At 46.4% G+C, this 244,217-nt stretch overlaps 2 protein-coding genes, 12 non-coding genes and 2 pseudogenes across 14 annotated transcripts; 15 read left to right on the top strand and 1 right to left on the bottom strand.

The window, feature by feature from the left end:
- The first annotated feature begins 13,454 nt into the window (after positions 1–13,454).
- On the top strand, positions 13,455–15,823 carry LOC146193160 (cyclin-Y-like protein 1; annotated as a pseudogene).
- A 39,079-nt stretch (positions 15,824–54,902) lies between these two features.
- Positions 54,903–54,973, top strand: TRNAG-GCC (transfer RNA glycine (anticodon GCC)). Its single transcript has one exon. It is a non-coding gene; the product is annotated as a tRNA-Gly (tRNA).
- A 603-nt stretch (positions 54,974–55,576) lies between these two features.
- On the top strand, positions 55,577–55,647 carry TRNAG-GCC (transfer RNA glycine (anticodon GCC)). Its single transcript has one exon. It is a non-coding gene; the product is annotated as a tRNA-Gly (tRNA).
- A 2,789-nt stretch (positions 55,648–58,436) lies between these two features.
- On the top strand, positions 58,437–58,507 carry TRNAG-GCC (transfer RNA glycine (anticodon GCC)). The gene has a single exon. It is a non-coding gene; the product is annotated as a tRNA-Gly (tRNA).
- A 388-nt stretch (positions 58,508–58,895) lies between these two features.
- TRNAG-GCC (transfer RNA glycine (anticodon GCC)) lies at positions 58,896–58,966 on the top strand. Its single transcript has one exon. It is a non-coding gene; the product is annotated as a tRNA-Gly (tRNA).
- A 13,004-nt stretch (positions 58,967–71,970) lies between these two features.
- Positions 71,971–72,041, top strand: TRNAG-GCC (transfer RNA glycine (anticodon GCC)). The gene has a single exon. It is a non-coding gene; the product is annotated as a tRNA-Gly (tRNA).
- Positions 72,042–72,203: 162 nt separating this feature from the next.
- TRNAG-GCC (transfer RNA glycine (anticodon GCC)) lies at positions 72,204–72,274 on the top strand. Its single transcript has one exon. It is a non-coding gene; the product is annotated as a tRNA-Gly (tRNA).
- A 157-nt stretch (positions 72,275–72,431) lies between these two features.
- TRNAG-GCC (transfer RNA glycine (anticodon GCC)) lies at positions 72,432–72,502 on the top strand. Its single transcript has one exon. It is a non-coding gene; the product is annotated as a tRNA-Gly (tRNA).
- Positions 72,503–77,351: 4,849 nt separating this feature from the next.
- Positions 77,352–77,422, top strand: TRNAG-GCC (transfer RNA glycine (anticodon GCC)). Its single transcript has one exon. It is a non-coding gene; the product is annotated as a tRNA-Gly (tRNA).
- Positions 77,423–80,186: 2,764 nt separating this feature from the next.
- LOC146193169 (uncharacterized) lies at positions 80,187–81,377 on the top strand. Its single transcript, XM_084600071.1, has one exon. The coding sequence runs from the start codon at positions 80,187–80,189 to the stop codon at positions 81,375–81,377; it is 1,191 nt and encodes a 396-aa protein (XP_084456197.1).
- A 3,678-nt stretch (positions 81,378–85,055) lies between these two features.
- Positions 85,056–85,126, top strand: TRNAG-GCC (transfer RNA glycine (anticodon GCC)). Its single transcript has one exon. It is a non-coding gene; the product is annotated as a tRNA-Gly (tRNA).
- Positions 85,127–97,900: 12,774 nt separating this feature from the next.
- Positions 97,901–97,971, top strand: TRNAG-GCC (transfer RNA glycine (anticodon GCC)). Its single transcript has one exon. It is a non-coding gene; the product is annotated as a tRNA-Gly (tRNA).
- A 162-nt stretch (positions 97,972–98,133) lies between these two features.
- TRNAG-GCC (transfer RNA glycine (anticodon GCC)) lies at positions 98,134–98,204 on the top strand. The gene has a single exon. It is a non-coding gene; the product is annotated as a tRNA-Gly (tRNA).
- A 157-nt stretch (positions 98,205–98,361) lies between these two features.
- TRNAG-GCC (transfer RNA glycine (anticodon GCC)) lies at positions 98,362–98,432 on the top strand. The gene has a single exon. It is a non-coding gene; the product is annotated as a tRNA-Gly (tRNA).
- A 183-nt stretch (positions 98,433–98,615) lies between these two features.
- LOC146193174 (uncharacterized) lies at positions 98,616–197,889 on the top strand. The gene is made up of 2 exons (XM_084600494.1): positions 98,616–99,853; positions 197,816–197,889. The coding sequence occupies exons 1-2, from the start codon at positions 98,656–98,658 to the stop codon at positions 197,887–197,889; spliced, it is 1,272 nt and encodes a 423-aa protein (XP_084456620.1). The 5' UTR covers positions 98,616–98,655.
- A 12,664-nt stretch (positions 197,890–210,553) lies between these two features.
- Positions 210,554–210,622, bottom strand: LOC146193175 (U5 spliceosomal RNA; annotated as a pseudogene).
- Between the last annotated feature and the right edge of the window lie 33,595 nt (positions 210,623–244,217).

Consider the following 244,217-nt stretch of genomic DNA (forward strand, 5'->3'; position numbering starts at 1 on the left):
AAGTTTTATTTTTCCTTTGAGGGTTTGCATGATACCGACCCTCTAACGCGCGAGATTTCATTGCCTCATTTTCAGTGTAAGACTGACTCGATAATAAAAATGCAGAGATTTCGCGTTGTCTGAATGTATCTCTAGCTGCTAAGTTAAAATTGTGACAGCACTGTTCTTTAAATTGCTCATTCCGCTAAGTCGTTTCTGAGGAAGGAAAGAGGCCTCCTTTGTTCGTCGGTTTCCCCATGTTAGCGGCTATTCGCTTCTCGTGCAGGGCAGCCCCATGAGCAGAAAGATGCCTGCTTTTGCCAAACACAACCATATATCATGTGTGTTACTAAAAAAGCTAGAAACGAGTAACGAAAGCCACTACTTGTACTGGACAAGAAGCACGTTTCGTTCGCCGGGGCACTGTGTTGATTGTAGCCGGGGCGCACCTCAGCTGCACGCGCGAAAGCCTTAGCTGGCAACGTTTCGGCACACAAACAGTATGACACACTTAATTCGAGGCGATAAATAAATCTGAAAGCAAGCAAGTGTACATTTGTCAAGGAACCATTTTCAAGTAGCGCTACTGCGCATGCGCGAAGCACCTGAGTGTGAGTGCGCAAAGCACCTGCACCTCAGTTCGACCCGACCATTCGACCAGACTCGCCAGTGTTTACCTCTCTCGCCCGATGGAAAGTAAAGGGCAGAGGGAAAACGTTGTAGAAGCACAATACCCTCTCGTAAATACCCCTCGATTCAGGGAGTTTGTGGCGCCATCCTCGTAAGTTTTCTGAACTGCGACATTTTAGTGCACATGAAATTTTATAGGTGGCGCTACCTACTACATTTATCATACGTGGCTCTGTTATTCCACTGTTATTTGCTTTTTTATACACTTTGTAGTTGATAATTGTTAGCGGTTGAATAAAGGAACGAAAGCCCGAACCTTTAAGTTATATTCGCCAGAAAGAAACAAGCCATAGAGCATTTCAATCATGCTTAAAATATCTCATGAAGAGCTCGCGGGCTTCAAGTGAACCACGAAAAAATTAGCTGAAACCGATGCTTATCCTCTCACAGCGAGGTGTAAAGTTTTTCCACGCGAAATTTCAGCACAGATAAAAGCTTATTACTTGAACAGTTTAGCATTTACTTTTAGCCATTTTACAAAAAACGCAAAGTTTGAGCACCAATAACTTTTACACTAAACGAAGCAGAGAGATGATATTTTCAGGAAAAAGTGAACTATGTACGGCCTCCAACTGCGCAAAAAATCTCCGCAGCAGAATGCATATCTTGAAAGTTATTGTATGTATAATTACCTGTTTATACACTTTTCACAGGCGCCTTGCTAATAAACTATGCGATACACGGTAATAAAAAAGCTTAACTTTGTTCATTATTATCTAATCTCAAAACACCTCGAACGGCTTTTTTCTAGGTGCAAAAGATTTTGCACAATTTTGCTTTTCCCGAGACAAGCAGAGCTGAAAAGCCGGTTCTTACCTTTGTGTTTTCCTTTACAGCTTAAACATCGTTGCAGCTATTTATAAACCAAATGCACCACTAGAAAGGAGAGGAAATAAACTTTACAAATATATTAAAGTCACATTTATAAACTAAACGAGTGAGGCGCAGTAGGTGTATGAATATCACCAAAAATGTCGTCTCTTCCCCGCTGGAGTGGGACCGCCACCTTAAGCTCTCGTGCCGGCGCTGCTTCCTTCTTTTCAGCACGTGCCGGGCGCATGCCACGCGAATCGCTACAATGCCTTCAGAACGAAGCCTTGTGGTGCACCACATGTACTGTTCCCGTGCTCGGACCCAAACGGCTCAAAGACGTCTAGCTGCTGCCGTGAGGACAAGTGACCTTTAAGGAATTCAAATCCCTGTGATGTAAAGTACATGTCGCCAGGTTCATTAGCAAAATGAATTGTGAAGCTCTGCCGGAAGCCCTTTGTTATATAGAAAGTTAAGCTGCTGAGGGCCAATTATGTAACTTATTGGCATCAAAGAAGTATTTTAGTTTTTTTAATTACTTTTCCTCGATCGATCATCTAGCACATCCTTGAACAGACTAAGTACACTGTTTTTAGGTCTCAAGAATAGTCAGTAGTGAGCAGCATTTATGAGTCACTTTCGTAATATTGAAATTGTGAATAACTATAGATCCCCAAACTTCACAGACAGAAATTACAAAGCTTTGTTTTTTCTAGATTGGAAGTTATTCTGGTGGTGGTGGTGGTAGTGGTTGATTTATTTTTTTTTAAATAATTAAAAAGAAGGAAAACAGTATTGCCTGCCACGGCAACTGCTATCTAAAAAACTGAAGCACTTAAGCTGCGGCCGGCGGGAAGGAAAAGGGGATAGGGAGAGGATAGCGAGGGGAAGTAGAGAGGGGAGCGATAGGAAGAAAGGACAGGGGGAGCTTTGTAGATTATTTTCAAAGTAAAGACGGTCAACGAGTTCGCATCGCTCGCGCGCAAGTGTCCGAGCACTGTCCACAAATGCCTGCGCGCGAGCGGCCCCTGCAATTGTTTACAAAATATATACACACATATATGTAATACCATTGGTGTATATACATAGTCGCGCGCACGTAGCGTCCTGTCGCAGACAGATCGCGCGCGCGACACAATGCACGGGGTGGGGCGCCCGGCAGCATGTGTCCAAGGTAGCACACACGGAGCGTTCAGGTCACGCACGCACTACCTGGCGAAGAGCAAGCGAGGCTTCAAGCCTGCCCGCTCGATTCTAATCATAAGCTTTTTTTATTAGGTTTGGCCATCGTCGTTCTCTGCAGCCCATTCATTTTGCGGTTTTCTGTAATGCGAAAGCTCTGAGGGCAGAATAAGGCAATGACAGAAAATCACTCTAAGTATCGTGCTCATTGCATGAGGAGAGCGAAAATCTGAGCTATATGGTACACGCATTTAGAACGCCAAAAAAAAAAAAGAAGGAAAAAAAAGAAGAAAAAAGCTTGCTTAAAAAAAAACACATGCAAAGAGGCTTTCATTCACTTTGTCACGCGAAGACCACGTTTTTCGTTCTAATTGTTTTCTCTAGAAATTATTACTACAAGCATCGTTACGTTCCCGCTAATAGCCGACGAGTTAACTCGAGGCGACAGACTCCTTGTTTCGGTTGAAATGGTTGAGCAACCAGAAACAGGAAGTCTTCAAATGATAGGCCTCACAACAACTGGGTTCTTGCGTGAGTACAAACAGGTACGCGGTCGGTGCTTAATGTTCTTCGCGGAGGAATCAGGGAAGTGGCCTTTCGGGCGTAGCTCAAATCACCATCAACGAAGGCTGTGCCGCGGGGAACGCCGAAGCAAATAATGCCGTGACAGACAAGGAAATGAAGACGACGATATTTATTTTTCCGTGCGGTAAAAACCTCCACGGCGCTGTAGCAGACTCTTTAGGGTAACCGAGCTTATGCGTATGTTTGCCCATCTACATGAGGGGCTGATAGCAATCAGTGTGTGATCCCACGGCTTTCCAAAGGGTAAGCCGGCTACCAAGCGAGTGCGTGCGATTGCAATTAAAACAGAATATATACTCCGTTTCCGTGTGTCCGTAAAAGTGCTTAGATGAAACACGTGTGATGCAGGAGTGGGAAAGGGGGGGGGGGGGGGTCTTTAGATGTGCGCGCGTGTTCAAAAAGTATATGAATACGGATCGAATATTTGACGTTTAGTATTCGTATTAGATTTGGAAGCACAGCTTCTTATGTGTTTAGACTATCTGAAACGACATGATTATTAAGCTAAAATCGAATATAAAGGAACGAAATTGCAACATCGGTTATATCGCTCGCGGGCCACGCTTGACGAATCAGTTTCCAAGAGTGGCACTAATATGGCGTCTCCGTGCGCTGCGCTGTGGGTGTAACATTATTACGCAATGTGCAATTTTTTACGTGAGTATCATTTTAAATGACGGCGCATGGTACTACTGTGTCCTCCATTGTGGGCGATAAGTCAGGATTTCTGCAATCTGAGAACATAATTTTGTTTTACGATTATGCCAAGGCAGTCATTTTGTTATACATAGTGAGCATTCTTCCTTAGCCTCAGACATTAGAGACGTGAACATTGTCTAGCGCTAAAGCTTAATGATCCTTCATTGAAGAAAAAAAAAGTCAACTGTCCCCACGTGTGAGATTTATTGTAATTAAATTAAGTTACTTGAGCGATTAGATATTCTAAACTATCTGTACGTGCTCTGAAACTTTGGGAATTCACAGCACCCTTTGGCCGTGTGACTGTTAAAAGCGGCGTTTCATTTTCTTACAGAAACCCAGCGAACTGCAAGCAAACTGCGATTATATACTCTACAAGTTTACATTTGCTCGTATAATAATTTTAAGGACTCATCAAATATTGGATGGGCATGTAAAACGGATCGCAAATATTCAGCATGAGGCACCTATTACACTGCTTACGTGTAGAAATGCCAAGGCTACGGGTGAAATTTTTTCATGTGATGTTTTCTACGTGTATTAAAGTTCTTTCTGACCGTATTGTATTCGGTTCACGTGTTAGCGCATTGAGCGTAGACTGACATGCCGCACGCGGCGTTCGGAAGCAGTAATAACCGAAACCTCGGTTTGAAAGCATTCAACTGGAGGTGTCGTCAGTTCGAGTCCCAGTCGAGAGCTATCCTCCTGCCCGACTAGCAGATGCATGTTATGCGCACCCGAGAAATCGTACTACACAGACCCACAATCACAAAAATCACAAATCACAAGTTCGATACGAATGTCAGGAAAACGGCCGCCACATGACAATCCATCATTGATGGCGATGCCCACAGACGAACGACATGCATACCATTATCTGAAGGGACGTCCCCCCCCCCTCCCTCCCCTCTGTTGTAGGGTGGGGCTGTGTGACAAGAGTATGGTGGCATAGCGTTTGCGTCATACATTTGCTTGGTGACGTATTTGTCGAAACACCTGGGAGTGCACAGACTTTCCAAAGTCAGGGGAGAAAGAAAGGTGGCAGTGAAATTTATTGCGCGAGCATTTTCAATAGAAAGCCTGGTCGCTAGTATCTGATGGCCACTCGCGAAACTGACGTCACGAAAAACCTGGTTTCTCGATGACGTTTATGGTAGCAGAATGGATGGTGCACCGAGCGTTGCACCATCATGAATGCGAGCGCTGATAGGGAGGAATTATTGGAAAGTCTCCAGATTAGATTGAATTAATGTCGAGTCCGGGAGTAGTCTTGAAACTTGTTTCATGGTACGCAAGAGACCTTGACGTAAACGCATTACGGCTCTGGCGTGGCTGCACTCAAGCATCAAGAGAAGTGCGTTGCCGTCTGAGCGCCTCGATACACACACACACACACACACACACACACACACACACACACACACACACACACACACACACACACACACACACACAAACACACAAAAAAAAGGTATTTGACGTACGGACACCGCAGCAGGAAACGAATAAGTGACCTGCATCAGGGAAGCGTGCTTGACCAATTGAAAAGCTTTCAGATGAATCAATTATTAATGAATTCTTCATTCTTTTCTACAGGTGAATCCGCGTGAGCGACATGACGGATAGCAAGGCATCTTAATTTTCCCTGAGCAGTTTTCAGAAGATACTTTTTTCTGCTTCCAAAATAACTGCCTTCTACCGCAGAAAACTTGTTCACTAGTAGCCTGTGAAGAAAACTATATACAATGTCAACTCTTCCGAGCTAAAAAAAAGAGAAATGAAGGTGGCTGCGTTTTAATTGACTTCAGAAGGGTCAAATATTCTTTGAAATCGGATGAACTATGAGAATTACGCAAACCGCCGTCATCTTATCCCGTATCGTCGCCATCGGGCTTGAAGGTTTATGCTCTTGACGTCATTAGTAACAATAACACGAAGCTCAATGTAATGAAAAAGACAACAGCGCAAAAAGAAAAATGCTGTGGACGGAGACGAGTAGACAAGGACAAGCGCTTGTCTTTGGCTACTGGGATCTATCCACTGTATTTTTTGCGTTGTCCCTTTTTGGAGACAATGTACTATCCCGTGAATTTTCAGGATTAACTAATACTACTTCCTCCTGCCTTTTGCAGCAGGTTATTCCTGGGAATTACCGGCCTATCATCGGCGCGCGATTGTTGCCTGCAACGTTGAGTCATTCCAGCGTGATAGAGTTTCGCCAAATTTGGCACATTTTCCGGCCAGTTAAAAAAAAAAAAAAAAAATGTTCCAATTTCTCTACGATGCCGCCGTTTGCAACGGATCAAACTTGACACAAAACGTGGCAGCCTCTGAGGAGACTTCAACTTTCGTTTTCATCGCCGGCGACCTTGTACCGCCAGTAAACACGTTGTTGAGGCGTGTTGCAGTAAATGCATCAATAGTGGAAACCGCTGTATTATGCCTCATGCTTTAGGCTTCCACGTATTACTTTCGTTCTAATAGAAAAGTTTGAAATATTGAGATAGGCGCAGCGACAATGCGCACGCGTGGAGTGTTGCGATGAATAGGCGAGGGGCGAAGTAATCGCCCTTGGCAAGCGCACTGTTTGGGTCTCCGTATTTTAAAACACCCTAAGGAGTAATGCGATATCCGCCTCTACGGGAGAATATACGGTGCTGTGGAGAGCTCTCAAAGCTCGCCTCGCACTGGGAGCTAACTTAGGAGTTCAAAATGGTTTGTTGCAACAAGACTGAATGTAAGTTGCAAGAGAAATGTCTGAACGCGTCAAAGGCAGAACTACATAACGTGCGCGAAAGTTGCCACAAAATATGTACGCGGCCAGCGCAGCAGCCTCTGAGGACAGCGGATGGTTCCCGCGACTGAAAAGGAACCTGAGGGCAACACAAAGCTATTTTCGCTTTTGCATGAAAAAGAAAGAAAAGAAAAAAAGAAATGATGGTGTGTCCCTCTCTGGTTGTGTTTACGATTGTCCGACACCACAACATTGTCTCAGGTTGCGAAAAACCTCCGAGTTAGAACTCGAATTCCACTGTACCTTTTTCAAGTAGCGCTACTGCGCATGCGCGAAGCTTCCTCGGACGCCAATTTCGCCAGGATGCCACGCGAAAATAGGGGGAGGACTTCGCTGCATGTGCTTTTCCAGGAAGCGACGTCCACCGTTTCATCAACACCACCAACTGCTGCCCGATAATTGCGTGCGGTGTTAGCATATTCCGGGCCTTCGTAATGCACGCATTGTATTGTCCCCGCCTCCCGCAGCTTGCCTCAACAGAGAAGACGCGGCCAGGTTCGCCAGCCTCCTGTTGTCATTGTCATGGTTTAACAAAGGGGGAGGGGGGGGGGGTTAGTGTGTCAAGGTATGTTCACAGATGACTCACGTGTCCCTTAACAGGCTAGACGAGACCATCCCTGCACTACTGTTTGGAAAATAAGCTCACCCCACTACTACGAACAAATTCTTGGTTATCTGTCTCGTCAATCGTACTTCGCCTGACGTCCCCAAGAGGGGTGGGCTACTGGAAAAAACGAAGCCGCTCTAGCAGCTCTAGTCTAACCCCAGAGATCCGCGTTGATTGCTGCCGCGACGTCATCGCCTTTGGCTTCCAATGGAACGTCAGTTTATTGTAGCACTTATGTTGGTGTCGTGTTTTGTCTCATGTACGATTTTCAGTTATGTTGGGAAACCACCCATGGTGACGATATTTGGGTCTCGCTGCTGGCCTTGTGTTGGATTCATTCCCAATTAAAGTAGGCTGCGTGGCAATATACGCACGCGGAAATGTAACGATGCATCACAACTCCCATTTCTCGTCGCTGCCCATTCAAGTAGCTTCATTTTCCGTGTATTAACCTGTCATTCCTAGCCAGTAATCCCGGCCTAGCGCATTTTTCAACGTGATGTTCTTTTTTTTTATATATAGACGTATTTGTTTCTTGTATATATGCGTTATTATCATGCGGTAACGAATAACATAACCACGCTTCCTCTTTAGGAATTCTCGTAGTTTTCTGGTGTTTAGTGTCAACAACGCGCTCCGTTTATTTATTATTTTTTTTTATAGGATGATCTTAAGTCATCGGCGCTAGTGCTCGACAGTCCTTAAAAAGTAAGATTTTACTACGTGTCGGCAGGTTAGCCGATTATCGGCAACGTGTGCATAGCAGTGTCGTACAATAACCCAAAGCTAGGCGTATCGTCATTAAACGCGATGTCCTAAAAGGTAGCGGGACTTGCAGCAATTCTAAGCGACTTGTGTCTGCGTTGACCCGGTATAAAGCCCTGTGTGCCCGAAATCGAACACCTGTTCTCTGGAACGCCATTCTGATGCGACGCTCGCTCCTTTCTCATTCAGAAAAACAAAACAAAACAAACAAAAAAATCGCCTTTTGACTTTATTCGAAGACTTTTCTTTGTTTTTCCTCGGAAATATTCTCAAACAGGACAATCGTAAGTAATGTTTCAATGCTTATGGTTGCTTGCCGGAAATGCTGATTCCTGAGATATGTAATGAAAGCGCCGCGAACAAAAAGACTTCCTGCACATTCCCGCGATGATTACGATTTTTGGAGACACACAGAAAGCTTCCATGGGCACCTCCCTTCGGTGTCACGTCGGTGCACTGCCGAATCCGATCGAAATAACTGCCTGCTGCTTTCGGACGGGGTGCTGGCGCGAGTGGACAATGCGCTTTGGCTCTGCGCTTTCCGGAAGGCGACATGTGGAGGCCGTTATTTGGGACTCGCTTCCTGTATCATCTAGGTGCCCGCAAAGGATCGAGCCCGGCCTCTTTGACAATACGATCGGGACATACACTTTGCCCGGTCACGAAACAAAACAAAAAACGCGAACGCGCTAAACATTTTGCGCGCAAGTTTGTTAGGCAACGGCTGGAATTCAGAACCATTATGTCTGTGAAATAAAACTAAAACAATACTGAGCGCCTACTGACCCACAATGGACCAATGGTCATTCTAGATTCGTTGCTTCAAAAATAGTTCAGAATGGTTGACACTGCTTTGGCTAGAATATCGAAACAATAACAACTTCCTATCCCGAGCCACCGCTTCTTACGTCGACGGCCGCCAAAATGTGCATTACCGTCACGCTCACAGGACAGGCAGGAAGATTCGCCTGGATTGCCGCGTAAAAGGGACGCCACAAAAACGGCATTCATGTTTGGAGCACGCGAACATTATCGCTGTACGGGCCTAAACAGGAGCGCGAAGGAGAAAGTTGTCGTTTGGCTGGAATTATTAGAGCTTTTCTGGTACTATATTCAGTACAGGAAGATAGTACAGAATAGATACCGCCATCTAGCTATCATGATTGTGACTTTCTAGACTGCTGACAACGAGACGTCATTGCCATCCTGTCAGCATTACCACAGCTCGGGTTGCGAAACAGTCAGCGACTCGATTCGTTCTTTCAACCCCGCACCAGTCAAAACTTACGGTTGAAACCAACATTTCATTATGCCTAGCCATGTGACAAAGCAGGTGCCATTGCGAGAATAAGTATATACTTATGTTCACGAATTCTCATGCTCTAAGAACATCGCGGTATTACAGTAACTAATGCCATAAACTAATACAGGGGCTTACGATGATGAGTTTGCTACCTGAGGAATTGTGGACGGTGTGGATGAACTAACTTATTGATATTACATATATGTGCAGCAGCCTTAAAACTGAAATTCGAACGCTGGAGGAATCATCCAGAGTTAGGCGCTCACTATCAGTCAGGCTCGCAAGAAGCCATGGACTGCAGTTAGAGAAGAAAGAGATTTCGGAGGCCTTGCTTTAGTAATTACAATGCGGCAGCTAGTTGACCGATTTGAATCTGTCGCTCGCTAGGGTCGAGAATAGGAAAAGAGCGTAGCCTTACAGCGTGATCCACTTCTCAGGGAAGGTAAATTCTGAGAGGCTCATAACAGTGCAAAGAAAGCAGAACACCGTCGTTCGAACTCATCTCAAGCCGCATGCGACCGGCTGGCATATCGAAGACGATGACTTTCCCTCCCCGCTTTCAAAAGCATATATTTTTTTTTCTGAGTGCCGCAGCGCGCTTCATTTTGCATCAGCAGCAGCCATAATCTATCGAAAGCGGAGGTCATGAAGTCATCAGTCCTTACGAATCTTTGGACTTCTACTAAGGAGCTTCGCTAGCAGCTTTGAAGCAAACCCCTCGGGGACTGTACATACATTTAGAGCACTTCTGTGCGCTCATATTCAAAGTGGTGTCGCAGTTCATTATCATCATAAGGCTAGCGACGTTATTGCTAAGTAATTATAGAATTACTTAAGGTATAAGATGCTTCGTCTAGGGATAACATCGATATGAGTCGGCAATTTTAGATTCTGCCAACATTCGGCCGTCGAGACAGCACGTTCGTCTGCTGAATTAGCGCGGATAAGTTGGCCACCCAAACAGGCAGAGAAATAAGCATTGAATGTTTAGTGCCTGTGTTGGTTAATCACTTTATGGCGATGGTACCCAATTCATTTTTTTGGCAATGACATTATCATCGCCTTAGGGAGCGCGATGGGAAGACGCCTGGCGTTCATCGAGTGCGTCTGTGCGGAATCCTCGTCGGACACGAGCAACGCCCCAGAGACATATATATATATATATATATATATATATATATATATATATATATATATATATATATATATATATATATATATATATATATATATATATATATATATATATATATGAAGGAAAGAAGCCAATATATATTTATTCAAAAAAGCAATATTTGGCTTCTGCCCTTTTGATCGTCTGCTTTCCTTCGATCTCCGGTTCAAAGCCCTACCCCTCGCCTGAAGAGTACAAACTATAGTGGCTGGAACTTTTGCATGAGCAGTTGATCTGACTGAAAGCTGTTGTAGTGTGTTTGCGTTCGTTGAGCGGAAAAGAATCGCTGGGGCAACACAGGGCCTGGCAGCGACGTCAGCAGTTAGCTAACCGCAGTGCGCTTGGAAATTTGGTCGACGGTGCCTTCACCGCACCTTGGTTTCGAAGACACGTAAAGGCGGGGGCGTGAAGGATATCGAGCCACGATGCCCAGTGGTGGACGCTAAGGTGGCTTGGGCTTGGGCCAATGTATGTGAGCACCCAATGCGCTTTTTCTGGCTTTTCCCCGCTGTCTTTCGCATACAACAACGACCAAAAGATGGGCAAAAATGTAAGCGACACGTGCTGCTATAGACCCGACGATCAGCAATTACAGGCCACACGTTGCACGCTCAACGCCGAGAACCACACCGGGCGTCTTGCCGCTACCGAAAGGCCGGGAGAAGCTTGCCAATTTCCTGGATTCCGTGGAGTAGTACGCGCCCCGTCTTGGCAGACAACGGCGGCTTTACAGCATCATCATAAGTGCTCGCTTGCACCACAGCTGTTTTCGAACATGAAGGACAGAAAAGAAACTCGCACCGCCATCATTACAACGATGATACCGCCGTGTCCTTAGTAGAGCATGATCTTGAAAGCAGAGAGGAAACTAAAACAACACACACACGTTGAAAACCAGTTCACCTAACAGCCCAATTAGGGAATGATTAAGCTTTTCAATGGCTTGCTGGAATCATTTTGTTAGCGGTAAGAAAAACACGAGCACAAAAAACACGATACACACGGGGCACCCGCTTTAACGAAGTTTCCAACGGCAGTATGAAAGGTGGGTTACGTGCAATTTGTTGTGAGTACTTTTCTGCTTTATGTTTTTTCTGCTAATTGCCTGCTCGTAAGGGCCTGCGGTGAAGACTATTTCCTTAGAATAGCAGTAACGATTCTTATTAGCTGTTCTTTTTTCATTTCAAGTCGATAGCCTTTCTGCTCGATTATTATAAAATCTTGTATATATCCTGAAATCGTCAACATGAAGGAGGAAGTACTGACAGACTGAACTTTAACTTGTGTGTGAAGCAATTTGGAACGCGATTTTTGTCCCATAAAACTGGAGAGGCATGCGCTTGAAAATTTTACACAGGGTCGCAATGACGTCCACTTTATATTCGAAAGTGAGTATACATAAACCGAATAAATGATCAGCCACGCCAATCAAGCAGAGCAGATGGACTGCGCTCACTCGGGCCAGTGTATGTTTTCCTTTATTGGAAGCTGCGCGAAGCTTTGATTGCGAGCATTCCAGTTAAAGTTTACTTTCGCGCTTTCATGCCTTGTCTAGAGCTAAACGAGTGATACGGAGTGAGCACGAAATACTGAAGAAAACAAAAACTCCATACAAACGAAAATTAAAAAGAATCCGGTGAATCACGTATTCACTGGCATATATTCGATTTCGAAGCACGCGTAATGTTTTCCAATCTGCAAAACGCTACAAGTTTCCCATTTTTCTTCCTCAGTTTTACGCGCGATTTGAATCAATCGCTTGAATTATTTCGCTTATTTGGCTAGATCATTTTTCTTCTCTTGGGAGGGTTGAAGTAAAATTGGCCCTGATTTAATCAATATTTCAGTGATGCCATAAAAGAAAGTATTTCCACACTACGCTCGTGTTTATTTATGAACACTTCATTGGGAAGGTCTATCGAACTTGGCGCCCCTATCTTCAGCATCCGGCAGCTCCTCCGCGATAAAAACAGTTCTTCAGCCGAACACCGGAACGTGTCTTCGACTGCGGGATGCGGTAGCGTGTATCACGCGTCAAATACAGCTGCATAAATTGTCTCTGTCCGCCTCCACATCTCGGCCTCGAATACCTCGGACATGGTTGTTGCGGAGTTGATACGTTACTTTGGTATTCGTGCGATGCACCACGACTGCAGAGCTTTAGAACATGCATTCAAACCCTCGCAACGCATGAATGGAGCTGACTGCGACCTCGTACCTTGCCTGCGGTGATGCCCGAGGCAGGCGCTTTTGATGAATACGGCTCAAAAGACAGAAATGCCCATTGCAACGTCCAAGTTCGTTGTCCGAGAAGAAAAAAAAAAAGTTGAAATGTGCCGAGAATCGGATACCCGGGCAGTCTAGCTTCCCACTTCTACACCGACCCTACCCTTCCTAGCGCAACGAAACGCTTCGCAGCACCAACTGGTGACTTGCACGACCCATCCCAAATTATCCTGGAACCATGTCCCCTCCGCTGCAGCTGCAAGGTTTCCTCTCAAAGACGGAGCTGTAGACAGGTGTGAATGCCAGTGCTTACTCACCCCTCCTTTTCTTCCGCTGTTTGATGTCTACATTTCTGCACAAAACGGATACGTCTCGGCCTCCAGTTAGGAGGACGTGTCTGTTGCCTCCTTGGCGTGCGCACTGATGGACTGGTCACCAGTGGGTCAGCGTTGAAAGAATACACGATCACTAGGCTTCCGGGCGTTGCTACGCGGGAACGCGGGGCAGCATCCAAGAACGCGAATGGCACATACTTTCAAAATCACGCGAAGGTAATTTGCTTCTCGGAAGAGATGGCAAAATGAACTTTGTCGGATACTTTTTCCGGGCTCCACGCGGGCACGTATTCGCGAGTCTCGCGATGACGGAGATGTCACCGGTGACGGGAGGAGGCGACTCACCGATCGAGGATGGAGCAGCTGCGCCGTACTAACCCCGTCGGCGTCCGGGTGTCTTGTGCCACCGCTCGGGGCCAACGCCGACTTTCTCCGCCGCGGGGGCGAGGGCAGTCTCACTTTCAGCCGCACCGGAAAGAAAAAGGGTCACCGGGCGAGCAGGTGAAGTGCCCGCCAAGGAAGGCTTTTCGCGGCCGACCGACCGTCCGCTCTCTGTTGTTTCTCCGACGTCGTCTCTCCGGAAGGCAGCTCTTCGGTCTGCTGAATAGAAGAAATGGAAAGTGCCTTCCAGGGAAGCGTCGCGTAGACAGGAAGGATATGCGATCCCTTACCAAGTTTTCTCGCTAACTGAACAGTAATAGCAGTAGTAATTCCTGGCGTAAAATGGGAGGAATGAAAGGGAGTGCCAGCCTCTGCAACCGCTTCGCTAAAAGCACGCGCCGGAGCATGCAGCCGTGGACAGGTGAAAAATAGTGGTTAGGAGAAAGGATAGGCTCTGAATATTTTAGCTAAGTGGCTACCGTGCAGTGGCAAGGGAAGTGATGGGAGTGAGAAAGGTAGAGAAGGAAAGTTCAGCCGTCGTGTCCAGTTGGTCCAGTAAAAAAGAAAGATGCGCGGAATAGACGAAACGCAGCCTTATCACCACCTTGCATTCGGAATATACTGAGTGTTCGAGCTGAATTTACCAAAAAAATTGGGAGGGTCGTAGCCCAAGGGGAACCAACTCAGGTCTGCTGAAGAGTCAGTGGGCTCTGACTGCAGTATTTTCCTTCTCCAAACGTATTTGATGTGCAAAGTCTAATAGCTAACTTTTTAATTGTTAATGCCAAGAACAGTGCTAATATTAGCTTGGCAAAAGCAATGCTTAGCACTCATTTGGGCAAGTTTTCCTTCGGGTAGGTTTGCTTTGCCAGGTCTTGCCACGTTTATTTAAGTTTAACTTCGTTTGACTTCTTATTATTTTTTTTTTTTGCAGCACCGTCATTATTCATTGGAAGGCGGTTTATGCAGGACCACTTCGCTTTTCCACGTCTTGCCATATTTAGCTATGTATTAACGGGCGCTTTTGTTTAAGGACATAGTTTTCAGCGCAAAGGCACGCAGCCAAAGGAAAGCCCAACTAACTCTAGTGGGGTGCTTTGGTCTTTTATTAGAATGAAGGGGGCCTAATTAAGGCCCTTAGTGAAACTGACAGAACGGATAAACATGATGAAATCCGAAGTGCAGCGTGTTAAACTGGCAGCTTAGCTCCTGAAGAAGAAGAAGCCTGCTAATTGAAAGACAGGCGTGGCTGTAAAACAAAAATCAGCGCGCTCTGCTTGTTACTGTAGGTTTAATGATGACAATGATTGTGTCGTTGCTGATATCAATACGTCCTTCGTGGGCGGTGGGGGGGGGGGGGGGAGGGGTCGAATCAGAAATGGGCCGGAGCCTGTTCGCACTGTTCTGCGCCGAGACTCCAGTGCCTATAACCTGCAGCATTTCAGTGAAAGGGAACTGAAGGTTTTGACCGGCACCCGCCGACGCACCAAAAAGTTCACCCACGTTTCATGCAAAGGTCAAGAAGTGACGATGGAAACTGCTGGAGAAGACCACACTGACGAAATCAAACTCCTGCTCGATGATATACTTGGAAGGCAGTGCTGTGAGTCAACGGAACCTACTGTGCACTATCAAGTGTACCACATTGGCCAATCTTCTACCACATCCAAGACCGGGAGGGGAGCAACAGAAGAGCATCATCGATATCTTCGATGAGCGGCTGCATCCGCTGAGGAAAAAACCGAGCGGGATGGCAACCGAACCATTCACCGCTTTCTGAGCACAACCTTCAAGCAGCCCAGCTGAACGTCGAGTGTGCCATAATAGCCCTTCTTTAGATCGAGCGGCTGGTCCCCTACGCTGAGGACATTTTGTCCGACAGTTGTCTGTGGGCGGTCCTTGGTGCAGTATGGGTTGACCATGATGTTTACAATGTTGACTACTGCCAGATCTACAAGGAGATCCCTGCGGAGGATATGAGTGATCTTGAGTGCCAATATTTGGAGCTGCTTCAATTCATCATCAGTGTACCAGATAGGTAATGTTTATGTAAGTAGTATTTTGACTTAAGAACTCTTGCTGATCACAGCAAGCTGGCTTTCCCATCGGAGCCGTTGAGTAAAAAGACTGTTCAGAAGCCATCTTAAAAAGTGGCTGAAAGCCCCGAAATTCGACAATGTCGAGGGTATGTAAGAAGGATCTGGGTGAACTCTGAAGGAATTGTTCCGTAAAGTGGTACAGCATCGACATGAAGGATGTTTATGTTCGCAGGAGTACATCGACTTTGTCCTGATGATGCCATCGTCCATATTTTCTTCCCGTCGACAAATGCTTGCCAAAGCGAGCTTAGTGCAGAGGATTATAATTTACACATTTTAGCTCTTCTGGTGGCGCTGAAACTGAAGATATTTGTTTCTAAAACACGCAACAAGATGAATTATGCTTAGATAAGATTGCGCTTGATAACAGCGTATAGGATACTGTACCACACTGGCGTCTGGTTTCACAAAGTCAAGAATTATGATTTCTTTTTTTTTATGCGTTTTTTTTTACGACAGCCAAAGCGAGACCTCGGGTAGCCGCAGCTAGGCCGCGAAGAGGCGTAGCTACGGTGTCCTCATAAAAAAAAAAAAAAATATCAGCCTGCCATGAGATTTGAATTCGCGTTACCCCTATGCCATGGGTAGGATGTGCCAACTGGGGTCGCTCCTTCTATATGGGAGGGGGATATCAGAATCAGCCTTTCAGCCGTTTGAATTCTCGTTACCCCTACGACACGCAGGCACGTCCATAGTGCTTGGTGGAAGCGTGACTTTATATGTGGGCTGGTATAGCTTACGCTCTCGCGTCATACCCTTGAAGGGTGAGCTTAAGTGTTCCCAATAATGTAGCACATTACACTGATAGGGCTTGATAGTGGAATAATGTAGCAGGCAAAAGAAGCTTCCGCCGTTGCTGTCGCAATTCAACTAGGGTTAACCACAGCTAAACGAAAACGAATTTGGTTGTTTTGCTGTTATAAGACGTGACATAGGCTCCTTTAGACATGACTATCATATCTGTGCTCTATGTTTCATTCCCCATATTACTGGGATAGAAGGGAGAATCCTCAGATTGATAGAAGGAAATTACAGAAGAGACTTGCTTGTCATGTTGGGCCGATAAAATTTTATTTACGGAGCGGTTAATCCAATTTCTTCGTATGGATTGCAATACTTATACATATTTGATTGATACAGACGTGTACCGTCTTTGCCAAAGGTAACAAGGCTGCTCCGAAGGCTGGCGGAGCAAGCACGCGGCCGTGTGGCGGCGTTGCGCTCGCTGTGGCTTATCGGTGCTCGCCAGCTCCGAGGGTGCAACAGCTGACGTAACTTCACACCCTCACTCTCGTCCGTTGGATGATAAAAACTAGGCACGTATGATGTGCTGGCTGCGGTTTCACGTGTGCAAAGCCTGGTTGTGCCCAGCGAGGGCGTTCTCGGCAACTGCGCTGAAGCAGATAGCACAAGTCGCGTTTCTCGCTATATTACAATTACGCTTTCCTGCGTGTTTGATGCACCTGTACATTAAATAATGATAACGCACCTCAAAATTTCGATATGCTTTCTCCGAGGTGCCTTGCGTACTGCCATTTTACGGGCCGTAACTCCGGTACAAAGATATGGGAAAGCTTGTGAACCCTTTCAAGCCACCTTACCTCTCTTTTAGGCTTTCAAAATTGTGTTAGCCCCTTGGGGAGGCTGCCTATAAATAAGTGCAATGATTGATTCTAACCAATTCTTGCATTTGCTTGTAGGTAAGTTTTGATTTAAGTAACGAACGATAATGTAACCTTCCTCACACTTAGCCATTATATGCACAGGATTGCTTTTTCGTTCGCGGAACCCTTATTTCAGGGCAACACTCTCTGGCAAACATAGTACGTATTCATCCAACAAACGAACAACGGAAGCTCACCGTGTCTACTATCACCTGCATTTCTGTTTTCCGTAGTTGCCGAGAAGAGCGAATAGCCCCATCGCTATATTAGAGACTTTTAGTATAGCGTATGGACGCTTTCGTACGATAAACGCTAGAAATTTATGGGACGATACTCCGTGTGTTGCATCGGCGCTTTTAGTTGGCCGTACGAAAGCGCTAACGCAAACTACAGTGGCGACATCTAGGTTTAGAATAAGAAAACACATTCGGGCTTTTTTTTTTACTCGCAAGCCAAACCTAGCCAAGTCGCACCGGAGCCAGTTTCTTTGCTGTGGCAGTTTTGTTGTACTCCCTAACGCTGGTATTCCTGGGCTGACGACTTTTACCTTGTATTGCCGTCATGCTGCACAACGGCCTCCTTTCAGCCCCGTACCATGCCCGTACTGCCAAGCATATTTTTACGGATACACGCGTGTAAGCAGTCAAGCCAAGACCATTCACTTCATGGCGTTGCCATACCAACAAAGCAACGCTACTCGTCAGGCTTAGGGACTGCGCTGCCGCGGTGCAAAATGAAAAATAGAGGTAAATATTCGCTAATTATTTGTGCTCAATGCTACACGAGGCAAAGCGAAAACCCCGTGTGCCATTTATAGGTGGCAGCGCGCTCAAAAACGCGGTAACGAAGACAAATTCACTCTGAAGCGGGCGGCCTGGACGCCGCCATCTTGTCAACGCTGATCTCGCATCGTACGTGAGGGCTGGGTACGATAAACTCAGGTTTCAGCGTACGCTGGCCTATCGTACGAAAGAGTTCGGTCTCGGCTATCGTATAGCGCATGCGCAGTGCCTGTCACGATATTTTTGGCGTGCGCTATTCCTTTGCGTGTGTCTGTGTACGCTATACTAAAAGTCTCTATTGAGCGCCCTCGCTGGGCACAACCAGGCTTCGCACGCGTGAAACCGCAGCCCGCACATCATGCGCGCCTGGGTTTTACCATCCAACGGTCGAGAGTGAGGGTGTGAAGTTACGTCAGCTGTTGCACACTCGGAGCTGAAGAGCACCGATAAGCCACAGCGAGCGCAACGCCGCCACACGGCTGCGCGCTTGCTCCGGCCGCCTTCGGAGCAGCTTGGTTACTTTTGGCAAAGACGGTACATGCAGAAAAAGAATATAAATCATTTCTTTAAGAAAGGAGGTAGCGCAGCGGTCTTACGCAAAGAAAAGCGCAGTGTATTACTATGACCTGGGCGGGAAACCCACTAGAGGGGCGTTCTTTTTTTTTTTTTTTTTCATTTTTATGAACGGTTGCTAGACGGAAGCTTCACAGCCATATCGCCGAAGTAGGACAATGCGGATAGTAATGCTTCAGCTTTAAAAAAGCTAGCTGCAATATTTGCATCAATGTGTCATTTGAGGTCAATAGCTAGTAATGCCATAGTATGAAAACCCTCATCACGGAAAAATGCAGCGTTGGTCAGATTCCCATCAGCTCGCGAGAAGTGACCTCGCCAGATCGGAAGTGATAAGTATGTATCAGCTACGTCCGTGTTGTCACCGCTAGGCACCTTCGGATAAATATTTAACCAACAGTTAGATAATCTAAATAAATATCTAGATAGGGGCCAACAGCCACATTCATGAATGACACAAAACTAGTTGTAAAGGCTTCAGGAGCTTCTAATTCTTTCGTGTTCCAAACATATAATGTAATTTTGTGTGCCGGAGATTTTCTTCAAATTCGCCTTAAAAGGTAACTCGCGAAATCCTAAAGATCCCGCCTGACCGTGGTCCTATATCGGCGTCCCAAGGCGCGCTCTTTTCGCTGTACCCGATCAAAGCCTACCCGATGCGGGTTTCGCGTGTTCACTGGGCGGAAGGTATGCGCCAGAACCGGATCACGTGACAGATGTCCTTTAAAGCCAGGCTGCATAAATGAAACCTTGATTGATGCAAAAATATCAGTCAGCTGTTTTTTCAAGACAGCATGCATGTTTTGAAAGGACGTTTTTGGTGGTGGTGGTAGCAGGGCAGCTATATATATATATATATATATATATAGATAGATAGATAGATAGATAGATAGATAGATAGATAGATAGATAGATAGATAGATAGATAGATAGATAGATAGATAGATAGATAGATAGATAGATAGATAGATAGATAGATAGATAGATAGATAGATAGATAGATAGATAGATAGATATTGTTACGGTGAAATAGTAAAGGGATTTCTATTTACAATGCAGATGGGAGCAGAACAAGGTGAGGCCTAATACCTCTAAAGCACTCCCGCTTCCTCCTTTTCTTCTCATCTCTTCTGCCACGCAATACCTCATCGTCGTCGGTAGCGTTACATTTCTCCCTACTCAGCCTAAGCCCTCTGGGCGTGTTCATAAGTCGTGCGAGGCTGATACGGCTTTAAACGGGCGACGTGGCACAGTTTATTTTTCACAGACCGACGACCCGCGGCGGTCAGGCAGACTATTTCTAAGTTAAATCACTTTGACCACCACATATGGGCCGTCATAGTGGGCCAAGAGTTTTTGATGTAGGTCGCGGCGCCGAATTGGACGCCCAGCCAGACGAAATCACCTACAGAGTATGTGACACGCCGGTGACTGGCATCATATCGTGCTTTGTAGCGTTCCTGTGAAGGACCAGACCGTAAGTGGGAGATTCTTCGAACTTCTTTTGCGAGGCAGAGGGTCTCAGCAAGGCAGGGACCTTCACTGTTTGAGAAGGGCAGGATAGTATACAGGGAGTAGCGTGGTGGCCTGGCATACAGCAGGAAGAATGTGCTGTACCCAGTCGTCTCATGCGTGGCGGTATTAAACGCTTATGTAATGAAGGGTAGTATGGTGGCCCAGTCCTTGCGCCCTGCATCCATATGCAGGACTAGCATGTCGGTAAGCGTCCTATTAATGCGCTCAGTCCAGCCATATGTCTGGAGATATGGCGTTGAGTGTCGGGAAGTTACGGCGCACAAATGCATGAGCTCTTCAACGACATCAGCCCATTTAGTAAAACACCGATTTACTATTTCATCGTCGCAATATGTAAAAGAAAGCACAAAGAGTAAATATTACTACCTGCAGGGCCCGAGGTTCGGCCGGCGGAGATAAAACGGACAGGGATACGATAGCAGTTGTACGTGGCAGGCAATTCACTATTGACAGATCAGATTAAGCGAGTAATACTGCCACTGTATGCGGTGTACGTACATGCATCGTTTTTTATCACCGTGTCTAGCAGCGAAGGAAACGAAAAAAAAAATGCCAACGATTACTTTATTTTCTAATGCGAAATTTGAGCGCAGCACATCAGCTGTTTCACCTTTTCGATAGACGGAGGCAAATAATTCTAGCAAGACACATGTACAATTACAGACAACTGCAGGCGGTTCGCAGTGGCGAACGGAGGCGGCTATGCGTTTCGACTCGGGCGGTGCACATATCGAGATCCACCGCCACCGATCCGGCGCTCTGATTGCAGCTGCACAGGGATGGCATTGGAAGAGGAGCGGAGAGAGCTATTAAGTTATCGGGAGGTCACGAGAGGCAGCGCGTGGGCCCATAAGAACGTTGCGCGGCCAAGGGATAGCAGCGACTGACTGATGCCGCTGACGCCGCTAGCGAGTCAAGTCAACTTGGCTCCGAATTTCGGCTTGGGACGCACGCACCGGGATCCCGCTGATGCCGAACCGGCGCATCGGCAACCAGAGAACACCGTCCCTGCCACGAAGGAAGAGGGGGGGGGGGGTGTACACGCATTGGCAGGAGCTCGCGCTGCCCTGGCTGCGGAGCTGGTTACGAGGGACAACGGCGACGACGACGCGAAACGCAGTAACGGGCACCAAAGAGCTGTGCTCTAAAACGACGGGACAAACCTACTTATCGATGCGCGTTTGGATTGCATCACTGGGTTGTGGCTTGTGCGTACCATTCACAACGCTGATATTTTTCCAAATATCTGCTGTAGGCAACGTGCGGGGCTCAGGGGGCACAGCAGCTGTATACTACTGTGCACCTGAAACTGCTGCCGACAGCCCTTAGCTCGCGATAAATGCTAGAGCACCGTTGGGCGAGATAGGTATTGTTAGGCCATGACAACAGAAGATCCGAAGTCGTGGTTTCTTGAATCCTGTGCAATCTATACAGTCCTATACCACAAGATATGACCCACACAATACAAAAGTGAATGTGTCTGGTATGACGGCACTGCTATACTGTACCACGCAATATGGGATGGAAGTAGTCCCATAATGCCTAAAATAGATAGCCTAAGTCCTGAGCAGTGGGAGGACCTTCTAGCCGACTCGGACGCGCAGCATCAGCTCATGCTGGGGTAGCGAGTGTCGTGACGCTGGGGCTAAGTCGACCCGGCCTTCACTTGGTAGCGTGCAGAGACTCCGGGTTCATGAAGGATTGAATCTTCGAAGTTGGTAAAATATATACAAGCAGGTTTAATGGCACTTTGAGAAAACTTATTTACATGATTATTTACATGAAAAAGAAGGGTACATCAGCAAAATGGCAAGCGTTAAGAGTTGATAGCGAGAAGCGACTGGATGAGCCGTTTACCCAGGGCTCAGAGCGTCATTTCGTGCTCTGCAATGTCCTTAAAACCCCCTATGTCCAGCCCCTCTCTGAAGATGCTGACCAACCAGTTCCAGGGCACGCCCCTCAGATATTGGCATCCAATCGAACACATCACTGCACTGATGGTCTGATGCACTGACTGGTCCGGCATTGTTTCGTTGGGCGTGGTCACTTGTTGGCGGGAAGAGCTTGGGAACGGCGAGGAGGTACATTTCTATTCTTCAGCAAAGATTCGATATGCTGGTTCCGGTAAGTGGATTTCCTTCTCAGAAACCCAAGTGCACGTGCGCGCCGCATACTGCTCCCAGCATTGTCCCGTTCCAACAATTGCAAATCTTTCCTGCATTCCCGGGAAATCCTCTAATGGCCGTAATCACCTTGCTCCTTTCTTGTCCTGTACGTCAGCGGACGTGTAACTCTGTCGTCTCCTTTGGACAGTAGGCATTCCTCACTGGACGATAGCGCTTCTCGACGGGAAGGGTGAACAATTGAACGAAAGCACTTCTAGCTATTTCCCGCAGGGGGACATTTCTTGGTATTTTTCTAGACGTTCCCTTGACAGGGCCAATTTGGCATTTGCAGGGTCTCAACATAGCAAAACAGGCTTACAAAAATGGATTCATGGAAACAGGCTCACTTAGAGCCATTGTACCAACAGCACATATCCACAGCACTTATCCATGCCCACAGGCGAACAATAGAGCGCGCAAGTGCGGATGATGCACGGTCATAACACGAGCCAGAGCCGCAGCTGAGGCCAATGGACTCCTGGAACAAGGACTGCCACCATTGTTCCCTCGCCAACTCTTTCCTAACCCACTTCCCTTAACCACCAATTCTTATTCAATCAACTAATAAGTCAATCAATCAATACTACCCACTCAGTCAATCAACGTGTGTCTTTAAAGAATGCCCGCTTCTTTTGTACCCTGGGGCCTTCCCGCAAATGTTTTGATGGTAAAAGATTTAGGTTACGAAACAACGAGTATACACGCGATCGCTGCTACAATCCAATCGTCAAGCTGAACTATTTTGTCGTTCCAGATTATGAACCAACTAGCCCGACAAGTTTGTTTACCTTACGAATTCACGCTTTCTTTATTTTATTTGTTTGCAAATAGTGTTGGCCGTGCTACCGTTACAGTGGTGGGACGTAACACGAATTTCATTCTAAACATTTAAAAAGAATACAAATTTCAGTCATATTGTATGCAACGTAATATTTCAAACAATGATTGTAACAGTTCTTCGACTTTCAACGCAAGTGCAGGCAAATCACACAATCAGGAGAACAAAAAGTGAGAGTACATTTCCGGTGCACATTTGCAAGGGCATACAATCCCCAGCGCTGTGCTTAACAATACATATTCAGTGTAAAGCAGAAATAGTTTTTTCAAATGTTGTTAAGTAGCGCCCTGTAACAGAGATGCTGGTAAATAATTCTATTCTGCTATAGTGCTCGGGAAGTAAGGATTGGCATATACATTAATGCGCGGATTCGAGGCTTGGTATCTATATTCATGACTTGCTGTCAGGTGCTTAACTTGTTTGGGAACCGATTAACGGGAACTGTTGGTACTCAGAAAGTTTCCTGAAAGCTGGAACATGAATTTCAATCTGGCCAACCACCGACGCTCGCTTAGAGGTGGCACATTAAGAAGGCGCAGCATCTCTGTGACAGAGTCGGTAAATCGAGCTGCTATTCGCTGTACACTTTCAAGTTTCTTTTTATTATTCCATTTTCAGCGGGATCCCATATAGTACCTGTATATTCTAATATTGGCCACACATAAGTTAAATAGGCAGTTAGTTTGGCAGCTTGCGATGCCGGCTTTAATCTTTGACGTAAAAAACCAGGGTTTTTTATTTCAATAGCCGAACAAATTTTCAGAATATGATTTTTCCAGTCTAAATATTGAGAAATGTGGACTCCCAGGTATTTAAGTGCATCGACTGTTAAGTACGGTAGAGCCGAGTTTATTACGGTAGTCATAGACATGTTTGGCGCTACTCGCGGCAGCACTGCTTTTCCTCATTTTCTTTCATTTTCCATCTTTAACACCTCTTTTGAACTGCTGCGACAGCATTATTAAGCATTACACAACCACCTTAGTTTGTTTCACTGTCCAATGCCCCGTTGAAAGTCCTCACGTGGGCAGGTGAAGGAGAGTAAGTTAAGCACGTAACAAGCATGGAAAACAGTGAAGGCTATACCGTCGGTGAATGGATAATGCGGTAGCGTCTACCCGGAAGTGTACACTTAAAATAAACTTCGGCCCGCTAGGCCTTAAGCCGGAAGGATATTACAACAACCGCACGTACGGCGACAAACCGAACAAACGCACGCGAAAAGCAGGAAAAGCCGGGGCGCGTGTTTTCAGATTCGAGGTCACGGTTACGGCGTATCTCAAGTTTATATCAGGGAGGAGTGCTTCGAAGTAGCCTTCCTTAACCACTTAACCGCGATACGAACTGCGTGCTATGTAGCAATGCCTACTGTAGACAGGCAAGATCTGGACACGGCCTGCTCTCCACACCACTCACGTCTCACATTACATCGCTTTACAATAATTCAGTGATCACTGATATAGAATGCAACAGAGGTGGTCGGCGTCTCCATTTCGGTGGTTGCTTCCCAGACTTCGAAAAGATTTCTTCTGCGGTTGTCTATCGTGCCTTGGAAACTAGAATGAACCTAGGCCCTGTGTTTTACCTTAACATGTATTTCAATTTAGGGGCACATCTCCTGGCTCTCGATAACAAAAATGCAACAGCTCTAGATTTTCCATCAGATTAGGAACGAGAATGTAGTCGCTGCATGATTCGCTGTGAATCAGACGTCCGTGACTGCATATCTCCAACAATAAATTTTTTTCTGGCATACATTTGTTTTCGGGACTCTCAACACACTGTGATGTGGATAAGTGAAAACAGAAGATTTCAAGCCACTACGGTGTTCCTATTATGCCAATCGCCTGAGGAGCCCAAATATGCAAAATATTCTTTGAAGTGAAACCGCGCATCGGGGCACGAAGAAAGGAGGAAAAATAATTGCAACATGGCGCTGACTATCGAATGATAGTTTATTTGAACTGCTACTCATGTACATGCACGCCAGCATCTTTTATGCACTGACGAAAAAAAAAAAACAAGGAATAGAATATAAAAAGCTGGCTACAAAGTACATCTACGCACTGCTAGGCGCACAATAGCAGCATGGCGCGAAACAGAGATATACAGGGTATTTTTTAAACTGTTCACAGATAGTTATTTGAAATCCTATGAGAGATAAGTCAGTGTTTTCTGTGCTGGCTGGTTGTACAGAAAGGCGGACATTGTGTATGTGATGGAGCTCGGTGACTAAATTATTAAGTAACTATAGAATTAACTAACATTTTGTACCTTTGACATTAAGGAAAGCATTATATTAAGGATTCGAAGCCCTTCAGCAAGTAGTTCCAAGTAGAACTCTTATTTGGGCTAGTTGGACATATGTTGTTTCAAAAATAACACGGCGCGAGGGACGAGAACAAAGAAGGCACACAAACGACGATGACGACGAGGACACAGAAGGCGTCCTGTTCTTTCTTTGTCCTCGCCCGTCACGCCATATTATTTTCGATTCAACACGAAAGTTTAGTCCTGTTTTTATATTTCCGGTATCGGCAATGCAGTTCGAAATATTAAACGTGAATTGTTCGCGCTTTTTTTTTTTAGCTTGGAAAGTTGGCATACAGCAGTACACATTTTTGAAACAGCGTTGCTTTCGTTTCTAATGCAGCAAATATGAAATCCGTTTGTTTATTTTACAGTTACATAACTTCCGCGACATTACTACGTCTAGCGACTCCATTTTTAAAAATACGTGTGCCCCGCCGTGGTGGTTCAGTGGTTATGGCACTCGCCTATTGTGCCGAAGGATGTGGGATCGAATCCCGGCCTCGGCGGCCGCTTTTCGGTGGAAGCGAAAAGCAAGGCGCTCGTGTGCTGTGCAATGTCAGTGCACGTTAAAGAACCCCAGGTGGTCTAAATTTCCGGAATCCTCCACTACGGCGTCTCTCATAGCCTGAGTCGCTTTGAGATGTTAAACCCCACAAACCAACTCAAACCTATGTGCAGTGTGAGAAGTCAGCATTGCGAGTTAAAAAGTGCGTATTCTTGACGTTAGATATGTCGAAATCCATTACCGATGACGAAATTGTAAAACCTGTACCCAACTACTATGTTGTTGGCCTTACTAATGTTTTTAATATGTTGGTCCTTGAAATCAAAAGTAAAAAGTTTATCGGGTAATTTTATTAATTAATAATTTCATAACCGAGGCCTGTCGCGTACATGGTGTCGGTTTTGCTGTACAACCAACCTGCCTAGGCCAAACCGGCGTATCTCTCCTAGGATTGTAGAATTACGCCCTGTAAACGTTTAAAAAAGGAACACCCAGTAGTGCTCGTAGAAGAAGGAGGGCGAACAGCAAGGCTGCCTCTAACAGTGCATTTAATACCCGACTGTACCTGGCTCTCGACGTGCCAACATGGCGTTCTGTCTCTCCCACGCGCTAGTCGCAAACCTCGTCTTCGTCCTCTTCTGAAGCCTCAAGCGCCAACCTTCAATAGTGTTTTAAAGCAAATTGCATGCACAAGCGTGCACTGGTTCATTAAGAAAACGAAATCAGCAAGTGCATTTTTTTCAGTAACAGGGACACCTAGACAGTCTAATCGGGATGATAAGTTGCTTTGATGGAGCCGGTTTGTAATATGAAGCTACTGCTCTCACTAAGCAGCTGCTAGAATTCGCTGCCCTTTTCTGCATGCAACCACACACTTTTCTGTCTGCGGCTTCTGTGCCGTTATATAGCGTCATACAGACCTGTCTAATCATCTTCGTTTAGCGTACCCATCGGGTACTCCTGCTGCAAAATCTAAAACTAGAAATCGGTCTATAGGTGTCTCCTATTCCAAAAACGCAGCGATGTGGCTCCCACACTGCCCCATTTTTGTTTTTTATAATTATGTTCAAAGCTTTGCAACTAACTCTATGGGTGACAAGTAAGAGTGTCCTTAGAGAGCAGGCATAGAAGCGTTTTTCGGGGCAAATATAAGTGGCGTCAGCGCCGTTGCAAAGGAAGCAACGATTCATTTAATAATAACGATCATCATTTTCCTAATCGCACTGTGCATGTGTTTTCGCAAATATCAGTATTGCAAAAAAAAAAAAGTATACAGAACGCAAGCAGAGAACAGTTTAAAGAGCAGCACTCTCAAACTAGATTTTAAACAAGCCTGGTGACTGCACAACTGTAGCATTTCGAGCATCAGACGAATAAATGCGAGCAAACATACGTAATTCTCCGTTATCGCGGCGATAATCTTTACTCGCAAGGTTTTGACACAGGTGGAGGAAAATGTACGCTTTTTTAAAGCCAGAGCGTTAAAGAAATATAAACACCTAATGTTTGGGTTCGTGTTTTATTCATTGTAATAATGCCCAAGGCAACTGTGCACGGATCAACACGGGATATCCGCCTACAACTGCTGGGTAATTTATAATCGTTCTTCTTTTTTTTTTCCCAATTTCGGTTTCAGTTTCAACCGTCGAGTGGTAGCTATGACGTCAAAGTCAAGTCTAGGTCACGTGAGGGATCAATAAAACAATGATGTAATCGTTCCAGTGTCGTTTGGATTTACTACAGAGTTAAAGACAGCCTGTCTCGAACAGGGATCACCACAAGCGAAGGGTTGGGGATCATATCGGTGTTTTTTTTTTCATGCCGTCGTGACCTAGTATTGATTGTGACGTCACAGCCATCTCTCGGCTGCTGCAACCGAAACTAGCGAGAAGAGAAAATTCAATTAAAGGTTATTTAGAGGTCATAGGCAAAAACCGCGTGGTGGTCGGTACACGGGAATGTCTTACGCATCATTAACAAGAAGAAAAATGCCACCAATATTTGGTATCTATACTCCTTTAAATGCCCCATTCACCAGCGTCGGCGGCCGTCCGCCGGCGTCTTTCTTTTCTTTCACGTGGAAGGGTAATATATCAGAATTAACCAGCCAGGGCCCTTTCATTCACGTTACGTCTAGGCCACGCAGGCACGTTCATACGGCTCTGTTAAAGCGGAGCCTTATATGTGGGCTGGTAACGTATACGCTATTGCGTATTGCCCTTAAAGGCGCTGCCTCTTAATTTTGCATATCGTATTGCAACACACAATAAGAATATTTAGCCCAGTGAAAGGTGCGAACACGGTGCGCTAGTATTTCCTCTCATGGATGAAAAATATCCCATGACAATTTCCAAGTCTAACACACTACACACAACGAGCTGTAACTGGGAATTCGATTAACAGCTCAATAACTGATGGATAGATTTGATTTCGAATATTCCACTCAATTAAGCTGTTCACGCCAACAAAGAACGGACAGCAGGCTCTGGTACAGGCAGGCTGTTTCACTTCAGTTCCAAATACTTTCACACGGGGATACTACTTGACTACAAAGTGAGGGGCTTCTGTCTTCCCAAGAGAAGCAGGTAAAACGCCAGAGCACATTACCTCATACCGTTTCTTTGCTTTCATAACCATTCGCTCGCGCACAGAGCACCACTACTTTGCGCCCGCATGAATTTACGCGTCGCTTCGTTGCCTGCTGTGAGGAAATGAGCGCCGAAACGTTCAATCAGGTTGTGATAAAAGCGCCCTGGATTTTCGTCAGTCGACGAAAACGAGCATAGGTTCTTCGGGGAAAAAATTTCGGCATATAAAGAGAAGCACCGAACGACACAGGCCGCGGCAGAAAAATTAGCTAGGGTTTGGCTTTAGTTAAATCTGGTAAGTTGCGTAAACAAAGCCGACGTTATAGTGCTCTAGAAGATCTTTCTGTTCTTTCTTATTCTTTTTTTTTCTTCGCCTTTTTCTCCTTCTTCTTTTTCTTCTTCGCCTTCTTCTTCTTCTTTTTCTTCTTTTCTTTCGTCTTCTTCTTCTTCTTCTTCTCCTCTAAAGGTCAAACGGGGCTACCGGCCGGGTTTACGCGACGGGCTGAAACATCGCGTAGTTTTGCATACGCAATAAAGATAATGGAAATCGACTTCGCGGCGTCGTTTCCGTTTCCTAGATGCCGCTCGATTTCCTCTGACCACCTTCCTTCGTCATTGGACCGTTGTCTTGGTCTCCGTTATTTAGGTGGCAACGGCTATTTACGCTTAGAGCTTTACAATTTATGCCAATAAATCGAATCTAACTCAAATAAAAACGCATCGAAAAGAAAAACAAAGGATGACAAAGGTGCTGCTGCTTTTATGGCAGTGACAGATAAGTCTTTTTATAGTATACATTAAAGGTACGTGGCAAGAGACCAGAAATATGAGAGCAAGCCAGCAACTGACAGCGGTCACGGGGAGAAAAATTGGATTCCTTTACAGTATAATCATTGCAGGTTTTCTTTTCAGATCCCCATCTCATAGAGGTTTCGGCTTCAAGACAACAATCCAGTCTTGTAACAATCATCTGTTACGAGATGGAAACATGGGCTTGTTGGTTCTGACATTTATAACCATCGTCCTAGCGCACACCACAATGACCTATAAGTGGTTGGAGGTTAGTGCTGTGTGTGTGTTCTCTCGTTCTCACACCTTGTCGTGTGTTGTGCCACAATGATAGTTAAGCCATTTCTTAGTTCGCGATCCCATTACATGTCCCGCTGATGCCAATTTCTTCCCCTTAGTTTAGGTTAGAATATCGTCAACTTTCGTTTCCTCTCCTCCTCCCTCTGCTGCTCACTCCCTCTTTCTTAACGGGGCATACGTGATTTCCCTTCTCAGAGCTCGCTGCGTTGCTTCAATTTAAACTGAACCCTTTCCGTCAGTCTCCACGTTTCTGCCTCAGAAGTACTGTCGAGTTACGGCGTTTATACGCTTTATTCTTAATTAAGGAAAACTACCTACGCTCTGAAGCTTGAGTTAGTCATGAGAATAATCCCGGTCTTAGGAGTCTACCTTTATGTGTGTGCAAGTATTCCAAAACGTGGTTGTGGGTGATTCTTGCGTACGCTGAGCTGCCACCTGGTGCTCGGCGCACTATTCGCGTAGCTGTCGCCGTAACCACAATTTTCTGCAGCCCTGCTTAGAATAGACTTGGAACAGTTGAGAAGAAGCCGAAGCAGCCCGTTTTAGAGGCAGGTTGTAGGGCGACCAGGTCATACCAGAGCGCTCCCGTAGACGTACCACACGTGAATTAACTATGTCAGAAATACTAAATCACCGAACCGCTTCTTTCACGTTTTCTGCGCACGCGCTCCGCTCAGCCTTGTCGTCCTCAGTGCTGGCCGAGAAGACAAAACACCTCCACCCACGCGACCTTTTGCTGTCTGCGCTGCAACCGTGGCTTACCGCGAGATATACAACACGCCAGTATTGCGAGCCCGGTGTCACGTACATACGCGCGTGGATCACGATAGTGTTCGGGTAACTTAAGCTTTTTATTATTTTTTTTTCTCAGTGGGTACTGCCGAGGAGAACGTGAGTGTAGCTACTTCCTGGGTGTCTTTTTGTGTGCTAATTTGTTTGTTTCTTTTTGTATCGCTCTGAAAGCTCCGTTACCAGTACGTGATCTTACACAAACGACGTTCTATTCTTAGAATTACTCGCTACGCATACACATACATTTTATCGCGCTTCATTTTTGGAAGTGAAGGTAATAATATTAATTGGTTCACAGGAAATGAAAGGCGCAGTATACTGTCATACGTGTTCTGTGTACACCTGAACTGGGGGGGTATTTGGTAGGTACAAAAGGGTTTTTTGTGTATAAGCATATAAGCATATATGCAGATAGAAATTAGCACTTGGATACGCGCAGAATTTATCATAATTTTAGAGCCCGAGGTATTTGCATGCATCTAAGCGGCGAAGCATACACTACCCATTCTCTCGACGTCTTTCTAAGTACCAACAGGTAATGTAAATATTCTCCCTTGCAGTAATTAACGCAGGCAGCCTCAGAAATAAGTAATTGAGGCTAACCTTGAGTCATAAAATGCCGATTTGACATATCAAGATCTGGTACAAATCGTAGAGCGATGTCACACAATTACCAGTCTATGACTATAATTCTGTACTTACTCAAAAGTACCGGTGCATCTTTGCAGATTAATAAACAATACAGAATATAAAGTCGTTCCGGAGTGCACCTTACTTTCTAAAGATATTCAGATAATAAATTGGTGCGATGTATCGTAACGCAATTATACTTTACTGAACTCCTTGTAGAATGACGGACATGTTTCCTTTTTACTTTAACACTTTTTTAAATAAGCTAGTTCCGCATAACACCATGCCATAATATTCGGCGACCTGAAAGCCGACTTGTCAAAAATACTGCCAGTCGTCAGGTAATGCGGCTTGGCCTGATCGCTGTATTATAGGAATGATAATGTTGTAGAAAGCCGATGCGAAGTACTCAACGTTCAGGAACGCTAATAGATCGTTGCTTTGCTATTTGACCCGTAAATAACATCACATTTGGCGTATTTTTGACAATTTATTTCCATTCTTTGACGGAAGAAACCGATAAAAAAAAAATTTACTCTACGAATGATAAATTTAACCAATGATGCATGCTACGTCCAATAATGGGTTCAGTTAGAGGTGTTATATATTGTGGAACAGACCCGTGTAAGGCGTATGAACGTTTTTGCTAGAGAAAGTGATTCACCTTTAGATTTGTTCAGGCATGGTTGTAAAAAAAAAATATCCTAGAGGGCACTTTGGACCACGGAAGTGTGATGAGGCGAAAGCCATTACGCGGTGGATCGCAGCCCTCCGCTACGGCACCTCTATCTCCCTCTCTTCTTTTAGACCCACCTTCCTCCCTTCCTTTACGGCGTCGTCCGCGGAGAATTGTGAAAGATACAGCGCCTTTTCTATCCTGTAAATCAATTTCAAACGCCGCTGATGACTGCTGTGTGGTGCGGCGTTCGAGGAAACAGCAAATGAAAGATGCTGCACGGACGCCTGGATCGGACGCCCGGCGGGGTCAGCTTCGTATATGAATGAATGCAAACTTTTATTTACCACCGAAAAGGGGCCCTCCGTTTCCCGCCCGCGGCACGCAGGCCAGGGGGGTGGGTCTGGAGGAGCCCTGCAGACTAAGGACTAGTGAAGGTATACAGGAGTTCTTCGCGGCCTCAGCCGTGAGGCGGGTGGCCTGCTGCTGAACAGTGGGGTCTCCGCTCCGCAGCCAAACCTCCGCTTCTCTAAGAGACTAATAACGCGCATCCCGGGCGCAATCTAACAAGACGCGAGGCCGTCCAATGGCGCAAACTACAAAGTGGCAGCTTTCCACACCCCATCTTATACAGCAGGATCTTTCCGTAACAGATAGCCCCCATGTGAAAACACTGCTCAACTCCGGCCACTCTCATACACATGGCGTGGACTTGTACACACTAAAACATAGACAACTCAAACACCCTAGAGACGTGGGAGCCAGTAGACTAACGCTGGCTTATCCAGCGCACTGTGGAGGCCGCGGTATCCCAAGGGATCCCCGCCGACCTCATCTAAGCCAGCGCAACCGGTCCTGTGACTGGTTCTCTGTTTTTGGGAGCAATAAATGAGTTCACCACCACCACCAGCACCTGGGGAATCAGCGCATTCTCAGATAATGTGATCTAGTGTGCCTTCTTGGCCGCAATTTTTGCATTTCGAATCTTCCTCCCCGGTCTGTGTCAGGAATATTCAGACCGGGCAGGTGTAGTTTCCGGCTTGTAACCGCCCCCAAATGCGTGCCTCATTGTTAGATAGATACTGATCAGGGGGTGGGTAGCTCTTTCGATTTATTTGTAGAATTCAGTGTTTGTATATTATGGCACAATCTTTTATTACCCTGCAGTCGGGCTGTTAATTGTCGCCGGATGGTAGAGATCTTGGGCTAGCAAGTATGCAGCTTCGTTGCCAGGGGCTGATTCATGTGCAAGTATCCATGTGATGGAGATTGTTCGATTAATGGGGTTAGCAAGGAGGATCATTTTGGCATCCTCCGAAACCCTTCATTTTCCGGAATTTCAGACAGCTGTTTTGCTGTCGCTAATGACTAATTTTGCCTGCGCGCCAACGCAAACGAGCGCTATTGCAACCTCTTCAGCATGTGCTCGTGTCACGAGTGCGTGTCGAGGCCGCAATTTTGGGTACGCCATTCGCATCATGTACCGCCGAGACTGCCCGCTCTATGCCTTTCGCACGATGCGTCGACATATGCTACGTCTTCACCTGCCTTGTGCTTCATTCTTTTTGCAATAGCTACTGCTCTATGTTCTCTACGTTTTTTATTATGTTCCGCAGGTGCATGTTTTTCGGCAGAGGTGTTACCAGCAGGCGTTTCCTTGTGTCGGGTGGAATAGATGTTTTCTCTTGTGTGCCTCTGTCTGGTTGGAGGCCAATTCATTCAAGGATGGTCCTCCTTGTCTCCTGTTGTCTTAATCTTTCTAGCTGTGCGATGCGGACAACCTTAGTTAGCTCTTGCCGTGTGTTGTGTATCCCCATTTTTTCCAGCTTCTCCGTCGAGGTGATTATGGGGAGACCTAGTGCTCGCTTGGCGCATTTCCTAATTATGGTGTCGATTCTGTCACTTTCAGCTTCCTTGATGCTGAGGAAAAGGTGAGGAATAGCATATGCGGCTGATGACGTAAGCCTTGGTCTTCCTCGGTAAACTGCGTTCTTTGAGATCGTGGCCTTTCAGCGCTACTCTCTTGAAGATGCCCGTGACTTGTGCCGCGTAATTCTCCAGTTTCTTCATTGGTGTTCTGGCCTTTCGCTTGAAGGACCATTCCTAATATTCTGATTTCCTCTACTTGAGGTACCGAGGAGTTTCCCACATTTATCTTTATGCCTGCTTTACCCTTCTTATTTTTCGGTTTGTATATGAAGAGATCCGAGTTTTGCGGCGAGCAGGATAGGCCTCTTTGGGCAGCGTACTTGACTGCCTCGTCCGCTGCGGTTTGTAGTTTACTCTCTATCTCAGCGTCGCTGCCCTTATTTATACAGAGATTTATATCGTCCGCGTACATGCTGAATTTTAGGTCTCGTATCTGGTTTAGTAAAGTGGGCAATCCCTTTATCGCTGTGTTAAAAAGAAATGGGGACAGGACGGAGCCTTGGGGTGTTCCTTTACTTCCTAGTGTGACTAGAGCATTTGATGTTTTCGAAACTCATGGTTATCTCCCTGTCCGAGAGGAAGTTTTTTTTCCCTTATTTACAGATACTGCCGTCTCAGGTTCGATACATAACAGGTTTACATACAATATAAATGAAATCACAACACATGAAAAGGCACTTGTTTGACAAATTGCGCCGGTGGAAGCTGTCGCAACTCACAATCAAGTGAATTCCACATCTCAACTGTGTGCGAAAAAAAAAAAAGAAAACAATTTATGGCAATCGAGAAAAGATCTGAATGGTGTGATGTGCATGAAATCCGTCTGGCGGGTCACACGGGCAGAACGACTAGCAAATGAGAGGGGGGCAGCTAAAGAAACGGATTTGTGCACAATTTTGTGAAGCGTATTACAAGCCTGGGGGGGGGGGGGGGGTCCCATTTTTGTTGCTGCTCAATGGAGTTCAATGATAAAACATGGTAATGTTGTGAAGGGAAAAAGTTGTGATCGTACCGGTTAAAAATGAATCTAATCGCTTTTTTCTGCATCGACTCAAAAATCCAAAACAATTTGGATCGCCGACCTCGATCCAACAGATCTGGGTAGGCGAAAAAATATTACATCAGCTTCGTATATGCATGAATAGCCTGGTGACGTCATGATCTGTCGTAACGGTACATCACGCGCCCCTTGTCGAACACAATTAGCATTTCATGAACGCATCATAGTTCACCGGCGTTCCACCCCGCTCTTACAGACCCCTCCTGCACCCTTTGCAACCACCCCACTGCCACCCTCGCCCACATTCTATTCCAATGCCCGGCGGATCCTCCCCCGCGGGGTCTGGAGCACTTCACCACCTGGGAGGAATGGGAGACCCTGCTACGCTCTAAGGACCCGGTCCGGCAAAAGACCGCCACAGACCGAGCTGCCGACGTCATGAACCGTAGGAACATGAACGTTTGAGTGTAGTGGGGCCGTGCGGGGGCCCAGGGTCCTGCGCGCCCCGATCTCCTCTGTTAAAATAAATGTTTCTACTACTACTACTACTATAATTCGTTTACAGGAAAGGAAAGGCGCAGTATCTGTCATTCGCGGAATCCCGCTATCATCCCCACGGTAGACAAGGGAAACAATGAAGAGCGCTTCCCGATCCGGGGCGTGGCGCAGTGGTAAGGCGCAGGGCTGGGGATCCGAGGGGTGGAGGTTCGATTTCCTGCGGAGAGAAGGTTTTTAATGCGAAAGTATCACCACTACGTTCACAGATTTCTGTCCGCAGACCGCCTCCGCAAAACCGTGTCCGCAGCTGTTGCGAGTAATTGACAAGTGGTAGAGGTTAATGAATAATCTCAATCGATAGTGGGTGACGTTATGTTGTTGGCGAGAAAATAATTAGGCCAAAAGGTCAATTACGTAATTAATTACAGGCAGAAAATGTAAAAGTTGTCCGCAGCAGTTGTAATTGAGAAGTGATAGAGGTTAATGAGTGGGGTCGATCAATAGAGAGTGGCGTAATATTGCGTTCGAGAAAGTAATTAGTCAATAAGTTAACTAGGTAATTAACTAGAGGGGAAATGTAAAAGTAAAGGCAAAAATGGTCTCATTAGCTTATGGCTTGGCGCCACATTTGAATGCATCAAATAATAAAATAGTTAATTAAATCAGTCATTTAAGATGAAGTCAAGGATGTGATGTCACGCAACCTGAAGTCGAGCCAAAAAAGGGCATAGGAAGAAATTGGCGCGCAATTTGAAAGTACCAGAGACTAAAGTAGTTAATTAAGGCCGTCAATTAGGGTGACGTCAATGATGTGACCTCATGCAACCGGAAGTAGAGCCGAAAAAGGGCATAGGACGGGATTGGCGCGAAATTTCAAAAAGTACCGAAGACTAAAATGGGTAAACAAGAAGTGAATTAATGTGACATCAAGCAATCGGAAGGAGAGCCGAAAAAGGGCATAAAAAGGTATTGGCGCAATATTTGAAAGTACCAAAGACTAAAATGGGTAACCAAGAAGTGAGTTAAGCAACTACAAGCAACTAGAAGCAAACAGAAGCAACCAGAAGCAGCCAACAGCAGCATTCGTGCTTTCGCATTACTCCAATGTAGATTCTGCAGTGCTCTTTAATTTTTAACTTATTTTTAACTCTCGCTCTCGAAAGTGTGACACCCTCTGCCGACAGCTCCTGCTGACAACGATGACAGCTTAAATGCTTTCAACTTAAAGAAAGGAAAAAAGAAGACATAAGATAGCAAGGAAAGAGTGCCCTGCTCCAGCTTTATGCGAAAATTGGCGTTCTTATTACAAACAAAAGACCCGGCTCATTGCCAGAATTCGAGAGATTCCGTAACAAATTAGGTGCAGATTTTTAAAAAAAAGCAAAATAAGCTTATTATGATAAAACATTTCATCAGTTATCCGCAGTCATAAATATCTATGGCAAGTAGGCGACGCCATTATCACAGGCGGCAAAGGGGGCAAGGCATTGACATTCCGGACAAATGCAAGTCAGATGTAATACTTGCAAACAAGTACGTTAACGCTAGCAGACACTCTCAACAGTTAAAGAATGGCGCAAATGTTAGCTCCTGTCCATTCATACATTCATTGGTACTGCAGCTACTCTTTCTCTTTTTCTTTTTTTTTCAGCGGCAGCGTCGTCGTCTTTGAAACGATCGCGCTTCGTCGTCCTTTAGCGCTAGATCATAAATACATTCTTGAGTATTCTTGAGCGCCTCGCGGCATTCCAGAATCATGACTATATTGTCAATTTCTGCTCAGAAAAATGGCTGCAATATTTAAACTTGCGATCCTATTTCCCTCACTAAGTGTTATAAATAATTTGCTCATTCTTCTACAAAGTGCCCTGTTCCAGCTTCGGAAATTCGATATGATATCATAGAGACAGAATTAATAATGATATACTGTTAATAAACGAATATGCAATTGATTATTCAATAGTATTCAGCTTGATCCAAGTTTTTTTGCTTTCAATATCTGATTTTCCGACAGTCACACTAAACTGACGAAAGAAGCTTTAGCGCCTGTGGATAAGTGGTAACGCATTGAAAACGATCAGTGGAAATCAAGCACTCGCCACGGGTGTCTGCGTTTCTCAGATTGTCCGGCGCTCTTCTCAGAGATGCCCCTACAACAAGCACAACCCCGTTGATGGTTTTACGGAACACAGTTGCTCTGAAGGAACTTATTTCGAGACACCAAATGCAAAGCACCACCGTACACATGAAATAGTCCTAAGACTGCATGTGTCTCATCTAGGTTGCGTGTACGAAATTGGGCCTTTTCGTTAAGCCGCGTTACGTAAACTGCTCATTGCGACCGTAAGCATAGCTTCATCGACAAACCACCATATATGTCCCTGTCTCAACAAATGTTTTGATGACACTCCCAGCCTTTGTGGTTGTATAAAGGACCGCTTCTCGATGACGAAAGCGTGTGTCTTTGTACCTATACGGATGCTTGTCGGAGATGCTCCTTTTGAAACAGACATACCGATAGAAAGTCCATGACTCGAAGATGGTGCGTTTTCGCGGAGGTGTAGCCCATTTCGAGGTGCAAGTATCCAATATCCAGTGCCGGTCCAGTACCTAATTCATTATGCCATGTGCCTTGACAGCTATATGAGGCTCGCGGTTTGGGCCCAACATATTGCAGTTCTGTCTTTTAGTCAGTCAGGACGACGTCAATAGCATAATCTCTAGTGACCCTAAGAATAATACAACCGCTGTATATAAGGCAATGCTCCGCGGCATACGAGTCCATTTTCTGTGGCATTTCCCGCGCCGTGCGTGCAGAAAAAAAAAAACAGAAAGACTTCTTAAAGCGAACCACGTTCTTTCATCCCGTTTCGCAGAAACGAATCCTTGCACCGCTTTTCCTTCTTATGATAACGTAGGTACAGCCCGACATTTCTTCTTAAGTCTGTTCCCCCATTTCTAGCAGATTCAGGGAAAATAAGTAGGGCAAAAGTGTTTACATATCTGACTCCTTCAACGCTTGATTCTGAGATGCCCAACTCCTTGAGACCAGCTGGTCGATTGTTCGTAACCACCGCCGTAGCGTGACAGGCTTGCATTTAGTAATAATATATGGACGCGTCGAAGAACAACTACGGTCTCATGCACGCTTCAGCTGGACTTCCCGCGCATTAAGGAGGGACCGTCTACACGTGCGCAGGGTTTACAGGAAAAACACGCACTTCGATTCGCTCCAGCTGAGATCATCGATACCGCGGCACGCATTTCGATTGGGCGACCCGTCAGCAAAGACAACTTTAGGGATTGTCAGCAATGCCATCGCTATGCTGTAATCCTTCATTATGAAGATAATGATAAGGAAACGTGCAATAATGATGGCAGTGATCACGATAGCCTTGGCTCCTATCGCGGTTATAGTTGAGTCTGTGAGTAGTAGTGCGAGAAACTTGCATAGAGCATGAGCTTTACATGATTTTCTATATCCTGCCTTATGGAAAGTTTAAGAAATAAAAACCGTCAACAGTGAGTGAGTGAATTACTGCTATAAGAGGCGAGCGAATACAATCCGAGTTCGCCGATCTCGGAATGTCGGTAACAGTTCGTTATGAAAATCGGAGGCAGGGACGATAATTGTTCCTTAAAAAAATGCGTACCTTGCATTTTCAAATATTTCTTTTCATTTATTTTTTAATAAAGGTTTGACTATACACTTTCTACACATTGATGTGGAGAAGTGGAGGGAATTCGTATAAACACACATAGCACATTTTGTTTTTTTTTGTTTTTTACAGTATTTGCCCCCCTAAAAATGGGAATGTTGAGGGGTCTTGCTTGTGCTCTATGAGGTGTAACGCTTAGATAACTTCCGGTTTCTGCCCCACGCACGCCAGAGAGACAAAGCAAACCACCACAAGGCTTCAGAAAGAACAAGGCAGAAAAAAATTACCTTAGCCTGGTCAGTCTCAGTCTGCGACACGCGTGAGCGGTGCAGCGCGCACGCTATCTATCACTTGTTTGGCGGAAAGACAGCGTCCGACTCACTGGAGGATGACACTTTCATTTTTGGCTGCTCGAGCTGCATGATGCTTCAGTGGCGAAGAAAGAGCCTTGTACTGCACAATGCAGCACATTAAAACAAAGTGCGGCACAGTGTGGCTCTGTGCAGCATAGTGTAGCGCAATACAGTGAAGTAAGGTACAGCGCTATTTCGTGGAACAAAGTATAGTGATGCAGGAGAGACGCAACTATTTTTCTGTGTTAGCCTCATCTTATGCAATTTGTGGTTATGGAAGACTCAGCTGCCGCCAGCTGCCATAAGGGAGAGAATATTCGAAAACATGTTGCAGTATTCAAAGGTCGAAGGGTGCAACGTAATGGCAATAAAGCATTTGCAGTTTCGAAGCTGGTATGTAGCTAACGCTTGCGTAGCCGTTCCGAACGGCCCAATCTGTTCAGGAAAACTGCAGTAAAAAAAAAAAAAAAGAAGAACGAAGAATAAAAGAATGAAACACTGGGGATTGATTTTGTCGGAAGAATAAAAATTATGCAACGTAAAAAATTTTAAACCATATTGTACGCAGTGTGTTTTCAGTTGAGTTGCAAAGTGAGCACGCGGCGCACATGTTAAGCGATTGCTTACATTACACGCCTGTGTCTCTGGTTCTTCTTCGTTAGTCCTTCGTCTTGCTCCCTGCGCTGTTTTTAGATTACTTACATCTCTCTCTCTCTCTCTCGTGACAGCCTCCCACAGCGTCCCGTTGTGGAGTCTGGTGCATCTGCCATCCTCAAACAATATTTGTCGCAGTAGCTATAAAAAAAAAAACTGTGTATTTTCGTCGAGAGTACAGCTGAGAGGTCACGTATTAGTGATAGTAGATAATTAATTGTAGTAGATCAGAAATAAAGAAAGCCGAATGTTTCACCATGGCCATTGATGCAATGTTGCACTGAGATATACATTTATTAGCAGATAAATATTTTACCAAGACCACGCCTGAAGTCATAAGCAGCCGACTTGACCACGGCAGCAGCTTTTTTTTTTTTTTTTCGTGCTTTAGATTTGCTCGCTGACAAAATTAAATTGTCCAAAATTTTGTTATTGGCTTGAAAACATATTTTGAATGTGGAAGTTGTAGCCCACGTTAGCAGAGACGTCGGTCCGACGTTTTTTCTTTTTTTTTTTTTTTAATGTAAATTTGGCGTGGTGCCTTTTCAGTCTGAAATAAAGCCGACTGGTATTAAAAACTGAAAAGTGACCAGTGATTTCCCGACCCATCCTCTTTTTTTTTCTGAAGGCATTCCCTTAATTCGCAACGAATGTATTTTTGTTTACACTGCGAGGAACCTTTTTTATTTTTAATTTTTACCGCGCATAAAAACGGGCATGCATTTTGAGGGTTATTATCAGTCCGTAAATGGGCTGACAACGTCCAACGTGCTGTTGTCGATTTTATTGCTAAAATGTTGTAATATTGAAGCAGGGAAAGATGGTGATTGTACTGTTCGGAGTGTTGGTTGGTTGGTTTGTGGGGTTTAATGTCCCAAAGTGACTCAGGCTATGAGAGACGCCGTAGTGGAGGATTCCGGAAATTTCGACCACCTGGGGTTCTTTAACGTGCACTGACATCGCACAGCATGTGGTTGAGAATGCGCAAATTTATTTCTGGCGGTTTAGTATTTGTATGAGTAGGATATACACAGATAGCCACGCCTCGTTTATATTTCTTTTACTAGTTTATTTCTTGAGTGAATGGTCGGGACGAGCATATGCCTGTGCTCATACACATTTTACCAATTCTTGCTTGTATACCATCTGTAAATTGATATCTGTATGTGTCTGTGCCATCCAAATCATAATGGATGATATCAATTAGTTCCGATATACCCCTTCCGCATGGGTGTGCAGTGTTTAACATAATTCTTTATGTGTGCTCACTTTTTGTATTTATCGGTTATACTGTTACGGACGAGGAAGAAGCGGGCAGTGGCGCGGGAAGGAGCGCTCGCGCTCGGCCCACCACAATTATTTAAATCACCTCCCAGTCATCGCACATCATCTCTCTGTTCTGTGTTTGTTTATTTATTTATTCAGCCACATGACTACTTTGAAAGAGACACAACCAGACCTTCCAGACATAAAGATAGTCATAGCGTCAAGCCAATATTTGCCCGTACTAATTTGCTCGAATTTTCGTTCTTCCCCAAAACAATATCTGATTGGAATTCCTTGCCTCAATATTCACCTCTCCTTAATTCACTGTTGTGACCTCGTATGCATGTGTCTTTACGGTTTAAACTATGGTTATGATCTGTATTACCGAGTGCTTCCTCGTATTTGTGACCATGATTACGGCAAAACGAAGAGGCGTCCGTGTGCTGTGCGATGTCAGTGCACGTTAAAGAACCCCAGGTGGTCGAAATTTCCGGAGTCCTCCACTACGGCGTCTCTCATAGCCTGAGTCGCTTTGGGACGTTAAACCGCACAAAACTGAAACCAAACCATGATTATGGGATGTCTTTCCTAACAATGTACTTTTTCTGCAACTGTCTACTTGTGTTATTATAAACTATTGTTATTTTTGTTCCCAAAGAATGATTTTTGTTAACGAATGTATGTATCCTCTCCTGCTTGGACCGTTTCGGTCCGCAGTATTGTGTAGATATAAATAATAATAAATAAATAAATAAACATGATGATAACGAGGTGACTAGCATATATCGTGCACATTTTCATTCGGCGCGCAAGATTTTTGACTTTATCGAAGCCAGAGTCAGTGATCTACGAATCAGAACAAAACATGTATTTCAAGCATGTCGACACTCGCACGGTTTTCGATCTTATTCATGTTGGGGCGCACAAGAGTAATTGCTTAAATACGACTTGCTCTCTCTCTCTATATATATTTTTTGCATTACAAAACGCACTTTGCGAAGATCGATTAGTGCAAGCTTGTAGGCAAATCTATTGGACAGGTCAACATAGTTCTTTTAATGCTCCATATTAACTGAAAAATAAACGTAAATTGCCTATTTTGCATCATTAAGTTTGAAATTAGGACTTTTAATCTAAAAATTCTAGGCCGTGCAGAGAAAATCCTGTATCACTTTCTCTTTAAAAAAAAAATTGCAGTTGTTCCTATTTGGGAGTTTAGGGTAGAGAAATTAAATTCTAACTGAGAAATAGGGGTAGAAGTAAATAATATATGGCGGTAGAGAAATTAAGGAGAAAAGTAAAGTTGAGAAATTCCTGCGCGATACAGGAATTTCCGTAAGGCTATGTATTCCCCCACCGTAGTGTTATGTATCCTCCTGAAAGCAGGGACATCGGTTATGCAATGTCAAAGTAAACCATTGATTTAGTCCTTTGATGACGCGGGCCTTTCGCTCTGCTTGAATCATTATACTGTATCAGAATGGCGACCACACCATCACCGTTTCACGAGTAGTGGCAACTTTTCACACCTATCAACATGAACAGCTATAAATATAATTCTAACAAAGCAAAGCACCGGCGCTCATCGCTGAACTAGAGCATTGTCACTTAATGGAGTTTCTCAAGAATTGAAATTAGGAGAGGTGTCTAATTTTCTATAAGAGGAGGGAGGGAGTGGCTGCTTCGGCTGCCACTCCCTCCACAATATATATATATATATATATATATATATATATATATATATATATTGTTACGATGAAATAAGAAGGGGTGTTTATTTACAGTCTCGATGTAGCGGAACAAGATGAAGCCTACTAGCGCCCAGAAACCAAAGCTTCTTCCTCCTCTGCTGCCACACCACCACAATCCTTCATCATCGTCAGTAGCGTGACATTTCCTCCCTACTCAGACGAAGCCCTCTGGGAGTGTTCGTGAGTCGTGCGAGGCTGACACGGCTTCAAGCGGGCAACAGTTCGGTTTGGCAGACCGGCGATCCGATGCTGTCAGGCGGGCTATTGCATAAGTTAAATCTCTAATGCATTTGACAACCACATATGGGCCGTCATAGTGGGCCAAGAGTTTTTGATGTAGGCCATGGCGCCGAATTGGACGCCACAGCCAGACCAAATCACCTACAGAGTACGTAACTCGCCGGTGACTGGCATCGTATCGCACTTTAGAACGTTCTTGTGAAGCACCAGACCGTGATCGGGCGATTCTCCGAGCTTCTTCGGTGAGACAGAGGGTCTCAGCCAGGCAGGGGTCTTCACGGCTTGTGAAGGGCAGGATAGTATCCAGGGAGTAGCGTGGTGGTCTGGCATAGAGCAGGAAAAATGGACTGTACCCAGTCGTCTCATGCGTGGCGGTATTAAACGCATACGTGAAGAAGGGTAGTATGGTGTCCCAGTTCTTTTGCCCTGCGTCCACATACATGGCTAGCATGTTGATAAGCGTTCTGTTGACGCGCTCAGTCAAGCCATTTGTCTGGGGATGGTATGGCGTCGAGTGTCGGAAAGTTACGGTGCATAAACGCATGAGCTCTTCAACAACGTCAGCAGTGAAATGTCGGCCCCGATCAGTGATGACAATTCGTGGCGGCCCGTGTCGTAATATTTTTTTTTATTTTTTTTTATTTATTTTCTTTATTTTTCTTGAAAAATACAATAAAGATATGTCCAACACTGTTTGGACCCGTAGCCATAGGCTAGTTATGGGTCCAAGAAATGAGATACAATGATGCAGACACTTCGTCTCGTGCACAATACAAACCAGGAACAGCGGGGAGTAGGATGTATACATCAATACAAATTCTAAAAACAAGCAGAACAATGAACAATCGCTTCATTTAAAAAAAAAAAAAAAAGAAAAACATCGTGCGTGCTAAATTACAGTAATATATCAGATGCCAACGGTGCACAGTATTAGTATCACATATAATGAATGCGCTGAAAATATGTTTTAGCTGTAGACGCGAAAGTTCGAGCGTATTTTATTTCTTGTGGTAGAGTGTTCCATATTTTAGCACCTATGAAAGACAGCCGTCGTTCTCCATACACATTATGGGTGGGCGGTAGAATAAAGTTTCCTAATACTGCATTTCTGGTAGTACGTGATGATGCATGAAAAAGGGATATATGGAAGGGGTGGTTATATCTTACGATGCTGTTAACTACAGTTGCTGTTTTTAGCTGGCGCAGTGAATCGAAGGGTAGTATCTGTAGGTCGCGGAATAATGGTTTGCTGGGGTGATCCAGTTTAGAATGTGTTATGATTCGTAACGATCGTTTCTGCAATTTTCTGATCGGCTCGAGATAGCTGTCGTACGTCCACCCCCATGATTCCAGACAGTATGAGAGATGACTGTGGATAAAGGAGAAATATAAAATACGCAGTGTATTGGTGTCAAAGAAGTCACGTGCTTGCAGTAGTTTATAGCACCCGGATGCCACCTTCGCCCCCACTGCTAATACATGATTTTGCCAGTGCAGATGCCTATCAAAGATTACACCAAGATATTTAAAATAAGGTGTATATTCTAGTACGGAGTTGTTAATGCTAATGCTAAAAGAGTTGGTATCTACTTGTTTGCTACGAGAGTGAAATATAGTATATTTTGTTTTCTTGACATTAACAGAAAGCTTGTTAGCTAAAAACCATTCAGAAAGGTTTGCCAAATCGACGTTTGTTTTAGCCTGTATTTCCTCGATGCTATTGCCTGTGATTATTATAGCGGTGTCATCTGCATACATCAGCATTTCTCCGAATTTTAAGGCACGTGGAAGGTCGGAAACATATACCGAAAAAAGCATTGGGCCCAGAACAGACCCTTGGGGCACGCCTGTACGTATAGGTTGTGGTGACGATGAGACATTATTCATGACAACTACCTGATGACGTTCATTAAAGTAACTTGAAAGCAACTCGAAAATCCGTTCCCTAAAACCATAGTGCTTTAGCTTGTACAGAAGGATGGAATGGTCGACCGTATCAAAAGCCTTTTTTAAATCTAGAAAGACTACAGCCACAAGTTTGTTATTATTTAAAGCACTGTTTATAATCTGGGCTAATGACTGCACAGCTGATGACGTTGAATGATTCGGCCGAAAACCGTGTTGCTGTTGGCAAATTATGTTGTATTTCTCTATGAATCTATTAATTCTGTTTGCAAGGATTTTCTCGAAAAGTATATTAATGGCACTGAGCACAGATATTGGTCGATAACTAGAAGGGTTTGAGCGATCACCGTCCTTGTATATCGGGGCAACTCTGGCTGTTTTTAGCGACGTTGGGTATTTGGCGGTTTGCAGTGAGTGGTTGAGGACATGGCACAATATAGGACCGAGGATATCGATGTTTTCTTTTAACATACGTACTGTAATTTCATCCATACCTGCAGCTTTATTACTATCCATAGATACCAACGTTGAATGAATTTCGTTAAGTTCAATGTCATCCATAAAAAAGGAATTTGGGAGTGGGTTCGGTAAGAAAGAATTTATATGTGTGTCATTTACACTGGTACCTGAAGAAATTCCAACGGTAGTAAAATATGAATTAAAGCTGTTTACAACATTCTGATCAACCACGTCAGGAAACGTCTGTTTGTGTGGTTTGCCTATAACACCGTTCACTATTTCCCACAGTTTTTTAGAGTTACCGGAGCTCTGTTCGATTAAATGCGTGTAGTATTCTTTTTTCCGTTTACGCATGAGTGCCACTGATTGATTGCGCAATTTTTTATACTGACCAAGGTAATAGCTATTATCCTTATGCTGTTTCCATTTGTGATACCAAAAGTCCTTCTGCTGCAGTACTGCTAAAATCTGCCTCGTCATCCAGGGCGATACGGGTGCCCTATATGAGCGAACGGATTTTTTACTACTACTGTTAATTTTTGCGCGGGTCAAAGTGTCAATTAGATTGGAGAATTCGGTGTCAACGTCATCGTGGTATAAGGTACTAGTGTCGATTGACTGGATGTTCGATCTCAGTAATTCGTAGTCAATCCTCGAACTTACTTTGGTGTGTTTTAATTTTGGTTTGGGGATGTTTCTGACCGTTACATATGTAGGCAGATGATCTGAAATGGGTTGGCTGTATACCCCTGCAATAATTTCCGAGGCTATATTCGTTAAAACATGATCAATGACCGTTGCAGATGTACTTGTAATTCTAGTTGGAGTAGTGATCAAGTTTTGAAAATTAAAGGACTCCAGTAGATACGTGTAGTCACTATGGTTTGCGTGACAGGTGTCTATGTTAATGTCCCCACTAATTACAACCGGACCCTTGTGTCCTGATACTAGAGTGAAGAATATAGATTCAAGTTTTTGAAGAAATAAAGCTGCAGGTGAATTAGGGGGCCGGTACACGACACCTACGATAACAGAGTTGTCCAGTCTGATAAATAATGCTTCAATATCTGGTGTGCTGCAAGAAAGGTTGGGCAATGCTGAATAGGCGCGACTGTTGTGAACAAAAAGGGCTACACCACCACCACGTGAAAGGGAATCACGCGGATAAGAAATTGTGAGATAATCAGGAATAACAACATCTTCACCTTTTTGGAGCCAAGTTTCTGATATTGCAATGACATCGTAGTGTTTTTTGTGCTGACAAAGATAAGCAAGAAGCGAATTTAAGTTCCTTCTTATACTACGTATATTGCTGTGGAATATGTGCAAGCTACTGTTGTCATTCGTCATGAATGCCATATCTCTGCCCTGGGGTAGCCGTGGCTAGGAATCAGCTACTAGACAATTTTCGCAAGATCATCTTCACATGTCACATGTACGACTTTCGAGTTGTCTGCTTTCCTCGCCATGATTTTACCATTAGAGACCCAGGCAAATTTCCAGCCTTTTTCTTTTTTCAGTTGGATGGCCTTGCCTAGCAGGATCTTATTTTCAGGGCAGAGGTGGTCATTCACAAAAATTGGGTCGTTTTCCTCAAAACCAAGCATCCTGGTGTTCAACCGGTTTGTCTTTGCTGCTTGAAAGAATTTGTCCCTCACACACCTTGAGTTGAACTTCACGACTATATTTGGCAGCCCTGATCTTTTAGTTGGAACTCGATGCGCGACATCTATATCAGAAGCAGAGAGCTCTACTTTCAGGCACTTGGCCACCTTCTGGACTGTGTCATCTATGCTCTCATTCTCTGTCTCTGGTACTCCTTTTAGTTCAATGTTGTTGCGCCTACCATATTGCTTCAATTCAACAAGCTCCTTTTTAAGGTTCCCCAGGTCATTCCTTAGCAACTGACAGTCTCCTTCGCTATCTTGACTCCGTTTCTTCAGCTCCGTGAGCTCTTGGCGTAGATTCCGAATTTCGCTCTTGAACTCATCGAAGCTGTCACTGTTGTACTCAACTGATTCTTTCATAGCCATAACGTCAGTCCTAAGCCCGCCTACGGCTTCAATAAACTTCGCTGTCAGTTCAATGAATAGTTTGGCTAGTTCCTTAATGGAATTTGGTGTCTTTTCAGACATGGATCTTGCAAAATCCTTTAACTCATCCATAGTGTGGAAATTCGGTTCGACAAGACGATGCAAACAAGGAATAAATTACAAATTTTAGACCTCGTTCAGAGCAGACTGGTAGCTACGAAAATAGGTATATCATGACAAAATGTCTCGATAGCCCACCTGCGATGCACAAGAGCGGAAGGTTAGCAGTCCTTGCACAACGGCCACCAGCCTGCTCTGAAGTGTGGTCCGTCGGTGTCCGTGCAGTTTTTATACGCGTCGGAAACGCCCCCAGTTGCGCAGGTATCCCGTGATCGATGATCTCGGCACGTGCTGAGAAGCCGGGGGTAGTGCGCGTGCGTGCAGTCGATGAGTCCTTTTTTTCCCGCCGCTGCCTTAGCCTGCTGTCAGTAGCTGTGTCTCGTCAGGAAGGCCTGCGATGCACAAGAGCGGAAGGTTAGCAGTCCTTGCACAACGGCCACCAGCCTGCTCTGAAGTGTGGTCCGTCGGTGTCCGTGCAGTTTTTATACGCGTCGGAAACGCCCCCAGTTGCGCAGGTATCCCGTGATCGATGATCTCGGCACGTGCTGAGAAGCCGGGGGTAGTGCGCGTGCGTGCAGTCGATGAGTCCTTTTTTTCCCGCCGCTGCCTTAGCCTGCTGTCAGTAGCTGTGTCTCGTCAGGAAGGCCTGCGATGCACAAGAGCGGAAGGTTAGCAGTCCTTGCACAACGGCCACCAGCCTGCTCTGAAGTGATGACTGAGTGCAGCAAGGAAAGCGACACCTGATGCGCCATAGCAGATGGAAGAGCGGCGGTTTCACAGTAACGTGTGAGATAGTCCACGCAGATTACAATCCAGCGATTTCCATCCACGGACTTCGGAAACAGACCTACGAGGTCAATGCCTACTTGATCAAACGGAGCTGTCAGGGTCTTCACAGGGTGCAGCAAGCCAGACGGAGTTGCAGTTGGACGTTTGTGGCGTTGACATTGCTTGCAACTGGCAACGTATTGTTCAATAATCGAGCGCATTCTGGGCCAGTAAAATCTTTCTTGAGCACGGTGGAGTGTTCGAACCGATCCCAAATGCCCAGAAGTTGGATCATCATGCATAACACGCAATACGTCCGTGCACAACGTCTTGGGAACTACGAGTAGGTATCGCTGGCCGACAGGCGAATAACTCTTTTTCCATAGGAGGCTATCATGCACACAAAAACGGCTTGTAGGTACGCTGACTTGGGCAAAGAGAGGCTGCAGACTGGTATCATTTTGCTGTTCCGTTTTGAAAACATTCGTGTCAGGGAACGCTGGCTCGAGGGTCGATATATAATTGTCGAAATCGTCGCTTTCAGGTCCAGTCGTGGCCATTGGCATTTTAGAAAGACAATCTGCGTCTGCATGACGCCTCCCGCTTTTCTACACCACGGCAAAGTCATATTCCTGTAACCGGAGGGCCCAGCGTGCGAGGCGACCACATGGGTCTCGAAGGTTCCGCAGCCAACAGAGTGAATGATGGTCAGTTACGATAGTAAACGAACGTCCGTACAAATATGAACGGAAACGCTGCACAGCGAAAACTACAGCTAGGCATTCCTGTTCGGTGACTGTGTAGTTTCGCTCCGGCTTGCTCAGGGCACGACTTGCGTCCGCTATAACATGCTCTCGTTCATCGTGCCGTTGGACAAGGACTGCACCAAGACCGATTCCACTAGCGTCCGTGTGTCCTTCTGTCATTGCAGTAGGATCGAAGTGACGTAAGATGGGTTTCGATATTAAAAGAAACTCCAATTAACGGAATGACGCGTCGCAGTCTGGTGTCCAGTCAAAAGTAGTTTTTGTGGAGAAGGCACGTCAATGGGTAAGCAACGTCAGCAAAGCGATGTATAAAGCGTCTAAAATACGAACACTACCCTAGAAAACTGCGCAACGCCTTCATTGTCGGCGGGGGTTTAAAAGACTCAACAGCGGCAGTTTGCTGGGGATGCGGCATTACACCATCACCATTGACAAGGTGTCCTATCACCAGCGCTTGGCGCTCTCCAAAGCGGCACTTTTTCGAGTTTAGAATTAGGGCGGCGTTGTGCAGACAATTCAAGACACGTACTAGACGGCCATTGTGTTCTTGGAAGGATTTCCCAAATATGACGACATCGTCTAGATAGCAAAGACAAATGTCCCATTTTAAGCCGCGCCAACTTTGTCCATAAAGCGTTCAAATGTGGCTAGCGCATTACACAGCCCGAATGGCATAACATTAAACTCATAAAGGCCATCTGCCGTTACGAAGGCTGTTTATTTCTTATTCGCAGGGTCCATTAGAATTTGCCAGTAGCCAGATCTGAGATTAAGACAAGAAATATAGGACGCACCAGAGAGGTAGTCGAGGGCATCGCCTATGCGAGGAAGAGGATACACGTACTTTTTCGTAATAGAATGTAGACGCCAATAATCGACGCAGAATCACCACGAACCGTCTTTCTTGCGTACAAGAATAACAGGGGCAGCCCAGGGGCGAGATGACTCCTGTATCACCTTTTTCCGTAGCATGTCCTCCACTTGCTCATGAATGACTTTGCGCTCAGATGGGGACAAACGATATGGCTTTTGACGAATGGGACGAGCCGAACCAGTGTCGATGCTGTGATGGGTCCGATGTGCAGGGCGAGAGGTTGGTCCATCTGTTTGAGAAAAGTCAAACATAGGCGAAAAAGGTAGAAGAATATCCACAAGAGTTCGGCGTTGAGGTGAGCTGAGATCGACGCTGATCATGCGGTAGATCGAAGTTTCATCAGCAGGCAGAGGTACGGTGGCACTCGTAGCATCTGTGACCAAAGCAACGACGTGGGGCGCATCGGGTCCACAGGAGGCAAGCTTCAATCCCGTTGGTAAAACTGCGGACTCGGACGATGGATTGATTGTCCATAACGAGGCCCTACCGTGATGCACGGAGATCATATAGTGAGGGATAATTACATTTTTCTTCAGGCATGCTGAGTGAACTGGGTGCACCACGGCCTGGAATGAAACCTGCTCAAGAAGTGGAACGGACACGGGGACGAACATGGCAGACAAGGGTGGAACTACTGTGTCTTCGGTAATAATAAAAACTGTTTCTTCATCACGGCCACTTTCAAAAAGAGTCGGCAGATGCGAGCCATCAAAATGAACCTCTTGACTTCGGCAGTCCACGGTAGCGGCACAAAACTTCAAGAAGTCCATTCCTAAAATGATGTCATGCGTAGAGTGGGGTAAGACTACGAATTCGGCTTGAAAAATTGCACCACCCACAGACACTTGCGCACTACACACACCCAGTGGTCGCATGCCTCTCCACTCACACCACAAAACGTTGAAGCACGGTCATATTCAAACATCACTTTGCGTCCAAACAAGCGCCTAAACTGATTACTGATCACAGACACAGTCGCACCCGTATCTACCAAAGCTAATGTACACACACCATCAATGAACACACGAATTCTGTTTTTGAGCATTGCAGTTGGAGGGATGTTGGCACACAGCACATTTCCAGCGGCCTCACCCCCATCGGTCGCGCTGGTTAGTTTTCCTGATGGGGCGACATGGAGCGCCGCCGCGGTGATGAGGAACGACTTGCACGGAAGGCGGGTGGAGGAGTAACACTTCGCTCAGATGCTGGGGAATGGTCGCCGAGATTCCCGTTCTGGATGTTACCGAAGTATCCACGGGGAGTATTGAATTGCTGGAAAACGGGGCTGTATTACCGATGGTTGGGTACTGCTGGAGGCACCGTGCGGTTATAGCGTGGCGGGAACCTACTGCGGCAGTACCTGGCAATGTGACCTTCGACGCCGCAGCGGTAGCATACTGGTTGGGAAGGTATAAAATGCTGTTGTGGATAAGAGCCAGGCACAACAGGGTGCATCGTAGGTCTGGCTGACTGCTCACACTGCACAGGAATCCTGTAGATCGAATAGACGATCTAGGTGCACTTGAGCTGACGTCATACTTGGGGCTTCAAGCATCGACGCAGTCGGGTTGGCAAAATGCATTGGCGGGTAATCAATAGAAGCTGCAATTTCAGGAGCTTGGGAGAAAGGCTGCACTTGAATCGCTTGTGGTGGTGAAGACGGCCGTCTAGAGGCGCTCTGGACCGAAACCTCAGAAGATTCATGCAGGGGAAGTTCTTCGCGCACGATTTGCCGGATAGTTGACGGAAGATCTAGTTGGGCATGGTCATCAAGACTGGCCACGGTAGGCATGTTGGCCAGCCGCCCAAATTCCGGCGCAATACGACGTGTTTTAAAAGCTTGAAACGCGCAGATGTGTCTAATGACATCGGAGACAGTGTCAAGGTTGTCTTTGGCGATTAAGAAGTTTTAGACGTCCGCCGCGATACCCTTCAAAATCTGACCGACTCTGTCTTCCTTGGGCATGTTGGAATTGACACATTTGCATAACTTGAGGATCTCTTCTGTGTAAGTTGTACAAGTTTCATCGGGCAATTGAGCTCTTTGAGCAAGGGTCTGCTCAGCCCGCTTTTTGCTGGGAACAGAGTCGCCAAAACGCAGTTTTAACTCGGTGGCGAACCATTCCCAAGTCGTCAAGTTATCCGCGTTATTCTGAAACCAGGTCATAGCCGTGTGAGTGAGAAAGAAAACGACGTTTGCTAACATGGTAAGAGGGTCCCACCGGTTGTACCGACTAACTCGTTGATAACCAAGTAGCCACTTCTCAACGTCCTCACCTTCTTCTCCGGCAAAAGGTCGTGGTTCCGGGTAAGGCTGGGACGGAATAGGGCTGGAGTGGGCATGCATGCTGCCAGCCTGGCCTGCAGCGTCGCGCCTTGCACGGTTTGAGTCAGTGCGGTCCATGATGGTCGTGAGCGGTGGCAGTCCAGCGATGTGGCGACTACGCCGAAGCTCCAGTTGGTCTTGCAGCGCGTACAATATATATATGTGTGTGTGTGAAGGAAAGACGCTAACAGTCGGCGAGGCCAATGAAAGCATTGGGGATTGTACTTTGTCCTATTCTTTTTTTTTATTTTTTACTTCGATAATCACATAAATTCGTAATGTAATCTGTTCAGGGGAAAGGTAATTAAACGCAAAGTAAAAGAAAAAACAACGTGCCGATGGTGGGATCCGAACCCACGACCTCCGAATATCGCGTCCGGTGCTCTTCCAACTGAGCTACATCGGCCGCTGTCTCCCCTGCTACTTTCTTGAGTATTAATGTTGTCTGTACACGAACCTTGAGAGTGTTCACCAGCGCCACCCTCAACCAAAGCGGCGGACGTGGAACGTCCTGTGTTACCGCCAGCGTAACCACTGGCGGTAACACAGTGGCCGGGTGAATAAACCGGCGGTGGAAACTAGCAAAAAACGGCTGGAAGATTGGTGGCTTAAAAGCAGAGAAGTGTCATAATGTTATTAATGTAGGAGCAAAATTTAATAAATAGAATGATGATTTAGTTAACCATTCTAAATCAATAATTAAGATATATGGAGAAAAATGAGCATGATAGCTACTGCTACCACCCCGTTTCAAAGGGGACGCTCCTATATTCCATCCATCCATCCAAGGTTCGTGTACAGACAACATTAATACTCTAGAAAGTAGCAGGGGAGACAGCGGCCGATGTCCCTCAGTTCGAAGAGGACCGGACGCGATATTCGGAGGTCGTGGGTTCGGATCCCACCATCGGCACGTTGTTTTTTCTTCTACTTTGTGTTTAATTACCTTTCCCCTGAACAGATTACATTACTAATTTATGTGATTATCGAAGTAAAAAATTAAAAAAAAAAGAATAGGACAAAGTACAATCCCCAATGCTTTCCTTGGCCTCGCCGACTGTTGGCTTCTTTCCTTCATGTATTATAACGAGTACCCTCATTTCCCCTTCATATATATATATATATATATATATATATATATATATATATATATATATATATATATATATATATATATATATATATATATATATATATATATATACATATATATATATATATATATATATATATATACATACATATTTCTGTCGTTAATGCGCCCGTGTAGGACTATCTACGTTTACGACTCCGTTACTCATTGGAAAGGTTCCGAACAATTACTTGAGCTTACGCGAAGACAGCGGTCGGATTTATGAACAAAAAAAGCTAGAAGAAAAAGAACTGCATGCATAGAATACATCGAGAATCTACGCGACAGTTTAAGCTACAAGCAAAAAACATTATCAAAGAGCAGCTTACTGTTCGATCGCCCTCGTATAATGCAGATATAGAAAAGCTGTAAAACACGGACACCTTTGCACTACAGTATTGGTACGGGCGGCAAGCCGATGAACACAGAACAAAGAACACAGAGATGATGTCCGATGACTGTGAGGTGATAAATAAAATCAATTATGTGATGCTAGCAGGCATTTCCTTCTTTTTTTGGTACGAAATTTAAATACCACGTGACCTCTTAGTATTTTGCTCTGTATTTTTAAGGAGAATCTGTGAGTTTGGTTTTATGGAATTTATGTTTCGAGTCTCCAGACAAAAGATAACCACTTTCCATGGCACGGCCAACTGTTGTAGATCCTGCTAACCAGGCAGACACAAAACAACTTTGACATGAAATAATAAATACCAAACCCTCAAATATTGCGATCATTCACCCCTTGCAGGTCCAAGAACGTTAAAGACGCAGAATAACAGGCTATCGTGGTCCTGGAATGAAGATTCCGGCCTTGAGAACCTGTCCCCCAGTCACCTGTAGAAGAACGGTTGATTGGGCGACTTGGTGAACCATGATGGACAGTAATATAAGTGCGCAACAAAGACGAGACAAAGAGGAGAAGTGGACAACAACGGCACAGATCATTTTCCACTTCTCCTCTGTCTCGTCTTTGTTGCGCACTTATATTACTGTCCCCAGTCACCGTTATTTTCAAGTAAAGTTTTTCGCCGCCACCACCCCAGCAGTGTATACTTTGCCCTGTACAAAAACGGTGCTTTTCACTAGCATGTGCATGGGCGAAGTATTAACATCTGGGCTCTGCCCTGAAGTACTTCGTTGCTTTTTTTACTTTAGCTCCCTCTCCGGCAGCGTGCTGCACTACAGGACAATGCATCCAGTTTGAGTAATGCATATGCTCGCGCTGAACGGGCACTTCGCTGCAGCCGTTCCCGCCATACAAAGGGCCGTACGTCTGCTGCTGCTGCTGGTCGCCATCGCACTGACCTAAATGTATAAAGATATAAAATGAAATTGCGCAATAGCCCTCTCTATGTATAGAATGCGTTTGCGCCCGTTTCCTGTCGGCGTCGGTGGTTCAGTGGTAGAATACTCGCCTGCCACGCGGGTGGCCCGGGTTCGATTCCCGGCCGACGCAGTTGACTTTTTGCTTCCAAGTGGACCACTGGTGCGTGCACACCATACTGATTAGGTTATTTGACTCTTACGGCACTCGCTCATCCACCCCATTGTATGTCATAGCCTTGTGTCAGTACTGTTTCACTGCACGACGCTGTATCTACGGTGATGCAAGCGCGTCGGTGGTTCAGTGGTATAATACTGCCACGCGGGTGGCCCGGGTTCGATTCCCGGCCGACGCAGTTGACTTTTTGCTTCCAAGTGGACCACTGGTGCGTGCACACCATACTGATTAGGTTATTTGACTCTTACGGCACTCGCTCATCCACCCCATTGTATGTCATAGCCTTGTGTCAGTACTGTTTCACTGCACGACGCTGTATCTACGGTGATGCAAGCGCGTCGGTGGTTCAGTGGTATAATACTGCCACGCGGGTGGCCCGGGTTCGATTCCCGGCCGACGCAGTTGACTTTTTGCTTCCAAGTGGACCACTGGTGCGTGCACACCATACTGATTAGGTTATTTGACTCTTACGGCACTCGCTCATCCACCCCATTGTATGTCATAGCCTTGTGTCAGTACTGTTTCACTGCACGACGCTGTATCTACGGTGATGCAAGCGCGTCGGTGGTTCAGTGGTAGAATACTCGCCTGCCACGCGGGTGGCCCGGGTTCGATTCCCGGCCGACGCAGTTGAGCGATCACTGTCTCGTGAGTGCAGTGTTCGGTAGGGCAGGAAAGAAATCGCGCTTTAACTGGTACCTATGGAAACTGAATGCCAAGCTTCTCGCCGATGAAGAGTTCCTTATGGAAGTTAAGACCGAGTTTCAAGATCGTCTGGCTATGCGACCAGTAAGTTTTGCAGCGGAATGGGACAGCTTCAAAGAGTGGGTCAAATTGAAATCCATAGAAAAGAGCAGTAAGGTGCGGCATAAAGAGAAAGAAAAAGAACTGAATGAACAACTCGAGTTTCTTTTGAGCATGGAAAGTTCAGTGCCAGGGCATTTCGCCAGTAAAATACGAGAGATAAAAAGTGAGTTGGAAACAATCGACAGCGAAAGATACACAGCGGCTGTTATACGTTCAAGGGCTGAAAAACTTTGGGCTGGAGAAGTGCCGACAAAACGAGCCCTAGCAGACGAAAAAAGATACGCCTGCCAGAAAGAAATAAGGAGTATAAGGTATGCCGGCCATATCACTGAAGATGCTAAAGATATTCAGCGTGCGGTAGCAGAGCACTTCGAAGAACTGCTTAGCGCTAAGCTTGAGGCTGTAGGCGGCTTTCAAACAGATTTTCTAAGACTGATGCCTGCACTGGATGACGAAAGTAAAGCGCGCCTAGAAACACCGATAACGTTGCAGGAGATAGAATCTGCAATAGATAACCTGACACCTGGGAAAGCACCTGGGCCGGATGGTCTAAGCGCTGCCTTCTTTAAAACTTTTCAGCAGTATGCGGCTCAGTTTATGCTCGATGTAATCACTGAAGCTTATGAACGTAATACTGTTCCATTGTCTTTCGCTACATCGCACATTGTGCTAATACCCAAGACAGATGATCCGGAGAAACGACTGTTGGTGGGGTCATATCGACCGATTAGCCTCACCAATGTTGACTACAAGGTGTATATGAAGGTTTTAGCAAAAAGACTGCAAAGCGTAATAAAAAAACTGGTTGGGTCTCATCAAACGTGCGGCATCAAGGGTCGATCCATTGCCACGAATATACATGTCGCAAGAACCGTACTAGAATTTGTTGATGCACTCGGTGGTCAGATAGCCATGATGCAGTTAGATTTGGCGAAAGCCTTTGACCGTGTTTCTCGCGAAATTCTTTTTTCCATTTTGGAGCATTCTAACCTTGGAAAAGTCATAGTGGAGGGTGTTAAAATGGCTTACGCGAACTGCACGACCCGTATTATAGTGAATGGTGAACTGACTGACAGCATCGCAGTACGTTCATCGGTAAGGCAGGGCTGCCCGCTCTCACCCCTGCTTTTTGCACAGTATTTAGAGCCACTTTGCTTGGCTATCATTGATAGCGATCGCATTTTAGGGTTCAAGCTGCAATCAGCACACGTGAAAATGCTAGCATATGCTGATGACATAGCAGTGTTTTGTGCTACTAGAAAGAGCATCTGTGAAGTTACGGGTGTCGTCCAAACATTTTGTGATCAAACCGGATGTATGATCAATTGGGAGAAAAGCTCTGGGTTTTGGCACGGTGATTGGGACGTGACACCTGATTTCTTCTGTAAGCTGCGATGGTCTGCTCTCCCAACGCGATATCTAGGCGTGCCTTTAGATTGTTATCGAGATCCCAACGTGCACTGGATGGAAGAAACATCCAGAGCGAAAGAAAAAGCGGATGCGTGGCAAGGAAGGCAACTCTCAATGTTTTCGCGAGCTTCTATTTGCAATGTTTTTCTTATTTCGAGGCTGTGGTACCTCATGAATGTGTTGTGTGTCTCACGAACCTCAATTCAGAAAATGCACCGCGTTTTTGCTGTTTTTATTTGGGCATCCACATGGGAAAAAACCGCCCGGACGAATTTGTTTATTTCTGTTAAAAGGGGCGGGCTTGGCCTTGAACATCTGTTCTTGCGTCAGGTGGTCTCGCGATTTATATTCCTGCGTGATGAAAAAGATACCTTTCTAAGAACTGTGATGCAAGCGCGATTGCAGAGGCTGCTCCCTGAATGGATTGTGTCATGTGAAAGCATGCCTGGTACTGTGACTGGCTACCTGCGCGAGGTTGTTTTTTCGTGCAAGTTGCTGGAAGTGCGGTTTTCTTTTGATTACCTTTTCAATGTTCCCAGAAAAAAACTGTATAAAGATCTCATTGACGTGATGCTTCCGGTGCCTTTTTACCGGGCATTACACTGTGGAGGCCCAGGGCAGGACGTTTTGAAAAGAGTCAAGAAGATGCCCGTGAGGCCATCTGCTAAAACTTTCCTTTTCAAACTTCACTCTAATACGCTCCCTGTTAAAACCTGGCTGAATGAAAAAGGTATCTTCGTCCCATGGACAACAAATTGCCTGTTGTGCAAAAAACCGGAGACAATTGAACACGTCTTCTTACAGTGTTGGGATGCTGTCTTTCTATGGGACGTCCTCCAAAGGACAATTAAAAAGGAGCTTCCCCTAACTCCGTACGGTATCAGATTCCTACCAGTGCAGAACGATGATGCACCTTATGATTTAATTATGCTTCTTGGCCTCCATAGTTTGTGGAAAACACGAATGCAGGTGCGTCACGCAGATATAAATACACGATCTGCGATTGAAAACTTCATTGAAATCGGTGTATATACGCGAAACTTTCAGGATGCAGCAGGATCCACCACAATGGCAATGTCTATTTGATGAGTTGGTGAACCTGAAAAGATTTTAGCCGCGTACGCGTTAGCTCAAGTGTAGTTGACGTGTTTTATCGTGTGTATTTTTGGTTTGTGTTTCACGGCAATAAAGAAAAAAAAAAGCGTCGGTGGTTCAGTGGTAGAATACTCGCCTGCCACGCGGGTGGCCCGGGTTCGATTCCCGGCCGACGCAGTTGACTTTTTGCTTCCAAGTGGACCACTGGTGCGTGCACACCATACTGATTAGGTTTATTTGACTCTTACGGCACTCGCTCATCCACCCCATTGTCTGTCGTAGCCTTGTGTCAGTACTGTTTCACTGCACGACGCTGTATCTACGGTGATGCAAGTGCTGTCGGTGGTTCAGTGGTAGAATACTCGCCTGCCACGCGGGTGGCCCGGGTTCGATTCCCGGCCGACGCAGTTGACTTTTTGCTTCCAAGTGGACCACTGGTGCGTGCACACCATACTGATTAGGTTTATTTGACTCTTACGGCACTCGCTCATCCACCCCATTGTCTGTCATAGCCTTGTGTCAGTACTGTTTCACTGCACGACGCTGTATCTACGGTGATGCAAGCGCGTCGGTGGTTCAGTGGTAGAATACTCGCCTGCCACGCGGGTGGCCCGGGTTCGATTCCCGGCCGACGCAGTTGACTTTTTGCTTCCAAGTGGACCACTGGTGCGTGCACACCATACTGATTAGTTTTATTTGACTCTTACGGCACTCGCTCATCCACCCCATTGTCTGTCGTAGCCTTGTGTCAGTACTGTTTCACTGCACGACGCTGTATCTACGGTGATGCAAGTGCGTCGGTGGTTCAGTGGTAGAATACTCGCTTGCCACGCGGGTGGCCCGGGTTCGATTCCCGGACGACGCAGTTGACTTTTTATTTGCTTCCAAGTGGACCACTGGTGCGTGCACACCATACTGATTAGTTTTATTTGACTCTTACGGCACTCGCTCATCCACCCCATTGTCTGTCATAGCCTTGTGTCAGTACTGTTTCACTGCACGACGCTGTATCTACGGTGATGCAAGCGCGTCGGTGGTTCAGTGCCAGGCGATTTGCCGGGGTTCAAATTCCCAATAGCGCATTTCACTTCGTCCTCCGTGATGGGGGTCTCTAGCACACGTGTCGTCTTTTCGTCGAGTTGTGGCATTAAAGGCAAATAAACTCTCTTGAAACTCTCGATATCAACTGCACATCGTGCGAACTGCTGACGATAATGCTCGAAGAAAGCTTGCTGGATTTCTTTCTTTTCGTTGGTAATGGTCCCTTGGTATTCAATTTCATCTATCTTATTCCTTCGAGCGTGCCACTTTTCTGTGCCTAACGCCCTTTTTGTCGGACCTTCCCCCCTTATCAGCCGTTCGGCTCTAGCTCTGACAAGGGCACCGCGATATCGGTCAGCGTCGAGTAGTTCAAGCTTGCCCTTAAGTGCTCGTATGTCGTCTATGAACAAACCGGGGTTATTGCTTTCCACATCGATTAGAAGCTGTAGATTCACGCAAAGGGACCTTTCTTCGGCCCTTTCTTGTCTGGCTATAGCGCTCGATCTTTCCAATGCTGTCATTTTGACATTCTGTTTAAAAACCTCCCATTTAGCCCCTAACTTTGTTACGCCTTTGTCATTCATATTTGCTATATGCCTTTCAACGTCGGCTTGGTAACTGTCATCAGATAATAATTTTGAATTTAACTTCCACATTTGCCAGTCAAATCCTGGACTTAGCGCCGCATTTTATAAAGCTTTCCAGGATTTTCTCTCGCCGGTACTGGAAAAAGTGTATAATGAAGCATATGACCTTAATGTGCTGCCGCCGTCCTTTGCATCTTCTCATACTGTGCTAATTCCCAAAACGGAGGACCGAGGTCAATTATGCAGTGTTACCTCTTACCGGCCGATTAGTTTAACCAATGTCGACTATAAAATTTTTATGAAAATACTAGCTAAAAGATTGCAAACAGTTATTAAAGATATTGTTGGAGACCACCAAACATGCGGTATTAAAGACAGGTCCATTTTTACGAATATTCACATCGCGAGGGCCATTCTTGAATGTTGCGATGCTGGTGGACTTGGAGTAGCAATGCTCCAAATAGATCTTGAAAAGGCTTTTGATAGAGTGCCCCACGACTTGCTTTTGTGTATATTAGACTATGTCAAGGTCGGATGCGTCATCAGAGAAGGAGTGGCTATGGCTTACAGTGCTTGTACAACTAGACTAATTGTGAACAAATCTGTCGGTGACAGTATTGCTGTCTAACGCTCAGTTCGTCAAGGTTGCCCCCTTTCACCTCTTCTCTTTTGTATCTATCTTGAACCCTTATGTTTAAGCATTATCAAGCATGAGAAAATGCGGGGCTTCAAGCTGCATCAAGCAGAAGTGAAGCTTTTGGCTTATGCCGATGATGTCGCGATGTTTTGTGTAGACTACGAAAGCATCGTAGAAGTTGTGAAAACTGTAAAAGATTTTTGCGCTGTAAGCGGCAGTGCTGTTAACTGGGGCAAGTGCCTGGGCTTCTGGCACGGTGACTGGCCAGCGACCCCAGGCATTTTTGCTAACATGAAATTCGTTACCAACCCTGTCAGCTACCTTGGTGCCCCTCTTGAATCGTATCGGGACAGTGACCCATACTGGAAAAACCAAGTCGGTAAATTGAAAGATAGTGTGGACAAATGGAATGGATGGCAGTGGTCGGTGTTTGCGAAGGCCACGATTTGTAATTTGTTTTTAGTGACAAAAGTTTGGTACGTGCTTCAAGTGTTATATTGTTCAAGAGCTAATGTCCAAAAGATGCATCGTATCTTTGCCGTCTTTGTGTGGGGGTCTTCGTGGGAACGGACAAGTCGGACAAATCTCTTCCGCCGGGTGAAGGACGGCGGGCTTGGTTTGGCACATCTGTTTCTGCGCCAGTTAGTCAATCGTTTCATGTTTTTGAGGAATGTGAAAAATCCATTTCTTCGTACGGTCTGTCAGTTACGCCTGGGTCAAGCTCTCCCGGGAATTGTCGTTTCTTCTGACCGCATGTCAGGAGGTGTCCACGGGTATCTAAGGGAAGTGGTCTTGGCGTACAGGTTCTTGATGGTGCGGTTTATTTTAGACTATTTGTGGAGTGTAAACCGGAAAAAACTGTATAAAGACTTGTGCGATGTGGTGCTTCCAGAACCGTTGTACAGAGCTGTGTACTCGTCTACCGGGGGCAAAAATGTTCTTAAAAGAGTGAAGAGGATGATGGTGCCGGCAGGGATGAAAACGTTCTTTTTTAAGCTGCACACTGGAACATTGGAGGTAAAGAAATGGAAGGAACAGAAAGGGCTTCTTGTACCCTGGGGTGTCCACTGCATAATATGCAGGAAAGAGGAGACGATTGAACACGTGTTTCTCGAATGCTGGGACGCCGTATTTTTATGGGACGTGCTCCAGAGGACGCTTAAAAAAAGGAACTACCCATAAGCCCACATGGTATTCGATTCTTGCCAGTAGAAGCGAACAATGATACACCGTTGGATCTTTTGATGCTACAGGCTCTCCACAGCATATGGAAAAGCAGAATGGCTGTAGAGCATGGTGACGTCGATGCACGTTCAGCGAGACAGCTCTTTAGAGAGAGCATACGGGCATATGTGGATGAACAGAAAGCGTTAAAACTAGAGTCAGAATGGTTGGTTAGTTTTGAAGGGTTGTCACATATGAGGGATTTTTAATCAGGCAACTTCAGCTAAGGAAGGCCGAAGCTTTAAGTCAATGCTTGATCTTTTATTTTGTCATGTTGTTGATGTCACATGTGTCTTTTTTGTGTACGTCCTCGGTCAGGAAATAAAGAAAAAAAAAGCGTCGGTGGTTCAGTGGTAGAATACTCGCCTGCCACGCAGGTGGCCCGGGTTCGATTCCCGGCCGACGCAGTTGACTTTTTATTTGCTTCCAAGTGGACCACTGGTGCGTGCACGCCATACTGATTAGTTTTATTTGACTCTTACGGCACTCGCTCATCCACCCCATTGTCTGTCATAGCCTTGTGTCAGTACTGTTTCACTGCACGACGCTTTATCTACGGTGATGCAAGCGGGTCGGTGGTTCAGTGATTCTGCTTCCGGCCACGCCAGTGAACGGACGCAGGATGCAGGGCTCCTCAGGAGCGGCATCAGCGGCCATGTCAGGCCGCGGTAACAAGACTGCTGAACAGCACAATACTTACCAGGTTGTTTTGCCTGCACTGCCAACAGGTCGGTTTGTTTTGAATACCGTTTTTTTGCACGCCGATATCAGGGCCCGCCCGTACCGGGTGGAAGATTTCCGGGATGCTTTGGCGCAACACTCGCTAATCCCCGACGTTATCGCAATGGGGGCGTATCGGATGAGCCACGTCTGGGCCGTCACCCTCAAAGATGCTGAAGTGGTGAACAAGATTGGAAGTGTAGGTGAGCTGTGTGTAAAAAACGGTCGCTGCTTGGTGATTGACCCGGCGAACCAGGACGTGCGACTCAAACGGCACTAAGTATATAAGTATTTAGGTGTCACCTTGTGTAACGACTTATCCTGGAGTGCACACATCACTAATATTGTCTCAACTGCTAATAGAACACTAGGTTTCTTACGACGTCATCTCCGCCATGCCCCCGATCACGTAAAACTGCTAGCATACAAAACACTTGTCAGATCAAAATTAGAATATGCCTCACCTATTTGGAGCCCTCATCATGCTTACCTTATCAACGCATTTGAAGCAGTACAAAAGAGAGCAGCCAGGTTCATTCATTCTTCATATTCCTACGACATCAGTGTGTCAGGGTTGAAAGATAAATCAGGGTTATCACTCCTCTCAGTTCGTCGTCGTATCGCCAGCCTTTGCTTATTCTACAAATTTTATCACAGTTCACTTTCCTGCGCGCCCTACATCGTCCCGCCAACCCGCATATCTCATCGCACTTGTCATCCTTTTACAGGTTTCTCGTCCACGTGTCCGCACGGTTACTTTTGCAGCCTCATTTTTTCCCCGTACCATTGTTGACTGGAACGACCTTCCCAGAGACATTGCAGCCATCATGTGCTCCGCGACCTTCGCTGACAATCTTCATGCTCATTTTTCATCGTATTAACACTTACCGCCTACAATGATGTACCCACCCCTTATGTAATGCCCCTCACAGGGCCTTTAAGGAAAATAAATGAAATGAAATGAAACTTCACTGGCTGCTACACAACGTGCCAGACGAGGATGTTCGTGCTGCATTTGCGCCGTACGGAAAGGTGTCGGAGGTTTCCCGGGAGCGCTGGCGTGTTAAAGGTATGCTAGAAAAGAGCTCCACCACTAGACTCGTCACGCTGAAGCTGAAAGCTGGCTTGAAGCTCGACGACCTGCCGCATCAGTTGAACGTTAGCGGCGAGCTGGCGCTAGTGATTGTGCCAGGCAGACCCCCGTTGTGCCTATGCTGCCGGAGTACGGGTCACATCCGCAAAGAGTGCCGGGTTCCTCGCTGCGGAACCTGTCGACGGTTCGGGCATGAAGACAGCCAGTGTGCACGAAGCTACGCTAGCATTGCCGGACCTGGGACCAGGGAAGACTCGTCCGAATTAATTATGGACGAGGCGGATGCGGAGGAGGCTGCTGACATTAGAGGTCAGTCAACAAAACAGGACGCGCCTTCCATGACGGTTTTAACAAAGCATAAGGTGACGGTGCCCAGTCAAGAGAGTGAAACTCGGCAAGCCTTGCAAGATCCGTCACAGGACCATGAAGGCGAGTCAAAGGAAGCATCAGAAGATGTAATCAATTTTTCTGACGCTGAGGAGCATCTCAGCACTGAGCCTTCCTTTACTGATGCCATGGAGGTTGGGCCGGAGACAGCAGCCTTTATTGCTGCGAAACGTCCACACGAGGAAAGCGTCGAGGGGACTCAGCTGCCAGGTGGTGTTTGTGGTGAGCCGCCGCCGAAAACTGCGGGCATCCGAAGAGCAACTTTGAGACCGAAGCCGAACTTCTCGGCCGACACGCGGCAGGCGGGGAAACCGCCTCCGTAGTTTTGTGGTGTCCTGAACGATTTGCGGGTCGGCTGCCTACCGACCAGCGTCAGGAACATTCTGCAACCAAGAGGGGCGTGTGTGGAAAAAAAAAATGAAAGACTGTGCTTGGACTTCGTTTGAATGCAGCCCGATGTTCTGCCGGGAGGACATTACATGCATACATACGCCGCTGTTCTTCAGAAGCGGAGGCCACGCAACCATGAAGGTAGGCAACATGCTGGTACGGGCGTCTCTTTCTAATTCATGACTCTTAAGCTTAATTCGCCGTTACACGTAGCTACTTTGAATGTCAGAGGGCTGGGAGCGAGAAGGCGACAATGCCAGCTCAGTCGCCTCCTTTTGGATAATGATATAGATATAGCAGCTGTGCAAGAGTCAAAGATTGAGAGCCAAGAAAGCACTGACCGTATGGTGGCTTCTTTTCAAGCAAACTTTTATGTGTGTGTATGCCATTCTGTTGGTGTATTGGGTGGATCTTTTATTTATACGTAACACGCTGGGAGTAAGCGTAGAGTCCGTTTTTGCCTGTCCAAGTGGTCGGCTTTTGGTTACTGATCTTACCTACTGTAATTTATGCTGGCGTGTTGTGTGTGTGTATGCTCCCAATTCAAAATGCGAACGTGAATCGTTTTTTGAGTCTATTGAATTGTGGCTGAAGACTGACAAAATCTTGCTTGTACTTGGTGACTACAACTGTGTGTGCTCAGCTGTGGACCGAGCGGCGAAGTGTAAACCTCGAACAGACAGAAGCTCCGACCTGTTGAATGCACTTGTGCATGAGTATGGCCTTGATGATGTTGGCAGTGTGTTCTCCACTGGAAACCAGCCAGAGTTCACACACGTTCAGCAAGATAGCCATGCTAGATTGGACAGGGTGTATGCCTCGGTTGATCTTGTTTCCCTATGTACTGCATATGAGGTCAAACCTGTGTCTTTCAGTGATCATTGTCTCGTGAGTGCAGTGTTTGGTAGGAAAGGAAAGATAGCGCGCTTTAACTGGCACCTATGGAAACTGAATGCCAATCTTCTCGCCGATGAAGAGTTAAGACCGAGTTTGAAAATCGTCTTGCTATGCGACCAGTAAGTTTTGCAGCAGAATGGGTCAGCTTCAAAGAGTGGGTCAAATTGAAATCCATAGAAAAGAGCAGTAAGGTGCGGCATAAAGAAAAAACTGAATGAACAACTCCAGTTTCTTTTGAGCATGGAAAGTTCAGTGCCAGGGCATTTCGCCAGTAAAATACGAGAGATAAAAAGTGAGTTGGAAACAATCGACAGTGAAAGATACACAGCGGCTGTTATACGTGCAAGGGCTGAAAAACTTTGGGCTGGAGAAGTACCGACACAACGAGTGCTAGCAGACGAGAAAAGATACGCCTGCCAGAAAGAAATAAGGAGTATAAGATATGCCGGCCATATCACTGAAGATGCTAAAGATATTCAGCGTGCGGTAACAGAGCACTTCGAAGAACTGCTTAGCGCTAAGCTTCAGACTGTAGGCGGCTTTCGAACAGATTTTCTAAGACTGATGCCTGCATTGGATGACGAAAGTAAAGCGCGCCTAGTGTGATGTTATATATGGGCCCAGGTCCGTTCAGGAGCTCTGGGCAGGTAGCAGAGCAGGTTCACAGACACACGGACGCTTTTCTTTTCTTGACCAATTAACGTAACTGGCACAGACATGCATACAGCCTAGCTTCTCCCAATAGGATATGTCCCAACACAAAACCGTCCTACTTCTGGTTTGGGACTTCCAGTCGCCCGAGGACTCGGTAGCGCGGCAGGCCACGCTCCGGCGTCTGTATCCGGCGTCTGCTTCACAGTCCGGGGTACTGCGGTGTACCGCGGGGTACCGCGTCACGCCCGGGTACTGCAAAGTGCGGCATCAGTGCGGCAGCACAAGTGCGGCGGCCAGGCACGCTGGAGCGGTTGAGCTGTCTCCGCAAGCTGTTCGCCGGATGGCGAAGCGCTGGGCAGTACCAGACCTCGGACCAGGTGCCCGACAGGTGCTGGCGAGCCGGCCTTGAACGCCAGGCCCAGGACGATGAACTCCGCCGCCAGCGACGCCCAGGAGCGTCCAACCCGTTCGCTTGCCGGAACAAACTCACGCGCACTGGCCCGCCCCGCACGCGGCCACACTTCACTTCCTTTCGAGCCACCCGCACACTCGCCACAATCACCATCATCACAACCTCCCCCCGTTTCAAGACAGTTTCTTGCAACTGTTCTGGCGCCGGGGAGGGGGAAAACGTGGCGGGGAGAGAACAAACTACAACAATAATAAACCCAAATCAGAAGCACACAAAACTTCACAATGCAACACACGAGTTCGTTTTTTTAAATTTTTGTTCGGACACCAGAAACACACTCCCACACCTTTCACACGCTGCTCATGTAACATAGACACAGGACTTAAACACTAACACAAGGAATACAAGGCTGCAGAATGCAGGCTCAAGTTCACACACGGCTTACGTAGTCAGCGCCCACATTGTCAGTTTCCTTGACATACTCTTTCGCACTTCATATGGAAGCAAGTTCCCATAGTTTGCGACACCTAAGCATCAATGGTAGTGCGTGGCACAAACTTAATAGCGGGATACAGTCACTGTAGTCACATTTCTTGCGACAGATGGGATGTGTGTTTGACATGTTTCCTTCTACAGCGGCGACAGCCACGGTGGGGAAACTGGTACGCAGTTTCTCATATTTTTTCAGCATGTTGATGTGGAATTGTTCCTTTGCACCTCCCAAGTCAGTGAGGTAGTTAACCTCGTTTCTCACGCCCACAACTTCAAATGGACCTCGCCATTACATGAATAGTTTGTTTGAATAGGCCAGCAGGAAGATGAGCACTTTCTCTCCAGGCTGTAGCTTCCCCGGCCGACTCTTGCGGCCGTAGTATGTCTTGTTTTGTGCGAGCCCTTTCTAGGTGGTGGTGGTGTTTTGATGCCAAAAGGCATATATCGAAAGTGGTACAGTCCAGAAATATTGGAAAAATCCGTTTTTTTTTCCTGCTTCCAGCAACCATAGTGACCTTCCAATGACGTACCCTTCGTAAAATTGAACTTGGAGAAAAACGTTTTCTGTCCTGCAAGGATGAAGACGGCATCAATGCGCGGAATGAACCCACAGTCAGACTTCAGGACGTTATTGAACTCCCGGAAGTTACTGTACAATCGTATGCGTTGTCTGACATCATAACAAACACAATTGGCGCATGGTAGAGAGATTTCGACTTCTCGATAATTCTAAGACGCAACATCCTCCGTTATTTCACAAGCTGCTTTTTTCCGGCAGTGAGTACGATGCCACTGTTTTATGGCATGTGGTTTCATTTCCGTCCTTGGCTTAAACCGAATGTGCTTGCGGAAATGAGCTTTGCACGTCGAGGTTCTTCGCGCACTTCTGCACTTTCTCGCACAGCTTGCTTCTCGTAGGGGGTGTTCTTTCCGGCCACCAACATTCTTCTTGAGATGAACCATCACTGATTTTACGGCTTTGGGAACATGGAAGATCTGCGGCCAGTCTTTCGCCTCCGCCTGTTCTCCAGATAGTCTAGAAACATCAGAATATGTACTTTTCTTGGTATGCCTCGGTCGCCCACCTTTCCGGCGGCGATCCTCACCAGGCGTGTGAGTCGCTGCAGCTGTATCTAAAGTAAGATAGCCATCTCGACGTTCCGGAGAATTTCCAGTGCTGCTCAACAGTCCATTTGCGAGCTTCTCACGCTCAACATTTCGTACCAGCCTTATATAACCTAGGCCAGCCACAGTCTTGACTCTTAAACTCTCGTTATGCATTTTCTCATCTTCACGCATGCTCACATTTCTGCTCACAACGACTTTATTCTCAACCTTCTCATGGATGCATGGTCCTTCCCTGTGATCCTTTATCAAGGTGCTTACGTTTTCAGTATTACTGTGACAGTCAGTAAGGCCCCTTTCCATGCAGACATATGTCCTTATGGAGCTCTTAACCTCGTTAAGAACAGAGGTGAACATATTAGGACGGTGTCCAACTGTATCTATGTCAAAACAGAGCACATGTAGCGCTGAAGGCTTCGTAAGGTCTTTCACAGCTTTGTACTCATGCTCTAGATGTGGTCTTACACTACTAGCAGGTGCTGCGGCCTGTAATGCCCCATGTGCTTCATTAAACAGTAGGGTCACTTTGTCAGGGCTGCTCTGATCCAACCCAGTAGCTCTATCTATGTAACATCCAACACCATGAAACGAGGCGTTTTTCTCCTCCGCTGTCACGCGTTTTCGAAGCTCTAATAGTGTTTTTTCGGTCGCCTTCAACCACTGTTCTCTTTCACGGAGTTCTGTAACCTCATGCAAATGCTTGGGTTCGGCATTAGGCGTAAGCCGCCCATCCATTCGCGTTTCTGCCCAGTCCGCTTCTAATTCCTCTTTGTCAATGCTAAGCTGTTCTTCGTACCAGCCGAGGAATTCTTTAAGCGTCATACCTAGCTGCTCGCTCATCAGCACCAACGCCTCGAGCTCCATCTTTGCTCAAACGTCGCGATGCGTGTGAACCCGTCCTCGACTCTCTGCCCTCTCTCTGAATGATTAGTTCCTTGAATCTACTAATTTCTAGGATCCTGGCAGGCTCGCCAAATTGTGATGTTATATATGTGAGCCCAGGTCCGTTCAGGAGCTCTGGGCAGGTAGCAGAGCAGGTTCACAGACACACGGACGCTTTTCTTTTCTTGACCAATTAACGTAACTGGCACAGACATGCATACAGCCTAGCTTCTCCCAATAGGATATGTCCCAACACAAAACCGTCCTACTTCTGGTTTGGGACTTCCAGTCGCCCGAGGACTCGGTAGCGCGGCAGGCCACGCTCCGGCGTCTGTATCCGGCGTCTGCTTCACAGTCCGGGGTACTGCGGTGTACCGCGGGGTACCGCGTCACGCCCGGGTACTGCGAAGTGCGGCACCAGTGCGGCAGCACAAGTGCGGCGGCCAGGCACGCTGGAGCGGTTGAGCTGTCTCCGCAAGCTGTTCGCCGGATGGCGAAGCGCTGGGCAGTACCAGACCTCGGACCAGGTGCCCGACAGGTGCTGGCGAGCCGGCCTTGAACGCCAGGCCCAGGACGATGAACTCCGCCGCCAGCGACGCCCAGGAGCGTCCGACCCGTTCGCTTGCCGGAACAAACTCAAGCGCACTGGCCCGCCCCGCACGCGGCCACACTTCACTTCCTTTCGAGCCACCCGCACACTCGCCACAATCACCATCATCACACCTAGAAACACCGGTAACGTTGCAGGAGATATTACCTGCAATAGATGACCTGACACCTGGGAAGGCCCCTGGGCCGAATGGTCTAAGCGCCGCATTCTTTAAAACTTTTCAGCAGTATGTGGCTCATTTTATGCTCTGTGTAATCACTGAAGCTTATGAACGTAATACTGTTCCATCGTCTTTCTCTACATCGCACATTGTTCTAATACCCAAGACAGATGATCCGGAGAAACGACAGTTGGTGGGGTCATATCGACCGATAAGCCTCATCAATGTTGACTATAAGGTGTACATGAAGGTTTTAGCAAAAAGACTGCAAAGCGTAATAAAAACATTGGTTGGGCCTCATCAAACGTGCGGCATCAAGGGTCGATCCATTGCCGCGAATATACATGTCGCAAAAACCGTACTAGAATGCGTTGATGCACTCGGTGGTCAGTTAGCCATGATGCAATTAGATTTGGCGAAAGCCTTTGACCGTGTTTCTCACGAAATTCTTTTTTCCATTTTGGAGCATTCTAACCTTGGTGACGTCATAGTGGAGGGTGTTAAAATGGCTTATGCGAACTGCACGACCCGTATTATTGTGAATGGTGAACTGACTGACAGCATCGCAGTACGGTCATCAGTAAGGCAGGGCTGTCCGCTCTCACCCCTGCTTTTTGCACTGTATTTAGAGCCACTTTGCTTGGCTATCATTGATAGCGATCGCATTTTAGGATTCAAGCTGCAATCAGCACACGTGAAAATGCTAGCATACGCTGATGACATTGCAGTCTTTTGTGCAACTAGAAAGAGCATCTGCGAAGTCACTGGTGTCGTCCAAACATTTTGTGATCAAACCGGATGCAAGATCAATTGGGAGAAAAGCTCTGGGTTTTGGCACGGTGATTGGGACGTGACACCTGATTTCTTCTGTAAGCTGCGATGGTCTGCTCTCCCAACACGATATCTAGGCGTGCCTTTAGAATGTTATCAAGATCCCAACGTGCACTGGATGGAAGAAACATCCAGAGTGAAAGAAAAAGCGGATGCGTGGCAAGGAAGGCAACTGTCAATGTTTTCGCGCGCTTCTATTTGCAATGTTTTTCTTATTTCGAGGCTGTGGTACCTCATAAATGTGTTGTGTATCTCACGAACCTCAATTCAGAAAATGCACCGCGTTTTTGCTGTTTTTATTTGGGCATCCACATGGGAAAAAACCGCCCGGACGAATTTGTTTATTTCTGTTAAAAGGGGCGGGCTTGGCCTTGCACATCTGTTCTTGCGTCAGGTGGTCTCGCGATTTATATTCCTCCGTGATCAAACAGATACCTTTCTAAGAACTGTGATGCAAGTGCGATTGCAGAGGCTGCTCCCTGAATGGATTGTGTCATGTGAAAACATGCCTGGTACTGTGACTGGCTACCTGCGCGAGGTTGTTTTTTCGTGCAAATTGCTTGAAGTGCGGTTTTCTTTTGATTATCTTTCCAATGTTCCCAGAAAAAAAACTGTATAAAGATCTCATTGACGTGATGCTGCCGGTGCCTTTTTACCGGGCATTACACTGTGGAGGCCCAGGGCAGGACGTTTTGAAAAGAGTTAAGAAGATGCCCGTGAGGCCATCAGCCAAAACGTTCCTTTTCAAACTTCACTCCAATACGCTCCCTGTTAAAACCTGGCTGAATAAAACAGGCATCTTCGTCCCATGGACAACAAATTGCCTGTTGTGCAAAAAACCGGAAACAATTGAACACGTTTTCTTACAGTGTTGGGATGCTGTCTTTCTATGGGACGTCCTCCAAAGGACAATTAAAAAGGAACTTCCATTAACTCCTTACGCTATAAGATTCCTACCAGTGCAGAACGATGATGCACCTTATGATTTAATTATGCTTCTTGGCCTCCATAGTTTGTGGAAAACACGAATGCAGGTGCGTCATGCAGATATAGATACACGATCTGCGCGTGAAAACTTTATTGAAAGTGCTGTGTATATACGCGAAAGTTTCAAGATGCAGCAGGATCCGCCACAATGGCTTTCTCTGTTTGATGAGTTGGTGCACTTGAAAAGATTTTAGCCGCGTACGCGTTAGCTCAAGTGTAGTTGACGTGTTTTATCGTGTGTATTTTTGGTTTGTGTTTCACGGCAATGAAGAAAAAAAAAAAGCGTCGGTGGTTCAGTGGTAGAATACTCGCCTGCCACGCGGGTGGCCCGGGTTCGATTCTCGGCCGACGCAGTTGACTTTTTGCTTCCAAGTGGACCACTGGTGCGTGCACACCATACTGATTAGTTTTATTTGACTCTTACGGCACTCGCTCATCCACCCCATTGTCTGTCATAGCCTTGTGTCAGTACTGTTTCACTGCACGACGCTGTATCTACGGTGGTGCAAGCGCGTCGGTGGTTCAGTGGTAGAATACTCGCCTGCCACGCGGGTGGCCCGGGTTCGATTCCCGGCCGGCGCAGTTGACTTTTTATTTGCTTCCAAGTGGACCACTGGTGCGTGCACGCCATACTGATTAGTTTTATTTGACTCTTACGGCACTCGCTCATCCACCCCATTGTCTGTCATAGCCTTGTGTCAGTACTGTTTCACTGCACGACGCTGTATCTACGGTGATGCAAGCGCGTCGGTAGTTCAGTGGTAGAATACTCGCCTGCCACGCGGGTGGCCCGGGTTCGATTCCCGGCCGACGCAGTTGACTTTTTGCTTCCAAGTGGACCACTGGTGCGTGCACACCATACTGATTAGGTTATTTGACTCTTACGGCACTCGCTCATCCACCCCATTGTATGTCATAGCCTTGTGTCAGTACTGTTTCACTGCACGACGCTGTATCTACGGTGGTGCAAGCGCGTCGGTGGTTCAGTGGTAGAATACTCGCCTGCCACGCGGGTGGCCCGGGTTCGATTCCCGGCCGACGCAGTTGACTTTTTATTTGCTTCCAAGTGGAGCACTGGTGCGTGCACGCCATACTGATTAGTTTTATTTGACTCTTACGGCACTCGCTCATCCACCCCATTGTCTGTCATAGCCTTGTGTCAGTACTGTTTCACTGCACGACGCTGTATCTACGGTGGTGCAAGCGCGTCGGTGGTTCAGTGTCAACAAGATTGTCAGTGTAGGTGAGCTGTCTGTGAAAAACGGTCGCTGCTTGGTGATTGATCCGGCGAACCAGGACGTGCGACTCAAGATTCACTGGCTACTTCACAACGTGCCAGATGAAGATGTTCGTGCTGCATTTGCGCCGTACGGAAAGGTGTCAGACGTTTCCCGGGAGCGCTGGCGTGTTAAAGGTATGCTGGAAAAGGGCTCTACAACTAGACTCGTCACGCTGAAGCTGAAAGCTGGCATGAAGCTCGACGACCTGCCGCATCAGCTCAATGTTAGCGGTGAGCTCGCGCTCGTCATTGTGCCAGGCAGACCCCCGTTGTGCCTACGCTGCCGGAGTACGGGTCACATCCGCAAAGAGTGCCGGGTTCCTCGCTGCGGAACCTGCCGACGGTTCGGGCATGAAGACAACCAGTGTGCACGAACCTACGCTAGCATTGCCGGACCTGGGACCAGCGAAGACTCGTCCGAGTTAATTATGGACGAGGCGGATGCGGAGGAGGCTGCTGACATTAGAGGTCAGTCAGCGAAACAGGACGCGCCTTCCATGACGGTTTTAACAAAGGATAAGGTGACGGTCTCAAATGAAAAGAATGAACCTCGGCATGTCTTGAACGTTCCATCCCAGGACCATGAAAGCGAGTCAAAGGAAGGGTCAGAAGACTTAACCAAATTTTCTGACGCTGAGGATCATCTCAGTACTGAGCCTTCCTGTACTGATGCCATGGAGGTTGGGCCGGAGACAGCAGCCTTAATTGCCGCGAAACGTCCGCATGAGGAAAGCGTCGAGGAGACTCAGCTGCCAGGCGGTGTTTGTGGTGAGCCGCCGCCGAAAACTTCTGGCATCCGAAGAGCCACGTTAAGACCGAAGCCGAACTTCTCGGCTGACACGCGGCAGGTGGGGAAACCGCCTCCGTAGTTTTTGTGGAGACCTGAACGATTTGTGGGTCGGCTGCCTACCGACCAGCGTCACGAACCTTCTACAACCAAGTGGTGCGTGTGTTAGCAAAAATGAAACAATGGGCTTGGACTTCGTTTGAATGCATCCCGACATTCTGCTGGCAGGACATTACATGCATGCATACGCCGCTGTTTGTCAGAAGCGGAGGCCACGCAACCATGAAGGTAGGCACCATGCCGGTACTGGCGTCTCTCTCTAGTACATGACTCTCAAGCTTAATTCGCCGTTACACGTAGCTACTTTGAATGTTAGAGGACTGGGAGCGAGAAGGCGACAATGCCAGCTCAGTCGCCTCCTTGTGGATAATGATATAGATATAGCAGCTGTGCAAGAATCAAAGATTGAGAGCCAAGAAAGCACTGACCGTATGGTGGCTTCTTTTCAAACAAACTTTTATGTGTGTGTATGCCATTCTGTTGGTGTATCGGGTGGATGCCTTTTATTTATACGTAACACGCTGGGAGTAAGCGTAGAGTCCGTTTTTGCCTGTCCAAGTGGTCGGCTTTTGGTTACCGATTTTACCTACTCTAATTTATGCTGGCGTGTTGTGTGTGTGTATGCTCCCAATTCAGGGCGTGAGCGTGAATTGTTTTTTCAGTCTATTGAGTTGTGGTTGAAGGTCGACAAAATCTTGCTTGTACTTGGTGACTACAACTGTGTGTGCGCAGCTGTGGACCGAGCGGCCAAGTGTAAACCTCGAAGAGACAGAAGCTCCGAGCTGTTGAATGCACTTGTGCATGAGTATAGCCTTGAGGATGTTGGTAGTGTGTTCTCCACTGGAAACCAGCCAGAGTTCACGCACTTTCAGCGAGATAGCCATGCCAGATTGGACAGGGTGTATGCCTCGGTAGATCTGGTTTCCCTATGTACTGCATATGAGGTCAAACCTGTGTCTTTCAGCGATCATTGTCTCGTGAGTGCAGTGTTTGGTCGCAAAGGAAAGAAATCGCGCTTTAACTGGTACCTATGGAAACTGAATGCCAAACTTCTTGCCGATGAAGAGTTCCTTACTGAAGTTAAGACAGAGTTTGAAAATCGTCTTGCTATGCGACCAGTAAGTTTTGCAGCGGAATGGGACAGCTTCAAAGAGTGGGTCAAATTGAAAGCAATAGAAAAGAGTAGTAAGCTGCGATACAAAGAGAAAGAAAAAGAAAAAGAACTGAATGAACAACTTGCTCTTTTTTTGAGCATGGAAAGTACTGTGCCAGGGCATTTCGCCAGTAAAATACGAGAGCTTAAAAGTGAGCTGGAAACAATCGACAGCGAAAGATACACAGCGGCTGTCATACGTGCAAGGGCTGAAAAACTTTGGGCTGGAGAAGTGCCGACAAAACGAGCCCTAGCAGACGAGAAAAGATACGCCTGCCAGAAAGAAATTAGGAGTATAAGGTATGGCGGCCATATCACAGAAGATGCTAAAGATATTCAGCATGCGGTAGCAGAGCACTTCGAAGAACTGCTTAGCGCTAAGCTTGAGACTGTAGGCGGCTTTCAAACAGACTTTCTAAGACTGATGCCTGCACTGGATGACGAAAGTAAAGCGCGCCTAGAAACACCGATAACGTTGCAGGAGATAGAATCTGCAATAGATGACCTGACACCTGGGAAGGCCCCTGGGCCGGATGGTCTAAGCGCTGCCTTCTTTAAAACTTTTCAGCAGTATGCGGCTCAGTTTATGCTCGATGTAATCACTGAAGCTTATGAACGTAATACTGTTCCATTGTCTTTCGCTACATCGCACATTGTGCTAATACCCAAGACAGATGATCCGGAAAAACGACTGTTGGTGGGGTCATATCGACCGATTAGCCTCACCAATGTTGACTACAAGGTGTATATGAAGGTTTTAGCAAAAAGACTGCAAAGCGTAATAAAAAAACTGGTTGGATCTCATCAAACGTGCGGCATCAAGGGTCGATCCATTGCCACGAATATACATGTCGCAAGAACCGTACTAGAATGTGTTGATGCACTCGGTGGTCAGATAGCCATGATGCAGTTAGATTTGGCGAAAGCCTTTGACCGTGTTTCTCACGAAATTCTTTTTTCCATTTTGGAGCATTCTAACCTTGGAAAAGTCATAGTGGAGGGTTTTAAAATGGCTTACGCGAACTGCACGACCCGTATTATAGTGAATGGTGAACTGACTGACAGCATCGCAGTACGTTCATCGGTAAGGCAGGGCTGCCCACTCTCACCCCTGCTTTTTGCACTGTATTTAGAGCCACTTTGCTTGGCTATCATTGATAGCGATCGCATTTTAGGGTTGAAGCTGCAATCAGCACACGTGAAAATGCTGGCATATGCTGATGACATAGCAGTGTTTTGTGCAACTAGAAAGAGCATCTGTGAAGTTACGGGTGTCGTCCAAACATTTTGTGATCAAACCGGATGTAAGATCAATTGGGAGAAAAGCTCTGGGTTTTGGCACGGTGATTGGGACGTGACACCTGATTTCTTCTGTAAGCTGCGATGGTCTGCTCTCCCAACGCGATATCTAGGCGTGCCTTTAGATTGTTATCGAGATGCCAACATGCACTGGATGGAAGAAACATCCAGAGCGAAAGAAAAAGCGAATGCGTGGCAAGGAAGGCAACTCTCAATGTTTTCGCGCGCTTCCATTTGCAATGTTTTTCTTATTTCAAGGCTGTGGTACCTCATGAATGTGTTGTGTGTCTCACGAACCTCAATTCAGAAAATGCACCGCGTTTTTGCTGTTTTTATTTGGGCATCCACATGGGAAAAAACCGCCCGGACGAACTTGTTTATTTCTGTTAAAAGGGGCGGGCTTGGCCTTGCTCATTTGTTCTTGCGACAAGTGGTTTCGCGATTTATATTCCTGCGTGATCAAAAAGATACCTTTCTAAGAACTGTGATGCAAGTGCGATTGCAGAGGCTGCTCCCTGAATGGATTGTGTCATGTGAAAGCATGCCTGGTACTGTGACTGGCTACCTGCGCGAAGTTGTTTTTTCGTGCAAGTTGCTGGAAGTGCGGTTTTCTTTTGATTACCTTTTCAATGTTCCCAGAAAAAAACTGTATAAAGATCTCATTGACGTGATGCTCCCGGTGCCTTTTTACAGGGAAATACACTGTGGAGGCCCAGGGCAGGATGTTTTGAAAAGAGTAAAGAAGATGCCCGTGAGGCCATCTGCTAAAACGTTCCTTTTCAAACTTCACTCTAATACGCTCCCTGTTAAAACCTGGCTGAATGAAAAAGGTATCTTCGTCCCATGGACAACAAATTGCCTGTTGTGCAAAAAACCGGAGACAATTGAACACGTCTTCTTACAGTGTTGGGATGCTGTTTTTCTGTGGGACGTCCTCCAAAGGACAATTAAAAAGGAACTTCCCCTAACTCCGTACGGAATCAGATTCCTACCAGTGCAGAATGATGATGCACCTTATGATTTAATTATGCTTCTTGGTCTCCATAGTTTGTGGAAAACACGAATGCAGGTGCGTCACGCAGATATAAATACACGATCTGCGCGTGAAAACTTCATTGAAAGTGCGGTGTATATACGCGAAACTTTCAGGATGCAGCAGGATCCACCACATTGGCAATGTCTATTTGATGAGTTGGTGAACCTGAAAAGATTTTAGCCGCGTACGCGTTAGCTCAAGTGTAGTTGACGTGTTTTATCATGTGTATTTTTGTTTTCTGTTTCACGGCAATAAAGAAAAAAAAAAAAAAAAAAAAAGCGTCGGTGGTTCAGTGGTAGAATACTCGCCTGCCACGCGGGTGGCCCGGGTTCGATTCCCGGCCGACGCAGTTGACTTTTTGCTTCCAAGTGGACCACTGGTGCGTGCACACCATACTGATTAGGTTATTTGACTCTTACGGCACTCGCTCATCCACCCCATTGTATGTCATAGCCTTGTGTCAGTACTGTTTCACTGCACGACGCTGTATCTACGGTGATGCAAGCGCGTCGATGGTTCAGTGGTAGAATACTCGCCTGCCACGCGGGTGGCCCGGGTTCGATTCCCGGCCGACGCAGTTGACTTTTTATTTGCTTCCAAGTGGACCACTGGTGCGTGCACGCCATACTGATTAGTTTTATTTGACTCTTACGGCACTCGCTCATCCACCCCATTGTCTGCCATAGCCTTGTGTCAGTACTGTTTCACTGCACGACGCTGTATCTACGGTGGTGCAAGCGCGTCGGTGGTTCGGTGGTAGAATACTCGCCTGCCACGCGGGTGGCCCGGGTTCGATTCCCGGCCGACGCAGTTGACTTTTTATTTGCTTCCAAGTGGACCACTGGTGCGTGCACGCCATACTGATTAGTTTTATTTGACTCTTACGGCACTCGCTCATCCACCCCATTGTCTGTCATAGCCTTGTGTCAGTACTGTTTCACTGCACGACGCTGTATCTACGGTGATGCAAGCGCGTCGGTGGTGCAGTGGTGGAATACTCGCCTGCTACGCGGGTGGCCCGGGTTCACTTCCCGGCCGACGCAGTTGACTTTTTGCTTCCAAGTGGACCACTGGTGCGTGCACACCATACTGATTAGGTTTATTTGACCCTTACGGCACTCGCTCATCCACCCCATTGTCTGTCATAGCCTTGTGTCAGTACTGTTTCACTGCACGACGCTGTATCTACGGTGATGCAAGCGCGTCGGTGGTTCAGTGTGTTTTGTGCAACTAGAAAGAGCATTTGTGAAGCCACGAGTGTCGTCCAAACATTTTGTGATCAAACGGGATGTAAGATCAATTGGGAGAAAAGCTCTGGGTTTTGGCACGGTGATTGGGACGTGACACCTGATTTCTTCTGTAAGCTGCGATGGTCTGCTCTCCCAACACGATATCTAGGCGTGCCTTTAGAATGTTATCAAGATCCCAACGTGCACTGGATGGAAGAAACATCCAGAGCGAAAGAAAAAGCGGATGCCTGGCAAGGAAGGCAACTCTCAATATTTTCGCGCGCTTCTATTTGCAATGGTTTTCTTATTTCGAGGCTGTGGTACCTCATGAATGTGTTGTGTGTCTCACGAACCTCAATTCAGAAAATGCACCGCGTTTTTGCTGTTTTTATTTGGGCATCCACATGGGAAAAAACCGCCCGGACGAATTTGTTTATTTCTGTTAAAAGGGGCGGGCTTGGCCTTGCACATCTGTTCTTGCGTCAGGTGGTTTCGCGATTTATATTCCTCCGTGATCAAAAAGATACCTTTTTAAGAACCGTGATGCAAGTGCGATTACAGAGGCTGCTCCCTGAATGGATTGTGTCATGTGAAAACATGCCTGGTACTGTGACTGGCTACCTGCGCGAGGTTGTTTTTTCGTGCAAGTTGCTTGAAGTGCGGTTTTCTTTTGATTACCTTTACAACATTCCTAGAAAAAAACTGTATAAAGATCTCATTGACGTGATGCTGCCGGTGCCTTTTTACCGGGCATTACACTGTGGAGGCCCAGGGCAGGACGTTTTGAAAAGAGTTAAGAAGATGCCCGTGAGGCCATCAGCTAAAACATTCCTTTTCAAACTTCACTCTAATACGCTCCCTGTTAAAACCTGGCTGAATGAAAAAGGTATCTTCGTCCCATGGACAACAAATTGCCTGTTGTGCAAAAAACCGGAAACAATTGAACACGTTTTCTTACAGTGTTGGGATGCTGTATTTCTATGGGACGTCCTCCAAAGGACAATTAAAAAGGAGCTTCCATTAACTCCTTACGGTATAAGATTTCTACCAGTGCAGAACGATGATGCACCTTATGATTTAATTATGCTTCTTGGCCTCCATAGTTTGTGGAAAACACGAATGCAGGTGCGTCATGCAGATATAGATACACGATCTTCTCGTGAAAACTTTATTGAAAGTGCTGTTTATATACGTGAAACTTTCATGAGGCAGCAGGATCCGCCACAATGGCATTGTCTCTTTGATGAGTTAGTGCACTTGAAAAGATTTTAGCCACTTACGCGTTAGCTCAAGTGTAGTTGACGTTTTTTTATCATGTGTATTTTTGTTTTGTGTTTCACGGCAATAAAGAAAAAAAAAAAAGCGTCGGTGGTTCAGTGGTAGAATACTCGCCTGCCACGCGGGTGGCTCGGGTTCGATTCCCGGCCGACGCAGTTGACTTTTTATTTGCTTCCAAGTGGACCACTGGTGCGTGCACACCATACTGATTAGTTTTATTTGACTCTTACGGCACTCGCTCATCCACCCCATTGTCTGTCGTAGCCTTGTGTCAGTACTGTTTCACTGCACGACGCTGTATCTACGGTGATGCAAGCGCGTCGGTGGTGCAGTGGTAGAATACTCGCCTGCCACGCGGGTGGCCCGGGTTCGATTCCCGGCCGACGCAGTTGACTTTTTATTTGCTTCCAAGTGGACCACTGGTGCGTGCACACCATACTGATTAGGTTTATTTGACTCTTACGGCACTCGCTCATCCACCCCATTGTCTGTCATAGCCTTGTGTCAGTACTGTTTCACTGCACGACGCTGTATCTACGGTGATGCAAGCGCGTCGGTGGTTCAGGATTCCACTTCCGGCCACCGTGCGTGACGGACGTGATTATCATGGGCTCCCAAGGAGCGGATTCAGCGGCCCAGCTGGGCCGTGGTATCAGGAACACGGAAAGGCCTGCCAAGGAATATGAACTGGTTCTACCGCATCTGCCTACAGGTTCAAGTGTTTTGCATACTGTTTTTTTGCACGGCGACGTAAAAGCCAGGCCGTACCGGGTGGAGCACTTTCGAGACTCCCTCGCTCGTCTTTCACTGCTGCCGGAAGTGGTTGCCCTCGGCGCATATCAAATGAATCACGTATGGGCGGTAACGTTTAAAGGTGAAGAGGCAAAAGCGAAGATTTTGCAAGCTCAAGCTTTTGAAGTTAAGGAACACCGATGCGTGGTCATTGACCCCTGTAACCAAGGGATCAGGTTGAAACTTTTCTGGCTGCTTCACGGCGTGCACGACGACGATGTGCGAGCAGCGTTGGCGGCTTATGGAAAAGTAACGGAAATATCAAGAGACAAGTGGAAAGTGCAAGGGTGTGTCGACAAGGCTTCAACGACTCGAACGGTCACGCTGAAGCTAAAAGTGGGCGTTACCATCGAGGACCTGCCGCATCAGCTTCGGGTCGCCGAGGACGTCGCACTCGTCCACGTCCCAGGCAGAGCCCCGCTTTGCCTCCGGTGCCGCGGGAAAGGACATATACGTCGTGAGTGTCGTGTGCCGCGCTGCGGGCTGTGTCGTCGCTACGGCCATGACGAGTTCCAGTGTGTGCGCACGTATGCCAACGTTGCAGGCCCCGTGCCGAGTGAAGTGGCAGGCGAGCAATTGATGGACGCAGTGGACACCGAGGAAACTAGCAGTGGAACCAATGAGGATGCAGAGCTGAAAGAAGAATCCTCTGAGAAGACCCCTGCCCTTAAAGAACCCTGTGAGTCAGATGTGATTGTTCCGTTGCCGAATGTTGCTGGGTCCGAGACACCCACGAAAGAAGACGGCAATGCCAGTGCTGCAAGCCCAGCTTCGGCTACGCAACACAGTGAGGAACAGGGGGACACTGAAGCTGAGATGCCAGCTGCTTCTACCTTGCCTGTGAAGCGGGTGCACGAAGACAGTGTCAACGAGGAATCAACCCAAGGAGGAGCGGAAAGCGGACAGCCTCCACTGAAGGCGGCCCCCCTTCGCCGGGCGTCCTTCAAGCCAAGGCCAAACGTGCCCCCAGACCGGAGAACTGTGTCACCTGTGCCTCCGCCATAGCGGGGGTACCCTTTCCGGTCGAGACGTTACAAGCCCGGTCCATGATCGGGAGCAGCGCTTGGAACGACGGACGGACTCGCCAAAAAGGAAGAATGGTCATCCCGTGCAACAGATCAACCGCAATGATGTCTTTCTGCAAAAGCGATGTGAGTGATATATGTTTCGCGATTTATAATTTCTTGAGATGGCGACCAATTTAACCACTAGCTTGCGCGTAGCCACACTAAATGTGAGGGGGCTGTCAACGCGTCGGAGACAACTGCAGCTGAACCGAATTCTGCTGGAAAATGAAATTGATGTACTAGCAGTTCAAGAGAGCAAAATGGAAAGCGAACAACAAACAGAGAAAATGGCTGAAATATATCGTTCTAGATATAGTGTTTGCGTTTGTCATGCGGTTGGAAGATCGGGGGGATGTGTCATTTTCATTCGAAACTGCATAGAGTGTGTGCAGTCTGTGTTCTCGTGTGAGAGTGGTCGGCTTTTGATATGTGATTTCAGTTTTTCTGGATTGGACTGGAGAGTGATCTGCGTTTTTGCGCCGACTAGAACGTTTGAGCGGGAAGAGTTTTTTCACTATATGAAATCCTTCCTAATACATGAGAGGCGTGTTCTCCTGCTTGGAGACTTCAACTGTGTCTGTAGACCGGAAGATAGAACAACAGACCGTGTCCTTCGTGACAAGAGTGCAGAGTTACTTATTGACATTGTTATTGAGGCAGAGCTTGAAGATGCTGGCTGTATAATGACGCATGAAGGCCAAGCAAAGTTCACGCACTTTCAAGGTAGCTGTCATGCAAGGTTGGACCGAATATATGTTCCCATTGATTGTGTGCCCTTGTGCTCGGAATATGAAACACTTCCCATGAGCTTTAGTGACCACTCCCTCGTAATGATTACTCTAGGCATGAAAAGTAAGGCAACAAAGTTCAATTGGGAGCTATGGAAATTTAATGAAAAACTGCTGCTGGATGAGGAGTTTACCACTAAAGTTAAAGAATATATTAAGCATATGTTACAAAATGACTCTAATTTTATACAAGCATGGGAGCAGTTTAAGTGCGAGATAAAGATAGCTGCTATTGACCGAGCATGCACTCTCCGACGTAAAGAAAGAGAACAAGAAAAAGAACTTCGTAGCACACTTGAATACATGCTTAGCATGGAGACCGTTAAGCCTGGCTTGTTCGCCCAAGATATTAAAAAGATAACAACCAAACTTGAGGTGATGGACGAAGAGAAGTATCGCGGTGCGGTGATAAGGGCACGCAGCGAAAAATTGTGGCTCGGCGAGACGCCCACGAAAAGGGCACTTAGTGACGAAAAAAGGTACGCAGTGTCAAAAGAGATAAAAGAAATCTGCTATCAGAACGTAGTTACCTCGGAAAAAAAAAAACGATTGAACGGGCGTTTGTAGAATTTTACAGCGAATTGTTTAGCCTGAAAACACCGGACATTGAACGCTTCAGAAAAGACTTTCTGTCGCTGATGCCAAGAGTAGAAGACGAAGTGGCGCAGACACTTGAAGCAAGTATTACTTGCGAGGAAATTGAGGCCGCTATCGGGGAATTAAATTCCAATAAGTCACCTGGACCAGATGGTCTTGGTGCTGCCATATACAAGGCCTTTCCAACTGAAATGGCTGTTTTACTGGAAAGAGTTATTAGTGAATGCTACGAAAAGAAGGTACCTCCTCCGTCTTTTCGAATGTCACACATTGTACTAATCCCGAAAACAGATGACCATGTTAAGCTTCAGTCTGTAGCGTCTTACCGTCCTATAAGTCTAACGAATGTTGACTATAAAATTTACATGAAAGTATTAGGGCGACGACTCCAACATGTAATTACTTCTCTTGTAGGCCCACATCAGACATGCGGTATAAAAGGAAGGACCTTTTTTACTAACATACACGCAGCAAGGAGTGTACTCGAATGTTGTGACGCGATGCATGACCACGTAGCCATGATGCAATTAGACCTCCACAAAGCATTTGATAAAGTGGTACATGAAATTTTGTTCTCTGTTTTAGAGTATGTCAGTGCTGGTTCCGTGATTACAAAGGGCGTGAAAATGGTTTACGAGTGCTGTTCAGCGAGACTGGTCGTGAATAAGCAGTTAACTGATCGTATACCTGTTCAGTCGTCAGTAAGGCAGGGCTGTCCTCTGTCTCCCCTTTTGTTTGCGCTTTATCTGGAGCCTTTCTGTCTAAGATTGCTTACAAGGCCAAACATACGCGGTTATAGATTTTTTCAAAGTGAAGTTCGGGTTTTGGCATACGCGGACGATATTGCGGTTTTTTGTACTGACCATGAGAGCGTGCAAGAAGTTGTAAAAGAAGCCACTGCTTTTTGCATTTCAAGTGGAAGTGAAATTAGTTGGGCAAAGTGTTTAGGATTTTGGCACGGAAACTGGCAATACGCGCCTGAACTGTTCTCCAGTATGCAATGGACAACAACGCCAGGCAATTACCTTGGTGTGCCACTAAAGCATTACCGTGAAAGCAAGGAATGTTGGGCCGGGGAAGTTGAGCAAGTGAAAACCCAAACAAACAAATGGGGAGGACATAACTTTTCTATGTTCGCAAGAGCTACCGTTTGCAATATGTTCCTAGTTGCAAAAATTTTTTACATGTTGCAAGTGTTATCTATGTCAAGAATCTCTGTTCAAAAACTGCATAGGGTATTTGCCACGTTTGTGTGGGCTTCAACATGGGAGCGTACCAGTCGATGCAATCTTTTTCATACGGTGCATAACGGTGGACTAGGCTTGTCACATTTATACTTAAAGCAGATTGTAACAAGGTTCTTTTTTTTGCGCGAACAAAGCGATGTTTTTCTGAGAACGGTAATCCAGGTGCGATTGCGTGATTCACTGCCGGAATATGTAGTTTCGACTATGTCTACAGGGACAACGGCTCTAAGTGCTTTTCTTCGCGAAGTTGTCGCGTCTTTCCAAATAGTGAAGGCGAGATTTTCAAATGAGTATATGTGTACTGTTACGCGAAAACGGCTGTACAAAGATTTATTGGAAACCTTTTCACCTGTGCCTCTTTATCACGCTGTATATGCTTTGGGTCCGGAGCGGGACGTGTTGAAGAGAGTGAAAAGAATGCCCATCAGATCGTCCGCTAAATCTTTTTTCTATTGCATACCGGCACTCTTCCGGTGAAGCCATGGCTGGAAAGCAAAGGCCTTTTCGTGCCTTGGTCTGCTGACTGTTTAATTTGCAAAAAGCTGGAAACCATAGAGCATATTTTCCTTGATTGTCACGATGCGGTTTTTTTGTGGGACGTGCTACAGCGTACTATTAAAAAGGACTTACCAATAACGCCGTTTGGCATACGCTACCTTCCATGCGCCCAGCCAGGAGAAGTGCCCAGGGATTTATTAATGGTCTTGTGTATGCACAGCATATGGAGAACGCGGATGGATGTTCGCCATGAGCATGTTGTCGTACACCCAGCCCATCAATACTTTGTTGAAAGTGTAATGTACACGCGTGATGTTTTCGGAGGGCAATCTGAACCCCCAGGTTGGCTGCCAGTCTTGGACAAGCTCATGTCACCTAATCCATTCTACCACAAGAAACCTGTAAGAAAGTGACTTGTGTTTTTAATTCCATGCGACTTTTCATCGTTCTTTGTAGCTGCCAAGTCGGTAATAAAGAAAAAAAAAAGCGTCGGTGGTTCAGTGGTAGAATACTCGCCTGCCACGCGGGTGGCCCGGGTTCGATTCCCGGCCGACGCAGTTGACTTTTTATTTGCTTCCAAGTGGACCACTGGTGCGTGCACACCATACTGATTAGTTTTATTTGACTCTTACGGCACTCGCTCATCCACCCCATTGTCTGTCATAGCCTTGTGTCAGTACTGTTTCACTGCACGACGCTGTATCTACGGTGATGCAAGCGCGTCGGTGGTTCAGTGCCAGGCGATTTGCCGGGGTTCAAATTCCCAATAGCGCATTTCACTTCGTCCTCCGTGATGGGGGTCTCTAGCACACGTGTCGTCTTTTCGTCGAGTTGTGGCATTAAAGGCAAATAAACTCTCTTGAAACTCTCGATATCAACTGCACATCGTGCGAACTGCTGACGATAATGCTCGAAGAAAGCTTGCTGGATTTCTTTCTTTTCATTGGTAATGGTCCCTTGGTATTCAATTTCATCTATCTGATTCCTTCGAGCGTGCCACTTTTCTGTGCCTAACGCCCTTTTTGTCGGACCTTCCCCCCTTATCAGCCGTTCGGCTCTAGCTCTGACAAGGGCACCGCGATATCGGTCAGCGTCGAGTAGTTCAAGCTTGCCCTTAAGTGCTCGTATGTCGTCTATGAACAAACCGGGGTTATTGCTTTCCACATCGATTAGAAGCTGTAGATTCACGCAAAGGGACCTTTCTTCGGCCCTTTCTTGTCTGGCTATAGCGCTCGATCTTTCCAATGCTGTCATTTTGACATTCTGTTTAAAAACCTCCCATTTAGCCCCTAACTTTGTTACGCCTTTGTCATTCATATTTGCTATATGCCTTTCAACGTCGGCTTGGTAACTGTCATCAGATAATAATTTTGAATTTAACTTCCACATTTGCCAGTCAAATCCTGGACTTAGCGCCGCATTTTATAAAGCTTTCCAGGATTTTCTCTCGCCGGTACTGGAAAAAGTGTATAATGAAGCATATGACCTTAATGTGCTGCCGCCGTCCTTTGCATCTTCTCATACTGTGCTAATTCCCAAAACGGAGGACCGAGGTCAATTATGCAGTGTTACCTCTTACCGGCCGATTAGTTTAACCAATGTCGACTATAAAATTTTTATGAAAATACTAGCTAAAAGATTGCAAACAGTTATTAAAGATATTGTTGGAGACCACCAAACATGCGGTATTAAAGACAGGTCCATTTTTACGAACATTCACATCGCGAGGGCCATTCTTGAATGTTGCGATGCTGGTGGACTTGGAGTAGCAATGCTCCAAATAGATCTTGAAAAGGCTTTTGATAGAGTGCCCCACGACTTGCTTTTGTGTATATTAGACTATGTCAAGGTCGGATGCGTCATCAGAGAAGGAGTGGCTATGGCTTACAGTGCTTGTACAACTAGACTAATTGTGAACAAATCTGTCGGTGACAGTATTGCTGTCTAACGCTCAGTTCGTCAAGGTTGCCCCCTTTCACCTCTTCTCTTTTGTATCTATCTTGAACCCTTATGTTTAAGCATTATCAAGCATGAGAAAATGCGGGGCTTCAAGCTGCATCAAGCAGAAGTGAAGCTTTTGGCTTATGCCGATGATGTCGCGATGTTTTGTGTAGACTACGAAAGCATCGTAGAAGTTGTGAAAACTGTAAAAGATTTTTGCGCTGTAAGCGGCAGTGCTGTTAACTGGGGCAAGTGCCTGGGCTTCTGGCACGGTGACTGGCCAGCGACCCCAGGCATTTTTGCTAACATGAAATTCGTTACCAACCCTGTCAGCTACCTTGGTGCCCCTCTTGAATCGTATCGGGACAGTGACCCATACTGGAAAAACCAAGTCGGTAAATTGAAAGATAGTGTGGACAAATGGAATGGATGGCAGTGGTCGGTGTTTGCGAAGGCCACGATTTGTAATTTGTTTTTAGTGACAAAAGTTTGGTACGTGCTTCAAGTGTTATATTGTTCAAGAGCTAATGTCCAAAAGATGCATCGTATCTTTGCCGTCTTTGTGTGGGGGTCTTCGTGGGAACGGACAAGTCGGACAAATCTCTTCCGCCGGGTGAAGGACGGCGGGCTTGGTTTGGCACATCTGTTTCTGCGCCAGTTAGTCAATCGTTTCATGTTTTTGAGGAATGTGAAAAATCCATTTCTTCGTACGGTCTGTCAGTTACGCCTGGGTCAAGCTCTCCCGGGAATTGTCGTTTCTTCTGACCGCATGTCAGGAGGTGTCCACGGGTATCTAAGGGAAGTGGTCTTGGCGTACAGGTTCTTGATGGTGCGGTTTATTTTAGACTATTTGTGGAGTGTAAACCGGAAAAAACTGTATAAAGACTTGTGCGATGTGGTGCTTCCAGAACCGTTGTACAGAGCTGTGTACTCGTCTACCGGGGGCAAAAATGTTCTTAAAAGAGTGAAGAGGATGATGGTGCCGGCAGGGATGAAAACGTTCTTTTTTAAGCTGCACACTGGAACATTGGAGGCAAAGAAATGGAAGGAACAGAAAGGGCTTCTTGTACCCTGGGGTGTCCACTGCATAATATGCAGGAAAGAGGAGACGATTGAACACGTGTTTCTCGAATGCTGGGACGCCGTATTTTTATGGGACGTGCTCCAGAGGACGCTTAAAAAAAGGAACTACCCATAAGCCCACATGGTATTCGATTCTTGCCAGTAGAAGCGAACAATGATACACCGTTGGATCTTTTGATGCTACAGGCTCTCCACAGCATATGGAAAAGCAGAATGGCTGTAGAGCATGGTGACGTCGATGCACGTTCAGCGAGACAGCTCTTTAGAGAGAGCATACGGGCATATGTGGATGAACAGAAAGCGTTAAAACTAGAGTCAGAATGGTTGGTTAGTTTTGAAGGGTTGTCACATATGAGGGATTTTTAATCAGGCAACTTCAGCTAAGGAAGGCCGAAGCTTTAAGTCAATGCTTGATCTTTTATTTTGTCATGTTGTTGATGTCACATGTGTCTTTTTTGTGTACGTCCTCGGTCAGGAAATAAAGAAAAAAAAAGCGTCGGTGGTTCAGTGGTAGAATACTCGCCTGCCACGCAGGTGGCCCGGGTTCGATTCCCGGCCGACGCAGTTGACTTTTTATTTGCTTCCAAGTGGACCACTGGTGCGTGCACGCCATACTGATTAGTTTTATTTGACTCTTACGGCACTCGCTCATCCACCCCATTGTCTGTCATAGCCTTGTGTCAGTACTGTTTCACTGCACGACGCTTTATCTACGGTGATGCAAGCGGGTCGGTGGTTCAGTGATTCTGCTTCCGGCCACGCCAGTGAACGGACGCAGGATGCAGGGCTCCTCAGGAGCGGCATCAGCGGCCATGTCAGGCCGCGGTAACAAGACTGCTGAACAGCACAATACTTACCAGGTTGTTTTGCCTGCACTGCCAACAGGTCGGTTTGTTTTGAATACCGTTTTTTTGCACGCCGATATCAGGGCCCGCCCGTACCGGGTGGAAGATTTCCGGGATGCTTTGGCGCAACACTCGCTAATCCCCGACGTTATCGCAATGGGGGCGTATCGGATGAGCCACGTCTGGGCCGTCACCCTCAAAGATGCTGAAGCGGTGAACAAAATTGGAAGTGTAGGTGAGCTGTGTGTAAAAAACGGTCGCTGCTTGGTGATTGACCCGGCGAACCAGGACGTGCGACTCAAACGGCACTAAGTATATAAGTATTTAGGTGTCACCTTGTGTAACGACTTATCCTGGAGTGCACACATCACTAATATTGTCTCAACTGCTAATAGAACACTAGGTTTCTTACGACGTCATCTCCGCCATGCCCCCGATCACGTAAAACTGGTAGCATACAAAACACTTGTCAGATCAAAATTAGAATATGCCTCACCTATTTGGAGCCCTCATCATGCTTACCTTATCAACGCATTTGAAGCAGTACAAAACAGAGCAGCCAGGTTCATTCATTCTTCATATTCCTACGACATCAGTGTGTCAGGGTTGAAAGATAAATCAGGGTTATCACTCCTCTATGTTCGTCGTCGTATCGCCAGCCTTTGCTTATTCTACAAATTTTATCACAGTTCACTTTCCTGCGCGCCCTACATCGTCCCGCCAACCCGCATATCTCATCGCACTTGTCATCCTTTTACAGGTTTCTCGTCCACGTGTCCGCACGGTTACTTTTGCAGCCTCATTTTTTCCCCGTACCATTGTTGACTGGAACGACCTTCCCAGAGACATTGCAGCCATCATGTGCTCCGCGACCTTCGCTGACAATCTTCATGCTCATTTTTCATCGTATTAACACTTACCGCCTACAATGATGTACCCACCCCTTATGTAATGCCCCTCACAGGGCCTTTAAGGAAAATAAATGAAATGAAATGAAACTTCACTGGCTGCTACACAACGTGCCAGACGAGGATGTTCGTGCTGCATTTGCGCCGTACGGAAAGGTGTCGGAGGTTTCCCGGGAGCGCTGGCGTGTTAAAGGTATGCTAGAAAAGAGCTCCACCACTAGACTCGTCACGCTGAAGCTGAAAGCTGGCTTGAAGCTCGACGACCTGCCGCATCAGTTGAACGTTAGCGGCGAGCTGGCGCTAGTGATTGTGCCAGGCAGACCCCCGTTGTGCCTATGCTGCCGGAGTACGGGTCACATCCGCAAAGAGTGCCGGGTTCCTCGCTGCGGAACCTGTCGACGGTTCGGGCATGAAGACAGCCAGTGTGCACGAAGCTACGCTAGCATTGCCGGACCTGGGACCAGGGAAGACTCGTCCGAATTAATTATGGACGAGGCGGATGCGGAGGAGGCTGCTGACATTAGAGGTCAGTCAACAAAACAGGACGCGCCTTCCATGACGGTTTTAACAAAGCATAAGGTGACGGTGCCCAGTCAAGAGAGTGAAACTCGGCAAGCCTTGCAAGATCCGTCACAGGACCATGAAGGCGAGTCAAAGGAAGCATCAGAAGATGTAATCAATTTTTCTGACGCTGAGGAGCATCTCAGCACTGAGCCTTCCTTTACTGATGCCATGGAGGTTGGGCCGGAGACAGCAGCCTTTATTGCTGCGAAACGTCCACACGAGGAAAGCGTCGAGGGAACTCAGCTGCCAGGTGGTGTTTGTGGTGAGCCGCCGCCGAAAACTGCGGGCATCCGAAGAGCAACTTTGAGACCGAAGCCGAACTTCTCGGCCGACACGCGGCAGGCGGGGAAACCGCCTCCGTAGTTTTGTGGTGTCCTGAACGATTTGCGGGTCGGCTGCCTACCGACCAGCGTCAGGAACATTCTGCAACCAAGAGGGGCGTGTGTGAAAAAAAAAATGAAAGACTGTGCTTGGACTTCGTTTGAATGCAGCCCGATGTTCTGCCGGGAGGACATTACATGCATACATACGCCGCTGTTCTTCAGAAGCGGAGGCCACGCAACCATGAAGGTAGGCAACATGCTGGTACGGGCGTCTCTTTCTAATTCATGACTCTTAAGCTTAATTCGCCGTTACACGTAGCTACTTTGAATGTCAGAGGGCTGGGAGCGAGAAGGCGACAATGCCAGCTCAGTCGCCTCCTTTTGGATAATGATATAGATATAGCAGCTGTGCAAGAGTCAAAGATTGAGAGCCAAGAAAGCACTGACCGTATGGTGGCTTCTTTTCAAGCAAACTTTTATGTGTGTGTATGCCATTCTGTTGGTGTATTGGGTGGATCTTTTATTTATACGTAACACGCTGGGAGTAAGCGTAGAGTCCGTTTTTGCCTGTCCAAGTGGTCGGCTTTTGGTTACTGATCTTACCTACTGTAATTTATGCTGGCGTGTTGTGTGTGTGTATGCTCCCAATTCAAAATGCGAACGTGAATCGTTTTTTGAGTCTATTGAATTGTGGCTGAAGACTGACAAAATCTTGCTTGTACTTGGTGACTACAACTGTGTGTGCTCAGCTGTGGACCGAGCGGCGAAGTGTAAACCTCGAACAGACAGAAGCTCCGACCTGTTGAATGCACTTGTGCATGAGTATGGCCTTGATGATGTTGGCAGTGTGTTCTCCACTGGAAACCAGCCAGAGTTCACACACGCTCAGCAAGATAGCCATGCTAGATTGGACAGGGTGTATGCCTCGGTTGATCTTGTTTCCCTATGTACTGCATATGAGGTCAAACCTGTGTCTTTCAGTGATCATTGTCTCGTGAGTGCAGTGTTTGGTAGGAAAGGAAAGATAGCGCGCTTTAACTGGCACCTATGGAAACTGAATGCCAATCTTCTCGCCGATGAAGAGTTAAGACCGAGTTTGAAAATCGTCTTGCTATGCGACCAGTAAGTTTTGCAGCAGAATGGGTCAGCTTCAAAGAGTGGGTCAAATTGAAATCCATAGAAAAGAGCAGTAAGGTGCGGCATAAAGAAAAAGAACTGAATGAACAACTCCAGTTTCTTTTGAGCATGGAAAGTTCAGTGCCAGGGCATTTCGCCAGTAAAATACGAGAGATAAAAAGTGAGTTGGAAACAATCGACAGTGAAAGATACACAGCGGCTGTTATACGTGCAAGGGCTGAAAAACTTTGGGCTGGAGAAGTACCGACACAACGAGTGCTAGCAGACGAGAAAAGATACGCCTGCCAGAAAGAAATAAGGAGTATAAGATATGCCGGCCATATCACTGAAGATGCTAAAGATATTCAGCGTGCGGTAACAGAGCACTTCGAAGAACTGCTTAGCGCTAAGCTTCAGACTGTAGGCGGCTTTCGAACAGATTTTCTAAGACTGATGCCTGCATTGGATGACGAAAGTAAAGCGCGCCTAGTGTGATGTTATATATGGGCCCAGGTCCGTTCAGGAGCTCTGGGCAGGTAGCAGAGCAGGTTCACAGACACACGGACGCTTTTCTTTTCTTGACCAATTAACGTAACTGGCACAGACATGCATACAGCCTAGCTTCTCCCAATAGGATATGTCCCAACACAAAACCGTCCTACTTCTGGTTTGGGACTTCCAGTCGCCCGAGGACTCGGTAGCGCGGCAGGCCACGCTCCGGCGTCTGTATCCGGCGTCTGCTTCACAGTCCGGGGTACTGCGGTGTACCGCGGGGTACCGCGTCACGCCCGGGTACTGCAAAGTGCGGCATCAGTGCGGCAGCACAAGTGCGGCGGCCAGGCACGCTGGAGCGGTTGAGCTGTCTCCGCAAGCTGTTCGCCGGATGGCGAAGCGCTGGGCAGTACCAGACCTCGGACCAGGTGCCCGACAGGTGCTGGCGAGCCGGCCTTGAACGCCAGGCCCAGGACGATGAACTCCGCCGCCAGCGACGCCCAGGAGCGTCCAACCCGTTCGCTTGCCGGAACAAACTCACGCGCACTGGCCCGCCCCGCACGCGGCCACACTTCACTTCCTTTCGAGCCACCCGCACACTCGCCACAATCACCATCATCACAACCTCCCCCGTTTCAAGACAGTTTCTTGCAACTGTTCTGGCGCCGGGGAGGGGGAAAACGTGGCGGGGAGAGAACAAACTACAACAATAATAAACCCAAATCAGAAGCACACAAAACTTCACAATGCAACACACGAGTTCGTTTTTTTAAATTTTTGTTCGGACACCAGAAACACACTCCCACACCTTTCACACGCTGCTCATGTAACATAGACACAGGACTTAAACACTAACACAAGAAATACAAGGCTGCAGAATGCAGGCTCAAGTTCACACACGGCTTACGTAGTCAGCGCCCACATTGTCAGTTTCCTTGACATACTCTTTCGCACTTCATATGGAAGCAAGTTCCCATAGTTTGCGACACCTAAGCATCAATGGTAGTGCGTGGCACAAACTTAATAGCGGGATACAGTCACTGTAGTCACATTTCTTGCGACAGATGGGATGTGTGTTTGACATGTTTCCTTCTACAGCGGCGACAGCCACGGTGGGGAAACTGGTACGCAGTTTCTCATATTTTTTCAGCATGTTGATGTGGAATTGTTCCTTTGCACCTCCCAAGTCAGTGAGGTAGTTAACCTCGTTTCTCACGCCCACAACTTCAAATGGACCTCGCCATTACATGAATAGTTTGTTTGAATAGGCCAGCAGGAAGATGAGCACTTTCTCTCCAGGCTGTAGCTTCCCCGGCCGACTCTTGCGGCCGTAGTATGTCTTGTTTTGTGCGAGCCCTTTCTAGGTGGTGGTGGTGTTTTGATGCCAAAAGGCATATATCGAAAGTGGTACAGTCCAGAAATATTGGAAAAATCCGTTTTTTTTTCCTGCTTCCAGCAACCATAGTGACCTTCCAATGACGTACCCTTCGTAAAATTGAACTTGGAGAAAAACGTTTTCTGTCCTGCAAGGATGAAGACGGCATCAATGCGCGGAATGAACCCACAGTCAGACTTCAGGACGTTATTGAACTCCCGGAAGTTACTGTACAATCGTATGCGTTGTCTGACATCATAACAAACACAATTGGCGCATGGTAGAGAGATTTCGACTTCTCGATAATTCTAAGACGCAACATCCTCCGTTATTTCACAAGCTGCTTTTTTCCGGCAGTGAGTACGATGCCACTGTTTTATGGCATGTGGTTTCATTTCCGTCCTTGGCTTAAACCGAATGTGCTTGCGGAAATGAGCTTTGCACGTCGAGGTTCTTCGCGCACTTCTGCACTTTCTCGCACAGCTTGCTTCTCGTAGGGGGTGTTCTTTCCGGCCACCAACATTCTTCTTGAGATGAACCATCACTGATTTTACGGCTTTGGGAACATGGAAGATCTGCGGCCAGTCTTTCGCCTCCGCCTGTTCTCCAGATAGTCTAGAAACATCAGAATATGTACTTTTCTTGGTATGCCTCGGTCGCCCACCTTTCCGGCGGCGATCCTCACCAGGCGTGTGAGTCGCTGCAGCTGTATCTAAAGTAAGATAGCCATCTCGACGTTCCGGAGAATTTCCAGTGCTGCTCAACAGTCCATTTGCGAGCTTCTCACGCTCAACATTTCGTACCAGCCTTATATAACCTAGGCCAGCCACAGTCTTGACTCTTAAACTCTCGTTATGCATTTTCTCATCTTCACGCATGCTCACATTTCTGCTCACAACGACTTTATTCTCAACCTTCTCATGGATGCATGGTCCTTCCCTGTGATCCTTTATCAAGGTGCTTACGTTTTCAGTATTACTGTGACAGTCAGTAAGGCCCCTTTCCATGCAGACATATGTCCTTATGGAGCTCTTAACCTCGTTAAGAACAGAGGTGAACATATTAGGACGGTGTCCAACTGTATCTATGTCAAAACAGAGCACATGTAGCGCTGAAGGCTTCGTAAGGTCTTTCACAGCTTTGTACTCATGCTCTAGATGTGGTCTTACACTACTAGCAGGTGCTGCGGCCTGTAATGCCCCATGTGCTTCATTAAACAGTAGGGTCACTTTGTCAGGGCTGCTCTGATCCAACCCAGTAGCTCTATCTATGTAACATCCAACACCATGAAACGAGGCGTTTTTCTCCTCCGCTGTCACGCGTTTTCGAAGCTCTAATAGTGTTTTTTCGGTCGCCTTCAACCACTGTTCTCTTTCACGGAGTTCTGTAACCTCATGCAAATGCTTGGGTTCGGCATTAGGCGTAAGCCGCCCATCCATTCGCGTTTCTGCCCAGTCCGCTTCTAATTCCTCTTTGTCAATGCTAAGCTGTTCTTCGTACCAGCCGAGGAATTCTTTAAGCGTCATACCTAGCTGCTCGCTCATCAGCACCAACGCCTCGAGCTCCATCTTTGCTCAAACGTCGCGATGCGTGTGAACCCGTCCTCGACTCTCTGCCCTCTCTCTGAATGATTAGTTCCTTGAATCTACTAATTTCTAGGATCCTGGCAGGCTCGCCAAATTGTGATGTTATATATGTGAGCCCAGGTCCGTTCAGGAGCTCTGGGCAGGTAGCAGAGCAGGTTCACAGACACACGGACGCTTTTCTTTTCTTGACCAATTAACGTAACTGGCACAGACATGCATACAGCCTAGCTTCTCCCAATAGGATATGTCCCAACACAAAACCGTCCTACTTCTGGTTTGGGACTTCCAGTCGCCCGAGGACTCGGTAGCGCGGCAGGCCACGCTCCGGCGTCTGTATCCGGCGTCTGCTTCACAGTCCGGGGTACTGCGGTATACCGCGGGGTACCGCGTCACGCCCGGGTACTGCAAAGTGCGGCACCAGTGCGGCAGCACAAGTGCGGCGGCCAGGCACGCTGGAGCGGTTGAGCTGTCTCCGCAAGCTGTTCGCCGGATGGCGAAGCGCTGGGCAGTACCAGACCTCGGACCAGGTGCCCGACAGGTGCTGGCGAGCCGGCCTTGAACGCCAGGCCCAGGACGATGAACTCCGCCGCCAGCGACGCCCAGGAGCGTCCGACCCGTTCGCTTGCCGGAACAAACTCAAGCGCACTGGCCCGCCCCGCACGCGGCCACACTTCACTTCCTTTCGAGCCACCCGCACACTCGCCACAATCACCATCATCACACCTAGAAACACCGGTAACGTTGCAGGAGATATTATCTGCAATAGATGACCTGACACCTGGGAAGGCCCCTGGGCCGGATGGTCTAAGCGCCGCATTCTTTAAAACTTTTCAGCAGTATGTGGCTCATTTTATGCTCTGTGTAATCACTGAAGCTTATGAACGTAATACTGTTCCATCGTCTTTCTCTACATCGCACATTGTTCTAATACCCAAGACAGATGATCCGGAGAAACGACAGTTGGTGGGGTCATATCGACCGATAAGCCTCATCAATGTTGACTATAAGGTGTACATGAAGGTTTTAGCAAAAAGACTGCAAAGCGTAATAAAAACATTGGTTGGGCCTCATCAAACGTGCGGCATCAAGGGTCGATCCATTGCCGCGAATATACATGTCGCAAAAACCGTACTAGAATGCGTTGATGCACTCGGTGGTCAGTTAGCCATGATGCAATTAGATTTGGCGAAAGCCTTTGACCGTGTTTCTCACGAAATTCTTTTTTCCATTTTGGAGCATTCTAACCTTGGTGACGTCATAGTGGAGGGTGTTAAAATGGCTTATGCGAACTGCACGACCCGTATTATTGTGAATGGTGAACTGACTGACAGCATGCAGTACGGTCATCAGTAAGGCAGGGCTGTCCGCTCTCACCCCTGCTTTTTGCACTGTATTTAGAGCCACTTTGCTTGGCTATCATTGATAGCGATCGCATTTTAGGATTCAAGCTGCAATCAGCACACATGAAAATGCTAGCATACGCTGATGACATTGCAGTCTTTTGTGCAACTAGAAAGAGCATCTGCGAAGTCACTGGTGTCGTCCAAACATTTTGTGATCAAACCGGATGCAAGATCAATTGGGAGAAAAGCTCTGGGTTTTGGCACGGTGATTGGGACGTGACACCTGATTTCTTCTGTAAGCTGCGATGGTCTGCTCTCCCAACACGATATCTAGGCGTGCCTTTAGAATGTTATCAAGATCCCAACGTGCACTGGATGGAAGAAACATCCAGAGTGAAAGAAAAAGCGGATGCGTGGCAAGGAAGGCAACTGTCAATGTTTTCGCGCGCTTCTATTTGCAATGTTTTTCTTATTTCGAGGCTGTGGTACCTCATAAATGTGTTGTGTATCTCACGAACCTCAATTCAGAAAATGCACCGCGTTTTTGCTGTTTTTATTTGGGCATCCACATGGGAAAAAACCGCCCGGACGAATTTGTTTATTTCTGTTAAAAGGGGCGGGCTTGGCCTTGCACATCTGTTCTTGCGTCAGGTGGTCTCGCGATTTATATTCCTCCGTGATCAAACAGATACCTTTCTAAGAACTGTGATGCAAGTGCGATTGCAGAGGCTGCTCCCTGAATGGATTGTGTCATGTGAAAACATGCCTGGTACTGTGACTGGCTACCTGCGCGAGGTTGTTTTTTCGTGCAAATTGCTTGAAGTGCGGTTTTCTTTTGATTATCTTTCCAATGTTCCCAGAAAAAAAACTGTATAAAGATCTCATTGACGTGATGCTGCCGGTGCCTTTTTACCGGGCATTACACTGTGGAGGCCCAGGGCAGGACGTTTTGAAAAGAGTTAAGAAGATGCCCGTGAGGCCATCAGCCAAAACGTTCCTTTTCAAACTTCACTCCAATACGCTCCCTGTTAAAACCTGGCTGAATAAAACAGGCATCTTCGTCCCATGGACAACAAATTGCCTGTTGTGCAAAAAACCGGAAACAATTGAACACGTTTTCTTACAGTGTTGGGATGCTGTCTTTCTATGGGACGTCCTCCAAAGGACAATTAAAAAGGAACTTCCATTAACTCCTTACGCTATAAGATTCCTACCAGTGCAGAACGATGATGCACCTTATGATTTAATTATGCTTCTTGGCCTCCATAGTTTGTGGAAAACACGAATGCAGGTGCGTCATGCAGATATAGATACACGATCTGCGCGTGAAAACTTTATTGAAAGTGCTGTGTATATACGCGAAAGTTTCAAGATGCAGCAGGATCCGCCACAATGGCTTTCTCTGTTTGATGAGTTGGTGCACTTGAAAAGATTTTAGCCGCGTACGCGTTAGCTCAAGTGTAGTTGACGTGTTTTATCGTGTGTATTTTTGGTTTGTGTTTCACGGCAATGAAGAAAAAAAAAAAGCGTCGGTGGTTCAGTGGTAGAATACTCGCCTGCCACGCGGGTGGCCCGGGTTCGATTCTCGGCCGACGCAGTTGACTTTTTGCTTCCAAGTGGACCACTGGTGCGTGCACACCATACTGATTAGTTTTATTTGACTCTTACGGCACTCGCTCATCCACCCCATTGTCTGTCATAGCCTTGTGTCAGTACTGTTTCACTGCACGACGCTGTATCTACGGTGGTGCAAGCGCGTCGGTGGTTCAGTGGTAGAATACTCGCCTGCCACGCGGGTGGCCCGGGTTCGATTCCCGGCCGGCGCAGTTGACTTTTTATTTGCTTCCAAGTGGACCACTGGTGCGTGCACGCCATACTGATTAGTTTTATTTGACTCTTACGGCACTCGCTCATCCACCCCATTGTCTGTCATAGCCTTGTGTCAGTACTGTTTCACTGCACGACGCTGTATCTACGGTGATGCAAGCGCGTCGGTAGTTCAGTGGTAGAATACTCGCCTGCCACGCGGGTGGCCCGGGTTCGATTCCCGGCCGACGCAGTTGACTTTTTGCTTCCAAGTGGACCACTGGTGCGTGCACACCATACTGATTAGGTTATTTGACTCTTACGGCACTCGCTCATCCACCCCATTGTATGTCATAGCCTTGTGTCAGTACTGTTTCACTGCACGACGCTGTATCTACGGTGGTGCAAGCGCGTCGGTGGTTCAGTGGTAGAATACTCGCCTGCCACGCGGGTGGCCCGGGTTCGATTCCCGGCCGACGCAGTTGACTTTTTATTTGCTTCCAAGTGGAGCACTGGTGCGTGCACGCCATACTGATTAGTTTTATTTGACTCTTACGGCACTCGCTCATCCACCCCATTGTCTGTCATAGCCTTGTGTCAGTACTGTTTCACTGCACGACGCTGTATCTACGGTGGTGCAAGCGCGTCGGTGGTTCAGTGGTAGCATTCTACTTCCGGCCACCTGCGTGTACGGACGGTGAATCATGAGCTCCGGCGGAGCGGCGATTGCGGCCCAGGCTGGCCGCGGTAACAGGCTTAACGCAAACGATGATAAGGAATATCAGCTCATTTTGCCGCATCTGCCCACCGGACGTGTTGTTTTCAACACAGTTTTTTTGCACGGCGACGTCCGAGTGCGACCCTTCAGGGTTGAAGATTTCCGGGACGCCCTGGCCAAGACTGGTACGCTCCCAGACGTGGTGGCCTTGGGGGCCTACCAAATAAACCATGTCTGGGCGGTGACCTTGAGCAGCTCTGAAGCAACCAAGCGGCTGCTAGCCTTCAAGGAGCTTCTAGTGAAAGGCCGACGGTGTATCATCATTGACCCGGAGGATCAACAGGTGAAGCTACGGCTCCACTGGATGTTGCATGGCGTGGCGGATGAGGATATCAGAACTGCTTTTGGGGCTTTCGGTGAGGTGACCGAAGTTACCCGTGAGCGGTGGCGCGTCCAGGGCGTTCACGAAAAGGGCTCAACAACGAGAGCCGTACTCATGAAGTTGAAGCCAGGGATGAAGATAGACGACCTACCTCATCAGATAAGAGTTGCAGGGGAGTTGGCCCTTGTTGTGGTGCCTGGGCGGCCAATGCAGTGCCTGCGCTGCCGTGGGACCGGTCATGTGCGCCGGGAATGTAAAATTCCGCGGTGTTCGACATGTAAGCGTTTTGGCCACTCCGAGGAAGATTGCGTACGGACGTATGCAGTGGCCACTGCACCGACAGCGAGGGCGGACATGACGGAGCACCAAATGGATGTTGCAGAGACAGAAGAGGCCGCAAAGGGGGTCGGTGAAGCTGAAGAGCTAACAGCAACTACAGGCATGTTAGTGCCCCCGGGGGGCGGTGACGAGATAATCAGTAGGCCAGACAAGGAAGTCACGCTACCGAACAACGGACCGTCAGAGGAAGAAAGGGTGAGCGATGCCGAGAGCTCAAAAACTGAAATTCCGGAGTCTGCGGGCCGACAGGAAACCCTTGAAAAGAGCAGCGGCCGAGCGACCAACGTCCAAGGCCCTGCGAAGCGTGCCCACGACGAGAGCACAAGTGAGACAAGCAAGGCAGAAGCAGCTAGCAACGACGAGCCGCCGATAAAAACGCCAATAGGGAGGAGGGCGACCTTCAAACCAAGACCGAATGTCTCGACGGACAGGAGAGCTGCCGAAAAGCCGCCCCCGTCACAAGGTCTGCCAGTCCAACCTCATGGCTCTGGCGTCAACGAAAGCGTCTAGCGCCATGCTAGACGTGAAGGGTAAGCACCAAGCTCTTGGCCTCTTTTCACTCTAAGAAAATGGCTTATGTACTGTCACTAAAGGTTGCGACCCTTAACGTGAGAGGTCTAGCAGCAAAAAGGAAGCAGAGCCAGGTCCTGCGCCTTTTAAATGAAAATGACATCGATATACTTGGAGTTCAAGAGACAAAAGTCGAGGGTGAACAAGAGACCGAGAGCATGGTGCAACGTTTCACGTCGCGGTTTTACGCAGTTGTCAGCCATGCAGTCGGTACTTCTGCTGGATGCGTCCTGTTTGTGAAGAAGTTGCCGGGTCTTGTAGTGCAGTCGCATGCTTCTTTTCCGTCGGGTCGGGGTGTGGTCCTCGATTTTAGTTTTTGCTCGGCTGAGTGGCGTGCTGTTTGTATATATGCACCTACGGTAGTTGATGAGAGGGCTGCTTTGTTTGATTTTGTTGAAGGGTATTTAAACACGGATAAGCAACTTGTCTTTCTGGGGGATTTCAATTGTGTACTGAGCTCCGGTGACAAAACTAGCCTTCGTACATTTAGGGATCGTAGCACAGAGGTGCTTTCGCGCTTGATTGACGAGTTTGCACTGGAAGACGTTGCAGAGTGTCTCACGAGCGAGCGACGGGTTCAGTATACGCATTTTCAGGGTGCTAGCCACGCCCGCCTTGACAGAATTTATGTGGCCGCAGAACTGGCTCCAAAATGCCAGGATTATTATGTTTTGGCGGTAACGTACTCAGATCACTGCATGGTTCAGTGTACAATTGGACCAAGAGAGGGAGGTAGCGGTTTTAATTGGGAATTGTGGAAGTTAAATAATAAACTGCTGAATGACGAGCAATTCACCAGACTAGTAGAAGAAGAAATTGGTAATATTTGTCAGGAGGACACCCACGAACTGGGTCAAGAATGGGAACTGTGTAAGCAACAAATTAAAATCAAAGCTATAGAAAACGCCAGCTGCATACGGTTTCAAGAAAAACAAAATGAAATGCATTTAAGATCTTTGCTAGATAAATTGTTAGCCCTGGAGTGTAACACGCCAGGGTTATACATGGACGACGTTAGAAAAATAAAACAAAGACTTCAACTGAATGACGAAGATCGTTATCGCGGAGCACTGGTGCGTGCGAGAGCGGAAAAATTGGCCATGGATGAGACGCCGACAAAAAGATCGTTGGGAATAGAAAAAGCAAATGCAAGGCGAAATCACGTGGCAGAGGTAGATTGGGCAGGACGCACAGAAACCGATAACGAAGGAATCGCGGAAGCTTTCCGGGAGTATTATGAAGAGCTATTTTCGTCCCGAGAGGTTAATTTGGACCGTTTTAAAGAATCCTTTCTTGACGCGATGCCAAAAATTGATGACGAACAAAAAGAAAGACTGGAGCGGCCAATAAGCGAAAAAGAAGTACAGCAGGCAATAGAAAATTTAAACCCTGGGAAATCACCCGGGCCTGATGGCCTGAGTGCGGCTTTTTATAAAGCGTTCAAGCAACAGCTATCTCCTTTGTTGTGTGCCTTATTTAATGAAGCGTATGAGCTGAAGGCACTGCCTGCGTCTTTCGGATCGTCGCACACAGTACTTATTCCGAAAACTGACCAACCAGATAAGCTTAGGCAGTTGTCGTCTTACAGGCCCATTGCTCTGACAAACGTTGATTACAAGATTTATATGAAGGTGCTTGCTGGCAGACTACAAACGGTTATATGCGAACTAGTGGGCCCTCACCAAACGTGCGGTATCAAAGGGCGATCCATCTTTCAGAACATTCACAAAGCGAGAAGTGTGCTCGAATGCTGCGATGCAACTCATGCGTGTGTTGCTTTACTGCAGTTGGACTTGGAGAAAGCTTTTGATTGTGTGGCGCATGCTATTCTGTTCAGTATATTAGACCATGTTAATGTCGGCTCTGTTATTCGAGAGGGAGTGGCCTTGGCGTACCGTAACTGCACTACGAGATTAATTGTCAATAAGTCACTGGGGGCCCCCATCAACGTACGACGTTCGGTGCGCCAAGGTTGCCCCCTCAGCCCTCTTTTGTTCGGCATTTATATTGAAACATTGTGTTTAAGCATCCTACAAAACAATGACATTGATGGTTTTCGACTGCAGGAGTCAGAAGTCAAATTGCTGGCTTACGCAGACGACGTTGCGGTTTTTTGTGTGAATAAGGAGAGTATAAAGAGGACAGTGGAGGTGGTAAAACATTTTAGCAAAGTCACAGGGAGTAAAGTTAACTGGGGTAAGTGCCTGGGATTTTGGCACGGAGACTGGCAGCTGACCCCCGACACTTTCGCTAATGTGTCGTGGGTTACAACGCCTGCAAAGTACTTGGGTGTGCCCTTGGAATTTTACAAGGAAAGCGAGCCTTACTGGCTAGAGCAGGTCAGAGAAACCCGTGAAAAAGCGGAGAAATGGAAAAGCGCTCAATTATCAATATTTGCAAGAGCCGCAGTTTGCAACCTGTTTTTAATTAGTAAGTTATGGTATGTAATGCAAGTGTTGCATTGCTCCCGTGTAAATGTGCAAAAATTGCATCGAGTTTTTGCGGTGTTTGTTTGGGCCTCGAGTTGGGAGAGGTGCAGTCGGACAAATTTGTTCCGGCAGGTGAAGCATGGAGGGCTTGGTCTGGGTCATTTGTTTGTGCGACAGATTGTCAACCGGTTTATGTTTTTTAGGGATGCCAGTGATCCATTCCTGCGCACAGTGTGTCAACAAAGACTTGGTCGAGCGTTGCCTGATTTCGTAGTTTATACGCAATGTATGCCGGGATCTCTTTTTGGATTCTTTAGGGAAATTGTTTTGAGCGTGAAATTCTTAAGCGCACGTTTTTCGAAAGAGTATTTAAGTAATGTTAACAGGAGAACATTATACAAGGATGTTTGTGAAGTGGTGTTCCCGGTGCCCTTGTACCGAGCTTTATACTATGGAGGCACAGGAAGTAATGTATTAAAACGCGTAAAGAAAATGCAAGTTGCTACGGGAGCTAAAACTTTTTTCTTTATGCTACATACCGGTACTTTGAGTGTAAAATCATTTATGGAGGAAAAGGGTATTTTCCTGCCGTGGGGGGCCCAATGTCTCATCTGCAAACAGCCAGAGACAATAGATCACGTGTTTTTGCATTGCTGGGAGGGGGTATATTTGTGGGATGTTCTGCAAAGGACAATTAAAAAACAGTTGCCACTTGATTCCCATGGCATTAGGTATTTGCCATTGGATAACCACGATGATATGCCGTTAGACCAGGTTATGTTAATGTGCCTCCACAGTATATGGCGCGCACGAATGGCTGGTTATCACTGCGATCCAGATGCACGGCCAGCCCGCATGTATTTCCGTGAAAGTGTGCAGCGATGGCTCGACGTGCTTAAATTGCAACCATGTGCTCCTGAGTGGCTGTTAAAGCTGGAACCTTTGACGGTGCTCAAGGAATTTTAACATGACAATGCCTGCCCCTCAGTGGGTGTTAGGCAACGCTAACTACCTTAGTGTACATATATTATTCCTTTGTTCATGATGTTTTGAGTTCCAATGCGGTGTATTTGTGTCAAAGCCAGGCAATAAAGAAAAAAAAAAAAAAGGTGGTTCAGTGGTAGAATACTCGCCTGCCACGCGGGTGGCCCGGGTTCGATTCCCGGCCGACGCAGTGGACTTTTTATTTGCTTCCAAGTGGACCACTGGTGCGTGCACACCATACTGATTAGTTTTATTTGACTCTTACGGCACTCGCTCATCCACTCCATTCTCTGTCATAGCCTTGTGTCAGTACTGTTTCACTGCACGACGCTGCATGTACGGTGATGAAAGCGCGTCGGTGGTTCAGTGGTAGAATACTCGCCTGCCACGCGGGTGGCCCGGGTTCAGTTCCCGTCCGACGCACACCTTTTTTTTTTTTCTATTTGCTTTGAAGCTGGCACTGCCAAGCGAGGACGACAGGGGCTGTGGAGCTCATCGCTACCGCCATAGTTTTAATACGAACAAGACTAGAGCGATGGCGGCACTCCCATGCAGACCCTCTCCACTCTTTTGCAAATCGTGTTCGTTGCCATCATGGTACTTTTCGCATAAGTTTGATTTTTGATTTCTGTGGGGTTTAATGTCACAAAGCGACTCTGGCTATGAGAGACGCTGTAATGGAGGACTCCGGAAATATCGACCACCTGGGGTTCTTTAACGTGTACCGACATCGCACAGCACATGGGCACCTTGCTTTTCGCCTCCATCGAAAAGCTGCCGCCGAAGCCGGGATTCGATCCCGCAACTCGGGAACAGTCGTCGAGTGCCGTAACCACTGCGCCACACCGGCGGGGTCTTTTCGCACACTACAGCTGCGTACAGCCAGGGCCCTCGAGATTTAGGTACAGCAGATGAAATGATAAGAAACTATCGCAAGTACGCTTTTATTAGACATTATATATCACTTAAATTTTACAACTTTAAGAAAAAGAAACAAAATGTGAAAACATTTTTATGGACTGTAATGTGTTACAGATTTACTTTTTAGAATTTTTTGTGCGAGTAAAGCAAAAATAATCATTAGGAGGGCCATCATGGCACTACACAAATGTAGCACGACCTCCTCGCCGCGCTTTATCCCCGCTCGTGTCTACGGTGTACGATATAATGCTCGAGTCCGGCGCCGTGGCATTGCTAAGCGCTTGCGGGGCTACCCTCTTGTTATTCGCATCTGAGACTTCAGGCTCAAAGCGGGCTTAAATGTGTCCCAGTGGCGCGAAGTTTCCAATAAAGGGACGCCGTTCGGTACTACTCATTTATGTGTAGCCTCAGTTACAGGAGCGAGGCGGATGTAAGCGCGAGCGCGCTATGATGGTTGAGAGGGGGAGGGCTGATTGGCTAATGTGCGTAGCGTGCTCTGTGAATTGAGATCACTGATAACGATAACCGGTTTAACTAATACAGGGAGACAACAGCCGCCGACCCAGGGAGAGGGTACGGGAATATTTTGTGTCGATCAAAGGGAAACGATTATAAAGTAGACGAAAAAAACTACGTGCACTACCGGTGGTGTTCGAGCCCACGACCTCTGAATGTCGCTTCCGGTGCTCTACCGACATGGCTATCTCATAATGAGCATCACTTTCACTATGTTTATTTGCCGATTCCCCTCCATCCCGATAACAATGCGCTCAAGGCGGTCGAGTATAAGGCAGTCGTAGAATGAATAAACCGACTCCTCAAAGAAAGGAGGTGCCGTTAATATTCCGATGCACACTCTCTTGTACTTTTGTTTGTTTGTTTGTTTGTTTTGCTTAGCGTACAGTAGCAGTAGAACCCTCGGCGGTGAAGCAGGCATACGAAATCAGGGGGTAGACGAGCCGTACGTGAAAGTACTGGAAGATATATATATGTATAGTCGCTGCACAGCAACCATAGTTCTACATAAAGAAGGTAACAAAATTCCCGTAAAGAAAGGTGTTAGGCAAGGAGACACAATCTCCCCAGTACTATTCACAGCTTGCTTAGAGGAAGTATTCAGACACTTGGAATGGTAGCAGTTATGGATAAGGGTAGATGGAGAATACCTCGGCAATCTGCGATTTGCTGATGACATTGCTTTGCGAAGCAACTCGGGAGATGAACTGCAAGTAATGATTGACGACCTAGACAGAAAAGTAGAAAAGTAGGCTTGAAAATCAATATGCAGAAGACTAAGGTAATCTTCAATAGCTTCGGGAAGGAACAGCAGTTTACGTCAGGTAGCGAAGTACTGGAAGTAGTAGGCCAATATGTCTAAAAGGTAGTAACCGCAGATCCGGACCATGAAAAGGAAATAAGAAGAAGAATAAGATTGGGATGGAGCGCATTTGGCAAGCACTCGCAGATTATGACTAGCAACTTACCGGTATCGCTCAAGAGGAAAGTATACAACAGTTGCATCTTACCTGTACTCACCTATGGGGCTGAAACGAGGAGGCTAACCAAGAGAGTTCTACTTAAGTTGAGGACAACCCAGAGGACTATGGAACGAAAAATGGCAGGGGTAACATTAAGAGATAGGAAGCGTGCAGAGTGGGTCAGAGAAATAACTCAAGTTACTAACATTCTAGTGGAAATCAAGAAGAAGAAATGGGCATGGGCAGGGCATGTAGGGCGAAGCGAGTATAACCGATGGTCGCTTAGGGTAACAAACTGGATTCCAAGGGAAAGAAAGCGTAGCAGAGGGCGGCAGAAAGTTAGGTGGGCGGGTGAGGTTAAGAAGTTTTCAGGGGTCCAGTGGATGCAGCTAGCACAAAACCGGGTTAAGTGGCGAAATATGGGAGAGGCCTTCGCCCTGCAGTGATTATAGTTAGGCTGATGATGATGATGATGATGATTACAGTAGCAGTCATTTTTGCGATCTCTTCTGATAGCGAGCTACTACTCTACGGAGAAAAAACAGGATTGCACTCAGCTTTTCATGAGAGCTTAACGACGAAAGCCAGTAGCGACGCATCATAAATAAGTGTTCTTTTCCCCCAGTATAGTCGCTCGAAGTTAGCGCTATGTGTGTCCACATCTGTATCCGCCTCTTTCTGTCTGCGGCGCTACATCCTCTCAAAGTATTGTCCAACAAGCCCCAATCTCGAGATTGACCTCGAGTCTAGCCTTATGCGTGCACCTAATAAGTCTAACCTCACATTTGAACAGCTTCGTCTATTATCGAAAAATGGTTTGCATGCGATGTTTAGTTGAAGAAAAAGTCTGTTCCCTTTCATCCAACTTCATATTGGTTTTGTGTTGCCTATCATTGGTTCTAGTCTTCCCCATGTCTTGAACGTACAGCCTCGTCCACTTCTAGATACGGCGGCGCTGGCGACAGCAGTGACTTCCGTGATGTAGGCAAAAGCATGGGCCGTCTGCATTGGATGCGTGGCGCTTGCTGCGTTTTTGAGCATTATTCCCGGTATTCCTGCAATGTAGGGTGCGGGTGGTTGCGCCAAAAGGCACAAAAAAGAAAGTGGTACCTGTTTTCACTTGTTTCTTGCGGTCGGATGAAGATGAGAGCGAATGACAGAGGCGTTGAGCGCGACAATTGTAGACCCTTCGGCGACGAATTGCCTTGGCAGCTAACGTGCGTTGCACTGCTGCTTTGAAACTTGATCAGTTCGTTTGCAACTCTTAATTGTAATTGTTTTTCGGCCACACGAAGAATAGCGCAATAACAAATGCCTGCAGCTCGTTCATGTTTTGGTGTATGTACTACCAGGCCACAAGAAGGTTAGACGTGGTATTCCGTGCACGTATGATCTTAATCGAACGCAGCTAGGAAACCGCGCTGTGAGTTTCATTCATCTGCGATACTACACGTGCGCATTTTCGTACAGAAAAGGACACAAAAGCTGCTGCTAAGGCAACTGCAGTTACCTTGAGCGATCACTCCAGCGCGATCATTGGCGAAACAGGCCGAGAGAACTGTAAAGTAGTTTTTCTTTGTTTTCGCTTTCCCGAATTTCAACGAGTGGCGCAGTCTTCATCAACGGTCCTAGAAATCGAGTGAACATCGTTATGATCCGGACAAAGTCAAGCAGCACTATTTCTCAGAGAATTATATTTTATTTTCGAAGGCCATTAAAATTATAATGAACGAATTAACCATACAAGCATGCTGTGATTGATCAAGATATTTAATTGTGGTATATACGGTACATTAAGTTTAAAGTCTATGAGAGATGAAAAATAAGCAGAATAATATGACGCGCATTTGAATAAAGTTTTCCCAATATATTAAAAATGCTGAGCAGATCATGTAAATTGCGCTGCAAGTGATCGTGGACATCATGGAGAACATTGCATTTGCGCTCATAGGAAAAAAAAAAACAGAAAATACCAGCTTTCATTTATATATTAACCCGTGAATGACCCTGACTACGTCTATGCGATTAAACAGACGTCGGACGTCTTTTTATCGAGCAGGATAAAACAAGTTGGCAGCGCGCCCACTAGGCGAATGTTACAAAGAACTAGAAGATTGAGTTCTTCTTATTCAGTGAAAATCTATGACTTAGGTTGCTGGTACAGTGAGCTAAAAATATGATTTCTAGTTCAGTATGGTTGCCGGTAATATTGTTCTTTAGAGTGAAGGTGCTTGGAGCAGCAGAAAAGGTACCCATCAAAATAGTCGTCATATGAAAAACACACTTCCACTCATTCATATCATCGTCACTGCATTCGCTAACAATAGACCAGGAAGCTGGGCAGTATTCACAATATATTAGCTTTTCTTTTACAATGTGATTTCTCGTTTTCATTTATTTAATCAGTCACTATACAATCCAACGTTTCTACAGTCGCCCACCGTAGCCGCGCGCTGTTTAGGCCACGGAGAAGGAAGCCAATGCAGCACTCTTCTTCAGGTAATTCCAGCAGTAATCGGCTAGTAAAGAGCTGAACTACTCTCCAGGCATAGACGAAACTATTTCTACGCACAAGCAAAGCTTACGCTTCAGAATATTCGCACGCGCGAACTGCTTTTGAAGGCGGCTTCGCTTGGCGCAGTGCAGGCACGCTGCGTTTTTGCCTACACCCCTGTCGCTGCCGATCGCAGCGCCACCTTTGTTTACAAACATGACGCTTGCCTATAACATGGTCCCAGCTTTCAAAGCGCCACTGCATCCGACCTGGCCATGCAATGAAGATGAGTAGCAGGTGATGGCAAGCATCGCCTCCGGTTCCCCCTGTGCTTGCATCGCTTTGCTTGGACGTGAGTCTGCATCGGACGCAATGTTACAGCTAGAAGTGGGTGACCCTGTACATTCAACCCTTTATGTTCTTGAGCTGTTCTTTCTGTCCTGAAGGAGGCTATGGTCCTGCTTGCCAACTTTGAGGGGAGGCGGGCCCAGTCAAGCTGGATCGCACGCAGCTTTTTCCCCGCTTTCCTCGCCACATGTAGTTTTTTAAATCTTGTGTAGGGTCGTCCACTTCTAACTAGAACACGGTCACTGCTTTTAAAGCAACATTGTATCTGACGCAGGCAGATATCGATGCAAAGCGATGCAAGCACACAGAGACACGGATGTGCTGCTTCACATGGCCAGCCACTTTAGATTACTGCGTGGCCGGGTCGGATGCAATGACACCTTGAAAGCAGTGACCGTGTTCTAGCTAGAAGTGGACGAGGCTGTACATGTGTACTTAAAATAAACAGAAACTGAAATAAGCTGAAACTGAAAACATTTCTTGCCCGATCAATGTCGCATTCACGAGCATGTCTTTACGAAGCGACAGGCGCCCGTGTGCTGTGCGATGTCAGCAAACGTTAAAGAACCCCAGGTGGTCGAAATTTCCGGAGTCCTCCACTACGGCGTCTCTCATAGCCTGAGTCGCTTTGGGACGTTAAATGCCATAAACCAAACCAAACCAGAAGAAAATAAGTGAATGGTTTCTACGCCAGGATTGGAACACCTACCCTCTGGTTCCCTAGCCTAGCGCCCAAATCACTACTCTGCGACGGCATCCTGGCAACCAGTCCACAGTTATCCCTGTCAAGGACGCCGGAGAGCGCTGAGGAGAGAAGAGATAAAATAACAGATAATATGCTGAAATAAACAATCATAAAAAAACATAAATAACAAAAACTAGAGAATAAACCGAAAACTTGATGAAGATAAATGAAGCAAGTAAAGTAAAAGTCAGGTATAGCACGCGTTGGAAAAGCAGCGAAACACACAGCGAGTTGATAACGGAACTATAGCACGGAACTCTCAATGATTTCGTATTTCCGCATGTAAGGAGACTCAAGTGAACACCTATGATTTTTTTTTTTAAGTGGCAGATATCGTCTGTGATCATAACGGGAAGCTGAGGTCCGTTTTTCAAGCAATGGGTGCACTAGCCACGATCTATCTACTTCTCTAGAGGTTAACGTCGCAATCCGCTTCTTTGCGAGTTCGAAATGTTAATAGGTGCGCTAATTACTGAACGACCTCACTAAAATGCGGGTGTTAAACGGGCGCTGGGCAAATAATGCAACTAAAACAATAACAAAACTTAGGAACAAAGTAGCGCTGCTAATGGATCTACTGGATCATCCAATTGCGATGCCCGGTTTGAACAGACTGCAGTTGGAACTTCTAATTAGTTCGGCCATCCCACGTGTGGAGACCAAGAGGAACGGCGAACTGTTGCTTTCATTTAGAATGAAATGGTTTCCTTAACGAGAATTTGCATATTGCTTCCTGCAAGCACAGAACAGTAAAGTAATTACCTAGGTTCTTGTAAAAGGGTTATTATTAACACAATTTGCTGCACGCATTTCCTAATTTACTTTATCACCGTAATAGTGAAAACAAAAGAAAAGATGTAATGACTTCGCTGAGCAGACACACGCCACAAGTTCCCAAAAGAGGGTTCAGTGAACGCGGTCTGTAAGCGAAGAACCACTGCCGTGTACACTGTTCCGCTCTCAATTTTATAGTTTGTGCAATGTAGCAGATCTGCCTGTGGTTTAGTTAGAGCTGGCGCTTGAGATGGGAGCTACATATAGCAGTTAATCTTTTTAAAGGTGATGCAATTAGTTTGGTTTGGTTTGGTTTGGTTTATTGAGTTTAACGTCCCAAAGCGACTCAGGCGATGGAAACGCCCTAGTGGGGGATTCCAAAAATTTCGATCACCCGGGGTCCTTTAGCGTGCTCTGACATTGCGCAGCGCACGGACGTCTTGCTTTTCGCCTCCACCGAAACGCGACCACTGCGGCCGGGATTGGTGCTTAAACTGCAGTCTGGAAAGAGAACACCCACACATTCCTGCCGGAGCTTTCAAAGCTTTCAATTGGTTCTAAATACACAATTGAAAATTTGCTGTTGGAAACAACGTTTCTTCTTCTTTTTTTTTTCTTGGTGGAGATGAGAGCTTGCCACCGCTCCTTGCAAAAATGGAACGAGCAAGTTTAAAGGAGACATTCGTGTGCTTTCGCAGGGTTAACAAAACGAAAGGTTTGTGGTGAATGGAAATTAGTAGGTTCGTGCTGGCTATATTGCTTACTGAGACGGAGACGATGTTCTGAGAAATGTCGTAACACACAATGACAATTTCTGTTGTGTAGTAACCATTTTTACCGTTCATGTACTTGGCTTCATATACGTTTTTGCCCCTCAGGAAGGCACACGGCGGTGCAATCCCGAAGTTTATCTCCTTTTAAGGAGTCAGTGCGTTCATGTGCGCAGGCTAAAATGGGTAACGGGAAAACGTTCTCAGTCTCCCGTTCTTGACCGATGACCCAGAGTTCTTTCCTGTAGTGCAGAAGAAAGGTCGACAGCAGCTGATTGGCTATATTGTTAGGACCAGCTCTTCAACGACGTTGGCGCGCTGCCTAGGTCTGTCCGAAATTCTCTGAGTCGACATGACGTTCATTATGGAGGAGGTCGTGAGAAGAAAAAGCAGCCTTATTCCACACTAATTGTGCACAAAATTCCTCTGTCAAGTCAACAAGGCACTGCTGCATGCACAAAGTGAAAGTTTCAAAAGCTGTTGTGCGTGAAATGTGTCAGCAAACACCTCGGTTGGGCCTTGAAGGATTTCCATTGCATTTTTCAGCCATTTTATAAGCCTTGTTAACATGGGTTTTTAAAACGGCTGTCCTTCTCTATCCAAGAGCTCATTTAGTAATAATATATATGGGGTTACTGCACGAATAATAATTAATGTACGTGTAGACGCAGTTCGATCGTTAAAAACCTTTCGAAAAGTTTAATCATTCATGCTTCTTACTCTTTCATCCCTGAATGTAATCCACTGTTCTGACTGTCTACAATATGTCTTGATCGAAAGCCTGCATTTTGTATGTGCAAATAAACAACCTCGTGTATTTAAGTGCCCTGAAACCTGCGGGCAACAGGCGTGCAGTGTGCGAAAAGAGTCTCTGTTTTAGGGTCTCTATTCCTTTGCTTTCACATTAGCGATCTCCAAAGTGATCTACCTTTCGCCACTCGTTTGTTAGCGAATGACTGCCTCATCTACCTGATGATTACTAATTGGAGGGACTCTCACCGTCTGCAGTGTGACTTTAAACTTGTAGAACATTGCTTCCTTAACTGACTGACGGCCTTCACTAAAACAGCCCCATCTCCTGACATTGTCGCCAGTCCTATATACAGAAAGCTGCATCATATGAGGTGTGGCAGTATTACCCGCATGCAAATAAAAAAGCATAAGTTTAACACATCATCTCTCTTTCACAGCCCCCAGGAAAAAAACGTAACTCGAGGAGCTGGCCGTGTTTTCGGTTATTTAAAACGTAACGCGTGACTCATTTCTTCCGTGATATTCGTGTTCTTTCTGGGACCACCTATAAAATGATACGCCAAAGCTCTTCCCCCCTTTCGAAGCCGCCCTGATTACTGATATTGTAAAAACTTTACGGCACCGAGAGCAAAAGCTAGCCGCTTCAGCCTTGAATATAACCGGAGAATAACCAGATTTTGTTTTTTCGACAAGGGCTCACCTCCGAGTCATTCCGTCACCACCTCTCAATTTGTGTCATCCATCGAAGCCATCTATTTCTGTCAAGCGTGCTCTTCAGCGCACCTCAAATCATCAGGGCTTTTCCTCCGCTGAGAGCAGCTGAGTGGACTCCCAGCTGCTCTCTCGTCTAAAGCGAGTGTAGAGGAAGTCACATGGCTATCACATGGCATAAAGCGCCATATCCGCGCGATCTGTTTTTTTCGCTCGACTCGGCGACGCTAAAATGGCGGCTGCAAAGCTTCTGCGCTCGGCCAGCTATTCGGAATCAAGCGAATTTGCGTCAGGAGAGAAAAGCCTTGCTCAGGTACTGTATGCATGTTTGAGAGTCGCTGCTGGCGTCGAAAGGACCAAAGGAGGCAAATCGCTGCGCTGTGAGTACAAAGGCATACAAAACAAGCGGTTCTTCACGGAGCGTTGGCTCTCCCCTGGTTTCAACTACCGCCACTGTGGGCAGGCGGAGAATGCTCTCGACACGCAGAGAGCGTTCCCGGGGGAGGGCAGTTACACCCTCGCTTGGCGTGCTCTTGTACTGCACTGCAATGTTCGGTGCCTCTGCTATCGTCCCCTTAATCGAATGCTCACTAAAAATGCTCGTCGCACGCACGCCAACGCTCAATTTAAAGGCGGCAAGGAAACATCGAGATAAATCCGCAGACCGTGACTAGCGTAATCTGGAACATAGCAGAACCACACGCGAGTGGCAGGAATCTTCGATTCCTCTCGACGAATCTTGCGCGACAAAGGAAATGATAAAACAGCATCTCGCGATAACGAGCGAGAACAAAAACAAAGGACCGACTTGATCCTCGCGCTAGAATAACTGTGATAAGGCCGGCGGCTGTCGAAAAATCACAAATAAAGACCTGAACCATTCGCTGTATTACTCCTTCCATAAAAGATCATCGCCTCGATACTTACAAAATAAACACAGGAAGGTAAACAAAATAGTACAAATTAAAACTATACTGTCATTTAAGGCGCGAAATTAGGCTTCGGGCGCACCACATGGTCGATTTCTGGATGCGCCCGTCGCCGCTGTGATGTGGTCGTGCCGTCGGGGATGATTTCGTAATCAGGTTGTCCTATGCGCCGAAGGACTTTGTATGGCCAAAAGTGTCGGCGTCGTACACAAGCTTGTCGCACACAATCCTTGTCGTACACAAGCTTGAACGGGGTCGCTCTGGTTGTCTCCTGGATGGCCGTGTTATACGCGAAGATCATGTAAGGCAAGATTGCGTCCCGGGTATTGTGTTCGGCGTCGACGTACATGGCGAGAATGTCCGGTATAGTTTGATTCAGACGTTCCGTGAGTCCGTTCATCTGCGGTTGGTAGACGGTCGTCCTCCGGCGGCTTGTCTGGGCTGTACTTCAAGATGGCTTGAGTGAGCTCCGCTGTAAGTGCTGTCCTCCTGTACGTGATGACCACTTCAGGGGCGCCGTGTCGCAGTAGAATGCGCTAGGCGAAAAACTGTGCTACTTCTTCTGCAGTACCATTAGTCAGTGACTTTGCTTCAGCGTAACGAGTAAGGTAATCGGTGGCTAAGATGACATACTTGTTACCTGTAGATGAGGTCGGGAAGGGGCCGAGAAGATCCATTCTAATTTGTCGAAACAGCTTGGTCGGGAGTGGTATGGGGTTCAGGACATGTACACAACACAACGCAGACAATTCAGCTACAGTTGATGCGTGAGAGTCCCTCCTGCGTACCACCCAGCTTGCCCAACAGCGCCAGCTCATTTTGCGTGCGTTGGAGGCCTTAGAGTCACAATGAATCCCTGCTGACCTTCTTTAAGCAGTGCAACCAGTCTTTCGGCTGGTTCCTGTATTTTGGGAGTAAATAAAGAGCTTATCATCATCATCATCATCATCATCAGTAGCCCAGCAGATCTGGCTGGAGGCGTCTTGCGTCGCTGACATTCACGGCACGTTTTCACGTAATGTGCGACGTCGGCAGGCAGCCGCGGCCAATACTACTTCTCCTTGTACTCGATGCAGCGCGCGTGCCATTCCGAGATGTCCTGCTGTCGGCTCATCGTGAAGAGCCTGCAAAATGTTTTTTCGTAGTTCCTTAGCCACGACAAGAAGATATGTCGTTTTGTTGAGTGCGAAGTTCTTCACTAGGACGTCGTTGTGCAACTCGAAGGCTGACAACTGACGCCTAAATACAGTCGGAGGGGAAGCGGTCTTGCCATCTAGGTATTATCAGCATCATCAACATTTTTAGTTTCCACCGAAATGAAACTCCTTTTTGGACCCCCAGCACGCAAGGCCGTTGTCGTAAGGAGGCTTTGTTTCTGGATGGTGAATATCGATAGTGCTACCTTGAGTTTCTCAAAGGTGTTATAGATTCTTCAATTCAGAACCTTCTCTGTGGATGTCTGAATGGGGAGGGCCAGACTTGTTTTGAAGGCTCCCCTGATGAGTGTGTCTACAGCTTTGAGTTCCGCGAGGTTAAGGCGGTGGTATGGTATAAACTGTAGGCGAGATGAAGTACTACAAGTTAATTCGTTAAACGAATAATGTCTTCCTCTGTCAAGCCTGTCTCGGTAAAAAGAAGGACTAAAATGTAGCGGTGTGCAACAAACAGCGCTTCGCGCGGGGCAAAATCGACTCGGCCATTAGCCGTCACGCGTGTCGACTGACTTGCCTTGGCAGAGTAACAAGCACTCGTGCAGATCAGCAATGTTCTTTTGCAGTCAGCGTTAAAACAACAACCAACCTTCGAATAAAGTCAAACGTTTTGCCAGGCTCAGTTCTGCGAGATTTAAACATAATTTTCTAATGGCGTACTTTCTGTTTATCGTCGTCGTGAGATATTCTCTCTTGGAACATTATTCACATATGTTTGTTGTCTCCTAAGAAACAAATATGCGGCGCAGGGCTTGTGTACAGATGTTTTTTTTTTTTTTTGCTTTCCTTGTAGATTCAAATGCTGCTCAAAATAACAAAGATAAAAGTTATTCGATATCTAGATCAGATCCTGTTGAAATATTTCGGGGATCACTGTTTTCCCAAAGGTGTCTTCAGCATGCTCGCTGTGGATGCAAGATTTTTCAATCATTAGGGCCATCCCAAAAGGGCATTTAGTTTTTTTACTTGGTAATATCGCCGATTCCCAATCATTTTGTATGCGTCCTAAAATGTAGAATGTTAACTTAGAACCAGGACTCGCCATTATTCGCGGTTCTGTTGCAGAGTCATACCTTGATAATGTTCGCTACCTGATGTTACCTGCGACGTCACCAAAGCATGTGTGAAACTGTTTTGTTGTTGCCTCTTTCTTGTCGATGCTTCGTTCTTGCTTTTATTATACTCATGCTTACTTCTTTCTTTTGGTTTGTGTTGTAAGAGACTGCGCCATGTTAGCCGTTCGAAGATTGAATGTGATATGGTTTTTTCTGTGATCTACAAGGTCCCCTTCAGCAAATACCGGCGCTGTTCTTTGCCGGGCAGCGTGCGTGAAGGTCACAAGGTCGTGAACCTCAGCAGATGTAATAACGAGAGCTCATGTACATGTACCTTGATTCTGCTGAAATAAATTTAATTTCATTTCATTTCATGTAGATAATCTGCGAATCCAGGTCACGGTTCACAAAATTGTATTCAGTCACCCTTTTCATCTGTTAGCAGCAGTCAGTTCACCTCCTCGACTACCGGCACTGCGCGCGGGAAGCCAGCAGACATCGCTAGGACAATTCATGGCGGAATGGTTCGACGTCGACTAAACCTAGAATCTGAGCAGTGTTTTCTGTTAATGAGCGACAAAGTGCGAGCTTCATTTCGTTTATTTGTTATACAGATAAGGTAGACTCGGCAAACGTAACGGCCGTCTCTCATCGGCGTGAAGGTCTCGCTCAGGCGTTGATACTTGTGCACAGGCGACATCTTGCGACCAATCCACCGACGACCAGCGCGCTGCGTCGCTGTTCATAGTATGTCATTCTACAAGGTCGTGACGTCCCTAGGATTAGATATCATGTTACATTTGGTTTTCAATTACGAGCCTTTGCATTTGGGGATTATTTGGAACTAAATAGAAATGTGTTTTAAACATTTGTTGAACGCAGTAGTTAGCAAAGAATGATTTTACACAGAGAGGAAATGTATACCAGGCTCTTTACTGCCTCACAATTTTCGCCCCATCCCCTTCAAATGACGTCCGACAGCCATTTCGATTGGGCGTGCCAGTGGAAACGCCTATCATCATGCCTTTCTGTACACAAGGAAGTCGATCACTGAGCAGTCCTCGAGTCTAATGATCTCCGCAGTCTCCTTTTAGTAATCGAGAATGATCTACGTTCGCTGGGGAAAAACAGGTCCGACTTAAAGAGCGACATTCAAGTGCAAGTTGTGCTTTGAGGCGCGCTGCGTGTCCCAGTACTTCGGAATGGCTCTACTTATCCCAGACTACGTCTTCTCTGTTGTGTGGCGACTAAGCAGGTTTACCAGTCAGTCCCGTGGCACACGGAGTGGGCTCAAAGTGCCAGGCGTCTCTTCTGAAACGTACATGCTGCGCTCGACGATTCGTTTACAGTCAGAGCCACTGAAGTGCTATTCTTTACAGATGCAATCACAGACAGCGCAGAGGATGAATATCTTGGATGCGTATCTTAGATGATTATCTTGCTTGCAGCATGGAATAAAATTTTCTCCATCTGCTTCTGCTCTGCTAAAGTGCGTGCTCATGCGAGCAGTATTTTCTTGAGTTAGGTGAAAACAATAATTAAACGAAATTCACGATAAAGCACGCATGCTTTCACCGTCACACAGTCACAGAGTTGGTATGACTCTCACTCACTCACCGCTCACTGTTACCAGTACACACGGATATGCCGTAAGCTCTGGCATATAGCTGCGGTCTATGCGTCGCCTGCAGAGTCCCACTTCGTGCCATACTGCGAACGCAGAAATTTATAGGGCGCATTGTGCTTGATGATTGCATGGAATATGTTCTTTAAATTTACAATGCACGCTACGCAAATTGCTGTGAAACTATCACCTCACTAGTAATTAACTACCTCCTGACGTACTTATCTTAACGCCTAAAAAAATGTGAATATAAAATTTTCGGTAGTGCACTGAAGTCTGGTTGCGAACAAATTCGAAAGCGTTGCGAGTTTCGTGCCTGGCTCATTTATGAGTTCGGTATTTAGTTGCTTAATGACGTTGCTTAGTAGATTCGGACAAAGTCAAATTTTTGCCTTTTGCAGTTGGCCTTCCCAAATTTGGAAGTCACCATTGAGTAGGCTATACTAAAACTAGCCTAGCCATCAGTTTTGATAGCATTCAGACGAATTCAACTTTCAGGGGTTCATAGGGCCACATGCTTGCTATGGCCCGCCTAAATTTGCAAATAACCACTGAGTTAGCCATATGCTAATTAGGTTAGACACAAACGTTGGACAAATTTAGGGGAAGTCAAATTTCGAGGGCGGTCCGCGAAGTATACAGGTCACTTCTGAATTGGCCATACTCAATTACGATAGACCTCACTTTGGGTCAAATTCTGACGGTGTGAAACATTGGTGGTGCAGTAGTAATTTAAAAATTACTTCAAATTAATTTTAAATTAATTAATTTCAAAAATTACTACTGAATTAGCCATACTCGAATTATGTTAGACGTTAAATTTGGACAAATTATGAAAAGGCCAAATTTTCGGGGCGCATTATAGGTGTCCGGGGGGGATGGGGGGCAAATTATGGAGGTTTTACATTTCCATTTATAGGTTGCCAGTGAATTGAACATATTTTAATTTAGGTTAAACATTGGTTTCGGTCAAATTTCGACAGCGTTAAAGTTTGGAGTTGAAGGGGTCGGATTTGGCGGTGGCCCATCCAAATTTGGAGATTATCATCGAGTTGGTCATACTAGATTTAGATTGTTCATCAAATTTTGTCAAATTACCTGGTTATTCGTGCACATACCCTCTGTCCACAAGCTGTGATGACGAGCTCTGCCCACGCCATTATTGACCCAACAAATGCTTTCGCATTAAAACACATGGAATCAGTGCTGAAGGTCTGCGCCGTTATTTACACAGCAATCTAAAAGCAGCAAGAGGAAATAAAATTAACCGTTCGCGCGAAAGTTCTTATTGATCAGCAAAAATCGACACAACGCGTTTTTATGAACTCATACCTTAAAGCAGAAAAAAAAAAACGAAAATGCAGATGCGGAAGTAACAATGCCAGCCGTGAGGATATGCCTTTAGTTTATTTTAGAGTGCGGTCCAAAAAGTATGATATATAAATGTACTTTCTGCACCAGTACCCTCACACTGGTGTATTGCGCATCTGTGTTTCTTGTAGTTTCCTCTTTGTTTATAAGCTTTTCTTTTTTTCCAAAACGCACTATGTAAACTACAAACTAGTCCAGCTTGAAACCCTCCTAACCTCTGATGTATTGGCTGTACAAGTTCAAATGCAATATAGATCTTTTATGCATAAGCTTTAAAATTTGCCATTTCCCCTTGACACGTATAGTATCAACTAGTGCGAGTCTGATGCAGCTACTTTTTCTTTTGCTAGCATGAGCCTTCCCGGGTTCCTTCATGATAAATGTGTTTGTTGCCACATTTAAATGCAACGTCGAATTGGGTGCATCACAACGCGTACGATTCAGCGATTGTTTTATTCACTAATTTATGACTACTTTTCATCCTCTGCTTGTTTTCTCTTTGCTCCGTCAATATGATGCTTGGTAGGCAAAATGGTTGGTTGGTTGGTTCATAGGAAAGGAAAGGCGCAGTATCTGTCACACTTGCTCTGTGGACACCTGAACCGCGCCGTAAGGGAAGGGATGAAGGTGGGAGTGAAAGTGGATAGAGAGAAAGGGGGGCCGTAGTGGAGGGCTACGGAGTAATTTCGACCACCTGGGGATCTTTAACGTGCGCTGACATCGCACAGCACACGGACGCCACTTCGTTTCGCCTCCATCGAAACGCAGCCGCCGAGGCCGGGATTCGATCCCGGGAACTCCGGCACAGTAGTCGGGCGTCTTACCACTGCACCACATCAACGAGTTCGGGTGTAGAAATTCTGACAAGACAGGTTTACTAATAGGGTTTAACGCACCAAAGTGGCTCATGCTATGAGGAATCGAAGACACTATACTATAAGGCTCGATGGATAAGATAAGCACAACTACACATTCAATTAAAGAAAAGCGTCTCGGATGATATTTAACAAAAGGCAAGTGTTTAATTGAGAAAGAAATATGAGCGCGCAACTTACAGTACAGTCATAATGATTCAGACGCTGCCTGAGCGTGAATGTGATAAGGAAATAATAAGATGGACAATTGGGCGAGTTGATGGTAGTCAGAGCTCGTAGTAATAATAATAATTGGTTCCCAGGAAGAGAACAGCACAGTATCTGTCACATTTGTTTTCTGTGGACACCGTAATCGCGCTGTAAGGGAAGGGAGGAAGGTGGGAATAAAAGTGGAAGGCGAGAGAAAGACGAGCCGTAGTGGAGGGCAACGAAGTAATTTCGACCACCTGGGGATCTTGAACGTGCGCTGACATCGCGCAGCACACGGACGCCTCTTCGTTTGGCCTCCATCGAAACGCAGCCGCTGGCGGTCGGGATCGAACCCGGGTACTCCGGCACAGTAGTCGGGCGTCTTAACCACTGCACCACCGCGGCAGAGTGAATGAGCTCGTTCATGTGCTCTTTCTTTAGTCTTTAGTCCTTTCGTGGTGCTCCATCCAAACATGTATACAAAGAGGAAGGTCAAGACCTCGGCATCGACAGGGAGTGGTGCGCACATAATCTTCATTTTTTTTTTTACGTGTCAGCAGCCACACTGATCAGATAGGGGAAGGGAGAGAGTGAATTCCGCTGAGATACCTGGGCCGTTCGCACAACTTCGGTTTCACCTGAGCGAAAGCGGAATTGCGATTTCTGATGAGGTAACGCGAGGACTATCGTCCTTTGTTTGTGTAATTTATACTGAAATCAGTAGGTACATAAGCATTAGTTCCTTCAAATAAACTGTCATTTGGAAAGCAACACTTGTATGTAAACTCACCTCTCTGTGTTTTTTTTTTTCTTTTCTGAGTTCAGTTGCAGTCCTTTGTGCCGGGCATGAGCACTGCTTAGAAGCGCAGGACGACATGACAATTTTGCCCGAAAAACTTCCGATTCGGTGAAACTAGGTTTTACGACAAATGAAGACACCACGTCGCGACCGCGGTAAAAGAACCAGTCTGCAATATTTGCTGTGCTGGACCAAGTCTAGAAAGGCGTTTATAGAGAGTGAAATATTCAATGAGTGTTAATGATTTCAGGCAGAGCTCATTTATGGAGAGGTGAAGTATGGAATGATCGTGGAAGGTATACCTTACTCCAGGCGGCTTGGCCGGTAGTTGTCCCCTATTCGACTTGAGGTGTGTAAGCATGTCTTGCTCGCTAGCGCTTCGAGGGCGACGTACGGCTCTATAGCCGAACGTCGCCCTCGCCGCCATCAAACATAGGCCGCTCTATCGCGCGTGTAAGAAGAGAGGTTGAGATAACGTAGTAGGATAAGTCGACCTCCTCGCTCCCTTCCTTCCGGTATATGTTAATGAGATAGACAGCATAGGACTTCACGAAGAAAGGGGCTTATTGGACGAACATGCACAACACGAGGGAAATAAAATCCTTTTGGGTAGAGGCGATAGCAAAAAAGGAGGGGCGCTTGTGTTCTCTTCAGAATGGCCGCTGCTATTAGTCCCACTGCACTATTAAGGCTGACCTGCATGCTCCAACTGATCCCATTTCTGTGAATCGCCATGTGCCACTTTTGCCGCTGCTCGAGCACGAATGCGATAAGGGAAATAATTGCCATTGAGCCTCAGCAGCGACAAGTGGCGAGCCCTGTTTTTGTGTCCCTTAGTTTTTCCGGCGCTGAGGATTTCACGTTTGTTCCACTTTCTTGCGTCTCTGCTGTAAACAGCGTGTGAAGCGGCGAATAGGTCGGCCCCAGCGTGGCAAGAAATGTCGGAATATTCAGCGCATTAGGGGAACGTAGTATATATTCTCGCTTATCACCGCCGGTGCCAAAATCGCTGAGTACCTGTCTCCGTCCGGATAGTGGCTGCCAGCAGCGTCACTTACGTGTACATAAACTAAAGGGAGGCGTTAAATGGGAGAAGAGTGTTTAGCAGAGCTTTACCCGTATTGACAGTTGTACTAATTATACTCGAATCGACCGTGTGCAAACCCAGTTGTTGGCAAAACACAGAGGCGTTCACAAAATACGCGCAAGGAAACTAGCTTCTCGCTGCCTTCAGAAAACGGGGCTTTTTCTAAGGAATATCGCCCCGATGCTGATTACGAGACCAAAATGAAAGTAGGTTAGGAAATACGGAAGAGCAGTAATGATTACCGGCCATTTGCAAGCGTAGTGCGCGTCTAGGCGTTGCGCGGTGTTACTGGGCCGTTGTCACTGTGTCGGGAAGGAAATCATATAGTGGACTTCTCCCAAACGGGCGGACAAATGTCGCAGTAAATGTTCAACTTTCAGCTCATCCTCAATTGGGCAACCTGTACTCATCCACTGGACCTGGAGAATGGGTACGCTTGCCACGAAATAAACTTAATCGGTGTATCCAAATAGTACCCCGGATATGCAACCAAAACTTCCAGTTAACAATTCGTTAGTCCGTGATTTTTTTCTTGATCAATGTGAAAAATAGATTTTTTCTTCTAACGCGCTCGCACCTCTTAAACCCTCTATTGACTGTAGTAATTATTCATTTTAGGTTCAACCCAAACATTGGTAAGCCTTCAAGGTGGTGCTCACATCAAGAGAACATAAAATAAAACAAGGTCACGATTGTGTAGCTTCATTTTCTAATATTGTTTTTACCTTTTATCACGCACTGTGGGTAGAGATAGATTCCTCAGTTTATTTACTTGAGGCGTTTATTTTCATCGGGACTTACCATCATCATCATCATCAGCCTGACTACACCCACTGAAGGGCGAAGGCCTCGCCCATACTTCTCCAATTAACCCGGTTCTGTGCTAGCTGCATCCACTTGACCCCTGCGAACCACTTAACCTCATCCGCCCACCTAACTTTCTGCCGCCCCCTGCTACGCTTTCCTTCCCTTGGAATACTGTTTGTTGCCCTAATCGACCATAGGTCATCCTCTCTTCGCCCTACATGTCCTGCCCATGTCCATTTCTTCTTCTTAGTTTATCAGCCGCGGGAAAACGAAAGCATGTAGAAAGTATTTATTTCAAATGAAACGTTCACAATGAATATTTCGGACATAAGTTTGAGGCAGTAATTTTCTACAGCGTTCTTGCCAGAAAAGTTCCCGCCATTTATAGCCAAAACGCAGAGTTTAACTTGCGCGGTGCAGTATGTTGTAGACGAGTGTTTCTAGACAAGAAACGCTATGTATACAGCAGCGCAGTGACTGGCGCTTCGTCCTGCTTTGGGAAGTCTTGGTGAGCTAGTTGGTCAAGCATCATTAGGCCAACAGCGCGAGCTATGAACACAAGTTAGGACGAAGGAACAGATGGACAAAGCGCTAGCTGACAACCAAAGTTTTATTTCTGTGGTGTTATGTTATGTACAAGTACACAGATGGCGTCAGTCTTAGCATGCCGACGGAAGCGTATTTATTTTTTTCATGCATTATAGGCTGCAAACCTACCGATGTTGGCGCAGGTAGGACTGGAATGTGCCGTGCTGGGAAGATGGAAACATCTAGTAGGGAAATTACTGTAATTGTGAGCCCATTTCGTGACGCAGTAGTTTGTGAGAAAGGTTTCCAGGCTTGAACCAAGAAAAAGAAAACAACAATCAGAGCTAAATAAGGTTGGAGGCCACAGACACCAGGCTCAGTTGAGATTGATAGTAGAAAACTGGGCAATAAATTCTGAAAATAATTGAAGCTGGAAAGAATCAGAAAATTTGTTAGTTTTCAATAGATTTAAGAATTTGTTGTTTTCATGCATCCATCTGATTTGCATACACGCACTCGGCTTCAACTATTAGTCACCTTGAAGTTACGATGTCACTTGACGAGGACAAACAACTTGCTCTACAGGAAGCCTATACTGAATGTCACCAGCATCCTCACCTCAACAGTCATGTGAAATATTGCAAAAATATCATACAGCCAGCCCTTTCACTTTAAGAGGATATACACCGAGCCTTCGATGGCTGCAACTGTGTATAGCTTCCACGCGTTCTTAGTAAATAAAAATAGCTAGCATGTATGACTAACTGGGCAGCGAAGCATGCAGATGCACTCGACTGCGAGTTGTTACTTTGAACCACCCTCTATAAACCATTCATGTGCAGCGGTTGCTGAAAAAATACCCTGTGTCCCCCGTCGGTAAGGCTGTCCTGAATTTCCATGTAATGAAATGTCAACCAACTTCCCTCTAACACACTCATCAAATGTACCACGCGTTAGCAATGTTACCAAAATATCCTATCATTTCTAAACAGCCACCAAGAACACACACACACACACACACACACACACACACACACACACACACACACACACACACACACACACACACACACACACACACACACACACACACACACACACACACACACACACACACACACACACACACACACACACACACACACACACACACACACACACACACACACACACACACACACACACACACACACACACACACACACACACACACACACACACACACACACACACACACACACACACACACACACACACACACACACACACACACACACACACACACACACACACACACACACACACACACACACACACACACACACACACACGCACGCACACACACACACACACACACACACACACACACACACACACACACACACACACACACACACACACACACACACACACACACACACACACTCGTGCGCGCTCGCTCGCACGCACGCGCATCCTTCCTGCCGCTTCAATTGTTTTCTACAGCTCTCCTTACTCGCCACACCAAACGCACATTGGTAAACACGACTTACACCCTATACATTATCGCACACAATGTATGAATGTAGGTAGGATGCATACACACATATAGCTCTTAAACGCATTAGAATACTTTAACAAAACTTGTCCTTGAGCGAGATGGTGCATAGGTTTCAAAGAATGATTAGAATATTGTTACGGAGCACAGTATATCCAGACGACGACGACGTGCTGATGTGAAGTAGTGAAGAAGACGACGCTCAGGCCTAGCTAACTTCGTTCTGTGGTGTGCGGTGTGTGGTGTGCGTCTAACAGTGAACTAGCGTTTATCGCTGTGTTCTTTCCTTAACAATATTTCATCATTCCGTGACTGCCACCTGAAGGTCTCTCGCTCCTCTCCAACAGAAGACGAAAAGACAATAGCCCTCTCACTACTCCGCCACCTGCCAACCCTAGCAGGCCGTTGCTGGCATTTTTGTGCAGCAACCTTGGCCGTAGGTAGAATAGTATTCCGAAAGCGATACTCCGACAGCCAAAGCAAGACCTCGAGTGACCGCCGCTACGCCGCGAAGAGGCGTAGAGCTACGGTCTCGTCATAAAAACAAAAAAAAAAAAGCAGCCTGCCGTGACATTTGCATTCACGTTACCCCTATGCCACGAGCAGGAGCTGCCAACTGGGGTCGCTCCTTTCATATGGAAGGGCGATATCGGAATTTGCCTGCCAGAACAGTTTCCATTCTCGTTACCCCTACGACACGCAGGCACGTCCATACCGCTTGGCTTATTTATTTATTTATTTATTTATTTATTTATTTATTTATTTATTTATTTATTTATTTATTTATTTATTTATTTATTTATTTATTTATTTATTTATTTATTTATTTATTTATTTATTTATTTATTTATTTATTTATTTATTTAAAATACCCTCCAGGCCATAGGGCATTGCGGAGAGGAGATGTTATACAATGTAATAAAAAACTAAACATAACAATATGAGCATAGTTTTTCAAAATGTTGCTGATTATACATTTTTAGCAAGGCGTTCTTGAAATAAACGGTGTTTCTTAGTTACTGCCAGTGATGCGGGAAGGTGATTTCATTCGTCGGATGTACGGGGTAGAAATGAATGAAAGTCGGTTTTTGCTCTGCAGAATGGTACTCCAACTTTGTGGGAGTGATCCATCCGGGCTGACACGTACTGTGGGGGTGAAATAAGTTCTTCGCGCAGGTGAGAATGATGAAAAAGTTTATGAAAAAGACTAAGACGAAGTGTTTTGCGACGAGACGCGAGGGATGACAGACCGAGGCTGGCTTTCATGCTGGACGTGCTGTTCTGTTATAGTTTATGTAATAATTTAGAGGTTAAACCGTACAGAAATATTTTGGATCATTTCCAGTGAGTGCGTTAACTTCTGCTGGTAAGGATCCCTGACTTTATATGTGCGCTGGTAGCTTACACTCTCACGTCATACCCTTAAAGGATGAGCTAAAGGGTCCCCAATATTGTTGCACCTTACACTGATAGGGCGTGATAGGGGAATAATGTAGCAGGCAAAAGAAGTTTCCGTCGTTGCTTTCGCAATTCAACTATGGTTAACCAGTGCTAAACCACAACTGATTTTTTTCCTGCAGCAGTTACCTGCCGGCTTATCCTTCCTCTCGTAGAAAAGACAGGGATTGCTTTCTTTCTCTCTCTCTCTACTTTCCACCTGCCAGCTGGGGCAGGTAGCAGTTCGCATCTGGCTATTCCCCACACCAATCTTGGCAGATACAGATGGGAAATATGCGGCTTTTCGTCCCAGTGGGGCTCTTAATTGATAAGAATGTTTCATAAATTCGAAGGTGTTCTCTTCGATTCACAAGAGGAAACGTCCCACACAACGCACTCCAAGGAAGCGTATGTGGAACACCTGTCCCACCTTTTCCGAAGAAAAAATTCTCGGCTAACTTCCGAACTTGCAGAGAGTGAAATTAATCAGAGATGAACGTACACGTGCCCGGAAGGAAAGTTGCGCGCTGAAAACCATGAAAAAATATTTTTATTGGTTCTTTTAGTTTAACTTGTACGGCGGCATAGATATAAGTTTCAAAATTTTGAGATGTCCCCTGTTAGCTTTCCTTGTTTTGTGAGTGTGATTGTATGTTCAGGGACACGTCATAGGTAGACCTTCGTGAGTAAATACGAGGGTGTGGGCTATTGAGGAAAACCTACTAGCTGCGTGCGTAGCGTCACGAAAGAAGCGTTCCAGGAAGCGTTTCGTTCGAGGCGTGACCTTCAAATTCTGTGCTACGACAGTGGAGGGGACCGTTTCGAAGGTCGGTAAGCTGCTAGCTTCTGTACGCAAGCGAAAGCAATCTATATTCGCTCAATTATGGAAATTTTATAGGCGAGATTGTATGCTAGTAGTAAATCACGTTGATTAATGAACGGCGGCTGATGTATTCGTTCTAGCAGGTGAAATGCATGAGCAAGATGTAGAAAACAATGCATGATCTTTAGTGTGCACTCGAGAATATACAGAGACCAAAAATGTACAAGCCAGATTAGAGAATCACTATTGTATCGTTTGGAAAAACGCCCCGCTTTTTGTACCCGCGTCACGTATAAACGGCGACATGTAGGTGGCCGTGGCATCATCATACGATGTATGATGTCATTTCGGAACTTCGTGATCTGCGTCATTTCGTTCTGATTGCATCGGTATGACAAAGTATCAGTTCAGTTCAGTTCAGTCGTTCAGTCGTGTCCCACTCTTCGTGACCCTATGGAATATATCATGCCACGCTTCCCGGCCTCTCACTATCTTCCTGACGCCACATAACTTCATCTGCGGCGCATTGAGGATGCCATTTAACCATCGCGTTCGCTGCCTACCCCTTTTCCGGCGACCCTCAACCTTTCCCAACATCAAATCTTTCTCCAGCGACTCCTCTCTTCTCATCAGATGAGCTAAGTAGCTGAGCTTTAACTTTAGAATTTGACCCTCCAATGAGCAGTCAGGATTTATGGTCGACAATATCGACTGATTTGATCTTCTGGCAGTCCAAGGAACTCTCAAGAGTCTTCGCCAGCACCACAATTCAAACGCGTCAATTCTTCGGCGGTCAGCCTTCTTCACAGTCCAACTCTCGCGTCCATACATCACAACTGGAAAGACCATACACGAGTTATACGGATCTTGGTTGACAGTGACAAAGTATCCCCCGATATAAATCTTTTCGATTCAGTTCAGTTTGCCTTTTTGTCATTGAAATAAAACAGATAACAGCGCTATTTACCCTCGTTGTCGCATTGCTACTCCGTGAGTTCTGTATTGCTTAACTATTAGCACATTGCAGTGTTCTTTCTGCAAGGCGCAGGGGTAGGCCGCATGGGACAGTGGCGAACGTTTTTCTCGTAAGTGCTGTTTTAATCCACCAATTTGTTTGCTTCGCGAGGCACTTCAAGTTCCCACTTCTTTGCACGACTGTACTTCATATGAAGCCCGTTATACTATGTGGCACGGGCAGAGGCTCTTTATTTTTCTTTCCTTTTCATGCCTCAACATAATATATGTACTTCATATGACGTCATGGTCAAGGGCTGGAGTATGCCTTCGACAGACATGCCCCTCGGCTCAGGTTGGCACGTACAAGTGTGTTCATTCATCGAAGGTGTACCTACCTCTGTTGCATCATCTCGCTATTGGCAGCATGGTACACGTGAGATACAGCGATCAACTTTACCGCACGCAAATACGTTTTCCTACCTTTGTCGAAATGTCTCGACTGCAATATCCCAATAAAGTTTACCGTGCACTGCATTCACATCCAACCGTTATGGTAGATTTTTTGCAGGGGCGTTCCGGAAATGGGGGCGAGTGGCTAAAACGGAGTCTCGGTGACGTCATAATTACTCCTATGATTCCACCAGCCGCCGGCGTTTGTCTGCAGAACAATATATGAAACAAGTTAGCGACTTCCTTTTTTTTTTTTTTTCATCATGCGCGGCTCCCTTTCTTAAATTTTCTTTTGAAAAAAAAAATATTATATTCAAGGAAATACAGAACATATATACAACCAACTCAATATTGAGCAAGTCAACATTCACTGGCGGCAGATAAATTGGAAATTGCACAAAGTGTTCCAAACAGGTGGGCTTAAGGCCACAGTATGAAAAATAAAGTCCGGGAACACAAAATAAAAAATAAAATTTATCTTCTAAGACAAAAAAGACAGCGCTGGAAAGAACAGTATAAATCATAACGACGATGCATCATGTGGACGTGCGTTTCCATTCAGACTGCGCTTTCGTATAGAATTCATCATCATCACCAGCCTGACTATGCCCACTGCAGGGCGAAGGCCTCTCCCATATTCCTCCAATTAATCCGGTCCTGTTCTAGCTGCATCCACTTGAATATAGAGCTGTATTTTTTTGTCGGATTTATATGCCTATTGATGAGCGGGGAGCGTATCATACTCACTATTTTTATTTTATTTACCCAGTGGATATTAACTAGAAGCACACTCACACTCCTCTTCAAGCCTTGACAGTTCTCTACAATGGGGCTTATTTTTTTCTCATGAAAAGTGCCGCAAGAAGCGCAACATTTAAATATTTATATTTTTATTTGCTACCAAAGAATGCAGCGCGGCTGAGCTTAAAGGGATCATTTTGCAAACGGCGCTAAAAAATGGGGTCGACCCAAGAAAAGGTGGCACTGCATCAAGCAGGAAGCTTTGTGTACCGGTAGCTTGAGGAAAGAACGGGCAAATGACTGCAAGAAACTGGAGGAAAGAACTCACAAAAGACGTCACCTAATATAAACGTACAGCACAAATGGTAAAATTATGGGGCTAATTTAGCGGGAAAAACAAAAACGAAACGATATGCTTCAAAACAACTAAGAAAAGAAGAAAATCTCAGAAATAAAATGATGACTGCGGAATTATAAGACGACGCTCAAAGAGAACGCTGGTATGTTGCAAAAAGCACTCGTAGTAAGCAAATCCTCTGCATGTATGTGCTGCTTCGCATTCTTTCATTTTTGTAAGGGCGTGACCCATAACGAAATCGGTATTGTAGGCTGGCTATATTTGTTACTTACATCGTTAATTTTAAAGCTGGAAACATGTCCCTATTGAAGTTGTAAAGAAATGGATATACTAAATTTTGTTTGTTTGTTCTTGTCTCTTCTTTTAAGGAAGCGTGCTATTTCGTTAGGAAAAGTCGGCACGTAGAAACTGAAACTCAGTTTCTTCCATCCTTTGTTTCGGCTTCGAAAGCCGAGTAGGGAAGACGACATGAAGATTTTGTTCAAGACGCGTGAGGAATAAAAATAAGGCGCAGTATGATTCATATTTATTCATGAGTTGTCGTTCCACCTTTGGGAAATGCTCGCTTGAGCTGTGTAGTTATTTAAAACGCCGAGCAATGATTGTATCGCAGATATTTCTTCTTTCGCCTCAGGTGACTTGTATTGAACGCTGACTTGACAGCGAACGCTAATTTGGAGAAGATTTTCATTAATAAATAATTGATATGGTGTAAGTAAACTGAACGTTGTGACTTGCGTGTATAATGTCTTAAGGATTAGTAAACATTGTATCGATACTTTTTTCTGCGGGGGGGGGGCATGAGTTGCTGTGGAACCAAAAGGTTGTGTTCTATTAAATTGTAGCCGCTTGATCGCACCGGAGGAGCTTCGTGAGGTAACTTTTCCTAATATTTGTTGCGAGATTTTCATAGCCTCCAGTTATCAAATTCGATTTAACTCTGGCGCTGCGCCCTGATATAGTGCATTCTTGGCAGTTCGGGAGGTGCACTGCATGATTGGGACATAAGCTTCCTTCGCATGATTCGGCTTGGAAATGCCTGTTTAATTTACACTGATGCCATGTGACATTTTATAAAGTCCCGTCAGCGCTGCTGTGGACTTATTTCCCGTCAGTCGCAAGGTCCACGGGTTTATATGTTGAAACATTGCAGCGCAAGGCGCACCAAAGTATTCAGGCCAGAACAGATTTGCCACGAATCGAGATTTCAGCCAACTGGCTTGTTTTTTTTTTCTTCTGCCTTTGACCTTTATCAAAATGAAGCGCAACTCAAAGTTTGCAAAACGGTTTTCTCAGCAGTATTGCGGCATGCGCGAAATCTCGTATAACAAAATACTACTCAAATGTTCGTCTAATTGTTCCCGCATTCGTGACAATATCTGCATCGCCCCTTTTCGCTGCTGGTTTTGTTCCGTTCCGCGTAAGCGCCGCTTTACCTAAAACCGTCTGCAGTGCTTATCCGCGTTGTTTGGTTACTGCTCAGGATAACCTGAAAATGCGGCACTAAGGGTACCTTTTTATCGGCAAAGCCCTCTAAACTGGTAGCCTCCCCCCTCACTATTTCTGGGCCTCAATTACCAAGCAGCAGGCATTCAACATTATTTCCTTGCGCCATTTCAATCCATAAAAGGCAGACTTATTTCACGGCTCCTATAGCAACAGGGAGCACATTTTATGAGCGCTTAATTATATTGTTATGTGGAAGATCTATGCAGTCTGAAAGCTCTCCGCACAGCTAACGTTGATGAGGGCACCGATTTCACAACACTCAGCGTCGTCGTCTTCTCCGAGTCTGTTTGTTGCACTTCTTCATGTTACAGCTAAGTAACAATATTTTCATGAGCATAGTAAACGTGACTTAACCCCCCTCCTTCTCCCACTCCGCAACTTTGTAATTCTGAAATTATTCCGAGCGCACTAAGCGTAAGATCAACGAACTTAAAAGTAGATTAGAATTCTGTTCAAGCGTCCGTCCAGATGCGTCATCGCCGCACCAGATAAGGATGAGAAGAAAAAAAAAAAAAGCTGACACATGGCCTACAGGGAAGCCATAGGAGCGTAGTGTCCACAGCTAAATGAAAGTCCCCGTGACGGAAAAGTGAGCTAAACTACTGCTCAGTACCACTACACAATCATTATCAGACGTTCAGTTACCCCGCTATTATCACACCCTTATAAAGGCAGCTGAGAGCCTCAGCAGTTTTAATATTTGACAGAGGACGCTGACTTGTCGTTGAGCGCACCTATGTGCAAGTAAAAAGATTAATGGAAGCTGTGAGCACCGCCGCATATTTATTCGTTTAACTATATTTCCGAGCTGGCAAAAACAGAAGAAAGACAAATCTTCAGACATTCAACCCTGAACAGTGTTTGTACAAGAACGTAGGAAATTTTGCTCGAAGAACGAGCATTAATTGAAATCCACATCCAAACGCAAGCACCTATGAAATAAGTACTCGTGGAGTCAAGGGGCTTCACTTTCTGTTTAGAGAATTTACATTACATTGCAAATTGAGAATAAGCGTATTAGTAAAGGCAGCGAAATTTATCTCCGTTAAAATGGTAGGGGATGCGCTATCGAGGTACCTGCTTTGAGAAATATAATCCACCATGTTAGCTTGTAAATTTCTATTGGCGAAATTTCATTTGCAGAAGAAACAAGCAATGCGAAAAAGTCCATATGATCAATTCCAAGGCCAAAATATATATTTCAGTTTTGATTAAAATCTGTGGTGTTAAACTACTCCCATTGTAGGCTGTTGTAGAAAGGCATTACTCTCGGTCCCAGCAGCACGCCATACCAGGCCTGCGAGCGTCGATCATTCTGGGTTTCGTACTTCTTGCTGGCCGCTTCTTCTCTTACGTTTATCTAGAAGTATTTAAAGCTTTAACTGAGCGCTTAACTTTTCGAGGTCAATTGCATGCTACGCGAGTCTCGGTGCATCTCGTCTTTCGTGTCAGTCATTAATATTTATATTTATCGGATTTGTAGATAACTTTGTACTTGGCTTGGATTTTGGGGATTAAAGCTCTGCATCATGGCCGGAAGTTATGCTGGACGCCTATAATATCGCAAAGAAAAGTTTTAGTCCTCTTTAAAATGCTACATGATCACTTCAAACGCCTTTTACGCACTCTGATGTCAATTAACAGCAGCATATATTTCATTTCCGTCATTTCCGAATGACTATGCAGCATCGAAAGAAACCGAATGATATTCGACGCATCGGATGCCGTTTGATCCAGATGACCTTAAATCTTCAGTATGAAAGAGAAGTGAACAAAGGGCTGATCACAAGTCTCAGTTCGCAAGCCAAGCCGACGTTTAGTTCGACAGTGGTATAAGCTCGCTTGAAACGAAGAAATCTCTGCTGGGTGCTGCACACCTTTGAAAACAGTATGCGAGTTCAGTATGCGTACGAGCTCAGAATGCGTCTTTGGCTGAAATTTGCTACAATGTTTACAATTGTGGTCCCTTTTCTGGTGTAACGGCTGAAAGTTAGCTCATGCGGTAATAAAGTTACCACTTTATACTTGTCGACAATATTCTGTGGTTCTACAGCCAAGGATAGGTAGGAGACGGTAACGGGTCTTTGTCCCCGTCGCCCGGATTATGGGCTACATCACTCAACTCCTCCTTTCCCACCACCGCACCCTTACATCAACACTGAAAACTTAAACTTTACTCAAAGTTCACTCAATTTTGTGTCCGCGGGCACCGCAGCACGCTTGAAGCCAAGCCCAACGTAATCTTAGCAACAATAGACAATTCGGCAGGTAAACCGAGGGCAGTCGGAAGAATAAGTTGAGCAGGCGCTATCGCCCAACTTTTTCCTTCTGCTTTTGCAATGACGCTCCGTTTGCAGTATATGGCTGTCAGTCCGTAAAAGCGCCCCGTGTCTGGGTGTGGAACTTCAGGCCGCAGGAGTGAGAGGAAAGAAATAGGAGAGGGTATTTATTGCACTGTTCGGGCAGAAATCAATGAGCCGCCCTACTAGTTTGCACCTTCGCTCTCAGGATGGGGGCGCTCTTCGTGCCACACCGCAAAGCCGTTTTCACCATTGAGTTCCACGGGTCGGTCACGTACTACGCTCGTGGCGGGATTTTTATTAATTGGCGCGGAGACCACAATAATGTGCATGAAATGAAAACAGATGGCAGCAGATGGTGTGTTTTTCTCGCGGCAGCAATGATGTAGCGAATTGCAGCATGTTTTGTGCTCGATGCAGTCGCTGCAACCGAACGGCAGTCGACGAGCTATCGCAGACTGCTTTACGCAAATTGTGCGACACGTACACTGCATGGCAATATGCGGATATCTCGAGTTTACTATAGAAGGGCATTTTCAAGCAACAAGTGATCTTAAAACCCATTAGAAAGTTTCTGGTCTGTGACTTGGTGTTAAGCGGAAGCTAAATTTAGGTTCGGGAATTGCCCGCTGACAGCGAGAAGTCAAAACACAGCACCTAATCAGACATCTTACTCGCTACATAGTATCTAGTGCTATGACTTTTTTACGAGGTGATGGCGAGCTTAATATGGTCTCTGGTGGTGAACGCATATTTTCGCAAATATCCATTTTACCCACCTTTCCCAACCGTTCTTCCAGAATTTCTGCAATTGTGCAAGGCAGCCAGTGTCTACACGTGAGCAGAAAAATTGGGAAAAGGCGTTGAGATATATACGAAAGAAATTTGATTCACCGGGCAGTTATATCGTGTAATGCGCGTTTCTCCGTTGTTGATTTGAGCGAATAACAGCGAATGAGAACAAGTGCTTATGATAAACGGATATCTTTTTTTTTTTCTGTAAAAATAGGCGGAGGGGGTTAAAAACCTAATCGACATTTTCTGCATAACCGCAGCTTTATTTTTAAATGTGCCCTGGAAGATCATGTTTTGATTTGTAGAGTTCATCCCTCCCTCTAAATTATGAAAGTAGAAAATTAAACCGTAAAACTAACGAAGCCCGCCGCCCTCCTGATACTCTTGCACATAAGGGGAAACAAGTATGTATGTATATACTTCGTCTTTGACGAAATAGGAATGTGTTGATCCCACCGGAATGGCGCAGTGGTTAGGGCGCTCGATTACTGTGCTCAAGGATGCGGGATCGAATCCCGATCCCGGCTGCTGCCTTTCAGTGGAGGTGAAAAGCAAGGCGCCCGTGTGCTGTGTGTTTCAGTGCACGTTAAATAACCCCAGGTGGTTACAATTTCCGGAGCCCTCTAATACGGCATCTCTCATTGCCCGAGTCACTTTGGATATTAAACCGCATAAACCTAACCAGAACTTCGTTTAAGATGCATCAAAGCGCACATAATAGTTTCTTTCGTCTATACATTCTTCCTCACTAGCGTTGTAAACAGAGAAATAAGCGATTATGCAAGCACGCCCGCATTTAATTGCGTGCGCTTGCGTGCGCGCGCGTGCGTACACAAACACGTTCGACGTGCGAAAGAGTAAGAGAACCTTGCAGCCACTGGCAGTGACCCGCTGCAGAGCTGATCTTCGGCACCTGCAATGTAACCGGGATGCCGCGCTCCATAACTAGAACGCGGCCGCACGCTTTGTTCTGCACCCTGTGCTGCACCCTGTAATTGGCGGCGCTAATCGGGCGTGAAAACTTTGCTTCTTTTCCTCTGCTTTCCCCGCGGGCAGGGGAAGAACTGGTGCACTCGCCGCCGAGATGTTATCGGCGCCGTAGTAAACCGAGTCTGCTGTACGCGGGCCCGATGCGTTATCTCGAATGATAATTAGACGAATTGAAGGGCGCGTCGCCTCGGGGGCCACGTAGCAACACAGCCCGGTTCCACTTAGCCCCCCCCCCCCCAGCACATCTTTTGCCGTGCAAGGCGGCCGACGTGCTTGCTCGGCTTACCAAAGAAGAGGATACTTTGGTCATCTGATGAGAAGAGAGGAGTCGCTGCAGAAAGATTTGATGTTGGGAAAGGTTGAGGATCACCGGAGAAAGGGTAGGCAGCGAACGCGATGGTTAGATGGCATCCTCGAGGCACTGCAGATGAAGTTATGTGATGTTAGGAAGATAGTGAGAGACCGGAAAGCGTGGCGGGACATGGTCTATAGGGTCACGAAGAGTCGGACACGACTGAACGACTGAACTGAACTGAACTGAAAGGCAGCCTAAGGAGTACCGCCTCTCAGCCGAAGCCTTCCGTCGGCGGTTCAGAAAGGCAGTGAAACGGCCTTCTGAATCTATTCCGGATTTTGCTCACAATCTCAAGGCAAATCTTATCGAATGGCTCAAAGCCACCGAGGTCTATGATGAGCGGGAAAAGGTCATCAATGAAATCTGTTTAGAACTGTTTTACAATTGTCTGATGAGGAGACGCGGCTGTGGGCGTAACATAGGCCCGAAAAGAGGAGGAGGAGGAGGAGGAAACAACTTTATTTAATGCATTGCATTAAGCGTCAAGAATTTCCTGGGCCAGGGTCACCAAGGCCAACTGATCTTGCAGCTGGTCAGAGGCTAACCAAGCCCGCCACGTTGGGGGAGGAGGGTGTGGAAAGTGAGGAGATTGGAGGGCGACAGGGCATGAAAAGATGCAATGCTCCAAGTTTGCATAGTGTTCTGGGCAATTTGGGCATGCAGGGGAATGTATGATTCTGTATAGAAAAGATTGGGCAGGAGTAAGCAGTGTATTTAGTTGTATGCGTCTAAGAATGCGGATTTGCGTGGTAGTGAGAGATTTATCAGGAAGAGGAAGTGTACGCAGTGTTTCTCTAATGTTGTCGTAGTGAACGTTGATTTCTTTTTTGTAGTGAAGAGTAGTGTCCCACGTTGGTGGATAAGGCCAGGGAATCCCAGGCGCCCGGTGCTGAAGTTCGCGGGCGAGGCGATGCACTACCTCATTGCCTGGGATTCCAACGTGACCAGGAATCCACCTCAGTGTTACAGTGTGGGGACGTTGTTTGATAAGAGCTCTGTGTAGATCATCGTGTAGTTCTTCAGGAATGCGACCCGTGTGAATGGCGCGTACAGCTTGTATTGAATCAGTGTATATGGCATATCCTGAAGGGTTAGGGGGTGCTTGTGCGAGGTCTTGAATACTGGTAACTATTGGTAGGGTCTCGAGAGTCGCTGTAGGAGGAGGATCTATGTAAGGACCGAGGGTATGCGTCACTACATCGCTACAGCTCTGAATTGAGTAAGCAGCCGCTCCGACGTTAGTTCGTGATGCATCTGTGTAGATGATCGTGGAATCTGTCGGGTGAACATGGTTGGAAACGCGAGCGGAACGTCTGCCTGTGTTAGTGTCGGGTGCAACGTTTTTTGGAATGGGGATTATTCTGAGGTTATCCGGGAGCGAAGAAGGAGGGGTAATTATAGGGAGGTCTATAGGTTTGAGTGCAACCTGCTGTAGTATCCAATGTCCTTGTTTGGTGCTAGAAAGACGTGCCATTTGCCGGTCGCGATGTTGTTGTATGAGGTCTCTCAGGGGCAAGAACAGCCCCGTAGAGTATAGGCGCTCCGTGGACGTATGTACAGGGACGTTAAGGGCGGCCTTGTACAATATGTGAAGCGCAACCTCAATCTGATGTCTTTGGCGACAAGTTAGTGTAAGGTAAGGAATCGTATATAAAATTTTGCTAAGTGCTAATGCGTGGACAAGCTGCCTGACTTGACCCTCGCGTAGCCCGGCGTGCTTATTGACTATGCGGCGAACTAGATGCGTAAGCTGATTGCAAACTTTAACGGTTGTAGATACATTGGCCTGATTGGTTGACTCATGGATATGAAGTCCGAGGATCCGGCAGGATGATACACGAGGGATAGGGTGACCTGCCATTGTGAGATTGATCAGCTGGTTATGTTGGCGTTGATAGCGAGTTTTTGCAATCAGCAGCAATTCGGATTTTTCAGGTGCGGGAGATAGCCCTACTTTATCAAGGTAACTAACGACTGCATCGATACCTTGCTGTAGGGTCTCCTCTACTGCTCCAGGAGACCCAGAAGTGCACCAAAGAGTAAGGTCGTCTGCATAGAATGTGTGTTTTAGGTTTGGGATAGACGCTAAAGTACGAGATAGGGGAGCCATTGCAAGGTTAAAAAGGGTGGGTGACAGAATAGCGCCCTGAGGAGTACCACGTGTGAGGGGGAAAGGATCAGATATTGAATCGGGGAGACGGAACTTGGCCGTACGGTCGCGAAGAAATGCTGTGAGGTAGCCATACATCTTTGGACCACAGCCAGTAGAGGCAAGGATGTTTAATAGAGGATCGTGGGCAAGGTTATCAAAAGCTTTTCGCACATCAAGGGCCACTATGGCTTGGATCTGGGAAGTGGGCGGAGGGTCAAATTCGTGCATGAGGAGAAAAAATAGGTCCTGAGTAGACACACCTTTTCGGAAGCCAATTTGTTGAGGGGGAAAGAAATCTATGGATTCAAGATGAGTCTCGAGCCGATTGAGCACCATCCGCTCCATGGTTTTTCCCAGACATGATGTTAAAGAAACTGGGCGGAGGTTTTGAAGCGCAGGTTTTTTGCCTGGCTTTGGAAGTAGGGTTATAAGTGATTGTTTCCAAGATGCTGGGAGTGTGCTTTCTTCCCAATGTAAGTTTGTAATGCTGAGAAAATGTTCTTTGTCCTTGTCAGAGCGATTTCGAATGAGTGAGTATGTAATCTGGTCTTCACCTGGGACTGACTTCCGCTTTAGCTGTTCTAGCGCCCAGTCGAGATCCCAGAGGGTAAACGGCTGATCGAGTTCTACATTGGAAGCACCAGTGTACGGAGTATAAAGGCTGGGCAGGGGAGGAGGAATGTAGAGATCGCGGAGTTGGGCTGTTAAGGCATCCGCGCCTAGTTGAGAATAGTGCTTCTCCAGAGTGGGAACAGGCGCCGGTTGAGGCCCGAGTAGTTCTCTGAGTAAATGCCAGGTTCTTTTTTGATTTAGTGTGCCGTTAATGGTGTTACAAATTTTGTTCCATTGATTGGTGTCAAGTGTAACGCAGTGTTCTTTAACCTGTCGCGTCAATTCGGTGACTCGGTCGGAGAGGCGAGCATTGTTGGGCTGAGTGCGAAGAGTGCGCAAGAGTCGTTTCCGCCTCTTCCAGATGCGTACAAGGTAAGGGTCTGGATTATCTGACGGGGCTGAAGGGGAACTCTCCTGCGTAGCTTGTTTCTGAGCATGTTTGAGTGCTTTTGTCCAGCTCTGAAGACTGCCAGTAGTATGAGAGGTGTCGCGTATAGTGCGAAAGGTATTCCAGTTTGTGTGAGACATTTTACGTTTACGCGGACGGGTACGGCTAGGGACAGTGATGTTAATAATGTAATGGTCGCTGAGCAATTTTTCATCTGTAACTTGCCAGGTGACCTCTCGCAGTCCGCGGCCCACTGTGAGGTCTGGCATGGTGGATTGTTGGTTCCTGTAACCTTCCCGGGTAATGGAGTTTGGGGTGTTATAAACAGTTAATTGAGCTCCGTTTAATGCGTCGTTGAGTATACGGCCAGGTCGGAAGGTGTGTGGGTAACCCCAGATAACGTGCGGGGCATTAAAATCCCCACCTATCAAGAAGTCGGAGTCTCGAAACAATCTTGAAGTAAAGTGCATTAGCGGTTTGAAAAGCGTGTACTCTGTAGGAGGGTTATAAAAATTTAGAATGGACAAAGGGCGAGATAAGTGATCAGAATACAGTGTAAATGCAATAAGGTGACGTTCAAGACGACTGGGGACTTCAATGGCCTCAAATCAGATGTCCCGACGAATATAAGTGCTCACTAATGGGGCACAGTCGCTGTCATGCGCTGCATGCAGGGCACGGTATCCCGGAATACCTTTAAGAGCACGCGATTCTTGAATGAGAATGACGTGGGGCTGCGAGGGTAAAGTCAGGAGCCATTGGATAAAGAGTGTCTGATTGGTACGCAGGTTTCTGCTATTCCACAGTACAATGTGTATGTGATTGTTCCCTGCCATTCTTAAGCTACGTTAGCGCGCTTCTCGGGAGGGACAGAAGAGGATGCAGCAGTTGCTTCAGGGGATGTAGATGGACGGGGCCGTTTAAGAGAATGATTTAGGAAATCCATGCGTTCGTCATCCTGCAGGAGATTGCTAAGGAGGATATGCATGAGTTCGAATGCTTGGCGAATGGCGGAAATTTCTTCTGCAAGGTACCAGATAATAGGGTCATTTCGATCTTTTATGTGGCGCATATAATTCTCAGATGTGATAACTGGTGTGGAATCGGAAGATGTATAAGAGAAAGGTTTGGGAGGGGAAATGGGAAGTGGCGGGCTCGGCTTACCCGGTGGTGGGAGCGTAGCTGGCTTGAGACGCGGACGTGGGGCAGCTGGCAGTTCTTGAACTTCTTGATGCCAGACATTGGTCCGAGGGGGTGGTGCCGTCTCTTGATTTGCATGTGACAGAGGGGGGAAGTCCTCGCGAGTCGGAGGATGAAGGGGTTGCGTGTTCTTCTTGCCAGGGTGACCAGACATTTTCTGTCGCGTAGTCAATAGTCGTTTTGTAGTGGGACGTTGGGAATTGGATGGCTTTTTCTGGTCTTGGACAGAAGGTTCCAGCTGTTCCCTGAGACTCTTCCTTCGGTCATATGCAGCCTTGTGACTGTTTTGGTCTTGTTGTTTCTGTACAGGGCAGGTGATGTCAAAAGTTGGGTGGGTTCCACCGCAGTGGAAGCAATAGGCGGAGCAACGATGTGGTTCATCTTGTTGGCTGAGCTGGGCTGAGCAGGTGGGGCAGCGTTGATATGTCGGAGGGTGAGGGCAGTTCAGCAGCCGATGACCATATTCACGGCACCTGCTGCACTTCAAAGCATTTGGTCTTTCAGGCTTGCATCTGTACAAGACGCGGCGGAACAGAATTTGTCGAGGTACATGGGTGCCTTCAAAAGTTATTAATACAGACTCGGTCTGTCCCATCATACGAGCGGACAGGATCGCCGCATGCCACGATTCAAGGCTTTCTAAAAGTTCGGCTTCTGTAAGGCCTTTCTCGATTCCATGAATTACGCCCCGGCACGATGCCACCGGGGCCGTCATGTAAGATTGGATGTTATGAGAAAAGCTTGGAACGCGCCGCCGAACTCGCTGAGGAATTTCAGGTCAGGCACGACGTGCTTCGCTATACGGGCAGTCATCCTACGCCAAAACGTGGTTCCTTGTAAGTGTTTCACAGGGCAGGCGAAGAGGATATTTGTTCTATATGATACCTTCACCTAGTTATCGGTGGCACGATGACGAGTGCATACGTCACACTTCACTAGGCGAGGTGACCGCAGCTTGCATGAAGCGCCCCTTGCAGGATCTCGTGGCTGCGAATATCTCAGGTGTCAAGGAACTAAAAGATCCAACCGCAACTGAAGAACCGCAAGCGAAAGAGAGGCTGATGCGTCACAAATTTCCTATAATTAGGACCGTCTTGGGAAGCTAAAGAATTGCGTTGCAGCCGTGACCAAGTCACCAGAAAGGAAAACTCCGCTGTACGTGCGAACTGTTCAGCTATGTAACCTGACGAAGAGCCAGTTAGTTCAAGAGCATCGGAAGGATCCACCGTCACCATAAACTTGCCAATGTCCGTCCTAGTTGGAGGTATGTCCCTGTGGACTTCTTGGAAGCAAGCAGGGCCTGCTTTATATATGTCGCTTCGCCAAGGGAGTACTTCATCTTAAGGCAAAGGCATTTACATGGGCTCGTTTGCGACTATCCTGTGCATTGTGTGTGTGTGTGTGTGGGGGGGGGGGGGTCGTGAAGACATTGTGCATACCTTTAAGCAGTGTCTCCTCCCTGCTGCTTTACTGTGACGTCTAGCTCACCTGTTCCAGCTTCTAGGTTTGCCATATCGACAGTCTTATACCTTCCGGTTCCGGACAGTCAGCTTACCGGAGTTGTACGGATGATTATGGGTTGAGGAGTTATGTGTGACTCCGGGGCAGGGCCTTTTAGGGGTACCAAGTCCTCTTTTCATTTGACAACGGTGACACTAAAAGGGCTATTTTCTAAGATACATAAGTAATTTCGATCAGGCAAAGATCACTCACCCTACTTCCGTGAAGAAGATTACTACATGGCGTCTGGCGGAATATTCAAGCAGGTTGTTGTTGCCTGAAAATTAAGGCAGCTAGTCTTACAGATGGCGCATGAAAATATTGAAGCCGGATGGTACGAGAGGATCTTATTGGCTTAGCATACACAGAGATTTCGAGCAATTTTTAGGTCCTCCGATAAGTGCCAAAGACTGACATCAAATCGCGACCAACCAACTAGCACGAGCACGCCTGTAGCAAAAAAACGTACTACCGCGGGAAAAGGCATCCCACAGTTAAGGTACGATGAACTCAACCCTCAGGCTGTGCATCCAGCACCATCCGCTGCGGAACTTGACCATATCTCACTAGCCCTTGAGACACCTGAAGATAATGATTCTGCAGAGCTGCCTTTTGTGAGTCTGCGTCGAACTCGGTATATATATATATATGCCGCGGACATTGCGGAACGCCAAGTTATCAAGGCATGCATGCACCGGAGCACCGTCAGAAATAAGCCCGGTGGTAATTATCGAGCTGCGTGTGAATCGATGCAGTATTGTGTTCATGATGGTTAATTGGTATCTTATTGGACAATAAATGTCACAGGCCGCGACTTTATGCTAGTGCCGGGTACAGGGACGTCATTTACTTTTACTAAGGAGTCTAGTGACCTCAGTTGTTGCTATGAACTCCTGAAAGGGGAAACGCAGCCTTGTGTTCACGCTGTGAACGAATATTCTTTTTGTTGAGCACTTCCCTGTAGTACTCCTTATATGTCACTCCCTTAATTTACTACAGAACCGAACTGTCTTAGGCAATAAACATCGCAAATAAAAACAGAAACTGTCCCTTCAATATCCGCTGACTATATGGGCCATCTGATATCCAAATATGACCTTCTTCCTCACCCGTCTAGACTGCGCGCCATCCTCATGTCATTCTCTACCTATGTAGAGGGTGACAACGTGATTCTTGTTTGTTAGTTGCTGAAGGTGATCATGCGAACAACACTTTTCCACGGGTTATATGAGACATGATCGCGTACAAATTGTCACAGAAATTTATTTATTGAGTGCAGAAATAGTTTAATTTGGTTTCAGATAACATGCTATATAGAGCACCTGAATGAAAACAGCCAAGGAAGTAAACATCGGCTTTCATTGTACGTTGAGGAATTTTTGTTGTTTGCTTATTGGTGTTATAAGGTGATCACCTCCATACGTCATTAATTTAGTTATATTATATACACGCTTAGGCTTCAATTAGAAGTGATTGCGCTTCCTTCCCACTTTTAGGAGGTGCGTTCGATATTTTCCTTAATGCTACCAAAATCCTGCGTGTCGCAACTATGCCTTGACGTGACGGCACACCCCACAGAGTCGAAGAGGTTTGATATTTACGGAGGAACGTGATAAACATGGCTGAATTAATTTTTTGTTGCGTCTGTTGCTACTTGCGCCAAATCCACAGCCTCTGCGACGCGGCAACAGAACGCGGTTGACTTCCTGGCTTAGTCTCCCCCTCTCAGTGTCGTAGCAGCGGTAGTGTTGCGCTTTAGCAAAAGGGGAAAGTTTTGAACCGCGCCGTTTGTAACAGTAGATCCGGTGGTCAATTATAACCTCAAATTAAAATGCACGAATTTCACTAACACAGCTGCAACATATGACGGCACATCAAACAGCCCCAGCATAATATATTACAATTGAATGATCAGTCACTTCCGGATTGCAGTTGTAGGTGGCCGCCTTTACGGCCGGCGGCCGTTTGCGCTATGCTGCCGACCCGAAAGGGTTGTTCGGAACGGCCAACGCGGAAAGACGGGCAGTAAAACGTCTAAGTCGACGGAACCAGTCAAGGCGTAGACATCGGGGAAACTAGAACGACTCAGCAGTGGGCTGGAGAGGGGAGTGGATGAAAAAAACACAGCTTCCTGAAGGACGTGGCAGATAGGCCGGAATAATCGCTAGATCGCCGGCAGTGGTTGCGATGCGCGACCTTGGCCATTGCGCTGGCGCCAGGAGATGAAAGATGTCAGAATCCACCAATACGTTCCTTCATATTCTGCCCGAAATGCGCAGTTAGTCGGCGCAAGGCGCCAACACTAGAAGGATGGAGCAATAAATTAACAATAATTAGAAGCACCTGTGAACTCCAGTTACGAAAGCAGCCATCCGCGCTGCCGATATTTTAGCTCCACTTTAAAGAACGCCCGTTCCAAGAGTCTTTCTTGGTGAGAAAAATTACAGTTCATTTGCTGTGATGTAACTGCGTTTTTGCACTTTGTTATCTTTCGGTTTACGTTGGTGTTAGAAATTCTCATGCAAATGATTCGCCTCTCTATTACATTGTTCATCATTGCTTATTTTTATTAATTACATTTTCATGCACATGAATGAACACAGTTTGGTGATCTGTGTAGTACAGTCGAACGCCTCTACAGCGACATGACTTGTATAACGAAATGTGTTGTAGGTCCCGGTCGCATTCCTATCTTTCATATGTATTGTGAATATCTCTACAACCAAATCGCTTATACAACTAAGAAATTTGGGCCTTCCCAATGACTAATTTTCTCCTTTACAACGAGCTTATGTAGCGGCACAGTCATTGCCTTCGAAGAAGTCGGTGTGTGCAGCGGCGGATTTTGCCCCGTTCCAATTTTGCATTCTACGAAATGACGTAATTTTCGGACGGTAACACATGAATTAATGTTAAATAAAGCTTTTACTGTTCTGAGCATGATTAACTTGCTCTATTGGATGCGGTATGGTCCGTGACTTTAACACCGAAGTCACGTGTATAGCGAAGGATTTTGCAGGTCCAAGGCTGCGTTATATAGGCATTCGACTTTGTCGGCTTCAGTTATAGCGACGCCAATCTGAAGTGCAGCGCAGCCGCGTCCTGAGCTCTTTTCCACCCTCTGCCAGGGTTCTTATCACCGAGCCGCCCGGTGAGCGGCTCGCAGCCGGGATCGAGCCCCTGTTACACGGGCGTTTTCAACGGCAGTTCAGTTGGCGGTCAGTTGAACTGAACGGTAGTTAGCGATGTTACACGGCAGCGCCAACTGCAGTTGAAATCTCAACTGCGGTTCAGTTCAACTGAGGTCGGCGGTCCCAGTTGAACCAGTCAACTGACAAGGTGGATGTCAGCGGACGCGCCGCATCGACCAAGTCGGCGGCATTTCCAACCGCTGTGCGTTCTAAAATCACATGAAAGGTTGCTGCCTTAGCTAACGCAAGTCCCAGCCTGCAACTTTAAATACTCAAACGAGTGTCAAAACACAAGCGCGCGAAGCGGCACCAAAAAAAGACAATTAAGCAGCGAAGCCAGACGCACCTCAAATGGATTGACTTGGCTTTGTGTCGAGTTCATTTGTTCCATACTCGATAAAGAAAACGCGTGCAAAATGTGCAATTTAATAATATAAAGTGTGCAAATGTTGTACAAAGTAATTTATATATGAAAAATAAAGCACTTTTATTAGTAAGAATTGCTTGCATGTGGAGGATCACGTGATTCTGGGGGTCAACTGAGGTTCGCGATATGTCCCGTGTAACTACAGTCGACTGCCGTTCAGTTCAATGTCAGTTAGAACTGTGATTTAACTGAACGGCAGTTGAAATTGCCCGTGTAACACGGGTAACACTTCTGCTGTCTGTGAAGGACGAAGAGCGACTAACCACTGGCGAGAAAGTCCGAATTTGAGGGTGTTTGAGCGACACGAGTTACTCAGTCCGGAGTAACATGGGCTTATACACATTTCCCGGTGACTGCCGCGATGGCCACGACTGTGATACGCGCCACTAAATCATTGGCTGCAGCTTTGAGGCCGCTAGCTCCGCCTTCTCATTGGCTAAGACGCGCGACGCGGACCAATAGGCTCGTGGCGTCGCAACTGTCTCCTTCGCTTCCCAACCTCACAGACAAAGCAGGCGTCGAACCGCCACCAGCGAAATCCGTGTAGCGACCAGAAGCGCTACGCAATAAAATCACTCGACTAAAACCTCAGGCGTTTGGTTCTCTGTCATCGCCTACGAACGCGCGACGCGGACCAATAGGCTCGTGGCGTCGCAACTGTCTCCTTCGCTTCCCAACCTCACAGACAGAGCAGGCGTCGGACCGCCACCAGCAAAATCCGTGATAGCGGCCAGAAGCGCAATAAAATCACTCGACTAAGAACTCAGACGTTTGGTTCTCTGTCATCGCCTACGAAAGAATGCGCGCGATAATACTTACCTCCTTTTTTTTTTCTTAGTGCATAAGGTGACTCTCCACGGATATCCTGACCGCGTTTAGGGACGAATGTAATCTCCATGTACTAGCCTGCGAAAAGCGTGGTGAATACTGCCCCGGGATCCTATCCTCAAGACTGGTGCACAAGACAAAGTAGCGTTTTGCTTTACGTGCTTAGTTTTAGCAGTAGTTCACATTTACACGACGTTAAATAATATAAAAATTTCCCAATTTTCCCGGCTCTTAAAATAAACTGAAAAACAATTAGATCGCTCAACAGCTTCAGCCTGCAAAAACATACTAACAGTATTCCATAGATGAATGAACTTCACATTGCCTACTTCTGGACAGTAGGAACGCAGCACTCTATCTGCTAGCTAACACACGATTCATATGTATTCATATCATCAGGACTAGTGGGGGAGACGATGAATCTTCCCCAATCCCTTTTCAAACAGTTGAATTGCGAGAAGCTTAGAGTATGTATGTATGTATGTATGTATGTATGTATGTATGTATGTATGTATGTATGTATGTATGTATGTATGTATGTATGTATGTATGTATGTATGTATGTATGTATGTATGTATGTATGTATGTATGTATGTATGTATGTATGTATGTATGTATGTATGTATGTATGTATGTATGTATGTATGTATGTATGTATGTATGTATGTATGTATGTATGTATGTATGTATGTATGTATGTATGTATGTATGTATGTATGTATGTATGTATGTATGTATGTATGTATGTATGTATGTATGTATGTATGTATGTATGTATGTATGTATGTATGTATGTATGTATGTATGTGCGTGCATGCATGTATGCGTGCGTGCGTGCGTGCGTGCGTATGTGTGTGCGTGTTTTGTCCGTGGGCGTGTGGCAGATCAACATAGTTTCTTTTTGGGGTAATAATGCATTACAATTCGTTCTCCTTTGTGGCACTATGAGTAAGGTACAGGTGTGAGCTGAAATCTAGAAAGACAATAACGAAGAACATAAACAGTCCTTTTTAATTACGGTACTGTGCTAAATGCAGGATTTAATAAACAAGCACCAGTCCTTGTTACTTTTGAAAACCTTTGAAGAGAAACAAGGCAACGAACGGCTGAAAAAAATTAAAGAAATCTTAATGTGCAGTAATTTGTAATGCCCAAGGCGCCTTAATTTCTGCATCTTATGGCAGCCTCAAAGGTCGCTCCGCGACGCTGGCCGTTACGTAATGGGAGGCCGACGGCGGCCAGCCGGAAGTTTCCGCTCCTGGAATCGGGGCAAGGCTCGCAGCAAGGAAGCGGCCTTTGTTTTCGGCCATCGGCGAGCGTGGCTTTTCCGCAACATTACGCATCGGGGCGTCCCCCTCCATGCGCTAATGGATGGGGACTTCCGGAACCGCGGCCTGCAGTTCCGGCGCCGCGATCCCGGAAGAGAAAGGTGCTGGGAAAGAGTCGGTTGTGTGGAACCGGCTATCGCCACCACCAGCAAGCAGCGTACGACAGTATAGCAGCAGGAGGACCATTATTACGATGCCGCCTTTTCTTGTTCATTTTCGGCCCCCTTTTATCCTAAATTTTTTTTGCGCGAAGCTCGTTTTATCGGCGGCGGCTGTTTTCCCAGCGGCCGGGCTTTCCTGATTCGCCGGCGGCCTCTCGGACCGTGCCTGGCCTCCAAACGCACGAGACGTGCCACGCGAGGGGACGAGCAGGAAGAACGTGCGCCGCTTTCGGATTGTTTCCCCTTACGTAACGCGGGTGAACGGCCCCACCACTGACCGCGATTGGTACTTTCTCTCCGGAAACGAGCGGGTAAGGTTACGCGCCCGATTAAGGCGCCGGATAATGCCGGATTATTCAGTCAGTGGCGCCTAGAGCTACACGGCCACGCAGGGTGGCACGCGATCGTGCCGGCATGTGGGGCGAAGGGGAGTCGGGTGCTGTGGTGGCCTAGTGAGGTCGAGTCTTCCAACACGAGACCACAGGATAGAGTGACGGTATATGCTCAGCTAAGTACGCGACAGTGCAGTACTAACAATCGTGCGTCTGCTGAGAACCTTAAAGAAAGAAACAGAACTCCGTAACTTTAAATCAGAATCTTTCGGAATTATGACTCGACATGAGTCATAAATAAGAAAGCAGGCGACTTGCCCGTATTTGGTCCACGCTACGTGATAACTATCGACTCTTTACACCGCTGTAATATGCATGGGTGCCCCCGTATTTGGTTGATACTGTTCCAGCGTGACATGGTCCATAGGGTCACGAAGAGTCGGACTCGACTGAACGACTGAACTGGCTGTTCCAGCTGAACACTCGGATGGCTTTGCCATCTGTGGAGCCGAGTTCGTTTTGTAATTTCTATCTCATTTGGTCCGTACGACTGTACCCGACGTATTCATGTAAACATTTATATACTGGACGTACAACGCGCAGCACTAGTATGTGTTCTATATCAGGAAATATAGACAGCCTAACGTATAAAGTTGTATCGACCAGTTGCGCCATCACTGCCTCAAAATTAAATTAAATGACAGGGATTGGCGCCTTTATATAAGAGTCTCACAAATACAAATAGGGGACACTGTGGGAATGGCAGAACTTTGCTAATTCTATTCCCCCCTATCTCTGTAGCTGCCGCCGTAAATTGCAAGTGATTTCGGTAATTTCGCAATTCAGCTTCGCTAGCCATTGCACGACAGTGCTGCGCTATCGAGCTCTCCCCGCCTCCACTTTTCAAACCCTTCTCCCTCTTCTTGACACTGGTGGAATCCAAAGAGAACACACACCGAGCCCCAGTCCGCCTGGCCGTGGATATGCCGGACGTCTAAATTAAGATCGACAATAACAATGTTTTGCTCAAACTCGGGCCGCAGTTCTGGACATAGCGTTTTACGAATTTTTTCGTTTCCCTCAAAGTGTCCGTTTTGCTCACTAGAAAAACTATATTTGGTAGCCAATTACCACTTTGTTTACAAAAATGTGTGTTTTTTTTTCACTGTGCCAAACAAAGCATGGCGCAATTCGATGGTCTCGCCCACAGATGGATGGCAGCCCGGGCCACAATTCGATATTCGGCGTCGTAGACACTCAGCGGTACAGACTTCGTGAATTCCTCCATGGCTGCTCTTCTGTACTCCCTTTTTACAGCTATTTGTAGCACTACGAAAAGTAAAGCCAACCTAGGCCATTCAAGGTGGCGCGTACTGCATGAATGTGATCCTGCCGCATTTGATCGAGAGGCAAGTATAGAAACGCAGTAATTCAATGTGCATCTTAGTTAATGGCCCAAGTCGGCTTCCCCTTTCAATAAGTGCCGCAAACAGGTTTTGAAACTGAGTATATGCGGCAGTGAGCCACAGCGTATACTATATAGCGTGATTCCACATATTTGTGGCTTATATGTGCATATATGTACTTCGTATACCTTGAACTCTTGCGCTTGCGACCGTGGTAGGCTGTTAACGCACGTATAGTTTACATGCAGCAACGGCACCAAATGGAACGCGAAAATGGTAACTGTAACACGTATCAAGAATAGAATTGCCTCATGCTGCTGGAGAAAAAGGATATATGGCAAGGACCATTAATAAGCCCTCGCTGAAGTCATCGCTTCATCGAAATCGAACTAACCTTCACCAGTATCCCGCAATTACAATGTTCTCGTTTTGCTGTTTCCGTTTCAGTTGTCTAGTCCTTATTTCTGTCAGGATGAAGGTACAGTCCCGGCCATAATAATACGAAGTACGCCTCGGCAATAAAGACATTTGTCACTTGTAACTTAGCGAGTATTAGTCAGTACTTTATGTGCACATTAGCGCGCGGTGCCAATGCGCTCGCGTACGGACCCAAGTTCTACGGAATGGATGATAAATTTTCGATCACCGCAATAATGTTCCGTATTATTTTGGTCGCATCTCTACATCCCGGTGTGCGACATTTGTGGATCAAACTTTATTTCATTTTTTTTTTAGTAGACTACTTCTTTCGTCTCTACTCTGCCAGACAAAAAAAAATACTGAAAATATTCTGTTGTTACGAAAGAATTTCTGCGCGCTTTTTGATAGGAAGACTGTTGGGACAAAATAACTTTCTTTATTACCATCAAAATGTTTTGCACTAACTACAACAGGAAAGTACGGCACAATTACAGACAACAGACAAGTGCTTCAGAAAAAAAAACTATAGAATTACAGAAATGTTCCACAGAAATACAGAAGCATATGACGTTTGCTACAGAACTATAAAATAATTTGTCCTATGCTCAACACGGTTCTGTCGTTTTTCTTTTTTTTCGACTGGTAGCTGTCGTATATACTAGTGCCTCTTTCTTTTATCTGTTGTTCTTCTCCACCCTTTTTTATTAGCCACTCACCTTTCTCCGCTGCAAATGGCGGCTGTAAAGAACCAGACTGCAACTTTCTATTTTCCATTTTTGCCCAACAAGACCAGCCATAGATAGTTCCGCACAGCAAGCAACAGGCAGCGGAGATGTCCACCACGCGTCCCGTCGTGCGCGGCCGCTTTGTTCGTCGTTCCAGACACGGAATCTGTGTTCGCATTTGGAGCCCGTCAAGCTTCCAGCAACAGCCAGAACTAGTAGCACTCACATCCCTAGCAGCGAGGCATGAGCTCTTATTCCTCCCTGCTTGGTCAGCGAAGCGTGCGGTGCAGCGAAGGGGGGATCCGGAGCAGCGCCGGGCAAGAGGTGTGGGTGCTTGGCTCCGGGAGTCATTTTCTCACCCGAAGCAGAACTGCTTGATGAAACTTCTAAGAAGGGCAACCTAAATAATTATAGCTTCCGGAGCTTTGTGTCTTACAATTTTACTCGAACCAACCGCTTCGCCGCGAAGTTCCCTGTCGTATACGCGGTCGAGGCGTGTGCTTGCAGCTTTTCTCGAAGTTCATACAGTAATGGAAAACATGCTCCAGTGACATTTTCTTTCGTGAAAAAAGTCATATCAATTTTTGTACGGGTTATTTTTCACGAACTTTTGACATGAAATCAGAGATGGTGCAGACCAGATTCCGGTTTAGGATGGCCGAACCAGGCAAGTCAAAGCCCGCTTTCGATACCGACTGCTCGCTGATGCGGCCCGTGACCACAACACATCTTGGGGCATTTCCAAATGCACGACAGTGCAAGGGGCATAACTTACGGCAGCCGCTCTCCGCGCTAAACACATTAACAGGGTCGTAGTCCCGTTACGCATCTCCTCTCGTTTCGTGCAAACAAGGGTTGAAAGTACGCTGCAAAGCTCATCTTTGCGATCAATGCGATCGCTTTGTTCAAAAATCAAAAACTCAAAATTCAAAAACTCTCGGGAATAATTGTGTCCAAAGCGACATTTCCAAACATTTGTTTTCTCCACACTATAAGAATGGTGTAATATGAACTTGTCACAGATTTATCACAAAAAAAAAAAAAAATGAGCTAAATAATGTCATGCAAAAGTACGTCATCATCATCATCATCATCATCTGTTATCGGTTGCGTCTTCTCTAGAACAAAGGTTTTTCCCTGTCATCGCTGCGCCACGACTGCTACTTCGAAACCTAGGTCGTTCACCTTCCAAATCTAACAATAACCCTTTGCGACACACATTGGGAAATACCCATCAAAAAAATTTCAAACTCCCTGTGCATGCTCTCGACAACCAATATTTCATAAGGAAGAAAGTTGGGCGAGTTGGTATATAGACATGATTGAAAAAATCCACTGCGCTATAAGAAAAGACGACGACTAAGTACGTAAAGATGAGGACAGACACTCGTCCTATTCTTTACTTGTTTAGTCGTCGTCTTTTTTTTTTTTAGCGCTGTGCATTTTTTTCAATCATAGTTTAACAACAAAAGAAAAGACGACACACATCCACCACCAAAACAAATTTGAGATTGCTTACAAGCGATGAATGCGAATTGATAGTTGTGATGACGCTCCCCCCCAGTCGAGGAAAATGTTTTGTGATAAGCAGCATTTGTCCATGCGAGGAACTAGAAAATGTATGTCATCTCAAGCTGCACGTTTAGGGTTCGCTGCTGTCAATAACTTAATAAAAAGGCTTAACTGGCTTATCATATAATAATATTTAAAAATTGTACGGACTTGCTAACGCTGACATAATCAATGAAAAAAAATCTGCTAATTTTTCTCCAAATAATGCTCGGAAAGTTCGGAATTACTTCCTAGCATCAAAAAATGAATTTGCCTATCCGTGAACTTTTGTGCAACTTTGCGGTACACCTGCCTTCCCCTGGAATACGCTTCTTAACGTTAATGAGCCATCGGTTAACCTGCCTTCGCATTACGCTACCTGCCCGTCTCTGCTTGTTGGCTTGGCTCAGCTAAAGATATTTTTATCTCGCGTTTGCTGCCAGACCCACTCTGCTCTCTTTCTGCCTCGCATTTTCAGCCGATCACTTCTATTTCCATACCGCTCTGCGCTGACCTGAATTTAAATTGAGGCCTTTTCGTTATTTCACGTTATAACTCCACTTCAGCGGCACTGGTAGGATGTAATACATAAAAACGCTTTGTGTTTCGAGTATGCAATTTGGTCCTAACTAAGCTAAAAGATGAACTGGAAACGAATCCTGGATGCGATGTGGGACAGCCAACATTGTTTTATTCTAGTGACATGTGACAGTACCTTGAAATACTGTAATTCCTGGGCTACAGTCCGCATCCTGTGAACAGTCCTCAGGGCGCGATTCTCTATCGAAGCCAATTTTATTTCAGAACTGTTCGTACCAGGTACATGTGTTGTCGAAAGTTTAGAGTCCAAGGTGCCTGCTTCTATTCTATGTAGCGGCGCTCCTTTAACATTTTCGTTGGAGGCGATAGGATTTGCCTTGGGTGACTTTGAGCACATGGTATGCATTACGAGTCACACGGTGTGGCTCAGAAGCAAACTCTTTGGACTCTAAACTTTTGGCAAAGACTGTACATATCCTGCATGGACCATGTATACAGTCCGCGAGCGCTTTTTCTTTTTCTTTAGTAAATGGCACATACCCACGAAGGGGGATTGGCCAGGGTATCGCGTCCTCTAGAAAGATGCCTGCAGCTGTGCCTGCAGCTGTGCCTTCAGGTGCCGGCGGTCGTCGAAAGAAGGCGCCAGATACGCCCCTATCTACGCCCCTATTTCGAAGTACGGGAAGGTCAGAGTTAAATATTGTCACGTAGTTCTCAAGGAATGTCACACAACTCAAGTCAAGGAAAGTCACACAGTCATCGGAGAGGAATGGTCCAAATCCCCGCCTCCAGGCAAGCCTGTCAAGCACAGTCAGCGAACGCGGCCGCATAACACTAGCACGAGCCCGACATCATCGTCTTGTTTTGGAGAGCCGTGCGCCACCTGGCAACGCTAAGTGGCATTATTCCCCCTCCGAAAAAAAAAGGCATCGCAGTTGTGCCACCAACATGGTAGGGACGCTAGGTTTTAAAAAAATCAAAGGGAGAAAAACGGGCCACTCAGAACGGAGGCCGGAGAAGCTGTTACCGCGTATAGTACGGCTTAAGCCGCACAACGTGCACAATATCAGAGCTTGGCTTCCGAGGACGCTGCGATTGCGTGACGCCGTTAGGAAGCACTTCATAGTTAACAGCACTGACGCGTTGCAGCACTTTGTAGGGGCCGAAGTAACGGCAAAGTAGCTTCTCGGACACGCCCTGGCGATAGCCAGGTGTCCACACCCAGACTTGATCCCAGGGATTGTAGTCGACCTGTCGGTGGCGAAGGTTGTAGCGGCGGGCATCAGTGCCCTGCTGTTGGCCAATGTGCAAGCGCGCCAACTGAAGGCTTCTTCGGCGCGTTGGGCGATCTCTTCGGTGAGAGCTGGTCGTCCTCAGCGGGGCACGGCAGCATGGCATCAAGCATGGTCTGAACTTCACGTCCATACGCGAAGCGAAACGGACTGAAGCGCATAGTTCCTGGAGGGCCTTGTTGTACGCAAATGTTACGTACGGTAGCACCTCATCCCAGGCCTTGTGCTGGACATCCACATACATTGAGAGCATGTCCGCAATGGTCTTGTTTAATAGTTCAGTTAGTCCGTTGCTCTGTGCATGGTACGCTGTGGTCTTGCGATGGCCAGTGTAGCTCAGCTGAAATATCTGGTCTAGTAATTGAGCTGTAAACGCCGTCCCTCTGTCAGCAATAACGTACGAAGGGGCGCCGTGTCGCAAGACGACGTTCTGCAGAAGAACTGAGCAACTTCTGAAGCTGTGCCACGAGGAATTGCTTTGGGCTCGACGCAGCGTGTCAAATAGTCAGTAGCGACTACAATGCACTTGTTGCCGGCCAGCGGCAGAGGGAAAGGACCGAGGAGGTCCATCCCTATTTGGTCAAACAGAGCACGAGGTACCGGAACGGTCTAGAGAAACCCTGCTCGCTTACACGAGGGCGTCTTCCTGCGCTGGCATTCACAGTAGCTTTTGACGTAGTGTTTGACATCGGCAGATAGCCTGGGCTAGTAGCACATGTTTCGTATCCTCGCAAGTGTTCGGGAAAACTCCAAGTGGCCAGAAGTGGGCTTATCGCGGCATGCTAGGAGAATGTCAGCACAAAGATCGTCTGGGATCACCAGAAGATGAGTTCTGTCCTGGCCCCTCGAACTCTTATAAAGGATACCCTGGCGCAAACAGAAAAAGTCAAGACGACGAGAGAAGTGTCGAGGTAGAAGTGTGGCGCAACCTTCAAGGTGATCAATCAGAGGTCGGATGTTCGTGTCAGTCCGCTGCCGAACCATTATGTCCTATGTGTGCAGGATACCGAGAAAGCCGCTGTCGTCATCAAGTTCTGGTTCTGTAGTGTGGAGTGGTGCGCGCGACAGCCTGTCGGCGTCTTCGTGTTGACGGCCCGACTTGTACATGACGGTAATGTAGTACTCCTGGAGTGGCAAGTTTCAACGGGCCAAACGTCCAGACTGGTCTCGTAAATTAGCTAGCCAGCAAAGGCAGTGATGATCCGTTACAACTTTGAAGGGGCGGCCGTAGAGGCAAGGGCGAAGCTTTATGGTGGCCCACACAACAGCAAGGATATTCCTTTTCGGTCGTCGAGTAATTTCGTTCCGCACGAGAGAGAGTGTGGCTAGCATAGGCTATAACTCTCTCAATGCCCTCTTGGTTTTGCACAAGGACAGCGCCAAGACCGATGCTGCTGGTGTGAATCTCAGTATTACCTGTTCGCCAAAATGCGCAAGAACGGGAGAAGCCTGAAGGCGGAGCAATGAGAAAGCCGCCTCTTGTTCTTGAGTCCAAACAAAGAAGGTGTCATTTCTTGTAAGGCGCGTCAATGGTTCCGCAACGTGGACGAAGTCAGAAAAAAAAAAAAAAACCGTCGATAATAAGGACATAGATCCAGAAAACGCTGGACAGCTTTCTCGTCAGTAGGAGTAGGGAAACTAGCGACAGCTGAGGTCTTGCCGGGATCGGGACGAACTCCGTCAGCTCTTACAATGTGACCCAGAAACTTCAACTCTTTGTAACCGAAGTGGCATTTCTGGGGCTTCAGCGTAAGGGCAGCCGAATGGAGCGCTCTGAGAACAGCCCACAGGCGCAGCAGATGTTGTTCAAACGTTTCAGAAAAGACATCATCCAGGTACACAAGGCAACATTGCCACTTGAGGCCAGTGAGGACAGAGTCCATCATTCGTTGGAACGTTGCCGGTGCTGAACACAAGCCGAAAGGAAGCACTTAGAATTCATACAGGCCATCGGGCATAACGAATGCGGTTTTTTCGTGGTCCCGTTCGTCCACTTCAATTTGCCAATAATCGCTCTTCAAGACAACTGATGAAAAGTAAAGTACTTAGCGTGCCGCAGTCTGTCCAGGGAGCCATCAATTCTTGTCAACGGGTAGACATCCTTTTTGGTGATATTGTTCAGTTTGTGATAATCGACACAGAATCGAAGTGTGTCGTCCTTCTCGACTAGAACGGCAGGAGAAGACAACGGGCTTTGGGAAGGTTGAACAACACCATCTTCAAGCATCTTCGAGAGCGCCTCGGTGACGATGAGCGCGACTGCCCCGCCGGGGTGGTGCAGTTGTCACGGTTGTCAGCAAAGGGGCATGGCAACCACGATCTTTTACTGATGTATTTGTACCAATTCATGCAATAAAGAAAAAAAAAGGCGGGGTGGGGCAGTGGTAAGACGCCCGACTACTGCGCCGGAGTACCCGGGTTCGAACCCGACCTCGGCGGCTGCGTTTCGATGGAGCGAAACGAAGAGGCGTCCGTGTGCTGTCAGCGCACGTTAAAAATCCCCAGGTGGTCGAAATTACTCCGGAGCCCTCCACTACGGCTCCCCTTTCTCTCTTTCCACCTTCACTCCCACCTTCATCCCTTACCTTACGGCGCGGTTCAGGTGTTCACATAGCAAGTGTGACAGATACTGCGCCTTTCCTTCCAATAAATCAATCAATCAATCAATCAATCAGGGAGCGCGACTGTCTCTGCGGACGGGCAAGACGTTGTTGGTCCGCAAGGAAGTTCTCGATTCCCGGAGGGCGCTGACCGACACGGGGCGTTGGAGAGTCTACGCGGAAGCTGCAGGCCGAGGTGCCAGTAAAAACAATCCCGATAAAGATGGTCCGGCTCCCCGCAGTGAAAGCAGAGTGGCCGCCGGTTAAATGTGCGTCATATGTCAGCCTTCCGAAAAGGCGTTCGTTGATCATAATACTGCACCGGCTGCACTGATGGGAGCGAGGCTAGAGGAGCGGCGTGAGTGGGTGGCGGCGAAATAGGAGCGGATAGTGGCGAAGCGGGAACAACACGCCGTGTAACGTTGGCGTACGTGGGACGGTGGTAGGCATCAGACATATGTGGCATGTCGATCGCATGAGGAGGGCCCTGGAATGCATGTTGCACCTCCTCGCGGACAAGAGCTGAGCTGGAGAGGAACGCAGGTTGCGATGAGGTGCACACTTTCTGCAGCCTTTCATGCACAATCGCATGCATCAGTTCACGCAGTTCGTCGGGGGGGTGCCTGACAGGAGTAAATGATGATGTGATGGCAGTAGCATGCACGGGCTGTTCGTAGGTGGCAGAACGCTGTAAACCTTTTCCATCGTTGTGGCCTCGGTAAGGAACGCAGCCACGGTCGTTGGTGGGTGGCGCGCGAGGTCTGCGGAGAGCTGCTCCTTAACTCCACGAATTAAGTGTTTCTTTTCCTCGGACATGGCTCGATCAGCTTGTCCAAAGAGGCGCCTCATGTCCTCGACGTACATACCTTTCATTCGGAAGCTGGGCGCGGGAGTGGATGGCACGCTCCGCTCGTTCGCGGCAATCAACGCTGGTGTAGGCCTCCAGCAGGCGACGGCAGATCGAACTCTCGCCATGATGTTAAAACGTCCTCGTGGTTGTCAAACCAGGTGCGCGCTCCATCCTCGAGGCTAAAATATACATTTCGCAGTTTCGAGGCGTCGTCCCACTGGTTGAAGGCAGCTGCCGTACGTTCGAAGTGAACGAATCAGTCATCCACGTCCTCGATAAGGTCCCCGTGTAACTACTTGGGAACCCTCGGCGTCCGCAGAAACTGCTGCGGTCTCCGCGTTTGCTGTAATACGCACGTTGGAACCGGCAAAGTTCGGTCGCTTTTACCGCTTGCGTCAGACTGCTGAAGCTATCTGCATTCTCAGCTACTATGTCGTCGCCAGCGCTAGTCGCTTCACGTCTGCCGGAGTGCCAGTTACGCTGCCGTAGCGCCGGCTGCTTGCGTAGGAACAACAGCGGGTGCTGTCAGGGCGGTCTCTGATGGTGCAAGCTCCGGAGGGATTCCTTGGAACCTCCGGCTGAAGCGGTGTACCGGGGTGTCAGTCGGTGCAGGGATCGCGGAACGGCTAAAAGTTAAGTTAAATTGGTTCACAGGAAGGGAAAGGCGCAGTAACTGTCACACTTGCTCTGTGGACACCCGAACCGCGCCGTAAGGGAAGGGAGGAGGGTGGGAATGAAAGTAGAAAGAGAGAAAGAGGAGCCGTAGTGGAGGGCTACGGAGTAATTTCGACCACCTGGGGATCTTTAACGTGCGCTGACATCGCACAGCACACGACGCCTCTTCGTTTCGCCTCCATCGAAACGCAGCCGCCGCGGTCGGGTTCGAACCCGGGAACTCCGGCACAGTAGTCGGGCGTCTTACCACTGCACCACCCCGGCGGGGCCGCGGAACGGCTGCCTGGAGGGGTTTCTTGCATGGGCTAGTTTCACCCACCACCTCCACCAAACTGTCGCATTGTTTTTAAAGAAAGGCACACAACTGTCACGTAGTTCTCAAGGAAAGTCGCACAACTCAATTCAAGGAAAGGCACACTGTCGTCGGAGAGGAACGGTCCAAATCCCCGGATGCAGGCAGGCACAGTCAAGCACATTCAGCGAACGCGGGCGCAGAACGCTAGCACGAGCCCGACGTCATCGTATTTTTTAGAGAGCCGTACGCCACCTGGCAACGATAGAAAGCAATATTATATGAGGAACGCCTGAGGAATTGGACAGTAACAGGTGGGCAGCTAAAGTATTTAAATAGCTATACCTAAAAAGCGTTGACTCACAATTGAGGAAGAGAACTAGGAATCTAACTAGTAAGTATGCTGGTCACAAGGACGAAGAAATAAAGAGCGTTAAGCAACAGGTGAAAAACACACAAGGAAAAAATTGGATAAATTCTATGGGAAAGAAACAGAGTGTGGAACTATATCGAAAGTGGAAACGGCAGATCTGGAAGGAAGCTTTCTTTGATAACACAAGAGGCAGTGCCCCACTTTTTGAAGCTAGATCAGTGTGCCTTAGAACACGCAGCTACAATAAGAAATTTATCAATGAGGATGATACATGTGCAGTTTGTGGTAAATCCAGAGTAACAAATAATCATATCTTATACTCGAAATTGATGGCATCCATTCGGAAGTCGATGCTTGCGTAATCACTCTTCCTGAGGCCCTGGGGTTTAGAGATACCAGTGGCCGGGTGAATTAACCTGCGGTGGACGCTAGCAAAAAACGATTGGTGGATTGGCGGCTGAAAAGCTGAAAAGTAACATACTGTTAGTATGCAGAAACAAAAATTCAATAAATAGAATGATGGTATAGTTAACCGATCTAAACAATAATTAAGATATAGCGGAAAAAATGACCATGATAGCAACTGCTACCACCCCATTTCAAAGGGGACGCTCCTATATTCCATCCATCCATCCATCCATCCATCCATCCATCCATCCATCCATCCATCCATCCATCCATCCATCCATCCATCCATCCATCTCCGCAAAGGAGTTGGGGGAGGGTGTGGTGTCGAAGCGGGAGCGATTGTCCGCAAAGCGCATGCGCAATTGCTTGCTGGAGGCGGGCGCCGGGACTGAGAAACATAGATCCCAATTGTGTTATTGGATTTTTTAAATATAACCTTCTCTGATGTGGAAACCTTTGGCAAGCGAGAAGGAAATGCTCAATATTTTCAATCCCACCGCAAGCCTCACAAAGGCTTGTGGGACTGAACCCGCATCTCCATAAGTAAAGATTTAGACGGGGGATCCTGCATCGCATAAGATTCAGCGTTAACTCACACTTCCGTGATTTACATAACGAACTTTCCGTGAATACATGAGATGTTGGTATTCTGCTGTAGATAACAAGGGATCATTGCATAAGGCGACTATGTATTGATAGCGCTGAAAACGGAACATTCCAAAAATGATAACTAAGTTTCCCTTACGGCGCGGTTCAGGTGTCCACAGATTGAGCGTGACAGATACTGCGCCTTTCCCTTCCTCTGAACCAATTATTATTATATTATTAGGCATGGTACATAAAACAGGCGCATCAAGCGCTGATTCAGTCAAGAAGTCTGACGCTCCATTCTAGAAAATACCGCAGTGACCTGTGACCCAGGTGAAGTGGGCTTCTTTCACCCATCCAGGTATGAAATACTTTAGTGAGCGACTCAAAAGAGCACCCCGCGTTGACTCCAATGGTAGCAAAAAAAGAGAAACAGTCTGATATAAAAACTATTTTTGACTCATTGTAGGGAACATTTAAATGTGCAAGACCAATTGCCATAAACTCTAATAAGAAGAATGGAGTGTAATCCGGGACACGCACAGAAAACCCTCAGAAAAAATACTCTAAAAAATTTTCAATCGCTGCCTTCTTTACGGTCCCAGAAGCATCAGTGGCGATTACAGTGCGCTCCAGAAACTTTTCAAGGAGATCAGAGAGGAGACTGGAGATTAGACTGGAAGCTAAGTGATGCACATTAGATGAAAAAATAGAATCAAAATTGATATTCGCAGTGGACGCGTGTAACCAATAGGGCATACTGAACCGAAGTCCACACCAATGTTTGCTGAAATGCTCTGAGTGAAAACTTAAGGGGAGCAGAACCTCGACCACAACGATACCTCAACGTCAACGTTTTCTGTTTTCTTTTTCAAGTGAATATTTTTGTTTTATTTTGAGTCACAAAAAAAGAATGCACGCAGCCTCCTCAGAACTTCCAATGATCATTCTTATCTAGGTTGCTCGATCAAATAATGTCTACTGTTTTTATGTCGCAAGAAACTGAACTGAGGATGCGCGCTCCTGCGAGACAAAACCTAGAGATGCGCATTTCAGTCGATTGTGATTCCAAACAGAAAGAATGCGATACTTTAGTGATCTTCTATATCGGTTTCCGATACCGTGAATAATTTTGTGTCCGATAGGGATATGATAAAAAACGGTATATAACTGTGATCGGCGATAATTATAACATTTTTGGCGAAGCCAGAAGAGCAAAAAAAGGAAGACAGAGACGTGAGGGACACAGAGGACACAGCGTGCAAAACTACCAGCTAGTCCGAGAAACAGCTTTACTGATATTTATAAAGCGTTCATTGTGATTAGCTGATTTTAAATTTTTCTACGTTATTTTGGGACTGAACTCTTCAAGGAAAAGTTAAACTGAATATGAATTCATTGCTTAGAAAGGCGAGCAGATCGGCTGAAAAGAAGAATATCCGGTCTATTACTCTGCGTTGGGGAAAGGGAGAAGAAAGGGCGTTGTGACGGGTGACGATGTGATAAAAAAATACGCATGCATAGTAACCTGCACAAAAATAGCGAATAGGGTCGCATGTCACTTAAAGGGAAGCTGAAGCGGTTTTCAAATTGCATGAAATGCCGTGGTTGGGAAGAAAAGACCTCGAAAATCATATGTGTAAATTTTTTCTCGATTCTGTCCGTTAGAACAGCCGCAATCGCCTTTTAAAAACCCGCCGCGGACACGCCCCCGTCGCCTCCGGAAGCGCCGGGTTGGGGGATGGCAAAATTGGAGAGCTGGCGGAAGTGACGCCATTCACGGGGAGCCGGCCAGCCGTCCTGCCCGTCCCGCATTGCTTGCTCCGCTGCGTCTCGCGCTTTGGCGTGGCGAACGACGATTCAACGTAATCCTTTGCTAGTGCCGTTTGGTTTTTCTAGTTCGAGCGTTCTGTGTGGAGTGGGTGTAGCGACAAGGGGCCATCATGCCGTCGTTCTGCGCAGCATTCGGCTGCGCGAACACTGGCGGTCGGGACGATGTGGTGTTTCACACGTTTCCAAAGGACAAGAAACTTTCAGCGCGGTGGGTCTCTGCCGTGAAGAGGAAAAATTTCGTACCTACGAAATCAACTGTGTTGTGCTCGAACCATTTCCGTGACAGTGACTATTATCGGAGCTTGGGAACGATGCGGGCACTCGGAATTCCAATTAAATCAGCGCAACTGAAGCCCGGAGTCGTTCCGTCAGTGTTCCCGCACAACAATAACGCCTCGCCACCTCCAAGAGCGGCCTCCTGGCAGCACTAGCAGTCCTCTTCATTATTCATCAGCGCGCAGCACATGCAGCTGCACCTAATAGAACAAAATCCGATTATTTGAACTTATAAATATTTGAGCAATGCAAACAATTTGCATTCGTGAACGCTTGACAAGACTGATGATCAACAGTAGTATAGCGTTCGTGCAAATTTTTCCTCGAATAAAAATGGCAAACTCGTCGAGCCGCGGTATGCATATACCTGTTGTAAGTCATTCTGCTGGCTATCTCGCTGCGCAACACCACCAACTACATCCTGCCGAAACATGACCAACGGAAAGCCGCAGACAAAAAGAGGTGCACAGGACGACGCGGCAAAAATCTGCCTCGTTTTCTAGCTGGCTTTACTTGTTTAAAATGTGCCAATCCACCTAGCTCTCCACTCTACTACATCTCGTAGGACGACAGAAGAAAAAAAAATACAGGGGCGCACTTAATAGCACAGACGAATAGCTTCCTCTGTCATCTCGTTACACTGCAGTCCAGCAGTGAACTCACTAAACAGGTTTGGCGCTCTTTCGTAGTAATAAAAGGCCTTCGGATGTAACTAGGCACCGTGCTCTAAATAAATGAAAAAGAAATGCTTTACCTCACGTGACTCGTGTAAGCATGCCGGCGTTTTGAATTCGATATTACAGGTGTCTGGTGTTTCGGCTGTTATGCAGCAGCCAGTAAGCAACAGCGTTTCGACGTGATTTACTTTATTACCACTTGCACATCTACATCGCAAAGATATGTAAAAACAAGCACCTACGCAAAACATACGTACCAGAGGAGATTTCAAACCCGTGAAAATGTCGCGGCGTCACTTTCTCCATCGGCGCACTCCGCGGCGTCGTTGGTTCCGCCGTTTTCTGCAGCCGCTGATGGCTCGAACATATATGGCGAGAGTCCAAACTGTTCACTACTGCCCGCACTATCCATAATTTTCAAGAATAGGCCTTCCAGCCAACTGAAGCAACGCGCTAGTAACACCCGCGGGACGCCCGTAGATGACGTCACGACGGTCCCGACCACTCACAAGCGACAGTGGCGTTCGCTCGGCGCCCTGAGGCGCTGGCGCGCGTTTTCTTCTAAAAAACAGCTGTTTGCGTTTATTTAAGCCCTTTTTTCATGCGATATTCTTGTTCAGTGAACCAAAAACAACTAAATGCTGCCAAAAACTCAATTTTTTCGAAAAGTGCTTCAGTAAGAAGCAGCTAAAAGCCCGTGTAGCAGCGCCCTCCCTGGACGATGAGAGGGATGGAAAAAAAAAAAAAGGCTCGAGCTCCGGTGTTGGTACTTAAAGGCAGAAGAGTAAAGTCTTTGGTTCAGTCAACATGTGACTGGTCCGGGTCCTGTGTCCTGACGTCGTCAGCTGACCACGATAGGCAGCTGAAACATGTTGGAATGCCCAACATTTATATTAAGCAAACTTACTTGTTTCATTTTTACATGCTGCGCCTACTTGTTCATGTCTGGCCACAGAAGAATGACACACTCACAGAGAGGTACATTCTCAAACCACCGATACGAGACGAAACTGAGATGGTATGTCACCTGACCAGTAACAGAGGCAATGCCATCCCTCCATGCTGGTGCATTATGCAGCAGAAAATTGAGGCTATAAAGAAAGATATCTTGACCCCACTTACTTGCAGCAAGCTTACCTCGACATTATGCAATGTATTAAGTCCACAAGTCGCCAACTCTAGGCATTGAACTTTAAGGTTGTCTTGGAGGTGAGGCTGAAAATTTTTCATGGACTTGTTTACATTAGGACCATCCGTGGACTATAGTGAGCCATTTTCGCGAATGGCAAACACTCCATGCCATCAAAAGGCGTTTGCAGTACTATTCTCCATTAAAACAGATGTCTAATACCTGGTAGATAGATTTTCAGGAACCGCATCCCAGTATCGCAAGTGGAAGTTCATTATCTTTCACTGCAGGAAGTGTCCTTCTGCGAATCGCCGAAAAGGACCCAATTACAGTCGCACTGTTGTATTGCCTCACACGAGAGAAAATAAGGCCGCAGCCCGTGACAGCGGACGTACGCACATTTATTATTTATTTCCGATACGCTCATGACCCTTGTGACATTATTGAGGGGAGCGGTACACACACACACACACACACACACACACACACACACACACACACACACACACACACACACACACACACACACACACACACACACACACACACACACACACACACACACACACACACACACACACACACACACACACACACACACACACACACACACACACACACACACACACACACACACACACACACACACACACACACACACACACACACACACACACACACACACACACACACACACACACACACACACACACACACACACACACACACACACACACACACACACACACACACACACACACACACACACACACACACACACACACACACACACACACACGCACGCACGCACGCACGCACGCACACATACACATGTATATATAGATATAAGGAAACTGGTAAAAAGGAAGTATCGCATACATACACACTCCAACAAGAATTGAAAGAAGCTGCAAGAAAATACATGTTTTCGAAAAGCTAAACGATACAGTAATTAAGAATACTTACGTCACAAGAGAAGGAAATCGCGATTTCGCCGCGTGGGAACATTTTTTCGCTCACCAGTGTACGTTGATGAACTTAAAGTAGTGGCAAGTTGGCATCTTTATAGTCCGCGATACCACAACGTCTATAACAAGCTCAAGCTCGTTCGTTCTGCACGTACGCCGTAAGTCCTATGAAGTTTAAAGCAAGGCCATGGCGCTGTCCATTCATTCATTGATGGCGGCCACTGCGTAGTTCCAAATAGAGCCATTTTGCGCGGCTATTTTTGCATTTGCCGCGTGTTTTGCACTTTTCATGTGACTTTTGAGTGCCGACTCCCCGATGGGCGAAACGTCGAAGGCGCAAGGTGCCCAAGGCCATGACCGCTGAAAACTGTACTTCACAGGCATGTGAAAAACTCGCCTTTCTTCGCAACCATGAAAACGCTCACACTTCTACCAGTGCCGAGCAAAGCTTAGGGGATTGAACTGCCAGAGCTAAGGCAATGAATAAGCAGCTCCAACAGCGTTCGGGTTCGAACTGTTTTTTAATGCGCTGCTTGCGCTGAGGCGCCTAGTGCCAAACTCTTCTGCTTTGTCCAGCACCGTGCCATGGCTTACGATAAGAGCGCGACGCGAGGAGCCCTACAGAGCTCCCTCCGGATTGGATTGGCTTTCGATTTTGCAGTGTGACTAGGCACAGCCGAAACTGCTAAACCTATCAGCGTGTAAAGTTCAAAGACTCTCAACCATAGCAAGCAAGAAAACCGCAGAAACGACCGGACAGAGGCAAGGAGAAAACACAGAGCAGTGCCCCTCTCCTGTCGTTTCTGCGGGTTTTTTTAATCACGATTCCCACAAACTGGCTTATAACCATGCGCGCTGTATTTACCTTTAAGTAGATCCGTATTTATCGAGGATTTTCAAGGACTTGAATGAGTTGCTTCAGAAACCAAAAGTTCTCAAGGATTTCGGGGATCGCTTCGGACCCTGTGCAAAGGCAGAAAGCGATCACCCGCCGCGGTGATTCAGTGGTTAAACGCTCGGTTACTAAACCGGAGTAACCGGATTTGAACCCGTCAATTGTGGTAGTGAAAACCTGACAGGAGAGAGAACGAAACGACGCACAAGCACACAGGGTTAAATTTTATTAATGTTATTGGGAAAATGCTCATCAAAATATTGTTACGAAGCAAGCCGATGAAGACAGGAGACAGAACATGACCGATGACGATGGTAGATGACGTTTAATGAATGTTCGCGGGCCTAGCGCGAGTGCTCCTCTCCCGCGCCACTGCCCGCTTCTTCCTTGTCGTCCGTAGCAATATATACATGGTGGGCTAAATTTGGCATTGCATTAACGAAGATTTGTTAAAAAGCGTTCAACAGTCGACAATGCCTACTCATTCATGTTACACCGCAAGGGGGGTGTGTACAACTTGCAAAAAACTATATTTTAGGGCAGCAACTGAGAACATCTTATTGCATATCCTATTGTTGTAAGTTATTTTTCGAAATAAAAAAATTAAAATAAATAAGGTCCACATTTGTTTGGTTTTGTCGACTGTTAGAACGTTTCCGTATATTACACGTTTCGTGCTGTCGGAAGTCTGCCGTCAATATTCATTTTCAAAATTCCTTGCGTACTCCTAAATGTTCGTTTTAAAGATAAGCAGGACGCTAAAGTTTCGCCTTGAGAGTATAGACGTGATAGCCCCTTCAACATCGCTTTTTCATTCCGTAAATATATTTATATTTTCAAGTTATTTATTGAGGAAAGGAAGGCACAGTATCGGTCTCGCTTCTCAGCGGACGCCTGCAGTTATCAGAGGCTCATATGTGTTGTCGGTTCGAATCTCTGTTCCAAACTAGCCTCGAAGTTGACTACAAGACAGACAGAGAGAGAGAGAGAGGAGAGAAACAACTTTATTTGCTCGAGCTAAATACGACGTCTGCTTAGACGCCGTCGATGGGCGGGGTTCCCTCTTCACGGGACCCATATGCATCCCTGGCCGCTTGGCCCCTGGAGATCAGGACGAGCTGGTCTTCTACTGCGGGGCTGGTTAGCAAGGTCTCCCATCGCTCGATAAGGGAGGATGAGGGATGGGGTGGTGGGGTAGTGGGGCAGGTAAGAGGTGGGGCGATTTCCTTGATGAAGTTGCATACTCCAATGACATGTTGGAGCGTGCCTATCTCAGTCTTGCAGAAATAACATTCCTTGTGGTACCTTTCCGGGTACATCTTGTGTTGAAGGTAAGGGTGCGGGAAGGATCCTGCCTGTATCTGCCTGTAGATCGCTTGCTGTTCTCTGGTAAGCGATTTGTGAGGGTCGGGGTAACGTCGCCTCTCCGTCTTGTAATAGTTCGTAATTTCCTTATAACTAGTAATGGACTGTGGCTCACCTTCCTCTGCCCGGTGTTCCATCTCTCGGGCGAACTGGTGGGCAAGCTCGCTGCCCTCCAGCCCACAGTGAGCCGGTGAATACAATATGGACGCTAAATTGGAGGCAAAATAGTACGACATCACACTGAACGCTGTACAAAGAACAGTTGAGTCACAATCTCGAAACAAAATCACACGCATATTTTTGCCGACACAGTTTTTCTTAATTATGGGTGACGGTGACGCCTTTTTACACCGAATGAGCTACGTAGTCTTGGAGTAACATATTCAGCAAGAAATAGCTTTTATGCAGATTGTTTTTCAGGGAGATTCTCAGTAGTATATAAAGTTCTCGACCATTTATACATCCTGGAAGTATTTATGCTTCAGAAAAGGTTTGTTTCTAATTTTCCAGCCGTTTTGCAAGGCTCATAGCTTGCGCCCCTTTGGCCAGACACGACGGCCTGAATATGCAGCCAAGTTCATACAGTAGGCTCATTGTTTTACCCTCCACCAGCTACATCGGTGTAGCAAACCTCCAATACCTCCAATGGTGTTTTGCTACACTGATGTATAGCTGGTATTGGTTAAAAAAAAATAGCCCTAGCGTGCGTGTATCAAGTGTAGCTTTCTCTCGCCAGCGAGGCAGGTATTGACAGTGATGCGGGACAGTGGTTGATTATGAAAAAAAGGCGAGACCGCACCGATAGTTCAGTCATTCCTCGAGCGTGTGAGAACCTCTGGGAGTAACAAAGAAGTGATGCCGAAAATCCCATTGTTCGTATAGAGCATTTGCATCATAGTTTGCCAGGCTCTATTTCAAGGGGTGCCTGTAATATTGGCAGTGTGTGTCTTCTCCCGTTGGCACAGCTAGCAATGACGAGGCCAATTGTTAGCTCGTTGTGCTCGAGGTGACACTTCCGAGGTTTTGTATCGCTTCGATGATGCACGACTATTCGTCCACCGTCGCTTTCGCAAACGACATCCTGATCAACGTGTCGCTTGTCCAGTTACACACCATTTTTATCTGCGCTGCCTTTTTTTTATTTCGGAGTCTTTGTGACCGCTTTGGATAAGCGGCGGGTTTATATTGGGCACGGCTGAGTACCGAGTATCTACTTCCATGCGTACAATTCTGTTCAGACGTGGTCTCATCTAATTTCAGTGTGACCGAATTTCCCTCGCAACGTGCACTTCGCACATTATACCTGTCAAACGGGGTTAGCTCGTGGCACAATGAAGGATTTCTTTCTTTTTTTTTCGCGTAAATGTGCATCTCGGCGTGACAAGGCGCATCATGCACTCTTTTTTTCTTTTTCCTGAGCGGCCGCATAACGGTGTCCGTTACGACATTAGCGTTGCTCTTTCCCTCACCCACTTGTGAACCGTTTCTGTTTTACGATTTCTGCACGTTGAGTTATTTTTGTGCCTGAAAGGGGGGGGGGGGGGGGGGAGTATATACTTTCTCACGTGCGGCTTGTTTCCTGCATTCTTTTCCGCTTCATGATTGCCGCCGCATAAGCTATTTCTCTCTCCTTTTTTCTATTGCCGCATTCCGTTGGTGCATCCCTTCCCCTTCCCTTGGGCGCCCAATCATGGACTTTGTCATCACCGCCGTGAGAGCTGCCAACTTCGCAGCGGTCAGATGTGAATTGAATGTGACACGGAGATCGAATCCGAAACTCTTGAATCCTGAATCAGACATGTAACCTACATATGTGCCGGATGGTATTTCGTATCAGCTTGCGAACGTATGATGCTTGTTTCAGGTGACGCGTGATATAAAAGGGCACAAATTAAGGTATTTTTGATTTTGTGAGTACCAAAATGCATGAACAGGAACGTAAATCGTGAAAGGTGGCTTCGGATAGAAGCCATTAGCATTGTCCCAGCATGAACGTAAAGGCGGGGCTTAAGAAATGCGCAAATTACACTCGTTCAAATATTTGCGCACAACAGAAATGCACCCACGTCAGGCCGCTCGTCGAAACACTGCGGTGGTGCCGGCAGGTGCTATGAAATTGCCTCATTTAGAAAAATAGAGAACTCGAAAAGGATTGAATGCCGTTTGATGTATGGTTATGAGGGGGGAGGGGGAGGGCAATGTATACAGCAGGCTGAGACTGCACATATATAAAAACATGCCTCTTTACTTCAGCCTATTGCAAAACTAAAATGTCTGGAAACAAGTTTAGCATACCGTGCATCGTAATCGTCGGCCATATTTTTGCACTTTATTTCTGTCCGCCGTCATGTCGTCAAACGCAGTAATAATAATAATAATAATAATAATAATAATAATAATAATAATAATAATAATAATAATAATAATAATAATAATAATAATAATAATAATAATAATAATAATAATAATATTATTATTATTATTATTATTATTATTATTATTATTATTATTATTATTATTATTATTATTATTATTATTATTATTATTATTATTATTATTATTATTATTATTATTATTATTATTATTATTAATAATAATAATAATAATAATAATAATAATAATAATAATAATAATAATAATAATAATAATAATAATAATAATAATAATAATCCCCAGAAACCTGAAGCATGGACGTTCTCGTTTTATGTAGTAGGCCCTTTTTTACCCCATCATTCCTCTCCCCAGTGCAGTGTTGCAGACCGGAACACCTTTCTGGTCAACTTCCTTACTTTCCCTCCTCCTCTTTATCTTAGCTCTTATGTTATTGATTATAACCCATGAGGGCAGCTTGGCCATGTCGACGTTGCTCTGTGAATCATAAAAGTAAGTATAACATAAATCACCGCATTATGATGACTAATGCTTCCTCCGACATATTGTGCTTAAAATTAAAATCGCTCTGTACGCTGCCGAGGCCCTCGCAATGCGAGTATAAAATTTAATCTGTAATCTGTAATTTAATCTGTAATCTAAGCAACCCAAATAAAATCACATTTCTTCGAACCACATCTAGAATCTTTCAAGAACCAACTTGTGAAAAAGAGAGACAACAAATTTTCTATACATTGTTAACCTTCGTTCCCTTTTGCTCCCTGCATACCTAAAAATCAATTCGCTAAATATACTACTAGAACCGAAAATAGAACCTGTGGAACCACTAAGAAGGCAGAGAAAATTTGATGGATTATTCGTCGTTAACAAGAGACCGACAACTACGCAATTAATTACATAGTGAAATTTTCATAGGTGGAGGGCGCGTATTGTTTTCAACCCTTATAGATTTATATCATAAAAATACGATAAACACGTCTGTTCGGTCTGTGGGATGTTCCAAGCTGACATGATCTAGATGACAGATATAAGATACTAGATTAAGGATTACCCAGAATACACCAATCAGCAATTATTATTTTAAGGGGCGATATTTCATTGCGAGATTGACGGCCGTAAACGACAAAATTAGTTTTCTTTTCTGTTTTCTGAATCGGCAATGTGGTTCGAAATGTCCAACGTTAGAAATGCAAATTCGAAAGCTCGTTGAGTTGATCTTCCCGCATTGCATGTTTAGAAGATGGCGCCGCTTGCACTTTTATGTATAATAGGGAGACGCCATTTTTGTATCCGATTAACTAGAAAGTAGCACTACCACGTGCAGAGATTATATTTTATAAATGCGCAAAGCGGAAAAGCCTGTTAAAGAAGCTTTAAATTGTACATCTTCCGATATTTCTAAAAACTTAGCCAACTAAAAATAAAAAGAAACGGGTCATCTACACTGTTCATGGCCTTAACTTTCGCAGTAATACGTTGCCCTTAAAAAATCAACAGCACTGCAGAATCGGCATTGTAGTAATTAGAAAGCACGAATGCTGCTGTTGGTTGCTTCTAATTGCTTAGTTCACTTCTTGTTTACCCATTTTAGCCTTTGGTATTTTAAAATTGCGCGCCAATCCCTTTCTATGCCCTTTTTCGGTTCTACTTCTGGTTGCGTGACGTCCCATCCTTATGTCACATTAATTCACTCCTTGTTTACACATTTTTGTATTTGGTATTTTCAAAGTGCATGCCAATCCCTTAACATGCTCTTTTTCAGCTCTACTTCAGGTTGTCTGATGTTACATTCTTGATGTCACTCTAATTGACTGACTTAATTAACAATTTTAGTATCTGATACTCTAAAATATAGCGCCATTTATTTATTTATTTATTTATTTATTTATTTATTTATTTATTTATTTATTTATTTATTTATTTATTTATTTATTTATTTATTTATTTATTTATTTATTTATTTATTTATTTATTTATGTCGGAAATACTGCCAGCCTTCACAGCAGGCCCTAGGCAGGAGTGGGATTACATGCATTGTTAAAGAATAAAACACTCAGCAGAAAAGAAAAACCAGCTTAACAAGAGGAAAACCTAAGAAATAAAAAAATCATCATCCCGGTGTCAACCTGCCACCAAAAAAAAAAAAATGGATTAAAAGACTCACACATCAACACGCTGTTGGTACAGTGAAATTGACCACCAGAAAAAAATAAAAGATACATTAAAAGCGGACATATGAAACCACATGCGCAAGGAAATGATAAGAGCAATACAGGAGCAAAATACCCGAACATATAAACAACGGCAAAGCACGTGTACGAGAAACGCCAACAGTAATAAAGTAGCACTACACGTGAATATATCAAGAACAGTTTTTCAATTTTGATAACAGCGACTCGACGGTCGCGCATTCTGCAAATCAGCAGGAAGTGCGTTCCACTCGCTGACTGTTCTAGGGAAGAAAGAATTTTTAAACACGTTGGTTTTGCAGGTGTACTCTTTCATTTCTTTTAGAGTGATTTGCACGCGTATTGCGCCGAATAACAGGTTCGATATATAGCTTCTGGTTTATTCCTAGCTTAGAATGGTAGAGAAGATGCATGTACTTCAGTCGTTCATGAAAGCGAAGTAACTGCAGAGGATCTAAATTAGCGTTTTGCACTAGAGCAGTTGCGGAAGTGTGCCAACTGTACGAACTATAAACAAATCTTGCTGTTCTTTTTTGATGTTTTCGAGTTTTTTTAATATTCCTCTTAGTATAGGGATCCCATACTGCTGAAACGTATTCAAGAAGTGGCCTGATAAATGTTTTGTAAGCTAGAAGTTTTATTTCTTTAGTAGACTGGCGTAGGGTTCTTCGCAACTAACCAAGTTTTTGCATCGCCTTTTTTTTTTTTTTTATGCAACACACATGTTCATTCTATCTGAGATCAGAGGTTAAAATTACACCTAAATATTTATAACTTTTAACGGCAGCTTTTCGGTGGAGGCGAAAAGCAAGGCGTCCGCGTGCTGCGCGATGTCAGTGCACGTTAAAGAACCCCAGGTGGTCGAAATTTCCGGAGTCCTCCACTACGGCGTCTCTCATAGCCTGAGTTGCTTTGGGACGTTAAACCCCACAAACCAACCAACCATAACTTTTAACGGATTTTTTAGTTGACTATTAATGGAGTAGGGAAAGGCTAGGGGCTTCCTTTTACGAGTGATTGTCATTGCTACTGTTTTCTTCTTATTTATTTTCGTTTGCCATGTTGTGCACTAGTTTTCTATGTTAGCTAGCGATAAATTTAACTCAGACTGGTCATTTGGATGTTTAATTTCATTGTCAATAATGCAGTCATCTGCGAAAAGTTGTATTTTCATGGACACATTGCTGATGATATCGTTAATAAATATTAAAAAAAAAAGAGGCCCTAGAACAGACCCCTGCGGAACGCCCGACCGGACCGGCCCATAACTGGAACACGCACCTTCAATCGACGCGCACTGGTGCCGCGACGAAAAATACGCCGCTATCCAAGAAAGCAATGTGTCATTTCTAAGTATTGGTTGCAGTTTTAATAACAGCTTTTGGTGGGAAACGTAATCAAACGCTTTCTCAAAATCTAAAAAGATAATATCTATTTGGCTGTGTCTATCTATAGCTGCCGCAAAATCATGTACTGCCTCAAGTAGTTGTGTGACCGTTGATACCCCCCTGCGGAAACCGTGCTGCCGAGGATCTATGTAATTGTGTAATGAGAGAACTTTTGGGTATGTGCAAAGTGATGATTTGCTCATTTGGTTGTCATTTGTTAACAATATTCATACTTACAGCCAATTTTGATTTGGAGGGTGTTGTCCTCTTGGTGTCATCCAGCATCCTGTCATGTTTTCACATAATTGTATTGATCCCAAGTCATGGTGTTGATGGGTCTGCTTTGTACTCCGGTACTTGACATGTGACCTTCGGGTGTAATAAAACATTTTCTTTCGCCTTTACTTTTACATTTTTGCCTCTAATTAATGACCTAACTAACTTATTCACCTAATTAATTTTTCCGGACACAATATTACGTCACCCTCTATCGATTGACACCACTCATTAACCTCTACAACTTCTCAATTACAACTTCGGTGGACAACTTTTACATTTTTGGCCTGTAAATAATTACCTAATTATCTTACTGGCCTAATTATTTTTTCGGACACAACTTTACGTCACCCTCTATCGGACACCCTCTTTACGTCACCCCTACTTAACCTCTACCACTTCTCAATTACTCACAACTGCTGCGGACGCGATTTTGCTGACGCGGCCTGGGGACGCGGTCTGCAGACAAAAATCTGTGAACATAGCGATGCAATGTTTTCGAATTAAAAATTTTGATTCGCCTTGATAGCAGGCGCGATCGCCTTTAAAACCGCCGTTATATTTTAGATTTTAAACTTTTTTTGTTTCAATTTTTTTTTCTAAACTGTCATTACTGTAACATTAGCACGCATCCCACGCACACGTTAATACGTCTTATCATAACCTCCTATATTACTCACCGCCTGTCATGCATGAGCACAAAGAATAGTGCGGCGTCGGCGCGCTGCATCACGCTGGGATAGCGTGCGCTGCTAATGGAAGTACGTTGTTTAGATAACTACACTTCCGCCGATTCTGTTGGTGTTCCTGCGAGGAAACGGCCCGTGCGCTGAAATTTCGCCACCTGTGTCTACAATAAAGCACTGTGAATATTTAAACATGCCTGTTTCACTAAGCTGAGCGCCTAATTCTAGTCCTGCTGCGGTGGGACAGTGTTTAGGGTGACTGTGCCCAAGGATGCGATCGAATCCCGGCCGTGGCGGTCACTTTTCGATGGAGGTGAAAAGCAAAGCACCCGTGTGCTGTGCGATATCGGTGCACGATAAAGAGCCCCAGGTGGCCCAAATTTTCTGGAGCTTTCCACTACGGCATCTCCTAGAGTCTGGGTCGTCTTTGAACTCTAACACCATACGCCAAACCAACCAAACCAGCCTAATTCAAAACAAGTACGAGTTTTTTTTACCGTCTTTTAGTGTCCGAACTAAAATTCCTAACGCAGAGGCGCGTGTCGTGTGCTCGACCAGTGGATACAGAAGGCACCGCAGGAGACTCCAGTGGTCGGTTGCTTCATTTGACAAAGATTATGCATCGCCAAGGAAAACCCTGGTTTCATAATCGGCAGCTGAGCTGACGGGTATATAACAATGTGCAGGACCAACTCACGTATACTCAACTCCAACTGCAAATTTGTGTGATCCGCTGTGTGTGTGCGCGCGTGTATGTATGTGCGCGTGCGTGTGTGTGTGTGTGGGAAAGGGGGAGAGAGAGAACCCTTAAATAAAAACAGGGAATTTAGCCGGTGCTTAATAATCGCCGACATACTACTCTGCGTAGGAAAGGGAATTGAGCCGTGAAAAAATGAGAGCAATCCGCTGTCATCAGCTATTAAAGTGATCCGCTGTCTTCAATTTTTGTGCATTTGGCTGTGGCAGGAAAGCAGAATTATGCGCTCGCATGGGAAAGAGCGCTTTATGTGTATGTTGCTGCAGTCGCGGATACGCGCCCTGCAAGGAGGTGTTATTACGCAGATCTTTTGAAGCCGCAATACGAAGCGCAGGGCTATGATCAGACATGCCTCCTTACTGAAAAAAAAAAAAAAGCCAATAAATACACTCGAACATGGCATATGCATTAAAATTAAGCGCTTCGGTGCATGATGCTGCTCCTTGCGGCGGCGCCGTGCGTAGAAAGCTAACAAAATGCGGCTCGCGGCGCTTTCGGACCGCTAATAGAGGCTTTGCAAAAGTTAGCGCCATCTAGTGAAAGAAACAGAAACTGTGCGCGGCGGCCATGTTTTGCTGAATCCGCCCGCGCCTCCCATCGAGTACGCTGTCAACGTGCGCCTTCGTAGAACCCGTGCATGCACCGAAAGGTGCATTGGAATGATCACAAGCGATTGTTTCATTTTTTAACATCACAGCAGTCGCTGTTAGCTCCAAGGTCTATTCGGAATGAGGCCAGTATGTTGTTGCGTGCCCTTCTGCAGCCAGCGCACCGTCATAGACTCGCACGGAATCAAGGTATACGCGTGTATGCGAAAGTTCGTTTGCAGTCCTAATCGGCTTTACAAGGGTCACTTGCATCAGGTAAAGCATTACTGCACGTCCCTGTGACTGGGAGCTAGCTCACAGAATGTGCTATCACCTAAAACAGCAAGGCTAATTGTTTTGCGCGCTATGGAGCCTTGTGAACTTGAAGGATAAACTTATGCTGCGATGGAGGACACGGGAGAAGGAGCAATGCATGTTTAACGAATGCTATTGTGCAAGTATACGTTCTTTGAAACATTTTGTACGTAGGTTACATTTACCATTGTGTATTTGATTTAAGACACGGGCATGATTACCGAAACTACTTTTTACAGTCGTACGAAATGGTAGTGCTTGGTGCAGAGAGCAATACGGTTATCTATAGTGCGCCCGAGGTGCGTGTTTCACGCTGCAAAAGCAAGCGGCTGCCAAACCCGCGGCGTCTAGAAAAGCAGGAAAAGATGACATCCCTCTAGTGTGTTGTAACATGCTCACGTACAGCCCGTTTCGACCGGTCCACGTCCGGAGCGCGCAGCTCAGGTTTTATACCTGCCAGCGCGGCCGATAAAATAACGAAGCGTGCGCTTCACTTTTGTGTTTTTTCGAGTCACCCTTTGGTTCGCTAATTCACAGCTACCTGAAATTCACTGGAATTTTTAAATATGCCGATTTCTTGTTTATTCCCTCTGTCAGAAAGCAAACATTTGAAGCAGTAATCTCATATGAAAGCGCTGACATTGGAAGCTTCGAGGAACTCGGGGGAGGAAGAACTCGGCTGAAACGAAAAGAAATTTGAAAAGTCAACTCACATTACTGCGAAGTGTTTGTGCTTTGTGCAACTGGCTGTGTTCATAAAATGAGATTTATATTATATCATATCGTTATAGAAAAATTAAAGGGTCACTTAAGCTCCGCCGTTAAAGGTATAACGCGATAGTGCTCTCTCTCATACATACACACGCACGATGTTTTTTCTCTTTGCGTGTTATATTTTAGCTCTTTTATTTATTTTATTTACCAAATACTGCAGGCCCTAACTGGGCTCTAGCAGGAGGGGCTTAAAGAATACAATGCAGTGAAATATGAATTCATCAAAAGTAACATACTACACACAAGTGTAGTATGTTATATGTTGTTATGTATGTTATATTTCTATTATTTCTTTATTTTTATTTTATTTGACGTTTTATATTTTTATACACCAATACGCATGCGTCAGCAACAATCTGCTTTCCATTCTGAGCAATTTGACACTTTTGAACACATTCTTCAATTATTTCAATTAATCAATTACACATTCTAAATTTTCTTCCTTAGCCTCACCAAGCACTGGTTTTGCATTCTGACACCTTTAAACCCTTACTTTCCAATTTTTCTTTTTTTTTTCGTTTCTTTATTTCATCAATTGATCAATTAATTACAAAGATTTTATTAACTCGTCATCGCCTATAGCACACCAATCAATATTCAATCACTGGAAGCACAAATTACCATTTGTGCTTCCATTTACGACTCGTATAGCAATTTGTAACTGCGCTCGGCAGCGCAGCCGGTGGGCCCCGCCACGTCTCGGCTGTCAACATACGCTTCTAGGTGTCTCTAACAGAAACCGCCAGGGACCGAACAGAGGTCCGAGCACAGCACACTAGGTTAAAACGTGAAAAGCGCGAACAGAACGGCGAGCGCTGACGGACGGACACGAAGCGAACGGATGGAGCGAACAAAATATGGCGGCCAGCGCGGGATCAGGGTGCCGCTCACGGTTGCCAGACGTACTTTTGTAAACCCCCTATTCCACCGAGCGTTAGGCGAGAGCTGTTTCGCGGTGGAGCTTGACGTCACGAGCTGACGTCACAAATCAACAAATTACAGCAAACTTCTTGAAGTACGTGTTAAGCTATTTTAAATGAATTTATTTTTATGTGTTTATATCTTTGTGCTGTTTGATGTAAATATTTGTTAAGCAAATTACTACATCAAATTGAAGGCTGCCGTTCTGCCGCGCCGGGAATGATCGTAGCTTCGGCCGATCATCGTAACTTCTGTTACAGTGAACTAAAATTTATTCTAGTTCACTGTACTTCTGTTGCGCACTGATGCTTTGTGGCTTGGTTATGGTGCGGTGCTGTAACAAGTGCGCTGTGTTCATCCAGCATCTGTTGGCAGTGGTTCTGCACGGAATGGGGCACGAATGCCAATCTGTGGGCTGTGCATACAGGTTTCTGGCTGGAATTTCCAAGAGCCTGTACCATGCATCGCTCGTGAGTCGTGACAACCTGAGCTATCTGAATCTGCTGCGATCGCACCTAGCAGGGTAACGAATATGTGTGAGACGCATCAGGACGGTTAGGAAGTATGGCGGCATTTATATTCAGGTATCAATAAGGATGACGGAAACGTCTGTTACTCCTAAAGCAGTATTTCACAAAGCTATCCCGTTGGCTTTCTTTGTGGCAACACAGATTGCATTCTGTCTTGAAGACTGGCTAAAGGAAGCGTTAGTGCAGTGTGTGAGTCAGAAATTAAATAGTATTGTGCAGTGCACGAATTCCGAATTTTGGCATACCCACCTAGAAGGTAGCTTTCTTGACGTGCTTCGGCATGTGCTTGATTAAACGGAAATAATGAAGGAGGCACTAACTTGGAGTTCTTGAATACTCGCATAGAGGAAGCCAACGTCCAACAGTTTTCGGTGACCACGCAGACTGCAGTGATTAGAGTTCACAACATTCTCTGAATGCAACGTAGTGAAACCAAAAGTGCTTTAACGTCGTACTAACTTACATGAGCGCTTTCTGTTTCCTAAACTAAAAGTGACCTTATGAGCCTTCCAACTTGGTGAGGGACATCATTTACGTTTAGATGTCGCTCACGTTGGAATATTCTGCGCTTCTTTGAACACTTTATTTGTAATGGGCAGATTACAGCGCAACATTTGTGCACTCACTGCTTCTCTCGTGTGACTGGTTGCTGGGAACATAAATCATTATCAGAATGAAAACAAAAATAGTCGGTTAATCACTGCCCGCAATACGAGGACAAAAGGCTGTCGAGAAGGAGTTCACAGTTATGTAACTATAGAGCTTTAATTTCAAAGATATATGCATGTGTAGAATGTGAAGTATGCACTTTTGCCCTTTCCTCGAGTAAGTATGCCATTTCCGTCTGATGAAGTTAGGGAGTGTTGCTTTAAATAGATTTCACTCAGTGACTCATTTCACAGTGAGGCAGCAGCTGGTTAAAGTAAAATTTGTATGCCATTTCTTGCGAGGCAAAATTCATCTGTACATGCCGCATACACGGAGCTATTGAGAAGTCATAAATACATGCTCTACTCAATGAATTCGGTGCCTGTTGTATATTTTCAGATGCACTTGCATGGAATATATTGTCCCTTATACATGGTATGCAACCCTCGTCATCAAATATGTAGTTTTCAATGCAGGGTCCATTCTTCCCCAGTTATTTGAATGAAGACAGAGCTGAAAATTTGTGAAGGCATGTCAGTGCGCTGAAATCTGGTGTAGCTTTCTTCTTTCCGATAACTGGATGGACATTTAACTTCATTTTAGAATACATTGGGGATGTCACAAAGCTGTATGGTGGTTGATACTGGCGGTGATATCGGTGCTGCATGCAGTACTTGTTCTCATTCAATTCAGTTCAATTCAATTTATTTGCCATCCTGGTACAAATGATGGCGGGAGCCCGGGGTAAAAGCTGCCGTTTGACAGCTTGACAGAGCCACGGGCCCCCACTTTGGCAGCACCACAGTAGTCAGGCATATATAAAAAGCACATGTCATGTGAATTTAAACACAGGGTAAGGAAACATTGAAATAATAAATACAGCTCTTGTCAGTGTACAGTTATGAACGCAAAGTACACAATGAAACAAGCAGATAGAAGCCCACACTTATGGCGAGAAAAAAAAAGGGTGAGGAAACATTGGGATAATAAATACAGCTCGTGTCAGTTTACAGTTATCAACGCAAGGTACACAATGAAAACAAGCAGATAGAAGCCCACACTTACGGCGAGTAAAAAAAAAAGAAAGAAAACAGGTTAAATCAGTCATGAACAAAACCGTTCTATTGAATGCAAAAAGTACTGAAACAAATTCCGACGTGCAGCCCTGGGAAGAAAGATATTGCTTTGTGCTAAGTTGTTAAGCAGTCGGGGTAGTCTATTTGCTAATGTTTGTTCACCAAACGAAGTTCTGTAAGTTTTTACACTCCACTGCTCAGCATTTCTTATATTGTATGATGACTCTCGTTTTTCTAGCCCAGCTAATTAACAAAGGAAAGAAGTGTTGTTTGAGATCTCGTTTTTTATAGCCTTGCTTAAGCAGTAGTCATAAAGCTTGGTTATTGGAAGTATACTGTACTTTAAGAAAAGAGGTGTCGTGTGGTAAGTTGGTGGAACATTTTCAAGAATCCTTAGGAATTTTTTCTGTAACACTTGCAGCATCTGAAGATTTCCTGCTGTTGTTGTACCCCATGTTAAATGACGATAGTTCAGACGAGAACTGAACAATGAATGGTATACCATCAACATTACGTTTCGTGGTAATACCTCACGGTTCCTGTATATAAGGCCAATAATATTTGAGTATTTTTTTACAAGGAAGGTAACATGTTCATCCCATGGCATTTTTTCATTAAATATTATGCCTAATGTTTTAAATGAAGCCACGATTTCTAAGGGCACAGACTATAGGTATATATTCTTGGTAATAAAAACTGGCTTGTTGTTTCCTCTGAAAACAACGGCTTTTGTCTTAGTTGCGTTAATTCTTAACAAGTTCTTGTTACTCCAGTGTTCTATTTGCTTAAGCGTATTGCTTGCAGTATCTGTCAGTTCTGATATGCTATCTCCGGCAAAAAAAAAAAAAAATGCTGGTGTCATCAGCATAGATAATAAATTTCACGAGTGGAGCTGTGCGGACGATATCGTTTATATATATATTAAAGAGAAAGGGACCTAAAATACTTCTCTGTGGAACGCCATAGCCTACAGAATGCATATCTGATAAAAAAAAAACATTTATTGTTACTGCCTGTTTTCGATGCATGAGATAGGACTGCACAAGCGATAGTGCATGTCGCGGAAACCATAGCGCTGAAGCTTACAAAGAAGTATTTCGTGGTTAAGTAGGTCGAACGCCTTAGAAAAGTCAAGAAATATGCCATTAACTATCCTATTCTTTTCAAGTTCGTTCAATATATATTCCTTTTGCTCTAATAATGCAAGTTCAGTAGATCGGTGCCTACGGAAGCCATACTGAGCCGCTGTTATGATTTGGTGCTTTTCTTCAAAGCGTAAAAAATTTCCAAGTATTACTTTTTCCAGTATTTTAGAGAATACGGGTAAGATAGATATTGGCCTATAATTCCCAAATTCATTTTTATCACCTTTTTTAAAGATAACACTTACAAGCGCGATTTGCATTTTACGAGGAAATACAGCAGTGATGACACAAAGGTTTAAGATGTACGTAACATATGGTAAAATGAGATCAAAAACATGCCTAACAGGCTTTATCTGGATGCCATCAATATCAGTTGATGTGCTACTGTTCAGTTCTTGGAAAGCTGACGTTAGATCTTCTTCATCAACCGGTTCGAGAAATATAGTGTCACAAATGTGGACAACTTCACTGGTATCAGTTTGCGGAGCCATATTTCTGGAGACCCTAACAAAGTGTGCGTTAAACGTGTCTGCAAGTTCTTTTCCGGATATGTTCACGCCGTTAATATTTAGCGTACTTAAATCACCACCTTCACTACTTCACCCTAATATAGCGTTTAGTCGCTTCCACGTAATGTCGGCACGACCTCGAGTAGACGTAAATTGATTTTTGTAATAGGTGTTTCTGACTTTTTTTTTAAATTCGGCATTCAAACGATTGCGATATTTTTTAAATGCTGCAAAATCGCATTCAGCTTTGGTTTTATTAAACTTGTGATATAGTCTGTTCTTTGCATTTATCTTTGCCCTTAATTCTTGTGTGATCCATGGCATGCGACTGTGACGTCTTTGTTTTCTAGTTACTATCGGAAAGCAGGACTTGTAAATTGGCTTTAGGATGTTTAAGAATGCCTCATACGCATTATTGGCATCATTTTCTAAGAGAACAGGCGTCCAGTTGCATCTTTCGATCGCAGTTCTAAATGTGGACAGAGTTTTTTCAGAGACAAGTTGAAAGGAGTGTGCAGGACTGCGTTCCTTTTTATAAATATTTTTAACGCATATAAATATCGGCAAGTGATCGCTGATGTCAGAGATAATTACTCCAAAACTGATCATACTAGGATCATAATTGGTAATAAACAGATCTATGAGTGATGAAGACGTGGCAGTAACACGCGTTGGTACTTCAATTACATTCATAAGTCCATGCGTTCTAAGCAAAAAATTTAAGCTATTTTGGGATGTGTCTGTGGATAACATATTAATATTTAAGTCACCACCAAAACAAGGTTTAACTGCTGACTGGCAGTAAAAGAAATCAGGGTTTCAAGAAAAACCAGGAATATAGCTACACAGCCCTTTGGCGGCCGATAGCATACTGCAAAAAAAGTATTGTCTATGCATATTGTTAAGATTTCATAATCGCTCAAAGAAGTTGTGAACTGCTGCAGTAGTTCAGGGTGCTGTTTCTTCTTCAATAGCATTGAAACGCCGCCGCCAAGGCCAGTGTCACGATTTAGAAAAAAGGTCTCATAACCAGGCATTCGCAAAACATCACAATCATTTGTAGACCAGGTTTCGCTAATCATGATGGCATCAATGGGCACATCTAACTGTTGGAGGAGAGTCTCAAACTATTCTTGCTTATATCTAACAGACCGAGCGTTGACATGAAGGCATTTGAATGACGTGTGAAAAACCGGACCAAGGTAATCTTTGAAGTCGTTGGGTAGTAGATCTTTCGTTGTAGTCTGCATAACTGGTTGTAACACACACAAAAAATCGACTACCCCTTCTTAGTGCAGCTTTTCAAGATCGCAATAGTGCTGCACGACTCTTGCTGACGCACCATCAGTTTTTCTTATCAAAATTTTTCCGTTACTGTGCCAGACATACTTGAACTTATTTGCCTTTGCCCAATCCTTCACTTCCTTCAACAAGTCTCGATTTCGCCTGGTCAAGTTCTCCAGCACGTGAACATTTACATCTGCAGTTGTCAGATCCCGCCTGCTAGACCACCATTGGTCCCTCATGCTCTGTCTTGCGAAACGGCAGATTATGCCAGGCACTGGGCCATGTTTAGGCGGCAACCGGTGTAGTGCTGTGATATCATGTTCTGACAACTGGGGTAACGCACTTTGACTGGCAATAGCGTTAATTTTTGACAAAAAATTTTCATTGTCCGTTAGTGGTACATCATGAATTTCTAGGTTCAGTCGTCGGTTGCGCCACTCGAGGTCATCAAGTTGGACGCTCAGCGATTCAAATTGCTGCTTGGTCACTTCCATTTGTACGAGCTTCGTCTGGATTGCCTTAACATCTCGCTCATTTTGTTCTGTCCGCGTCACCAAGTCTGAAATTTGGTCAGACAAACTGCACTGAATGTACAATTCCGTCAACGGTTTCTTTCAATGGCAAGAGAACATCAAGCTTCCGGTTGATCTCTTAAAGTACAATCCACATATCCTCTACTTTCAAGGGTGTTTCTTTGTCATCCTGCTTTGTAAGTGGCATTTGTGTTCTACATTTTAAGCATTTCCATTTCTGGTAGGCTGACCTGTTAGATTTTATCGTAGCCGCGGATACTCCAGCGCAACTCCCTACATGGTATGCCAAATTGCATGCTATACATGATATACTGTCTTTGGGATCTGAAATTTCCTCTTCACATACAACACATTCCATACTGAGAGAAAACAAGTTAACTACTTTGGCAGCAGCAGTGGGAGTGGCAAAACGGCAACACGGTACTTTGTGAAAACCCACTAACCTGTAACGGTATGGTAGAATGCTTAAAAACGTCCTCCCCTCGCCACCACTGCTGCAAAAGTCAGGGAACATGAAGGGAACAACCTTGGTTAGCCCATTCTGTGTAAACAACCAAACTTACTTTGTGCATTTCTCATTTTCTCGTGTGATAAAAATTTGGAATAAAAACATACAATATACAGAGGATGGCTTTGTGATAGTCAACCAAGTTTGCTCAACACGGTTTTCATGGTAGCACTAATGGGTGGTAAACGTTGGATCACACATCTTTACCTCTGGCGTAACATTGCTATGTCCGGGTTATTAGTGCCTAGTTTTGAAAGAGCGTGTATACCAGAGCACGGAACGCTGGCTAGATTTTTGTTGGCTGGCTAGATCAGAAAGTAAAGGCTGTCAAGTGGTCCAACTTGAATTCCATAAGAGGGCGAATACGGACTGGTTGGTACATGATCACGAATGAAAAGAAACAGCGCTGCTAAGACGAGACAGGAGAGCAGACAGGAGCGCATGTGTTTTGTCTGCTTTCTTGTCGTCCCGCCTTAGTAGCGCTGTTTCTTTCCGTCCAACCTGAGTTTATGTTATTGACGACAATGGGTGGTTTTTTTTTTCATCAGTTTTCATAGTTTCATTGAACCGACACTGCTTATGCTTTACTTGGAGGTAATTCATTTATCTACAATATGTGAGGGTGCTGCATGAACGCAATATGACGTAATTTTTTTTTAATTACAGAAATATTTTTGTGGAATGCCATGGTGCACATACAGGCCTGCCCAAGCCAATAGGGAGCTTGTGGAGCAGTGTTCAGCAGAGCATACTCCACAATCAGTTTATGTAATGAAAATAAGTGAGTAAAGCTATAGAATGGGCAGGAAGAAAAACAAAGGAGAAGAGAAAGAAACTCAAGCATACACATTTAGGAAAACGGGCTTCACATTCTTCTGGCTGCGTGAAGAGAAAATACGAGTCGGCAAATTATTCAGAACCCTTGGCAAATACAAAGCACAGACACGTTCGCCGTATCTAGTTCGCATTGTGGGCAAAATAAAACAAGCATGTAATTGTGATGTTCGAGCCCGGACATATCAGGAGGCAGAATTCAATATTTAACAGCTGTGTCTAAGAATAACGCATTCTTCAAGTGACAGTGCAAACAAAGCCATACGAGAAAATACTTGAATTGTTTTTAATCAGCGTGCCTTATAGCACAGCACAAATTATAGATTTTAGTAGATGATAAATGTTGTTGTGCAAGCGTAAGTAAAAAAAAAACTCCACATTGCAACACACTATACGCCAATGCATGCACTATAGTTTTCCCTACTTAAATTAGGTAGAATGTGTTTTTAGGGTATATCAGACAAGCTATTTGAGCAGCCAATAACAAATATTAACCAAATGACTGTTCCAGGACATGGTGGAACTAATATTGACACTGAAAGTATGGAATAGAAGAGTAGGCACTATTATTATGCTGCGAAAAATGAAAACTGCTTGGTGACTAGAATAAATTTCCCAGAATCACATAGAAACATACTAATTGTTTTATTTCGATTGGTAGAATTTAAGTTACAGTGCCAACTCGCAGCACATACTATGTCAATTTGTAATTTAGCCAAGGCTTGATGATAATTATTGGACGGGATACTGAAAGCGCGTCGTCTCCATACTCGAAAACCTCAGTATGAAGAATGGCTTGACTGAGATCGTTGATATTTAAGTTGAATAAATGGGGGGGGGGCTTAAATCTGTCTCTGAGAAATTCCAGTGCTCAACAGTCTTGGCTTGCTTCTATTTCCAATCATTACTAACTGTGTTTGACTGGGCAAATAAATATCGAAGAAAGCTAGGAAAGGTCCTCGGCAGCCCTAGCTGTGGTGTTTATGAATTAAAACATAATTTTTATGAAGAGGAAGGAGAAGTGCAGGCGATGCATGTACATGCACACGCGTGAAAGAGGAGTATATAACACCTTGCTACTGTGTTGCGTTTTCGTGTTGCTTCCTGAATTCTAGGATAACATTTTGACAACGAGGGTGGCTGTTTAAAGAGCCTTGAAGTAACCTTGTTACATGCATCATGGGTATCCCTGGTCTCCAGCCGCCGTTCCTATTGGCTCCTGATCGACCTGCTGTTTCATGGGTGCAATTGGAGCCAACATTCCTGAATTACATGATGGGGTCGAGTACTTCGACATTAGCCGCAGACCTACAGAAGACCATCCTGCTTAACTGCTTGGGCAGTGAAGGTCAAAGCGTCTTGTACCCCCTGCTGCCGTTGTCTACTGCGACACCATCGGCAACGTCCTCGCAATCCTGTGACAAAGCCCCTCATCCTGACTAATTCAATGAGGTGCGGTTTCTCCTGGCGGCACGCTACAAATCTTCTGTGACCGTGATCACCACTGTGTTCAAGCTTCTGGCGAGACAGCCGATGAGTACATCTCTACCATTAGTAACCTTGCTGATGAATGTGGATTCGGAAGTCTGGTGGATGACATGATTCTGGACCAACTGGTAGAGGGGACACCCGGTCACCATTTCCGATAAGACCTTCTCATGGAAAGAATTCTTCTTTGACTTTTTCACGCGCTGTGGCTCTTGAGCGACAGTGTGAGCAAGCTTCCCGTGCAGCCAGGAAGCTGTCTCAGGAGGCTGCTGCTGCACCAGTTCAGCATGCTGGACCCGATTGCATATAACAACCATTGCTGCACCTGCCATTGGCAAAAACCCACTGCATGTGGTGTTCGTCCAAACCACAATACCATTTGATGGTTTGGTTTGTGGGGTTTAACGTCCGAAAGCGACTAAGGCTATGAGAGACGCTGTAGTGGAGGACTCCAGAAATTTCGAACGCCTATGATTTTTTAGCGTGCACTGACATCGCACAGCACACGGCCGCCTTGCTTTTTGCCTCCAACGAAAAGCGGCCGCCGAGGCCGGGATTAGATCCCGCATACTTGGAAACAGTAGTCGAACGCCGTAACCACTGCGCCACTCCGGCGGGGCACAATATCATTTGAAAACAGGTGTTGCTACCATTGTGGGTCCACTAAACAAAATGTGAACAACCCTGTCTGCAAAGTGCATAAGTGCAACTGTTGTTGGCGCAGAAAAGTTGATCTGGACACCATTTGCGATTAATCTGATTGTCCAGTCAAAGTTCAGCGATTTGCAGGCAATGCTGACATGGTGCTTATAGGGCAACGGTAATAGAGCAGTGGTTATTGTATATGCGGCCGGCTGGAATACCAGAATCTTGACCTCTCCTAATTGAAAGAAAGCCTATCCTCTTTTTAACTGAAACTGGCTCATCCATGTCCATTCTTACTGAAGAGCTTTACCAACAGCATTTCGCTTCTGCCCTATTGCAATCAGCTACCATTCAACTCTGACTAGTCTAAGTCTGGGATAATAGTGCAAGGATGTTTTCTGGTGACAGCTGACTTTAATGGATAACCCATCTGTATCCTATTGTACTTTGTCTCGGGAGGAACTATATGTCACTAGGCCTGGATGCTATCGCGTCTCTACAAATGAAAATTGAAGGTTCAGCTTTGGAACATATTTCACTGCTACCTGACGTATTTGCGGCGGCCTGAGGTACGTTCGAAATTCAAGCATCTTTTCACCAGGGAACTCTGAGTTTCTTGCGGCTTTGTGGATATAGAGTACGGGAATCTTTTCTTCCGGTTTTTTGCTCAAGCCATCATTCAACGCTTCCCTATAGTTGCTGATAGATAAAATGATATCTCTATTTACATCTGCGTAAGTCAGATGAGGGTATCATGATAGACAAATTGTTCCTGCCACAAACGGAAAAGCATCTGCGTAGCCTGGCCAGGTTACAACATTCCTCGAAATTGGACCCCGCTTCAGCCTATCACTATGTTTCGCTCAACTCTGAGAGTCGGGAATATAAAACTTTCATTGCCCATGATGAACATTATGGCCTTCAGTGAGATTTATTCGAACTAGCATCGGCGGCGGCTTTCCAAAAAAAGAGGATGCACATATATGATGATGCAAGGCGGTTATCCGCTACACCGACGTAATCATCATTCATGGAACCTCCCGGCCAGAGCATCTGAGCAACTTTCGTCCAGTACTTAAGTCCTATCCCCAAGCCAGCCTCAACCACAAGTGTGTCTTCGGTGTCTCAAAGCTCATGTTCTTGACACACACCAGAGGTGAATACCTCTTTCCACTTTCTTCGACCAGCGAGGCGATTATGAAGTACGAACGTTCAAGTAACTTTATTGCTAGCTAATAAAACGTTACTGTGTTCATGGGTATCTGGAATTTCGTAGCTATACGACAACCATCCTTTTACGTAAGTATACTGTCTGTTTGTAAACATGAAAAAAGAAGAGTCCTACAGTTGCTCGTGGGAACCAAAGATGTCAAGCTTTCTTTCATCACCAACTTCTACTTCCGACACCGGTTGATATCGAAATCAGCCTAATGTGACGATAAAAAGCTGCACCTGAACAACGAAGTGATCGGACAGCATTTGCGCTGCAATGAAACTGAAATATCTGCTCGTTCTCGATACAAACATCAACATGATATATAGGCTTGAATAAGACACAATTGACGCACCCAAAACCTAAATATGTGGTTGAAGGTTGATCATCATCATCATCATAATCAGCCTGACTATACCCACTGCAGGGCGAAGGCCTCTCCCATATTTCTCCAACCAGGTGCTGTGCTAGCTGCATCCTCTTGACCCCTGCGAACTTCTTAACCTCATCCGCCCACCTAACTTTCTGCCGCCCCCTGCTACGCTTTCCTTCCCTTGGAATCCAGTTTGTTACCCTCAGCGACCATCGGTTATCCTCTCTTCGCACTACATGCCCTGCCCAAGTCCATTTATTCTTCTTAATTTCTACTAGAATGTCGGTAACTTGAGTTGTTTCTCTGACCCAATCTGCACGCTTCCTATCTCTGAATGTTACCCCTACCATTTTTCGTTCCATAGCCCTCTGGGTTGTCCTCAACTTAAGTAGAACCCTCTTGGTTAGCCTCCATGTTTCAGCCCCATAAGTGAGTACAGGTAAGATGCAACTGTTGTATAATTTCCTCTTGAGCGATACCATTAAGCTGGTAGTCATAATCTGCGAGTGCTTGCCAAATGCGCTCCATCCCAATCTTATTCTTCTTGTTATTTCCTTTTCATGGTCCATATCGGCAGTTACTACCTGTCCTAAGTAGACATATTCGCCTACTGCTTCCATTACTTCGCTACCTAATATAAACTGCTGTTCCTTCCCGAGGCGGTTGAGCATTACCTTAGTCTTCTGCATATTGATTTTTAAGCCTACCTTTCTACTTTTTCTGTCTAGGTCATCAATCATTATTTGCAGTTCATCCCCCGAGTTGCCTAGCAAGGCAATGTCATCAGCAAATCGCAGATTACTGAGATATTCTCCATCTACCCTTATCTCTAACTGCTCCCATTCTAAGTCTCTGAATACTTCCTCTAAGCAAGCTGTGAATAGTACTGGGGAGATTGTGCCGCCTTGCCTAACACCTTTCTTTATGGGAATTTTGTTACTTTCTTTATGAAGAACTATGGTTGCTGTGCAGCCACTATATGTATCTTCCAGCACTTTCACGTACGGCTCGTCTACCCCTTGATTTCGCAATGCCTGCATCACCGCCGAGGTTTCAACTGAGTCAAATGCTTTTTGCGTAATCGATGAATGCTATGTATAAGGGCTTGTTATATTCCGAGCATTTTTCTATCTCCTGATTGATTGTATGGATATGATCGATAGTAGAGTACTGTTTCCGAAAACCTGCTTGATCCTTTGCTTGGTTGCAGTCTAAGGTTGTCCTGATTCTATTAGCGGTTACCTTAGTAAATACCTTATACGTAACAGACAGTAAGCTGATTGGTCTGTAATTTTTAAGGTCCTTAGAGTTCCCTTTCTTATGAATGAGGATAATGTTTGCATTCTTCCATGATTCCGGTACCATCGATGACACCAGACACTGCGTATACAGGGTGGCCAGTTTTTCTAGCACGATATCCCCCCCCGTCCTTCAACAAATCTGTAGTTATCTGATCCTCTCCAGCTTATTTCCCCCTTTTCATAGTTTCTAACGCTTTCTTGACCTCGTCCTTCGTCACTGGTGGAACGTCTGACTGTTTTTCCCTACCGCCAATTTTATTACGGTCCTGACTACTTTGGCTACTGTAGAGATCTGTATAGAACTCCTCGGCTGCTTTGACTATCTTGTTCATATTCGTGATGAACGTTGCCCGCCTTGTCCCTTATCGCATACATCTGATTTTTGCCTATTCCCAATTTCTTCTTTACCGCTTTAAGGCTTCCCCCGTTCTTTACAGCATGCTCAGTTTTCTCCATGTTATACTTCCTTATATCGGCCACCTTGTGCTTATTGATTAGCTTTGATATCTCGGCCAATTCTACTTGGTCTGTTGGATTAGAAGCTTTCATACTCTGGCGTTTCTTAATCAAATCTTTCGTCTCCTTAGATAGCTTACCGGCTAACTATCATACCGCCTACTTCTACCGCGCACTCAGTAATGATATCTCTGAAATTATTGTTCATTTCTTCTAAGGTAATCTCGCCATCCTCGGTTAGAGCTGAATATCTATTCTGTAGCGAGATCCTTAACTCTTTTGCCCTCCCCCTTACCGCTAATTCGTTGATGAGTTTCTTTCTTACTAACATGTTGCGTTCCTTTTTCAGATTTAGGCTAATTCGTGACCTCACCATCCTGTGGTCACTGCATGGTACTTTCCCGATTACCTCTACATCTTGCATAATGGCGGGGGTTGAACACAGTATGAAGTCAATTTCATTTTTAGTCTTCCCGTTAGGACTTTTCCATGTCCCTTTCCGGTTCTTCCGTTTGCTGAAGAAGGTATTCATGATTCGTAAGTTATTGCGCTCTGCAAACTCAACTAGTAACTCCCCCCTGCTATTTCTAGAACCAAAGCCATAGTAACCTACTGCCTGGTCTCCTGCCTGCTTTTTCCCTACTTTTGCATTGAAGTCGCCCATTAGTACAGTATACTGCGTCTTTACTTTTCGCATTGCCGATTTTGCATCTTTGTAGAAGCTTTCAACTGTCTGGTCATCATAACTACATGTAGATGCATAAGCCCTACAACCTTCAGTTTATACCTCTTATTAAGCCTAATTACGATGCCTGCCACCCTCTCATTAATACTATAGAATTCATCTATATTACCCAATATATAGGAAGGTTGATAGTGGCCTCTATTCCAACGTCAGCAAGCATGTTGAAGTATTCAGCCGCAGTGGGCTATTTTTTCTTCAGCATGCCAATCCCCTATCACGTATCATGGACAGATGGGATATGCAAGTAGACACAATTCACTCACGCACTTACTGACACGTTGATTTGGAGATCGAGAATGATGAGAAAAGTGACGGCAAAGGATTATGCGTGAATACGACTTGCTAGTGATTCAGCAGTCAAAATTTGCTAACTCGCGCCATCCTGACAGAACAATCTGTACATCATAAGTTTACTTCAGTTGCAGTGTTTTCAATGTGAATGCCCAAATGCAATTCATATTTTTGTTTTAAGCTTTTAAGGTGTTTTTTTTTTGCAATTTCTTGCTTATATACCTACAAATGCTTTAAGGTGAACATACACCTTACAAGGTCTTGTAAGGAGTTCATACATAAAGAAATATTCTTGTTAAGGGTGCAAATGGTCTTGTGATTGCTTTGTTATCACAGTTACAGCCTGGCACGATGACAGGAAGTGGAAGAAAGAAGCTATTGGGGAATGTGAAGTGACTTCACAATTTTGACATCTTGTAAGCTTCTGGGTAAGCTTGGGCATTGCTGTGACAGTGATCATAGCTTGCTGCTGTTCCTAATATGGTAAGGCTGGCAACATGTGAGTGACAAGAAACGTTTCTTGCAAAATAGGCCATAGTAACCTGCTTGCTTAACATTAGTTGCTGCTGCAGAAACTGTTTCTTTCACATGTTGATGGCTGCTATATCTTTACCAAAGTGTAACGCTGGCTGTGAATTAGGATCAGTACTAGCTAATAAACCTCATCATGGTCACTTTTCAAACAGCTGCAAGACGTGCATTGAACTAGAAACAAGCCCCGACATTTCCAGATAGGCAAAGCACACAAGACTGATATGAAGGATGCCCCGTTTTTGCATTCACGTAGATGTAAGTTTAAGTTTTCCCTCATGTTCTGGGCTATCGGTTTTCACTTCCAGAGTACGAAGACGGCTTATCAGCTGAACGAACCGAATGCGCTATCTCGTAAAATCAGAAAGTTTCTCAGTTCATGTTAGTTAATTATTCGTCTAATACTTAGGCTGTAGAAAATAGTGTCTTCCTCGCTGTGCTACCATCTGCACAGATTGTGTAGACGTCTCAAGCAGGTCATCGAAATAAAAATCTGCAAACGCTAAAAAATCGTCAGGCTTTGTTTCAAAGCCTTATAAGCACCAGTAGTAACTCACAATATTGAAATAATTAAAAGTTATTTCCGGAGGTCGCTTCGGCTGTGAATAAAGCAAAAGGCAGTTGACTATTCCAGTGACCGCCTTCAGCCGTCACCACCGAGTATCTAACAAGGCCGGTGCATGACCTTCTTTCCCAGCAGTGAACGTCACGACTACTGGACGAGCGATAAAATGGTCCGAAATGAGTCTGCGCGGACGGGCATTGGTTAAGTGGCGAGGGGACACCCCGTCATTCGACTCCAATCTGTGCTCGCAGCTTCATTTCCTGGCACTTTATCCCCCATCCATAGTAGTGACGTAGGCAGTTAGAGGGCGCTGGCCTTGTGAAGGTCTCTGAGGAGACACTCCAGCGCGAAATATGGAAGAAACAAACAGGTGAACACAGAGCACAAAGAGCTATGCGGGAGATTCAGAATTAGCGAGAAAAAATTGTTGGCAGCATCTGCAGAAACAGTCTCGGATAGTCACGTACGCGTTAGTTCGCAAACACAATGAAGAAAAGAGTGCGGAAAAGAAAATCGGCAGTTTCCAATTTTGTACCCATAACGGCATTGCAGGAAATGTTGACTTATTTGGCAAGGGGATGCGCACTAACACTTTAGTTGTGATGTGAGGTATAAATCATAAATTTTAGAACAGATGAGCTGCCTTTTGAATATCACACAGTTTTTTCCTCCTTCTGAGAGGGAGATATATGGTTTAGTTAGGATAAACTAGAAGCTGACAAAAACAGAACACCTGCTGCGGTCCAAGTTACCTTTCTCGAGAACAGATTATACGTCCCTAGTGGCACTCTTAACTGATTGTGCAGTCTTGTCGTATGGACGAACAAGGGCGAATTTACCACGATAATTACAGAGGGTGCCGGTGAGGAGAAAGGAAGAGTAGCAAGGCTGGAAAGTTGAAATATTTTCAAGCAGCAATGTCAAAACCGTAGCCAACAATCGAACACACTTGGATTTCATTGAAATAAACTCTTTATAAGCTGACGCGCGCCATCACAAGAATTAAGCAACTCGGCGGCGGTGACAGCAGCAATCGTGCTCAGCAGTCGTTGAATTAAGAATGCTCGTTGTATTCGTCAACAATCAATTTGAGATGTGGGAAGAAGCATCTAAATAAGACTCGAAAAATGTCTAGCATAACATCGAACATTGTAGACACATGCGCAAGAGGCCACAATAATTCGAGATACACCTCGGAGCATCTTGGCGAAAATGATAAAACCGCGTATCGGTGTCACTGAGCGTGAGTAAACAAAAGAACATAAAATCGTTTCTTGCATGGCGAGCACAGTGATAAGGGCGCACGCCAGCAGCAACAGACAAACAATGCAAGCGTTCGGGGCAATACACCAGAGGGTGAGCTACCAAGCTCCAAGGTAAATGTATTTGTCCCCTACATAATAGTGTTAAAATAAAGCGGAAGTTATGCCACATCCCGAATTATTACATGCGAAAGCCAGAGGAAGCACCAAAGATGAGACGAAACCTGGAAGCAGCAAAGAGAAAATTAGCGATAGACCGGATCCGGATGTGCATTGTAAGTTGCTGCAACATCACTGCCAAAGATTAGGGTACTTTCAGGAAGGATGAGAACTATACACCGATTTCGCAGTCGTCAATGCATGGACAGCTTTATTTTTAGAAACGGACAAATCGACAAAATGCTGGCAGTAATCTAACAGCTACGGAGCGTTCGGATGCTGTCTATGACTGGGAAGGCAGAGGGGCAGGAACTCGGCAGTCTACTCTAGCCAGCTTCATTATGTTGGTGAGTCAGGGAAGAAGGAGTAAAAGGACCTATACGGGACTCGAAGCGAAGACAAAGAGAACATTGAAAGGATTTGTTAGACAGGCTTCCGATAAGTGCGGCTCTTCAAAGACCGCGCTGCGTTTAGTCTGGCCGAAGGGTTCCTTAGTAAGCTGTCAGTTACGCAGACAGGTAGGGGCTAACGTATACTACTGATGTCCCTATTCGTGATAAGCCCTAATTACATCGTGCGCTGGTTCCGGGAGCTTGCGCAAATCACAGTCTTCGACACCAAACGGCAGAAAAGGTGTACTTATGCCCAGCAATCTGTAAACTACACTGCCATGTGGTAGCTTCCATTTGGAAGTCTCAATGACGGGACGGAACTAGGCTGAAAGATTGCGGCGATAGTTGGGTTCTGATCATTCATCGTGTATCAAGCAGGGTATGGGAGTGTCAATCAAGGGGTTTGCATCTGCTTATAAGAGACATGAACGTGTTAAAAAGCCATTTTTCGCCAACTTAGGTTACAGACCAAAGGCCTTTCGGTAGTCAGGACGAAGACCGAGCTCCTAGAAAGAGAATTCCACAATCGTTTTAATTCGAAAAATAGAATGTTTGATTTAGTCAACAAGACAATTTCTTTCTACCTCGGCTATGGGCACCAATAAAATGTACCTCATGTTTGACAAAAAACATAAAACCACCTTTACGCCTCTGTTTTTCTGAGGGCACCTCCTTGATTCCTAACGATTTGTTTACACAGTGCCGCGAATTTGGTCTAATAGAGCCAAAAGACGATCTTGTAGTGTACATGAGGGGACACATCATCCCCATGTGTTAGTACCCTGAACAGCCGAGTAGCTTTTGGAAACATTTCACATAATCCTTGTTCTTATTTATTTTTTTGTTTTGTTTTTTTGTTCATAAAAGCGACCTTTGTCCTTGTGGAAGGGAAGTAATAGTTTGCAATGTTTCTCATGAGTGTCGTAGTCGTAAGGTTGCTAGTCCTACGTGAGACATCAATAAATAGATTCAGCTTGCCGGAGATGCACTAGTGTATACGAATAATATATGTATACGTATACCGGTTCGCGGACCCCTCCCGCGCACGCGCTTTGACAGGAGTGGGTGAAGTTGAAGCCACTGCGCCTGCGTGGAAGGGGTGTGGCAGGACAAATGTGGCATATACTGCACATTTCCTTTTACGAGAACCAATTATTATTATTGTTATTATGACGATTATTTTTATTATTATTATTATTATGTAAATTGGTTTACACAAAAGAAAAGGTGCAGTACATGCCACACTTCTGTGGACACCTGACCCGCGCCGTAAGGGAAGGGAGCAAAGTGGGAGTGAAAGTGGAAAAAAGAGAAAGAGGAGCCGTAATGGTGGGCTACGGCTCCGACTAACTGGGGATCTTTAACCCGCACTGACATCGCACAGCGGTAGGAGGGTGGCTGCTCCTGGCCCTGATGGGGCTGGGACAGTTAAGTCACCGCCGCTTGCTTTTTTTTCTTTATTGCCTGTCCTTGACACATTGCTTTTCACGAGAACAAAATCAACAAAAATCACTCAAATGCTATTTACATACGCTATTTACGTATGACACAATAAAATTCACACAAGAAGGTTCTAGCCTTAAGAGCCACTCGGGAGGTTCTGCTGCAGCTTTCTGGATTGCCAGAAACCTGTCCATGCTTTCCCGAATGCTTGCTGCGGTGGCTACCCTGCCACCGAATGTTTATCTATTGTAGGCCGTCATTGTACCCGCCACCGCTTAGGTGGTGGACGATGGCTGCTGCGGCGAGCGTCTTTCTCTTTCTCTCCTTTTTCTTCTCTATTTTCTCTTCTGTCCGCACGAGGCAGCGGAAGCCCGGCGGGGTGGTGCAGTGGTAAGACGCCCGACTACTGTGCCGGTGGTGGTGGTAAAATATTTAATGAAGATGTTTAGGAGGTTGTAGCGGCGGTTGGAGTCCTCTGTCCGGAACCTCATTGGCGTAGGCTGCTGTCCGCGCTCTTTCGATGAGCTCTTTTTGACCCCTTGCGTCCGAGTTGGTCAGAGCTGCCTCCCACCCCTCCTGCGTTGGCTGGTTATTAAAAGTGACAGTCTGATTTCGCTGGCATGCCCACACCATATGGTACAGGTCCGCCTTCTCCCCGCAGAATTTGCATTGTGAGTCAAGTGACTCTGGATCTTATTGCACGTAGTTTTCGTGGGTTGTTAAAAGTGTTGGTCTGAAGCTTGCGGAGGTGTGCCTCCTCCCCTTTGTCTAGTGTCTTTGCCGGTAGAGGGTAGACCCGGCGAGATAATCTTAAGTGCTGAAGTATTTCATTGTAGGTTAGCAATGGGGTAGGAGGTTCCACGAGATCGGTATTGGGTGCCCGGGGGAGAAATGCTCGGGCTGAGGCGTATGTGCTCTCGTTCCTTGGGATGCCCTGGCGACCTGGTACCCATACTAAGTGTTTATGCGTGGGTTGGTAGCCACGGGTGTAACTATCGTGCGGGATTTTAGCTGCCAGCGTTGCAATCCTGCCCCTGGGGTAATTACGATATGCTGTCTGTGAATCTGTAAGAAAGTATTCTGAGGTAGTGTGTGTTGCAGCTAACGTGCCGGAGTACCCGGGTTCGAACCCGACCTCGGCGGCTGCGTTTCGATGGAGGCGAAACGAAGAGGCGTCCGTGTGCTGTGCGATGTCATCGCACGTTAAAGATCCCAAGATGGTCGAAATTACTCCGTAGCCCTCCACTACGGCTCCTCTTTCTCTCTTTGCACTTTCACTCCCACCTTCCTCCCTTCCCTTATGGCGCGCTTGAGGTGTCCACAGAAAATAAGTGAGACAGTTACCGCGCCTTTCCCTTCCTATAAATTAATCAACCAATCAGGCAGCGGAAGTGGCTCAGCTACAGAGTCAGTAGCAGGCCCGTGCATTTTCTTTTCCTTCTTCCTACAGCCACAACAATGAAAACATCGCACAGCACACAGACACCTCTCCATTTTGCCTCCATCGAAACGCAGCCGCCGGCGGTCAGGTTTGAGCCCGGGTATGCTCTAGCACAGTAGTCGGGCACCTTAACCACTGCGCCACCGCGGGGGGGGGGGGGCACAGTCTTTGGGTGCCGAATTTAGATTGCAAAGAAATAAACACACTAATACCTGTAAAAAATAAAAAATACTCTACTTTTCAAATGATGTTTCATACTTTCACAATCAGCTCTTCACCAAAAGATGAGTTCGCAGGAGCAATGTTTTTCCTTTCCTTGTATTGCTATATGGACGCTAAGCCTACTTTTCACGCCCAATCGGAGCTTCGTTTCTGAGCACGAAATTGGGCGACTACCTTCAAGGATGTTGGGCCTGCGGTACCATCCCTCAGGAGTGGATATGCACCATCTAGCCCTCATCCCCAAACCGGACAAACCACCAATATTGGCCAACCTTCTTCCCATCTCTATCACGTCTCTATTGGGAAGCTGATAGAACAAGTTATCTAGACCAGACTCTTACCATACCTCGAACCACCTTCTACCATACATACTGTTCATCTTCCGCCCTCCTTTAGCGGCCCCAGACATTATGCTTCTGCTCCATCACCAGGTAGTCATGAGTCGCACGCTAGATATGAAAGTCATTGCCGGCCTCGATGTTACCAAGGCCTCCGACAACATCCTCCACGGACCAATTCTTTAACTTCAGGCTCTCGGCGTCGGACAACACACGTATTCGTACGTCCGAAATTTCCTCACCGACCGCACAATACAACTTAACTCCAGCACGGGTGGTGGTGGTGAAAACGTTTATTGAAAATAGTTACATGGAGGTTGCTTTGGGGTTAGGATTAGTGCCCTTCACCTCACGAACACTAGGTGGAGTCTCTAGTATGGGACCCCAGTGGCTTTTGCTGCCGCCATTGCTCGTTTGACCAACGCCTTTTTGGTTTTCAGGCCGGAGCAGGCGACTAGAGTCGCCTCCCAGTTTTCCCGGGTTGGGTTTGGATTAGGTGCAAATGCAGGGTTTGAGGGGCACGCCCACACCATGTGGAAAAGGTCCGAGGACATTTCCTCACAGTGCGGGCACTCCCCGGAGAAGCACGGGAGATCCTTCCATCATCTCTCCAGGAAACCGTGGCACACCGCAAGACTGCGTGCTATCGCCGATGCGCTTTAATGTTGCACTGATAGGTCTGCTAAAGCTACTGACCGACATCCCCCACCTAAGTTACATTTATGCTGACGACCTCACTCTGGATTAGGCACAGCAGCGACGATCAGATAGAAGAGACTTGCCAGGCCACCATCGATCGGATCGGAGATTATCTTAGTGCAATTGGTCTCACTTGCTCAGCGACAAAGTCAGAGTATATCATCATCCCATCCCCGGAATGACACCCTCCGCAGATACTTCCTGAGGCAAATCTCCAGGTGCGAGGCAACCCCATTCCTCGTACAGATACATCAGGATTTTGGGCCTACACCTACAGCAGAAAAATCATACTCCAACGTATCAGTCTGTCAGTAGTAAAGATTGTATTCTTCCTTAAGCGAGTCTTCAACAAGCACCATGGCATGCGAGAATCCAACCTCCTGCGCCTCGTTCAAGCTTTCACCTGCTCCCGCATAACCTACTCCGCACCCTACCTACGTCTCACGCGTGTCGAAAGCGAAAGGCTAGAGGCGTCACCTGGAAAAGAATACGAGACAATCCTGGGTCTTCCCATGTCCACAGCTACCCGTAAGCACGTGGCTCTTGGGATCTCCAATACCGTGATTGATCTGATCGAAGCAACCATCACCACCCAATATGAGCGGCTCCCACTCACACATGCTGGCCGAGCGGTATTGTGGAAGAAGCAAGCGAATAAGGCTTACGCAGTCACCTCTCTGTGATAATTTAATGGTTAACAAATGTTTTAACCACCACCACCATCAACTACGATGCCGGCCGTATCTCTTGCGAGGCGCTACATATTATCTACTTTCTACTCCACCCTCTGCTACCTCCCGCTTACTCTTTTGGGCTTCAGCCCACGAGTCTCTCAGCGGAACACCAAGGCTTACACTTTCGCCCGAGATTTCAGCTGTCGAGCCGAATGTGTGATCCGCCACGCTTCTTCTTCTGACACTAAGATCTCACGCTCCTCTACTCACTACAGGCACGTAGCGTACCCCCCCCCCCCCCCCCCCCCGAATATTGCATGTGAAAGCTCACGAGGGTTCTGTTGCAGGCTAGTTCGTTTAACATTGCTAAAATGGGGAACAGCCTAAAAACAGGACGAAGAGAGGAGCGAATAACACAGTGCCTTGTGTTTCTCGTTCCTCTCTTCGTCCTGCTTTTGCGCTGTTCCCCCTTTTTAGGTGGAAAAGTACTCCTTCGCTAGGTCTAACCGGACTTATAAAGTTGTGCATTGTAATCAGCTAACCGAGTCGGCAGGAGCTGCAAACTCGGGCTACCAACTTTCAATCAGTACTAAGGTGGATATATATATATATATATATATATATATATATATATATATATATATATATATATATATATATATATATATATATATATATATATATATATATATATATATATATATATATATATATATTGCCGCGTGCCTCTCTGAAAAGGGGACAAAGAAGAACAGAGGACAAAGAGGACGAAACTGAGTGTAACGCGTGGAACTGTGCCGATCAGTGATCGCTGCCTTGTACTCGTTACATTTTCTGGTGGAGGTGCTGGGTACGATTTCCCTTTTTGCTGAGTGCAACCCCTCAAGGGCAACCGAGAGCCACCACGGATTTGACACCGGTCCATCGCAGTTGCAGCCGCCGCCTTCGAGGTCAGTCGCCAGAGTTCGGGCCTCTTTCCTGCACGCCTGTGGCCAACATGCATAGATCTAACACGAACATTGCTGCTAACGGAGAGTCTTCACCCCAGTTCGTCGTCCTACAGTCTCGAACGCCAGCGTCCTTCCATGGCGAGCTTTATGAGGACGCTGAAGACTGGCTGGACCAATTCGAACGGGTCGCCAATTACAACGGCTGGGATGAGCAAAGGAAGCTCTATAACGTCTACTTTGCTCTCGAAGATTCAGCGCGGACGTGGTTCGTGAACCACGAAACGACACTATCAACATGGGACCTCTTTCGTCGCCAGCTGTTGGCGACCTACACCGCCAACGACCGAAGAGAGCGTGCGGAGTCGGCGCTGAAATCTCGTATCCAAGCCCCAAACGAGAGCATTGGAATGTTCTACGAGGACATGATCCGCCTTTTTAGGCGTTCTGATCCAAATATGTCAGAGGAGAAGAAAGTGCGCCGCCTAATGCGCGGGGTGAAGCAAGAACTATTTGCTGGGCTTGTGCGCAATCCACCTGGCACGGCATCAGAGTTTCTAGCGGAGGCCACCACGATAGAACAAACACTTCGACACAGGGCTCAGCACTATAACCGTAACGTGTCCGCCATGTCACCGGTCGTCTACGGTTCCGGCATCAACGGTTCTGATGATGCCTTAAGGGAGCTGATTCGATCTGTGGTCAGAGAAGAGCTGAGACATATTCAGCTACAGGGTCTAACATCGTCGTCGAGGCTTCCATCATTCGCGGAGGTCGTTCGCGAAGAAGTGAGGCAAGCCGTCTCGGAACTGTCTGTGCCTGGTGTGCGGCCACCGCCACCGAGTGTGCCAACGTACGCGGCCGTGCTTCAGCAGCATAACCTCTGTGATCCTCCAAGAGGGAACCCCACTGTGCCGCATCCAAACCAGCACCATAGTGGGTACGGTTCTCCCAGAGCCAGAGTGAACCCCCCTACTCCTGATCCAAGCCCACGCCATCCTCCTCTTCTAGCCGAGGCACGACTTCGAAGGACTAACGTCTGGCGTGCTCCTGACAATCAGCCTCTTTGTTACCACTGTGGTGAGGCCGGTCACATGTTAAGGTTCTGTCCGTACCGTCGAGCCGGACTTCGTGGCTTCCATCCGCGTGCACGATGTCCTCGGAGTGGTGAACGACCGCCCGAAATCGAGGAGTACCTGTCGACGCATACGAATCCTCCGGACGTCCCACAATACGGGTCCCGCGTCATTACTTCTTCCCGTTATCGTTCTCCAAGTCCACGGCCCTCTACATACCGCACTAGCCGCTCGACGAGCCCCCGCTCCCCGAGGCTTCGGGAAAACTAGGAACAGCGACCTGCGGAGGTGAGGCCGCTGACGAGCGAAGTGCTGAACATCCTCCATCAAGTTTAGTACAAGATAACGGCTATCAGACGGCGACATGTAACGATGATCCTGAGTGCGCAGTTTCGGACATACTGGTTTCTATCGACGATTGTCTCATTACAGCTTTAGTTGATACGGGGGCGGACTATTCAGTTATGAGCAGTGGGTTAGCCAGGAAATTGAAGAAAGTTTTAACCGAGTGAACTGGGCCTCAGATCCGCACTGCAGGGGGACACCTTATTACCCCGGCTGGAAGATGCGTTGCGAGAGTTGCAATTGACGGATTTGTTTATGTTTGCGACTTCATTGTACTTACCCACTGTTCGTGAGACGTCATACTCGGCTTGGACTTCTTACAGGCTAATGGTGCGATAATTAATTTGCAAGAATCACGAGTGACATTTTCGCCGAGCCAAGCCATTGCGAGATCTAGCGTCGACGGTTTATCAACGTCCGCCTTACGTATTACAGCTGCTGACGTTACGGTCCCGCCACAGTGCAGCATTATGGTCTTGGTAGAAAGCGACTCACCATGCGACCGAGACGTACTGGCAGAGATGAACGTGGGCTTGCTTCTTGAGAAAGGGATCTGCGCTGCAAGAGGACTTGTTCGCTTACGGGACGGTTGTGCGAAGCTCTGGAGTACGAATTTCGGGACCGAGTTTCAGCACATTGCGAAAGGAACGGCCATCGCGTATGTTGCCGACTTTATTGAGCCAGGGAACATCTGTACTCTGGCGCCGCCGTCGCCAGCCAGATGTAATGCACCCGACATTCTATCAACTGTGGACATTAATGCCAATCTGTCGGTGGTTGAGCGGCGGCGACTCCTAGACCTTCTTCAGGAATTTGCTGGATGCTTTGCAACGTCTTCGAAAGTTGCGCATACCCCAGTAGCCAAACACCGCATTATGGTTGACGCGGAGACCAAGCCAATTTCCCAACACCCATACCGAGTGTCGTCAACGGAACGAGAGGCTATTCGAAGACAGGTGCAGGAAATGCTTACCGATGACGTGGTACAGCCGTCTACAAGCCCCTGGGCTTCGCCTGTAGTGTTGGGAAGAGAAAATACAACACCTTGCGTTTTTGCGTCGATTATCGTAAGTTAAATCAGGTAACGAAACGGGACGTATACCCGCTCCCACGTATCGACGACGCATTGGACCGGTTACGCAATGCCAAATATTTCTCGTCGATTGACCTCAAGAATGGCTACTGGCAGATAGAAGTGGACGAAAAGGACAGAGAGAAAACAGCGTTCGTCACCCCCGACGGCCTTTATGAATTTAAAGTGCTTTCTTTCGGTCTCTGTTCTGCACCAGCAACCTTCCAGCGAATGATGGACACCGTTCTCTCTGGACTGAAGTGGCAAACGTGCTTAGTGTATCTCGACGATGTCGTCATTTTCGCGGCTAGTTTTGAGGAGCACCTTGACCGACTGCGAATGGTACTACAGGCACTGCGTTCAGCCCAACTGACGATAAAACCACAGAAATGCCATTTCGGATTCCAGGAACTCCGCTTTCTTGGCCATGTTATTAGTTCTGAGGGCGTGAAACCAGATCCCGACAAAACTGCTGCTGTGAAAAATTTTCAGCGCCCAACCGACAAAAAGTCCGTTAGAAGGTCTTTGGGGCTTTGTGCCTATTACAGGCGTTTCGTAGAGAATTTTTCAGTGATTGCCGAGCCTCTTACGCGTTTTACCCGAGACAATGTTCCTTTTGCATGGCAAGATGATCAAGAGGATGCTTTCAACGAGTTGCGCCGGCGACTGCAGGCCGCCCCTATACTTGCCCATTTTGACGAAAACGCCGCTACGGATATCCATACCGATGCCAGTAATTTTGGACTCGGTGCCGTTCTGATTCAGTGGCAAAATGGCACTGAGAAAGTTATCGCTTACGCAAGTCGCTCTCTTTCAAAAGCAGAGACAAACTACTCAACCATGGAAAAGGAATGTCTCACGGTAGTTTGGGCCATAACTAAGTTCCGACCCTATATTTACGGCCGACCTTTTAGGGCTGTGAGCGACCACCATTCGTTATGCTGGCTAGCCAACCTCAAAGACCCCTTTGAACGGCTTGCAAGGTGGAGCCTCCGTCTCTAAGAATACGACATTACGGTTGTACACAAGAGCGGCCGTAAGCACAGCGACGCCGATTGCTTATCTCGTGCACCAGTTGATGCTGCCCCTCCCGACCGAGAAGACGATGACTTCCCGTTTCTTGCTGTCGTCACGACCACCGACATGGCCCAGCGTCAACGGGCTGACCCCGGTTTACGCCCGCTTATTGAGCATCCCGAAGGCCTTGATGTAGCTGTTTCACGTGCTTTTGCACGGGGTTTATCCTCCTTCAGCATTCGCAATGGCGTCCTATACAAGAGAAACTTTCAGCACAACAAGGAAACCTTTCTTCTCGTTGTACCGTCCGACCTCAGGCCAGAAATCTTGCACGCGTGCCACGATGAGCATTCGGCTGGACATTTAGGAGTCAAGCGAACATTAGCACGCATTCGACAAAAGTACTATTGGCCTAAGTTGCTGCCTTCAGTCCAGCACTACGTGAGAACATGCCGAGATTGCCAGCGGCGAAAGACACCTCCGCTGAAGCCTGCAGGGCTCCTTCAGCCGATACCTCCGCCAACAGCCCCTTTCCAGCAAGTGGGTATGGATCTTCTGGGCCCTTTCCCAACGTCCGCATCAGGGCACAGATGGATAGTAGTTGCGACGGACTACTTAACGCGATACGCCGAGACACAGGCACTTTCCCGTGCAACTGCTGCAGAAGTAGCCCAGTTTTTTCTTAAGACCATCGTACTGCGCCACGGTGGCCCATCAGTTATTATCACTGACCGCGGTAAAGCCTTTGCGGCTGAACTAATGCAGGCTCTCTTCAGTCTTACCCGCACAAGTCATCGTAGGACTACTGCTTACCATCCGCAAACAAACGGACTGACTGAACGCCTCAATAGAACGCTTACAGACATGATTTCCATGTACGTCACCGTTGAGCATCGCACGTGGGATGAAGTCCTTCCGTATGCAACTTTTGCATACAATACGGCTGAACAGGAGACGACGCGTCTTGCGCCATTCCAGCTAGTCTACGGTCGTCCCGTCACCACAATGTTGGACGCTATGCTACCCATAAGTCATGGCGACGATGTCATCAACGCCTATGCAGACGTCGACATATTTCTACAGCGGGCCGAAGAAGCGCGCCAGCTCGCACGATGCCGTATTCAACAACAACAACATCGCGATGCCAGTCGGTACAACCTCCGACACCGAGACGTTCACTACCAACCTGGCGATCTTGTATGGGTGTGGACACCAGTGCGCCGTCGAGGACTCTCCGAGAAACTACTTCGCCGTTACTTTGGGCCATACGAGGTCATACGGCGTCTTAGTAACGTGACTTACGAAGTTCTTGCTCGGAGCCAACGACCTTCAACACGGCGGCGCTCAAGTGCTGAAACTGTTCATGTAGTGCGGATGAAACCGTATTATGAGAGGCAGTGATCTTTTGCGCGTGTGTAGCTTTGTGTTCCCTGCTTCTCCCGTGTGCATAATCTGGGGACATTCCCAGCGTCGAGTCGCCGCTTTCGAAGAGGGGGGGTAATGCCGCGTGCCTCTCTGAAAAGGGGACAAAGAAGAACAGAGGACAAAGAGGACGAAACTGAGTGTAGCGCGTGGAACTGTGCCGATCAGTGATCGCTGCCTTGTACTCGTTACAATATATATATATATATATATATATATATATATATATATATATATATATATATATATATATATTGTTCCTACCAACGCGAACACTGTATGTCACGGTCCTCCTCACAAACATGCCTCTGGCAGGTGGTGGTAGTTGGCAGGTGACATGACTGGGCGGTTCATGGTATGAGTCATAACTGACTTGGCCCACATTCAAAATTTCACTGGCCCACCCCCAATATATAGTTGTAAAATCTTAAATGTGAATGGACAGTCAACATTTCGAGGCGGCCCACAGTACTGTGTTGATCAGCAGAGTCAGTCCGTGTCTTATTTTTTTTCAGACCCACCTATCCTGGCATGGATTTCTGAAGCACCGCCATATCATTTTGCAGCTATTCGCAGGCGTTCGCCAAGGCTTGGAAGCGATCGCTAATCGGGCCGCGAGTTACCAGAAAAAACAGAAGTATGTGCGTACAGTAGCTAGTGGGAAAGAGAGAGAGAGAGAGTGAAGCAGTATTCTTGAAGGGAAATGACACAGAACTGGGAGTGTGAAAGAGCGATACTCTCAGCTAAACATTGCTTCATTATTTTCGACTTTCTAATTATTTGATTGCTTTGAAATATTACGAACCTCCTGTTGGAAAAGCCTGACGGGATCTTTCAAACTATATACGTTTCACAGTCCATCCACAAAAATCGAAACTTGTGATCTCGCTATGTTCGTATGGCATATGTGCAGTACCTGCATGATGCGTTTTAGTCCGCCAGAAATCATCACTGCCGAAGCTTTTGCGTTCTTAGCATTGACGTTGTTACCGCATACCATTGTTCTACTTGCGTAGCTCAAATACAGTCTTTACAACTGCTGCAGGTTGCACCGAATTTTTATCTGTTGTAGGCCGTCATTGCACCCGCCACCGTTGAGTTGGTGGACGACGGCTGTTGCAGCGTGGCGTATTGCCATTCCCTGAAAACTGCAGCAACGGAAGTGCCGGGTGGCGTTACTAAAAAATAAAACACAAAAAAAGAAAGTCAGTAAAGCTATATGTTTTTTTTAGTACACATTGCACTGCATAAACTAAAATGCATACACCAAAAAAAAATAGTTTGCATGATTAAAATTGCTTACAGTAATACTCTGATCATGCCAGTTGCGTCCGCCGCGCCATCTTTAGTACGTTTAATGAAAACGATAAGAGGGCATTTAAAGGCTGCATTTCCCGTCGTTCTCTCCCTCTTCTTTTTCTTTCTTCTCTACTTAACCTCTTCTGTCCGCACGAGGCAGCGGAGGTGGTTCAGATTTGGTCATCAAATTTTGAACCGATTCGACGTGATTACCTACTCAGACTTGTTTGTGTAGGGGGGCTCGGCTTAGTGCATCTGTATGTAAGGCAGTTATTTACCCCTTTCTTCTTTTTTCATGATTGTTCACATCCGATTATTCGAGTATACAGTTAATTTCATGAATTTCCTTCCCGACTTAGTGGTTTCTTCAGATTTTACTGACCGCCCACAATTACTAGGATTTATGACGGAAGTTTATGCTTCGGTGAGGGTTTTGACACTATGATTCTCGAATGAGTACTTTATGCTCATTAAAAGTTTTCTCTCTCTCTCTCTCGAATGAGTACTTATATTGTTTCGCGCAAGAGACTATACAATGAATTGATAGCAATGCTTCTTCCGCCACCACTGTACCGGTCTTTATACTTTGGTCTTAAGGGTGATTATGTGCTAAAGATGGTGCGCCAAATGCAGATTTCTCCTTGCACGAAAACATATTACATTAAATTACACACCGAAGCTCTTCCTGTTAGCACATGGCTCCATAGAAAAAATGTTTTAGTATCTTTCGTAAACTGCCGTCTGTGTGATGTGCCTGAAACAATTCAGCACTATTTAATTAATTGCAAAGACGCAATTCTCTTCTAGGACGTGCTGCAAAGAACTCTGAAGAAAGACTGTTCTAAATTCGTACAGTGTGCGGTATCTTGCTATTACGCAATCTGATTACGAACCATATGACATGTGTTTCCTTATTGGACTTCATAGCTTGTGGAAGACACGCATGTTGGATCGTAACGCTGGATCTGTTGCTCCACCTAGACTGCATTTTAGCAGAATGATGCAGAAAATGATGAAAATGACTTTCAACCTGATGGGTTTCCGCTGGTGACACGGTGTTTATCTTTGCCTGCCTTTGAGTTGTGTTTTCTGTGGTGCAGCTCAGCAACGGCTTAGTTGTTTGTAAATAGTCTGTGTATATAACCCTTTCTGTACATAAATACGTGTAATAAATATTATGTCAGAAAAAAAAAAGCTTCACTGGCGTAATGGATTCTTACCTGAGCACTGAGCATACAAAACATCTGTTCAAATCCTGGAAGTGTAACATTTTTCTGATTCCTTTTTTTTTTTAATTCAACATAAAAATAAGCTACCAAGATCTTTTGAGGGGGCTCTTCCTCTTTAGGTTGCATTATGTGATGTTTTTAATTCCTAATAGCCGCAAAACCAGCCGTGAACAGAACCACCAGGTGACGGCATTGCAACGGCAATTAGCTTCACCGTAATCATTTCCTGCCTTCAGTGAGTGTATGTTACCTTTAGGTTGAGCTCACAGACACCTCTCGGTAACCACCGTTTAACCCGCTCAAAGGCAATCAGTGAGGAGAAAGAAGTTGCGGGACCCTACCGTTGAGGAGACTGAATTACGTCTCTCGAGAATGGTTCGAAGTTAGCTCGCTTGTTTAAAAACGTGCCGGGGAGAAGTTTTCATCATGCATGCAGATTGCTTCTCAGTCATTGCTATTCGATAGGGTAGTTCGCATGTTTTAATTCGGCCGTTTTTTCGTTCATACGTGCGGCCGGCGCTAAGTCGTTTTGCGCTGTTATAAGTGTTTTGCGCTTATAAAGTTGAGCCCGTGACATGCGAAGGAATGGCGCACTATGCAACATCGAGGACTCTATACCGGCGCTGTCACACCTCATTGTTTCCCGCAGGACGTTCACACGTGAACTACCATCTATCTGCATGTGTAGGCTGCCCTACGTGTGTGCATTGGTAACATATATTGGTCAGTATTGGCTTTGTTGTACATTTTGTTGGCATACTTTATCACTGCTTGTGGCTTTCATATAATAAACCACTAATACTTTCGAGCTGTATACTTGTTCGGCACTTGCGAATTATGCGCTTGCGATAGCGCGTAGCAGTTCATGCTGTACAAGTGGACTGGCCTGCCTCCTTAGAAGAGGTGCTGGTTTGTTGTCTTCTTGTGCCGAATCATAATTGCTGGATTCGATTGCCAACTGCCCTCAAATATCAGGATTCGACCACAAAACCGTGACAAAGGTTGACGAGCCCTGAAAGGCGCCCTTCTAAAGGACGGCCTCGAAAATACGGCAGTTCGTGCCATTGTTATATGTAGGCCTGACGTCGTTCAACGTCACTAACTTTAGTTGGCCCTCCAGTTTTCAGGGGCGCTGAAGTGCCCATGAGCCGCAGTATTTTGAACATATTGCCACGTGCCTATCGCCGCGCGGCCGCCGTGCTTAGTGCCGACGACGACGAAGCGGTTGTTGGCTCGAGAGGCGCGCTGGTGCTGGACACTGTAATCGGAGCTAGAAGCAAACCTGATTCTCGGGTCTTACCTTCACGGTACCGCGTACCTTCACAGCTCCCTGTGGCTTGAGTCGTGACAATATAGGTGTTTATAGAACGAAATTCCATTCTCTCAAAGATTGGGTCCCGCGACTTCTTCCCCCTTACTGGCTGTCTCTCAGTGAGTGAAAGGGCGATGGCTGCTGAGAGCTGTCTCTGAACGGAACCTAAAGGTAACATACACTCACTGAAGGCAGGAAATGATTACTGTGAAGGTAATTGCATAGTATAAGAGGTGCAATATCATCACCTCCTGGCTCTTTTCATGGCTGGTTTGCTGCTATTAAGAATCGAAACATTGCATAATGCAACCTAAAGGGCACGGCGCTATATAGTAACTCTTTTATGGTGCCTTGATGCGTTCGCCCTGGCCATTGAGGCACCCTAACTCTTTCTAAGCGACCAGGCCACTGTCGCGTGACGGAACAGAGCCACCCGCAAGAAAACGCGCGCCAGAGGTAGCCAAGCGGCGCTGCCGGTTTCGTTCGACGAGGCGTTGTTCTGCGGTGGGGCTTTCAAAGCTGAAGTAATCGCACGGGTTTTTTTTTTTTTCTCACCAGGAGATGCTGAAAAAGAGGAGCGTCATCCTTGGAAGGAAGTGAGTGTTTTCAGACGCATGAAGAGTATTCCTCTCATATCAATCAATCAATCAATGAATCAATCAATCAATTTATTTTCCTATAATAGAGAAGGAGACATGATTAAAAGTTCGGAAGCTCGACAGAGGTCCTTCCCCCTTTTTTTACATTGGCATTGCATCAGACAAGTAGCAATACATTCTGCGCTTTACATTATAGCACAAAAGAAGATAACACACCTTGAAAAAAGAAGCAAAAAGTACCAACGCAAAAACACATGCAGCATCATCACACAAACCTGTTCAGAAAAAAATTCTTAATAACAGTATTTGAATGCTAGAAAAGGTAAAACATTTCTTTGTTTAATTTATTAATATCATTGGCAGCGTGTAAGAGATAGATTGTTCTGAGTAATATGCTTCAGGTGTAGGAACTAACCACATTTCTTTATTTCCGCCTTGTGGAATATGTTTTTTTTTTTTGCGATTTCTGCCAAATTACCAACATTATTTTCATTGCTCCGCGAAGCACTTTTGAAGCTCATTAAAAGTCTATATTCGTTTAAAGCGAACACTGGCAGGATTTCGCATTTTAAAAAGAGGTCACTCGTAAGGAAACAATAAGGAACACCAGCAATGCATCTTACAGATCTTTTTTGGAGAAGATGCAACTTGGTCATGTTCCTGATACCAGTGGCACCCCAAACGATAATACAATATTGTAAGAGAGAGTAATAAGGAGTTATACACCAACAGCCTAATTTTGACAGGAAGAATGTTCCGCAAGCGCGATATAACTCCGACAGCTGAGGATATTTTAGATCTGATATAATCAACATGATCATTCCAAGTCAAGTGCTTTGAAAACATGACACCAAGGATTTTGACAGAATCCACTATCTCCACAGAATGACGGTTTAAACATACATTGAGTGGCCTAAAAACCTTCCCTTTCGGCAAGTTCAACACTATTTCAGTGATGCCGGGAAATGAACGAGGAATGCCTTTGAAGACGACTTCGCTCACACGGCCTGCGCCTGCACTGCACGGCAATCTCACTCTTTCTATTTTTAGTAATCCGCCAGAAAACATAATACCGCCAGGCCCTGAAGCGCTAACGCCGTATAAGTGATACTTGCCATGATCATCATCATCAGCCGGACTGCCCGCTGCAGGGCGAAGATCTCTCTAATTTTCCTCCAATTAAACCATTCCTGTGCTAGCTGCATCCACTTGACCCCTCCGAATTTCTTAACCTCATCCACCCGCCAATTTTTTTCCGCCGCCTGCTACGCTTTCCTTACCTTGGAATCCAGTTTGTTACAATATGCGACCATCGGTCCTTTCTCTGTCCAGGTTATGCCCATTTCTTCTTCTCGATTTCCACTAGAATGCCAGTGACTTCAGTTATTTCTCTGACCCACTCTGCACGCTTCCAATCTCTTAGCGTTACACCAACCATTTTTTGTTCCATAGCACTCTGCGTTGTCCTTAACGTAGGTAGACCTCTTTTCCTCAGCCTCCGCGTTTCAGCCCCATAGGCTAGTACCAGCAGAATGCAACTGTTGTATACTTTCCTCTTGAGCGATACCGGTAAGCTGTCAGTCATAATGTTTGAGTACCTTACAAATGCATTCCATCCCAACCTTATTCTCCTAGTTATTTCACTTTCATGATCCGGATCTGCGCTCACTACTTGTTCTTAGTAGGCATATTCGCCTACCACTTCCAATGCTTCGCTACCAATTTTAAACTGCCGTTTCTTTCCCAGGCTGTTGAGCGTTACCTTAGTCTTCTGCTTCTTAATCTTTATGCCTACCTTTCTGCTTCTCCTGTCTCAGATCATTAATCATTTGTTGCAGTTCATCCCCAGAGTTACTTAGCAAGGCAATGCCATCATCAAATCGCAGATTACTAAGGTATCCTTCATCTACCCTTATCCCTAGCTGCTCCTATTTCATGTCTTTGAATACACCCTCTAAGCAAGTTGTAAATAGTACTGGGGTGATCATGTCTCCCCGCCTTACACCTTTATTTATTGGAATTTTATTATTTTTTTTATTCAGAACTATGGTTGCTGTGCAGCCGTAATAGATATATCCTAGTACTTTCACATATGGCTCACCTATACCTGATCTCGCAATGCCTGCATGACTGCTGAGGTTTCGACCGAGTCATAAGCTTTCTTGTATAGTGAATGAATGCTATGTATAGGGGCTGGTTATATTTCGAGAACTTTTCTGTTACCTGTTTTTTTTTTTCGAAAAGTTTGCCACATGGCATAAGTTGAGAAAGGGGGAATGGGATGCAGGAGATAGAAAGCTAAAAGAAGGAGTGAAGTCCAGTTGCGCTTAGGTATTCGCAGAGGTTGGCAGTGTAGCGATTGTTCATTGTCCACTTCTCGTAATCACAATCGCAATTCCACCGCAGGCCCACCTTCATGAGTATCCGTTGTCTAATGTGAGTCGTTGATGGACACGTCCACAACAAGTCAGTCACTGGCAGATCTTTATCCCGCCAACGATGTCGTACGGATGGAGTCAGAGCCGCCCCTGCCCGAATCCCCACAAAACTTTGCCTATAGGCTCATTGGATGGTCCCTCCCCATGGTAACCTTTAGTAAAAGGCGAAATATTAGTACGCCAGTTTGAGGAGGTTCTGTTACCCGTTGATAGTGTGGATGTGATCGATGGTAAAGTACCCTTTCCTAAATCCTGCTTGATCCTTTTGTTAATTAAAGTCAAAGGTTGCCGTGACCCTATTAGCGATTACCTTAGTACATACCTTGTACTTAACAGGTAGTGAGCTCATTGGTGTAATTTTTACAAGTCCTTAGCGTCCCCTTTCTCATGAATTAGGATATTGTTAGCGTTCCTTCATGATTCAAGAATCAAGGATTTTTTAAATGATAAAACAAAATATATACTCAAATATTTGGACCAATCGTCAATGAGGCTAGTCAGCCATCCAATACAAAATAACATGAAGCTCAGCCGTTACAAACACACTGAAGAAAAATTAATTTTGTAGCCTCGCTACGATTCCGAAAATATGTCTCCTGCATGTCAGTTTGAAATTCCTCACTTGTTTTATTTCAATTGGCAACGAGTTACAAATTTTCGCTCCAGTAAATTCTATTCGCATTTCACCGTACCCATTGCGACAAACGGGAAGATTAAAATTGCCATTGGTGGCTTGCATAGTGCTGCTGACCGGAGTACTGAATATACTAAGAGGTAAGGGGTAGTTGGTATTTATATTTCTCGGCGGCATTTTTGATCTCGGTCACGGATCCCTGGGCCAAACGTCCGTCGGCACACATCGCATCGATACTTGAGATGACCGCCCTATTCACCGACGGTCTTACAGAGTTGCCCTTTCCGAACGCCGGGTCATTCAGGAAGAAGTGGAGAAAATGTTTGCCAGCAACATTATTGAGCCGTCGAGCAGCCCCTCGGCGTCTCCGGTAGTATTCGTCAAAAAGAAAGACAACAGCTGGAGGTTTTGCGTCGCTTATCGACGCCTAAACAAGATAACAAAGAAAGACGTGTACCCTCTTCCATGGATCGATGACGCCCTCGACTGCCTGCATGGTGCCAACTACTTCTCCATCGATCTCCGTTCTGGATATTGGCAGATCTCTGTTGACGAAAGAGATCGTGAAAAGACGGCTTTTGTCACCCCGGATGTAATGCCCCTGCGATCTTCGAGCGCATGATGGACTTCTTACTACGCGGGTTCAAATTGACCACATGTCTGCACTACCTCGATGACCTCATCGTATTTTTATCAACCTTTGAGGGCCACCTCCATCATGTTTCGGCTATTCTTGTCGTTTTTCCGATAAGCTTCAAGAAGTGTAGCTTTAGTCGCCGGGAACTCAAGGTCCTAAGGACACTTGATCAACACCCATGGCATTCAGCCGGACCTCGACAAAATTCGCGTTGTATGTGATTTTCCTATACCGAAATCTAGCAGCGACGCGCGTAGCTTCCTCGGGCTTTGCTCATATTTCCGGCGATTTGTACCAAACTTCGTGGAAATCGCCCGTCCACTCATACAGCTTATGAAAAAAAAAAAGAGGTCTCCTTTTCCTGGGGCCACGAACAAACGGCCGCCTTCGTCGCTCTTATTGCCCACCTGACCGGTCCGCCAGTGTTGGCTCACGTAAATCCGTCAGCGCCAACAGTAGTACGCACCGACGCAAGTGATTATGGAATTGGTGCCGTTCCCGCACAACGTCAGCTTGGTTCCCCTCGCGTCATCGTCTCTGCCAGCCGACTCCTCTCTGCGGCCGAGCAGAATTATTCCATCACTGAACGTGAGTGCTTAGCCCTAGTTTGGTCCATTACGAAGTTCCGCCCTTACTTGTATGAGCGGCCATTCACAGTAGTCACTGACCACCACGAATTGTGTTTGCTTTCAAGACTCAAAGACCCTACTAGCCGCCTTGGACGTTGGGCCTTGCGCCTTCAGGAGTACATTTTTTCAATAGTTTATAAGTCTGGCCAGTTGCATCGAGACGCCGACTGCCTGTCCCGTCATCCAGTTGACCCGCCAAGCCAACCTGAATGTGACAATGACGCTTGCGTGCTCTCTATTTCTGACCCTTCCAACGTTCACCGTGAGCAGCTCCAGGACCCTCGGCATCGCGAAATTATCAATCGCCTTAGCGCCGATCGCCATGACCCTTCCCTTCGTTTGTTTGTGCTCCACGACGGCACCTTATACCGGCACAATATGCGACCTGATGGCCCCGACCTTCTACTAATAGTCCCTCAGCACCTACGCACAGCCGTCCTTGAACAGCTTCACGACGTTCCCACAGCGGGTCATCTAGGCCCCTCTCGCACATACGACCGTGTGCGCCGTCGGTTCTTTTGGCCAGGCCTATACCGCACAGTCCACCGCTACATGGCTGCTTGTGAACGCTGTCCACGCAGGAAAAGCATGACTTCTGCAGCCGATCGACATTCCCATAGACCCATTTTCTAGAGTGGATCTGGATCTTCTAGGGCCTTTGCCACTTCCGCATCAGGGAACAAATGGATTACGGTGGCCACTGATTACACCACACGCTAGGCGGTCACACGAGCAATACCAACCAGTTGTGCAACTGATTTCGCTGCTTTCCTCCTCAACGACGTTATGCTCGTCTATGGAGCTCCGCACCAACTTCACACCGATCGTGGCCGTTGCTTTCTTGCGCGTATAGTCGACGAGATCCTACGATTGTGCAACGTTCGTCATTCTTTCACGACTGCCTACCATCCGTAGACGAACGGGCTTACCGAACGCCTTAACCGGACATTAACTGGCATGCTGTCTAGGTACGTTTCTGATGACCACCACGACTGGGACATAACGCTGCCATTTGTGACATTTGCATACAATTCGTCTCGTCACGACACTATCGGCTACTCCCCCTTCTATCTTCTATACGGCCGTGAACTTCTGCTTCCTTTTGACAGCCTGCTCCCTTCTGTCGCCACTGCCAGCTCATATGCTCGTGACGCCATAGCCCGAGCTGATGCTGCCCGCGTTGTTGCTCGCAACTGACTCGCAGCCTCCCAGAAACGTCGCTGTGATTCCTGTCATCGCAACATCCAGTATTCTTGCGGCTCTCTCGTACTACTTTGGACCCCAGCTCGCCGCGTTGGCCTCTCGGAAAAACGTTTGCCCCGTTATACAGGACCCTACCATATTTTACCACAAGTAACTCCAGTGACATACGAAATTGCGCCCTTGCATCGCGCAACGCATACCTCTACACCACGCACCGAGACGGTCCATGTTGCAAGCCTCTAGCCGTACTACAAGGACCCTGGTTTGGACGCTAGTACGCGCCGGGACGGTGCTTTTCAGCCGACGGGGTAGTGTTACATTAGGCGATGCATGCATTGATATGCGCATAAGGAAGGAAGAAGAATCTCGTGAGTTTTGGAGAAGACGACGTTTGAGCAGTGTCGGCTGGTGCCTGGTTGACGCGGCTGTGTTTCTGTGTGCTGTGTGGGACTAACCTCTTGGCCTTACCTTGCCACATGTCAATATTATTAACAATACGAGATATTTGGCAGTCGCGTAAGGTTGTTAACGACATCATTTGGAGAGCTACTTTTAGAACTATCCAAAGTAGGTAATCCCATGTTGTAATCTCAACAATGGTGATAAATACGTTTTGAATGTGGTTCCCCATAATTCACTGCAATAACAGAGGTCACTGTGACATAATGAAAAATATACTGATCTATGAATAGCACGTGGCCTTTGCCAAATTAGAACAACCGTACGTAACCTTTTTATCCACACTATTCACCTGTTCCTTCCGAAACAAGTGGAAATAAAACATAACCCCTAAATATTTGAAGAAAGACATACGTTCAGTTATATCTTTATCAACACTAATATAAAAAACACTTGAATCGATGCACTTTTGTCATGAACAAAAAAATAACATAGTTGGTTTTCTTCAGTGCTTAAAGCTTGATGGTTATTATGAAACCAAGTGTAGATACGAGGAGTTAAAGCATTTTGCATTGTGTGAATGAAGCGAGTTACCAATAAAGGCAAATGCTGAATCATCCGCGTGCATAAAAATTTGATAACACTGTGATGCATTCGGGAGGTCATTAATAAAGAGGGAAAACAAAAGAGGTCTCAGAACTGAGCCTCGGCGTACACCACATGTTATGTTTTGGTATGCAGACTTGAAGTGCTCGAAGACGAGTTCCTGCTGTCGAGTGGACAGAGTTTTTAAAGAATTCAAATGCCCTGCTACGTACACCATATGCTTCCAGTCTCATTAAAAGAACAGAGTGTGAAACAGTTGTTTTTGCGACTGAGGGAAGAAGGAAAGGAAAATGCACGGGCCCGCTACTGGCTCTGTAGCTGAGACAACTCAGTTGCCTCAGTGTCGAAAGCTTTCTTTATGTCTATAATTATGCTTACAGCTATGTTATGGTTATGAAGAGCACATAAAATAAGTTTTGATGGAGTAAATACAACCATGGACGTGAACCTGCTAGACACAAATCCACGCTGCTTAGGACAAATGATATGATTAGCAAAAAAAGGTTGCAGTTGGGAGGCAAATAATTTTTCGAAAATTGAATCATTAATACTCAGTACAGATCCTTCATGATGGAAAATAGCGCGAAAATACACGACGGACTTTCGGCAGTACAGATATTGGCCTGTAGCTAGACGGGTTGTTAGAGTAACCAAATTTGTGTATTGGAACAACTTTCGCAATTTTCGACGTATTTTCGCATGATTGAATATTATGCATAAAGGGACACAAAACAAATCAACATTGTCCTTGATTATCTTGGTCTGTATCCCATCTGGTACGGCCACTTTGTTCGTGGCCATGTTTGCAACAATACCATTTAACTTCTTCGCTCGTAATAACAATAGCAACTCGAGAAATGCCTGTTGTCACTGATGCTAAGAAAGTAGGTTGCACTCTGTTCTGACCGTGGGCTGTGAAGAACTGATTAAACATGTTGGCAGTCTCTACTGACAAATTATCGGGAACGATCTGTTTTCGTTTACCTGTTCCAGTAACCTCTCCTACAATTTTTCATACCTGTTTAGTATCATTTGCTTGACGATTATTGAAATTAGTATAATACGATTGCTTTGATTTTCTCATCAGAGCCACGGAATTATTTCTGTAGTACTTAAACTCAAGTAGTAGGCATTTGTTCTGCTGTTTTTGAGCTTATTGTATGAATCTTTACTCTTCAAAACTATGAGTATTTACTCAGTAATCCAAGGACATATGGCAGGTTTATATTTTTTCTCGCTAACTTGCCATAAGGGATACTATAGAAAGTCATGCAAACTGTTTTCTGCCAGAAACTGGAGACTTGATTTTATAGTTGTGCATTAGCCACTTGGGAAATCCTCCTCCCTCGTCGTCGCCGATAGTTGCGTCGCAAAAACTCTCGTGTTACCTTGGTAATTGCATCAAAAATAGCAGGTATGAAGTTAGCAAATTCTGTATGAACGGCACTGTGGCGCAAATTTTCAAAATGAATCGATTATATTAAACGTCTGGCGTGTGCGTAGTCCAGCCGTGAAAATACATTGGTACGGTTAGGACAATTACAGTTGGACTCGAACGTTGCAAAAACAAAAACATTGAACAAGGATCAGCAATGTTTAGGTCACAAACCCCAACACAGACATTCAGGTTACGGTTACATAAAATGGGATCAATAATTGTTGCAGACTGATGAGTGATTCTCATGGGCACATAATAACGTTCTTGAGATTTGACTATTCCAGCAAACATATAAACAGGGCAGTGTGAGGTTCTTTTCTTTAAATCTTCTGGCCACCTTATTCTGTGGCTTATTCACAGACAGCAATCTAAATAGACGACCAGACTGACCAAGCTAACAACGAATACTTTTATGTACAGACATGGACGGGACAAGAGTAGAACGAGCAAGTGGGACGATGGCAAAACACAAATTGTCAAAAAGTCACCAAGTTGTTGGATGGAGAAGCCGGTGCAGACGCTCCGGGTAGTCAGAGTTTTGAAGGGTCGGTGCAGTTGGGCCTCAGTAAGTCCAGCGGAAGGCTAGGCCACCGGACGGGGGCCAGTAGAGGCAAGAGGCCTCGAGTTGCCTTTCCACGGCCGATGCGTCAGGCCTCCCCGACGTGCCTGGGCTCAGCACGGCGGCGCCGAACGCTCGTGCCAGTGAAGAGCTGGCGCTGTGGCACTCCCGGGCCCGACCACCGTTCCGAGTTTCGTGGACGACAGGAGAACAGGACAGGATACGGCCGGCAGGCCCCAGGTCTGGATCCCCGGGTCAGGCCTGGCAGAAGACGCACCGCTCCGAGCTCCTTGGACAGCCGATCGGCTCCGCTGCTTGCCTCGCGCTCCTCGAGCCAACCTCCACGTTTTCCTCTTCTCCTTTCTCCAAACGTGGTTTCCTTCGTCTTTTATCCAATTATCACATGTTCTTCACAGGCAGTCATCCTTTGAGTGGCCAATATTTTAATCACGAACTATTACCAATAGATCATTAAAAGACATCGGGGGGAATAAAATTGATTCCATATCAGATACGAATTTACTAATGCACGAGTTTTGCGGGCGATATAATACGCCTACTATGACATCTGCCTTCAGGCGAATGAAAAGTGCTGCCTACTAGAATGTCGCGAAGAATCAGCAAGCTGTTATTAATCTATGCATTTTTAATGAAAAGAGCGACACCGCCACCTCGTGCGGTGCTCTCTCTTGGTATATATAGATAGGGATGTGTAACCAGGAATGTAGGGTATCTCTCTTTTCTTAAGCCAGGTTTCAGTCAGAGCGGTAAGATCGTATTGGAAAGAATGTTGCGATAAATGTAGGATATGTTGGTCTAGGGTTTCGTTTATACTGCGGACATTGCAGGGGGAAACGGAAAGCTTCTCGTTTTGATGTCATTTAGCGTTGATTGCTTCAACGAAAAAGGCTATGATTTTAGACTACCTGTGCAAGATCCCCATCACAGGTGATATGCAAAACAATCAGAATTTTGCCTCTGATGCCCATGTGTCTTTCCACTGTTTTTTCTTTTTGGCTTTCCGCGCTTTAACCAGCAGAATTAAGTTTGCTTGGCGAAAGTGTTCATTGATAAAAACAGGATTTCTGTCGCCGTCAAAGTTCGAAAGTTTACTGTTCAGCCGTTGCTTTTTCGCGGTTTTCAAAATGCTGTCTCACTTTCCTGGAAGCAAACGTGACAATGATGTTGGGTTTTTCTTTGTATATTGAGGGTACACGATGGATAGCTTCAACATCAGACTCAATAAACTCGGTGCTCAAGCAATGACCGATTGCTGTCATCACTGAAATTAGATTTTAACCGGGTGCCGGAGGGATGCCTTTGATATTGAGGTTATTTCTTCTACTCTATTGCTGCAGTTGAGTTAATTCGTACCCGAGAGCTTTCGCTTCATTCGTGAGACAGCTGTTTTCCTTTTTCAACTTGCTTACGTTTTTAACGTCAGAGAGGGTCTGTTTGAGCTCAGCAATTTCAGTTCTAAATTCTTCAAACTTCTCATTGATAACGCCAATAGAGGTTTTGGCAGATCCCATTGAGGATTTCATCACATCCTTTAAATCCAACTTTAGTTCACCTTGGTTAGTGTCAAACTTTGTGCTCAAGTGAGCCATAGCCTTTACAAGTTTTTATGGTTGAAGGAGGCTTATCACATATATTGAATAAATACTGAGCAATCCAGAGCCCAAGAACGATGTTTGCAATGAAGGCCTCGCCTTCAGAAAAAGGTTCGTGAGCCATGGTCTTGCCCGACGAGCGACAATTAATTTCAGTCTCTTTAAAAAAAAGCAGCCGTTTATTTCCGGATAAATGCAAAAGCATTCAATAAAAGGGACATCAAACAAAAGAAACGCCATTGCGCTAGAGACATGCTGTCGACGAGCACGACAATACACTGACAAGGATAAAACCAAACGAGGGTCAGGGCTTCACCGCGGCAAACAACACACTGCGGCGCGAACAGAGCGAGCGACAGGGCCATTGCACTAGCTGCAGCACAACAGATATTGCTCCTCGCGTGGCAGCCACTCACGCGAATATGCCTAGGCCGTTTCTGCAGGCACTCCTTCCATCTTCGTGTCGCCGGTCTTCTTGCCGTTGTCAGACAGGAAGGAGACTTGGCACCCGTAAGTGCCGCGTCTCAGGATCGCACATAATCCATCAGTCTATCATCATTCATCCGACGCCCCCGGCAAGGCCCCCTCCCCCTCCAAACATGGAGGGGAGAGTTTTTTGTTTTGGGGCGAAGGTCTTACCCGGACAAGGGCCGCAACGCGCCAAGAAGGCGGTCACGGTCGCGGGGCATCTGCCCCCTCTCCGGACGAGGAGCTCATTTCTTCGCAGTCACACTGGCCTGGGAAGGCCCCTCCGCATAGCACACACGGCGCAACACTAACACCTTTCGTCTCGCACAGCGGTGATGGTGTCCGTTCATTCCGCCGCTTCGCCTGCGTGGCTGCTCCTGATGTTGCCGAGCTGCTCGCGGAAGCGGTGCGATGTCTAACTCGTGGCAGCGGTCTGCCTCGTTTCCTCCGGATGACGGGAGTGAATTCTTGGTCCTCGGATTGGTCGAGGCTGCCGCTTGTCTGTTTCTCGGGTTGGTCGGCTGCGTCCTGCGTAGGCGCCGCGTGCTGCGAACTCTCGGCCAATGGTGGCGCTTGCTGCTCGATGGGGCCAGCGGAGCCATGGTGGTCACTCCGAGGAGCAGGGCAGTTCGGCGCGGCCTGCGGAGACAAGTCGGACGCGGTGAGAGGAATGTCACTCACCGCGGCCGCGTCGCTGATGGTAGGCTCCTCGTAATCCTCGATGTCCTCCGGTGGTTGCTCGGAAGACAGCAGGCTGGGCGGGTTGCGGCTCAGCTGCGGCTGCAGCGGCCACCACCATGGCGTGTTTAGCCACAGACGCAAACGTCCTCGCACCACACTTCATCAGCGCGTGGTCCGCGCCGCACTGAGGGCACACGAAGCGTGGCCGAAGGCTCCGCAGCGCGCGCACAAGGGGACATCGCACGCAGCGCACACGTGCAACCCCATCGTACTCTCACTGCAGTGTGAACTCGGCCACCTGCAGAAAGTTCGGCAGCGGTCGCCGCAGGTCCATGTCCACGCGACGGTTGCCGCTCGGGATGCCCTCGAATTCCGGCACGTATTCCGTGGAGATGGATTTCACGGGCCCGTACCGCTCTAACGCATCTCTCAGCTCCTTCACATCCAGGTCGTTTGGGAAGCCAAACACACGCACAGTTGTGCTGAGCTTACCGCGGTACGCGAAGCGTACGGCGGTGCCTTTCACGGTGACGACAGGATCCGCGAGAAAGGCTTGCACCACCCTCTTGTTCTTCAAAAAGGTCTCGAAGCGCCCGGCTTGGAAATCCTGCACTCCACCGATCTCGGCCTTGCTAAATCGCTTCACCAGCTCTTTGCAGAGGCCGATGTTATTCAAACCCTTCGGCACGCGACCAAAGAAGGTGAAAGGACGCAATCTAGGCGGCGCCATCGCAACGACTTAGAGCCGCCTTGCTAGCGCTATGCCTAACCTAACCACGTGTGCGCTTGGTCCTGGCCATAGCGGCGGCAGACGGGCGTCAGACGTGAGCGACGGAAGGGTTCTTACTTAGGTCGACGGAAGATGCACGGAGAAGGAGATGCGAGAGAGGCAAGGGGCGACGACGTTGGAAAATCCGTCGTCCGTACACACCCCGTTGTCCCGCGACGCTCGCATGCAACCCCGCGCTGGCCTCCCCGGCGGGGCGAAAGGCCCCGCGCCTTGCTTCCCACGCGCTTATCTACCATCGTCTCTTCGCTGCTCACATCACGCCCCCAAGATTAGCTGCTCGCTCATGCGCACTCGCGCTGCCCACGCAAACACAATACAAATAGGAAAACGCGCGCGTGGTTTAAAACACTTCAAGGCGCTGCGGAGCCTCACAGCAATTAAAGATACATGATACACACCTGGAAGTAACGAAGAAGACAGCCTGGATTGCTCCGTGAATGGTGTAGGTTCCGTCGTACAGTGGTTATATAGGAGACGCCGTCGATGTCGGGTTGTAGTACGAAAGCGCGGCTTGCCGGTAGGAGGGGGTGGAGGTGAGGTTCCGTGGACACGTGTAGGTTTCACCAGCGGTGGTGTGAAGCAGCTTCAGATTTCGTTCCTCAAATGCGTGCCTCCGGTGCTCCGGTAAAGTGTCGCAGGGTTTTCGATACTTCTAGCCTTGTCTCTGGCCGCTCTGTGTTGGAGTAAGAAAGCAACTGCGACATAACTGCGTCCTTTTCGGTTTCCTCCCGGATGCTTCGCAGCTGCTTGTCTGCAACAGAGAAGAAATGACATTGACTTCAAACTGCTGTTTCTTCTCGCAGCTCTACTTTACTCAGAAAACATGAGCGGGCGCCAGGAACAAAACGTTATTTGCCCAGTTTGTACTTAAGTATGATTGGGAACCTTTGAAGTACTAGCCTCACGCGTTGAAGGCGCATCGGGCATTCACACAAAGGTTTCATGCATATCACTTCTAGTGGTCTGTGATCTGATTCGACCGTTACTTCTGGCTGTCCAAATATGTAATCTTGAAACTCCGTACAGCCATAAATGATTGCCGAAGTCTCCTTTTCGATTTTTGAATAGCGCTGTTGGGCTGCGGTTAGCGAACGTGATGAGTAAGCGACAGACTGTCCGTTTTTGCAAAAGCACGGCCCCCAAACCATTCTGGCTAGCATCAACAGACAGTACCACGGGTTTATATTGCTTAAAGTATGCTAGGACTGGTGCTTTCATGAGACTGGCACGGAGCTACTGAAAACTTCTCTCCTGTGGGTCTAAACAAATCCATATCTTTCTTTAAAGTTCTCTAAGAGCAGCAGAGATTGCGTAAATATTTGGCACGAAACACGCTATGAAGTTCACCATGACGAGAAACACTTGAAGCGCCTTACGAATTTTTGTGGTGGTACTTGTAGGATGTCATCCCCCCTTTCAGGGTCCAGGCAGCCCTTCTTCGGTGAGCGCATGGGCAATGTAGCCTACTCGGTGCTGACGCTCTGTCATGTGACAGAGTGCACCGTAAGCAACACGTGCGCACACGACTGCCAGTGCGCATGTCTCAGGCTCCAGAGCCATGCTTCGCGACACTGCGCAATAAAGATGCATTCCTCTTTCTTACATGATTGCGTGTTACATAGTGCCAGACGTGGAGAGCGGTTTAGTACCGTCGTCCGTATCGACAGGCTAGCCTTGCAGGTTGAAACCGCCCAGCAGGTTTGACGCTCGGCATGGCTTTCTCTGCCGTGCCGTAACAACGTGGATAGTGGGGACTGGACGTGACACAGCCTGACGTGGCAGCTCCTAGTCTGAGACATGCCCACTGGCCGTTGTGTGCTTACGTTTTGCTGATGGTGCACTCTGCCACACGTAGCAACTGCATTGCAGCTCGCCATAGTCGGCGCTCATTTCTTACTTTGTGGTGGCAAAGGAGCCTCCTCCGCAAGGGGCGAAGGGCTCCTAGGATTCCAGCATTGTAGGGCCGGGGTCAGGTACCCATCTCGACTGTGGAACGGTGGCAAGAAAAACGCAACTACACTAACGCTATACCGGCAAGACGCAAGCGCCGCGTGTACGTGAATACTATTTATCACGGCCATTGACTGGCTGGTCGGTCGGTCGGATCATATCCGCACTATAAACCAGGTGATTGAAAAGTGCACGAAATAAAACCAGCCCTTATATATGGCATTCATTGACAACGAGAAACCATTTGACTCGGTCGAAACCTCAGCGGTCATGCAGTCATTGCGAGATCAGGGTGTAGGTGAGCCATATGTGAACGTACTGGAAGATATCAATAGTGGTTGCATGGCAACCATACTTCTGCATACAGTTATAAAATTCTAATTAAGAAAAGTGCTAAGCCAGGAGACATGATCTCCACAGTGCTATTTACAGCTCGCTTAGAGAGTGTATTCAAAGGCATGGAATGGAAGAAGTTAGACATTAGGGTCGATGGAAGAAAATCTCAGTCATCTGCGATTCGCTGATGACATTACCTTGTTAACTAACTCAATGGGCCAGCTGCAACTAATGATAAATGATCGAGACAGGAGAAGCAGAAATGTAGGCCCAAACATTAATGTGCAGAAGACTAAGGTAATGCTGAACAGCCTTGGAAAAGAACAGTAGCTTAAAATAGGTAGCGAAGCGTTGGAAGTGGTAGGCGAATGTGTCTTCTTAGGACAGGTAGTGACCGCAGAGCCGGACCCCGAAAGGGAATTAACTAGGAGAATAATATATGGGACGGAGCGCATTACGACTAGCGGCTATCTAGCATTACGACTAGCGACGATCAAAAGAAAAGTGTATAACAGTTGCATCCTACCGGGACTGACATATATGGGGTTGAAACATGGATATTGTCAAGTGGTGGTGACCAGGGTCGGTGGCACAAGTGAAGAGTCGGTGATTGCACTGAAGAAAGTCTTTATTGAGCTGACTTGCGCCCGCAAAAGAACTAAGCAACTCGACGGCGGCGATAGCAACAAACGTGCTCGTCGAACAAAGAATGCCCGTCACACTCGTCAACGCTCCATTTAAAGACTGCTCAGAACAATCTAGATAAAGTCACAAGCAGCTACCAGCACAGTCTGGAACATTGTAGAAAGACACACGAGTGGCCGGAATCTTCGGGACAGATCTCGGTGCATCTTATGCTACGACGAAACTGATAAAGGTGTGACTCGCGACATCGTGCATTAACGAACAAAGAATACGTAACTGATACGCGATCCAGAATCAGAGTGATAAGGCCGTATGCCGGCGGCTGTTAAAAAAACAAATACAGTTTTGAAGGTTTCGCTGCATTCATCATCATCAGCCTGACTATACCCACTGCAGGGCGAAGGCCTCTCCCATATTTCTCCACTTAACCCTGCATTACTCCCCCCTTAAAAAACATTGTCTCGATGTTCCAAAACAAAGCAACTTAACATAAACAATGCAAAGTTTAAACACCACAGATTCTTTAACGCGCGTAATATGGCTTCAGTCGTACAACATGTACAATTCATGGGCGTTCGCGTCGCAGTTGTGATGCTGACGTTACGTCGGGAATGACTTCATAGTCCAGCTGTCCGACGCGGCGAATGATTTTGTACGGGCCAAAGTATCGACGCAACAACTTTTCACTTAGTCCGCGACGGCGAATTGGTGTCCAAACCCACACTTGGTCTGCTGGATTGTATTCTGCGTGGCGCCGTCGTAAGTTGTATCGTCGGCTGTCAGTGCGCTGTTGATCTTTCATACGCAGCCGTGCGAGTCGTCGGGCTTCCTCTGCACGCTGCAGGTAGGCGGCGACGATATGTCCTCGTTGGTTACGTGCGGCAGCATTGCGTCGAGCGTCGTCGTAGGCTCTCTGCCGTACACAAACTTGAACGGGGTCGCTCCGGTCGTCTCCTGGACTGCCGTGTTATACGCGAAGATCACGTGCGGCAAGATGGCGTCCCACGTCTTCTGTTCAGCGTCGACGTACATGGCGATCATTTCCGCGATCGTTTTGTTCAGGCGCTCCTTAAGACCATTGGCCTGGGGATGCTACGCAGTTGTTCGTCGATGGCTTGTATGACTGTATTCCAGGATGGCTTGCGTCAACTCTGCCGTAAACGCCGTTCCCCTTTCCGTGATGACCACTTCTGGGGCGCCGTGTCGCAAGAGAATTTGTTCGACAAAAAACTTGCCGACTTCTGCCGCGGTACCATTGGGTAGTGCTTTTGCTTCGGCGTAACGGTTAAGGTAGTCAGTGGCCACAATGATCCACTTGTTACCCATAGACGAAGAGGGAAAGGGGCTGAGGAGATCCATCCCAATTTGTTGAAAGGGCAGGTCTGGGGGCGGAATCGGATTTAGTAGTCCTGCTGGTCTGATCGGCGGCGTTTTGCGTCGTTGGCACTCACGACACGTTTTCACTTAGTGGGCAACTTCGGCAGGCAGTCGCGGCCAGTAGTACTTCTCTTGGATGCGATGCACCGTGCGCGCAATTCCGAGATGTTCTGCTGTGGGCTCATCGTGCAACGCCTGCAGAATTTCCCGCCGGAGGGTTTTAGGCACTACGAGAAGCTGCGCGGTCATGTTGGGTGCGAAGTTCTTCACGAGGAGGCCATTGCTTAAAGCGAACGATGATAAATGTCGCCTGAAACACACCAGGAGGGGAAGCGGTCTTTCATCCCTCGTAATCGGCTACCGCTTTCAGCTCAGGGTCTGATCGCGGTTGTTCTGGGAAACTGCTGGCGCTTACCGGTCCCAAAAAGGCGTCGTCGTCATCGTCTTTCGGGGAAGCGTCGACGGGAGCGCGTGATAAGCAGTCTGCGCCGGAATGCTTCCGGCCCGACTTATAGACTACAGTCAAGTCAAGTTCTTGAAGTCGTAGACTCCATCTGGCAAGGCGGCCGGAGGGAGCTTTCAAATTAGCCAGCCAGCAGAGCGCGTCATGGTCGCTTACCACCTTGAATGATTGCGAGGCACTCCTTCTCGGTCGTCGAGTAATTGACTTCGGCTTTTGTAAGGGACCTGCTAGCGTAGGCGATTACTTTCTGTCCGTTACTCTTCTGGACGAGAACGGCTCCGAGGCCCACACTGCTCGCGCCGGTGTGAATTTCGGTCTCGGCGTTTTCATCAAAGTGGCCAAGTAGAGGAGGGCGCTGCAGGCGGCGCTTGAATTCGTCAAAGGCTTCTCCTTGCGGCGTTTCCCATTTAAAATGTACGTCAGCCTTTGTAAGCTGCGTCAACGGTTCGGCGATGCGCAAAAAGTTTCTGACAAATCGTCGACATAAGCGCACAACCCAAGAAATCGGCGCACAGCTTTCTTGTCGACAGGTGGTGGGAATTGTGCGATTGCAGCTGTTTTCTCCGGGTATGGACGAATACCATTCTTACTAACGATGTGACCTAAGAACCGCAGTTCTTCGTAGGCGAAGTGGCACTTCTCTGCTTTTAGCGTTAGTCTCAATAACTTGATGGCTTCCAGCACTGTCTGCAGTCGTTTTAGGTGGTCTTCAAAGTTTGACGAGAAGACAACAACGTCGTTCAAATATACCAAACAAATTTGCCACTTCAAGCCTGCCAGGACTGTGTCCATTACTCGTTGAAACGTGGCTGGTGCGGAGCAGAGGCCGAATGGCATCACCTTGAACTCAAAAAGGCCGTCCGATGTGATGAATGCGGTCTTCTCGCGATCTCTTTCGTCGACCTCAATTTGCCAATATCCGCTCTTCAGGTCCATCGATGAGAAGTACCTTGCATTGCAGAGCCGGTCGAGAGTGTCGTCGGCGCGGGGAAGCGGGTAGACATCGTTCTTAGTTATGCTATTCAAGAGGCGGTAATCAACGCAGAAGCGAAGTGTGCCGTCTTTCTTCTTCACCAAAACGACTGGTGCCGCCCAGAGGCTGTTCGATGGCTGGATTACGTCATCACGCAGCATTTCCTCAACTTGATCGGATGATGAGGAGAGCAATCGGCGGAGCTCCGCTCGCACGATCTCCCGGATGAGGTTCCGAAGATTCTCTCCGCTTGCAGATGCGCTGGAGTAGTGGCTTGAGTAGTCCGCTTGAAGTGGTCATTCGTAGTGGCGCATCCGGGTGTCCAACGTCCTCTCGATGGTAGACGCTTCCGTTTCAAATTCCGCCACGGTTTTGGCAGATTTCGGACAAGACCTGCAAAAAGCGATTCTTTAACGCCTCGCATTAAAAATTTGACTTTCACCTTCGATCATGTTAGGGTGGGCGTGGCGAAAGAGGCGCTTCATTTCCTCAACGTACACCAGGACAGGCTCGTTAGGGAGTTGAAGTCTTGACTGAAGGAGGGCCAGGGATCTTTCCTTTCAGACGACACTTGAAAAGGCAGTCAAAAACGCTTCCTTGAAAATGTCCCAATCTTTCATAGCTTCCTCATGATTTTCGAACCAAACTCGGGCATGTCCTTGAAGAACAAAGTAGACTTTCCTGAGTTTCGCGGCGTCGTTCCAGCCGTTGAATTCTGCCACACGGTCGAAAAGGTCCATCCAGTCTTCTGCATCGTCGTCCGGTCGTCCATGGAAGCAGGGGGACTCACGGGGTTGGACGAAAACAACCGGCGCTGTAGGCTGGGCCATTGTCAGCGTCGATGCTTTCCGAGATCGAATGGGGTCCGGCAGAAGACCATGTTCAGGTTGGAGCCCTTGAAGCCGGTGACTGGTTCGGTGGCGTGTTGGCTGTTCCTCCAGGGTAACAAGAATAAGGCTGGGGTCTACGCTTGAAGGATCAACGGCAGCTCCTCCACCAGATGTCACGTAGTGTTGACTACGTGACATCTGGTGGAATCTGACATGGTGGAATATCTATACCATCAATCAGGTGATAGAAAAATGCTCGGAATAAAACCAGCTCTTATACATGGTATTCATTGATTACGAAAAAGCATTTGACTCAGTAGAAACCTCGGCGTTGATGCAGGCATTGCGAAATCAGGGGGTAGCCGAGCCGTACGTGAAAGTCCTGGAAGATATATATGTATACTGACTGCACAGCAACCATAGTTCTGCATAAAGAATGTAACAAAATTCCCGTAAAGAAAGGTGTTAGTAGAACCGAGAGGGTTCTACTTAAGCTGAGGACAACGCAGAGGGCTATGGAACGAAAAATGATAGGGGTAACGTTAAGAGATAGGATGCGTGCAAGTTGGTCTGAGAAATAACTCAAGTTACTCACATTCTAGTGGAAATCAAGAAGAATAAATGGGCATGGGCAGGACATGTAGTACGAGGAGAGGACAACTGATGGAACCTGGATTCCAAAGGAAGGAAAGCATAGCAGGGGGCGGCAGAAAATTAGGTGGGCGGATGAGGTTAAGTTCGCAGGGGTCAAGTGGATGCAGCTAGCACAGAACCGGGTTATTTTGAAAAATATGGGAGAGGCTTTCGCCCTGCAGTGAATATAGTCAGGCTGCTGCTGATGATGATGATGATTTCAAAAAATATTTTGCTACCCAATTCTTGGCCGATCCCCCTCTGTGGGTATGGGCCATATGTTATTTGGTCAACAACAACAACGACCCCTTGCCGCGATTGTTTTAGCACTGCACAGCTTGTCACTGCAGGTGGGCGTCCACTGGCCTTGGGAATGGCCAAGGACCGAGGGCTCCCGGTCACTTAGCACGGACTTGAATTCACCCACACCATTTTTATGGGCTGACGAAGTAAATATGTATTTTTCTCCTGCCTTCAAGAAAAGCGAAAGTCGATCTTAACACAGGTGCCGTAATCTTTTCTTTTTGCGTACAATTCCGTGCGCAATACTTTAGATTTAATGCTTTTGCATATTTGCATATACATAAATAAATTGCATATGTCTATTTTAGGTTTATCACATTATTGGTCAGCATCTCGCCACAGTTAACAAAGCTGAACACCTAGCCATCATCTTTTCTTCAGATTTAACACTAAATCGTCGCGTTCAGTGCATCACCCAGAAGGCAGGTCGCGTTCTTAACTTTATTAAAAGAAATTTCCAGCAAGCCCCGTAGAACGTTAAGGAAACAGAACTATAGGTGGTTGATATTTTCGGAGCCTTCCACTACGGTGCCTCTCATAGCCTGAGCCGCTTTTGGACGTTAAATCCGAAAACCAAACCAAATCAACTTTATATAACCAATGTCCGGCCTATTCTTGAATATGCCTGTATTATTTGGGACCCCAACATATATCATCTCATTATTAGCTTGGAAACTATTCAGAACGTCGCCGCTCGCTTTCTAACTGGTTATTACCAATTTACGTGCAGAATCTGTTATTAAACGCCGAATTGACTGGGTGGACCTCTCTTTGCACCATGAACGGTTTCACCTCGTACGTTTTTGCAGGACTTACTGTATAAGGAAATCAAGAAGGAGTTTTTGCTGGGCCAGTTGGTGCAGCATTTTTTTTAAAAATGGACGAGGCGCTAACAACACATTCACACGAAAGAAGACACGGACAAGCACTTACTGACAGGGGATCTTTTTATCGAAGGTAAAGACACATCATATAGGCACACCGTGGCGGTGCTAATCAGAGGCACCAAACGTCAAAAGGTCAAAGGACCATAACACCGATAAAAGACAATAGGCATAAAAGTGATAAAAAACCGTTATGATCGTATGGATACGCTAAAAAAACTATGGTCCGGAAAAAAACAAACTGATCTGTGACACGTGCTGTATAAGGCCAGATGGAACATGAAGACATTCACAAAAATTGATAAAAAAAGTGACAATCGCAAAAAGACTTTTTGATACAAACGACTAAAAGGAAAATACTTCAAGCACCCTAGAAATAAAGATATCAGTTATTCAACGCATCGGGCATGCGCATCTTATTGCGATTCTAAATTCGTGCGCGAAAATTCAACTGCGCCCTTATAAAAAAGAGAACTCACTCTGATACAGCACTTTGGACGGTTCGCTAACGCAATCTAGACCTTTCTTTTTTATGAAGAAGGCTTCTTTTAGCTCACGAGCTACATAGTCTCGACTTTTATCCAGTACGGAAGTTTCTTTTAGGGTATGCATGCACTTGCACTTCTTGCAATGAATCGGCAGATTGGATCCAGTGCCTTTCTCAAGCGATCGCTCGTGCTCTCTCAAACGCTCATTCAAACATCTTCCAGTCTGGCCGACGTATACTTTACCGCATATGAGTGGGATCTGATATACAACGCCTTCCTTGCACCCGACACATGGTTCGGCATGGCGTGCTCCACATGTTTAAGGTTATTGTTTTGTTTCCTTTATTTTGATGTGCCCTTCTCGAGGGGGCATAATTTTATTCTTCTTCTTTTCCCATTACCAATCTCATATGAAGGAAAATAACGTGTGTTATATAGTTAATACTACTCGTTGCCTTGAAAAGGTCTGCCAGTCTGCCAACATTTACGCGACGTTTAAATATTCTTTAAATAAATGGCAAAAGTTTGTTCCTGTTTGACTAATATATTCAAACAGATTTTTATGGTGATGGTCGTGTGGAATTATAAGATTCAGTATTCCTATACTTCATGAAGTATGAAGAAAAGAAGACGAAGAAGGATAGGAGGTCCGCGGGCGAAGAGGTCTTTTCTCTCGGGTCGAGAAAAACGACTGTGCTCACCATGGCTCGTCCCACGCCCTCAGCGTACGAGGACGAAGACCTGGAAGACGAGCCCTCACCGCAACAACCACCACCCGGTCAACCTGTGCGCCCTGCTGCCATCACCGTTGGATCCGCCTTCGACAATAAGGCTGTCCCGATGTCCCGCATGATAAGAGTACAGCTTTCTAGCCAAGACAGCCTCTGGCGCGTTGTGGTCGGCGCCGCACTCCTCCTCACTATCACCTGCCTATTCGTCTTTATGGTCGGGTGGCTACTGTTCTCGCCTGAGCCTGACTACCCGTTCACTCGGGTCATACAGAACACGTTCACACCGCATTTAGGCCTCAGGGAAAAAGAAAACGAAACAGGAGGAGACTACAACGAATCCGAAATGTATTTCGCTCCGAAACGAGGAGCCGTCTGGCACCAGGACGACCAGCAAGGCTTAGTGGAACTGCAGCCTCCATCTGAAGACAGTACTAACTTGTTCTGTGGGACGAAGGCCTGCAAGAGCGTGGCCTACTTCATAGAAGAACTCTATGGTTCCGGTCGCGATGCGTGCGAGAGTTTGTACGACAGCGTGTGCTCTTCATGGTCTCGCAGCAGCGATCGACCGGCGGAGTTCCAAGTAGGCTATGACGCCGACCACGCCGTTCTAAGCGCCTATGAACGCGAACTGTCTCGCATCCTGACCAGCTCAGAAGTACTGCTGCCAGGACAGCATGCCTTGTATACCGACTGCGTCACTGGAACCCTACTGAGCAGTGAGGACATTGAGGACCTCGCAGAGATCCTTCTCGCTCCCCACGAAGGCTGGACGCCGGATTCATTCGCCCAGGTCGTAGTCCAGATAGTCCGAATAGGCCTGTCGCCGTCCTTCCATGTCTCCGTTCGAACTGTGAATGGCACCGCATACGTGACATTTGTTTCTACCGACACCGCGGAGCAGGACGAACAGTTTGCTGATGACAGCGAAGAAGCATTGGCCAGTCAGTCTACTGCAAGCATGGCAGACTTTATTGCTGGCTCATTCACTAAGAAAGACTTCCACACCGCTGCTTTCTTTCAAAGTCTCGAACGCCACTTGTGCCAGTACGTCATCCAGATGTCCCGTTCTAACCTGACTTGCGTCCTGAGCCTGACATCACACGAGTCTTTACCATGGGCGAACCACCGCCTGCACTCTGTTTCTTCCGCGAATTTAAATGTCAACAATATGGCGATGCTCAAATATCTGCGGACGTTCCTCAAGGAGGCCAAGAGAGGTATTGAAATGCTTTCTTCCCTACGCCTGACGCATCCACTCAAAGAGGAGCAGTCCGCCAATTGTATTCGGTTTATGGACAAGTACGACCCGGACTTAATACCGTACCTGATCACTGTATACTTTGCTCCATGGGTTGAGACCGATGCCCGTAACACACTGAACCAGCTAAAAGCGCTCCTGGACAAAAGCATACCGAGCGCTGGCACAATATCACTGTCTTTTTTGGCATCCGGAGTGGCAAATACTTCAACCTACAGATACTCTGAAGATATCTATAACAAGACTTCGCCGAACAAAACTTCCAGACTGAGAACATTTCTCGAGGGGGCAACTTGGAAGCGTTGGACCGGGGCCTTTACATTTCAATCTCCATCCCTATCGACGGTACCTACTTTTTACAAACATTTGCGGACTGTGGAAATTCCTCCTGGCGTTTTTACTCTACCTGCTGGTCGAGACCGTTGGTTGCGCGACCTCAGCTTGGCAAGAGCCGGCCCGCGAGTCCTGAGGACACTCCTGCGCCTAAGTCCGCTCTCTTGGGATCTAAACCAAACCCACTTCATTCAATGCATCTCGAGTCAAGAGAAATCTTCGCGGCGGCTTGCGAGCCGCCGTGCATCGAATCTAGATCCCAGGCTTGAATCATCTTCAATGTCTTCAGTTTCAACTGACGGTTTCAGGTACATCAACTTCCGGCTGGATATGCAAGAGCTGACCTCGTTCTACGTGTCGCTGCAAGCGTACCGCGCCCGCGTTGGCGAAGCCTTGGTAATTCCTGGTACCGTCCTTAACAGCGACTCTCTTTTCCTGCTGTACTACGTATTAGACAATTGTAGTGTCGACGAAGCCACGACTGAAGTTGAAGTAAAGGGTCGAAGCGGACCAAGTCGACGCGGCTCCCAGAAAGGCAGCCCGCTTCACCGTCGCCGAGTCGATTCTGTAGCGGCCATGTTTGGGGGCCTCTTACTCGACACGTGCCAGACTGTGCCGGACCTTTCCGGATGCGAGGTGGAGAGTGAAGAAAGTCTCTAGTAGCTTGCATATTATAGCCGATACATAAAGCAATAGTTAAGTTCCGTGATTCTGCGGCGGAGTACTTGCGACGAAAACGCTTTTTCTTTCGGAACATATAATCAGTAAAGTGTATATTCATGTCGTTACTCTGAATCATCACAAATGTGAGAAGCCGTCCGCCATCAGTTTTTTCATGACGCAAAAGAGAATCAGCTCGATATAAACACCTCTCGATAGTGACGTTAGCTGTATATACGAGTATATATGTATATATATTAGTCTGTGTTCCGTGCAAATTAAGAAAGTTTAGAGTAATTTAATTAGATATCAGCTGTACACACCTAAGAGCGCTGGACTGGTTCGATTGCAGCTTTCACTTTGATTGCAGATTCACAAATAAGGTATTGCTGTTCCTGCTGGAGGTCTACACATTGTGAACAATCGAGCGCCCACAGCTGTGTAGGCATTAGGAGTAAATTTTGTTTGCACTACACGCACTACGCACAAACACACACACGCATACATACACATATATATATATATACATACGTATGTATGTATGTGTGTGTGTGTTTGTATCTATATATATATACATATATGTATGTATGTATGTATGTATGTGTGTGTGTGTGTGTTTGTATATATATATATATATATATATATATGTCTATATATATATATATATATATAGGTGTCCCAGCTAACTTGAACCAAGGGTTACAAAATAAGTTTTTTTAGGTATGTCAGTGAGACCAGTTGCATACAACTGCCAGCCTCCTTGTGCACCACAGGCAAATTTTTGTTTTGCAATTACTTAATAGGCTAATTTTACATTTTTCTAACTTCCTAAATATTCACCTTAGAACAAAAATGTGAATTGGTAAGTTGTAGAGAACCTTCAGAAACCCCCATTCCATGAATTGCGATAAAGTCTGACGTGTATCTTTTTTTCGCGGCTCAAAAGAAAGCCCGCGAAATACAAATAACACAGGACTAGAGCGTTTGACCGCCACGATTGTGGTGCTCTCAGTCGTGGTTTGAGCGAACGAAAGCAGCTGGGGCCGTTACCCGATGAACCCGTTGCAGCGGCAGGCTGAAATGTTGGCGATGGTTGGATTCGCCCGTCGCCACCGATATCTTGGCAAGGCCTGCGCACTCCATCAGCCTACATCACGACAGGAGGATGGCGATAAAGTTCCAGCAAATGAAGGTGCCAGCGCGAATCTGAGTCGGGTCGCACGACGTCATCTCGCCTCTTCACCCAAGCCTGTACGCGCAGATTCAGTGGCTGATACCTTATCGCTCATCCGCTTGTCGTGACATTCGCTGATGGGAGAGGCGCGCTCGCTGCTGCTTGCCCCGTCACGTGGGCCGCCTGTCTGACTCGGGCGAAGCCATCGCAGGCATATCGGCCTGTCGCTTTAACGGGGCCGAGGCAGGCCGAGGAGACACGGCCGCAGCTGATTTTGTTCACTTAAACCACGGCTAAGAGCACCACAATCGCAGCGCGCTCTCACGTGGTTTTATTTGTATTTCGCGGGCTTTCTTTTGCGCGGATCGCAACCTGGTCATTCCCCAGTCGTGTTCCGCGGTGAGAATTTCCGCGGACAATGTTTCGATTTTCGCCCGGGCCAGTATTTTTGTGTATGTCGCCTGCGAACATCCACGTGATGGGACAGTGCTCGCCGAGGGAAATAATTCATTTTTGTTACCACGTGGTATCTGTGCAGAGCGAATCCTTATTTACCTTCGTCAAGGACAGTCAGAGGTCCTGGTCCCTTATTCTTCGAATCAACACAGACACCTTTTTCGTGCTACGGCGATCGCCTTCGCCAACCCATTCGAAGAACGTTCAGCCTGCTCTGCACCTGAAATCGTGAGCCCTCATCCCCGCCCCCTCGATTGCATCGATATCAGTCCAGAGCTCTGCGCAGATAAGTATCGTGATTTAAGGCCTCTGCTGCAAGATTACGGAGCCTGCTTTGCGTCCTAGTCAAAAGAGCGTCGAATGACTGTTACCAAACTCTCATGCTTGTGCCTTGAGCCCCTGATATTAACTTGGATTCGCTGCTTCCTAACTGATCGCTCTCAATTCACTGTTATCGAAAATGACAGTTCTCTCATTAAAAAAGTACATTCTGTTGTCCCGCAGGGCTCGGCGCTCGGCCCACTTTTATTTTTAATCTTCATAAACGATCTTCCATCAGACATTTCATCGACAATTCGTCTTTTCGCAGATGGCTGCGTCCTGTACCGACGAATAACTTTCAATAATGGTCAGTAATTGCTCCAAAGCTACCTAAACAGTTCCACATGGCTAATGACGCTCAACGTAACAAAGGGCAAATTCATGCAGGTAACATGCAAACGCACTAATATAAACTACGCGTATTCTCTGAATTCAATCAACCTCACCCAAGTCGAATCATACCGGTATCTTGGAATCCATATCACGAACAACCTTACCTTCTCCGAGCACATCACAAAGATCGCTTCTGGTGCTTCGAAAACACTCAGCTTTATAAGACGTCACCTCAGTTTTTCCCCTTCTTCCATTCGCGGCCTAGCCTACAAAACTTTCGTCCGCCGAAAACTAGAATTTGCATCCCCAATTTGGAACCCACATCAAGCCTACTTAATTAATAGCCAGAAGCCGTCCAAAACCGCGCAGCCCCCTTTATTTCCTCGAACTATGACACCCTCTCTAGCATTACCAGTATAAAATTATCTGTCGACATTAAGCCTCTCGCGGAAAGGCGGAAATTTGCCCGTTTATCATTGTTCCATAAACGGACTATTGTTTTCCCTCACATCGCGAGACTCCCTTGAGCTCCCGTCCCTCCGAACATCGCGCCGTCTTTTTAACTCCATGAGTATTTTAAGACACCATGACTCCTTAATCGCATTTAGCAAGTCCTTCCTACCTCTTGTCATTGAAGAATGGAGTTCATTACCCGAATGAATTGTAATTGAACGAGATGCTTCTAAATTCCGGCAAATCCTGTCTTTACACTTGCAGTCTTAATGTGGTAACTGTTGTCTTTGCGTATTGCATGATTCCCTGCACCTGTCTTCTTGATTCACACATGTATTTTTCTCCTTTTTTCTTTTGTATTGAAGCCTGCAGCGATTGTTTCACCTTTTTGTTTGCTTTGACCTAAAATGTCATATCTATTACGATGTCTCCCCCCCCCTAATGTAATACCCCTCGTAGGGGTCTTCAATGGTCAATAAATTATTATTATTATTATTATTATTATTATTATTATTATTATTATTATTATTATTATTATTATTATTATTATTATTATTATTATTATTATTATTATTATTATTATTATTATTATTATTATTATTATTATTATTATTATTGCGTCCGACGATGCCCGACCCATCCGACAGCAACCTTAGCGTATCTCCCACAAGGAGAGCGATGCCATCGAAACACAAGTCAAGGAGATCCTTACGGATGGTGTCATTTAACCATCTCACAGCCCATGGTCGTCGCATGTCGTCCTAGTGACGAGAAAAGACGAACTCTGCGGTTTTGTGTTGATTATCGTAAGTTGAATAGCGTAAAAAAAGTCTACCCGCTGCCTGCATCGACGAATCCCTCGACAAACTTCGCTGGGCTCGGTATTTCTCATCCTTCGGCTGGAAGAGCGGGTACTGGCCGATAGAAGTTTACGAACGGGACCTTGGGACCTTGAGAAGATGGCATTTGTTACCCCCGATGGCATTTACGAGTTTAAAGTACTGCCTTTTGGTCTATGTTCAGCACCGGCGACTTTTCATAGAATGATGGACTCTATCCTCGCTGGTCTTAAATGGGAAATTTGCTTAGTCTACTTGGAGGGCGTCGTTTTGTTCTCCGAAACCTTTGAACAGCACCTTGAACGCCTTCAAAGTGTGCTGGGTGCTATTTCATTGGCTGATTTGATACTCAAGCCTAAGAAATGTCACTTCGGTTACACAAAGTTTCTTGGACATGTGGTTGATGCAGCGTCAAGCCCGATTCCGTTAAAATTGTCGCTATAACGACGTTCCCTGTTCCCACGAACAAGGAAAGTGTAGAACGTTTCTTGGGTCAAATGCCTCCTATAATTGCGCACTTCGACGAGACAGCTGCCACCGAGGTACACACTGAAGCCAATGGGGCTGGACTCGGTCCTGTACTTGTCCAACATCAGGCTTTCATCGAAAGAGTGATAGCGTACGCGACGAGCCGCAATCTTTCTTGTGCTGAGCGGAATTATTTTACATCCGAAAGAGTGTCTGGTCGTTGTGTGGGCCACTATGAATTTCCGGCCCTATGGTCGCCCTTTCAAGTTGATAACCTATCACCATTCTCTGTGCTGGCTGGCGAGTCTTCGAGACCCATCTGGCCGTCTAGCCCGGTGGAGTCTGCGGCTGCAGGAATTCGATTTTCGATTACACAATTGCCTATAAATCTGGGAGAAAACATGAAGACGCCGACATGTTGTCACGTGCTCCTAGAGAAATGTGATGACGGGGTGAAAGGGGATACAGATGAAAGTCATTTCCATGTTGTGGAAAGTGACACAACATTGATGGCACGACAGCTAGCAGACAACAAACTCCGACCCGTTATTGACCACCTGGAGGTACTACTGACGTGCCCAGTCATCTTTCCAGATCTCTCTCTCTCTCTCTCTCTTCGTTTTATTTGCGCGACAGTGTTCTGTTCAAACGTAACTCAAGTACCGGAACTCGGCCCATATCTCCTATTTGTTCCTTCAGATTTGCGTGACGACATCCTTCTCGATTGTCACGACGAACAAGCCGCCGGACATTTAGGTTTCGCCCGCACACTTGCTCGAGTTCTTCAAGCCTACTATTGGCCAAAACTTTATACCACTGTTCACCAGTACGACAGGGGCTGCCGCCAGTGCCAACGCCGTAAGTCACCAGCACTCAAGCCTGCAGGTTTACTGCAGCCAATTACACAACCTGCTACTCCATTCGACCAAGTCGGTATCGATCTTCTGGGTCCCTTCCCCAGGTCTGCAGCTGGTAATAAATGGGTGATAGTTGCAACCGACTGTTTAACGAGGTATGCGGAAACGAAGGCGGTGGGACGCGGCACTTCTTTCCGAGATCGTAATTTTTTCGTTCACCAAATCATCTTGAGGCATGGTGCCCCATCTTATGTGATTATTGATAGAGGCACAGCATTCACGGCACAATTCATTCGAGACGTGTTCGAACTCAGCCACACGAGCCACCACAAGAGTACGGCTTATCACTCTCAAAGTAATGCTGACAGAAAGATTAAATAGGACCATCGCCGGTATGGTCTGAATGTATGTGGACGGGCAGCGCAAGAACTGAGATAAGATCCTTTCTTATGTGACATACGCTTAAAATACCGCCATGCAAGAAACAACTCGCTTCCCTCCGTTTCGTTTTATATACGGAAGGGACATTCAGACGATGTTGGCCGCCATGATACCGTGCACTTCTGACGACAAGCCGTTGGCCTTGGAAGCAGAGCTATTAGAGAGATTTAGCTTACCGTGATCCGCGATCCGCCACCGTGGCTCTCTACCGCGCGTGGGCGGGGCGGTCAAGCTGATTGGTCCCGACGCGCAGGTCTGTGTGCCGACAACGGGGCTTTACCGACAACCAGTATGTGGCGCCATCTGTCGGCGTCAAGGGGGGTCTGGGCATGCGCAGTGGAACGCGTGGTGGCGGATCCCAGTAGCGGATCGCGGATCACGGTAAGCTAAAACTCTCTATTCTCCCGGCGCGCAGAGAATCCGTGCCAACTTGCACGCCTCAACATTCAAGATCAGCAGTCTGCGGATGAGCGGTGGTACAACCTGCGGCACCAGCACATCAGTTATGCACCTGGGGAACAAGTTTGGATTTGGACCCTTGTGAGACGCCCGGGACTGTCGGAAAAATTGATGAGCAGATACTTCGGCCCATACAAAATAATGCTCCATGTAACGGACGTCACATATGAAATGGTCCCCGAAGGTAGCTGTCGCCAAACTCACTCTGATGTGCACATTGTCCGACTGAAACTTTACCTGGTAATGTGTAATACCGTTGTGGCTCGACTCCCTTTTTTGCATATGCCATTTTTGTTGTTGCTCTCCGCCCCTATTGACACCGCGCGTTGACTGCCTTGTACTGCCGCATCTGGGGCTTCCGTGCTTTTGTTTTTCTTTCTTTTAGAGTGGAGGGAATAATGCCACTGCGTTCACCAGTTGACAGAGAAAGAAAAAGCTCGTGCAGCTGAATTCTACAAGCGCTGACACACACACACACACACACACATATATATATATATATATATATATATATATATATATATATATATATATATATATATATATATATATATATATATATATATATATATATATATATATATGAAGGAACAGCAGTTTACGTTAGGTAGCGAAGCACTGGAAGTAGTAGGCGAATATGTCTATTTAGGACAGGTAGTAACCGCTGATCCGGACCATGAAAGGGAAATAACAAGGAGAACAAGATTGGGATGGAGCGCATTTGGCAGGCACTCGCTGATTATGTCTAGCAGCTTACTGGTATCGCTCAAGAATAAAGTATACAGCAGTTGCATCTTACCTGCACTCACCTATGGGGCTGAAACGTGAAGACTAAAGAAGAGGGTTTTACTTAAGTTGAGGACAAGACAGAGGGCTATGGAACGAAAAATGGTAGGGGTAACGTTAAGAGATAGGAAGCGTGCAGAGTGGGTCAGAGAAATAACTCAAGTTACTGTCATTCTAGTGGAAATCAAGAAGAAATGGGCATGGGCAGGACATGTAGTGCGAAGAGGGTATAACCGATGGCCGCTTACGGTAACAAACTGGATTCCAAGGGAATGAAAGAATAGCAGGGGACGGCAGAAAGTTATCTTGGGGAATGAGGTTAAGAAGTTCGCGGGGGTCAAGTGGATGCAGCCAGCACAGGAGCAGATTAATTGGAGGAATATGGGAGAGGCCTTCGCCCTGCAGTAGGTATAGTCAAGCTGATTACTATATATATATATATATATACAGGTTATTTCACATAACTTGAACAAGGATTAACAAATAACGGCGCAGCGAAGCTTGGTGAAACCAACTGCATATAATTTTCCGTCATGTAATGCTCCTCAGAGTATTTATACATTCTGATCAATTAGTTAATTAACTAAGGTACATTTTGCAAAATCTTTATCATTCACTTTGGGGCCAAATGAGTTTCATGTTGTGGAGGGGGTTGGGAAACAACATATCCTGTTTTTTCTATCAACGTACCCACGATGTGGCTGTTTTTTCCGGCATTTGAAGAAAGTCCCCGAAATATAAAAGGAAATGTCACGTGACTGTGCCCATGCGGTATAATATTGCAGCGCTCCCAACAACGTTTGGACAAACGAAACGTACACGCAGTGACCGTGCCCAAGTGAGCGGCCACGGCTGATTTTACGGGCTGCGCCATAACAAAAATGAAAAACAAAAAAGCAAAATCGAGCCTATTAGGCGACTTGAGCGCTTTTTCTTCTTCATTTCTTTCTTTTTTTTTGTTTCTTCGGTGTGATGGCTCCATGGAGGAAGGAAAGAACTTAGGAGAGGCCCTGACGTCATTTTTTTGAAGCCGGCGCGGCCGCGCCGCGACCGGACGAACGTCTCTCCTCCTCCTTTACCCTCCGCCTTCTCTTTCTCCGCGACGCTCACGTACCTAGGGACCTTAGCAACGCTGTTGCTAGTGGCCCGAGTTTTCATAGCAACAACGTCGCCGTTGCTAATGGCCCGACTTGGCTAACCCTAAATTTTGACGTCACTTCCGCCACACTTTCTCTAATGCATTGGGAATGGCAAGGGCCTCTCCTAAGCTGTTTCCTTCCTCCATGGATGGCTAGGTAAAATCTACGTCCAAGATTGCTGCTGGTGGCCTGCCCATCGCTTATCGCTGATCGTGGCTCGGGCTTTCTGTGTTCTGGCAGAATGCGCTGACGCAATTTTGGGACTATACTGTTAGTATAGTAGCGTCCGTCGGCCGCTCATTTCTAGACGGGGGGCGTGCACGCTTCGTTAATTCAGAACACGTTGGGCAGCGCTCTAATACGGTAGCGCGAGACCGTGGGCTTTTTTTAAAGGCTTGAAAAAACGACCACGTAGGGGGTAGGTTAATGGAAAAAACTGGGCGATTGTATCTCAACCCACTGTACAACGCAATGAAGCGTACTTGGCTCTAAAGTGAATAATAAAGATTTTCAATAATTAATCTTAGTTAATTAGCTCATTAAGAAAATTAAAAGAAATACTCTAAGGAGCAATGGCAACAAACAATATTTCATTGGTCTCAGCCAGCTACAAGTTTCGCTTTTTTTAAATCCTTTGTTCAAATTACACACACACACAAGCACTGTTACGATTTGCCTCCGTCGTGTGCGACAGCTGAAGCGGCCGCAGCGTAGCATCAGTCAAAGCAGCGAGCATTTCGGCCGCCCAACGCTTCCTCCCGCGAGCGTGCTCCGACGTGTCAAAACTGCACGTTCCCTAATGTGTGTGCGTGCGTGTGCGTGCAAACGCTAGTCAATCGCGACGCTCGAGGGAGAGAGTGTCGCCCTCACCCGTCAACAGGAGGTGGAGGAGTGTTTGTCGCGCTACCGTGAGTCATCAGAGCTTGCTCTGTCATTAACACGGTGTCATGAATTCTCCCTTTCCCTCTAAACTGGCGAGCTTATAAAAAGCAGCGGCTGATTCCGCTGCGAGAGAGACCATGGCGGAGTAAAGATTTATCTTGGAGAGACTTCATAGTCTCAGAGACGTCACAGAGACGACGCCAGACACCAAATGTGTCAGTTTTCTCTCCGGGCCTGCTTCTCTGCCCGTTCCTACGTGATGCTGTGTTTTGTTAGTCGACGTCTCGTCTTTGCAGGGCCGGCTGATGCCTTCCGCCGAGAAGCCGCCAGGCCGACGCTACCGATGGGACCTCGAGTCAAATATAACAACACACACACACACACACACACACACACACACACACACACACACACACACACACACACACACACACACACACACACACACACACACACACACACACACACACACACACACACACACACACACACACACACACACACACACACACACACACACACACACACACACACACACACACACACACACACACACACACACTTCCGTCTTTCTCCAGAGAAAATTAGGCAGATTGATGATGGCTGCGTTTCAGGCGAGCCACATGAACGAGTTGTCTTGCAGGCACGGCGGTTATCTGTCGTCACTTTGGTGACGACGTAATTCACGTCATTTAATGGGTCCAACACGACGACATCGTACAAACGTCTTATATAATCATCTCTTGCGGATAGGCGTCCAAAGCCAGACAAAGCCTCCAGGAGAATAAGTCATTGCATGATGGTGCAGGTCGTAGTATTCTTTCGCGCGCCTTTGAGAGGGCGGTATGCGTAAGTGGGCTATATACGCGGGCTTTTTCGGCACGGCATAGTATCTGTGCAACGTACGCGTTGTTGTTGAGGGAAAATGGGAAGGTGGTAAAGGGGAAAACGCGAGGAGTTCTGGAATATAGCAAATAGAAGGCAGAATACGCGATAACCTCATTATTCGCAGCATTGTGAGCGTACGTCACATACGGTAGCACTGCGTCCCAGTTGCGATGGTCATACAAGACGTACATGGACAACATGGTTATCAGGATGTGGTTGGGGCGCTCGGTGAGACGTCTGCGGGTGACACAGTGTGGAGTGTTGGCAGTCTGATCCACAAAACCGGAGCATTTCTTATACGACATCAGCAGTAAGTTGCCGTCCACGATCACTTTTTTTTTAGTATGGGATGGCGAAGAATAACAAGAGTGTAGAAGAAACGACGGAACGTCAGCATCCCCGCAGGAGCACCTTGTGTAATCAGGTGTTGGTGCTTGGTGCCTCCACGGACCCTGAACACCCATACCGAAGCTGTAATCCGTACCGTGGCGATAGGTTGAAAGGTGGAGGGAAGAAATCATGAACGGTGGCGGTCGAGGCCGTGGTCAATCCTCGGCCGACGGGCTCCCCGCCTGTCTACCAGGTGAAGGCCTCCTGGACCTTCCTCTGCATATAATGGTGAAACGCGACCGAATATTAGGAACTCTTAGACTATCCATAATGCATGCAAAAAAAATCATCAAAAAAAAAACTTATCGACCTCCGAAAAGGAGTCGCATCCAAGTCACACAAATCATGGCCCCAACTGAGAACTTCCCAAAGTTTCTTGTCCTGCGCTCATTATCAGACTCTAAACCTGTAAATGAGCTATCAGTTAGCCAGCTCGCTGAAGGCCATCATTGGGGTAAACTATAAAGCCAAAAAACTAGGATCTTGTGACCTACTAATAGAGGTATATGACAAAAGCCAGTCAAACAAGCTCCTCACAACAAAGATATTTGTTCATATCTTAACGTTCAGGTATCGCCTCGCCGCAGCCTTAACAGCTGCCAGGGAGTGATTTCTGAGTGAGACCTCTGCGAGACCTCTGAGCGAGACACCCTGCGTACTCACGGTCCTGTGTGGCCTTTCATGCAGAAAAGGAAGTGATAAATTTGAAGGTCACTGAGAACATATCATACAGAGAGGCGCGAAAGAAACATAGAATGCTTTCTTCCGCTCCCTGTGCTGACGCAGCCCGCAGAGGGGCCAGGACGCGTCTAGTAACGGTGGGCACGCAGTTCAATGCTGCTGACGTGCTCCCACCACGGCTCCACACTAAGCAGCCACCGGCTGCACCAATCTTTGCAAACCCGGAGGTCACTTTCTCCGAGACGTCCGGGACGCCAAAGACATCTGAGAGGGACTTGGCTCCTCTTGAAAATTCTCCTGCCTCCATGCCTTCACCAGAGGCGATAGAAGTGAGCGTGGACTCCGCAGCGCCAGCGGCGCCTAGGGAGTTCGCCAGTGAGAGGCGGAGCCTGTTGGACTGCTTCAAATAAAAAAAGATACGCCAGTTAAGTCACCTGATAAAGGCTGCGAGTCTTAAACCCACTGTCTCTTCCCCATTCCGCACTTACAAAAATGGCTACAGAGAGCATCGTTTATTGGAACTGTCGAGGACTGCTAAATGATCTGGATGATGTATATGAAATTCTCGCTGAGCACCAACCAAACATACTTTGGCTGCAAGAAACCCACTTAAAACCAGCAGACACAAGTTTCCTGAAGCAGTATCTTATCTGTTCAGGAAAGATAGGCAAGGCAGCACTCGCCCCTCTGGCGGCGTTGCCATTGTAACTCAAACATCAATCCCATGTCGAAACATTTCGCTTAATACAGACTTAGAGGCAGTGGCAACACGAACCTTAATTTTCGATACTCAGTATATTCCTCCAGATTATAGGCTATGTAGCGAAAGTTTTGAAAAGCTGATTGACCAACTTTCAGAACCATGGCTGGTGGTCAGAGACTTTAATGATCACCCCCCACTATGGGGATGTACAAGAATGGACTCCCGAGGTGTGATAATTTCAAAAATTCTTATAGTCCTCTGGATCATGCTTACTTAACACAAAAGAGCCAACATATTACAACATAGTACATAACACGTACGCAGCCATATAGATTTAGCTACTTGCTCCCCAACGCTCTTGGCAGCTATATAGTGGGTTGTTATTAAAAATCTATATGGAAGTGACTGTTTCCCGATCTCTGTAAAGTATGCAGGCAATAAAAATGAAAATGTATCTTTCCCTGGAAAGTTTAAAAAACATGCAGCCAACTGGGAGATGTTCAGGGAATACTAATCATTTCCTTGTTCAATCAGTTTCTGACTTGGGCGTTGATGAAACTTAGCGCTTGGTCACACTGCACGTTATAGAGGCAGCAGAAGAATGCATTCCACAAACGTCAGGCAAGACCTGGTGGAACGCGGAATGTAGGACTGCTCGTGAAACTCAAAACAGGGCTTGGTCGAAGCTACATCGATGCTCCACAACCGATAACTATAGTAGCCTTTAAGCGTGCAAAGGCAAATGGCAGGCGTGTTCAACGCATCTCCAAGCGAGAAAGCTAGTCATCATTCCTTTCTTCTGTGAACTCATGTTCTAATGCACAGAAAGTATAGAAGAAGATAAGAGCACTGAAAAGATATAGCACTCTCCCAACACCCTTTGTCAGCACCAATGGTGACTCCCTTGAACATGAAGCAGACACTATAGGGAAACACTTTGAATACATACTCAGCTCGGCACACTATACAGATTCCTTTTTGCGGCACAAGGCAATTGAGGA

This window comes from Amblyomma maculatum, chromosome 4 (assembly GCF_055883805.1).
Source record: "Amblyomma maculatum isolate TAMU_Amacu chromosome 4, ASM5588380v1, whole genome shotgun sequence".
In the NCBI taxonomy this organism is placed as follows: Eukaryota; Metazoa; Arthropoda; class Arachnida; order Ixodida; family Ixodidae; genus Amblyomma; species Amblyomma maculatum.

Coding starts and splice junctions, on each gene's coding strand:
- LOC146193169 (XM_084600071.1), top strand. CDS start 80,187: ATGGGCTCCCAAGGAGCGGATTCAGCGGCCCAGCTGGGCCGTGGTATC.
- LOC146193174 (XM_084600494.1), top strand. CDS start 98,656: ATGAGCTCCGGCGGAGCGGCGATTGCGGCCCAGGCTGGCCGCGGTAAC. Junction 99,854..197,815: donor AAAGCCGCCCCCGTCACAAG/GTCTGCCAGTCC, acceptor TTTGGGCTTCAG/CCCACGAGTCTCTCAGCGGA.